Source organism: Phaseolus vulgaris, chromosome 9, assembly GCF_051622355.1.
Source record: "Phaseolus vulgaris cultivar YP4 chromosome 9, ASM5162235v1, whole genome shotgun sequence".
NCBI classification, from domain to species: Eukaryota; Viridiplantae; Streptophyta; class Magnoliopsida; order Fabales; family Fabaceae; genus Phaseolus; species Phaseolus vulgaris.
The window spans coordinates 38821615-39109030 of NC_143506.1; the positions used below are offsets into that span (position 1 = coordinate 38821615).

The 287416-nt window shown below is 30.4% G+C and overlaps 32 protein-coding genes, 2 non-coding genes and 2 pseudogenes across 57 annotated transcripts; 17 read left to right on the plus strand and 19 right to left on the minus strand.

The window, feature by feature from the left end:
- Positions 1–3353: 3353 nt before the first annotated feature.
- On the minus strand, positions 3354–12686 carry LOC137823131 (cullin-1). The gene is made up of 20 exons (XM_068628271.2): positions 12359–12686; positions 11815–11990; positions 11449–11548; positions 8701–8886; positions 8566–8613; positions 8279–8482; positions 8118–8195; positions 7870–7959; positions 7694–7774; positions 7503–7565; positions 6378–6413; positions 6210–6296; positions 5985–6134; positions 5838–5893; positions 5129–5249; positions 4871–5032; positions 4615–4758; positions 4270–4488; positions 3997–4164; positions 3354–3897 (listed from the first exon to the last, which is right to left on the minus strand). The coding sequence occupies exons 2-20, from the start codon at positions 11952–11954 to the stop codon at positions 3796–3798; spliced, it is 2235 nt and encodes a 744-aa protein (XP_068484372.1). The 5' UTR covers positions 11955–11990; positions 12359–12686; the 3' UTR covers positions 3354–3795.
- Positions 12687–20575: 7889 nt separating this feature from the next.
- Positions 20576–21094, minus strand: LOC137823132 (nuclear transcription factor Y subunit B-5). The gene has a single exon (XM_068628273.2). It carries the CDS (start codon positions 21045–21047, stop codon positions 20646–20648), a length of 402 nt encoding a protein of 133 aa, XP_068484374.1. The 5' UTR covers positions 21048–21094; the 3' UTR covers positions 20576–20645.
- Positions 21095–31269: 10175 nt separating this feature from the next.
- Positions 31270–33010, minus strand: LOC137821941 (uncharacterized). 3 transcript variants are annotated; one of them, XM_068626758.2, is made up of 2 exons: positions 32895–32984; positions 31270–32762 (listed from the first exon to the last, which is right to left on the minus strand). In XM_068626758.2, the coding sequence occupies exon 2, from the start codon at positions 32563–32565 to the stop codon at positions 31624–31626; it is 942 nt and encodes a 313-aa protein (XP_068482859.1). In that variant the 5' UTR covers positions 32566–32762; positions 32895–32984; the 3' UTR covers positions 31270–31623. The 3 variants fall into 3 exon arrangements, with proteins under 3 accessions (XP_068482859.1, XP_068482860.1, XP_068482858.1); XM_068626759.2 differs by having other exon boundaries at positions 31270–32592; positions 32895–32962; XM_068626757.2 differs by having other exon boundaries at positions 31270–33010.
- A 3913-nt stretch (positions 33011–36923) lies between these two features.
- On the minus strand, positions 36924–38481 carry LOC137822002 (transcription termination factor MTERF15, mitochondrial). The gene has a single exon (XM_068626869.2). The coding sequence runs from the start codon at positions 38400–38402 to the stop codon at positions 37242–37244; it is 1161 nt and encodes a 386-aa protein (XP_068482970.1). The 5' UTR covers positions 38403–38481; the 3' UTR covers positions 36924–37241.
- A 2589-nt stretch (positions 38482–41070) lies between these two features.
- On the minus strand, positions 41071–42553 carry LOC137821920 (transcription termination factor MTERF15, mitochondrial). 2 transcript variants are annotated; one of them, XM_090295926.1, is made up of 2 exons: positions 42055–42425; positions 41071–41839 (listed from the first exon to the last, which is right to left on the minus strand). In XM_090295926.1, the coding sequence occupies exons 1-2, from the start codon at positions 42144–42146 to the stop codon at positions 41296–41298; spliced, it is 636 nt and encodes a 211-aa protein (XP_090152052.1). In that variant the 5' UTR covers positions 42147–42425; the 3' UTR covers positions 41071–41295. The 2 variants fall into 2 exon arrangements, with proteins under 2 accessions (XP_090152052.1, XP_068482825.1); XM_068626724.2 differs by having other exon boundaries at positions 41071–42553.
- A 4733-nt stretch (positions 42554–47286) lies between these two features.
- LOC137820783 (dynein beta chain, ciliary protein) lies at positions 47287–49847 on the plus strand. Its single transcript, XM_068625027.2, has 3 exons — positions 47287–47536; positions 48071–48195; positions 49183–49847. Exons 1-3 carry the CDS (start codon positions 47365–47367, stop codon positions 49471–49473), a joined length of 588 nt encoding a protein of 195 aa, XP_068481128.1. The 5' UTR covers positions 47287–47364; the 3' UTR covers positions 49474–49847.
- Positions 49848–50113: 266 nt separating this feature from the next.
- LOC137820782 (mitochondrial thiamine diphosphate carrier 2) lies at positions 50114–55411 on the minus strand. Of its 2 annotated transcripts, none has more exons than XM_068625024.2 (8): positions 55117–55411; positions 54849–54999; positions 53052–53168; positions 52732–52843; positions 52370–52497; positions 51498–51650; positions 50604–50741; positions 50114–50523 (listed from the first exon to the last, which is right to left on the minus strand). In XM_068625024.2, exons 2-8 carry the CDS (start codon positions 54966–54968, stop codon positions 50305–50307), a joined length of 987 nt encoding a protein of 328 aa, XP_068481125.1. In that variant the 5' UTR covers positions 54969–54999; positions 55117–55411; the 3' UTR covers positions 50114–50304. The 2 variants fall into 2 exon arrangements, with proteins under 2 accessions (XP_068481125.1, XP_068481127.1); XM_068625026.2 differs by having other exon boundaries at positions 52370–52535; positions 55117–55380.
- A 9078-nt stretch (positions 55412–64489) lies between these two features.
- On the plus strand, positions 64490–65746 carry LOC137821921 (protein SRC2). The gene has a single exon (XM_068626725.2). The coding sequence runs from the start codon at positions 64644–64646 to the stop codon at positions 65559–65561; it is 918 nt and encodes a 305-aa protein (XP_068482826.1). The 5' UTR covers positions 64490–64643; the 3' UTR covers positions 65562–65746.
- A 4254-nt stretch (positions 65747–70000) lies between these two features.
- Positions 70001–70071, minus strand: TRNAG-CCC (transfer RNA glycine (anticodon CCC)). Its single transcript has one exon. It is a non-coding gene; the product is annotated as a tRNA-Gly (tRNA).
- A 6278-nt stretch (positions 70072–76349) lies between these two features.
- Positions 76350–77015, plus strand: LOC137822855 (flowering-promoting factor 1-like protein 3). The gene has a single exon (XM_068627861.2). The coding sequence runs from the start codon at positions 76437–76439 to the stop codon at positions 76737–76739; it is 303 nt and encodes a 100-aa protein (XP_068483962.1). The 5' UTR covers positions 76350–76436; the 3' UTR covers positions 76740–77015.
- Positions 77016–84860: 7845 nt separating this feature from the next.
- Positions 84861–85522, plus strand: LOC137821314 (flowering-promoting factor 1-like protein 3). The gene has a single exon (XM_068625834.1). The coding sequence runs from the start codon at positions 84938–84940 to the stop codon at positions 85238–85240; it is 303 nt and encodes a 100-aa protein (XP_068481935.1). The 5' UTR covers positions 84861–84937; the 3' UTR covers positions 85241–85522.
- Positions 85523–92299: 6777 nt separating this feature from the next.
- Positions 92300–94929, minus strand: LOC137822512 (vesicle-associated membrane protein 724). The gene is made up of 5 exons (XM_068627409.2): positions 94570–94929; positions 93684–93825; positions 93454–93574; positions 92781–92843; positions 92300–92698 (listed from the first exon to the last, which is right to left on the minus strand). Exons 1-5 carry the CDS (start codon positions 94757–94759, stop codon positions 92549–92551), a joined length of 666 nt encoding a protein of 221 aa, XP_068483510.1. The 5' UTR covers positions 94760–94929; the 3' UTR covers positions 92300–92548.
- A 2321-nt stretch (positions 94930–97250) lies between these two features.
- Positions 97251–101148, plus strand: LOC137820066 (uveal autoantigen with coiled-coil/ankyrin). Its single transcript, XM_068623845.1, has 7 exons — positions 97251–97506; positions 97595–97633; positions 97721–97774; positions 97892–97945; positions 100551–100604; positions 100684–100755; positions 100874–101148. The coding sequence occupies exons 1-7, from the start codon at positions 97471–97473 to the stop codon at positions 100988–100990; spliced, it is 426 nt and encodes a 141-aa protein (XP_068479946.1). The 5' UTR covers positions 97251–97470; the 3' UTR covers positions 100991–101148.
- Positions 101149–103324: 2176 nt separating this feature from the next.
- Positions 103325–104851, plus strand: LOC137821037 (uncharacterized). Its single transcript, XM_068625449.2, has 3 exons — positions 103325–103583; positions 103678–103753; positions 104128–104851. Exons 1-3 carry the CDS (start codon positions 103536–103538, stop codon positions 104781–104783), a joined length of 780 nt encoding a protein of 259 aa, XP_068481550.1. The 5' UTR covers positions 103325–103535; the 3' UTR covers positions 104784–104851.
- A 3143-nt stretch (positions 104852–107994) lies between these two features.
- On the minus strand, positions 107995–110187 carry LOC137822014 (putative protein phosphatase 2C 40; annotated as a pseudogene). Its single transcript, XR_016515870.1, has 3 exons — positions 108879–110187; positions 108336–108600; positions 107995–108240 (listed from the first exon to the last, which is right to left on the minus strand). The product of XR_016515870.1 is annotated as a putative protein phosphatase 2C 40 (transcript).
- Positions 108632–108734, plus strand: LOC137823216 (U6 spliceosomal RNA). Its single transcript, XR_011083086.2, has one exon. It is a non-coding gene; the product is annotated as a U6 spliceosomal RNA (small nuclear RNA).
- Positions 110188–112623: 2436 nt separating the features above from the next.
- LOC137820067 (small ribosomal subunit protein eS21) lies at positions 112624–113837 on the minus strand. Its single transcript, XM_068623846.2, has 3 exons — positions 113745–113837; positions 113482–113614; positions 112624–112837 (listed from the first exon to the last, which is right to left on the minus strand). The coding sequence occupies exons 1-3, from the start codon at positions 113792–113794 to the stop codon at positions 112772–112774; spliced, it is 249 nt and encodes an 82-aa protein (XP_068479947.1). The 5' UTR covers positions 113795–113837; the 3' UTR covers positions 112624–112771.
- Positions 113838–116432: 2595 nt separating this feature from the next.
- Positions 116433–118832, minus strand: HSBP (heat shock factor binding protein). Of its 3 annotated transcripts, XM_068626445.1 has the most exons (6): positions 118596–118832; positions 118209–118248; positions 117305–117358; positions 116997–117020; positions 116865–116907; positions 116433–116765 (listed from the first exon to the last, which is right to left on the minus strand). In XM_068626445.1, exons 3-6 carry the CDS (start codon positions 117314–117316, stop codon positions 116614–116616), a joined length of 231 nt encoding a protein of 76 aa, XP_068482546.1. In that variant the 5' UTR covers positions 117317–117358; positions 118209–118248; positions 118596–118832; the 3' UTR covers positions 116433–116613. The 3 variants fall into 3 exon arrangements, with proteins under 3 accessions (XP_068482546.1, XP_068482545.1, XP_068482547.1); XM_068626444.2 differs by lacking the exon at positions 118209–118248 and having other exon boundaries at positions 118596–118757; XM_068626446.1 differs by lacking the exon at positions 118209–118248 and having other exon boundaries at positions 118485–118628.
- Positions 118833–119894: 1062 nt separating this feature from the next.
- On the plus strand, positions 119895–120476 carry LOC137822458 (translocator protein homolog). Its single transcript, XM_068627345.2, has one exon. The coding sequence runs from the start codon at positions 119895–119897 to the stop codon at positions 120393–120395; it is 501 nt and encodes a 166-aa protein (XP_068483446.1). The 3' UTR covers positions 120396–120476.
- Positions 120477–121910: 1434 nt separating this feature from the next.
- LOC137820500 (xyloglucan 6-xylosyltransferase 2) lies at positions 121911–123852 on the minus strand. The gene has a single exon (XM_068624622.2). The coding sequence runs from the start codon at positions 123691–123693 to the stop codon at positions 122335–122337; it is 1359 nt and encodes a 452-aa protein (XP_068480723.1). The 5' UTR covers positions 123694–123852; the 3' UTR covers positions 121911–122334.
- Positions 123853–127979: 4127 nt separating this feature from the next.
- LOC137820804 (putative histone-arginine methyltransferase 1.3) lies at positions 127980–136407 on the plus strand. Of its 2 annotated transcripts, XM_068625060.2 has the most exons (15): positions 127980–128529; positions 128654–128716; positions 128992–129094; positions 129652–129798; positions 129895–129998; positions 131338–131436; positions 131527–131596; positions 132655–132751; positions 133044–133098; positions 133401–133484; positions 134734–134811; positions 135191–135294; positions 135380–135552; positions 135642–135781; positions 135929–136407. In XM_068625060.2, exons 1-15 carry the CDS (start codon positions 128329–128331, stop codon positions 136028–136030), a joined length of 1620 nt encoding a protein of 539 aa, XP_068481161.2. In that variant the 5' UTR covers positions 127980–128328; the 3' UTR covers positions 136031–136407. The 2 variants fall into 2 exon arrangements, with proteins under 2 accessions (XP_068481161.2, XP_090152031.1); XM_090295905.1 differs by lacking the exon at positions 128992–129094 and having other exon boundaries at positions 128032–128529.
- A 1902-nt stretch (positions 136408–138309) lies between these two features.
- On the minus strand, positions 138310–139994 carry LOC137822613 (ARM repeat superfamily protein). The gene is made up of 5 exons (XM_068627523.2): positions 139675–139994; positions 139462–139568; positions 139193–139340; positions 138743–138937; positions 138310–138656 (listed from the first exon to the last, which is right to left on the minus strand). The coding sequence occupies exons 1-5, from the start codon at positions 139891–139893 to the stop codon at positions 138426–138428; spliced, it is 900 nt and encodes a 299-aa protein (XP_068483624.2). The 5' UTR covers positions 139894–139994; the 3' UTR covers positions 138310–138425.
- Positions 139995–146808: 6814 nt separating this feature from the next.
- On the plus strand, positions 146809–155859 carry LOC137820256 (ABC transporter C family member 4). Of its 2 annotated transcripts, XM_068624227.2 has the most exons (12): positions 146809–147587; positions 147667–149213; positions 150248–150568; positions 151073–151159; positions 151455–152075; positions 152572–152736; positions 152852–153146; positions 153368–153582; positions 154230–154535; positions 154895–154958; positions 155069–155308; positions 155443–155859. In XM_068624227.2, exons 1-12 carry the CDS (start codon positions 146996–146998, stop codon positions 155541–155543), a joined length of 4554 nt encoding a protein of 1517 aa, XP_068480328.2. In that variant the 5' UTR covers positions 146809–146995; the 3' UTR covers positions 155544–155859. The 2 variants fall into 2 exon arrangements, with proteins under 2 accessions (XP_068480328.2, XP_090151170.1); XM_090295044.1 differs by lacking the exons at positions 146809–147587; positions 147667–149213 and adding an exon at positions 149312–149411.
- A 1496-nt stretch (positions 155860–157355) lies between these two features.
- Positions 157356–163808, plus strand: LOC137821700 (ubiquitin-like-specific protease ESD4). 2 transcript variants are annotated; one of them, XR_011082868.2, is made up of 10 exons: positions 157356–158336; positions 158744–158826; positions 158896–158989; positions 159130–159228; positions 159545–159637; positions 159730–159849; positions 161070–161118; positions 161282–161385; positions 162118–162190; positions 163479–163808. XR_011082868.2 is itself a non-coding variant. In XM_068626415.2 (9 exons), the coding sequence occupies exons 1-9, from the start codon at positions 157665–157667 to the stop codon at positions 163539–163541; spliced, it is 1401 nt and encodes a 466-aa protein (XP_068482516.1). In that variant the 5' UTR covers positions 157362–157664; the 3' UTR covers positions 163542–163808. The 2 variants fall into 2 exon arrangements, 1 of the variants encoding a protein (XP_068482516.1); XM_068626415.2 differs by lacking the exon at positions 161070–161118 and having other exon boundaries at positions 157362–158336.
- Positions 163809–166628: 2820 nt separating this feature from the next.
- On the minus strand, positions 166629–175719 carry LOC137821244 (kinesin motor protein-like protein). Of its 3 annotated transcripts, XM_068625744.2 has the most exons (13): positions 175386–175719; positions 175061–175293; positions 174318–174539; positions 173326–173517; positions 172687–172791; positions 172484–172561; positions 172224–172305; positions 170944–171106; positions 170228–170557; positions 168654–168872; positions 167728–168544; positions 167489–167554; positions 166629–167121 (listed from the first exon to the last, which is right to left on the minus strand). In XM_068625744.2, exons 2-13 carry the CDS (start codon positions 175226–175228, stop codon positions 166936–166938), a joined length of 2628 nt encoding a protein of 875 aa, XP_068481845.1. In that variant the 5' UTR covers positions 175229–175293; positions 175386–175719; the 3' UTR covers positions 166629–166935. The 3 variants fall into 3 exon arrangements, with proteins under 3 accessions (XP_068481845.1, XP_090152032.1, XP_068481846.1); XM_090295906.1 differs by lacking the exons at positions 175061–175293; positions 175386–175719 and adding an exon at positions 174670–174733; XM_068625745.2 differs by lacking the exons at positions 175061–175293; positions 175386–175719 and adding an exon at positions 174632–174721.
- A 12528-nt stretch (positions 175720–188247) lies between these two features.
- Positions 188248–190145, minus strand: LOC137821246 (translationally-controlled tumor protein homolog). Its single transcript, XM_068625748.2, has 5 exons — positions 190038–190145; positions 189595–189668; positions 188943–189068; positions 188697–188854; positions 188248–188603 (listed from the first exon to the last, which is right to left on the minus strand). The coding sequence occupies exons 1-5, from the start codon at positions 190063–190065 to the stop codon at positions 188486–188488; spliced, it is 504 nt and encodes a 167-aa protein (XP_068481849.1). The 5' UTR covers positions 190066–190145; the 3' UTR covers positions 188248–188485.
- Positions 190146–190206: 61 nt separating this feature from the next.
- LOC137821245 (binding protein) lies at positions 190207–197118 on the plus strand. Of its 2 annotated transcripts, none has more exons than XM_068625747.2 (9): positions 190207–192179; positions 192922–193656; positions 194387–194881; positions 194979–195070; positions 195308–195395; positions 195515–195629; positions 195712–195838; positions 195926–196100; positions 196278–197118. In XM_068625747.2, the coding sequence occupies exons 1-9, from the start codon at positions 190734–190736 to the stop codon at positions 196983–196985; spliced, it is 3981 nt and encodes a 1326-aa protein (XP_068481848.1). In that variant the 5' UTR covers positions 190207–190733; the 3' UTR covers positions 196986–197118. The 2 variants fall into 2 exon arrangements, 1 of the variants encoding a protein (XP_068481848.1); XR_016515854.1 differs by having other exon boundaries at positions 190682–192179; positions 195301–195395.
- A 913-nt stretch (positions 197119–198031) lies between these two features.
- On the plus strand, positions 198032–204320 carry LOC137820373 (DnaJ heat shock amino-terminal domain protein (DUF1977)). Of its 8 annotated transcripts, none has more exons than XR_011082615.2 (4): positions 198042–199341; positions 199876–200374; positions 200949–201050; positions 202633–204175. XR_011082615.2 is itself a non-coding variant. In XM_068624427.2 (2 exons), the coding sequence occupies exon 1, from the start codon at positions 198266–198268 to the stop codon at positions 199337–199339; it is 1074 nt and encodes a 357-aa protein (XP_068480528.1). In that variant the 5' UTR covers positions 198032–198265; the 3' UTR covers positions 199340–199341; positions 203802–204320. The 8 variants fall into 8 exon arrangements, 4 of the variants coding, with proteins under 4 accessions (XP_068480528.1, XP_068480527.1, XP_068480530.1 ...); XR_016515855.1 differs by having other exon boundaries at positions 198053–199341; positions 200100–200374; positions 201465–203071; XR_011082614.1 differs by having other exon boundaries at positions 198053–199341; positions 200100–200374; positions 202633–203071.
- Positions 204321–218704: 14384 nt separating this feature from the next.
- Positions 218705–227882, plus strand: LOC137821247 (Transducin/WD40 repeat-like superfamily protein). 3 transcript variants are annotated; one of them, XR_016515856.1, is made up of 17 exons: positions 218705–219812; positions 220483–220555; positions 220728–220985; positions 221115–221194; positions 221675–222814; positions 222991–223132; positions 223548–223787; positions 223896–224190; positions 224762–224883; positions 225287–225411; positions 225508–225639; positions 225744–225866; positions 226011–226121; positions 226193–226339; positions 226404–226529; positions 227358–227474; positions 227566–227882. XR_016515856.1 is itself a non-coding variant. In XM_068625749.1 (17 exons), exons 1-17 carry the CDS (start codon positions 219145–219147, stop codon positions 227581–227583), a joined length of 3912 nt encoding a protein of 1303 aa, XP_068481850.1. In that variant the 5' UTR covers positions 218705–219144; the 3' UTR covers positions 227584–227882. The 3 variants fall into 3 exon arrangements, 1 of the variants encoding a protein (XP_068481850.1); XR_016515857.1 differs by having other exon boundaries at positions 225329–225411; XM_068625749.1 differs by having other exon boundaries at positions 225292–225411.
- A 1428-nt stretch (positions 227883–229310) lies between these two features.
- Positions 229311–235383, plus strand: PRL1 (pleiotropic regulatory locus 1). The gene is made up of 17 exons (XM_068625751.2): positions 229311–229546; positions 229627–229651; positions 229846–229963; positions 230724–230805; positions 231392–231454; positions 231712–231796; positions 232449–232541; positions 232941–233004; positions 233078–233163; positions 233269–233370; positions 233471–233554; positions 233831–233891; positions 233976–234042; positions 234156–234233; positions 234446–234510; positions 234690–234767; positions 234875–235383. The coding sequence occupies exons 1-17, from the start codon at positions 229428–229430 to the stop codon at positions 235045–235047; spliced, it is 1443 nt and encodes a 480-aa protein (XP_068481852.1). The 5' UTR covers positions 229311–229427; the 3' UTR covers positions 235048–235383.
- Positions 235384–235565: 182 nt separating this feature from the next.
- KCS21 (3-ketoacyl-CoA synthase 21) lies at positions 235566–238835 on the minus strand. Of its 2 annotated transcripts, XM_068625752.2 has the most exons (2): positions 238725–238835; positions 235566–236976 (listed from the first exon to the last, which is right to left on the minus strand). In XM_068625752.2, the coding sequence occupies exons 1-2, from the start codon at positions 238756–238758 to the stop codon at positions 235697–235699; spliced, it is 1314 nt and encodes a 437-aa protein (XP_068481853.1). In that variant the 5' UTR covers positions 238759–238835; the 3' UTR covers positions 235566–235696. The 2 variants fall into 2 exon arrangements, with proteins under 2 accessions (XP_068481853.1, XP_090152034.1); XM_090295908.1 differs by lacking the exon at positions 238725–238835 and having other exon boundaries at positions 235566–237195.
- LOC137821248 (Tetratricopeptide repeat (TPR)-like superfamily protein) lies at positions 238657–241255 on the minus strand. The gene is made up of 2 exons (XM_068625750.2): positions 240980–241255; positions 238657–240860 (listed from the first exon to the last, which is right to left on the minus strand). The coding sequence occupies exons 1-2, from the start codon at positions 241104–241106 to the stop codon at positions 239356–239358; spliced, it is 1632 nt and encodes a 543-aa protein (XP_068481851.1). The 5' UTR covers positions 241107–241255; the 3' UTR covers positions 238657–239355.
- Positions 241256–246151: 4896 nt separating this feature from the next.
- On the plus strand, positions 246152–247993 carry LOC137821303 (phylloplanin). Its single transcript, XM_068625821.2, has 2 exons — positions 246152–246345; positions 247642–247993. Exons 1-2 carry the CDS (start codon positions 246165–246167, stop codon positions 247923–247925), a joined length of 465 nt encoding a protein of 154 aa, XP_068481922.1. The 5' UTR covers positions 246152–246164; the 3' UTR covers positions 247926–247993.
- Positions 247994–249172: 1179 nt separating this feature from the next.
- DI21 (drought-induced 21) lies at positions 249173–249907 on the plus strand. Its single transcript, XM_090295738.1, has 2 exons — positions 249173–249331; positions 249499–249907. The coding sequence occupies exons 1-2, from the start codon at positions 249279–249281 to the stop codon at positions 249728–249730; spliced, it is 285 nt and encodes a 94-aa protein (XP_090151864.1). The 5' UTR covers positions 249173–249278; the 3' UTR covers positions 249731–249907.
- A 15902-nt stretch (positions 249908–265809) lies between these two features.
- Positions 265810–267163, minus strand: LOC137822782 (vitellogenin-like protein). The gene has a single exon (XM_068627777.2). The coding sequence runs from the start codon at positions 266996–266998 to the stop codon at positions 266012–266014; it is 987 nt and encodes a 328-aa protein (XP_068483878.1). The 5' UTR covers positions 266999–267163; the 3' UTR covers positions 265810–266011.
- A 3354-nt stretch (positions 267164–270517) lies between these two features.
- On the minus strand, positions 270518–270623 carry LOC137823228 (small nucleolar RNA R71; annotated as a pseudogene).
- Between the last annotated feature and the right edge of the window lie 16793 nt (positions 270624–287416).

A 287416-nucleotide genomic window follows, 5' to 3' on the forward strand; every position in this document is an offset into this window, starting at 1 on the left:
ATACAACTTCAACCATTTTTACACACAATCCCCAAGAGAATTATGATTATGTGTGTTTCTAACCAAGTTCAGATAATCTCTTACATAACGCGTTTATAGAATTCCACGTTTTCATCGTCATTTTATTCTTAAAATATACTTTATAACATGTGTGCACATCAAATGATGCAATTTTGCAAAACGTGGAAATAAACAGCAAATGTTAATGTTAGGTTTTGGCCGTTAAATTAATTAGGAAATGATGAAAAATTGACTAAGGTATTACCCGAAGTACGAGGTAGGAGAAAAGAATAGTGCAAACCCATTCTCCAAATTTCAGGATTTTTGTCCCTCACATAACCCAACAATGCTTCACTCAATTTCTAGCATTGCAAATTTCAAAGTGTTGGGAGAAAAGGTGCATATCATAATTGTTTGGATTGTTTCGATATAGTTAATATAGTTTAGGGTTTAGGATTTAAAATTTAAAAATCGATATTAATATCTATTTAAATATACTTTCATCTTTTAATCTATCGAAACATTATTTAAGAACAAAATCATGATGAAACTCAAAAACTACAAAATCAACAATACCTCAAATCAATAAATTTGAAGTAAGAATATTGGTGTCGTTTGTATTTAAATACTCACATTGATGATGAAAAGTAAGGAGTTTCTTTTCATTGTGAAATGGTTGAAGTGCAACCGTTTATTTTGCTTCATTCACTATTTGGTACCAAATATCATTTCACAAGTTGTCTATATTTTCAAAATACCACTTGAATTTAGTCATACAAAAATATCCATAGAAAATTTGAACCACTTTCTAGGCATATTCACTGCCACGAGAAAAACTAAGTGGTTCCTTTACGATCTCTTACCCACCTCTTTGTGTTTCCTATGATTTGTTTAATATAAAATACAAGAAAATGAAAAAAGAAAAAAAAATTAAGATTAAGAGAACAATCACCTTTTCTTCCAGTTGGTTGGTCAATCTACTTTTACTCATTCTTTTTTCATAATAGTTTCACGACTCTTTTTTCATTTTTCTCCTCCTTGTAAATTTCAAGCTCGGATAGTACTTGCAAAAGGTATTCCAACGCTCAAGTGAGATGTTCGGTGCAATTAATGCGTGATGAGGATGTACTTTTTTCTCGAAATGTGTGACTATTTATATGATTATCATAAACCATTTGTTATTAGGACAGAGGGTTTTGAATCATAATTAAAAATGTATTATCTAATGTTTAATCGTAGTTTGGTTTTGTTAATCTTCTATTAGGCTTAATGATTTTGGTTATGTCGGTCGGTTTTAGTCGGATGCTGAAACCTTTATCAGTACCAGTATAATTGTTTTTTAAAACTCTTTGAAAATGAATGTTTTGTTATCTAAAATTTTTAGAGTTCACTTAAACAAATGATATGTTAATTAAAATTCAATAAGACATACAAAGGGTAATATTTTAAAAATAATATTTTCAAGTGAAAAACGTTATTGTTTTTTTTTTCAAAGAAAATACTAAATCAAACAAAGTAAGGAGACAAGAATTCAAATGATGTTGAACACACAAGTTCAAAACTAAACAACTAAATATCTCAACATTTTAAAGATGAATACAAAATTAGGCACAGTTTAGATTTTAGGTAACTTTCAGTAATATAGAAGTGAAGACTGTTACAAGACATAGAAAAAACTATATAGAAAACTCTTTAAGAAAAACTTTTTTATAAAGGACGTTTTAACATTGTTCTTTTGACGCAAAAATGATTGAAACTTTATTTCCATAGAATATTTTCTACATAATTAATTCGTAATTTATTATAGTACTATATATTGCAAATATACTACACAAATACTATCTATATTCTTATATTTATTACATTAGTTTATATGATTCAATTTTTATCCAATTATTCTACCATTAATCCAAACTTCGACCCATTGGATTGATCAATGGTCTACATTTTGTTATTTTTTTGAAAATATTTAATTAATTATCAATTTAGTTTTTGTATTCCTATACTTTGAAACCATAAAAAGCATTATTCACTGTTGAAAAAAACGACAATGCAAAATTGAGTAAAAAAATCATAGCTGTTGAAATTATACAAGTAACTTGTATGTTTTATAGAGACAATCCTATTCGAGTTCAAGATGATGGTTATGAATGGTAAAAGAATTCTTTAAAAATGAATATTTTTAGAATATAGTCTCAATCTATTTCGATTTTGATGGGAAATTTTTTTATTGACTTAATATACTTTTAGATATGAATAATATCTAAATTTTTTAAATTAAGTATAGGAATGAAGAGATGACTATCTATATATTTGTTTTGTATCCATCTTTTTATATATTTTTTAAATTAATAAAACACTTTTATTCTATTTGGTAATATCAAAATTTATATTAACATATTTTGATCATTAATTTCTTAACTTATTTTTAAGTTTTACTTTTTTCTATAATTATTTTATCTTTATTCAATTATTATTTGATATTTATGTAATTATAATTTATTTTTTATAGTGAAGAAAAAAATGTATATTTTAATATTAAACATTGATAATATCACTTTTTTGTATTATGATATTTATTTTTCATAAAAAGTAATTAATACTTGAAACAATAAATACAAATCCTCTAATATCCGTTTTTATAGAGATGAGGATAAGACACAAATTTTCATATCTATTAAATATAAACTATTAAATATAAAGGTGATAAAGTTTTTTTTAGAACGAGGATGAGAAAGTAAATACAAAGAAAGAAGATTTTCATTTCGAAAATGAATGAGAGCGTGAAAATGATAAACGTCATCATCTCTATTTAAAATCATGAATCAAACTCAGATAACTTTATACGAGTTAATATACAAACCCAATATAATTTTTTACGGTTTTAAAATATAAAGATACAAAACTAAATTAATAATTAAATTAAAAAGATCTTTCAACCTTTAGTTGTGCAAGAATGGATTATGAATCGAAACAAAATTGATTTTTTTTAATGACATGATACGAAAGTGTTTGTTGTTAAAAATTTATACAATAGAATTTTTAAAAAATTAATGTAAATTCAACAAATATTTTTTAAAATTAATTAACAAATACATGTCTTATAAACCTCTGTAATAATTCAAAAAATATTTTTTAAAATTAACAAATACATGTCTTATAAACCTCTGTAATACGTATGTATGACACGGACACACCCTTTAGAAACACCCTTTAGAAGGGTCTAAGCCTAGTAGGTTTTCGTATTTTATGTACTAATTTGATGAAGCTAACAACACTCCAAAACCTTTTCATTTTTCACTCAAAACAACTTTCCACTGCCACATAACAAAAGGGAACTGTAATTTGAGGTATGCAATAAGAAAACATAGGAGGGTAATCACATTCAGCTTGATGGTTTTGGAAGATGACAATCAAACTACAATTTAACTGAAACTAGAGTTACACGATTTCTATTTCCTTTATGGGGGTTGGGAGAAATAATTAACACAGGATGAACTAAGTCATATAATATGGAACTGCAGCAATAGAAAGAAAAAGGAAGTGAAGGTGCCAGTGAAACTGAGCTGGCCCTACTTATGGACTTCATTACAACTTCTCCAACATGGGCACACATCTACAGTAGTAATCCATACCTGGATATGGAGCCAAAATGTACAAGCACTCGCAGCTCCTCTTTCCAAGGAAATTATGGAGAAACTCATGATTTGCATGTTCAAATATGATCCTCTTGCTTTGCTGTTTGTAGCAACTGCAGTAACCACATCTTCATTCGCAAATTCGTCAAAGACCAAATTACGCCAAATACCTGAACAGATTTGCGTTATCTTTGTCTCTTTCCAAGTAGTCTCGAGAAATCAAATCTTCAATCCGCTTCTTAATTGCCTTCACATCAGGCTGTGCAAATGCAAATTAATTATTGCATATTAACTATTGAGAATTTTGAGAAACATGTATAAGCAGAGCGAATTGTGTTAGTAAAGGGGTGATACGAACCTTAAACATGCGACCTAACTGCTCAACACACTCCATTACTAACTGTTGGTAATTTAAAACTTTCCGACTCTTCATGATACGCACGATTGAGGCATCAATAGCATATCTTCTGTCTTTGTCAACATCCTCAATTACTTTTTTCTTCTCATCAACGGGAGGAAGAGGAATCTGCATGATGAATTACGTGTCAATATCAGTCTCACTCAAGTCTGTAAATAAAATAAACAAATCAAGATAACTAAGCAAATAGACAAGATATTAAGAAAACTGTACCTTGATCCTCCTCATTTTGTCCGTAAATTTCGAATTAAATTCAAAATAATCTGTAGAAGATATTGTTTTTGTGTTTGGTTCCTTGTTAAGAATCTTGTATTTGGCACATGACAAGGAGTGGAGCAGTCTAATAACATCATCATCAGATAAATTTAACTGAGTCATTATCTCTGAATAACTCAATCTGTCCGAGGAATTAAATAGAAGCAATGCTGAAGCCTGTTGAAAATCACAAGACAACACTTGGTAAGCAGAAAGAAATCCATACAAATATCTGTAGACATACAAAAATAAAGCAATGACAGATGCACTTGAACACATAAGACGGGTGCCAAAAAATATAACCTGGTAAGTTGTTACAATCAGCTCCACAGTTTTTGGATCAAACTTCCCATTTATGTTGCAGGTTCCCAAGGAATAAATCCATGTAAGTTTTCTGTGCTTAGTTTTTGTTTGATAAAATTCCTTGAAAACTTCAACGCATCTAACCTAAAATATAAAAGAGGTGTTACTTGTGAACAAAAATGAACTAATCTAGTTAAATTGTACCCAACAATTGGCAAATAATTCTGAGCAGTTCCTATCAACAAAACCAAAATACCATTTCTGCTGGAAGATTGAGGTCAAAAGATTTGTAACTAGGCCAGAAGCCAGTAGTCAGAACTGTAACTGTCAAGTCTATTCCAGGGTCGGCATTAGGATTATTGCTTAAATACTCCTCAAAGCTTGTTTGGTTCTCCTTTGCAAGTGTCAAATCTGTAACCTGGTAGAAGCCACAAGCAAATAAGTTTTCTTTAGTGATTCTACCTAGTTGAATATAGTATGCCAGCTCCATTTACAAAGACTTGAAAAGACTAACCATTCCTTCCATCTTCGACGTAAATTGACCACCACATTGTTGCTTTAGCTTTGTTAAAATGCTTCTCTCATGGTCATCATTGGCACTCTTGTCAAACAGGAGCCTTCGAGCTAGTTTCTTCCTATAATGTAGTCACCCATGTTAGCCACAGAAAACAGCACATCAATGATGAACTACTACTGTATCATCAATCATGTCGCAAAGATGCATGGAAGTCTGATGTATATCATAAAATACAAAAGAACTATACAGTATGAAAGGCCAAAACCAAAAAGGATATTGTCTGGCAACCATACTATTAGTTTATAGAATCAAGCAGATGTATTCTATAATCACTTGTCACAAACAACAACAAAATAAACCTTGTTGTGTTGAAATGTTAGAAAGAAAAGCTAATATAAAGGCATACGTTTTAAAGGTACATAGAGAATGAAAAATTACATTTTCAAATAGCTGAAATCCACTTTCCATTCATTTTCCTTATACTCGACTACTGTCTCTATTAGTTTCCATTTTAAAATATTTTATCCAGCTTTTTAAGTTTTCCACATAAATAACCTTCCACTTTTCTGCTACATGCAAGAAAAAAAAAATAGTAAAGCTTGTGGTGAACATCAAGTTTAGTTCTTAAATCAATTCAGAAGCGATAGCAAACAACTTGAGAAACATTTCCAAATAATTATAATTTTCCTTTTCAAAGTTGTTTTACCTATAAAATTCAGCAAACAAATCTTTGTCGCTGATATAGGCAAGCAACTTGACTACCTGCAAATGAAAATAAAAAAAATTAAATTTCAGAAAGAAGGCATCATGTTTATAAAAATATTTGGAACACCTAGACTGATGTATTGCAGACCTTTTCAAGAGTTTCTTCAATTGCTTCATCACTCAATTTTTCGCTTCCTCCTTTCTTAAGAATATTGTCACAAAATGTGGCAAGCAGTTCCGCACTTGAGCTTCCAGCAACACCCTTGTTGCAAAAGATCTCAAAAGCCTCCTTAAGAGCCTATAGGATGAAAACTTCTTATAGATAAAATATAGATTCAATATAAGAATTTTGAAGTCATTAAATGATCATAACCTTGTGGAAAAGAGTATGATTTTGGAAACAATCATTCACATATGCCAGGTACTTGTCATGCAGCTCAATCACCTTCCGAACAAAAACCTGAAGAAAGAGATCAATTTCAGTTTCCAAAAAATGAATAAATTACAGTAAAACTATACAATTAGAAAATTCGGAAATTACCTGCTCTTGTAAACCAACAATATCCTTTTTCTCCGCCTGTAGAAAATTTAATTTAAAGGGTAACAGAATGGTCAGCAGCAAACTTAAATAGCTTCAAACACATGCTCATAGGATACAGAAACAACAGTTTATCTGAAAAGCAACTTCAAATTACGTACAACCTACCATAAACATAAAATGAACGATAGAAATATCAGATAACTTCAGGAATTCAATGAGGTAAAATATCGGGTTTTCTCATGATGAGGAAGACCAATTTTGTGCCTTTCCTTTCTTCTACTTTTCCCAATCAATTGTAACAATTCACTAAAATTGTAAACTTGAACATTTCTGTCTCGTTCAAAGATTGTAGAAAACTGATAAAATTGTCTCTAAATAAAAACACAAAATACAATTTAATATTTCATATAATTATTAATTTATTACTATTATGAATTTTTTTAGGATTTCTCTTAGTAAATAGCAGTAAAAGGGCTTTCTCAACAACTTTTGAGCTATACTGATTTATGTGTATAAACAAAAAAACCCAGATGCTTCTCCAACACACATGGCAACTCCAGCAATAAAACAAATTCACATACACAGTGTTAAGACTTAAGATAGGTCAATAAATCATATCCGTGTGACTCCAGCTGTCGTCATGGAAAATATTTTCAAACATATCTCCAGGTTTTAAACATTAATCTGTACTTCTAGATATGTTACACATGACACATCCTCCAGCAATAAAACTAACTCATACATATAATGGCTCTACTCCAGCTGTTTATGTAAAAAGTATTCCTAAACATGTGTTTTCACTTCTTTAGATGTAAATGAAATATTCACAATAACCTGAAAGAAATCCCTTATACATTCTCCATCTGAAACAATGTTTCATAAATATTACAGGAAAGCCAATTTCATGACATGATACCTGAACAGGAAGATAATCTACACCATTGAGTATTATCACTTCTTCTTAAGTATTTACAAACAGTCCACCGTTGAGTAATAATTATTAAAACATATACTGAGACTTGGGAGTAGAAAAATCAAGCATATCACTCTTTCCTCAATTATTGCAGGAGAGAATGAACCAGATATTAAAAAAAAAAGTACCAAAACAAATAATGAAAAAAATACCTTTTTGGTACTCACTGCATCTTCAGCCAACTTCACTAATGCCATGCCTTCAGCCGTGACATGCTATGTTGTTGAAGGAGAAAAATACAGTGTAAACAAACCATCAAGACCAAAAGGAGAAAAAGAACAGCCCAATTTTAACTGGCATTAAGAAGGGAAGAAAATAGTATATACAGGTTTGATGCCACAACCTGCTTAAATATACTGGAAACAGGATCCAAGCCTCGGGGAATTTTAGAAAAGAGCCTGAACATCCTTGACAAATCTTCAACCTAACGATTAGAAAGAAACATGAGATTATGATAAATTTAAGATAATTTTTTTAAAAAAATAGTAAGCATCATGAATAAGTTAAGTTTAGAGTAACCTTGTCATCTCTAAGTAACGCATGACATCCAGAATGCTCTTTTTCAAGGAGTTGGTTTGCATATACAGATAACAGTTCATGTTGAACTTTCTAAAAGAGAAAAAGGACATAGAAGTTCAGAAACTAAAATTTGGAAGCACATAAAATCATTACAATAATTAATTGAACTTTGTTTTCTTCCAGTTGCCAGACATTACTCCATTCAACACAGTAGAAAACCAAGTAGCAGAAATAATAGTAAACCATACCTCTAATAACTTTGGTTCACTACTAGAATGCAAATAATGGGCAACCCTATCTTTCTCCCGTTTTAAGCATTCCTCGGCCTGTAACAGAACCAAACAAATACAATATTGTAAATGTCTAAATGAATAAATCAGTTAATGTAATCACCACAGAGAAATAATACCTTCAGCATATAATCAGGACAAGAATCTTCAAGGATCCAGTTTGAAGCCTTCCGAGAATAATAAGCAGAAGTGTCTTTGAGCATAGCAGCTTCAAAATCAATCTCATAATGATCCATTTGCCCCATTCCAATTTCAACGAATATATCTAATACATTTTTCAACAGAGCTCGATCAATCTGCTCTCCTTCCCGCTCTTGATCAATCTATGGACAAATAGGTTAGGTTAATTACTCTACATTTTCAAAATTGAAATTTGTGTACAAGAATAATAGAAGGAAAAACATACAAGGGAAATCACTGCATCTCTGACTTTCCCGTTTAGTTCCTTGTAAACCTGGAAATCATAAAACCCATAAATTTATCTTCTACAAGATTGTTCAGCTATACATTCTACACCATTCAAGGTATATTGTAAAATTACCAAATCACGGAAGCATGTCAACCCCACTTCATGAAGCGGCGGAAGTGACCTCCGAGCAATAAAATACCGGTCCAAATAGTGAAAGAAACGAGAAAGCCACCTAACCATAATTTTATGGTTTGCCCACCGTTTCACAAGTTCTCTTAACATAAATTCATCATGCTTCTCTCTCAAAGAAGGTAATACCTGGACCAAAATGTGATATTAATTATGAAAAGTTGGGAAAAAAATTAGTAAAGGTAGCAGATAAAACTGTAAAAATAATTGAAAACAAACTTTCAAAAGTTTTGCAGCTAAAGTGTACAAGAAATTAAATGTCACATGACTACTCCTCCCCATCCACAAAAGAAACCATTTTCATCATGAAACATGTCAGCTATCAAAATTGGTGATTTTGAAAGTGTCAAGTGTCAACCAGCAATTGCTTTTAGGGTTTTTAAAAAAATGGGTATTTTTATAAGCCAACGGATCAATCAAACTGTTTGGAAGTTGGCTTTTTAAAGTCAGGGAATCATAACCAACCACTAGTTGAAAAAATCAATGAATGAAATTGTATGAAATGCATGCACATCTCTAAATTTTCTCCATTTAGTAGATAGTTTCAACTAACACTTGGATTTCCTGAAAAAGATAGCTTTACACTTTCTCAAGGGTTAATGAAGGTAACTACTTATTTATTACATTGAGAAAACAACAAACAACCTGATAGGACGGACATTCTATAAAATAATGAACACAGAATTTCCTCATTCTCACACAAATTATGACAGAACTGAGATAGAAGCAATACATCAAAACACTCCAAAACTTCATGAAAATTTGTTAAGATGTTCCACATTAGCAAGAAATATGACAAGAATATTCCTCGTAGGAATTGGGCAATCCTCCTCCATTGAACTAGCTTTCGAGGGTTAGTTGGGCCCAGTCTGTTTCTAATATAATATCAGTATCCAGTGTTAATGTTGAGCCACCCATATATGTCCAGCCATGCAAACTTCATGCTTTATCCATTCTTATGACTCTGAAGGGGGCAAGTTCAGATGTCTAGTATTGACCAAGAATTTGAGAAAAACATTCCTCATGAGCAATCCTCTTTCAAGTTAGCTTTAGGAGTGAATTAGGTCCAATCAGTTTCTAATAAAAGGCCTATCCTCTGACTGAAGAAATTAAGATATGAAATGAATCTATATGTATAACCAAGAACCCAAAGTTAGCCTATCGGTAGTGTCAGAATGAAAGGGACTACACACTATTTTTTCCTTAGTTGGATTGGAAGTCTAAAAAGTTATGCATGGAAAGGGAATGTGGGGAAACCTTTGCCAAATTTATACATTTTCTTATTAAGTGGGTTTATGCCTAAAATTATATATTTGTGAGTGGTCTAACAATAGCCCAATAACAGATACAGTCCCAATGAACTTCTCTAGTATAGGCTCTTAATGATTCTAATACCATCTTAGTAAGTGAATTTATGCCTAACTTAATCTTCCAAAACTGACTTGAAATTCACTTCCTAATTGCTATCAGTTTATCCTAGCGTAGTTTATGAGTTTAAGTCTAACTCATCCTCACAAAACCAGTTTGTAAGGTAATGATTGCCCCCACATACATAGTATAAATTGGCTCTATCTCTAGTCGATATGAGATTTTCAACACCTTTCATTGCATTCCAAATTGGAAGTAATGAATAAAAATAGTTATTATTTTGAGAATTTGTCATTTGTTGGCTCCCCAATAAATAACTGAGATGCTTACAAATGGATGTTGAAATTTTGAAGTTAAAATCCCTTACATTTGATTTTCGTCTTATATTGATGATCCAAACACGGGTGAATATCCCCTTTCCATTTCATTTTATCTCATTCTCTCAAAAATCCAAACTTAACCTAATACTAAGGAAGTTTTCTTAACCAAGTAACCTTATTAAGAAATAAGAGGAAAAATTGCTTTTATCTTTCAGATTTATGTACTATCTTCTTCAAGTTCTAGAATCATGATGCTCTTGCTCATCTCCTATAATCTAATATAATTATTTGATAATGGATCTGACAGGAGGCGGTGCACCACAGCAGCTACCAATCACTAATTCTTTTTTAGAAGATACCTCTTATCCCTTGATTGTCGCGTTATGTACTTGGTTTTGTGCTTGCTCTGCAAAGCATGCTTCACTCTCAAAACATCCACTCTTCATTTGTACTCAGTCAAAAGTAAAAGCTACTGTTATGTTATTTGGTCACGTTGGGGATTGAATGTTCCAAAACATTATTTTAGATAACATAGATTATGTTGAACTTCTTTTTACTTGTTTAGGATATCTTAAAATTAAAACTACCATACCATTGAGGACATATTTTCCAAAAAGGAAAAGAAGACATGCCACCAGGACTTTTGCATAAACCAGAATCAAAACAAATTACAGTGTGCCCACTAAACCTGTGCAAAACCTTGAGACTTCCATTTGTCAAATGAACCTATATATATTTGTAATAGGCTTCTTTAAAAGAATCTATAGGGGTTTCTTTGCCCAGTAGGATGGGTTTGTTGTTGAGCTTTACCCTCCTTTACAACACTCCCCTGGTCCCCAAATAAGAAAAGGTCAACAAAAATAGGCATGATACTGGTCGTTTAACCAACTATGCCCTAGAAATACCAAAGCAGCAATCACTAAATAATGAACCCCAAAAAAATTCAAATACAACCATACATACAGAGAGAACCATATCATATTCATATAATTGCATCACTTACCGTAGATACGATGTACTCTTCAAAAGACTCCCTGTACTTGTCATAGAGCTGTTGGGAATAGTCATGAGGTGGCTTCTGAGTGCACATATTGTATATGGTCCTGCAAAACAATATCAAGATAACTAATTTCTAAAAGGAAATTTCCAATCAACTCAATGCAAGATGAATTTACTTAGACACATAAAACACTGAATGCAGTTTTTGAATTATCTTCTTTAAGGTAAAAAAAAAACTCTTAATGAAAAGAATCCTAACACAGATTTAATTTAAAAAACAAAATCAATTATATTATTTTCCAAAGACCGTTCCCAAACTCGCACACAGGACCGAACATGAAAACAAACAAAGCATCTCAGAGATAGATACGTGTATAGCATCATATAGTCCTCCGAGCTGAACTGAGGCTCAGGCAGCCCTTCTAGAATATTCTTGAGCTTCATAATGCCCTTCTGCATAAAATCCCATCCTTGGTCCAGGTCAATGGTCTTGCGCTCACTCATGGACATGCCGGCAAACTAAATTCCAAGCTCAGACGCCAAAATCTGCAACCAAAAAATGTTCATAAACCCTCCTGACAAAAACAGTCCCCGAACTCAACCAAAAACAGCAAATAACCATTCCAAATTCCAACCAAACAACTTCAACTCTCCCAGAAGAAAATCACAGCAAACAACAAGACGCAATTCCTCCCCCAACTTAAACCTAAACTGTTCCAAAACAAAGTAAATTTCAAAATCATCCACAGATTTCCCCAATCTTATTTCAGAAAAGACCACAATCCATAATAAACATCCGAATTCCGAAATCCGCAGATAATGAAGCGAATAAACGATGTGGCAGCGCCGGTGAGAAAGGAGCAGAAGAAGATCAAGGATGTGAGATTGAGGGAAGAAAAGAGAAGAAGTGTTACCGTAGAAACCGTGAGCGCGAAGCGAAACCCTAAGAACGGTGGATGAAAGAAAAAGAAGAGGAATTCCTGAAGAAGCAGAAGAGGATTTGCACGCTGGTTTTGTTGTGATGGTAAAGAGAGCAACGAAGGGGTAAAAGAGAGAACAGAAAAGAATGAAGAACCAAAATTTTGATTATTCTTTTCTGTTAAATCTTAATTTTAACAATATCATTTTGTTACATTAAAATATCTAAAAAAAATATTTTTTTAATTTTTATAACGTTATTAATACTATTATTTAATAAAGTATTCATATAATAAAAGTAACTAACCCAACAACTTCAAAAGCATGAACATCTTTCAACCACACAATATATTACTTATTACCACTATTTTTTATCTAATCAGATTTCTATATTTTATTTTTGAAAGATTACGTGTGTATTTTCTACTCGTTGTAGAAAATAATAACAGTTGATTATTTAATATTTTATTTTATTAATCTTTAAAATTAAATATTTTTTACATATATTTTGTACTTTATAATTTTTTTATCTTTGTTAATAACTAATAGAATAAATTTTATCCATGTTTCCATTGATTTTATTCATACATATTTTATTTTATTTTATTAACATAATATTGTTATTATTATTAGGATCAGTCTTTATATTTAAGATTTAAGATATTATACATTTTTGAAGTCAGTAATTCCATCAAAAATTTATATAAAAAATTTATTAATGGAATAAGAAAGTAAGAGGCGTATATAAATATTCATTAATTTAAATTTTTAAATAATATACAGCATTTTTAACATAAACGATAACTTAAATATATTAATAATTAATTATTCAGAAAATTATTAAATAGTAATTAGATTTAGAAACAATAAATAAATAACTAATCATTATATTAAATAAGTTAGATATTATTTTATAAATTAAAAAAATAATTTGTTTTAAAATAATTTTTATAATTAATAGAAATTTACAAAATAAATTTTAAATTAATGTTTAAATTAGTTAACAAAATTTAACCGTTAATATTTTAAATCTTAAAATTAATATTTTAAAAAATAATAAAAATTACTTTCAAATATAAAGTAGTTAGTAGGTTTTAGATATTATATTTTTTAGTTTATAAAATAATATTTAAATTAAATTAGTTAGTAACTAATTGTATATTTAAACTTAATTTTTATTTAACCATTTTTTATTTAAATTATAATAAATTTATTCAAATTAAAAAAAGTAAAAAATAATAACTTTAATTCAGTATCGTCTTAAAAAATAATAATTTATTAAGTTATTATAAATTTAAGTAATTAGTTTTTTCATATGATTCTTATCTTAGAAAATGACAATTATTTTTTTATGTGATTTACATATCTTTATATATTAACTATTGTACTTTTTAAAATATTAGTTAGTGGTATTACATCAAACAATATACTATATATTCTATTTCAATTCTTATAATAATTCTTATATATTATATTTTTGCACACTTGGATTAAAAATTTATCCAATTCTCACCCTTGGGTTTCAACCTTTTTTGTTCAACATCTAAAAGCCATAGAAAAACATCTATAATTTATTTCTGGGTAAATAAATATTTTATTAATTGTTTTAAATATTTTAAAATTAATTAAAAGTAAAATTGACTTATTAGTAAATTTTAACTTCAACTTTTATCAGTTCAAAATGATTTAAAAGTATGAAAAACTCAGTCTAAAATTTTAACAGAATTTAAATTTGTGATATTTTATATAAAACTGTCTCACAACACAAGTATTTGAACACAAAAATGATTAAATTTAAATATTTTTATAGAAAAGATAGAATTAATTAATAACTAAATTTATTTTATGGATAAAATGGAAACACTTTTTTTTTGTTGGTCTAGTACTGAATCAATTTCTTCCCATACAATTCAAAAATAAATAAAAACAAATTTTACACCTTTTACTCAAGGGTAATTTTGGAACTAAATTTTGTTTGAGATGCTGGAAGAAACAATTGAGGTGGAAGAGAAAATTGCCGTATCTGGGTCATTGGACCAAGCCCACCTTGTTAAGAGTAAATGATCCACATAAGATTATTTCTTTCTGCACCTCTATAAGTTCTTCTGCCACCCCATACAAAACATGAAAATAACTTTTTATCCTTTTTTACATAATTCAAAAATTACTCTTGAATTCAGAAATAACTTACAAATTATGTAATTCATAATATATTTTTAAAAAATGGTATTTCATATTATATAATTCAAAAGCTTGGATTTGAGAGTTGTTTATGGATTACGTAATCCGAATACGCATTTGAAAAAAGACTTCCGGATTATGTAATCCAGAAACTACTAATGTTTATGAAAAAACACTTTATCCAAAAACTAATTACAAATTTTTAAAAAACTTCTAAATTATATAATCCAGAATATTAGAAAAAAACATTTTTAAAAATATCAAAATTTATGGAGATAGGGAGAAAAACATAGTGAGATGGAGGAAGGAAGAAAGAGTCTCCACATAATTATCAAATTAATCTTAATTAAATAAACGCATTCTAAAGATAAAAAGCAATTGCATGGAGACAAGACTTTTAAAATAGTTTTTTTTTTAAACTCGATAAATGAACAAAATGATTAAACATCTTATACTAATAGCAATTTACTGTACTAAAAAATGGGTTAGTTTTTAATTCAGTGAATAAAAAACCAAATGACAACATAAGAAAAACTAGTTGAATAAAAAATATACTATAGTCCATACATAATTAAAGTTGAAATCACCATTGCACGAAGCAATTTTCACCCTTTTTTTATAGTATTTTTCATGCAAATATTTGGAGAAAGAGGTAATTTTCTCTTTTATTTACAACTTCATCAAAAGATGAAAAAAAATTGACTCCTGAATATTTTCCTACACCCCTTGTTAGTGATTCTTCTATGTTTTTTTTTCTTAGTGATATTCTATGTTTTTTTTTTTCAATATTATTTTGAGATGATGATATGACTTGGATTAGTTCCTAATGATTGTTAGGTATTGTGAATGAAAATAAAATAAGGAGGGTTGATATGAAATATTTCTTTAGTTGAATTCCTTAAGTACTATGTATTCTTTTAAAAAAATGGCATCACTTGTGATTTTTTTCACATTTTTTTTTATAATTTTTTTATTTTTCTTTTATGGATATCATGGATGAATCTAGTAGTCTCTATTTTCACATTTTCACTCTTATGATAATTTTGGTTTAGTACTTGTTTTTCATCATTTATATGAAGCAATTATAGTTCTTGGAATAAGACGATCAAAATGGCACTTGTTGGCAAGAACAAATATGGTTTTTAGATGGTTCCAAAACCTATTGGATTCACTACACTTTATTTTTTCGCAATGACAATATTGTTGCTTCATGGTTCAAGTAAGTGTGTCACATTGTTCTTCAGTCAAACAAATCTAGACAAACAAATCTAGAGTGATCTCCATAAGCGCTTTGAATAATGCAATATACCATTGATTTTTCAACGGAAACAATATCTTATATTTTTTTAACAAGGATCTATGTAAGTCTTATCTTATTGAACTAAAGTCTGCTCATACATGTACTTGCAAAGGCTCCAATTATAGTGTCACTATGATCAAATGGAGTATGTTATGCATTTTCTCATAGATCTTAATGAAACACATTTTTTATTAGAGGTCAAATTCTTTCAATAGATCATTTTTCCTATATCACCAATGCATTTTCTTCGGTTATTCAATAATGTTTTGTTTGAATTGGGAGTGAAAAGTTGAAATATGAGGATTTGAGAAGAAAGTTGAGTGTGTAATTGGATTGAAATATGTTATAGTGATATGTGAGAAAAATTTATTGAAATAAGTGAGTGATGTGATGGTTGTAAGAGTATTTTAAATTATTTTTAATGGTGTAAATTGTAAGATTACAAATTTACCATATAAAAAAAAGAGAAAAATGAAATATTAATTAATTTAAAACACATTTTAGTTAATTAAAATAATTTGTATTATATTATGTTATATATATATATAAAGTATATAATTTTATTCATTTAAGAATATTAATATTAATGATGATTTTTATTATTATTATTATTACGGAAAAGTTAATATATTTTAAAAAGTAATTGAGTATTTAAAATTTGGGTAAGAAAATTTTTGTGTATGATTAAAAATTAACAATATTATGATATATGAAAGGAATATTAAATAATCATTAGCATGAAAACCTTAATATTAAATAGCAATTTTAACCATGTTTAAAAAAAATGACCTAGTATAAAAAAAATAAATGTTCATCACAACAAATATTTATAATTTTTAAATTTAAATCATTAAAATGGATTTTCATTAATAAAAGATTCTTAAAAAGTAATTACATAAATATTTTTAATTTAAATCCGTATCTCAATTCAATAGTGTAATATAAAAAAATATAATTATTCTAAATTATCAATATTAAAATGGATATACTCATTAATAAACAAAAATAATAATAAATACATTAATAGATAATTATATTACCATATCTATTTATAAAATTTAAATATTCAAATTCTCATTAATAAAATTAAATCTGAATTACTATAATATATCAATTGAATTCTATTATTTATATTTTTAGAATTTAAATATTTTAAATAGATTTTGTATTCTCATTAATAAATCAAAATCTAAATTATTATAATATATAATTGAATTCTATTTTTTATATTTTAAAATAAATTTTATATTTTTATTAATAAATCAAAATCTACATTACTATAATATATAATTGATTTCTGAATAATATAATATAAATAAAATTACTAAAATAATAGCCTATAATTTCAAATAATGTATTTTATTAATTCTGATTTATAAGAATTTTTTTAAATATTTCTAAAAATAAATAAAAACAGAATATTAAATTAGAACAAAAACAAACAAAAAAAAACACAAAAAAGCACCTAAAAATTTAGTTTAAAAAAAGTGAAGCAAGGGTAGCATGGTATTTTATGGTATCTGGCGTGACTTTCTGTTTAGCATACTTTCTTTTCTCTTCATTGTTGAGAAGACCAGCTAAACCCTCCACTTTCTCTCTCCCCGTACACCCTCAACTGCCCACTGAAAAAAAAAAGGAGGTGACACCCTCTCATCCGTCTTCGTTACAGTGTCACCCCAGAACCAAACATTGTGTAAGAGAATTTAAAGAAGATTGGTGGTTCAACCAAAACTGAATATTCTCATGCTTTCATAGTCAATAATGATTCCAATTTTAAGAACAAGAAAGGTATATCCATGTGTGATCACTATGAAATCAATGATCATACCGAAAATTAGTGTTATAGGTTGGTTAGTTATTCACCCAACTACAAAATGAACAAATTTTCTTCAACATTTATTAATCAAACTTCTAGAAATATTTGTCATAAAAAATTACTTATTATGATTGTTCTATAAATGATAAATATTTTACAGATTCCATAACAATTTATATACAATAATCATAGTGAATTTAAGTGCATTATATCCACATATATAAATGTTTATATATGAATGGGGGCTTTGAATGCAATATATAATGCTTATTATTTACCCGTGACTTCTCAATATTAGGAGAAGTTTTAGAAAGCTTAAGTTTATTTACGATTTTACATTATGAATTACTCAAATACCACTCAATGACTTTGCATGTAAAATTTAATAAACGTATTACATATATATATACACATATAGTTATTATAATATGGTTAGTGGATTTAAATTAGGAATATTATTAGTTGAATTGTATAAAAGACTATTAAAAATGACTGAAAATAGTGACTAATTATTAAACGATAACAAATATTTGCTTCTAACTGATTTTAGAGTCAGTATCATTTTTATGAAAATTACTTTATATATTTTATTTTATTTTTTACCATTGAAAAAAATAAATAAATTGAGGATATATAAATAGTTCAACCTTTTTACCTAAAATTAACCAGAACAAAATTTAGTTTACTTTCATTCCCACTTTTTATAAGCTTCTACATAAAATGCACTACATCACTAAATAAAGTTAATTATGGCAATGAATTTTTGTTGTTATATATCAGAAAGCAAATAGTAAGATAGATATAAGGAGTTTGATAGCCATATATATTAAATTATGTAAGAAGTTTTTTTTTCGTTGTACCATGGATACCAAGAGCCGAGTGTCCCATTAGGTGATGTGGTCGAATATGTACTCGGTTGCAAGACTGGATATTCCATAGATGATATGGTTAAGTCTGATTTCTAGGGAATCAACAAACTAATCTTCCGTACGGTACAATTAGCCTCATCAAATGTATGAAATTTTACTTTAACATCGAGATTAATTTTGTGACCTACTCTAATATAGATTGTCCATTGTGAATTCCAGGGTTTCTCTGAATTTGAAAATAATCATTTGGTAACTTTCCATACCAAAACTCAATCCAATTAAGTCCTTAACATCTACCAATTTTGCCATATCTCCATCATTTTTTATCTGATAACCCATTAATACCTTATAAATATGCACTACACTCAAAACAAAAATACGCATAATTGAACATTATTTATTACTTTCACCTATTTTATACCAAATTCTAACTTAAATATCGGAATACCTTTCACGTGTACTTTATTCTCATTATCCGAGACCAAATCCAATACAACAAAAGTTACTTAATTTAATACCGTCAGGAGGAAATAAGGATCTTTCTTACCCCCTACAATAATATTAATGTCTTAATGCTAAGAGTTGAAATTCTTTTTTATATAAATAAGTAAGAATAATATATTACTTATTATCTTACAACTATGGATTAAAATAGTGCCATGGTCTAAGTTTGTTTAGAGTCATTAATATGAAATATATAGGGTGTCTTATCTTGAAAGCTCACATTAACTATTATTAACTTTTACTTTTTAACCTAATTACATTGGCACACTTAACCTAGTCACATTGGCACATGTTAGTCCAACCAGCAAGATGCTAAATATGTTGCATACTTTCTAAAACAGCCAATTGTGTGATGAACACTTGGTGAGTTATGATTGGCCATGGCAAAGAGTACCTTGGTTCTTGCCATATACACTGTAAATTCATGCTTCCACCATTTAATTGGATCCTTCATTTAAGAATAATATTTATATATGCATATGCTCTTCATAGCTTCCCATTACTTTTTCAACCTACAAAATCATTTTGGTTGGTTCATGCTTCCTGGATTTTCGTCCTTGATTTCCTGTCACAGTGTAGGTTCAATGCAACATTTGAATACAAAGAACAAAACAACAAGTACGAAACAAAAATTTTATTTCTTTTTTTGTTGGTCCAATTAAACACCATGTTCTTCTTTGTTTATGAGGACATGGAAGACATGGTGGTTTTCAGTTATGTTAACATATACCACACAATAAATAGAATAACAATTAAGTGGGGTAGAATTTGTGGTCCCAATAAAAAAAATATGAGTTAATGAAACCCTAACATTAGTCTAATGCTGAAAAAAAGTAGATTAAACACCCAGTGTGTGAATATACTGATTAATATATTCACTGCTGTGTGAAGAAACCCTAAAAAGTTTTTTTTATCAGCACAAACCCTAGAAAGTAACTTTTTGCTAGTGTTTGGCGACGACAATGCTGACTTCTAAGATTAGCACAACATAATCAACCAGAATATTTACAAAGATAAAATAAACACCAACATGATTATACATACAGAACTTATAAATGTGGGAAAATTCATGGAAATTAATAATCAGACAAAAATGAAAAAGTTAGTCATATGAATCTCAGATCAAACTTATTGCTTGAAAGATGAATATTCCTATTCTTGAATCAAGGGTGTTATGGTACCGTTAATATAGTCTCATAAGTCGAGATCAATGACAGTTTATATACTCCTTCTTCCTCCAACTAACCGAGACATCTTTTAAGAACAAAACCGTGTTAGAACATCATCTCCAAAACGAATAATATCTAGTGATTAACCTAACGATGTTATCTCTCATACTTAAGATTAGACCAAACATAATGGATGAAATTATCATCAATTCATTACAACAATAAATGGGATGGGAGTGCAGAATGTTGAATTTTGTTATTTGATTTGCAGACAGAAGTTAATTTCAAAAACTGAAATTTCTCAACTTGCAAGAAACCAACCACTAAGACCAAGACAAGAAAAAAAAAAGTCTATGTTCTTGGCTCAACCAAAACCAGTTATAAGACAGACAAAATTATTACATATATTTCATATCAGAAAAACCTCAAACTGGCCTTAATTTGTTACAGTTCATCCTTGTCTTGAGAACTATTGATCCCTCTTTCATGATGAATAGCCTTATTATTTTGGTCTACCTCAACCTCTCTATATCTATGCAAGTACCTTCTCATTGGTGCAGCATAGTCATCAAATCCTAGTGTAGACAATGCCCAGCAAATGTCATCACCATTCACTGTCTTTCTCCTCTCCTTTCTGCACTTCTCCGAAGCTTCACTTGTCACAAAGCTTATGAACTCCGACACACATTCTTGCATTGTCTCTTTTGCTTCCTTGGAGATTTTTGCATTCTGTGGCAAAATCTGCTTCATGAGCCGACCAACATTGGCTATTGGCAGCAACCGGTCTTGTTCCTTGATGCTGCAGTTCTTGTCCTTGGAGGAACTGCCTCCATAGCTATCTTCCATTTTTTTCTCAACACCCCAGAAACTCTTTTGACTATAATATGCCACTCAGAATCGAATCCCTCTGTATATATAGACAAATACGCAAACATGTGTTAGGCACACTCACTTGCTGTGACACATGAAAGTTAAAGTTGTGTGCTGTGTGTTGTTAATTGTTTATTGTGACATGTATCATGTGAAAATGTGATGTTTTTAGGAACGAAAGAGAGATGTTCTTATCCAATTGTTGGATAAAATTCACTTCAATGATAAGTTTTTATGTTTAAGTCTTTGAAATTTAAGTTATTTTTTAGCTAATTTTCACATAGTAGTTGGTTTTTTTTTTTGTTATATGTCTTTTTTGTTTTATAAGAGGTTTAATTTGAGTCATATTTTTTTTTAACTGAATAATTGAAAAAATAGAAAAAAATATCCTTATACTTATAATTTTATAGTGTTTAAAATAAAGTAATTGTATTATCCAAACAATAATTTAATCTAGGGATCGGATTATATATTAATACTAGTATATAAAAATGAATTTTGGTTTGGTTTGAATGATTTTAACTCAGTCTCTTTAAACTATGATTTAAATTCAAATTTTGTAGATTAAAAAGAACGATTTCAATAAAACTAACTAATCAAATTTTCTAACAAAAGTTAATCATGAAAAAAAACTTGAATAGTAACTTATAGCATGGTTAAAAAAATCATGAGTTAAATATGTTTTGTATTTCTGTACTATAACACTAAATTTGTTTTCGATATCTGGTCAAAACTTTAGATCATTCAAGTACTTCCAGCATGAAAATAATAAAATTGGTTTTTTTATCAACAAAAAAAAGATTAAATAAATTAAAAGAGACATTTTAGGGGTGTCTCAACCCTTATATACGACATTTATCTACTTCTCATTGAAATAGATTGTTTTATGTGTCAAATGATTATTAACTTTTTTCAATGATTATTCGTTTTTTTCAAAATTCATTATTGTTTTGATTGTAAATTTATATCTCACTACAAGGAAATCATCAAATAGAAACCAATTTGAGAGAGAAAAATAATTAGTTGTTATAGTGACTAAATTAAATACTAGTTTAGAAACTAAAAAAATTATTAGTTTCTTAATTAGTTTATATTATTGATAAAGAGTTTCTAAATTGGTATCTAATTAGCTACCAAGGTTTTTGCTACCAAATTTAGAATATAAATAATTAGTTGTTATAGTGACTAAATTAAATACTAGTTTAGAAACTAAAAAAATTATTAGTTTCTTAATTAGTTTATATTATTGATAAAGAGTTTCTAAATTGGTATCTAATTAGCTACCAAGGTTTTTGCTACAAAATTTAGAATCTAAATAATTAGTTGTTAAAACTTTGGTAGCTAATTAGATACCAATTTAGAAAGTATTTATCAGTTTATAAACCAATAATTTTTTAATCTAAAAAATAGTATCTAATTTAGTCAATATAACGACTAATTATCTGTAATCTCTAAAATTGGTTTCTATTCAATAACTTTCTAATATTATCTATGTAACTATTTCTAATAGATTGATGAAGTGAAACCTTAAATTAAACAAATTCAACAGAAAGACTATTCCAATCATTCTCATGCTATTACAAACATACAAATGATCTAAAACTTAATCAAGAATAAAAACCAATTTCATATTACAAAGGATGGAAGAAAAACATATTTAATCCAAAAAAATCATCCCTAAACCCACATATAAAACAAAAATGAGGAGATGGTAACTCTATGAGTAAGTTAGTGGGGTGTGATGCTTTTGGTCTGAAAGCAATTGAATAATGATTTACATTGGAAGCTAAATAAATGGTAAAGAAAGTTGAAAGCAAGAATCTTTGATTTGATTGGGTTGCAAGTACTGTTACTGATGGAGAAGAAGGGGTTTGAAAGAGTGAATAAGAAAGAAAGATAAAGAATTATAAAGGAACAATTCCACCCAACAGAGTCACCAATAAGCTCATACTAACGTGGTTTCATAAATGATTAGGAGTTTTTAGTGTGAGGCTTTGTCTAAAAAGTTGATTCAATCTAACTCAACTTCTGAAAAGAAAAAAATTGAAAAATGTTTATTTTTAGTGTTTATTACTTGTTTTATATGTTTTGATGGAGTTTACGTCATTCTATACGACAGCGTAAGAGATTTTACAATTTAAATAACTTTCCGTCGCACGTTGCTGCTTTCAACCTGGAATTTGGGAGCTGCATGTGTAATCCACGAGTCCGAGGTTGTTGCTACTTTTCCTTCTAATGTCCCTAACGTATTATTAACTAAATTTATATTTAGCTAAATTGTAAAACAGAATTTGTATTTATTTATATATTATAATTTTAATGGTATATATTTATCTAATAAACTTTCTAACAACTTGTAAATGATATTTTGTATGGATGAATAAAATTAAATAAAACAGAGATTTAAGGGATGTTTTAACCATGTAAAAAAAGAAGTAATATACCTCCTAATCTAATAAAAAAGAAAGTCAACTCTATAATAATTATAAACAAAATTATATAGATATCTATGCTCTATATATTAGTTGGTTTGTATATGTTTAATAGAATTTCTATTTTTTTTTATCAAGAATGAGTAAAAATAAAGAGAGTATGTAAGGAATACTAATCTTTGCAAACAACATTATGGTAGTGAGTTATCAATTACAAAAAATAACTCAAACAACCCTCTAATAAAAGATACTTACAACAAATAATTGAGTTACCATCCTAATCAATTTTTTTTCACAAACAAACTTAAGACAATCACCCTTATACAACTTCCACACAAAAACCAGTTAAGATATGATCCATTAGCTTTATTGGAGCACTCAGGACAATCCATATAACAAAGATTGCAACCCTTCATGTTCTCTAGGGCTGTATCACAATTCACCACCCAACACAGGTTCGACACTGCCAGAAAAAGCTCACAAGATTTTGGACACACATTAGCATTGCACATATATATATAAGAAAGTTCAAACTACAAATTCACCCACAGGACATTCCCTACCCATCACCTCACCTGCAACACTCACAATTCAAAATATAGATTGATTTCATAGTGTTTTTAAGCATACCTTTGGATTTTGTATCAGTCAGAGTACGAGAAAGCCACCATAGGGACCATATGCTTCATTCAAACCCAAGCATAAAGTTGTGCCATACATAATAACTTTTTTATATCTACTCTGCAGTTCTTAAAAATGTAAGGATATCGTGTGTGGAAGCGTGATAATTTCAACCAAAGATTATGACAAATTAAAGTAACAAGAAAAATGAGAATGATACCTGAATTTTTAGGTGAAAAACTCCTTTAAATAGAGGTAAAAAAACCACCGACGAGAGAGCCAAAACTTTCAATATAATGGTACTGGGAGTACAATGAATTCCTCTCAGGCTAATAGATAAATAGCCTCAAAACAAATTCTCTCTATATGGGTTAAACACTTACACCCAATAGAAGAAATAGAGAGTATATGAAAGGAGAGAGGAAGCAAGTGTATGTTTTTGTTTTGTGTCTTACATTGCTTGAAGGAAACCACTATATATAGTGGTTCTATGAGACAACAATAATAAAAAACAATTAATTGAGAATGGTAAGTAACCTCCCTTGATAACAATTTATTGTAAACAGTAAGTAACCTCCCTTTGATTTCTTTGGATATGCTCCTTCAATTATGCCAAGAAAACGACAAAGGTGAGTCATATCCCACAAATCTCCACCTTGACTTGCCTTTGACTGGAACACACTCTCTCGCCATAAAGCCTTGATGAAGTATGGATAATACCAGCTCAATTCAGGCAATGATCGAACTTAGCCGGTGGAAGTGGATTGGTCAACATGTCTGCATGATTTTCAGCCGTATGAATTTTTTCAACAATTATATCTCCCGTATCAACAATGTCTCGGATAAAATGGTGTTTAATTTCAATGTGCTTGGTCCTTGAGTGATACTTGTTGTTCCTGGTTAAGTGGACATCACTTTGACTATCACAAAATATAACAAGAACATCTTGTTGAAGGCCAAGTTCACTTACCAAGCCTCGAAGCCATATAGCCTCTTTCATACCTTTTGTAGCAGTGATATATTCTGCTTCAGTGGTGGACAAAGTCGCAATGGCTTGAAGTGAAGAATATCAGCTGATAGCAGAACCACATAGTGATGTGAGTTGATTTTAGGATTGTTCATATAGATGACACTTTAGATTTATGATTGAGATTTTAAGACAATTAAAAAGTGAAAACCTAAGAAAAATCCTCACTGGACATTAACTTAACCAAGTGGTTAAGTAGATGTGAAGATTCATTTCACAAAAGCAAAAGGAAAAATACAATTATATGGTGAAGATGATGACAAGATATGGTGTGGAATTACATAAGGAAAACAAGAGTAACATGTAACAATCGAATAGACATAAGGAAGCAAAATAAGAACATGTTTATGAATAGAATGAAATGATAATGGAAGGAAAAGGAAACTTATGAGAAATGGAATTTGAGAATGGTTGCACGCCACTTGGATGGTGAAATGACTCCAAGATAAGTGAAGGATGCCGCCACTTGAGAGTTCTCAATAACTCACAAGATAAGACTAAGAGGACAAACCTCACTAATCATTCACACACAAAAATGTGTAGAGTAACTTTTCTCTATTTCATTCAACTTGTAAAATACACTATGTAGGCTTCCTATTTATAGGTGAAGAAGCCTTGGAGAACAAGCTAAAGGGGTAGGATAGGAAAAGGGAAAAAATGAGTAGACTTAGGGTTTGACTAAGTCAATCCCGCATCCTAGGCTTGTCCTTCTAGAAACTAGGTCAAAATGCCTTCAAATGGGCTAAGAACAAGTTAAAATGCTACCCACACCCCTTATTATGCTAAAGGTACCTTATTCTAGCTTATATTTGCTATTTGGACCCCCAAAGTGAGCCCAATTATTTATAACATATTTGTAATCATTAAAAAGACCAGTAGGAAGAACTTTAGATGCTTTGGTCTTTGTCCAATTCTCCCTCTGGTGAGGTCTCTACTTTGAGATGACTTCTCTTTGTGTACTTTATCATCCTTGGTCATCTCCTTGTGGGCTTGGTTTGCATCACATAGGGTAAAAATGTAGGCTAAAAGTGACCTTCTCCGATCTAAATCACCACCATAGTCAGCACCAACATAGCCAACTGCTCCTTTGGGATCGGCTTTATGTTGGTCAAATACCAAACCAAGAGCTGGAGAACCTTTCAGATAACAAAGTATCCATTTAACGGCTTTCTAGTGTGCCTTGCCTGGATTATGCATGAACCTGCTAATAATGCTAACAACATAAGCTAAATCAGGTCTAATACATACCATAACATACATGAGACTTCCAATTGCATTTGAATACGGGACATATAACTTGCGCCTTTTGTCCTCATCTGATTTTGGACACTGATCTGATGACAACTTGAAGTGGGCGACAAGTGGAGTATTAACAACTTTGCAATCTTGCATTCCAAATTTTTCAAACATCTTAAGAACATACTTCTTTTGTGATAGAAAAAGTTTTCTAGCTTGACGATCTCTGTTGATCTCCATTCCTAAAATTTTCTTGGCATGACCTAAGTTCTTCATATGAAATTCACTACTAAGTTGAGCCTTTAACTTGTTAACTCTTGCGGCAATCAACATGTCATCAACATATAACAACAAGTATATAAATGACCCATCGAATGTCTTTTAAAAATAGACACAATTATCATAGCTACTTCTGGAGCAGCCATGTCCAACCATGAAAGAATCAAACCTCTTATACCATTGTCTTGGTGATTGCTTCAAGCCGTAGAGAGATTTCTTCATATGACATACATGGTCCTCCTTTATAGGAACAACGAATCCCTCAGTCTGCTGGATGTAAATCTCTTCCTCAAGATTACCATGAAGAAAAACAGTTTTCACGTCTAATTGTTCCAGCTCCAAATCATACAAGGCAACTAAAGCAAGTAATACACGTATTGAAGTATGACGAACAACAAGAGAAAATATTTCATTAAAGTCAATACCTTCCTCTTGATCAAAACCTCTTACAACAAATCTTTTTTTGTTCCTTGTACTCTCAACATCAGGGATCCCTTCTTTTCTCTTAAAGATCCACTTGCAACTATGACTCGTTTTCCTTATGGTAACTTCACCAATTCCCATGTTTCGTTTTTTAGAAGACTCTTAACTTCTTCTTGCATAGCAGCAATCCACTTTGTTGAGTCGTCACTAAAGATAGCTTCAGAGTAATTATTGGGTTCACCTTCTTCACCCATCTCTTGTGCAATAAACTTCTTAGCACGAGGTTCTAATTTTCCCTTGTTTACATGAGAATAAGCAGGGCAACCAAATATTTCAATATTAGAATAATCAACAGGGTTACCTGACCAAACTTCTTCTGGAATGTTGCAATCAATTGATTTGTTAGGAGGGCGATTTATCAGATAACATGTCGTTGAAACCGCTTCAGTCCAAAAAGATTTTCTCAAACCAAAATGGGAGAGCATGCAACAAACTCTCTCCATGATAGTTCTATTCATCCTTTCTGCAACCCCGTTCTGTTGTGGAGTCCTTGGGATGGTGAGGTGTCTGGAAATGCCTTCCTTCTTGCAGAAATCATTGAATTCATTCGAACAAAACTCAAGGTCATTGTCTGTCCTTAGCCTCTTTATCTTCTTGCCAGTTTGATTCTCAATCAATAGTTTCCACTCTTTAAAAGTGAAAAATGCTTCATTCTTATGTTTGAGAAAATAAACCCAAAGTTTTCGTGAGAAATCATCAATAATTGTCATTATATAACGACATTTACCTATGGAGGGAACTTTTGACGGACCCCAAAGATCCAAATGAATATAATCCAAAGTACATTTGGTTCTGTGTATGGCTTTAGAAAAACTAACCTTCTTCTATTTACCAAAAATGCAATGTTCGCATAAATCAACCTTTCCAGTACATTGGTTACCAAGGTGACCCTTCTTCTTGAGGATTAGAATTCCTTTCTCACTCATGTGGTCTAATCTCATATGCCACAACTTGGTGTTATCTTTGTTGGGTGAAGCAACAACTGCAAAACTTGTAATTGTTGAACCCTGCAGCACATACAAACTATCACATCGAATTGCCTTTAGTAACACAAGAGCTCCTTTAGACACTTTTAAAACTCCACCTTCAGCTGAGTATCTACGCCCATGAGATTCAAGGGTGTTTAAGGAAATGAGATTCCGTTTCAACTCAGGGACATATCTGACACCTATTAAAGTTCTAACAATTTCATCATGTGTCTTGATTTTGATTGTTCCTTCACCAAAAACTTTGCATTGAGCATCGTTTCCCATCAAAATAAGACCATCATAAACTGGTTCATATGTGGTAAACCAATCTCTATTGTGAGACATGTGAAAAGTACAACTAGAACCAAGAATCCATTCATTTTTAGACCCTTGTTCAGTGTTGGAAGCTACAAAACAATCCCCATCAGATTCAGTTTCAACAATACTGGCTTCGACAGATTTTTCTGGTTGTTTACCATTTCCCTTATCTTCTCTATCTTGCTTATTTTTTCCTGCCTCTAGATTTTGACCTAGATTTATATTTATTATTCCTACATTTCTCTTGGTTTCTCCCTCTAACTACTAATCCTTCACCAGAACTTCCGGAATGAATTTCAGTATCAAATTTTTCTTTGGCTAGTAAATTAGTCTTGACATCATTAAAGCTTAAGGTAAGATAATTACCGTATAACATAATTTCTTTGAATTGTCGATACGAGGGTGGTAGAGAAACAATAAGTAGAACGACTTTATCCTCATCATCAATTTTAACATTCAAATTTTCCAAATCAATTATGATGAAATTAAATTCATCAAGGTGAGATTGAATGGGAGTACCTTCAAAGTGTAAAGAGTCGCTCCTTTAACCGGAGTTTGTTTGTAAGACTTTTGGTCATGTATAGAGACTCCAATTTACTCCATATGTCTGTTGCAGTTTTCTCGTTGATGACCTCACGCAACACCTCACGGGACAAGCATAACTGGATTGCAGACAATGCCTTTTCATCCATCTCATCCCACTGCTCCTCCGTCATAGTGGTTGACCTCGTCATTTTACATGCCAGAATTTTCTTTAAAACATTATGGGTGAGAACAACTAACATTTGGACTTGCCAGATAGCAAAACTGATTTTACCATCAAATTTCTCAATATCGAAACTTGACATTATTGAACAACAAATCCTAGTTGAATTATCAAAAAGCTCTGATACATATTTGTAGGGATATCGTGTGTTGAAGCGTGATAATTTCAACCAAAGATTATGACAAATTAAAGTAACAAGAAAAATGAAAATGATACCATAATTTTTAGGTGGAAAATCCCTTTAAATAGAGGTAAAAAAAAATCGGCGAGAGAGTCAAGACTTCCACTATAATGGTATTGGGAGTACAATCAATTCATCTCAGGAAATAGATAAATATCCCCAAAATAAATTCTCTCTATATGGGTTAAACACTTACACCTTAGAGAAGAAATATAAAGTATGTGAAAGGAGAGAGGAAGAAAGTGTATGTTGTTGTTTTGTTGTGTGTTACATTACTTGAAAGAAATCAATATATATAGTGATTATAGGAGACAACAATAATAAAAAACAATTAATTGATAATGATAACAATTAATGATAAATCAATCCCCTATAAATAATGTAAATAATACTTACATGTAAATAACAGGATGATAAGAAAATTAAGTAACGAAAATATAACAGAAGTAAATATTGATAATAACAACACAATAAGAAAAATTCTTTGAAATATTTAAGATCCTCGGCAAATGTTCCTGAAAATTTTAGAAATTTAATTATAGAAAAGGCAATTTAGACATGAAATTTATAATTTCCAAACGATGAAAATAAAATAAAATAGAATTTATTTATTTTTTATTAAAATATTAGTTTCAAATATAATAGGAATTGCTAACTTATTTTATAGATTTAGACAAATTACTTTCATTGCAAGTTATTTTGTTCAAGTAGAGTTAGTCAGTGAACCAATCAATAAAGGATAATAGATTAAAAAAATATTGGTTCCAAACAAAAAAGACGTGAAGAAAAGTTGTGAATATAAAATTAACTTGACCAAACGTATAATGAACTAAACAAAAGGTTTTATAAAAAAATAAATGATAAAAATTCCAAGAACATATTAATATAGAAAAAGAAATTCGGAATTACTTAAAACTATTTATAGTTATAGTCAAGCATCTTTTTAAAAATAATCTTACTTTTTATGAGACAAATGAAAAATATATTTTTTCATAAATTATTTTTGACTATCTTAATTTGAGGGTTTAGGAGACCAGAGAAATTGGTTCCTATTATATAGGTACGTATAAGGGTTGAACCACCCCTTAAATGATTCCTGTTATTCAATCCTATTGCTGATAAAAAAGGATGAAAAATATATTAAAGTTAAAGAATTTGTGCCATCGTATCTCCATCTAAAAAATTAGATAGTTTTGAGACAATCAACTTCCATATTAGGCCTAACTTTAGTGACATAAACTTATCAACAACTAACTAGTTTCAATCATATATCTCATTATCAGTTTATCCCTCAAGTGTTTTAAATGTATTTCTTTAATAATAGGCATAGTTTAAACAAACTATTTCCATGCTTTTTATAATAAAACTTGGAGTGACAATACTTTTGATTTATACAGAACAAAAAAATGTTTTATCAGAAGAATAAAAGCAAAAAATTAACAATTAGGAGCTTAAGAATGAAAACCTCATGGTCAAAACCAGTTGACCACTATGCTGCAAATAAGGAGATAACTTTTTTTCAGATAAACTGAATCACATTGAAGATTCTTGCAAAGCACCATTAAATTATCAGAGAGAGAAACATGCAAAACCAGCTAAGTTTTTTCTTCATCAAACCCGGTGAAGGAACTGCAAAACTGAAGAAGGAAGTATGCTACTAATCCATAGCATCCTCTCAGAAACACTTCTCATCTCAAGTAACCATACAAACTACAAAGCTAAAAGTTCGATCCCATGCATCTCCACTTTAACCTTTTCTTTTGCTATTTTTTGGCAGATGATTGTTGGTATTTGAAGTGTCAGACTAACTGAGTTATCATGTTGTATAGTGATATTTCACATGAATCTTTCATATATATAAAAAAAACACAGAGCTAAAATATTATATATCCTACAATGCTATCCAGAAGCTGTCATTCAACATATTCCCTAGCTAAATATCTGAGATACATTGTTAAATTGCTAACACTTTGCCTCCAACTTGACATCCTAGTAGCAAGGAAAAATGAAACATGGACCCAGATATTTTCTAAATTTCACAAAAGTTGAAATACACGGATGAGAAATGCATCTTCATCACAAAGGCAACAACAAAACATGCTATTGCATACTACTAGGTTAGGCAAAACATTGGATGTTATTATTCTAAAGAATTTGTGCTAAACTTCTCGTGCTTCAATCATTTATAACGCACCAGATAATTGAATTTAGACAGCAAGCTTGAACCAGAGAAATCTGTACTCATGAGTTAACCATTTGAGAACTGCACCATGCTGCACCAACCTCCTCTTTTCCTCGAACACTGACTTTTTCCTGGTACAGCTTTAATAGTTGACGTGATTCCTCCTTAAAACATGTCACAAACTTCTCAAGAAACACCTTTTCAGAAACCCAAAACGGGGTAAGAAAGCTGGTACTGTTGTTCCTCAAGCCCTTAGCAAGTAAATGCTGAACAACACGAGCCCTTGGAACAAGTGTCTTCTCCATACTCAACCCGAAAATCTTTGGACCTCGAACAAGGTCCAAAGCATCCCAACCCAACTGATTGACCCAAAGGTTCATAACAACATTTATTTTTTCAATGGAGGTCAACATGCAGTGAGGGTGCCTCCTAAATGCTTCAGAAAAGGCTTCATCAGACCAACCCCATTTCTTGAAGGTATCAACTTTCTCCTTCCACATGGAAGGACTCGTTCTTTTCAAGGCCATCATTGCTACAGCAAAAGTTGTTTTTGAAGGATCAAACCCCAAATCCTTTACTTCCTTCACCAACTTAACCATATCATTTGAGATAAACACCTCTTTACTACGGTTCCCAAGCAATCTTGCAATGTTTGATTCTCTCACTCCATTCTCTTGCAGCAATCTGATGTTGCGTGCTAGACGATCCCCGTATGAGAAAAATGAATTACCAAAGATACAACCAACAGTCTTTGCATCAGATTGCAAGAATTTATATATCAATTCATAGGTTGGAACTATATGATTCTTCAAGCTTGGACCCAGTATTCCAGGGTTCTTACTCACTTGGTCAACAATTTCAGAGCTAGAAACACCCTTTGAGAGTAAAAAATCAAACTTTGGCAATACCCTTTTGCAGGGGTCACAGGAAAGCAACCATGGTACCTTTCTAACCATTTGATTAATTTGGGAATTAGAGAAACCGCGATTTCTGAAGAACATGATCACTGACTCGGGCTTTTCTGGGGTCTGGAAACAAATATTGTAGGAGTTAGAGATTTTGGAAGCAGAATCAGGGGAGAACCCAAAGTTGTCAGTGAGATAGGATACCGCAAATGAGCGTGATTTTGAAGTGGTTGTGAAGAAACGCAGAGAAAAGGGCAATGGGTAGTTTTGGATAAAAGGGTAACATGATGTTGCTGTGGAAGTGACACATTTCAAGCAGAGGAGTTTATTGAACATGGTGATGAGGTGAAAAAGACTAAGATTTTCAAATTGAAGAAAATTCCTGAAATTTGAAAGAGCAAAGGATTGAAGAACAATGATGTTACCTTAGCTTGGTACTGAGCTCCCTCCTATTTTTCTGATAGGGTTCCATTCAATTTCTGATTTCAAAAACACTGAGAGAGACAACGTAAAACCTTTGTAAAGACCTAGAAAAGAAAAATAATAATAATAATAATAATAATCGCACAAACGAATTAGAATATAAAAATACATTTTTCTTTACAAATAACTTAGGTGTTTCTTCTGCACCCAAACAAATCCTCAATCCCATCATTTTTTTTGAAAACACTATTTAACTTCTTTTAAAAATGATTTTTAAATTAGTCTATGGAACATACTTTTCGAAACACAACATTTTATAAATTCCAGATTTACCATTCTATAAATTAAAAAAATATGTTTCGAAAAAAATATTTCAAAATAATTTTTTGTCATCCAAATTTCATATTTCAATTCGGTTACAGAACCTCTATTCCATAAATAACTTTTGTTTATGGAACTCTATTCCAGAGTCAACTAAAATTAAATTAGGCTGGTATTTTAAAAAAAAATGTATGGTGCAGAAAGAAAAATGTGGGTACAGGAAGAAATACCCACTAGCTTAAGGGATCCAAGTAAAGTACCCAATTCTAAATAAAAATAACTACAACTAATTTTAGATAGTTTTTTCCTGCACCTCTACATTTTTCTTCCTGCACCCCCATAATGTTATGCAAAGATTAAACTGTCCCTATTATTTTTTAAAAATCCTAAAATGCACTTGAACTGTATTTATTTTTTTGCATTATGGATTATGGAATCCAGAAAAATTTCAGATTGACACTTCTGGAAAAATTTCGGATCCACCAATCAGTAATTCAAAATATGCATTTCACATTAAAAAATTCATCATTCAAAAAAAAACATTCCAGATCCACCAATCCGTAACAGAAATATGTATTCCGGATTTAGAAATCCATAATTATTAAAAAAAACATTCTGGATCCACCAATTCGTAACAAAATTAGGTTTCTGGATTCAATAATTTGAAAATCAATAATTTATGCAAAAATTGCTTTCGAAACACCCCCTCATCCGGAAAAAGAAAATGATTCAGTTCCGAATTGATGAATCCGTAGCACACTCCCAGATCCCTATTTTCGGTAACCACGATGCCCTTTTTCAAATAAAAGATCAAGGCCAGTTTCAGAATTTAGAAAGTTGTGAGAGTGCAGGAAGAAGAAGCCCTAATTTTGCACTGATTAAAAGTGTTAATTACGTGTATTTTATTTTTCTTTTTCACTTCCTAACTTATGTTTAATTATAGTTATTAAATACGATACTAAAGTTTAAGTATGAAAAATATTTTTAAAATAATATTAAATTATAGTGAACTAATTAAATTTTTCTCCGATTGTACTTGTTCTTAGAGGACCTTAGAAACAATTAATTTATTTTCCTCTCCCTCTCAGTTTCTCGATCTCTTATTGATGACTTGAGTTTTCAGTTACTAGATCAGCTAGTTTGGACTCTTTATTATATGAGCTTGAGCTTGCTCTCAGTTACTCAATTTAGGTCAACATACAAAGTGCTCGGATAATAAAGTCAGAATTAGTGATTATCAGATAAAAACAACTTTACTAACCTGTTAAACATATCATCTATTTATAGTGGTTGTTATTAAATTTTAATTTGATTGATTTTTTTACTTTCCACACATTACAATTACTAAATATATGTTTAGTTTTTTTTTATCTATTCAAGCTTAACCATAAACATGAACTTTAGTTATTTTTTTCTTTTATTCTTATAGGAGTAGAAGAGTTTAATTTGTGCTCGTGTTTGGAATTAATTCTTTACTATTTTTGTGTCTTTTAATGCATAGAAATCTCATTGTAACTAATGTAGAAGTAAACATAAGAAAGATTTTGGTTAAACTTCTTCATAAATAGCTTTAAGAAAAAACTAATTTCCCAATAAATTAAAAATAAGGCGCCTATAGATTAAATTATAAAAGATTTATATAATTTCTCTAAAAAAAATATTTGTACATATACTATAATAAATCTCATTTAATTCTTTTATTCTTATTATTTTCTTTCATAAATATTTATGAAAAAAAAACTCATGAAAACATATTTATAATACATATTTAATTTACTTCGAACCAAATCACACGTGAATTAATAACACATGCAAACTCAAACTAATTTGAATACCATTCCTTCTTCATATTCAAAACATAAATCTAACACTTCAAACATCAACCAATCAAAAATCTGTTTTATTCAATTAATCACTATTGGTTACATGAAAAGTATTGATAACAACCATGTGAAGCTGATCTTTTTTACTAACAAGTATTGAATGAAATGTACATGAAAATAATTAATTGATAATTTTAAAAAACAATATTATTAAAAAAAATAAATTAAAATACAAGTATTTCAAACTGTTAATAGTTGAATTGATGAAAGTACTTAACAATTAGTAGTGCCATGAAAAGATATTCTGATGGAAGTTCTGCATAATTCCCCTTATGTTATGGCACTGCAAGCATTCAGATTCCCCCAGCTTACTAATAATCTCACTAAAATTCATCTTCACTAAACTTGTTCAAGCATCAATCACTGTACAGATTTTACATCCAGGTTACAAGCTCAAGTGAGCTTTCATGGAATTTGAAGGTCTTTTCGAACAACACATAAGAACCAAAACATGATTTGTGAAAATAGTTCCAAAACAGAAGCAGCAAAGGAACTACATAACTAGTGCATGTACTAGTCTAAGCATATGATTGCACTTTTATTGTAAGTAATGGCCCAGTGCATAAGGCTCTCAACATTGTGTGAGTTTGGAGAGTCAAATGTATGAGCAGAGGGGCTGTTTCTTTACCAAAACTTGATATGTGAAATTAAATCCAAAACTGAAGCAACAGACTATAAGAACTTAAGTTATAACTCAACTCAACATATAAACCATGTAAAGTTAGAAAGTAAATTCTTATAGTTTGATGTATCATGGCATAAACACATAGTTTGATGTATCATGGCATAAACACAGACATTGATACGAACACGAAGATACATATACTCTCTAGAATGTAAAATTTGAAAACACGGATTTATATATTATATAAACATGAATTATATAAATAATAAAAATTTATGTAAATAAGTATGTTTCAGTTTTTTTTCTTTTCAGAAAGATATTTCTCATGACTGATTTAAAATGATGTGTTTCTTCTTTTTATAATCATAATAAAATTTTATACAATGAGTTTAAGTTTTTAGAAAATTAATGTATTTTTTCATTTTAAAATACTATTAGAACTGTGCTAGAATTGTCAAAAATTGAACAAATAATTTTTGAATTTGACATTTTACCGATACATGTTCTACAAGTATCGGTGTCCGACACAAACATACCATTTAAGAAACGTGTCCAAGCCTCATCCAACACTTCAATATTCACTAATCTTGTTCATCAAACTACAAAAGTAAAGAGTTCTACCGAACCTACAATGCAGTAACCAGAAGAAATCAACATATTCCCAGCTAAACATTACAGAAACACATGTTCAATCACTCAAACTTTGTCTTCAATTGACATTCCAGCAGAAATGAACAAATGAAACATGGACCTTCACACTTTTTAAATATCACAACGGTTAAGGACCTCTGATTTATATCTTTGTCTATCTCCCTAAGCCCTAGACAAAAAACACAATATTTCAAGTAACAAGCAAACCTAAAAATTGCAATTGACTAGAAATGAGCTAAAGGACCCTCCAGAATGCAAATTTAGAACACTGGGGTAGTGAATTCACATTCTTGCGAAACGAACAAGAAAAGCATGCATATGTTAACTAGGTTACATATAAAGAAGATTTTGTCTTTAATCGGCAAACAATAAATTAAATAGAAAAGGTAACACATAAGGGTGTTTACCTTTAAAAAAAAAATACCAAACAACTTCTCTAAGAACCCTACAACGAATACAAACGAACCCTACAATGAATACAAACCTGCTTAGACAAGAGTTTGGAACAGACAGCTGAACTCTCAAACCACACAAATATCAACGAAGATATATTCACCATCAAAATACAAAATATATATTTCTTATCAAGGGAACAACAGCATCATGCAAGTGTGAGCAATGCGACTAATGAGCATTGGATGTAAAGAATCTGTCCTTGTTTTTCAGTCATTTATAAAGCATAGCAATTGACTACCTCACTACTGTAATGTGAATTCAAGAATATACGAAAAAAAACAACAGTTTCGACCCATTAAAATGGAACAACTAAGTCAAATCAGTTGCTACTTAGACAAGATTAACAAAAGTACTTGAATGGGATGAAAACACACAACATGGTTAAAAATTTGCTCTCTGAGGTAATCCAATTGCTAACTGGCAGATTCTACACAACCCTCCCTGTGTTCTTGGAAACTTATCTTTTCCTGATAAAGCTTTAACAGTTCACACACTTCCTCCTTAAACCGCATCACATAATTTTTAAGAAACAACTCTTCAGAAACATCAAACGGGGTAGACAACTTGGCACTCTTCTCTCTCAAACCCTTGACGATCAAATGCTTCAGAACCAAACCCCTCGGAACAATCCTTCTCTCCAAACTGAACCCAAAAATCTTCGGCATTTTGGCAAGTGCCAAAGGGTCCCAACCCAATTCAACAACCCAAAATCTGATAACCTCATTAATTTTATCCTTGGAAGCCAACATTAAGAGAGGATGCTTCCTGAACGAATCAAGAACCATTTCCTCCGACCAACCCCACATCTTAAAGGCATCAACTTTCGCGTCCCACCGCGATTTCGACACAACCCTTTTGGCATGCAAAGCAATCGCGAAAGTTATCTTAGAAGGGTCGAACCCCATTTCCTTAACCTCATCAATTGCCTCCCTCAAGTTAGTAGACAAGAGTATAGAAGGCCTCCTTCCAAACAAATAGCCGATGCTGGAATCAAGAACTCCAGCATCAAGCAACATGTTCACATTCTGCACTCCAACGTTGTACTGAAGGAAAGGTCTGTTACCGAAAACACAATCAATGGTTTTCTGGTCGGATTGGAGGAACCTTCTCACCAATTCGAAGGAGGGGATCACGTTGTTCTTGAGGCTGGATCCGAGGATTCTGGGGCACCTATGAACAAGACGAACTATATCAGAAGCTGAAGCACCCTTCGAGAGTAAAAATTGGAACTTTGGCGAGAGCCTCTTGTCGGGGTTGCAAACGAGTATGCTGGGTACCCTTTTGACAATGGTGTTGATATGGGCATCGGTGAATCCATTTTTGGTAAAGAAAGCGATGACTGAGTCTGGCTTTTGAGGGGTATCGAAGCTAACACTCTCGGAAACCTTGAGAGCGGTTTGTGGTGAGAAGCCAAAGGTGTTTATGAGGTAGGAAACGGTGAGTGAGTGTTGTTGTGAAGTGAGGGAGAAGTGTTTGAGAGAGAGTGTGGAGGGAAAAGGAAAATAGGGTTTGGGGGTTGTGAGTCTCTTGGAATGGAGAAGAAGAAGGGATTTGAAGCTTTTGGAGGCAAACATCTGAAAGAATGGTGGTGTTGAAGGAGGAATTTGGGGTCTTCAAAGTGTGAAAACACATAGTATTGTAGCAGTTCATGAACATAAGTGATTGTAGTTTTTTTCTTCTTCTATTATAATAATAAATTATATTAAAAACAATAAATAAAGTTACAATTAATAAATAAAATCATTTCATTTTTTTTAATTATTTTAAATAATTTTACTTGCTATTCTATTTTTTTTTTTCATCTATCACCTTGTCTAAATAAAAGATAAGTAACCAGTGATCAAGTTAAGAGAATAAAAGAATAATTAAGTTACTAAATTGAAATAATAATATTTATTTATTTTAGTAAAAAAAAATACTAAATGTGGCATGCAAAAGTATTTTTAACAATTTAACTAAACGTGTGTAGAGAAAATACACATTTAAAATTTGTTTATTTGAATTTAAGGTTTTCATATAGTTTAAGTGACACTGAATTCCATTTTTTTATTTATTTTAAAGTAGTTTTTTTACCTATTTTTTATATTGTACATCAATGAAGAAATTTAAATATAATTTCTAATATGTATTATAAAAATAAACACATCAAATTATGTAATCGAGTTTTATAGAGATTTTAAATAAACAAAAATTTAATGAAATTGATTTTAAAAACTTTTATATTACTAAGATTTTAAAAACTTAGTAATCCCACCAAAACTAATGAAATTGATTTTGTGTAATATTCTTTACATAGATGAAAATATTTTATTGATAATTTTAAAAAACAATATAATTAATTAAAAAATACAAAGTGGAAAATTAAATTAAATACAAGTAGTTCCAATATACAATTATGTTTCTTTACCTAAAATTTTCAATTTTTATATGAAATTTAAAAATAAATACATTTTTTTTTATATTATCAATTAGAGATTTTACATCCAGGTTACAACCTTTTTCATGCAATTTGAAGGTCTTTTTGAACAACACATTAAGAACCAAAACTTGATTTGTGAAAGTAGTTCCAAAACAGAAGCAGCAAAAAGGAACTACATAACTAGTGCATGCACTAGTAAAAGCATAGTTATATGCACTAAATTTTCAACAAAGCTCGTAGCTAACTGAAATTGGTCTCTAATGAGAACCAAGAATAGAATTCTGGTTGCTACAGATTTTATGGAATTAAAGAGAGCTTTGAGGGACAGCAGAAAAGTACTATTCTCCTGTATCAGAGCCTAAAACCACAGAGAATATCCTCTCCAAATCCACCTTTTCAAGCAAAACAAACAAGATTCCTCCCAACCCCTTGCATCATGGGAATCATTTGTCTTAAATGCTAAAAACCTGCCACACCTCAGCTAAGTAAATCCAAGTTCACTTTTATTCTTTCTTAGAATAAGATTTTCATGTTTTTGTTGTTGGTTCACAATGTGATCCCTTCCCTTTCTACACCCTTTGATGCATCCACATTAGAATCACAATCCTATCACTCCCACTCTCATCTCTCAATCTCCAAGACAAGAGTACAATGCATAGAGGGTTCAATTTCACACTAGCAATCCCTAGTCCCTACCCTATCACTCATATGATTTCACCTCTATTGTAAATAATGGCCCAGTACATAAGGCTCTCAACATTGCGGGAGTTCAGAGAGTCAAATGTATGAGCAGAGGGGCAGTTTTTACTACTTCAACAATTGAACACCAACTCATGATGCAGAATTTTATCATTTCTCCAAGGCTTGCCCTAAGACTGCACTTCTACAGTAAACAAAAGAAAGCATTATCAAATATTAAAAGGAAAACCACATAAGATAGAAAATTAAGCTACAATTAAACCCGAATTAGCAATACTTTTTCAACCTGAAGACAAACAGTTTACATTTACCTACAGCTAAAAGCAAATATTATAGTTAAACTAAACTACTACGGTCCATGAAGAAAAAGAAGAAAAAAAAACTCAATCACATAAAGTTAAACAGTAACAAGTTCTTGCATCTAGATGATTCTATCATTTAATATTCATATATTTTCCTCATCTTTCTCCAAGCAAAGAATTTGTCTCACATCTGTCCTATAAGATTGACATGACTAGTTGACCACCGTGCCGCCAATAAGGACATAACTCTTTTTTCCATAAATTGAATGATACTGAAGCTTGTCCCCCAAAGGTCAAAAGCATTGCAAGCACCATTTTCAGAGGAAGAAACACAGTAAAGTAAGCCAGACAAGTTTTTTCCAGATCAAACCTGATGATGGAAATTCAAAACTGAAGCAGGAAGTAAGCTAGTGATCCTTAGTTAGTTAGTATCATCTCAGACACACTTAACTATCAAGTGACAATATATACTACAACGGTGTATCCAGAAGTTGACATTTGATGTATTATCCAGCTAAACGTCTCAGCAACAATTTGACATCATTTTCCACTAACAAGAAACTAACCATTAAATTACATAAAAGTTAAAGGAGTTTTGATAATTGATAAGATATCTTGCATAACCTATAACATCAATTACCATATTGTTAAAATATTTCAATCCAGAAGCCAAACCTAAAATTTTACAAGTATAAAATAACTAAGAGATCCTTGCCAGTGCATACTCAATACAAGGATGATACATACATTTTTATTCCAAAGGCAACGACAAAAAAATGCATGTGTAAGCTAGGTTACAGATGAGCATTGGATATTGAAGAATTTGAGCTAAATTTCTCATGCTACTACAGTCACATTTATATTACATAAAGTAGCTGATATAAATCACAAATGAAGTGGGAATTGCAGAAACCAACAGTCAACATAGGTTCCATTCCAACCCATCAGAATGATACAATTCAGTTAAATCAATTGAATTTAAACATGACTAACCCAAGTAATATGGAATGAAGAAATACAAACTTCTCGAATCAGAGAAATTAGTACTCATGAGTTAACCATTTTATCATCCTCTTTTAGTCCTTGAACACTCATTTGGTACAGCTTTAATAGTTCACTTGTCTCCTCCTTAAAACGCATGACATACTTTTCAATAAACTCCTTTTCAGAAACAGAAAATGGCGTAATCAAGCTGGCACTCTTTCTCCTCAAACCTTTCCTGAGTAAATACTGCACAACAAGTGCCCTTGGAATGATCCTTCTCTCCAAACTAAATCCAAAAATCTCTGGCTTCTTGGTAAGAGCCAAATAGTCCCAACCTGATTGCTTGACCCAAAATCTCATAATCCTATCAATCTTCTCTTGGGACACCAACATTACGAGGGGCTGCCTCTTGAACACACTAAGAACCAGTTCTTCAGACCAACCCCATCTCTTAAAGGCTTCAACTTTCCTCTCCCATCGCAATTTCGGAATAGTCTTTTTGGCCAGCAGCGCGATGGCAAAGCTCAACTTGGAAGGGTCAAACCCCATTTCCTTAACCTCATCCAAAGTCCTCTTCAAGGCAGAACACAAGATTATAGAAACTCTCCTGCGTAACAAAAAGGCTAATACAGGATCAGTGACTCCATAATCAACTAAAAGTTTCACATTGTGCACCACACGATCAGTACCAAAGAAATGCCCACAAGAGCGTATGCAGTCCATGGTTTTCTCGTCAGTTTGAAGAAACTTCCTCATCAGTTCATAGGAAGGGACAATGTTATTCTCGAGGCTCGAATAAAGGATTCTGGGGCTCCTACTTACCAGTTCCACAATGTCAGAGCGCGAGGCCCCTTTGGAGAGTAAAAACTCGAACTTTGGAAGAACCCTTTTGTGGGGGTCGCAAGTGAGCACATTGGGTGCTCTTCTAACGATGCTGTTTATCTGGGTGCTGCTGAATCCGTTGTCTCTGAAAAAGGCGATGACTGAGTCGGGCTTTTCGGGGGTTTCGAATTGAATGAATTTGGAGGCCTTGAGAGCGGTTTCTGGGGAGAACCCGCAGCCGTTTACGAGGTAGGAAACCGTGAAAGAGGGTTGCTGTGAAGCATTTGAGGTGTGTTTCAGAAAGAGTATCGAGGGAAAAAGGTTATTGGGTTTTGGGGTTTGAAGAGGTGTTATTGTGAGTGAGTTGAGATAGAGAAGAAGGGGTTTGAAGCGTTGCGAATGAAACATGTCTGAGTGTTGTGCTTAACGAAGAATCTGTGATTCGATTTCGACGGGAGAATCTGTCATTCAGCATCGCTGTGAAGCAGCACGGGGATAGACACTTATACGCATACGATATACGATACGAATATATCTATTGTATAATTACAAATTAATAATAAAAATTTATATATATAAATATGTTTTAATTTTTATTGTAATAGAAGGATGATTTATTTTTTATTTTTATAATTATAATAAAAAATTATATAATAAATTTGATTTTTTAGAAATTAATGTAATTTTTATTTTTAAATTTGTTTTAAAATTGTTATTAGAAATCTAATAAATATATTTTGAATTGAATATTTGACCAATACGTGTCTTATCAATAAAAAGTGTGCGATATGTGTGTCCAACACGGACACATCATTTAAGAGACGTGTGTGAGTCTCATAGTCATATTTAAAATGGTTTATTACAAGAAAGAGTGGAAAAAAATTTGAAAAAAAAATATTATTGAAATTTTAAAGAAAACAAATATATTAATGAAAAATATAATTGTATTCATTAAATAAAAATTCAAATGTAATTTTTTTATAAAAAAAATCAAATATAATTATGATTATATGTGTGTTATAAGAGTATTTCAAGTGAAACTAATTAAGTAAATATTCTTATATTTAATAGTTTATTTGATTATGTTTTTTTATGTGATGACACACTCTCTCTCTCTAACATAAGTTTCATTAATAAAAAAATTAAGCAAATCTAGTGAATTTCTTTTTTATCTTTTGGTGGAAGAAGTACATCTCACCAATTTCAAATATTTCATGCACCCCTTTTACCAATGGGTCAAGTTCATATAAATGTTTTCATGTTTTTCTCTTTTCTTTTCTTCTTGGTGTTTCTACCAACCAAGCAAACACAAATGCATTGTTTTCTCCGCTAAATGGACCTAAATAACGATGTTTTGTAAGCTATTTGTAGGTATTAGAAATCACAATATGCAAAGTTTAGTTTTAGGTTTTTAATTGTTTTTTGTTTTTATTCCTTTAATTTTAAAATGTAATGTTTTTTCTCTCTCGGAGTCATATCTTGTATGGAAGACTAAAAGTGACACATTTTAAAATTAGCCCTTAAAAAACTTAATTTATTTGTGAAAAAAAAGTATTTGTTTCTCAATAGTGAATTCTACAAATTTAAAAATTATATCAATGAGTATTCAATATTTCAAGAATTATTTATATAATTTATTAATTTATAATTGTATTGGGCAGGAGTTTGGCCCTTAGTTTTGGGCTAGTAGTAGCTCGATTATCGGTTTGGACTGAGGTCAGCTCGATTATTGGACCCTGGGTAAGGATTATGAGTTTGACCCAGTTTAGTTAATGAGTCTGTAAAATATAATGGGGCTGCCATTTGAGAGGGGTCAATTGTACATGCTTATAGATAGGTGTGCGCAAGTAGTTATGATATGTGCGTGTTTGTTACTTGTTACGTGTGCATGTTTGTTATTTGTTGCATGTTAATTACGTATTAATGTCTGTTGATAGTTGTTGTATACCCTAAAAGATAGGGATGTGCAGTTAAAACAGAATGTTGGCCTGCGGTTTAGCACCTGAAGATCATTGGTGCTCGTGGCAGGTGATTTTTTTGTTAGAGATAAAAGATTAATGTGTTGATTTTCAGTTAAGATTTGCTTCTCTCAGGTGAGAGTTGTTGCATGTGTGGTTATAAAAGGGGCCTAAGACCCCAGATGAAGGTACGTTGTTTTTGCACATTAAACTGAGAATTGTTACTTTTTGTGAGCCCTTATTGACTTGAGCGTTAGAGTGCAATCAACAGGTAAGGCGTCTTCTGTCACAACAGAGTCACGTTTCAGTTCAACAGAGAGACACAAGTCAATACTCAACTGTGGCAGATCCAAGAGAAGGCATTCAACTTAGTCAACCAACGGGAGAGTCAACCGGCGAGAACAATAAAAAAAAATAAAGAAAGAATCTTCAATTATTTAGATGTGATAGTTTTTTTGATTAATTTATAGAGTAACATAATTTTTTTAATTGAAAAAAAAATATTGTTGAAGAAATTGGTAAAAAGGTTTGGGTGTAGGATTTAAGATTTATGATTTAGGATTTATATAATGATGTTCATGGGAGTGTTGGGGTTTAGCTATTGAAATTGTGTGGATTTTGTTCATGAAGTTGAACAAAAGTCTTTGAAGGATGATGGAATTGGAAAAGGCTTTACCAAAAATCTCAACGAAGAAGATTTTTAAAAATTTGAACTACGAAGGAGGTGTTAAGGGTGAAAAACCTTTGTTACATGTGTTGAAAGTAATGAACTAGGTGAATAATTGTCTCAAGGTGATGTCTACGTTTATGAGTTACTTGATAGACAATTGAAAGTTGTGAAAAATAGTTACAAAAGAAATAGAAAAAAAGGATCTCTAAAGCATTCGTAGACAATTATAAATCAAATTGTTGTGGGGATATGCACTCTTCGAGTAATGAGGCATCCCAAACAATAAGATAAATGTCACAATAGAAGGTTGTCAAACATTAAGTATAATTCTAAGATTTGGATAACAAGATACAAAATGATAATATTTATATCAAATTTAATACCTTTAAAATGTTAAAAAAAAACATGGCATATTACAAGTGTGAAGTAGGAACACTTTTGTAGACAATGAACAATTTAAGGATGCCACAACAACATATCTTGTGCACTCAAGTAGAAATTTGAAAATTTTCAAAAAGGATAACAAGAGAGTTGTAGTCAGATGGAATGGGGACAAGTAAATTATAAAAAAGAATGCCTATTATGGACAAAATTGAAATAAAGTGATAAAAAAATGTACACGAGCATTACAAAGTTCAAGACTCGTAAGGAAATAAAAATTGTAAAAAGGCATGTTGAGGGTTCATTTTAAAAGCAATGTATAATAAATTGTGACTATGCACAAAACTATTAAGATAATATCCTAGATCAATAATCAAAGTAAATTTGAGAAAAGTGATAAACTACTAATACCCATCATTGAATGTTTTCCGAAAGGACAAAACAAAAAAAATAGTCTTAATGGGAAGAGATCTCAGTGATCAAATGTCTCTCCTAACTTATGTTGTAGTTAATAGGAGGACTAATTATACTATTTTGAGATATCACAATAATAAACAATGTGTTACATACAACACATTTATATATGACCAACTTTTTTTAATGAATTTAATATAATGTAACATGTGAGTAACTTGGTAGTAACACTAACATTTGACAAGGTTTATTACTAATAATGGAAGAACTTTCACTTTTACCTAAAATTGATAAAAGTTTTTGCATTCAAATTTTAGGAAGAAGTTCCTAGGGAAAAAGCTAAAGAATATAGTGTGGAGGACAACAACGATCATATATCCTCAAGCATGAAGGAGAAAAATGAGTCTGGTTAATTAACATTTAATATCAATTCTCTTTAAGGTATTTATTTAGTCCATAAACAAATTTTATTTTATTTTACTAGAAATTTATAATGTGATTGTCACTAAAAATATGTATTGACACAAATCTAAGTTAACACCTAATACTATTACGACACACTTGTGAACAATAAGAGAAAGACATTTAATATTATCATTCTTAATGCAAGGTCCAAACCCATTGTCATCGTATGACATTTTGTGTACTTTAACTATTTTTTTATTACTACTTTAAGAAAAAAAAGTATACTTATTGATAATAAATTTTGTTATATACAATTTTTGTTATATAGTTGATTTAGAGACTTGTTGTTTAAGTTGATGCTTGTAAATATTATTGGGAACAAGTTTGTTGTAAAGTTATAAACTAGGAAGTGTATCTTCCATTAGTGTGAAAAAAAGGAAAAGACAAAGTTATAGAGAATATAAAGGTTAAACAAGAAGGTTCTTAACTTCACTTCAAGTAATAAAAAAAAATATTGCTACCAATTTAGTCCAACCACATTAATAACCAATAATGCTGAAAAAGTAGGTATAGTTTGATGTGTGAGCCCAAATAACCCATAAAATAAACTAAGTCAAATTGAAAAATTAGTGACTAAAAAAATGAATAATTTTAGTATAATTGATTTAGCCACGATTCAAATTAGCTGAATTTTAGTCTAATTAGTTCATCCCATGATGCAAATGAAATTAGACTAAATTAAGCAAACTTGCTTTTAAATATAATAATTATAATTTAAAAAAATAAAAATATTGTTTTATTAAAACATACCCATGTAGTAGAAACTATATATAAAATTTGAAAGTTAATTGCATTTTGACTTGAATTTTATAAAATATCTATATTTTACATTTTTATATTTATAACTATTTTTTATTTTGTTAAATCGAATTAAAATGTTCCTTAAGCCAATATAAGTTTAATATCCAGTTAAAATTTGGATAGAATTGGATTGGACCAGCACTCTTCATTTAACATGTTGAATTTGACATACTTTTCCCTTTTAGGAATAATTTTTTAAATTATCTTACTTTTAAAAACTAAATCTACAACAATGCATATTTTTAAAGTCGAAAATCCATCATTTATTTTAAATATTAATACAAAACACTTAATGTAGGGGAGACCAAATAATAAATATAAAACTTTTAGTTGTTCCAATTAAAAATAATTTGAAGGTAAATTTTAATACTTCACATAACTTAATAAGGAAGTATACAAATTTATAAATCTCACTAAATTATAAGACAAAATCTTGTGCTTCTTAGTTGAAAAACTTTATTCATAAATCTATAACTTGTAATAAACCTTACATAATAATAATATATATAAAATGGTTATAAAGAGTGTTGGTGAAACACTTGCACCAAAACAAGCCACGAAAACATCTTCAATATTAGGCTTAATACATCACAAGGCCGCGTTTGGCGTCACAACGCAACGATGGGTCAGGCATTTCGTCGAGCATCTGGAAGAATCCGGGCAGCATCCGAGGCTGACACGTCGTCTTTCTCCAAGCCAAAGACCGCCGTTGATCGCCGACCGCCGCCCACGGTTGCCCCCGACAAGACTGCGCAGATCTCGAAATCTGCCGAACAAGACGTACTTCACGCCGGTAACTCTGTCTCTCTCTTCCCGTAGGTTCAAAGTTTTCGGCTGGGGAATTAGGGCTAAAGGGTGGCGAAAATTTTGTTCCTTTAACATGATTTCGTTCGAAAAAGTTAGAGGGTGCCTTGGAATTTAAGGTAGCTAATGAGGGTTATTCCGAGACTGTATTATACTGTGGTGTGTTGTTCTAGAACAAGGGCTAGAATCATGTGGGGGTTTGTGAATGTTGCTTTTCAGTTTGAAGTGTTGCTTTTGGAAATTTGTTGCATCCACATGGGCTGGGTTATGGGTGTGCAAGCTTAGTTCAGCTGGTAATGAAAATCTAAGGGGTCGCTTGGTTTCAGAAAGTGTTTTCTGTTTTCAGTTTTAATTACAAAATGTGACTTTATTTTACTTTGATTCTAGTACTTATCTATCAGGCTTTGGTTCATGTTAATTTGTGTCTTTTTGAAATGTTGCATACATAGATATTGCTTATGATTTTGATGTTCTTGTGAAGTTCTATAATTTTGATTTCACTGTTATTTGATCTTGGCTTAAGATGATCGTTCTAGAGTTAATACGGACAACATCCTGGAAGAAAGAGATCCTAAATTTGATGCTATGCTTGGTCAAATGGTTGGTAGAATTAAATCAAAGCCTGGGGGGAAACCTGAGATGGGTGAGGTGAGTTTATGGAAAATTGTTTTAACTCGTTGTGTAGAATTGAAGTTGACGCAGAAATGTCATTATGGTGTATGTATTAATGTATAACTCCAACATTTAAAATTGTTTTATTCTTCACCCTTTTCCTATAAAACTCTTCTAATGTCGATGCTGAGTACTATTGAAGTTTATCACTGTATCCGAAGTAGAAAAATGGTATTATTGGCCTTGAACATCAAGGAAACCCTGTTTTTCTATATTGGCGTGTTTATCAGCTGTCAAATAAAAGGAAATCTGCTAAAATAACCCTACCTTTGACTGTATTTTGTATGTCATATTCTATGAGGCTCTGACATGCCTCTTGAATGATGTCCCGTGTTGGACACATGGATCGGATACCGACACTCGTAATACACTTGTAGGACACATATCAATGAAGTGTCCAATTCAAAAAAAATGTTGGATTTATGACAATTTTAGCACAGTTCTAACACAATTTTAATAAGGAGAAATACATCAATTTTCTAAAAACTCAAATTTATTGTATAAAATTTTATTATGAGTATAAAAATAAGGAACAAATTCTTTTGAACGTGTTCCCCTGTTCTCATGTTCTACATTTTAGAAATTATACATATATCTGCGTGGTACGAGTGTCTGTATTAGTGTTTATGCTACATAAGCCATATTTGCTTAAAATACTGTCATGGATACCTTTTTCATTATCAATCAATGCTGAATATGGTTTCTGTCGTTTGTTACTCATGGTATTAGCACAGTGCCACGGGAACTTGGCAAATTTGATTAACTTTTCGAATGTGTGTTTGGATGAGCTTATTTTAGATAAGTAATAACTTTTTTGAGCATCTTTTTACGAGACATTTAAAAGAGTTATTTCTCAAAGATAATCTTACAATGCAGTTTCAATGGTCAAAGCTTTACTTTTTGACCTTTTAGTACATATTTACCGAGACAAACTCACCTTACAGATAGAAAATATTGTTACAGGCCTTCGTGGTTGAGAAGTACAACAGGCCAATGCCCAAATTGCGAAACACAAAACCAGATTCTGGGCGCTATGAGGAAAGGCAGGTTCCTTCTGGCACTTTGAATGTAGCTCAGTTGCGCCATATCATCCTTTTGCATGAAGGCAAGGCTGATGATTACAATGGACGTATGAATGCTCACCAGATTGCTGAAAAATTTCAAGTCAGTGTTGTTCAGATTGAGAGGATCTTGCAATTCTTATCACAACCTCCAGAAGATAGCAGTAAAGACAAGAACGAAGCACCAAGATAGATAACTTTACTGACATTGCTTACTTGTTTTTGTCTTAAAATGGCTGTTCTAAATGGATTTCAAGCGTGGACAAAAGTCTTGGCTATTGAAGAATGTAGTTCGAAAGAAAGGACAATGCCAAGAAGGGCCATAACATCAGATCTTCATTGACTTGTAATGGACTGTATTAGCAGGTGCTTGTGCAGCCCCTATACTTAGATTTCAATGACATCGTGATATCAACAATTGAATTTGTACTTCCGACAGAAATTAACCCTGGATGGCGTGAGTTGCAATAAGGGTTTTGAAACCCCACAGCTGAGCTATTGTTTGTTGTTTTTCCTTGTTTCACGACAATTTATAAAACATGAGCAAATTCAGTTTTGTTCTTGCAAGATTTGTAAACTCTGTTATTTAGATTTGCTTACTATTAGACTTGTTCCTTGCAGACATTGGTGTCTTGACATCATAAGCCTCGAATTTAATCACCTAGATCCTAGTTCCTGAGCAAAATTAATTTGGATTGGTTGCAAAACCAGTGCATATAAATTCTAAAACCCTCAAATTGTGCAAGATGAAGTCCAAACAAGGACAGATTTTGAACCATTTTGGATAAATTTGGAAGTAAAACCACCTTAACAAGAATAACTCCACTAACAGCTGAAGGAAAATTGATGTCACCCTGCTAAATCTTACTTTTTACTTGTCTGAATCTTCATCTTAAAAGTGAACAAGAATCGTATCCACTATCTTAAATTAGAATATACCTCTTCCTATCCAGGTGAGGATTAAATGGATTAAAAAAGAATGAGATAAAGAAAATTAAAAAAAAAAATCCCCTTAGTAAAAAAATCAAGTCAAAAGAGATTCCAGCCAATCTGATGTCAATTCATAGGCTACAAATGTTACAGCATTAGCTGGTGCAGCTTTGACAGTTGATGGGACTATCCCTTTATATAGACCAGCCCAACCCTCCTTTTGTAATATTCGCTTTATGGCATCAAACATATTGTTGTATGCATGGTGTTCAACCCGAGCTCCATATCTTGGATGCCTTTGCAGACCTTCAATCTGCATCGAACCAATGAAGAAGATTCATATTTTGCTTATTTTTAATGGAGAAATAAGGGGTTTAACATTCTAACATCTACCTGAAATCTTTTCTTGACCACATCAAGTGGATGAGTGGCGAGCTTGGCAGATGTTCCTGCACCCACTCCACACAGGAAAAGCTGAAAGCTGGAAATGTTTTCTGCAGTAGGATTTGAATATTGACGATGATTCCATGCCTACATTTAACCCACATAATATATGCATATTAAAATTCAAGTATAAAATAATTTCTCACTATGAAGTAAGAGTAAAGCATTTATCAGCTGTGTGAAGAAATCTTAATATGATTATTTTGTGAAGTAACATACTTTAATGTACGTTAAGGTAAAAACTATTACTGACATTTGACAGGGAGTTATGAGAGACTTTTATTAATCTATTGTAATTTTATATCTTAATTACCAAAATGGGTAAAATTTTAAAAAGTTATCAAAATGTGTAACTCATGGCAAAGTGACACAACATAGTTAAGATTTGATTATATTGAATTCGTGTCACTTTAACACAATTCCAGTTCAAATACAAGATTGGAGTTCAAATACACTAAAGTTGTGTCACGTTTTATCTATTTTGATAATTTTTTAAAACTTTATCCAAATTAACAATTAAGTGATAAAATAATTTTACCAGATTGGTAAAAAATCCGAGTTATGATAATATTTATTGGAAAAAATATATATCTCTCCTTCTGTCACTGGCCACTAGCAATTATATTTGGTCTAGTAGAGATGCAGAGCTAAGACTGAGTGTGAGCATAGACAACATTTTGCTCGGACTAAAATTTAAAATTAATACAAACTGCTGCATAGCTTCCTTCTCGGTGCAAATAGCTAGGGCGAACATAATAACCAAACCAACATTCAATACGTGCATGTCATAACTATGTCAAATACAAATAAATGAAATGTTACATAGAAGAACTGAAATATTACCATGGTCCAACGTTTAAATGTGTCATAGGTGCCAAATTGTAGAGCTGCATATGGTATGATCTCAACTAGGGTTGGTGACAATCCAGCATACAAGCCTGGGAAGCCACGAGTCTGGACAATATCGACAAATGCTGTTCTCATGTTTGGATAAACCTGAACAATGGGAAAATATTAGCAAGACATTGTCCCAAAATTGATGCCATGAGGCATCAAGGACCACAACAGCCTCAAACTATGCACTCAAAGGTAGAGTTATATAGTGAAAGGCCAGAAGTGGAAGTTTTTCTTTTTCCATTCTAAAGCTTCTGATACGAAATACCATTAATTGATCAAGAAGCAAAGATGGACACTCCTCACCACAATTGGCAAAATGAATGATCACAGAAGCAACTAATAAAAATGATTCAGTTGTTAGGTAAGGATACACAAATGAATTATATTACATCTCCCATATTTCCCCTTAAACAAGAGTCCTTCTAGGTTTGAAGCAAGGACATGCCAAGCTCACACATGTCTTAGAGTTGAAATTCAATCTTTTTATTGGAAGAATGGTGGTAGCAAGGATCAGATCATAGAGATTCTAATATAATACCATTGACCAACTATTCCAAAACCTTAAATTATCAAGTGAATACATAAGGAATGGTGTTATATCTTTACATTTCTAGCTGGAATTAACAGAAAACACATAAAAATAAAAGTTTCAAGTAGAATGGACTGAGAAAGAAGCAGAAGTAAATGGACGAGGGAAGGTCTTTAAAAAGCATGCCAGCAATTTTCCTCATTGACCTTCACAGTTCCCAACTAGTATACATTACAGTAATTTACTTCAAGACCATCTTGTAACATTTGACGTTTTAAAATGTTTATACCTTTGGTTCACCCTGGGAAGCTAATATGGTTCGGAGAAGATCAAAGGGATATGAGCCTAGAGTAGCAGCACTCCCAGCTATTGCCCCACTCATATAGGATAGATAAGGGCTCAAACTCATGTGATTCTCTGCAGCAACAGAAAGCAAAGCAATGAACATAATAGACCTACAACAGGAAATGCCCAAGTAATTAATAACTCTAGATTGCAGATTGACATGGCTTTGACCTGCTACATAAACAATGAATATACCTTAAACTAGATATTCAAAATTTTAACAACATCAACAAAAATGCTCGGTACACAGACACCTAGGAATAAGTTGCAAATCCATTTGTACAAGCAGACACTAAGAAGACATACCTGTTTTGGAAGAACCAGAGGCATAAGACTTCAACATGTGTAGAACAGTAAATTGTATACTTGTATATGGCATAACCATGAGCAAAGCTGGCACATTCCCCCGCCAAAAACCCTGTAACATGACAGACTTGAGAAAGGGTAATACAGAAAGTTTCCCCATAAAAGACATCAAGAATTCAAGCATTATCAAATATACTGATCTCACCAACAGCTTATTGGAACACTCTTAAGGTAAATAGGAATCAGATGCAGATTACTAACAGAGAGAAGTGAAGTAGGAGGAAAATTAAACAAAAGTAATAGAAGCTGGGTTGTCCTACCCGCATGCCTTCTTCTCTGAAAATATCTTTGCTTGCTTGAACCATGCCGGTATATTTTGAAGTAGTAGTAAAATCCTTGCGTAGTGAATTCCATGAAGATGTGGGTTCTAGTTGAACCTGACAATGAATGTGAATAACAGCTTATTTGAGCTCATTGCTCACCTTGATAAGGGAAAGGCTACAATGAATAGCCATGATGATGAACCCAACTTCCCTAAGTCTCATATTAAAACATTAACAAAGTGCAAACAAATCTTATTGTGCAATCATTCCTTTGAGGCCACATAAATTTTAAATAAAATGATGCCAACAACTGAGTCATACCAGATACATTAACTCAGTAAACTGAAAACCTTTCGGCTTTCAATCACCATGAGGGAATGCAATTTTTCCTTTTTTATAGAAAATAGATCTTTTCATCTAAATAGTACACTGAAAAGAAAGAAGAAAAAGTAAAACTATTTTCAAAATTCCAACCAGAAATGTAAAATAGAATCAGCTTGATGTTCAGAATCTCCCATGTCTGGCAAACAAAGCACTAAAACAAATTTCAAACCATAAATATGAAAATTTTGAGATCCAACATCGCATTCAAGAATGTACCAGACAGCCACACTCCTACGAATCACAAATTAAAGTTGAACTGTAAAAAAAAAACCATCATGTCAAACAAACCAACCTTCCTTAGTAAGTTGATGAAAACTTTCTATTTCATACTCCATCATGTGTCTCATCTTTTTAAAGATCATCGTTCCTGTTTAATTGTCATTTTTAAAGTTTGAGACAATATCAGTTGCTCTTTTGTTATTTATACACTCTTACCTTTTACTAAACCTGTAATTAGTTTATGTATTTATGCTTCAATGTAATCGCATTTTTATTGTGATGGTACAATAAAAAATCTTATAATAAATATTTTATGAAAATCAAGAAAATTGATTGTAGAAAAATCTCTTAAAAAGTAATCCTTAACAGATAAGTTCACTGATTAGCATTTGTCCATTTTAAAACCAAAAAGAGTTTGACTTAAAACAGTTTCCAAAGCAGGACAAGTACCCGGCAAATGAAAATCACACAGAAAATACACAATTGGGTGAAAGAAACACAAGTCAATGAAACCATAAATGCTAGTTATAACCAAATACTACCTCCCTCCTGAAAAATAACTGACTTCAATTAAAGAGATAATTACACCAAAACTTACTAACAATCCAATTTTTTTTAAATATTCTTGTCATTAATATTGTAAAACGTGCAATTAAATATATGAAATGAATTAAAGTTAGAGACTTTCAGGAAAAAGTTCAGTAAAAATAGTTAAAAATTTGCTTATATTTTAAGAAAATGCAATCTTTTACAAACAAAAAAAATGGAACATGAATGAGAAGAAAACTATGTTGAACAGATACAATAAAAGATACCGATATGACACGAACACCTAGATATGTCTAATTTTTAAAATATAAATAGATATATATATATATATTATATAATTATGAATTATATAAATTGACAATAAAAAAAATTTGTGTACAGATATATTTCAAAATAATTATTCGTAGCAAAAATATGTTTCTTACTCATTCAAAAGAATTTGTTCATAATTTTTATAATCATAATAAAATTTCATACAATAAATTTAAATTTGAATTATAATAAAATTTATTCAAAATTGTGTTAGAATTTTTAAAAATTCAATAAATTATTTTTAAATTAAACACGTGTAGGTGTACTATACGTGTATTTGGACACAACATTTAAAAGACGTGTTTCAGGATCATAGGAAGAGAGTCTAACCTGAAACCTAATCTTAATAACATCAAGAGGCGAGGTGACGGTCCTGGATACAGCACCGGAAAGAGCTCCAGCGGAGGCATCAATGGCAGCCCGTTTGAGCTGGCTGGGTTCCCCCTCCATTGCAACAAAACCCTCCAATCCCAACTACAACCTGCACCATCACAAACCAAAATCCACAGATGAATAAACCATAAATGAACAGAAAACGTCAGAATTTCCCTTGAATTTTAGAAAGAGCAAGGAGAATAGAGAGAGAGAAGGAGCTTGCCGGCGAGAGATGAAGGGGAAGGAGGCAATGGAGAAGGGAGCGGACATCGGAGACAGGAAAGAGAAGGGAAATTCGTTGGTTGCCGCCTTTTTTGAGTGCCAAGATTTTTTATGCCGCCGACTTCTCCGCCTCTATCTGAGGCGTTGCAGGAATTTAGCAGAGTCTCCGACACAAACACGACAACTAAGAATATTATTAATAATAAAAAGAGGAAGAAAAATAAACCATTGAGGTTTTTTTTTTCATGTCGTTTTTGGACCAGACACAGTGTTTTCAGGGATCATGATATTAATTTAGTTTAGTTCAGATTCTTTTTTCCATTTGTAGCTACAACAGTTAGAATATTTTTTTCCTAAAATAAGAGTTAAGAATACTTATAATGTGGTTTTTGTAATCTTTTAACATGTTTTATCTTAATTTTAATCAATAATTAATTGTTTACGTTTTATAATTGTGTTTTTTTAATTATTATAATTAAAAGATATGATTATAAATGTTTATATATATATATATATATATATATATAAAAGCTCTACTACTGTACTAGGTGTGATATGAAACTTAACATTTCTGTTAAACAAACACTTTAATTATCTAAGAAAAAGTATTATTAAAAAAAATTAGAAATACAAATAAATATGGAAACTAAACAAAAATTCATAACCTATACCTGTTAATAAAAAATTATAAAAAATAGTATATAGAAACCTATTACACTAATTGAAACGTTATCTTTTCACATTAATTAAACACAAATGTTCCACTTACAAAGTTATGAATTGTTATTTAGTGAGTTTTTTTTTTCTACTATATTTTCTTTTGTGCTTAACATTTAAATCCAAAATTTTGGATGAGTTTTGACCTACTGAGTTTCTTCTGCAACTTGGATTATGTGGCACGTGATTCACGTGTCCTTGTATGTTTTAATAAGTTCCTTTTTTTTAAATTTTAATATCTTAACTTTGCCCTTATTTTTATCATCTTACTTTATTTTATTTTATTGAAATCTATTGGACACTTATCTTAAATGACGTATTTGTATCGGATTCACGTATTGGATTGACATTCGAAAGACACTTGTAAGACATGTATCAATGAAGTATCTAATTCAAAAAATATTTGTTGAATTTATGATAATTCTAACACGATTCCAACACCTAAAAACTCAAACTTATTGTATGAATTTTTAGTATGATTATAAAAATAAAGAACAAATCTTTTTGAACTAGCCATGAAAAAATCTTTCTGCTAACAAAAAAAACTGAAACATACTTCTGCTTGTCAATTTATATAATTCATAATTATATAATATATAAATATGTTGTTTTTGTGTCTTACATTTTAAAAATTATACATATCTTCGTGATTGTATCAGTGTTTGTGCTACCGTGGATGTGCTACATAGATTGATATTCAATTTAATTGTTATGTTTTTCTATTATTTTACATGTTAATATGTATATTAATTTTAAATCTAATATTTTTATATATATGTTTATTTATTTTTATGTTGTTTTGTTTAAATTTTAAATATTATTTAAAATGTTTTGATTTGAACTTCAAATTGAAAAAAAATGACAAATGTGAGAAAATAGACAACTTAAGAGTTATTAATACAGTATTAAGATTATTGGAAACATGATAAGGTAAAAGAAAATAAATAAAGTAATTTTACATAAATTAAAATAAAATGTTTGTGCCAAGCGAAAAGATAAATGAGAAAAGCGAAAAGACACTTTAATTAATTAATTAATTAATTTACTATTTTTGAATAATTAAATATGATTATATTAAAAAACATATATTTATTGGTTCTCTTTAATGAATTGTGGTTATTCTCTTAATCATTTCGAGTTATGTTTAACTGAATTTGGAACTCTTAAATGATATTTTGAATTTTAATATTGAGAATGAAAATATTTGACTACATTACCAGTCAAATTTTATTCCAAATACTATATACACACATAATAAATTATTATCTAACTTTATAAATGTACTTTTTGGAGTTTAAAATTTTTCTCAATTTATGAAATTGTTTAGTGGTAAAGATATGTGACTTTAATCAAAGAATTCAGTATAAAACTTAAAATTCCTTGATATTGTTTGGGTGATATATAAAATTAATATTCTAAAATTATTATTAACTATCTTGATCTTTTATTATTATTTTCGGGACATTTAAAAAGCAAAGGAATTTTTGTTTTTAAGTTTTATTTTCACTAAATTTAAAAGAAAAAACTGGACTCAAGTATAAGTTTTGTGGAAATATATTTTCTGAAAATGATATTTGACGCACAAACTTTTTTGTCACAAAACTAATTTTGAGATCTGTGTTTTAAAGTACCTATTTCCCAAAAATATTAAAATTTGAGATGAAAACTCTCCAAAATGATTTGTTCACATATTTGCAATTATAAAATGAAAAAACCTAATTTTATGTAATTTTTATAAAAAAATATATCATCATAATAGAGAAGGAAAGTTCTACCACAGAGTATTTATTATTATTATTATTATTATTATTATTATATATAACTGTACTATTGGGCCAATTAAGAGAAAACAAACAGGCAATTTCTTCCTTCACCATATCACTTTTAACCATTTTTAACCTTGCATCATTTTCTAAAATTACTCTTATTATGAATTTGAAAATCTAAAATAATAAATATAATTCAAAACTAAAAAATTATATTTCGGATAAAAAAATCAAAACACAAAATTAAAAATGCATTTTGAATAATAATTTCCATAATTTAAAAATGTGTTTCAGAAATTTAAATTTGAAATATTTCCAGAAAAAAGTTTTGAAAATAATTTTTATCCACAACCTCGTTTTATCTAAGGTTAATTTAATTATTTTTAAGAAATATTTTTGTCATTTACAATAATAGATTTAGTGTATGTTATAATTAATATGGTAAAGAAATAGTTTGCCAAAAACAAAAGAGATTTGAATGAAAAACAAAAACAACAAAAATATTCATAAATTTGTTGACTATATGGAATTTGATCTTGCATTCGAAATACTATTAATCACTTCATATTTGATATAGCTAGGAGAACATTTGATAAAACAAGTCAAATATATAATAAGAATGAGTTAGAATTTTGAATTAAATTTTTTACAATAATTTATTAGGATAATGTCTTATTGAATATTTATATGAAATTTTTATTTTACGGATTCGTGATTTTTTTTATCGATTCTATAAATATTGTTTATAAATAACTCTTATTTTACAAATGTTCAATAATATGCAACTGAAAAAGTTAAAAGTAAAAAAATATTTATATTTTGTATTCTATTGTATTGGTACATCTGTTAACAATAAAATCAGGTTAAATTTTAAAACAGTACAATTAAGTTTCGTTACACATATTATTGTTATACATTATAAACTAGGTATTATATTACCAATTATTGTTTGGAATAATAATTATTTTTATTAATATTTCATGTATTTTTTAAAACAACATTCACTTTTCCTAAAACATTACGTATCACATATACGAATACAAACACGGTAAATACGTGTAATCTATAAAATGTAAGATACGAGGACACAAATCTATATATTATATAATTTTGAATTATATAAATTGAAAATAAATATTTATGTGCAAAAATATATTTGAGATTCTTTTGGGAGCATGAAGATATTTTTTATGATGGGTTCAAAAGAATTTGTTTCTTATTTTTATAATCATAATAAAAATTTATACAATAAATTTGAGTTTTTAGACAACTATTGTATTTATACCTTTTAAAATTGTGTTAGAACCGTGCTAGAATTTTCAAAAATATAACAAATACTTTTTGAATTGAACACTTCATTGATAAGTGTCATACGAGTGTCATACAATTGTCATACGAATGTCCGACACAGATACACCATTTAAGATAAGTGTCTGAGTCACATAAAACACACTTTTAGTATAAAGTATGGTATGTATAACGTACGAGATTGTGTATAAAACCGATCGTATATTCATATTGTATCATGCAAATCAAGAACTTCTAAGTAATCAAACACCATTATTATTAAATTAGATGAATAAGAAAGTCAGATATAAAGAGTTAGGAGGTAGATTTTAATATATATAAAAAAAAAAAGTTTAATCGTGTTGTGTCATTGCTCCTAAACACATGACTCAGTACTTCTTCAACGATCATGATCAATTTGATACCTTTTCTCTTGGGGATATGACCAATTTGATTTACTTGTGAAAACGAAGAAGCAAAGAACCAGAGTCCCAGAATCCATGGAAACGCAGTACGAGGAACAGGAGAGAGACGACTCTATTCCCCCACAGTTCCTCAGAAGATGTGGGTAACTTTGAAAGGTTCATGAAGTTATAATTTTGTATCTTCAAAACGAAGATCCTAGTGAGTGTGATTGATTTTCATGAGTATTGGAGGAGGAGGATGAAAAAAATGCACGCGGAAGAGCAATACACACAATCACGAATCAACTGCAAAAAAATAAACAATATAAGATTTAACTTGGTTTGGTAGTCAACTGCAACCTACATCCACACGGGCAACTATTAGGTTTATATTATATTCTGTTGCACACCAATTACAAGTACAATAATCTCTTTAAATAGAGATAAATAGAGAATAAAAGGACACAAAGATTAAGTTCACTCACTAAAACATGATGTCTACTCAGTCTAACCCAATTGATTCTAGCTTCATACCAACGGAGGAGATAGAGAATGATGTAACTTTTGAGGAGCTGAAGAAAGCACGCTCCAATGGGGCACATGTTTTTTTTCAGAAACCCAAAGAAGACAGAAAGTTAAAGAGGATTAACAAGAATAGGTGCTGTGTTTTTAGCAGTTTAACAGAGTTTTTTTTTTTTTAATTTTCTGATTCTTTTGTCCAGTAGCAAGAGGGCAGTTTCTTCTTTTAGAGAGGTTATACAAGCTCCATCCAAGGTAGATTTATTTGTTCCTTGTAAAGAGTTAAATGTTCTGTTTATATATTTTTAAATTTATGTTACTGCAGTGCATGTTGCCATGTAAGTCATTATTACAAGTAGTAAAATATGAAGATAAAGAGAAGCTCTGAGCTGAAATTGTGTATTCCTGAAAGCATGGACACACATTATTAAGACTTTGGTTGTCATGTTTGTAGATTTAGGATATGAGATGGGTTAACTGAGTTACTGCAATGCATTCCATCACGTAAGTGCTTATTACATGTGTTAGAAAAATTGAACAGAAATGTTTTTATGACATGACAGCATCAGTGGTTACGTATATCGGGGACTGAGTAATGTTGATTCACGTCGATATATGATGCTTACTTCACTCTTGGTTACCTTATTCTTCAAGTCTCCTTCCCTCTGCGCATACCTCGGTCGGCCGGTGGGGTACCTGCGATTGTGCTCCGATGCTCAAGTCAGCCAGAATGTCCAGGGAGAATTCTTTAATAATATGAAAAACGTACCTTTCTCCCCTTTCAGAAGTCCTTTTAGTAGGTTGACTTGGGCTTTGGCCATGTGGGTCAAGCAACTGACGGCTAGAGACACGCTTAGTGGTCTTTGGGTCATGCTTGGTGGTTTTCTGAAATCCAGGGAGTGCTCCAGAGAACGTGCTTGACTTGTTCAACGGGAGTTGTAACTGCTCGTTTCACGTGTAACCACGTTCTTTATTTAATTAAGTTATTCAATGAAGACCCTTCAATCGTACGGTGCCGACCAGTACAAATACAATTTTAAAATTATTTTATTTGAGTACAAACATATTTTTGTATGGTGCCGACCGGTACAAATACAATTTTAAAATTGTTTTATTTGAATAGAAAATGTAAGTCATATGTGCTCGTTGCTGTAAATATAGTTGTTCCTTCAGAAGTGGTGAATATGTTTGCTAGTTGTTCACTAGAGTTGAAAACTAATGTTCATCTTGAAACTTGTCTTGTAATATATAATACTTGGAAATTGAAAAACTTTTCTGTAGGGCTAACTCTGAACTCTGACTTCATCATCTTGGTAGAACAGGCTCTGAAGAAGGAACTGAAAAAAGATAAAGATCTGAAGCGCATAGGTGAAATCGAAGAACGTATATCATGGATTGTTAGTACTTCACTCTTTACTAGTTTGTTTTCTACTTCCAAAACTATAATGTTTACTGATTTTCTCATCATGTCAATTACATGTTTATTCAGGATAAACAAATGAAGTCTGATTCAATGAAGAATATTGATACAGAAATATTGGCTAAGCACAAAAAGAAAGAGAGAGAAGCAGCAAAGCAGGGAAAACGTCCTTTTTATCTCAAGAAATGTAATGGTTCCTGCCATGCTTTCTTTTCCATTCACACACAAATAAATACATATGAAATGGATCAATGAAGCATCCCTATAGATGCTGACACCCTTTTCCATTGTTTGCAGCTGAAATACATAAACATTTGTCATCTGGAAAACTTGAAACTTTTCTACTAAATCTATCTATTCATCAATTTTAGTATCTGAAGAACTTGAAACTTTTCTACTAAATCTATCTATTCATCATTTTTAGTCATATGGAAAACTAGAAACTTTTCTACTAAATCTATCTATTCATAATTTTTAGTCATTTGGAAAACTTGAAGCATTTGTTGAGAAGAGGAGGAGAAGGAATGCTGCAAAGGACCACAGATACATGCCTTATCGCAGATCTGGTGATGTGGAATAAATTTTCTAGCTTTGAGATTCCTTCTTAGGTTATTAATGAACATATAACCAAAAATAAAAGTTATATATGTTTTCTGGCTGCCAGCTTTGGAGATTAAGTATTGACATATGTTGATGAATATATGGTGGCATTTGTTGTGAGTCTAAAGATTTACTAATTAGGGAATGGATTGGTGTCTCTAGGCCACAAGACAGCCTTATGTACTTGTAGGAGGAATGTGTTTTCCATTATGATCACCTCACTTGTTTTAGAACCTTTGTTTAAGATCCTTCTTAGAAAGAAAATCTGAATATGAAAGAAGTTTTTGTTTTTTATTACTGAGATGCTGCTTTGAGTAGCTTGTGCTATATATATCATGAAACATGCATTCTACCAAATGTGAGAAAATAGGTGTGTCCTTAACATACTCAAATATTGATTAACCAACTTCTTTGCAGACTCAATTTGAAGATTCCCATAAACTTTTAATGTTCTTTTCATTAACATAATTATCCCATGGCTTCTTTCTTGTTCTTTTCATCTTTTCATTAACATAAGTATCCATGGTTTCTTTCTTTATTTGCATATTTGGATCAATTTGGATTGTAGGGCTGTTTCTTTCTTTATTTGCATATTTGGATCAATTTGGATTGTAGGCTGCAACTCGCCTGAAGCCGGAATCACTAGTAATCGTTCGTTACACTATGAGAGAGCTGGCCATGCTCGAAGGTGTGACTGGGTCACCTCTTTTTATATATAAAAATTAATATTTTATTATTATTTTTAATTTAAAAATATTATTATATTAATATAAATAGTGTTAAATGTATGTTACTTCACATAGTCAACAAAACTTTTCTCAAACCCAATGGGTAAAACAGTATGTTTGAAGTTGAGGGCTTGCGGACACTTTCTCTTGTAGTTTAAGAAAAAGAAGTTACATTAAAAATGAAAAAAAAATGCAAAATGATAAGAAAAGTCAAATTACATTAAACTTAATATTTTTTTATGTGATAAATACAATCTAAAACAGAGTAAAAGGAGAATAAAAATAGACATTCAGTCATGAATGTGTATGCTTTTACTGTGTTAATAGAAATCAACAATGTGTAGACTTTTATTACCTCAACAAAAATAAAAGATAATTAATTATTAATTAGATTTAATTAAAAAATGAACTAATTAGGTTAATTACATGTACAGATAAACTTCTTCAGCAAATTTTATTGTGTTTTTTTTTTTTGAGATTTTCATCTACTAGAAATTAGAGTTTTTCATAGTATATAAGTAAGTGCAAACTTCATCCCATAAACCGATTTTATAGAGTTGAATTAGGTTTAAAGTCCACTTCTTAATATTTTTATATAATTATATAATCAAATTGTATATAAATGAATATATATTCACTATTACGAGAAGCTAAATCATGATTCTCATTTTATTCTAGTCTCATGCAAGTATTTTCTTAGATTAGGTTTCATTCAGATATCCATATCTTACTATAAATAAACAAAACAATAATATAAAGAAAAACATAATGGAATAAGTAACAAGCTGGAAAATAAAGAAAGAAAGAAGAGAAATTGTGTTGGGTTTCGGCTGATTGGATATAATAAATAAAATTTAATTAATATTATTAAAAAATAAAATAAAATGAAAAATAAAGTGGAAAAGGCAAATTGGATATTCACAAAATATGCTTGAGTGCAAGTTCTTGTCAAATGGAAGCAAATGGAAGCCTGACAAGAATCCCAATAACTTAAAAGCAAATATATCTATAACTATTGGATATAACTATTCATATATATCAAGAGAAAATAAAATAAAATATAATAAATTAGAAATGAAGATCTTAAAAGAATAAATACTACAATCGATATACTTTTTCATATGAATGAAATTGACTTATTAATTAATTTTTTATGTATAAAATAAATCTATAAATATAAGCCCTTTATTATCAAATAAAAAAATAATTTCGTGTCCACACATATTTTAAAAAATTATTTATCTGTAAATTTTAATAAAAAAACTATTAATTTAGGATCAATTAAATTCTTATTTTCTTTTTTCTTCTTCTCTTAGGTTAAAAAACTCGGTTTGCAAACGGTTTCCGGGCCCAACATGGACTCCGTGTCAAAGCCGCGGCCCGGCCCGGCCCGCGTATATGGATATGCGATGCGCACGACACGTTAACTCTTCATGCACGTTCCAGACTTATGGGGAAGGTAAAAAGATATTTATAAAAAAGTTACATTAAAACTTTTTATTTCATGAAAGATTACATTAGATTATTTAATTTGATTTGACAAAAAAAAATACTCATTAATGAAAAATATAATTTAATATCCCTTTTTTTAGGAATAATTAAGTTATGCATTAATTATTTTTCACGCTGGCGAAACTGTTTCGATTAGACATTAGGGTGTGCACCAAATCATTACCCAAAAATAATACTAAATAAAACAAGAATCGCTACAAAATGCGACATAAAAGGCCATAGTTGTCGTTTTTTCTATTTTTAAATTTCTCATATTTAGAAAAATATCTTATGCATTAAGCAAGAATAAAAAATACACTGAACCGCCATGGAATAATAATAATAATAAAAATAATAATATTAACGGAAAGCAAAAATAGGAAAACGCGTGAAAAAAAATAAATAATACATTAAATAATAATACCTGGAAGGTTCCTAAATGTCTTTCTTCAAAGTTATATATATATTTTCGTCGTTGTTTCAGTTGTGAAGAACATTGCAAGCATTCAAGGTTTTTCACCAATTCAGAAACTCTTCTTCTTCTTCTTCTTCTTTCTGTTTTCAGTTTTCTGTTTTCTGTTTTTTCTGTGAAAACAATGGAATACAGAACCTTGGAACTCAACATCGTATCAGCAAAAGACATAAAGAATGTTAATCTTTTTTCCAAGATGGACGTTTACGCCGTCGTTTCGCTCACCGGTGACCCTTTTCATCTTCAGAGTGCAACCACCCAGGTGGACAAAGACAGCGGCAGCAACCCCAAGTGGAACTTTCCGGTGAAATTCTCCGTCAACGAGGCTTTGGCCAAGGAGAACCGTTTGACCCTCGAGATCAAGCTCTTCTCCGACCGCACCCTCGGCGACACCCTCATCGGCACCGTCCATGTTCCTCTCAGGGAGCTCGTCGACAACCCCGGCGACGACAACGGCTCCCGAAACGTCAGCTACAAGGTCTTGAAATCTTCTGGAAAATCCAAGGGATCGTTGAATTTCTCTTACAAATTCGCCGAAAAAGTTTCTAATTCGGTCCCCGCCGGCAGCGTGGCCGCCGCCGCATCGAAAACAGGAGCGGAGCCGGTGATGGCTTACCCACCGCAGACATCCGCCGGATCGAGTGCAATTCCTTACGGAACGTCACATCCTCCGCCGCCGAATCCGGCTGCGCAATATGGATACCCGCCCCAACAACCGGCTTACGGTGGATATCCGCCCCAACAACCGGGATATGGGTATCCACCGCAACAACAGAGCTACGGTGGATATCCACCACAAAATGGATATGGTGGATACCCGCAACAGAATGGTTATGGATACCCACAAGGATACCCACAACAAGGTGGATATGTGCAACAAGCCCAGAAACCGAAGAAGAACAAGTTTGGAATGGGGTTGGGGGCTGGGTTGCTTGGTGGGGCCTTGGGGGGTATGTTGATCGGAGATATGGTGTCTGATGCTGCGGATTATGATGCCGGTTACGATGCTGGATTTGATGATGCTGGTGGATTTGATTTTTGAATCTTTTGTTTAGTTAGTTGTGTTTTCATGGTTTCTGGATTTCACTGTTGGTTTTCTTTAAGGTTGAGTAACGATGTTTAATGATGTTGTTGATCTTAATTTGTTGCATATACCTCGTTACCTGACTTTGTATTTTTCTGGTATGATATAACATACGTACAGCTTGTGATTTCCCTACTATTCAATTTCATTCTATTCACAAATCATCAAAAAAGAAAGTTATTTTCTGGTTTCTGACTGAAATTTTCTTATGTTGAATTGAAGTGATTACAGAGAAAAGGCATGTTAACATGTGATTCTAGGGAAGAGAAGTTGTAGATTTGACAAACGAAACTTCCTTAATCTTTTATTATCTTGTTTTGTTGTGTTCTTGTACGAAACTTGGATAATAAACTACATGACAGAAAGTAATCTTGAGAAAAAGTACTGAAAAACAATGTTTCACCTGTTGCATAGTTCTGCAAGCATAACATTGGCAACCAATGATATTGAATTAGCATAACATTAGCTGTGTTCTGAATTTCTTATCTTTTTTATGGTATGCATGTGGAATATATGAGATAGAATAATGGAGCAAGTGAATTGATCCCTTATTATCTTGAATAAAATTTGAGAGCGACAGAATGATTATCCCACTTTAGTGTTATGCTGATCCCAAGTTAGGTAAACAATACCCAATACAGTACCTTGTATTCACATCAAAGCTATGCTTCAGAAAGATGATATAGTTAACTTTGAGGAAAAACAATAGATGGTGCATGTTACTGTTACAAATTGATAATCATGGATATTGAATTGTTTGTATCAGAACATTGACAGTAATTTTTTTTAATTGGAAAAAAACATGAAATCTGAGTCAATCTGTGATGTAGTGTATCTGTTCTTGGTGAACATTGACAATATCTTGCCAAAGTCAGGTTCATCGAACCCCAAAACTTGGTCTCCTTGAGAATTGCATGATCCGATAATAATGGTGATAAATCAAGGTTCATGGTCATATGGTGTTCCAATTTCCACCTCTTGTTTTGCTCTGTCCATGTCAGAACATAGTATACAAGATAGAAGCCAAATGAGTTGAACAGAGAAAATGATCAGAGATTATTTGTGATCAGACATTTGTAAAGAGTAAATGAGGGTGTGTGATTATGCAAGAAAAGACATGAGACATTGCATAACAGCCACTGAGATAAGAAAAAGCTGATGAAAGTAGTTTAGACACGGACATAAGTCCAAAAAAGGTTTCAGCTAAAAGAGTAAGATTATAAACTCCTATTTCAAGTTTTGATTTTAATGTTATGGAATCATTTGTGATTCATGTTGCTGATCTCACTTAGTGGAATAAGATTTTACTATTTCAAGTTTTGATTCTAATGTTATGGAATGTCATCGTTTGTGATTCATGTTGGTGATCTCAGTTAGTGGAATAAGATTTTACTATTGGTATTGTGTACTAATAGTTTCATTGGAAATTGTGAAAATGAAAGATGATTTTTTTCAATAAAACTACTTTGACATGTTCAATAGTTTCATTTACTAATAATTTGGTTGAAAATTATGATAATGAAAGATTTTTTTTTAATAAAACTAGTTTCACAAGTTTAATATTTTATATGACTTAAGAGTTAATGTAATTTAAATATATTTTTCTTTTTTAACTTTTTGGAATATTTTTTAAGAATAATATTATGATAAATTTTAAATTTCAAAATAAACAATACTTTAAATATAAAAAAAAAAAAATTAAATGTGAGATGAAGAAAAAATATTTAATTTTTTTTAATCAATCGACTTAATTTCATCTTCTAGAATTTGAACCAACTCTATTAGATAAAGATGTTGTTGTAAGCTTAGTAATAGTCTTAATCAATCTTAAAGGTATACAATTGTTAAAAGACAAAGTTATAAATGTAAAAGCACTTTTATGTGTATGACTATGATATTTTTTTTATTAAAATTATTTTGGATATAAATTAATTTTAACTATCTTAATCGAGATCAAGAAAAATTGACCGAGATAAGGGAAATCTGACCATACATGAGGGAAACTACCATGAACGATCCGGCCAACCAACACACATATCCATTAACGTTCAGTGAAGTTGATCTCTCATTAAGGATTAGGTAATACAGTTATAAGTGTGATCCATTTCACTAATCAGATCCAATAAGGTAAGTCCATTAAAATAATATAAATAACAAGATTTTCAAGGAGAAAGGTACATCATTTATTACTGTGCATCTACCTCAGTGTCGATCACCCGCTTTATTGACTTTAGTGTCGAAGTGTCTTCTGCAGGTGCCTCCTCCATTTGACATTCCCCTGAAACTAAGAGTCGAAGGAAAAGCACGGAGGCAAGAAGGATCCTAATAAGGCCTTAGCAACCTGCCTAATCAAAGGAGGAAGACGTAGATTTCAATAGTTCTCTAAGTCTCACCTCCCTAATAGGAACAACTTATAAAAAATTAATTTTTATTTTTATTTTAATTTTATCTCCTGGGCTCTATTAGAGAAGTATGTACTTGTAAGCTTTTAAACAGTCTTAATCAAACTTAAAGTTATACATTTGTTAAACAAAGTTATAAATGTGAAGAACACTTTGAAGTGCATGTTTATGATATTTGTTTCTTTTTATTAAAAATATTTTGTACATAAATTATTTTTAACTTATAAAAAAGTTAGTTTCAATTTTTTATTTTATTTTTATCTCCTAACTATGTGGAAAATACACAAGAAATGAGGTTGAGTTATATTTTTTTAAAAATCAACTTAAAATACTTTTTTTTTCTTTAAAAGATAAAGATGTTTTCACCAATAACAAAGAAAGATAGGTTGTTTTTGTATTGACTCTTTAAACTTAATGAATCACTAAGATTATGTTTAGATATTGGAAATTTTACTATGATGAAATCTCATGACAAATATTCTTTAAAGTTATTTTTAGCCAAACATCAAATTACTCTTTTTACTTACTTCTCAAAACAATTTTTATAAGTATATATTTTTAAAGAAGTAATTTTGTTGAGGCTTTTACTCTCTTGTATAAATTGCTAACAATACAAAATTAGTTTTTTTTTTATCCTTATGAACAAATTTTCTTATTATTAAACCAATATTTTTTAACCATTGCACACTATTTGAAGACACTAATTGAAATTAAAAAAACTCAACACAAGTTCCCTTGTGTTTCGCCTAATATGACAAAGAAACAACAAAAAGAAAGTAACAAATAGATAGCTTCTAACAATATTGATTTATTACACATAAACTTCAATGAAGGAAAAAAATATCAGTCATACAAAATTAATTGAGTTAAAAGAAACACATAAAAATATTTGCAAATAAAAAAATAGAATGAAATATTAATTATCATAAAAGATATTTCTTTTGTGTTCAAAAGACAATTTGGTGTTAAAAAATATCATGAAAATTAGTAAATAGAAATCAATTTCAGATACTAAAAATAATTAGTTACTATATTGATTAAATTATATACTATTTTAAAGATTAAAAAAATATTGGTATTTAAAGTAGTTTTTATTATTAATAAAATTTATAAATTAGTTTTTAAATTGGTATCTAATTAGTTATCAATGTATTGGCTATCAATCAATGTTGGTTTTTTTCACTCACATAATCGATATTGTGGTGTCTTTGAAGAAGTAGATAATCGATTATCCATAATTTTTTCTCGGTGAACATTGGTGTTCTGGTATCCATAATCGATGTTGATTTTTTTTCCACTCACATAAACGATGTTGTGGTGTCTTTGTAAAGGTACATAATCGATTTTCTATATTTTTTCAGTGAACATCAAATAATTTAGAACTTTTATTTATTTTAGATTTTTTAAATAGAAAAAATATATATTTGTATTTATTTATAATTTTAAATAGTTTAGAAATTTTATTTAATCCTGATTTTGAATATTTTAGGAATTTTATTTATTGATGATTTTTTATTTAAGTAGGACATTGAATAATTTAGGATTTGTATTTATTTAAAAATTTAAGAATTTTATTTACTTTAAACTTTTATTCAAATAGAGAATTAAATAATTTAGGATTTTGAATAATTTAATAATTTTATTTAATTCAGAGTTTAATTTAAACAGAAAATTAAATAATTTAAGAATTGTATTTATTTAGGATTTTGAAATTTAGAAATTTTATTTATTTCATATTTTTTTTAAATAGCACATTAAATAATTAAGATGTGTATTTTATTTAAGATTTAGAATAGTTTCAAAATTTTATTTATTTCAGACTTTTATTTAAATAGGACATTAAATAATTTAGTAATTGTATTTATTTAGGATTTTAAAAAATTTAGAAAATTTATTTATTTTAATAATATATTAAATAATTTAGAATTTGTATTTATTTATGATTTTAAATATTTTAATTTGTATTTATTTTAATAATATATTATAAAAAGAGATTGCGCATTCGGGGAATCGAACCCCGGTCAGTACCGTGGGAGGGTACTATGATACCACTACACCAAATGCGCTTTTTGTTAATATTTCGATTCGTCCATTTGATAAAGGCACTATTAATTTATACTAATTTAAATTTCAACTTAACTAAAACAATGTTTTAAATCTAACGGATAGTTTTATTGACATTAAGATATTAAAATTACTATAATGTATTTAAATTTCATAGATAAATCAATCAATTTCTTTTATTTTAGCAAAATGTTTATAACACTTTACATTTTATCCTTCTTTATTTCTATATTACAATATATATAGAGAGAGTGAGAGAGAAAATATTTGGTAAATAATAAAGATATAATTAAAAAATAATAATAATCGGTTATTTCTTGAAATTTGTAAATTATAATTAAGTAAAATTAAAATAATTTCAAAAATTTCTCAGTAAAAAATTCAACCGTATAAAATTATAAAAGATAAATTTATATCTTATTTAAAAAAATTATTGTGAAATATATTTTTTAAAATAATTTATTAATGTTACATTATTTAACATATATACATAATACACATATTACATATTAATTTTCTTAAAAATGTATAATATGTATATTTAGTCAACATGATAAGAAGTCTATGAACTTTTTAAGTATCTTATTACGTATATAAAATATGTTGAATTTTTACCTTTTAAAAAAATCTACAACACAATTATATTTTTATATTTTTTGAGAATATGAAAGAGCAATTATTTTATTATATAAGTTCACTAATTTATGATTTATTTATAGAGGTTTTTATTTAGTAGTTGTTAACATATGAATTTTAGTCTAGTCTTTCGTATTTTTATTCGATTTTTTTTTAAATCATATTTTTTTCGTGTGATGATAAATAATTATTGTTATTTGAGGTGACAACATAAATGAGATGTCAAGTTGTATAGTGATATTTAAAATAAAATTTTTATAAAAAAATAAAAGATTTATTTATTACGAAAAAATTCTCTGAAAATGCTTTAATATGAAGAGATTCGTGATTCTTTTAGGTTAGGGACTTTATTCTGAATAGCATTAAATCTTTGTTTATTCAAAGTTCATCATAAAATATAACCAAATATTCTCCATCCAATAATTCTTTTTCTTTTCAATCGCACAAACTCTCACCCATTCTTTTACTTATTCCAAGTTTTAAAAAAATATTATATTTATAAGCCATCAAAAAGGGTTTTTAATTTCAAGAGAAATAAATAATTTGAATTTTAGTGTATACTTTTTTTTTCTAATAGTAAATAAATAAATTATGATACAAATTCTCTTTGTCATAATTGTATCATGGTAATTTTGATTAGTAAGGGTAATTTCTTTCATAATAATAATTATTGTAGGTGTGTTGATCCTTTGGTTTAGGGGTGGCAAAGCAGGTCAGCCCGCCCCGCATTGGTCCGTCCCACGCTTGGCTCGCAAAAATGCGGGGCGGGCCAACCAGCCCCGCATAAGAGCTGGTTCACGGGTTTGCGGGCCGGCCACATTTTTTTTAATTAAATATTTTTTTTATATTTTGTTCTTAAAAAATTGTTAAATTAAACCTATATATTTGTTACTATCAAACCTATTTTTTTTTCCTTTTCAAACATAGTCAAACATCAAAACATTAAACATTAAGATAAATATCAAATATCACTATTCTTCCACTTCCAAAACATTAAAAATACCTAATTCCAAAACATTAAACATAAACATTAATTCAAAAACATTAAACATAAACAATATTGACGCGATTGTGTTGTGTTTCTTTTTTTGAAATTTTGTGAAAATCTAATTACGTTGCCATGCTGCTGCTAAGTGCCAATTTTTCTTTCTTACGGGTTAGCGGGCCAGCTCGCCCCGCTGCTGGCCTGCGCAGGCTAATGCGGGTTAACAGGTTGAAAAGGTCAGTCCATCCCGCGTTTTTTACCAGCGGACCGCGGGCCGATCCGCCCCGCTTTGCCATCCCTACTTTGGTCTGTATGAAGATGATGTTTTGTTTGAATATAAGAGCGAGGGTTCTAGGGGGTTCTTTCTAGTTTTTTTTAAATACTATTTAGGTGTTGGCGGGGTGTGTGATGTAGAAAAAGTTAAATGTCGTGTGTTTTGTATAAGAGTTAGGTCATCCCTAAAGTGATTCACATATATTTATTGTTTATTGTTGATAAAAAAATAAAAATTATTATTACAGTTATAACTAGCATAATCAAATATTATTGCGCTTATATAACTACATTTTTATTATAAAAAATCATTTATTAAATTTAATTTGATATATTTGTAGTATTTTCCTGTTATATAATCTCATGTATTAATTTTACAAGAGAAGAGAAATATAAAAGAAAAAAAAGTAGTGTTTGATGGTAATTAAAAATAACATAATAAATTTAAAAGTCGGTAACTATGCGGTTTCTCTAAAAAAAGTTAAATTGTATATGTGTCCACAATTTTTAATTAAAATTGTAAAAAAAAAGTAATAGAATGATTTAATAATTAAACAAATCCATGTTTAGTTATTTTAGGTAGAAAAGTTATTTAGTTATATTTAGAAGAAATTTGTGCAGATAAGTAATTTACTAAATAAGAGATTTTTTTTTCTATTTTATTAAGAGATAAAAATATTTAATTAAAATTTTCAATAAATATATTTAAAAAAAACATATCACCTTTTATTAAAGGATAAGATTGTGAAATAAAAATAAAAGACTAAAGGTAGTTACAAAAAGTATATTCCTTATAATTATGTTTTAAAATAACTATTTTTGCAAAAAAAAAAAATTATTTCGATTTTTATTTTAACAAAACTTAAAAAGAAATAATTAAAAAAAAAACATATTCTTAAGAGTTATTTTTTACTTTATATATTGTTATATTATAGAACATAGACAACTTCTATCTTACTGAATTTAATTTCAGTTAAAAAAGGAATCTATATTATATTTAATTGTCTTATTATTGAAATGAATGGTTTAATTGCAGTTAATTAATTTTAATTAAATGAGGTAATTTAAATTATAAACAGTTTTATTACTATTAAAACAAAGCTTAAGAAAACTTGTATCTAGAGTGAATTACACAAGTGGACATTTTAATAGCAATTTAGGGGTTTCAAATAGTAATTTATTTCGGCCTATGTAACATGGCCCAAATTCTAAGGAAACGGTCCAGTTTTAATTTTTGCTCCATACTATTGATACCTACTAAATCTTCTAGATTATAAAATTAATGTTGAATATGTATAAAACTTGATTGATTAATATGTGTGTGGCTATTTTGAATTTGATCATTAGAGAGAGAATAATCAACCTGAATTTACTTAGTTTAGTGTTAATTTTAAGAATTATCAAATTGAGAGGTCTAAGTTCAAAATAATATTCTTATAAATTAAAAGCTTCTTACTCATCTTTATCTTGTCATATTTTAGATGTAGATGAGATGATCTCCCAAATTTTGTTTTAAAAAAATATGTATATAGGCAAGCAATTCATATAGTTGTTTTTCTATTAAATAGATACATGTAACTATAAAATATATTTCTACATTTATTGATTAATTATAAGACTTTTTATAGTATTTTATTTTTAAAATATTTTGTTTACTATGAGGTAATGAGTTTGTGAGTTTTTTTTATATACTACTCTTTTTTTTCATTATTACTCAATGTGTAACCTGGATTTACTTTTGGATTCCCTAAAGCAACCTTTTATATGACATATATCCCTGACCATGAACTATCTTCACTGAGTAAAACCATTTATTTAAAATGAGAGGTTAATATGGAAGAATATATGTGAAGGATGTGATACGAGCATGTATATTGTTTTTGTTAGATATGAGACTAGAATTTTGGCTTTTCCATGGGACAATCACATGGGCTTGTTGTAAACATGTGTTGTGGGGGATGTTTTCCACATGTTGTGGAGCCAACATGTTACATTGGATAAAAGAATCAACATGTATACAAAGGTTGTTGTTTTTAGGCTAAACAAATATTCTTTCAACAACTTTATTGCATCAAACAAATATGGGAAAATCTCAAAAGTAATAATGACAGATGTTGACATCAGCTTGTTAAGAAAGCTCAAAAAGAGAATTTTTTTAGAGTGATTGAAATTAACAAGTTTTGATGCCACCTCATTCTTCATTTTATTAGTTTCATCTAGTTTTATTTGCATTCAAGCTGAGATGCTCAGAATAATAAAATAAGATGTAATTTTACTTTCTACGTAGAAGTATTTTAGAGGATTAATGAAGCATTTGAAAAAGGAAGAGTCTTACAAATTTATTATAAAAAATTGAGATTTATGACAATTTCAAGTTTATTTTTATTTATGTAGACAAATATTAATATTAAATATATACTTCAAGTATCATTCATTGAAATATGAAAAATGTATAACATGTTTAACTTGTTGTTTGAAATCTCGAATTTTTGTGTTTCAAAATGAATAAAACAAGCAATGTTAATTGCATTATTTGGTGACTATGATGTGAGATGCATTCATTGAGAATTTAGAGGATTACAATGCATTGCGTTTATAGGAGAGTTGAATTATATGAAGTTATGTTATCAACTAATTGACAAAACATTAGAAATTGAAAACTCTCACGTGGTCCTATTGACACCCAATGGAATTTAAGCTAAATTGACTAAAGAAGAAGCCCTTATCAAACTCTCTGTCGTAATGTATGACAAATTAATAAGACTTTGGACACTATTGTTAGGCATCATAGTCATAGGACCATGGGGGCACGAGGAGGAGATGGCTAACTAATGCATAGTCACGACCAAGATGTTGGGTTCAAGAAATTGTATGTCCTAAAGTCCTACAATTTTGATAGTTTAACTTTTGGTTTGGTTGGAATCCACCTTTATTCACTCTCAACTTGTGCTCATGCACATTTTCTCTTCCAAGAAATTTTGTTGACTTCATCTTTGAGTTACAAAATAATTAATAAAAGATATATACATAATTTATAATTATAATTCACACATGATGTAATGCATGCAATACATAAAATAATGCATGAGTTTGTCATGGTTAAATTAAAACCATGATTTTGATAGATTTAATGAGACACCAACTAATGAATGAAGCTAGCAAAAATGTTCAAATTTATGTTGTTATTATATATCCTCTCTCATTCTTGTGGTAATATTATAACTTGTGTTCCATAAAATGAAGTTCAATAGACCAACAATTTCCAAATATATTCTGGATATAGTTAGAATATAGTCATTTTCAAAACCATTTCACTCAAAGATTTAGCTTGTTTGTTGGGGATTTTTTTTATTATTCCTTGTTATTATCCATTGACATCTTGTCCCATAAATTATGTATTTTTCCACTCAAATTCCCATAATTTTATAATTTTTTTCTTACATCACTTTATTTCACATTTTTCTTTTTTTATATATATATATATATTTCTTTATTTCTAGAATTATATATGATTTGAAGGATCAATTAACACTATAGTTAGGCAAACAAAAAACTTTGTATACAAAAACCAAAAATTAGGCAACAAAAACAAATGCATGGAAAATCTCCCACACACATGGATTTCCTACCATGCTTTCTTTTATCTTTGGTCCCCACTCCCACTATGTTCTTAATATCCTCCCCACAAACCATAGAAAAACTTTTTCAAAAGAGCATATTGTTCATTTGAGTCCACTGTGCATGAGCATCCTCACTTCTTTCCTAAAGAAAATTATTCCATAGCCACATTCAACTCCAAATGACATTTTTCCTCATTCTATCACACATAAACTTTTCTTCACCAACACTTAATGATACAAATTTGTGATGCTTTGGATAGTAGATTATTTTTGGCTACATTAAATTAATAATGAGCTTAATTTACTAATATTTTATGTGAAAATATGCTCTCAACATCTTTGTATAAATATTACTCACACCAAGTTCTTATATTATTAACTCCAATCTTATTTATAGAATAATTTTCTCTTCTTATAAAATAAATATTCTTTTTAGTGGGGCTAAAAAAAATTTGAACTCACCAAATGGTTAAGAAAATTAAGATTCCCCCTATCCATTTAAAATAAAGGGTGACAAAATGAACTCTCAAACACCCCTTTCTTTTAAACTTAACAAATTTATAGTTATGATACTCTTCCTTTTAGGTTCCACCTTAGCTGTACTCACATCCAAATATCCCTATACTTTATATATTGTCTTTAAACCACCATAGAATTTTTATTGCACATACATAAAAATAAAAACAAAAATGAAAAAAAAAACAAAATCCCATCTTACCCATTACTTCATTTCACTACTATATATATCAATACCTCATATCCCCTCCTCATCTCACCTTGTACACTACTTCTCAAGCACTTAGAAAAACACATTGTTTGTTCTTATTCAACTAGTTCTTGTTTATATCCAAGAATGTCTGGGGTTTGGGTTTTCAATAAAGGTGTGGTGAGGCTAGTGGAGAGCCCCAACTCTGAGCGCAAGGTGTTGGTTCACTCTACAAGCAATGAAATTATCACTTCTTACACAGTGTTGGAGCACAAGCTAAGTTCATTGGGTTGGGAACGTTACTATGATGACCCTGATTTACTTCAGTTCCACAAACGCTCCACTGTTCACCTAATCTCACTCCCGAGGGATTTCAACAGGTTCAAATCCATGCACATGTATGACATAGTCGTCAAGAACAAGAACTACTTTGAAGTTAGAGACATGTGAACTTGGCATACTATCCTCCTTCACGTGTCTCACTCTTTGTGTATCTTGCAAAGTTGAATTTCTTATTTTTCTTATTTATATCTACATGATTGTTTGGTTTTGGATTTATGACCTATGTCTAAAGAATGAGGACATTAATTTGTGTAATTAGTATATGAATTTGTCATATTGAATTATGATATGATAGGAGAAGGAGAATGCTGAAGTCCGATGAGTGTATGTGTATGTCTTGATGTAAATCTATGTAAACATTGTAATCAAAGTCCAGTTTTCTTACTTGGGTGTTGAATATTTACATTAAATTTTACTTCGTGAGTTCATTTATCAAAATCACGTTATATACTTATAATATTTTCTTTATTTGATTTTCTGTCTTCGTCTTTATGGAACTCGATAAACGTTTGATTTCTTGATGGAAAGATTTATTTATCAAGTTTTTTTTACTTTGTTTTTATTTAATTTCTTATTGAATATCAAAAACAAATTCATATATATCTAAATTAGTTATATAAAAAAGTGATGAATTAATACATTATTTTAAGTTATAAATAACATTTTATTATTAGGTAAAAATTATTGCTACAATAAAACTTATAGTAGTGAATATTGTCTTTGTTTTCTATTATAATTTATATAAATCTTATAAAACATATACATTAAACTCCATATTCTAATTTATATAAATCTTACAACATAGACACATTATACTCCCTCACTGTGTATGGAGAAACTACAAGTTGCTTATTTTTATTATTTTTAGTGGCCAACATTTATCGTTGACACATAATTTATTTCTTTTAGAATTTTGACAAATTATTAAACTATTAAACATGATGTGAAACACATGCTCAATAAACCATTATCCACTTTGAATATTTTCGCTGCATATTATTGATACCTACTAAATTTTCTAGAGAATAAAATTAATGTTGAATATATATTACACTTTTATGATTAATTATAAGATTTTTGTATAATATTTTATTTTTAAATATGTATTTCTTTGTTATAAATGAAATTTTAAGTCATTCAAAGAATATAGAAAAATTTGCAATCCAGCAGGTCCTTTTGGTTATTTTCTTTGTTATTTACAAAGCGGAAAGTTAAGTATTCTGACACCATTGTATCTGATTTTTATCATATTAAAATAATATAATTTTATGAAAATATATAATTTTGTCAGAATGGATTAAAAAAAGTTATGTGATAAGTCTTATTAATTAAGGAAATTATTTTTATTTATTAAACTATAAAATTATTTAATTACAAATGCATTGGTATCGGACGAGCTATATCACTCGACATCGGTGACCGATGGACCGGTTGAAGATAAATTCAAAGCCATGAAAGTAAATAGCAGTTAAGAGAGTTGTAAGAATTTCATGAGAATTCGGGACACATTGTACCAAATTCAGGTAACGTTTCGAAAAATCAGAGAACCTTCCTAAAAACAAGTTATCACTCATATATGATTAATTCTGCCCATTACAACATACGACTTATGACTAAACAGTATAAATAAATCATAGACAAAAGTTTAAGGGATGCTTTTAATCATTTCTTAATATACACTTCCTATACTAAGTATTTACTTGATCGTTAAAGTACCTTTTGTAGGTCAATTTTGAACCTTTTGCAGGTTAACCCCGACCGAGCACCAACAAATTAAAGAATGAGACTTAAAGTGAAGAACAAGAAACAAACCAAACGACCGATACGTCAACAATTATACAACGAATTCAAAGTACTATCTAGACCCACTTTGTCTATACAAGTAAAAAATAATCACACAATATTATTTTTTTTATATACATGTCTTGTATTATTATATAAAACTTCCATTTGCAATTATATTAAAATATATTTAATATCTTACACGTTTGTCAATTACAATTTAAAATCCATGAGCGTTTTGTTTTGTACACAAAATTGGATTCGAAGAAGGTTGTACAAAGAGATAGTGCTTATATTTTATTTGGTGAAAAAGAATGTCAATAAACGTCTTTAGAATATAAAAAATAACTTTTAATAAAAAAATATTTATGTAGTATTTTTATGTGTCTTCTAATACAATTTATTATGATTTTTAATATTTAGTTAGAATTTAAAATTAAAAAAAGTAGGCATTAATGGTAGGTTGATCCTTTTTTATTCATAGGAATCTGCACCAACTATTGTCTCTCATGTCATCCATCCATTACAAAGAAGCATTCATTCTAACACAAAATCTTACAGCTACATTCATTGCATGAAATAAAGAAATTTTAATTTTAATTTTAATTTTAATTATTTTATTAAATTAATATATATATATATATATGGTCAGTAATAGTATAAAAAAAATATTCTTAATCAGTTAAAAAAGTTAATTATAATCATTTTGTCACTTAATTATCATTATTTTATTAATTTTATCATTCAATTATTTTCTTCCACCTCTTAATATCACGTGTTTCAATTTTTATGTATTTTATTGAGCTGATAAATGTGTTGAAATTAGTGACATCATTTTACAATAACATTTTACAAAATGGTGTTATTTCATTAGCTAATGTAAAACTTGAAGTTTTATTCACAGATAAATTTTAAATGAATAAAAGGACAAAATTTTCTATACAGGTTACAAATATTTAATTTATACTTCATTAAAAAGTTTCACTTTCTCTAAATTCCTTTCAGAATTTTAAAATTTGAAATTATTTTATATATAATTATATTATTAATTAAGGAGGTGGCTATTAGTGAATTAAGATAGTCGATGAAATTTTTTATTAAATATTTTTGGTTTATTATGAATTCAATTTTTTTTTCTTTTCTTAAAGTTATTTATTAAAGAAAAATATTGTCAATATAATCATTTAATTTTGTAAAAGCACACTTTTTTTTTTAAGTATATAAAGGAAGTTTTGCTAATTAACATGTTATACTATATATATATATATATATATATTATATAATATTGTATTAATATTTTAAATAATTAACTTTGTGACACATGAGTAGGAAACACTTTGGTTTTCCTAGTTTATAAGTTAAAAGTTATCATAATTTTGTTTAAAAAGTATGAAAAAATGTATTATATGCAAAAATTAGAAGCTTCGTGACAACATGTGAAAACAATAGTGCTAAAATGATATAATTACAATTAAATCAACAAATCTTAAGATAATTTTATGAACTCCCAAATTTATCATATATGATTATTATTAAATTCTAGCTAGTATTAAATTGTTTTATAAAAATCTTGTTCAATATATTTTTTGTTGGTATAAATATTTTCATGTAGTATAAGTAATAAAAAGAGATTTATTGTACTCTTTAAAATAATGCGCATAAATCAAAATATTTTTTTATACCATTGTTTACATAAAAAATTGAAAAATCATTATAAAATACATCGTATGAGTTTTAATCTGGTACGTTAATTAGATATTAATTAATTATGATGAGTTTCTTTATTGCACAATATGAGAGAATTGATCCTACATTCCTTATGTTTAGTACTTTATTCTCAAAATAAATAAATATTTGTAAAGAACCCTTTATTCCATCTTTTTATTTTAATCAAAGTTAATCTCAAACCTAATTAACAACATAGATTAACAAACAAATCAATCTGTGGTTAGCTTTAATCTTATTATCATCATTAAAAAACTAAATAAAAGTAATCAAGTATTTTTGTGAGTTATTAATTAACTAAATTAGATATTGTTTTAGGAACTAAAAAATTATTAATATTTAAAGTGATTTCTATTATTAATAAAAAATAGTTTATAAATTAGTTACTACGATTTTAGCTACCAATATTTTAAAATATAAATTATAATTTAGAAACTATTTTACAATAATAGAAACTAATTTATAAATCAAATTTTTTTAGTCTCTAAAGTAGTCTCTAATTTAGTCATTATAACAACTAATTATTTTTTGTCTCTAAAATTGGTTTTTATTCAATGATTTTCTTGTAGTGTTAGTCTCTAAGGATTAATTTATAATCTAAAATATTAGTAGCTAAACCTTGGTAGTTAATGTTTAGATACAAATTTAAAAACTATTTTATAATTTTTTTAATTTATAAGATGATTTCCAATTTAGTCAATTAATAACTAATTATTTTAATATATAAAATTAGTTTTTATTTAATGATTTTCTTATAGTGATACTAGACCGTAGAATAAATTCATTTGCCAAAGGTTGGGGTTTGGTAACACATATATTAGCTAGCAAGAGAAAACTTGATAACTATCATATTTTGTTATTTATTGTAATTTTTATCTTTCTTATTTATCTGGAGAGAAAAATAAAATTACAAAAGAATATGATAGAATAATGCATTGTATTTATTATTATTATTATTATATTATTATTATTATTATATTATTATTATTATTATTATATTATTATTATTATTATTATTATTATAACCACTTTATTAGTTGTACCACTACATCATATAAATTAAATTATGTCAAATGTAGACAAAAATAAAGAATGAACATAACACCAAATAGAGGTTTCAATGACACTTCAGTTACTAAATAAATAAAAGTGTAAAGAATAAGTAAATATTAATGTTGAGAACAAGTTCAAGAGTCTTTCTAGAATAGGTGGGATCAATATATGATTTATCATATAAAATAAGTTATATTATTAGAGATAAACTTCTAAATAATTAAAATATTTTCTTATTGATTACATGCATGTTATCATATATCATATTACTACAGCCATGACATTAAAGACAAATGAGTTTGTTAAGTGTTATTATTTATTGTTTGTTGCCTAATTAATTTTATGAGTAATAACTTATCTAAGTTATAAGATAGAATATGGATATCCAAAATATAAAACACATAAACATAGTTACTCTAACATCTTACCATCTTCGGTAATAAAACATCATTAAAATGTGATAATTAAATGTAAAATACTAATATTTAGGAAAAGAAAAAAAAAATCATGTGAAAACCAAATAGAAAATTGTATATTATTTTATCAACAAAAAATAATAATATATAAGAAGCGTACTTTAACTCATATAAATTGAAAGATTTACACAGTTTAGACAAGATTGACCAAACTAAATCAGTCTCCATTTCTCGTAGTCCTACAACCTTCCTATACATCACCACAATACATATGAAACTTATTGTTCGCAAAATACAATAGTCATATCATAACCCTGGTATAAGTCGGGCAACCAAATATGATATGTATAGTTATATTTGTCTTTGAGCTCGTTTGGTCATGTGTTCAACTCTTTTGATGTGCAGGTTTACTATGTTGGCTAATTTCTTCAATTAAGTTGATCCTTATGGACCCTCTCACTTAATCTTTTCGCAAAATTCACCCCGAGACAATTGTTGTATGGATTTCTTATATCAACATCAAAGTAAAAGGGAATATAAACTCATACGACAAAAATAATAAACTAAAAACTATATCTTTAATACAAAGAAAAGGATTCAAAGACCATATGATAAATTAAAATTTTGTGACATCAAATACTATTATATTATCCAGAATTATTATCCATAATGTAAATTCTTAATACAATGATATCAAAGTATATATATATATATATATATATAGTTTTTCTTAGTCACCAACTCAGATAAGATAAGTACAATATAAAAATTGTCATGTATTGAAAGTTCATCAACTCATATAAGTTATTGACATAATCTTCAACCCAAAAACTTAAAGTAATGTGTTTGTGAGTCTTTTTTTTTACATGTTACTCAACTTTTTTTATTTCTACTCAATGTGTAACTTAGATTTACTCTGAAATTCCTAAGAAAAACCTATTATATGAATTAAAGCCCTAGTCAATAACTATCTTTACTTAGTAAAACCATTCTTTTAAAATGATAGGCTAATATGGAAGGATATATGTGAAGGATGTGATACATGCAAGTATCATGTTTTTGTTAGATATATGACCATGATTTTGACTTTTCTATGGGGCAATCACATGGGCTTGTTACAAACATGTGTTGTGGGGGATGTTTTTCATCGATTGTGAAGCCAACCTTTTGTGATTCTCAATGTTACATGGGAAAAAAGAAGCAACATGTATACAAAGATTGTTGTTTTCGGGCTAAGCATATGTTCTCCCAATAACTTTATTGCACCAAAAAAATAGATGAAAATCTCAAAAGTAATAATGTCAAATGTTGACATTAGCTTGTCAAAAAAGCTTAAAAAGGAAATTTTTTTAAGTGCTTGAAATTAACAAGTTTTGGTGCCACCTTATTATCTATGTCATTAGTTGCAATTGATTTTATTTATGTTCAAATTGAAATAGTAAAACAAGATATGATTTTACTTTCTAGATAAGAGTTTATTAGATCATTAAGGAGGCATTTGGAAATGGGAAGAATCTTACAAACTTAGAGAAAAAAAAACAAATTTATGACATTTCTAAGTTTATTTTATTTATGTTGACAAGTTTTACTATTAAATACATACTTCAAGCATCATTAATTGAAATGTGAAAAATATATAAAATGTTTACCTTGTTGTTTGAAATCTCATATTTGTGTTTCAAATGTTAAAAAATAATAAAACAAGTCATGTTAATTGCATTATTTGGTAACTATGAGGTGCATTCATTGAGAATTTAGAGAATTACACTACATTGACAAAAACATTAGAAATTGAAAACTCTCACATGGCCCTATTGACACCCAAAGGAATTTAAGTTAATTGACTACAAGAGAAACCTTTGTCATAATATATGGAAAATTAATAAGATTTTAGTCACTATTATTAGGAATCGTAGTCACAGGACCGTGTGGCATGAGGAGGAGATGGCTAATTGATGCATAATCACGACCAAGATGTTGGGTTCAAGAGAATATGTGTCCTAAAGTCTTACAACTTTGATGCCTCTTAGGTTGGAATCTAGCTCCACCTTTATTCACTCTCAACTTGTAATCATGTATATTTTCCCATCTTCCAAACAAATTTATTGGCTTCATCCTTTGTAATTCACAAATAATCTACTACAATGCAATACATTTTATAGTGCATGAGTTGGCCATGGTTAAATTAGAATTAGGATTTTGATAGATTTAATTATGTATTTTTTCCTTGTTATTATCCATTGATCTCTTATCCCATCAATTATGTATTTTTTTCTCACACAAACCCATAAATATATAATATTTTTCTTACATGATTGTATCTCACGTTTTTCTTTCATTTTATTTGTTTATTTATTTATTCCATAAGTTATATGATATTATTTGAAGGATGGCGATTGAACAGTCAACACTATAATTAGGTAAACAAAAATCTTTTATACAAAAAATAAAAATTAGACAACAAAAACAAATGCATGGAAAATCTCCAACACACACATGAATTTCATACAATGCTTATTTTTCACACTTAACGATTAGAATTAGTAGATATCAATTTCTTTCATCTTTGGTCCCCACTCCCACCATGTTCTGGATATCCTCCCCCCACAAACCATAAAAAACTTTTTCAAAAGGGCATATTGTTCACTTGAGTCTACCGTGCATGAGTATCCTCATTTCTTTCTTAAATAAATTTATTCCACAGTCATATTCACCCCAAATGACAATTTCCACATTCTATCATACATAAATTTTTCTTCACCAACATTTAATGATACAAATTTGTGATACTTTGGATGGTAGATTATTTTTGGCCCCATTAAATTAATAATGAGCTTAATTTTATATATTTCATGTGAAAATATGCTCTCAACTATGTATAAATAATACTCACACTAAATATAATATTCTCTTCTTATAAAACAAAGATTCTTTAAATGGGGGTAACAAAACTTTGGACATAGCAAATGGTTAAGGGAATCAAGATTCTCCCAATGCAATTAAGACCAAGGGTGGTGAATTGAACTCTATTTCAAACTTACAAAGTTTATAGTTATGATACTCTTTCTTGTAGGTCCCACCTTAGTTGTACTCATATCCAAACATCCTTATACTCTATATTGTCTTTATCACCCATAGAATATTGCATATTTGCACATTATGTTATATAAAAATAAAAGAAAAATCTCATCTTACCCATTACTCCATTCCCTTACTATATATATCAATACCCCATACTCCCCTCCTCATTTTACATTGCATACTACTTCTGAAACACTAAAAAAACACTTTGTTTGTTCTTCTTCAACTAATTCTCATTTCAATCCAAGAATGTCTGGGGTTTGGGTTTTCAATAAAGGTGTGGTGAGGCTAGTGGAGAATCCTAACTCTGAGCGCAAGGTGTTGATTCACTCTGCAAGCAATGAAATCATCACTTCCTACACAGTGTTGGAGCACAAATTGAGTACACTAGGGTGGGAACGTTACTATGATGATCCTGATTTACTTCAGTTCCACAAACGCTCCACCGTTCACCTAATCTCCCTCCCAAAGGATTTCAACAGGTTCAGATCCATGCACATGTATGACATAGTCGTCAAGAACAAGAACTACTTCGAAGTTAGAGACATGTGAACTTGGCATGCTACCCTCCTTCACTATCTCACTCTTTGTGTATCTTGCAAAGTTGAATTCTTGATTTTCTTATTTATATCTACATGTATTGTTGTTTTGGATTTTTGGCCCGTATGCCTAAAGAATGTGAACATTAAAGTATGTATTTTGTATATGAGTTTGTTGTATTGAGTTATGGACTGATAGAAGAATGACGAAGCCCAATAAATAGATTTATGTGTCCTAGTGTAAATCTCTATAATCATTCTATAAAACTTAATGTGTTGAATATTCACATTGAAATTTGTTTTTATAAATAACTTTATGTACTTCTAATATTTTATTTTCTTTATCTTCTTCTTTAAGAAATTCAATAAATATTTGATTTCTTAATAAGATAGTTTTTTTCGTACTTTATTCTTATTTAGTTTCTTTCATGGTAGAATATCAAAAACAAATTCATTGTGTCTAAATTAGTTATATAAAAAATAATTAACATATTACTTTATGTGTATAAACAATATTTTATTATTAAGTGAAAGTAATTGCATCAATAAACTTATGATAATGAAAAATTTCTTTGTTTTTTATATTAATTTATGTAAATAGTATAATATATATATATATATATATATATATATTATAATCCGTCACTGTACATATGGAGAGACTACAAGTAGCTTTTTTTTTTTATTAGTGGCCGACATTTATTGTTGATAGATAAATTTATTTTTTATAATTTTGACAAATTATAAAACTATTAAATATGATGTGAAAAACATGGGTATAGAACCTGAATAAACCATTATCCACTTGAAAATTGTTTTGCAATATTTTTTATTTGTTTTATTTTATTTTTTTGTCATGATATGGAAGTATGGGAGAATGAAAAGTTGCACGTGTGGGTGGGGAGGTTTTATGCATGTCAAGTTGACTTTTCCTCTTAATGGATAACTGTTTCTCTTTTCTTTTTCCTTTTTCAGCAAAAAATATATATAAAAATGAGAATTATTTTCCCCTTTTTAATATGACATGAGGAATAGTTTTGGGTAAGCATTGACATATATCTCATATTGTAAAGTTTTCATTTTTAAAATATCATAAGAATTAGGGTTTTGAACATTAACAAAGTTCAACTAAACCATAACCTTATTGTATATTTAGTTCTAAAACTTAAGCAAACTTGGAATTTATTATTAATTTTAAAATCTATATTTAAACTATTATCATTTTCTTAATTATTCACTTTTTTAACATATGTTATTATCAATTTTGTTCATTTTTATCAATTTGTTGATTTTTTTAGAGTAAAAATGTGTCTTGCATAATTTAAAAAAAAAATCAATATAAAAAAGTTGATAACAAAATAATGTGGATATATTTTTCTTGTTGTATAATTTAAACTAAATTCAAATTAAAAATAATATATTATTTTTAAGTTTCATGAAAGAAAAATTATGCATATAAACTTTTGGTATAGTTTTTTTTTATCAAATAAAATATTTTTATATAATCATTAGTATTAATATCTCTATTAAGTTGACATCTTTTGTGTAACATGTTACCTTTATTAAAAATAAGACATACCCGATAAAACTAGGTTAAATCCATGTAACAATTACAAAAAAATCTATATTTCAAAATAAAAAAAATTTCATAAAAAAATCCTCTTGAATATAATGAGGTCCACCAAAATTAAGATTAAAATTAACTAAAATATCAACACATTTGATTCTTTACCTGAAAATATGTTTTTTTTTTAATATTCATGCAATTAAGCAAGAGTTGCATTTTATATTCCAAGTTCAAAACATTCATTAAAAATAGCAAAATATATTTAAAAATATATTTTATTATCTATAATTAAAATTGTACACATATTTAAGTTATAAATATACACAAATATATTTATAAAGTTATTAATTTTCAAAACAAATTTGTAACTATATAATTGGATATATAATAATATCCATGTATAATTATTTATGTGTGAATACTCTACAAGAAAATAATTAAATATAAACTAATTTTATAGACAAAAAATAATTAGTTGTTATAGTGACTAAATTAGAGATTATTTTAGAGACTAAAAAAATTATTGGTTTCTAAATTAGTTTATTGATAAATAGTTTCTAAATTGGTATCTAATTAGCTACCAATTATTTAGAAACTATTTATCAATAATAGAAACTAATTTAGAAATCAAAAAAAAATTTAGTGTCTTTAATTTAGTCACTATAACAACTAATTATTTTTTGTTTTTAAAATTGATTTTTATTTTATGATTTTCTTATAGTGATATATATGTTAAAATGTATGTTTACATGTTTTTTTTGGAAAATTAAAATATAATAGATAAATATATTTAAAAACTATAATAAATGTACTAAAATTATATTGTTCTTTATGTATAAACTTGAAAAGAAAGAAAATAGTGCAAGAATTTAGAATTTAAAGTGTAGAATTGAGAACCATAAGAAAAAAAGAAGATAAAGAGGGATGAGAATAGCATTAAACCTTCTTTCGACATGCACAACGCTCCAACACGTGAATGCATTACTTTTCAATTCAAGTTTAGGGCATGCTATGCTTCATTTATAGTTCTACTATTTCTTCTTTTTAAAAGTATAAGCATCAACTTTTAAGATCATTTCAGCTAATAAAAAAAATATTTAGTATATGTTTTTATATTAAAATAATACTCTAGTTTTAAAGTAAAAAAATAAAATATTATAGATTTTATGTTTATTCGCATTATTTATATTCGATTTTATCAAACACATGGTTAAGATTAATAATAATAAAAAATAAACTTAATGACAATTTTTATTTACTTTAAAATGATGTTTAGATTCTACAATTTTTTTTTCATGCAAGTGAATCATGATTTCTATAAATTATGAATTCAAAAAATTATGATTTTCTTAGCTTGATGTAAATATTGTTAAAAATAGTAACCATACTTTTGCGTTGAATTAAAATATTTAATAAAAGTAATATACTATTTTTATAACAACAAAATATTTGTTAAAATCAAAAGGGTTAAATTCCCAAATTTTCTAAGAACTATTTTGTGGGGGACGTTGTTCCTAAATAATATTTTTAGGAAGCATATATAAATTAGAAATGTGACTTTTCAAAACATAAATTAAACATGAAAAACAATATATTTTCAACTTTAGATTGATGCAAAACCTAACTTTTTCTCTTATACTTAATAGTTAAGACTTCAAATTTTTACTGACACATAGTATTATAAGTTATAGAGTATTGATCTTGATAATCTAACAGTAAACTATTTCATATTACAATTGTTAAAAATAAAAATACAAATACAAATAATTTTACTGAAATATATGAGTTCAAGGATTAAAGGAGTAAACTGGTGTCTATCGGAACAATAGTCCCAGTGAAGAATTAAGAGAAAGAGTTTCCGATTCTAACAGATGGCTTGATTTTATTCTCAAAAGATGTCTTGGTAAATTAAGAAAGAAAATAATGTGTATTTAAACTGTCTTTAACCTCGAGTCCTACGCGAATAAGACTATATTAACGTATCGGAACAAAAGTTCTATGTTATTATATATTCGTCGTGAAGATAGACCTATCAGTAGATGTGATTTAAAGTTGTGATCTCCTTCTATCTTTATTTATAATGGATGGAGGAATTTGTGATGAACATAGTATCAAATGATCTGAAATGTGAGTGATACAATTTCTACTACATTCTGTGAATGCAAATAAAGAATATTTGGTTTGTATGTATTTGAAAGGTCCCATACCGGAAAGTGCCTTGGAAGGAAAGTTCCTTTGGAAGTATATAAAATAATATTGCAGCATCTACCATTGATTGGGCAAAGGAAGATGATGATAGGTTGTTGGAATTGGATCACAAGGATCTCCAATGCTCCCATGCCTCCATCAACCAATTGAATAAAAAAGGTGAACATTGAAATGAAGGATTCCATAGGAGATATGGTAATTGAAGACCACAAAAAGAAAAGGCCCATCAAATTCTTCATTGGGTCTCATCAATCATGTCAAGCCCATTCTCTTCTTGCATGGGCTAGCTGCTTTTTTGAATGAGTGGTCACTTTTCATGCTCAAAAGGATCTTGATATCAAGAAGAAGAAGAAGCTCACTTCTGCACTTGTGTCCTATCCATTAAGAATGGAGGAAGATTAGTTCCTTCTGTCTCCTTATTCAATTTGCCTTTTTGACTCAACCAACTCACTATACCCTTTTGTCTTCTCATCAACTTGTGCATCTTCTTTGTGCTTTCAAAAACTTAATTATGCTTTCAATTAAGTAAAAGATAGTGTTTCGGTATTGCTAATATAGTCTTACATCGTTCAGGAGTCAAAGATTAGGGCAGTTTATATACTCATTCTTTCGGTATTGTCAATATAGTCTTACATCGTTCAGGAGTCAAAGATTAGGGCAATTTATATACTCATTCTTTCTTCGACTCGCCTGTCAATATAGTCTCACATCGCTTAAGAGTCGAGTTAGGACAATTTATATACTCATTATTTCTTCATCTTGTTGAAACATTTTTTAAGGACAAAACCGTGACGAAACTACAAAACAAACAATACAATTTATATACTCATTCTTTCTTCATCTTGTCAAGACATTTTTTAAGGATAAAACCGTAACGAAACTCCAAAACAAACAATATCCTATTCGGTAATTGATATAGTAATGTTATGTAAACTGAATTATGATTAGAACAAGTAGTTTAAAAAAAATTATAATTAAATAATATAAAAGATTATTAAAATAATATTTTATTGGTTGTAAAGTAAATGTAAAAAAACACACTACCCTTTAACCTTTAAAAGAATGCACTTTTACTTTTTAGGTAGTAAATTTCAGAGATAAAATTTTACTTTTTCTCTAATTGATGGACTAAAATAGATTTTTTTTTAAGTTTCAGTGATCAAAACTGTGTATTTCTTTTATTAAATCATCTAACATACTTGAATGTGTATTAATTTCCAGGCTATCTTTACTTAGCAACAAAAAAATTTCTCCCATTTTAAATGTTTATACTACATTTCATTTGAATTTTTTTGCTATTTTTAATTAAGTTTTACATATATTAAATTCTTCTCTCAATTTCTGGATTTTACTTAGAGATAAAGAAATTGTGAATTCACTAAAATTCTCTAATTCCTTCGTTAAGGCCTTTAAACTTAAAAAATCATAATAAATTCCAAGCTTCTTAATTAAAAAAATAATTTTAGCTTATGGAACCATATTTTAACACATTTTTTTCTAATTTTAAGGATAATTTGATGTGAATTTACTAAATTTCTCGAACATTTGGTTAATTAAATAGAATTGCAGTTAGGACCTGTTTTTTTATATAAAAAAACTATAAATATGTTTTTTGAGAAAAAAATTGGAAAATATTCTTTAAGCTAGAAAAGTCTAGTTTGACCCCTTTTTATAATTACAACTAGATTTCTTATGAGTACAAAAGTCACTAAATGATATCCAAAAAATCCATTTTAATTTTTCAAACCTGAAATAATTTATTTTATTTATAAAATATTAAATCCTAAAAATCAATATTTTATAATTTGTTTTAAAGCTTTCTTTCTAAAGCCATGCTAGATTAAGCTATTTATCGACCAAAATTTCCCCCCCAAATTTTTAATTAACTACCTAAATCACTTTATAGCAAAAAGTTGATATTTCAAAGGACTTATTAAGTGTTAAAAACACATGAAACCATTATTTTAAATAAATTTTAGCATTTTCTCAAGTTTTGGGCCTAAAATAGTACATGAGCCCATTAAGCTTTTGACCAAGTTTTTGAGTCCCAATGTTTATGAAAATACACAACATGAAAATATATTTTTATCCTTCTTGTGTCACCTCCATAGATTAGTTTCTGGATTATGTAATCTAGAAACTCATTTAAAAAAAATCCGGAGTCTAAATAAGACTTCTAGATTATGTAATCTGGAAAGTAATCATGCATATAAAAAAAGGTTTCCAGATTATATAATCCAGAAGCTAATTACAAATTTAAAAAATGACTTCCGGCTTACGTAACCCAGAATATTATAGAGGGGCAGTTTTTAAAATTCAAAAATTTATGAAGGTGAGAGAATAAGGTATGGAGGTTCAGCAAGAAACAGTCCCAAGTTTTTGAGCCCCAATGTTTATGAAACTTTTCTGAAACATACACATAAGGGCAAATTCTTCCTACACCCAACTTTTTTCAACGGACACTTTTAAATTTCCAAAAAAGTCATCTATTTTGGAAATGAAAATCTGAAATTAAAAAAAAATGCATTCTTGACAAGCAAATCCAGAATACATTATTATGTTCTGGAAATAAATTCAAAAACAAAATTCGAAAATCAAAATCTCAGTTTTTTGAAAAAATAATTTCAGAATCCAAAAAATACTTTTCGAATTTTAAAATTTGGAATACAAAATTTATTTCGAATTTTAAATTTTGGAATTTTAGAATTCAGAAAAATGGAAAAATGGTTGTCAATAAAAAAATGAAGTGAAGAGTAAAGTTGTCATTTCACATCTTTTATGGTGGTGCAGGAAGAAAGCATGGGGTGCCGGAAGAAATTGCCTGCAGAAGGTGAAAGCTTAGGTGTTGGTTCACATGGCAACTGGTGAATCCATTACTTCCAACATAGTGTTACTGTATGATCACCCTAACCTCCTTCACTTCCCACAAATGCTTTCTATAAATATCTTTGTCAATGATAGAACACTAAAATTTCACATTTAGGCACACTTATTGAATACAAAACTTCAGCAAAAATTGTCCCAATGTTGCAACAACTTCTACAGAGAATAACTCTATCCAAATAACTTTCAACTGCACTTTTCCAATCACTTCTTTTCAACATGGATTTTCTTAACAAATTTTAATAACTACATAACAATAACTGCTCCTAAAATGCCATGGATTATCTATCATCAGACCTTGCATAAAAATAACTTCTCCTAAAATGCATGATTGAACCTAATAAAACAATGCACATGATTAGTAGTAGTATGTAACCATTCCTAATTTCTGCCAATGACTGAGGAAAGATCAAATTAAGTTGATAACACTTTTTTGTATCTGTAGAGGAAAAATATTACAACTGTATTGTCTGTAGATCATGTAATCTATTACATGGTACATAACTACACATACATTCCCCTATCCATCTATTCAAGAATTTCCAAGCACATATTTATCCCTTACTATCAACCTATGTAGCACAGACACTGACACTGACATTGATATGACATGGATACGACCATTTAAGAGAAGTGTCCGAGCCTCATAGCTATCAACCACTGCTAATTTGTACAGTCAAATCCACCACAAATAGAAAGCCAGATAACCAAGACCAAAAACAACAAAATTCCCAGAACAACTAATTTAATTTTCATGTTCTGATACCACATCTTCCGATGGACTTGTGCTCCTTGCTTTCTGAAATCCTGAGCCTGAAAAATAGAAATTCCTCAGCCTTGAAAGCATGAGTTAAAAAAGAAGAAAAATTATCTAATTTTAGTCAACTTTACTCACCTGTGAACGCAATGTCTCTGTCTTATCTGCAAGAATAGTTAGATTTTCTCCTCTATCAATGGCCTGAAAACACATGATGAAAAAAAAATGTCAAAGGATAATACTATCTTGTCTAAACTTGCAATTAACACATCGTCTATCTAGCTAAAATACAACTTCAAAATAATGCAACTGTGTAAGCTATGGTAACATACAAACAAAGCAATGCAAGGAAATTTTTTAATGATTACAATATAAAAAAAAACTAATATAGGTTATAATTTAGTCAGATTTTGAACAGTGGAATGAAACTAATTTTCCTTAAACAGTGGGTAAATGACTGATTAAGAGCAAATAATTATAGATTAACAGGGAATACACATTCAAGTGTCATTATAAGTCATTACCAACAACACTGGCAGGAAGAAGAGTGAGCAAGCAAGTATTGAAGCATACTGTTTGTCCAAGTTTTTTCACATTTTCAATTCTTGAATTTTTCTAGAGAAGTATTAGGATACACGGAATAATGAACTTTTCTGGACACTACTCAAAAGTTGCAATAAAGCAGTCTGCAAAAATAGCAATCCTCACATAATCAATCCCTCTACCCCTACTTCCATACTTTAATTCAAGAGAGAGGAACATAGACTAAATACTAATGGGGAAAAAATCTTACTAATGAACAATACAGTACCTTGTCTATGTTTTCTAACATAATACTCTTAACTTCTGAAACTTGAGCCTTCACTTTTATTAGCTTTTCAATCTCTTCAGCGTGATCGATGATATACTTCATGTGCCCTTTCATAACTGGTCTGCAAATGTGCATCCATATTATATAACTTTCATTTCTATACAAATTGCCTACCTAAGCATTAAGATATCCGAAACATCATCAAATATTTAGAACAGAAGTTAGTGTACCCAAACTCCTTGTTCAGACTCTTAGCAACAGCTGTATCTGCTTTTCCACCACCATATCTTTTTCTAAAGTCTGCTTTGACCCGTTCAAGGAAAGCAATAGATATTTGCTTGCCAACAGATTCTTTAGCAACAACACAGTATGCTGCAATTTACAGAAAGCCCAAATGTAAATCTTTAAAGTACTCACTGCACTACAACACAGTTTTTCATCTCAGAAATTGCACAAACCACCAGATTTCAAACAAACACACTCACATGCATCATCTAGAGGTTGCATTATTGCTTATCTATACAAACAAAATTAGGCATTGTTGGAATTGAAACTTGCAAAGGCCCAACTCAAGGAACACCACACACAACTGTACATTCACAAGATTAGGCTTTCTCTGAAGACTTTCTGTTGCATCACTACCTCTAAAGGGTAGCCAAAATGATCGAATATTCCATCAAAGATGACATTGAAATCAGGTGTGCATGTATATTATGAATGTACAATTATTTCTTTCAGATGAGTGTCACTACTCACCAAAATGAAAAATCAAACAATTGAAGCATGTTAACAAACCTTAAATTGAACTTAACCCAAATTCTGCTTCTCACTGTTCATTGGTTGATTCAATTTCAGCAATCAAAGGAAAAATTCACAAAATTTGGGAAGAACCCATAAAAAAACAAACAAAACCCACTAGGAAAACTAATTCAAAAGACAAATAAAACCCAAAAAAAGAAAACTTCATGCTCCCTGAGCCTCCTTATAGCGACATTCATTTCAAGACTAGATCCAGCACCTAAAAACTAGCAATTCAAATTCCATTTTCATCTTTGGTTCACACAAAACATACCATTTGATAGAAACATAGGATGATGAAGTCAGTGTGGGCATTACCATAACCATCCTCAAGCAGGAAATTGAAGGTGTGGTGGTCACAGTTGTAAGTGAACTTGTTGTTGGAAGAGGGAAGCTTGTGAAGACACTGAGCTGCAATGGCAGGGAAGTTTCCGGTGAACTCCGTGTACTCAGCTAAGACCATCGTCCCACGAGCCACGAAGCTATATATAAACGATTCCTGACTCATTGCTCCACAACTGAGTCCACTGGGAACTCAGAGAAGCACATAACAGAGCTTCCTCTGTTTCTTCCACACTCTGCATCTACCGTTAGCAATTTCAAGGCCACGTTTCCACAATTCTCTCTCTCTGTTTTTTTTTTAATTTTTCCATCAAAAAAAGAATTTCACTTTTCTCTTCATAAATTAAGGAATCCCAAGTTTAATAATAAGGTTTTCTTTTTCTTTTCTGAAAGCAAAGTTTTTGTTTTTTCAATTATGCAATTTTAAGAAAAGAAATATGAAATTTTACTTATTGATTAATAACAGATAAAATTTTAAAAAATTATTATACAATTTAATATATTTTGAATTTTGATATAAAATTTTAATATAATTAAATTTCAAATTATGTAGTATTATCTTGACACGATTTATTTATTTTGATAAGTTTTTAAAATTTTACCTAATTTAATAATTATATTGTGAAATTACATTATATAAAATTCCAAAAAAATATTAGAATTAATTTTTCTTAATTCTAACACCTAAGAGAACATGATATTTTTTTTTGGGTAGTTTTAATTTAATGTTAATTGAGTTTAATAGTTGTATTTCAGGGTTAAATAAATGAATTTAATTAAAGCAAGTAGAAATTATGATTATTAAAATGTTATGATTATGATTATGTTAGATTACCTTTTTGCTTGATTTTTTTGGGTAACAGTACCTTTATGATGCCCACAAACTTCCCTAATTATTACTTCAAAGCATGCTTAAAAATATATATATATATATATATATATATTACTTTAATATTATTTTACTTAACTTTCCTTTTAATTAAAGTAAAAGTTGTTTTCAAGACAGATATTGTATCACACTTTTGATATCACGCATCACTTCATTTATTTGTTTTCTTGTTTAAGTCTCTCTTTGGTAAAATTTATATTTTAAAATAATTTTTATTGTAACTTTTTAAACAATAAAAATTGTTGTCTTAAAAAAAACTATAACTAGCATTGTGAACATAAAGTTAGGAAGGAAGAAGCATATTATTTAGAAGACCATTACTTTTACATGTCGAGTGTTATTTTTTTATCTACTTTGAAATATTTTAGAATAAGACCAGAGTCAAAGTTGTTCCTTAACATAGGTAAGAAATATAGAATAAACTTATTCTAATTAAACACTGGTTCAGCATTTAATAGTTCAATCATGATTCAATCGATATTAAGAAAATCATCATAACAAATATATACTTTTAATATTTAAAATATATATAAAAATCAAAATAAAACATATTATCATACTTCAATTAATTTTTGTAATATTTATTATTATTAATAATTTTATAAGTTGAATTAAAATAAAATAGCAGATATCTTAAATTGATTTTTTTTTTTAAATTAAACAATATATTATTAAATATTTCTTCATTAAACTGATCCCTGAATTTTCAATTTTTTTTATAAATTCTTCTTTAAATTGATTATGTAAATAAATTTCTCTCAACCTAGCTGAAACATATTTAAAAATAAAATAGCTTAAACTTGTTTTTACAATGTCAGGTTCTTTTTATAGTGACTTTTTCTATCTTCTGCTTTCAGTTTTCACGGTCTTCAGGTGTGGTGGTTTCCGATTAGTTATTCTTTTTTGTCGAGTGAGTGGGAAAAACTTGCAAAGGCACTCTGACGATCAAATTAGTTTGAGTATAATATGAGAACAAAAATCACCTCTATCACTTGACTTCCTTTGGTATTTATATATTTTGGATGAGCCTCAACTGTCATGGACCCGCTCGTGGGTCAAAAAGAAGATTCAATTGTGTCTTAAACACGATTTATAGCTAATTTGACTTAATCACGGTTAATTGTGAATTTACGAGCTGTGTTTGATTTAAGAGAGTTATTCAGTCTTCTCGACCATTCAGCCATATTGACCTTCTCAACTATCTAGTAGTACACTTGCCTCCCACACTCTATAAAAATGATTTAAAAATAAAAATTATTTTATCTTTAATTAGTTACTGTTATCCGTACCAAAACCTAACAAAAAGAGATGAAAGAAAATAATAAATATCATTAAAAATAAATTACTTATTATAATAGTTACCAAAAGAAAAAAAAAAGTATAAAAATCAGTTTATAGTTTTAGTAAATTATAAAAACGATAGAACTAAATAATAAAGATGACAATGAAACAAAACACGTAAAAAAAAAAGTGTGCTGGGTTAAAAAACTAATCTCTACTATATAAAAAAATAAAGGAGTGTTTTTCCCAGCACTCCAACAAATGGCTTCTTGCATCTCATCCATTTTACTCATTTTAAAAATGATTTTCAGATTATTTTTTTTGAAATACTTACGAAACATATTTTTCAGAACAAATTTTATGAATTTTAAATTTATCATTTTGGAAACTAAAATATGTGTTTCAAAAAAGATATTTAAAATGAAATAAAATAGCGAAAATAAAAAAAAGTTGGAGCTATAAATAAGGAGAATTGCAACTTGCTGGTATATTTTGAAATCCCGCCCAATTGAATCTCTTTATCCTCGTTTTTTCAAAAAATTGTGGTCGTTTGTTGTCTGTTGGTGACTTTAACGTTGTTGTTACTAGAGTATTGTTCTCTTCTCTTCTCTTCTGCCCCAACAACAACACTCACCAAACCACGCTCCCTTCACAAACCCTAGAACAACAACAAATCCTCTTCTCCCAAATCTCCGATCCCATCCTCAATGGCCAACTCAGATTCCTCTCTTCCTCTCTCCACCGTCTGTTTTCTTCTTCTCTTTCATCATTTCACAATCCACCTTTAATTTCAATTCTTAAAATCCCTACTAATTTTCTTTTCGTTTTCAGAAGAAGGAGAACATCACTCCCGTTACCTCTAAAATCGCGGTATTTTTTATTTTTTTTTACAGTTTCTTTTTATACGTAAAATGAAACTCCCACAACCTTGTCTAAATTTTTTCTGTATTGTTCCAGGAACTTAATGAATCGAGATCGGAGCTTCTGGGAAGAATTCAGAGCTTGAAACAGGTGGGGCATTTTTTTTTTTCATTTCTTATTGGTGCATTGTTTGTTAGCTATTGTAGTTCACTATTCTACCTGCTGGTTTGCTGCTGCTGAATTTGTTTTCTTTTGATATATTTGTAGGATTTGCAAAGTTGGAGGTCTAAGTTGGATACACAAGTCAAGGTTTATCGTGATGTAAGTGATGATGATGATTTTGATCCATGTCTGTTAAGCACTGCATTTTGCTTTAGAGTGTAGTCTCAAAAAGATTTTTGTGCTTCATGTCACAAGTTTTCTCTGAGCTCTTTGTGTGTTTGGATGTATTTTTGTTTAGTTTGAATGATTGAGTATTTTGGCATGGAAAATCTATGGCTTAAGAGATGGTAGATTATCTCAAACTTAATGTTTTACCTTTTTTTTTCTTTCTTTTTTTAAATGTTATGTAACCTTCTTGAATTATTTTTCTCTTTCTAAACATACTTATTTTGCCTGTCTTATTTTTCTCTTTCTAAACATACTTATTTTGCCTGTCTGGAATTCAGGCATAGTTTTAAACTGCAGCCACAATTGCGGTTGCAAGCCACACTTTAAACCATGATTTCGGGAATTTTTGAAGATGGCATTTTGCGACTAAGTTGTATTTCACTAGATGAGGATGACTACATAACTCAGTTAAAAACCAAAGCTTCAAGAATATATTTATCAGGAGGTCTCCCTTGACAAATTCCTCCGAAGTCCTTCTTGGTTTCCCTATTCTTTTCTTTAACAGGATTAGAATTCATGCAATCTACTGTATTTAGTGGTGCCAAAACCTACTCTTTTCAACTGTGTGTCTCTTGTAGTCTTTTTTTACGTGTCCAAATTATCACATCTAATCTTCCGTCATCCCCTTCTCAATCATTGATATCATAACCCTACTGATTTTCTTTTTTTTTTGTATGTATCATTTGTATCTTTTCCTTTCTGTGTGGTTACACATTCATCTTAACAATCACATTTTTGCCACTCCCACCTTTCTCTCATGCTGTTCATTTAAAATCTAGCAACTTGTTTTTTCTTTATTTGTTCTGTTTGCCAGGACTTATATTCTGATAAAATAAAGTGGCATTTAGGATGCTCATAAAATAGTCGATGATAGTGAAAAACTTATTTTTGCATTATGAATTTTGTGATTTTAAGGACAATTATTTGGTGAGTGTGTTTGCCTTTGTATCTATGAACTCATTGTTGATGTGTGGTTATATGCGTATTCTGGGTATGTTTAACCCCGTGCTGACCTGGGAAATGGCACAATTATATGTACCAATTTGGTTTTGTTTCCATACTCGCCTAACAATAACATAACGTGTGCTTTTAATAATGTAGTTAACTTGATTAGGCATTTATTCAGCCAAATCTATTGTGCATCTGAAAGGAAAGCTTTTGGTCTGTAATTTAAAGCCTTGGCCTTCATTATCCTTATCTTAACATTGAACAAGTTCTTATTTTTTATTTTTGTCAATGTTTAGAACTCTAAGATCTCTTATTATCCAGTTCAAGGTTACAGAGCACCTTACGCAGACTAGAGACGTAAAATATATTCACACAAGGAAATTTTGCCTTCATATTGTATTTTTCTGATTTATTGATGCTCATGTTTAAATGTACTGGATAGTTTCTTCTTTGGTTAAAATATATTTTGTTCCATATATGTAAATGTGATCCTTGTTTACAATTGGGTCTTATGAAAAGGTCTTCAGCTCAGTCTTTATCTGCACAATTATTTTGTATTTTCAAGTCCGTCCTTGTCTACGAGTGTTATAACTGTCTATTAGATTCTTAAGATTTATAAAATGAAGACATCAAATTGCAAATGAGAATGACCAAGTCCAAATTTTAAGATTATAACAAAGTCAATCTTAGATTTATTGGATCACTTGTATTTGTTTACATTCTAGATGTATACCTCTAGTCCTAGGTGTGAAGGGATTGTATTGAGTCACCTATATTTTTAAATGCTCTAAATGTCCAATCCTGGGTTTGAGGGGAAGGGCGGTTGGGACTCAATATCCACTAGAGACAGGGCTAATATAGTCTTTACAAGACTTGGACAACCTTGCACTTTGATTTTACGAGGTTGGATTAGTTCCTAAGCCCAAATTCCAAGAACATGTATGAAGACTAAAGATATTATATTCAATCCTTATAAGTAATTTTCAATTTGGTCCTTATATTTCATAGTAGTTTCTTTCACCACTATTTCTTGGTTTTAGTTGACAGGCCATAAGAACTTTGTGTATTGATTTCATTGATTTTTTTTTTTTCTATTGGACTAAGTTAATAATGTGTAATAAATGTATATGCTATGTAGGACCTAAACTATATTTGTTTCTTCTCCAAGTATAGCAAGTTGGTCAAAAGTCCATTTATTGGATGTGCGTATACACTTAATCTTCAGAGTAACAACCAACAAGAAGTCTGTGATATTTTATTATGCTGGTAGATGTGCATATACACGTCATATATTTGCTCTGACTACTTTCGTAAATGAAAGGATTTTCCATGGTCCATGGCTTGTATTTATTATTATTTTGCATCGTTCAGACAGGGTCCACATTATGTGGTTATAGCTAAAGATTTAATGGAGAACAAGTTTACTCGTGTTTTCCTTGTTTTTCTGGTTATATTGATAGGTAGTTGAACTCTGTTTTTATTATAATATAACTGCTTTGAATGTTACTTCAGCTTCACTCTAATTTTATATGCATGTGGTAAATTTGCTGTTTTGCAACTTCTGATGGGTTTTCATTTGTTCATGCAGGAGCTGTCAGAACTTAAGAAAACACTTAATGTTGAAGTGGACCAACTTCGAGTAGTAAGTGTGCTTCTTTTCTAATTTTTTTCTGCCAAATTAGTTTTGTTGCGTGAAAATTTGTTTATGAAATCAAAATTAGGAATTTCAAGATTTGAGGGCTACCCTTCAGCAGCAACAAGAGGATGTTACTGCTAGCTTAAGAAACTTGGGGGTAAGTTTTGGGAGAATCTTTTTTACTCTACAGCTTATGGGTGTTTTCATGACAAGTTCTTCCCAGATTATGTTGTATTTCTGTTATTAAATGCACCAACATTGATGAATGATTGCAGCTTCAGGATGCCTCAGACGTCAAGCATACTCCGGCACAGGAGACAAAGATTGAAGAAATTGACAAGGAAGAACAAGAGGTGGTAGCAGGAGAAGATAATAGCAGCAAAAGTAGCTGAAAATTAAATGGCCTTTAATTGGAGTATTTGCTACTCCCAGTGCTACACCCTGGAAGCTGAATGACTCTATTATTGGTAGATATTTTATGTGTTTCATTACTATTATTGGGTGTAATACAGAAATTGAATCAATGGTAAATTTCCTTTTACCCCTCCTTCTGAGACTAATCGATATTTACTTGTACAAATTGTGATATGCTTTCGTTTGCTTCTGAGTTGGCTAGTGAAGATTAAACTAAATAAACTTTTTCATATTCATAAAATGGGAAAATACATGTATTGAAGTTTTTCATAAATTAAAACCAATCCATTCACCTTAGCTTTTGGCCTACATATAAGAAAGATGTATTTGTTTCAGTTATTTAATTTTGTTTTTGGGTTTCATAGTTTTTTCTATCTTTAAATTAATAAATCTAAATCAATTAGTGGCCAAATCATTTCATTTAAAATATCTTTTTCCATGATGATACTTGCAGTCTAGTATCAAATAAGTGGTTTTCAGGACATGGTAGATTTTGTCATAAATTTAACAATAGAAGTCTACTGATTTTAATTACTTGAGTTCCCAGGGAAAGTTTGGTTAAATCATCATTGTTTAGAAGGGTAGTCTCAAAATTGTAGTTATTACAATATAAAGTATTTATCATTAATACATAACAGTAGTAATGTTTATACTTTTTTATTCTTAAAGTATGTTTTTAAAAACCAGCTTAAAAAATATGCTCTGCAAAGTCTGAACTCTTGAATATTTATTGAGTTTACCTACCATATTACTATTATAAGGTCTTAACAAGCTTACCTCATGCTCTGGAAAAGTGCAGTTTTGGATGGGAAGTGAACTATTGCTTTTGTGTAGTCCTAGTCCATCCTCCAATGCTCAGCATGGTAAAACTCTGTTGTAATTGGATTACCTAACCAGAACTCTATTACCACAAATATATCTGTTTAAAACTTTAGAGATAGAGTTTTTGTTTTCATATGGCTAATCAATAACATCAGGTAGTGTGTGAAGTCTTACCTGAATCATGTGCAAATGCATTGCTTGAGAATTGGGTTTCAATGCCATTCTCAGGTGAAAATACATGACATGCTGATTTTCCTGGTGGGAAGATTTTGATGTGGCATGTAGACACTGAAGATGAAAGAACACTGTAACCAATGTTCAAGTGGTTATGTTAAATTTGGTTATCTTGCAGTGGCTTAGATTGGACATTTTCTACCTAGATTTTGCTGCACTAACTTCCTTCATGGATTACTTGAGAACAAACTAGTCTATTACTTTCCTTGGCAATAAATTGGATGAAATGAATTGGTTTTTGTTCAAACCAGAAGTAATGAAGGCTTTTTTTCCCACTAATTCCATTTGTTATTTTCTGAAATGGTGAAAAAAAAAATTACTGCAGAATTGAGCAAGTCGTGCATATGGATCATCATTTAGTAAAATTTGATATATATACAACTTCAATATAATATAAAAATTGAAATTATATCTAATAATTATGATTAGTCTAATTTTAAAACATTTTTTTATTTTAAAAATGAAATTACACCATTTGCAGAAGAAAAAAAAACAGTAATGAATGGCTCCTTTTTTTTCTCCCCCAAATCTCAAACTATGAAATATTAAAATGGTTTAGTGACACCAACAAATACAGGGTGAATTTTATATACATAAAAGATGAGTGTTTTGTATATTCAAACCATCTTTTCTACTTTTATTCTTCTCTTTTCTTCTCCTTTCCATCTCACCAAATCGAAACACACCCTGAATACAAATCCAACTTGGGACAATAGCTAAGAAAAATTAAGTGAAAATTATAAAATCTAAAAAGATGGTAATATTTCATGAAAATATATGATAGAAATGTTAATTGATGTATGAAGTTAAGAAAGTTGCAAAAAATAATGTTATCTATAAGCATAAGAAATAGCTTCCTATAAACAAACAAACAAAGTAATATGTTGAAAATGAAACAAAAGTGAAGTAGTATATTTGTAAGACACAATGTAATTGATACATTCACAATTCACATTTTTATACCACTATATTACAACTCTTAATCTTATTATTTAATATTTTTTATATTATTTAATTACAAACTTACTCTTTATTACATACATTTATTTCTAAACCCATCACTAAAAAATTATATAAATCAAAGAGTTATCCAAACATCATTTTCCTAAAACAAATAATGCAAGCATAGAGAAAGAAACAGTGAGTAGCTATAAAAATAAAGTAAGTAGCTATAAAAATAAAGTAAGAATCACTATTTTTCATTGTATCCTACTCTTCTTTTAACATTGAGAAATAAAAATGAAAGAAGGAAGAAGGTTGTAGAATGATGCAGTAGCAGAGTGTGCTCTTCTGTCACTGTCACATTATACTTTGATAGCCATTCATCTTTGCCTGCACACTTTGCTCCCCAAGAGAGTGCACACTTCCAAGTACATTCTTGGCATTTTCCCTTCTTTCTTTTTCTCTTTCTCTTCTTCCAACTCTCCAATCCCTTCAATCCTTCAATTCTTCCACTTCCCTCTCTCAATGGATACAAAACCTTCTCAACTTGCTTCACAACCTTTCAACTATCAGGTACTACTACTACTACCACAACAACTAATGCATGTGTAATCTCAGTTTTTTGTTCTGCAGAAACTAATTGTTCAACTCTCTTTTGTTCTCCTAGACATGGTTCTTGAAAGTTTCAATCCACTGTGAAGGTTGCAGGAGGAAAGTAAAGAAAGTTCTGAAGAGCATTGATGGTACTATATCACACTTCTTTCAACAAAAAGTAAATTTACACCAAAAAACTATGAAAGTAGTACTAGTCTACAAATATATGGTAGAAAAACATAACACAAATCCAGCTTCAAATTTCATTTATTTCAACTCCTTTTTCGTACACTTGTTTTCTATTCTGCAGAGAGCATTCTTCTTTTCCCATGCAGAAGTATTACACTGTTGTTGTTATTACTCCCACTCCCACATACATAACATTCTGAACCAGGAAACAAGAAAATGTCACAGATCCCACATTCTCTAACGAAAGGGACAAAACAGTGTATATTACCGAACTAGGATAACTTTATTACGAATTAAATTACTTTCAATTCTAAAGTAAAGTTCCATTTTGTAGGTGTTTTCACTGCAACAATAGACCCACAGCAGAACAAAGTAACAGTCACTGGAAATGTTGCTTTGGAGACCCTTCTCAAGAAGCTGGTCAGAGCCGGGAAACAAGCCGAGATTTGGCCGGAGAATGAAGGAAAAATCTCCGGCAAAGGGCTGAAGAAGAAGAAGAAGAAGGATGAAGCAAGAGAGCCACAGAGTGTGGAAAAACACAAGGGAACTGAAAATGCTTCTGCCAAGTGTAACAGTGAGAACAAAAGCAGCAGCAACAACTCGCCGGAGAAGTGCTCCTCCGGTGACCAGATGCCGTCGAAGGGTGGTCGGAGCGAAGGTGGTGGCGGCGCTGCTAAGAAGAAGAAGAATTTTTTTTGCCAGAGTGGTTTGAGTTCAGTGGAAGCAGCTACTGGTGCACCTGCACACACTGGATTGCAGTTTCAGGATTTTGTGGGCCCAGTGAATGTGGACCCTACACGTCAGCATTCGCTTTTCTATCCAGAAAGTGGTGTTGCAGCTTATAACAGATTGTATCCTTGTTACTACTTTCCATCCTCACCCTACACGTGTGCTGGTCTAGACCAAGATGGCCATCACTTTCAATCAGCACCGTTGGTTTCATTTGAGATCTTCAGTGATGAAAATGTTAATGGGTGTTCTGTTATGTGATACTTGAAAGTGAAGACATTGTGGCACTATGGATATTATTATTACTATTATTATTATTATTATTATTATTATTATTATTATTATTATTATTATTATTATTATTATTATTTCTTAGATAGTTTGAAAATCCTATTGCAGTTGCAAAGTTCACATTTTCTTAAGCATGAAAATAAGAAGTAAAAGATTGTAATTTTTTTCCTCCAATGTCAGTTTGCAGATTTGAATTACTCTTTTTAATGCATTTTATTTATTTGATCCATTACCATTAGTTTAGAAATGAGATTTTATGAAATAAGGAATGGAACATGTAATTTTACCCTTGGAATGTTTTTTCACACTTTTTAGTGCATTTATAAGATTTGCTATAACAAATTGTTATTCACATTCAAAACTAAAGGTAAAACAATTTTTTTTTTATTAGCAAAAACAAAATCCTACTATTACCGTATTTTATTTAAGAATTAAATATGTTTTTCGTTCTTATACTATAATATGAAATTAAATTTTTTATTCTTAGTTCAAACTTTAGACCTACTGAATTTTTGTAGTAAGAAAATTATTAAAATAAGTTTGTATTGAGATTTTTATTACATAACAAACAAATCTCAAATCTCAAGCATAGACGAATTATAATATCGTAACATATACGTTATTGATGAGTCAGCATGAAATATTTTAGCATTTTAGTTCATAATCAGTTTGCCGCATAACAAAAACAGATAATAACCAATTCCAATAGTTTTCTTATTATAAGTATCCAGTAGACTAAAGTTTGATTTAGTAACAAAACCTTTTTCATATAAAAGCAGATGGCCAAAAACATATTTAAATTTTTATTTAAAGAAAATAATACACAGACGTCTAAAAATTATGTTGAAAAGAGTTTCAAAACTTAAAAAACTGTTTTGGTGACATTTCCAATGTTTAGTTTTAGCTTTGCTTAAGCACCAAATTGCAAATCATGGCCTAATGTGGCCCCTTTGTAGTCATATATGTTATGCATATACAATTTCAGGAGAAGAACATTCTCTAATGGTAACAACAAAAAGTGCATATTCCCTTCAAAGTTAGAGTGCATTATGGAGGAATAGGGATCTCTTATCAAAGTCTATGATCATCAGCAAAAGGATAAGGCCAAAGATAACCCAGGAAAAAAAATTGTCCTATACAAAGCACAGTACTTTAGAAAAGCTGTTTCAACAAAGTTGGAGCAGTAGAAAGAAGCAGCATATGGATTATATAAATGGAATAAATTGAAAGATGACATTTCTGTGGATGATTTAGGAGGTTGTGCATTTTGAATACACAAGAGAGAATAGAAAAACTGAAAAGAAATGGTGGGGGACTCTGTTGTCAGGTGGGTAGGATTTGGAAACTGGTTCAAGTTCTGCAACTTGGAATATGAAGAATACTTTGTGAGTGAGAAAAGAAAAATGATGCTTTGAAAACTTCAAAAATTGTATATAATAAATGATAAATTTATAATTAAATAATATAAAAGAATAATATAAAAAGATATTAAAATAATAGTATTGAAAGTTGTAAAGTGATTATGTAAAAATGTGAGTTGTTATGTATAATTATTTTGCAAAAAATGTATTATATAAATATGTTGTTCTCAAACACATGCTTGTTTTAAGACAACAGTGTTTTGAGACACAGTCTTATGCAAAATATGGATATATTTCTGAGTAGAAATTTAAACTTTAACTCATCAAAATTGTAAGAGACTGATTCTTTATGTTAGTTAGACTCAATCCTGACACTGAAAGAAATATATCTATGCAGAGATTATGAAAAACCAAGTTAATGAAAATCAGAAATGAATATGCAGGCTACCAAATTCTTCCTTGGAAATTAGGACTGAATAATTTGGAAAGATGAAAATGTTATGTGGGGTATCAAAGCTTGCAGAACCACAAAAAGTTATGCAGTTTGATGTTGGAATATATGTGTGTATGTGTGAAAAAAGAATACAATTATACACAGTATATATACTAAATCAAATTTTGGATACTGAAATAGTGTATTATTTGAACATGATAAGTTCCATTTACTACACCTATGGGGACACTTGTTGGTGGCTAAGGCATGATTTGTGCCAAGTTTTGGGGACATGTAGGTGTTGGCCAACTTTAGTTTGTGGAGCAAAAGTTGAAATTCACTAAAAACACTTTTTGGTCTGCCCTAAATTAACATATCAGTAAGAAGGGCATTGCTATTAGCAGCTCTAGCTACTTTTTAAACTTCCAACTTTTTCATTTTTAGTACAAGATATTCTTCACACAAATAGGTTTTTGTTAGGATAATTTAATGACAGCACTATAATGAGGAGATGTTTGACAACAATCTTCTGTGTCCTCTTTTCATTTAGTTCAAGGATGTTACTTATGTTCACTAACTTCTTGCATGTTTGTGTCACTGTTGGGTCTGTCTTTGATTTATATACATTTTGGAAAAAAACATTTCTTTGATTACAAGCATGTTTTTCTCTTCCATATCACTTTAATCTTCTTTTTATCACATCATTTCTTATATCTATTACTTTCTCTTTAAAAGAAGTGTGTATTTTTTTCTTGGTCCATTGACAGAAGCCTCAAGCCCCAGATTTGTTTTGCTTTTTAAAGGTTATGCTTCAATGTAAAAAGAACACATCAACAAGACAAAGTAATTTGAAATACTAACTTCAGAACTAAAAATAGTTTCTATAAAAAAAATTGAATTTTGAAGCTGAGAAACATGATAAGAATGTTACAATTTTTCATCAAAGATTAATTATTAAGTTTTACAACCAACAGTAAGTCTTCTGTTTCTTTCCATTTTAATGTCACCATATCATATTGCTCAGAGTCTCCAGATTCAAAATATTTCATCACTTTCTATCTGTAAGTACAAAAAGAATAACTGTAAAAGAGTGAAGCACTTTTATTTTTATGCATGCTTAAATTTAGATTCTTTTGCTTCTTTTCATATTTTCAAGCATTCATCATGTATCTCAATTCAAATATAAAGCAGACCAACTCAGAAGAAAAGTATATGATGTAACAATCTTACTCTATATATAAATCTCTTGATTTCTATACTAATATAGCTTGTTTATAACTTCAGTCAAAATATAAAGCATTTATCTACATTTTTCGAAACAAAAAAGCTATTTTTCATTGATATTATATACAAGGAAACCATTTGTAACATTCAATTTCCAGAGAAATAGGAAAACTACGGCAAAATTTTGAAATACCAAAGGAACAAATGATTCTAAGTTCTAAAGGTCTAATGTACACTTTGAACATCAAAGCTTCAAATGTGATTTTTCTTTGGTCAGTGTTTAGGTGCAAATTGATGCTTTTGAAGTCCGTTGATTCATGCCAAGGATGATCACAATTACTGTCACATCATCATGGTACTTCCTCCTCCTTCCCATCAGGAACATTCATCAACTCTTCCATGCTGAAGCCTGCAAGAGAATCACTTAGTAACCAAAAGTAGCACAACATGAATTCATATTCATGCAATGAAGATCAAATTTATCATGAGATCTTGGAAAATTACCTGCAGAATCAGCTGCTCTCGCAACTAATTGCTCAATAAGAAATTTTGCTGGATCACCAAAAGGATTTCTCAAGATATAAGACTCTACAAGCTGTACTGCTTCATCATTACTGAAGAAGTCAAATAAACCATCACTCCCAACTATCACAAATTGGTCAGAATCTGAGATTTTGTGCACATTCAACGATGGATCAGTTGAAATATACGGCGGGCTTGTGAGATCAGGAACTCGAAGGATTCCCATTAATGCATCATTCAGAATTTTCTGTAGCCAAGAAAAAAAAGGAAAATCAAGTCCTTTTGCAATAATGGGTGTTCATAAAATTGAACGATACAGAGAAGATTAGCATGACCCCTGCGCAAGGATGACACACAAATCGAGAAACTAGCAAACTCAATAAATGTAATACAGTTCCATCCACTCATCATTTGTAGATAGGAGATTCTATAATAACCTATGAGTGGAGATTCTTTTAGAAAAGAAAATCACAAATCAAAATATTTTGGAACCTTATTGGCTAAAATATAACAAAGAATGCCAACCTTTTTCAAGTACCCTACTCCTAAAGCTCGAGTAACCTTAAGTTTTCCTTTCACTTTCCCTGCTACTATGGTTTTAGGATCATCAGGGTGATCAGCAAGAACTCGATCTCTTTCAGCTTCATTGTCAACAGTATGACTATCTGTGAGCTGGATAGACTTCAATCTCTCATTCCCATCTATTAAGTTACCTGTGCAGCACGTCGCCAATACTGCTCTTCTGTCGCCAAGATTAAGTGTATATAAATCATTGCCATGAAGAAGCACAAGTAAAACACAAGACCCAATAGAAACTAAATCTGGACGTTCCTCCATTTCCTGCTCAACCATGCATAAGAAATCATTCTCAACCTGACTAAGAACATGCTGGAGACCATCAAGTACTGTGCCATGTGAAAATGATTTAGAAGATGCTTCTGACTTGGAAGGTGAAGTAATGTTTGCAAAACAGTCAAGACCAGAATTGTTTCCTTTAAATTTTGAAGGAGATTGATGCTTCTGAAGAATAAGACTATCATCCAAAGTATATGGAAAGGATTCATCCACACCCATATTGTCAGAAGCTTTTTTTATGGAATCTGGTTCCAAATCACAATGTAACATATTGAAATAAGATACAATGGTGTCGTAAAGGGTACCCGCCAAAAAGTCAGCTGCATCTCTCCCATTGAATCCATCATAAATTGCACAGAAGAGCCACCCATTTTCCTCAGAACAAACTGCTTGAACTCTATCTTCACCAGCCGCTCCTCCAGCAACTTGAACATCCATGGCACTAAGAAAACCTTCAGTTCTGGAAGGAGCACTCATAGATTTTAATGTACAAGGGTCATAGTCAAGCATGTTACTTGGAGTGGAAGGGCTGCAACTTAGATTTGAAAAACTACTATGGACAGAAGATGATAACATGTCCAACTTTGGAAAACTTGATGAAGAGGGTACCATCCGAAACGATTTAGGAGAGTCCAAACTCGGAAGGATTTCTTCACCTATAACGCCATTGCAGATATTGGTGTTGGCAAGTGTAGCATTTGCACTTAAGGCAGCACCAGAAAAGCAAGAGAAACTGCTTGTTCTATTGATTTCATTGCAAGGTATACCTTTATCACTATTGCATTGATAGCCAAAACTTATTTTAAGTTCACCTTCAGGGTTACGCATGCTTATCTCCTGGTTTAAGAAATCCATTCTCAACACAATCAATATTACATCACTGGCATAAAAGTAAACAGTACCAACACACAAATACAAGGAAAGCAACAACAGTAACTAAATTGTGTTGCCACCACAATAATTTACAACATCAGGAAAAGGAAAAGAAATTCAATAAAATATAAGCTTCAACCAACACACCATATCCACTCCTTGAAGGCTACACTTATTCAACCTCATAAATTATTTGTGACAATTTGAATACTGTTAAATTTTACCATTTGGCTCCAACAAAAAATACCAAATTCTTTTGACGTTAATGATTAAAGAAGAACTTCTCCATTCCACCCCTTCTCGTAAAGCCCCCCAGAAACAAGGAAAAGAGGAAGAAAGAACATCAATTCATTATCCTTTGCTCATAGCACAAAAACAGGCAAAATTACTGAAACAATAAGCTTGTTTATTTCCAATCTCTCTCTCTCTCTCTCACACACACACAGTGAAGCTTCATTGACAGTGGCAGACAGTGATGAAAATACTTAACAAAAATCAACACTAAAAGAAAAAGGGCACATTTTTGCATCAGTTCACGTTCAGTGATTCTCTCACCTATTTTGAACGTGGGGAAAGATCAAGATCAAAACTTTCCCGCAGAATTCCAATTGGGCATTCTCTATTTTATTTGTTTTGCAAAATAAACAAAACCCAGAAGAGAGAAAGACACAGAGAACAAAAAAATCAGCAGGAGACACGTGAAATGAATAAAAAAAGAGGGGGTGAGGGAAAAAGGAAGGCACTTACGAATGCAGGTATGGAAAGGAAGAGTGTTGACGAAGAAAGAGATGAGAGAAGAGAGAAAGTGGTGAAGGAAGAATGAGTGTTGAAAGGAAAAGAAGAAATGGAGGTTGTTGGAAATTCGGATGGTAGAGAGGAGAAGGGAAGAGGAGAGGTGTGGTGTGTGGAATACTCTTTCATGGCTCACGTTTCTTCTCTTCCTTTCTTTTCCTCCAAACACTTCAAAAACCTTTTTTTTTTTAAATATACTTCACAACCATATTATGAATTGATATTGATTTATAATCTAATCATAAATTGCTACATATGATCAATTTGTTAGTTTTTTTATAATAACTATTAGTGAATTTTGATTTATTGTAAATACACAAGTATTTCCTTTAATTATACAAAATCATTTAATTATCTTGTCTTGCGAGTTAAAAAAAAAAAATCTATTTCTAATTTTTATACTATCAAGCTTGGATAAATTGATATATGTATAACTTGTAAGCCTTTAATATTATATCCATTAATAGATTTAAACGATTAAAACGTAAACAAACATGTATGTATTATATATATATGTATATATATATATATGTATGTATATATATATATATGTATATATATATATATATATTAAAGACAACTAATGAATATATAATTTTAATATGTTCAAAATTTTAATATAATAATAATAATAATAGAAAATAAGATATATATTTATATTGTACTTGAGTATAAATGTGTTTACTAGAATGTGTTAAAGCCTATATCTTTCTTATAATTGAATGGTTGCTGTAAAAACATTTACATTAATAATAATGCATACAATGGTAACTAAATATTTGGTCTGCCACTAAATAAGATTTAACTTTTTGTTGATATGTTATATATATATCAATTCATAATATGGTTGTGTATATATGTGTGTGTATATATATAATAAATCTCAAGTTTCTATCACAACCATATATATGTGTGTATATATAATAAATCTCAAGTTTCTATCACAATTTAACAAGGATACTTTTTTGAAAAAACTGGATGACATAATTTATTTATGCAAGAAATATAATATAAATAATAAAGCACTCTTTTGATATAAGAATTATGATGATAAGCTCTAGTAATTTGAAAAAAATGTTTGGTAATCGAAGACCCAATTATCTTTAATTTTTTCTTTATTTCGAACATCACTTATTTGTTTCCCTCAGACTTATATTGTAAAACAGATTTGGTTCAAATTCATTCTATATTGAATCAAGCACAATTTTAACCTGATTTAAAAGAAAATACTTTTAAATAGGTCAAACAAATAAAATTAGTTTAAATTTATTTTAAGATATAATAGATTGATTTATAAAACATGACAAATGAATATATTTTGAATATTTAAATAAGTTACCTATATAAATAATAATTATTATTTTAAAAAAAAACTGAAATATACACTCTCAGTGATTTTCAATAACACATTTTAAATAGTATTCACACGTATTTTACAATCATTAATAAGGTTCACCCCAAACTACCCACAACATTCTCAACATTAGAAGCTTTAAAAATTCACTTTCTAGTGGTATATTATTAATGAAATTATTATAAACTGACAATTACTTTAACGTATTTCAATAATTAAGAAACTAAAGATCATGAAAAGATTTAAAAAAAATTGATACACTTTAGTAAAAATTTACGAAAATTTACCATCACTAATTTTAAATAGAAATTCAGCGAAGCATTCTGTTGTGTTGTGAAGTAAACTTCAGAAAACTAGGTAACATATACCCTAATATTAAAATATAAGACAACCGAATACTAATCAAAGCATTGTAAGAAAAACAACCTTAGAAGGAGGTACCAAGTACCAACAAAAATTCAGAAGTATTTGCTCAAAACGACAATCATAATCCTCAAATATCACTAGTAAGGGTAGAAATTAACACATGAAAAAGTAACAAATTCTACTGTTGCTTAACTTCAGCTTTCTTCTTCTGCCACAGGCGATCTAGGGCACTGTCAGCATCACCCTGGAAATTACGAGCATGAAAACAAATCATAAGCAAGAAATGCATTCTCACAAGTATGTAGAATATCATAAATGGAACATGAAGTTTCCACACAAAAACTGGGACCTGAACACAAAATAGAAATACAATAATCAACATATTCATGAAATCAAAAGCAACCACCAAACTGGTTGTTAATCATACAGAACTACATTAGTTTTCTTATCCTCGGACTACTGTTTTCTGAAAATTTTCACAATTGATCACCCAAATATATCTATATCTATGCAGGAAATAAATTTGTTTATTTATTTTCAAGAATAAAACAGTTCCAAGGTACACATTTTTTCAATATAAAAAGAAACCCCGCATAAAATCAAACCCTAAAATTTCGTTAACAAAAACCCTAATTTACAATACACTTCAATTAACCACACAATCCAAAATTTCGTTAACAAAACCCTAAATTAGAATACACATTCATTAACCACACAATCAATACAACGAACCAACACAAATAGAAGGTTGCAAAGAAAACAAATCACTAATGGCATAAATAAAAACAAAACTAGGTCAAAGTTGACACAAACATTTGCAAGTAGAAAAATAAAAATAATGATAATAAACAAAGAAAAATCAAGTCCAGAAACAGTGAAAATGGTTACCTGAGCGCGGATATAGCCACAAAGGGCAAAGGTGGAGAATTGACCATTGTAGATACCATTCTCATCCACATGCCCAATGTTAATCTGAACCGAAGCATGATCTTTGGCGGTGATCAATCTGTTTGTAGCAGAACTGCACCATATTCATAAAATCGATTCAAATTCCCAAACACAACGACCAAACACATAAATTACCACTAAACGAAAATTTCCAAAAAAAATATAAAATTAATTGAAAAATATAGTAGAACCGAGGTGCATACCACTTCCTAGGGATGTAAAGCTCAGTGATCTGTCCTTCCTCGTTCTGCATCTTTGGTTGAGTGTTGCAAAATTCCTTCACAAAATCTATAAACCTGAATCACATTAAAACAACAAGGTAGTAACAATAAGCACTCCATAGAATTTTCAGAAGAATTAGAAAAGAAAAAGGAACACGTGAGAGAGAAGCGCCCACCAGAGAAGACGATGAACGAAGGAGTGCGGTAGAGGAGGAATAGGGTTCCACACGATTGTTATAAATCCCAAAAACCCTAGTTTCCTTGGGCCGGGCTTCTAATATTATGTCTTCAAAGCCCAAATTCAACAAAAAGATTAAAAAATACAAATTGATTTCAAAATATTATAGTTTTGATAATAAAATAATCCCTAATTTAGGGTTAAATTCATCCCAAAAATTATATTTAAATAGAAAAATAACTTAATCAAATTATTTATAGAAGATAATTATGTGATTTTTTTACATATTCTCAAAATATAATTAATTTTTCCTTTTTTCAAAACTAAATTGACACGTTTGCACATTATTAAATGGGTTATTTGCACTAGAAAATATAAATAAAATGTGTACTAATTCACATTTTTTTACCTATATCGTTTTACATAATCGTGTTTAAGAGTGATAATATTTATTTACTCCATCAAAAATCTACAGTATTACAATTATCGAATTTTATGTTGTCACTTACTAATAGAACTGAATACTAACTAATTAAAGCATATATGAAAAATCATAACTGAAAAGTTGTGTGAAGATACATATTTAAACGTAACAATAAACCGACATAAAGAAATGAAGTAATTTTCAATACTATTTTATAAGGGTGGGCAAAAAAAATCTGATTGAACCAAACTGCTCTATTTTTTTGCATTGTTTTGCTCCACTAAAAATTCATTTATCCAAAATCTGGTTTTTATTTTAATCCACATTTTATAACATTCCATATTAGATTTCCATTTTAGTTGTACAGATTTAAAAAAATGGAAAATCCAAATTCCTAATCCAAATTTTATTTGTTTGAATTAATTATGTTCTGATTTACTGTTCGTCTCTCGGCACAAATTACTTCTTACTCAGATTCTATCACAAAGCAATGCACGTCATTTATTTTCTTTTTCCACGACATCACAATGCAATTTTTTTATTTATTTTTAGTACAATACATGTTTTTATGTAAGTTTAATATATATATATATATAAGGCAATTACAACCATTTTAAAAAGTCAAAATTTAATGTCAACTAAAGAAAGTAATTCAACTGAAATTTTTTGTTAAAATTAATCAAATTTAAATGAACATTTAAAGGTTCTATTTTTTTAAAAAATAAATTCAAGATTAATTAAAGTATTATAGGTAGATATACTTTGAATGTTAAGAATTTATGGTATATGTTACCTTTAAATTTTGGTATTATTAAATTATAATTTTATTATATTTATTTAATGTTTTTATAATATTAAACTTTTTTACATATAACTATATTAATATTATGTTAATTTTTTTAAATATGAATTTGAATTTAAAATCTAATTTAATTTTTTTTATAAAAATATGAATTTGGATTTTAAATCCATTCCAAATATTTGGATTTGGATTTATAAAAATCCAAATTAGTTTTATAAAAAAATATGGATTTGGATTTAAAATATGATCCAAATATTTAGATTTGGATTCAATTTGGATTGGATTTGATTTTCCATGACCACCCTTACTATTTTATATAAACTTGCATTAGTGTCTTTTATATAGAGGATTTTTTTTTATGAAAGGGAAAATATAACATTAAACAGAAAAATTATTGAGTTTTTATTTTATTTCATGCGTCTAATATATAATTTAGTTTGCAAACTGAGGAAAACAATTAACTAGTTCTAATTTACTAGTCCGCATTCACAATATTTATGATTTGCTTATCTCATTAATTTTCCCAAATGAAAAAGAGAATATAGAAAATTATAAACAATTTTTTTTTAATGAGATAAAAAAAAATATTTAAAATTCACTGTAATTGTTCTTATTTATTTACTTGTTATGAAAAAACATATTTTTTAATCCTAAAAAATTAAAACTAACAAATTCTATAAGATTTGTTATGATGTTGGAATGAATTTTACAAATATTTTATACTCCTTTCAGAATAGTATAAATTATATAATTATACACCATATGAATTGACAATAAAAATTTGTATGGATTAAATATGTTTCTATTTTTTTTAAGCAAAAATATATTTTTGGACTGGTTAAAAAAATTTATTCTTTATTTTTATAATCATAATAAAAATTTATAAAATAAACTTAAATTTTTAAAAAATTAATATATTTTTTTTAAAATTGTGTTAAATCATGTTAGAATTGTAAAATATCCAACAAATATTTTTGAATTAAGCATTTCACTTATATATATCATACTTATATATATCATACGAATGTCAGTATCCGATACGGACACGTCATTTAAGAGTGTCCGAGCTTCATATCATAAATAGATATATAAGTATATGTTTGAATACATAGTACTTATTATTTGAAACCAAACAAAACTTATTTTTTTAAAATTTAAATGTTCAAACTGACCCAAAACCAGAAAACTTCAATCTAATAAAGTTTTGATCACTGGAATTTTTTTTCCTGTGAAATACTTGATACAATCACAGATGAATAACGGCGCTGACAAAGAGAGATAAAATTCAGTACATTCTATAGGGATGCGAAAATTAGAAAGATGTTCATAAATATTTGAACAGAAGGAAAAAAAATGCATAATACACAGCTCATCAACACATGGAGTTTGAAATGTACCATGAAAAAACATTAACACTGATCTATGCTGAACCATTTTGCTGTCATTTTTAATGGTTTTCTATTTCAGACTTCAACTCACGCAAAGGGGATTTCTCTGTCTCGGGGACTGAAGGAGAGGGTGAGCCCTCCACTCCAATTTCTGCTCGGAGTTCATTGATGTTCTGCTCCAATTCCTCTATCCTATTGCCCATCTCATCAAGTGCATTGGAATTAAGAAAAACAAGTAACCAAGTAATTTATGGCTTCTATTTGACATGGTAGTAAGAAATTATTAGTAAAATTGTAGACCAAAGGATATTCTTTGAAATGATGGAGTTTGACATCGTCTGGAACCTGCTTTGCTGCAAATTAAGGCACCAATATGATAAAACAGTGGAATAGTTTCATTTATTTGGAATGAAAAATTTCACAATCAAACCCAACAACTTACCATCTGCTCAAGAAGATTTTGTACCTGCAAGGAGCAGCAATCCAATTAGGAAACATTTGAAACTACTATTCATTTTTTGTCAGACAAAGTAGCTTTAGCACATATTAAGAATACTGCATAACCACAGAGCATGATCCTTATGTGATTATAAATGCCGACTTTCCACTATGATGAGCAAAACATACTAGGATCATCTTAAAATTATATCCTATGAGAATTTAACTCTACACATAATCATGAAATCTATAGCTGTCACATTTTTATTTGTCCATCCACAGTGGAAAAGAGAAAAGTTGTAAGTTACTCACAAAAGCTGTCATATCAGCAGTGCTCTGTTTAGTGTCTTCAGCATCATGTCCACTCTGCCAAAAGCAAAAAATGGCGAGATAAAACAGGAGGTAATGCCAGATTGCCAGTAATGGTTATATATTCCACATTCAAGAGAGTTAGTTTCATAAAAAATAATGATGAACAATGAATTCCATTTCTATTAAATGTGCATTTGCCACAACTATTTGGTACAGAACAAAAGCAGCCTTCATACTAAAAAATGCATAGATTAGCTAATATGTACATGTTTAACAAGAACAGTCGTACCAAAGTTTAAACACAATAATATTCAACTTTCTGCTAAATGATGTGATCAACTTCATAATCACCATTATAACATCCAGGTCCCAAGCACTGTTTAATGAATAATTGACATCTTAGGCAAGTTTCTTAGTTACTCCTGCCCTTCTCTCAGAAACCCCACCCCAAGCACAACGAAACACAAATCCTCAGACTAAAATTATTCATGGGCATTCTCTGCACTACAAAAGGAACCCACATCCTCCTTAACACACAAGAAATCACAACCACCATCTTGGCCAGTTTAACATCTAAAGCCTTAACAAAGCAATCCTTGTTCTTGGGGGTCTACAATCATGTACACCATCTGTTACCAATACAACGAGGGTTACCAACAATCAAACACAACATGAACTTCCAACATTAAAACTGAATAAATCAAAATTACACAGCAATATTACCGCCTGCTTCCAAACATCAAACTAAGTTCATCTGAAATGCAAAACAGTTTCTTCAACCAGATGTTTTTCTCATTTCAAACGATTTGATTTATCTAAATGAAGTAAGAATAAAGCAACAGTAATAGCTGACCCTTTTAAATCTGTAAAGTTTTGCATCAATGAATGAAATTACTAACTTTACCTTCTAAACTAAGTTGCCCAGTTGAGTCCCATCCTAAAAGCTAATCAATTAAACAAAATAAGAGAAGATTTCATAAATTTAAGATACACCACAAGCCAAACCCTGGAGAACTACTAAAACCATCCAACTATTAAAGAAAACAACAACAGCTTCAATTTGAAAACCCATAAATCCGCAATGAAGAGGTAAAACTGGCACAAGAATCAGGAATTCAACAATTGGTCACTGGAAGAGTTAAAAGAAAAAAGAGTTCTAATTTTGGGCATGATTGAATACCTAGGGTTTCCGATTTCTGAACTGAAAGTGGGAAGTACCATTCACCCACTTGTTCTAAACAGTGAAATTGTGGTTAAAAAAGGAAGAAAATGTAAAAAAACTAAAGCTTACCATGTTGGGGTGATTCAGCGTGTTGAAGTGATGGTTGCAGAAAATGGCGATGATTCAAAGCTCTGTGTTATTGTTTTTGAGTATGCAGGGAATGTTAGTAACCTTGAGATTCAAGGAAAGGAAAAGCAGATAAAGCTCCTTAAATTCACACTGTTTTTGCTCATTTTTTTTCACTTTTTTGCCTTCCAATTTATAATTTAAAATGAGGAATGTGCACTTTATTTTTAGAATGTGAGAGACAGAGAAAAAGAAAAAGTAATGTAGAAAAAAAAATATAATTACATGTTCCCCACTTCTAGTAAAAAAACATATGCTTTAGTCAAATACAAAATAAATAACATAATAACATGTGATAATTGTATATACATTTATTTATATTTGTGACATGTTTATATTATTATTTTGGTTGTAAATTTAAAAGATTTTTTTAAAATTTAAGTTGAAATTTCTCACTATACTAAGATGAAAGAGGATTCTATAAATAATAAATCACAATCATTTAAAATTTTCTTAAATTATACTTATATTTTTTTATCAACAATGATATATTGACAAATTTTTTTCTACATACATCTTATAACTCCTAATACTATTATTTTTTATATTATTTAATTATAAATTTTTTTTCTTAAGTTAAACTGTGACATTAAGAATTGTATATTACTTCCTGAATTATCAAATTATAATTTTTCATTTTTTATAGATATTTTCCTATTAAATTAAACTTCTTTGGTATAAGCATAAATATTTTAAAAACTTTTAGGAATCATGTCTAACTTTAACAATACAATGTTTTAAAATAAATGAGATATTTGTGTAGAATTAACATAGTCTTTTTGTAATCTCTGAGAAACTTTATGAGTATACAAGTGTAATCTACTCTTATATATTGTTATACATTGAACTATTCTATCTAACTTATGAATCTCTTACAATATTAATAAAAAAACAAAACTATTACATTAAGATTTCCATTAACTTAGTCTTAAATCAAAAGAAGTTAACAAAGTCCTAACCTTTTATTTACAATATTTTGATGCAAGGAATGTGTTATTATTGTGTTTGCACCTCACACCCCTTAGGGTTCTCAAATACTCCAATTATTAAACTCATAAGAGGAAGTTACTAAAATTTTCTTTTCCTTAAATATCTTTACATAGTAAGTGGATAATTAACCATTTGTTTTAGTGATTAATGTTCTCATTCTTAATTTAAACACTCTCCTAACTTTGCTCCAAAACACTCGTTTACCAATTTAATCTCTTTCCTACCATTGTGATGACTCTTCTCCATTTTGCCATGGCTTCTCAAACATTGCATGACACAAAGAAATCACAAGCTAGGAGAGCCCTAAGATCCCTAGCCATAGGCATAGCAGTTCCATTCGCCCTAACATTGGCCATAATCATACTTTTTGGTTCAGGAAGAAGGTACAACAACATCTCAAAGCCCTTTTGGTTTGCACCACTATGGTTCATTCATTTGGCCTCATTAGGGTCATCTTTCTTCATGGGTCTTGCAGCATGGTTAGTGTGGGCTGATGGTGGCTTCCAAGGGGAAACAGATGCAATGTCTCTTTACATAGCTCATGTGTCTCTCAGCATTGTGTGGCACCCTCTTGTCCTCATCATGTCTCTTTATTGGCTTGCTTTGCTTTCTAGCCTCATCAACTTTGGGACCCTCTTTATGTGTTATTTGAGGTTTAGAAAGGTGAACCCTTTTGCCAAAGATCTAGCCAAACCTTGTTTGGCTTTGGTTATGTATCTTTCTCTTGTTAGCTTCAAGCTAATCTTTATTTGATCAAGCTTTTCTAGTTGTTCATTGCTTTGTGGAAACTAATACCCACTTAGATTCTAAATTCTTAGGGACAGAATATGTGTAATTTTCAAATTAGTGTTACCCTATTAAGTGCCTTGGTATTAAGCATTAGTTAATGATTGTTTTGAGATCTCAAAAACTTTTCTCCTTCTTGTGCTTATTTTCCTAGAAATTCCTTTGTTGAGCTTATCCCTTTTCATTCACACACAAAAACAATTGAGATCTCAAGAGATTGGTTTGTTTGATATTTCATTTTTGTCACTTCTTAAAAGTTACTTGATTGTATGTTTTAATGCCTTTTTTTGGACTATAACAATGATATAAATAAAACAATATCAATTGTTTTTGCTATTAATCATTTAATAAAATAAAAGCATAGGTCTATTTAAAATCTAATAAAGGTTTTTTTTATTATTTCACACAAGACCTTGGATGCAGATTGAACTACATCGGGTGCACCAAGCAAAAGTCATTGATCATTATATGAAAAGGAAATTTCTTTTTGCACCCCCTCAGTGCACCCCATATCTTTTGAAAAAACTATTTTACCCTTCTTTACAGTGAATTCATGAAATACATCATGAAAAAGAATTTTCAGAAAAGATTTTCAAAATAGACTCTCTGAAATTATACCTTCCAAAATAAATATTTTGGAACAAGTTTTTCAAAACACAAGCTTGTTCCAAATTTTGTTTTTCTTCTTCTAAGTTAGTATAATGTGTGAGCTACTATGATGATGATATCGATGACAAAGGTGGAATATAATGAGAGAAGAATGGACAGGACAATTTGGTTATTTCACTCAATTGTGGAGTGCAGCTTCAAAAATGGGGTGCAGAAAATAATTCTCATATGAAAAATGAGCTTTGTTCATCACATAAATTTTTATTTATTTTCCAAAACTAAAATTAAATAAAAAGAAAAAAAATAGCAAATGATAAGTCATTATATTAAGAATGGATGTTTGCAGGAAGAATATACATAGATTCTCGTATTTACCCCAAAATCAAAAAATGAAAAAAAAATTATAAATCAAAACAATTAAGTAATTCATAAAAGAAAAAAAAAAGTTTCAATTAAAAACATCTAACATTATATACTAAATCATCGTATTATATTAGTCACGGTATATAATCCCTCCTCTCCCAAAACTAACAATTTTATCATGAAAAACAGTTTATTTATTCAGCAATACATATAATAACAATTAAATTAGTTTAAATAAAACTTAATCTGAATTTGTAAGATATATGTGTCATTGCAAAGAAGAGTGGGATCGTGTACTAATTACTGAACTCAGAATAGTTCCTCACATTACAGTAAAAATGGATCAATATAGTGATGATGATATTATAAATTGTTCTTCAGTTTAAACTACGAAACTGTAGTTTTGCCTCTTTTCAAAGCTTTCTCCAAAGCAAATCAGTTCACACATAATTCTGCAAAGTATAATACTGTAACTAAATTCATCCAAAGGACAACAAATTCATCCAAAACTGAAGAAAAGGAATTATTCTGAATCCGACAATTCCCCATTAATCAATTTATCCACAAAATGAACCAACAGGAAGAAAAGACACAGAAAAAAAGGGCATTTTTTCTTTCTTTTCAAATAAATCACTATAACTCAAAGGCAAAACAAATTAAATTAAAGATTACAATTTTCAATACTATCATCATCATCATAGGCAGCAGCTACAAAGCAGAGAGTACTGTCGCAGCAGATGAATGAATATCAAGTAGCAGTAGTAAGTATGAATTAGGAAAATGAACCAACATCACCAAGTTTGGACTAACCCCAACTTTGGCGTGAACCTCAGTTTTTTGTGGTCACGGGGACCACAGTTTGCAGCAGCATCAATCATAGATTTCTGCAATTTCCCAAATCGCGCTGACAAAATGCAATTTACAAGCTCCATGATCAAGAAGAAGGAAGCTTGATAGCTTTGAAAGCAGGGTGAAGCAACCCAAGATCATCCTTGATCTCAAGAGGGTTTCCAGTGTCATTCCTCACTTTCTTCACCCTGCGACTTGCAAGGGTCTTGTGAGTGAAGCCATACATCTGCAAAATCTGGTTATCCCCAAAATTATAAGCCCTATCCATCTGCTTCAAGCACCTCTCCACAGGGTAATCACCAAACTTCCCACAAGGCTTGCACCCCACAAAGTGGGTCACCAAAGGCCACCTATGATCCCCAAGCCCCGGGTGATAATTCTCAATCATCTCCTCGTAACGGTCCACCAAAATCCCCCAATACCCGTGCAAGTAATAATGATTCTCAAGGTAAACCTTGTCACCCCATGTTTCCCTCCCAGTGGCCAACAAATAAACCATGGCAGATTGATCGTCAGCTTCAAAAACAGGCCTATTCTTGAGCTCCCTAGTGAGCACTTTCCCAGCCTCATCCCTTATCTTCCCTTTAGGCCCCATGGGAGCCCAAGCATCAAGAATATCCAAAGACCATTGACAATTCCTCAACAGAAAACTCCCAGTGTTCAACCCAATCCAATTTTTCTCATCATACACCATCTCATTCCACCCATGCATAACAAAGTTGGAATCCTTGTACCTCTCCCATGGAACCTCAAAAGCCATGTCGGTGAACATTGCATCACTGTCCATCCACCAGAGAAACTCCACTTCAGGGTGCGAGAGCAAGAGTTTCCGAATCAAGGGAAGCTTGGCCCAAAACCCTGCCATCTCAGCGTCCAGAAGAGCCATGTTGTAGAAAATCTCAATCCCATGAACCCTGCAATAGTCAATCTTGTTCTTGATCGATTTCACAAGGTAGTGATCACCGACAGGGTTTTCACACGGTTTGGGGGACGAACCGGTGACTAGGAGTACACGTGGCTTGTTGGGTCGGATGAAGTTAGGGTACTCAGGGTTGGCTCGGAGCCAGGCTCGGCGCTGTTCATCCCAATCGGAGATTTTGGGTCCCAGAGTGTAGGGCGCGTTGGGGTCACGCTTTTCGTCCTCGCTGGGAGGCTCGTCCACGAGGATCTTGGAGAGATCGAACGTGGCGTAGTTGTTAGGGTTGGAATCGGCGTTGGAACCGGCGTCGGGTTTGGTCTCTTCGAGGACGCGGCGGGCGCGGGCGGCGGAGATGTGGTAGCGGATCTCGTCGAAGTCCTGCTCCGGCGTACCGAACTTTCCGGCGCCGATTGTGCCGCGGAGGACGACCACCGTGAGGAATAGGCAGAGGAAAGTGACCGTACTGTGCCGGCACGCGCGCTGAATCTGCCGCACGCGCCGCGTCCCCAGGCACCGCTCCAGCATTGTCTCTCCGAGTCAACTCGGCGGAATCGAGCGAGTTTATGAGATGCGCTTCGCAAGCGGCGGAAGGAAGAGAGAGTGTAAAAGGAGTGTGAAGAAACGCGTGATTAATATTTAAGATGCTACAAAAGCACACTGTGTCGGTGCAGGACAAGTGTTCTTCAATTTCATCACCTCGTAAATTTAAAATATATATAAAATATTTTTATTACATTTTCGTTACTGAGAAAATCATTTTTATTATATTTTTTGAAACATAAACATGTTAATAATTCACATTAATTGTAGTTTTAGCGCGTCGCATGTGTTATGCTGGTTTACAGCTAAGAATGGCCTGCGCCTTAGGAACATGCATTCCCAGTTCTCTTAATTTGGTCTTCTAAATATATATATATATTTTTTTTTTATCAAATTATACACAATTCACGTATAATATAATTATATTATTTTTATCATTATTTTTCTATTTTATATTGTTAATATTGTCTCATATCACTCCAGATTGAGATTAAAAATAATTTATAACTCTTCCTTCTTTGACTGACCACTAATTTTTAAAAACGAACCATACCTAATAATTAATCATAACATTGATATATTTTGAATTTAAGATCAAAACATTTCAAATTTCTTGAGATCAAAATATCTTACTTACCAACATTCAAATCAAATAATATCTCAAAAATTAACCTTAACAATACTATATTTTAAATTTTAGTTTAGAATATCACGAACTTCTTAAGAAAAACATCATCAAAATATTTTACCCATTATATTATCTAAGATATTCGATACGTTAGGAAATATTGTAAGATATACGAATAAAAAGGTATATAATGATGAAAAGAAGAGTATATTTGCTTTAATATAATTTACCCATTTATATAAGATTATAATAGTTTAAAAATAATTAAAGATATTAAGAAATATTTTATGAATAAAATTAATTTTATGTAATTATTGTATAAATATATACTTCTATTTTTGAGTTAAATAACCAACAATTTGCAATAAAACGAGGTAATTGAAAAAGAGTGAAACCCTTGGGCTGCGGCACCTTTCTAGGCCACAACGTTTTATTTTAAATAAATAACAAAATGTAGAAAATAAAAAAGTAAAACCACTCCCATTTATTATTTTTCTAAATACAAATAATAAAAATAAGTAATAAAATACCTTTAAACACTAAGATAAGTTTTACAAGTTCTTTCTAATATAAGTCATTACAAACTTTAAAGAATTTTATTTAAGTATTATTATTATTTTTTTAAACAATTTAGCTCGGATGATACATTACATTCAACATTTCAATTAACTTTGATCTTTTACTATAAAAACAATAATTTAATTAAGTCATTTTTCATTTACAATATATTTTATATTACACTGGTGAAATCCATACATACATTTATATCAACTAATTTTAGCCAAATTGAATTAATTACAAAATATATTTTTTATTTGTAAAATGCATTTTGACATTACAAGTGAAAGAAGTTGGCCTTTGTATTATTTATATTCTTACAATGGAGACATGGTTAACTATGATGCCATCTCATGTACATTTTCCTTAAACTAGTGTTTATACTTCTTTATAAATGACCAAACATAACTTATTTATGTTTTTATATTCATATCTTTTCAAGTTATGAATATAATTTCATTTATTTTCTATTTTATTTCTATGATTAATTGACATTTTATTGGATGGAATTTGATTTTATTTATTTATTTTAAATAATATAATTATTCAGATAAATTTTTTATTTTATTTCAAAATTCTTACACAGATAACCCATTTTGTTATAAAAAAAATTAGATCTTTTATACAAAATATTATCCTCTTAAAATTTGATATCAAAATACATGATTAAGCATTTATTATTTGTACTTGAAAATGTAGAAATGTGAAAGAACTTTTTCCACGATATATAGCATTGGACCGAACAAATTATTTGATGTTTGTCTTACTCGTAGAATACTTCCAACATGTCTTTTTAAGCAAAGTCTACAGACTCTAGTATAATATTCAAATATTTTATATATTAATTTACAAGACCTAGTCTACAGCATATTTTTTATATATGTTTGTTTAGACTATGTACCTATGCCAATCCCTAAAACCTTATGTTTTCATTGTATATTTTTTACATATTTTCATTTACGATTGTAGTTTTTCCCAGATTCCAGTAAAAGCATGAAATAAAAGGTTCGAATGATACGATGTCACTCCGAAATGAAAGAGACAATCTCGTAAATTTTTTCTATGAAGATATGTTGTTTAGTTATCCAAGATAGATTGAAAGCTCGTTTCATAAGAAATATAGAGTCATTTGTTGAGTTGAACTCACTTTCTATGTGAAAGTCCAGCCTAATATTAATCACTTTTAGACATTTTTTATTCTTGAACCCATAGAGTAGTCAGTAAAAAGAGAAAAAGAAAATGAGAAAAGAGTGAAGAAAGGAAGTCTTGTTCAGCAACTTCCGACCGCCACCGACACTTCGTCCACAGTTTGTCATACTTCAATCTAATCGTTCGGATCATTAATAAGTGAGAATTTTGTCTCACACTGCAGCAACATTTTTTGAGGATGGATAATTTTTCAAATATTGTTTCTGCTTCGTCCACCGTTGGATCGGGCTGAGATTTTGTCATCAGGTTCATAACTCGTGGTGTTTAAATTTAACAAAAGTCACTAGAAGAGTGACTTGTAGGCCACGTATAATAGTTGTGGTTTTTGTGAATATCTGATTTTTTGTTCTCTATTTCATGTTGTTTTGCTATTTGAAGCATAATTGTGTTGTTATTTAAGACTCTCTTGTAACCTTAATCATAGTGAAATTTGATTGTCTGGTTTTTGCCTTTGGTTTTTACTTCTCATATTGAAAAAAAAATTCATGTTAAAAATTGTGTTTTCCTTAGTATTTTATTTTTATTGTCATTATTTATAATATAATTGCTTCTCAGACATTATTATTCACCACTTATTTTTCTAGTTGAATTATTATTTGTCATCATCTCGTTAAATTAGACTCCCAAACTCAATTTTAGTAACATATTTCATATTTTATTGTGAAATTTCCAGTAATTAGATATGATAACCTGAAATAGTTACGTGAGTCAGATGGATAGTAAATAATTAACTTCTACCCATAATTTAAAAATAAATAAATTGTTATAGCCTGTAAGAAATTGTTTTATCGTGATAACTTTTCTTCTTCAATTATAAAAGTTTAGAGTAATTGTTTAAATAACTTGCTGACAAGTATGACAATTTATTATAATTCAACCTTAGCTTTGTCTGAGTAATTACAGTAGAACAAACTCTCCTTTTAGAATCAAAGTTAACTATAGGGATTAATTTAAATTACGGAATTGACATATGAGGATATAGAAAAAGTTTTTTTTTTTATATTTGGAATAAATTACGTTATTTTAAAAATCAAAGTAAATACGGATGATGTAAAAAATACTTATCTCACGTAAAAGGTCTATTTTTAAATTCAACGATGACACTTGCTTATTTGGTTAAAAATAAGTTTAACCAAATTATTTGATACTCGTTTGGAAATATTAGTAGATTTCATCTTATAATTATAATAGGTTTCCACTTAATTTTAGGGTTTTGGAGTTATGGTTTAAGGCTTAAATTGGTTAAATAATATTGTTAATAAGATTAGATAATATTGTTAACAAGATTAGATAATATTGTTAACGAGGTATTGTTGAATTTAGATTTTGTGGTTGTTTTATTTTTAAAAGGTAATTTGGTAAGTTAAAAGAAAAATGTGTATAAAATGTTATTGATATTGTATCCTGGACAATGTAGAACTATTGGACTTTGAATTTTTTTTTTTAAAGTTTGAGAATAACAAAATTCTCTTAGTTGACGTTAATGTTTCGATCTCAAATTTATTGATATAGTATAATCAATGACTATATAAGTTAAGATTCTGTCACGATTTTATTCTTCCATAACGCTTCAATAAATTTTTTAAAAAAATATGTATATAAATTTACTTTAATCATAAAAGCTATGAGAGACTATTTAATATAATGAGATACATCATATTACGAGAAAAAATATATATTAGTAAAAATGCCTAATTAAAAAATTGAGAAATTTATTCTATAAATTATATATTTTAATTTATAATATAAGAATACATATTTTTTTATTGTAACCGTGTCATGTGGTACCTGTAAGAGAAATAAAGTGAGTGTGAACCGTAGTTTTCGAAATTGTTTTGTGTTGGACAAATGCATACATACATAAGATGATACATACATACATACATAGATCCCATTGAAGTAAAGTAGATTATGACAGAAGAGTAGGCACTCACCCTCTCCAACACAACGCAATAACGCCACTACACACTGACACTCACACTCACACACTATAAAACCCCAAACCCCAAAGTGGAAACTCTTTGTTTCTTCAACCACCTTCTCTCTCTGCGTGTGGCGGCTCTCAATTCTCCGAACCCCAAACCCTAGTTCACTTCCATTTCTCAAATCAAAATCACGTATACGTAGTTTCATTTCATATTTCTACACCCTGTTTATTTAATTCTATATGTACGATAATTGTATCATCATATATATAAAATCATAGAGATAGGTTGAGGTTGAGGATGGAGGAAGAAACGAAAATGGAGGTTTTGGTGCCGCAGAAGACGAAGCAGCGGGAGTTTGCGTTAGCGTCCGTGTCTGAGGTTTCTTCTTCTTCTTCATCATCTGCTTTGCCGGGAGTTGCTGTGTTCGCTGGTGACCGTCTTCAAATTCGGAACGAATCTAACCGTATTGTTCTCGGTGCTCATCTTACAGAAATCCAGGTTTGTTTCTGTTTTTTTTTGGAATCTCGCTAGATTCTTTGTTTTTTTCGTGTGTTCACTTAGTGATGCCTCTGTTTTGGTTGCCGTATATTGAAATGTCATTTTGCGTTTTTGTGGTTTACAGCTATTCAGGTGCGGTCCTATTGAATCGGTTTGCATAGTGGAAGGGTCTGATGCTGACAATCAGGTACACATGTGGAATGACCTGTTGCTATCTCAGCCGGTGTTGTTTTTTACTTGGCTCGCACATTATGAGTTTTGTTAATTTTTTTTGGTGTTTAGAAGATTTGCGTTGTTATTATGGTACTGCTGTATTCTGTGTTGTTTTCTGTCTTTTTTGTTAATTTGCCTTGAATAGTGATGCTTATGCTTGTGTTGGCTGAGGTTGGCACGATTGCTTAATTCGTTGATGTACTGCCATATAGTTATGTTTGCCTTTTAACTGTGCTATTTTTGAATCAGACATCGTATTCCAGTGGAGTCGCTATACAGTTTAGAAATGAGGAAGAGAGTGAGGCCTTCCATTGTGTATTCCAACAATGGAAGAAGGAATTCAATGTTCAAGGTGCTGTTTTGGAAATTTGAGTAAACCTTGTGTAGAATGCCATTTGACAAACTCTGTTGTTGATTTTGATTACCTCTGGTCATCTCTGGTTAGCAAAATAACATTCATAAACAACTGCATTGTTTCTGCTGTTGACAATTGTATTAATTTAGATAAAAGAATTTCGTCATTCAATGTATTTTAGATTTTCTGAATGGTTAGATGGTTAAATGGATGTTTAAAGAACTTGTAATAGTAGTTTGCAGTGTTGAAATGTTACTTGACAGTTAATGTGTAGAAGGGAAACTTTGGATGTTGGATAACTAATGAAAGAGATAGTTTCTTATTGTAATACTTCTGATGTTTGAATTGGATTTCACTATAACTGGGAAGGATTTTTTTTTTTTCTTTCTATAACCTTTATGTTTTTTCTTTACAGTTAGCATCTTCTTTGTTTTTTGTAGTATTAATTAATTTCTGTAGGTTAAAACATTTTTCATTTTCAACACGGTTCATTATTCTTTTCACTGCATTCATGACTATATTGGTTAATTATATATTTGATTTTTTTAATGCAGGAGGAAATTTACCAAATGGAACTAATCTAATAACTTCTAAAAGCAAGTTTGATGAGAAGATAGAGTCATCTTCTGCAAAAATGTATTTTCATTATTATGGACAACTTCTGCATCAACAAAATATGTTGCAGGACTATGTGAGGACAGGTTACACCTAATTATATTGTAGTGGTTTTTTATTTAGTTATTTTATTTTTTGACTTTTACCTATTTATTTACTGTATTGTTCTTGTTTTTCTTTAGGAACCTATTATGCTGCGGTTATTGAGAATCGCTCAGATTTCACAGGCCGTGTAGTAGTTGATGTTGGTGCTGGTAGTGGAATTTTGTCATTATTTGCTGCCCAGGTAGTTTAACACTCTAATCTGCTAAGTCTATATGCCAAACGTGATTGCTTGAAAATTCTGTGACTTCCTGCCTATGCTTTCTTCCAACACTTAGTATATGAAGTCTTTATCACTACTCAAAATTGACCAGGACTGGTGCAGCAGAGGACTAAAATTAAACATATCACAGGACGTGACTAGCTGAACCAACAAAGAAACGTTTACAAACGAAATAAAATTTCTCAAACATTTTATACTTCAAAGGGGAAATAAAACACTTGAACTCCCCTAAACTTTACCTCTTTTGCAAATAGTCTCTCAAAACTTTAATTTTGTCCTTACTGATATTTGAACTTTAATTTTTTTGGTATATAAACACTGTAAGTTCAATTTCATCTCAATTAATCCTCAAAATTTACTCTCAGTGTCGGAACAGTAACTTTAGCACTTTGATGTGGCACTCTGATTTACAGCAGCAATTCTCATGCTTTGATTCTTTATACTTGTCATGTGGCACTCTATCTTATATGTAATATGCATGTACTATGTTTAGTGGAGTAAACATTTTGCTATTTGCTTTTGGGGGCTAGGGAGGCTGATGAACTTCTAGAATATTGACGTGGGACAAGACAAGAAAAATTAACCATTTTGTATTTCATTATTCTGTTTTTTAATTAAATTCTTTGAGCAGTAACAAAATAACATTTGGTATCTCAAAGAAATAAAAAAAGTTGCATCAAAATAGAAAAGGAATAAAATATAACAATTAGTTATAATATATATCATTTGAATCCTAATAGGTTTAATTTTTAGACAAAAATTGCTTTCACCTTAGTTTGTAAGTAATATGAATTACAAAGGCTGGCTTCCTCGAGCAAATAATATTAGACATTATAACGTAGTAATTAAATAGTAATCATAAATATTTAATGTCATTATAATCTAATCATCAGTACCCCCTGCAGCAATGAAAAATCAATCAATTGCTCCCTGAAGTACTCTGGAATTGGAAATGAGTTTGTAATTAACAAATCTGAATGCCAATAGATATTCACCATGACTTTAGAAGCTTCTTTAAAATTGAAATCCCTAGATTTCTGCTCAAAGATAAAAAAGAATTACACCTTCCCTAAAAGTGAAAACGGGTCAATAACTAATTTTCTTAAGTTATGGTGAATATCGTGGGTCCAAATAATACTTTTTCAAGAAGTGGGTAATTTCTCTCGCTTCATAGGGAACCATTCTTAACCCCAGAAATTTATCTATAAATGTGTTGGTGGATATCGATAAGAATGGAACTATTTTATTTTCTTTTGTATGAAATGGTATGTTTCATTATCATTCTGTCTTTTGTTTCTAGGCTGGTGCAAAACATGTTTATGCTGTGGAAGCATCTGAAATGGCTGAGTATGCACGGAAACTTATAGCTGGGAACCCAATACTTGGTCAACGAATTACAGTAAGATTTTTCCTTGGTTTCCTTTTGTAGTCATTGTTCATTACTTATCTGATCGTTTAGGGCTATGTCAAGTGATATTTTCAAATATAGGTTATTAAGGGCAAAGTTGAGGATGTTGAACTGCCTGAGAGAGCAGATATTCTGATCTCTGAGCCCATGGGTAAGCTTCTGTTCTACTTGCTTTTGTCAATTAGAGAATGATCTTGATAATCCATTCGAAGTAGTCAAATAGTGAGGGTGCTGGCATAGAGTGGCCTCTTGCTGCTCGTAAGGCATTTGTCACATAGCAAGGGCTGATTTGCCGGCTTTGCAAAGACTCCTCCATTTGTACCCTTGGTTGACAAGGCTCTATAACCCGCATGGTCCATGTCAAACATCTTTTTTTCTCTCGTCTGCTTTCATAGATAGGGGCAGCTCTAACCAATATTGTTTAGTTTTTTTTTTTTTCAATCTTGTCTCTTCTGAGTTTTGGGGCCTCAGTCAGTGTCAAACATCTTTTTTCTTTTTCTTTTTTTATGTAAAGCATAACATGTATAATATAATTGACCAAATATTGGTAATAATAAATATAATAGTGTTAAATATGTATAGGAATATTTAAAGCGTAATATATAATACAATTAACTAAAGAGTAGTAATAATAAAAAATAGAATAGTAGTATAAAATATAAAAAGTATTTAAAGCATAATACATAATATAATTTACTAAATAAAGTATAATATGTGATATAATAAATTTAATAATAGTGATGAAGACTAAATAAAACAATATATAATATAGAAATTAAGTGATAGCAGTAATAACCAAATTTCTAAATGATATAATAGTTAGTAATATATGTAATAAGTAAAAAATATAAAATATTATTAAAAACACATATCAAGTTATATGGTATAGACTATATATTTAAAAATCTATATACATATACGTCAAAATATTCAAAATAGGTATACAAAGAAAAAAAAACCCGGAATAGTGGTCATCATCTAGCCATCACGCAATTGCAGTTATTTTGGAGGTGGCCGCTCTTTTCATCCGCAATTGATTACTATGTAGTCTATGCATAAGCTATATTTTTGTCAATAGATTTTTCTGCTGCTGCCTTGTGGTGTTGAGATAGGAATTTGGAAATGCCAAGTGTTATATGGCGATTAGCAGTTTCTTAACAATTTTGTTCATAATTTATTACTCAGGGAGGTTTCTCTGTTGTTGTGCAGGCACCTTGTTAGTCAATGAAAGAATGCTGGAGTCTTATGTCATTGCAAGAGATAGGTTTCTCACCCCTAATGGGAAAATGTTTCCTAGTGTAGGAAGGTACTATGAAGCAAACTTTCTCTACTTTTTCCCCTTTTGTGTGTGACACTATTAAGCATGTGACAATATAATTTTATTTAGGCAAGTTATTGGGATAATTATTTTTCCATTAAGGACAGTTATTCTTAGCCCAATATGTTTTCCTTTTTATGATGCAGATTCTTCTTCATTTGCTGTATTTTTGTGTCTTTTGGTGTTAAAAGTATTACATTTTGTTCTAAATGGTTGGGCTTTTATGTTTGCATCCCCCCACAAAAAAACTGCTCCTAACCTTGAATTATTACCGCTGCAGGATTCACATGGCTCCCTTCAGTGATGAATATTTGTTTGTTGAAATTGCTAATAAGGTGTGCAATGGTTTCTTGTTTTATAGAGACACATTAAGCTTTTACACCTTGCACTTCTTTCAGTTATTTGATCTAACCGGATTACAATACTTGAAAGACCCTCCTTTCTAAAAGAACAATTATTTTGGCTCTGTAGAATCCAATTTATTAGCTGTTGGTTTTTAAATTTTGTTTCAGACTTGTACCATTATCTACCATTATCCTTGATTTCAGACTTTTGTTTGAAATCAAGCATTTTTTAGATATATTATTCCTTTTTTCTTAAATTCATTGATCAATATTGTTCTATTTTATCTGTTCAGGCATTGTTTTGGCAGCAACAAAACTATTATGGTGTTGATTTGACGCCTTTACACGGGACTGCCTTTCAAGGATACTTTTCTCAGGTATCCCTCCAGCTTGGTTTCAAAAAATGAAATGAAGATTTCCAACTGATCCAATAAGAGTAGGATGTATTAGGAACATGTATAAAATGTTTGAAGTCCATGTTCCCTCTAGTTATGATGTAGAACTCTCTTGCTTTGTTCTCTGCCTGTTCCTTCAGCTTTGCAAATTATTTAGACGAAAAACAGCCACCTCTGTAAATCCTATGGATAATGTGGCTAATGTGTTAGTGAGAGTGAAGATGAAGTTGGTTTTATTGTTAGAGTTTCCAGACTTACTATTGTCATTATTTAATTATATGGTTGTCTTTCATTATTTTTGCATTACAATTATATTTTTTGCATTGTTTAATTATCAACATGTATATATTGTATTTTTTTTGTCCATAATGCTTCAACAGTAACTAGTTATCACTTATAGATATATTTTCATAAATGATTTTTGGAGTTTGCAATATTTTCTGTCAATGCCAAATTGATAACACTAGTTGCTACCGTTTCTGCCTCTACTATCTCAGGTCTAGTCCTCTTTTCCTCTCATATTTGTTCTAACATACACCTTACTAATAAGGGGTTCTTGTCTATCACTGTTTATTATAAGTACTTTGTTGGTTTCGGTAAAGATGATCCAAAATTGGCTTGTGGAAAATACAAATTAATTAATGATAGTTGATTTACCTATTGTAGAGAAATGGTAGAATCTAGCCTTAGTGATTTAGATGTCCATGGTGAAGACCGGTAGGAGCCCAATTTAGGAGAAAATATTTGATGGAGTGTAGCCCTATTGTCAGAGGTAGAGGGAGACTGAGAAAAACTACAGTTGAAACCATTAAGAAGGATTAATCTTATCTGTTAGGAAAATGCTTAGTTTCTTCTTATCACCATGATTTGCCTTTTTTCTGATTTGTTTGGTTTTTTCAAATCCCATGGGCATAACTAAAATGGGTAAAATGAAAATGTGTCGTGACCTTTACTAGTCTATTAGCTTTCTTTTCTTCTATGATCTGTGTTGTTTTCTGAATTCTTTCAGAATCCCATGTACAAAGCATAAATGGGTAGAATAGAATTAAAATGTTTCTTGACATTTCCTATTATTAGCCTTTTGCCTCTAGGGATTTCTACTGAGTGTGCCATTATGATTGCCTTTTGTCAGAAGAGTAAAATTGGACTGCTATGGTCATTAAAATTTATGTTGTGGTGAATAAATTTATCATATATTCTCCCACTTTACTTTTTTCTCTGCTCTATGCAGCCTGTGGTGGATGCTTTTGATCCAAGGTTGTTAATAGCTGCTCCTATATTCCATGTCATAGACTTTACCAAAATAAAGGTGAGAGCACCTACGCAGTTTTATTTGGTTAGATGGTTACTTTCCCGAGGTCCTATTTGCTGATAAATTCCACTTTTCGTGGAACAAACTGATATCGTTTCCATCTTAGTATTCCAGCTATAATACATATCCTATACCAGCATATTTCTGACTTGAAACCTGTTAATAGAAGTTTGTGATCTGGTAGTTTGTATCCTTCAGTTAATCCTTTGGAATAAATAAGAATTCTTTGAAACGTATCTGTTGCGGTTATTGTAGCATTGTCTCTTACAATGGGTATAATGCTGGTTAGGATCGCTGTTGTATTCTTTCTGGGGTTATATCGTTAATGTTTAGAATGAAATTTCCGAATGTGCTCAAATCATGTTTCATTCTGTAGGAAGAAGAACTATATGAAATTGACATTCCTCTCAAATTCACAGCCACTGTGGGTGCCAGGCTACATGGGTTGGCATGTTGGTTTGATGTACTGTTCAATGGAAGGTAATCATGCTCTTCCACTTGTTCAATATTGTCTGTTTTTCTATTCATCATTGTCGTTTGTCACTCAATTACTCAAAATCCGCAGTACTGCTCGAAGGTGGCTTACCACTGCCCCTGGTTCACCTACAACCCACTGGTATCAGTTACGCTGTGTTCTCTCACAGCCAATATATGTTGTGGCAGGGCAAGAAATCACTGGCAGGATGCACTTGATTGCCCACACTGCTCAGAGTTATACAATCTATTTAACATTGTCAGGTTAGTAATTGTGTTTTTTCTTTTCTAATTTATCACTATATTATATCTTGCACCATGCTGTGGATGAACAAATTTCAATTTTCATATAGCTAAAACATGGGGCCCTGGTGCTGAACAAGGAGGAATTCTTCAAACATCATCCTGTAAACTTGATCTGAAAGAACCCTACTATAGAATGTCTCAACCGCAAGCTTATCCATTAAACCAGGATCAGCAACCTAAACCACTTGTACAGCACTGAATTTATAATCCAATATCTATTTTTTAATTTCTTTCTGCATGCTTATTGTGAGTATAACTCTATGGAAGAAATGCAATGCAATCTCTTCCTGTTTACTGCACCAGTGTTTTCTGTAACGGCCGGTTTCTTTGCCAGGATATGAACATCCAATCTCAAGATTTGGATGATGTGGAGATGATGCAGCAGCCTTCGCCCAAGTCATGTGCTCAAATTGACTCCCTTATGCAGAATGCATAAGTTGATGATGAATACTAACATGAGCTTTATGTTTTTAACATGAATCAACTTGTTAGGGGAATATGTCCGTCTTTATTTGGATATGCCCCTTCCTTGTAAATTCATCGATGTATTTCTCTATCTATTGTGAGTGATGCTCTGCAAAATCCTGTATTCAATTGCATCTTAATTTATCCAGCACTACATTGCATTCTGAAGCCTGGTAAAATTGTGAGCCTAATTATTTTTAAGGTATTGCATCTGCCTTTGTAAGGACAGTTTCAGGCCCATACCCACGTAGAAAGGGGGGAAAACGTTATTGTTTGCTAACTATTTAAGTTGAAGACTTGTTGCTCTTGATTGTGCTAATTGGAAGTGAAATTTTTTATTTTATGTTATTCCTTTTTTTCCTCTGTAAATATCTACGTAGAAGTTTATCAAACATACCTTAGGTAGAGTAGGAACAACCTTAAAATAGACAACTCACTGATAAGGATGCATGACATGGTTTTGACTGCTTCCTGCACTTTCATATGCTCTTCTCTCATCTCCTTAATTTTTTGTATTTCAAAAGTGTCTTCCTGAAATATTTTGGATTACGTAATCCAGAAGATCGTAATTAATTTTTAGATTATGAAATATGTAAGTCAATTTAGATTATGAAATATGTAAGTTTTTTTTAGATGCGTGATTCGTGATTAATTTTTTTATTACATGATCTGAAAGCTTGATTAGTTTTTTTATTACATCTGAAAGCTTTTTTTTAATATGATATTAGCTTCCAGATTATGTAATTAATTTGAAAGTCTTTTATGGGTGATTAGTTTTTGGATTATATAATTTAAATTTAGTTTTTGGATTTTATAATTTTAAATTTTTTTCTAAATTTGAGAGTAGTTTGTGGATATATGTGATTCAAATTTTAAAATATTATTTTTTAAAAATATATTTTAGATTACATAATGGGGGATGAGTTTTTGGATTATATAATTTAAATTTTTTTCCTAAATTTGAGAGTAGCTTGTGGATATATAATTCAACTTTTAAAATATTATTTTTTAAAAGTATATTTTAGATTATATAATTTATAAGTTATTTTTTAAATTTGATTCGGACTATATAATTTAAAATATATATAATTTTTTAAAATTGCTTTGAATTTTATATAGATGGGTGACATATAAGAAAGATAAAAAAAGTATTTTTATATTTTACATGGATAAAGATCAATAAACATAAAAATATTGTATGGAGTGATCCAACAACATATGGTTCTTGAAAGTGCAAAACATTTGTCAATTTTGATTTTTTTTTCTCATCATGCATAATGTTAACCGTGTCATATACATAGCATTAAATGTTCCTTGGTATCTGTAAGCATCTATGTATCTTTACATTTGAGGATTAAATCGACACTTTGATAAGCCTCATTGACACCTATTTCATCATTTTCATGCATTTCTAGCATCTTCTTTATCCTTGAAATCAAATTAATAAAAGCAGGTAGATCCTTAAATAATTTGGTTCATTCAACGTATGCACTCATTTAAATTAAGCAAGACATGAAAACCAGAAAACGAAATGATCAATAAAGGAACCTGATTAGTAAAGTAGGACAATAAACCAAAAGAGAAATGATTAAACAAATCACTAAACTACAAGATACAGTAATAATAAAATGCTGAATAGATAAAATTTTAATTCTAATTGTCATTTTTGTACTATTTTTAGCTGTTATAATTTTATTTTATTTTTAAAAGTTTGTTATAAAATGTCATTCTTTAAATTGTCATTGCGTATTACTTGTAAAAGCCATTACAAAAAAATGTTTAAATTTACGAGAATCAAAATCAACAAAGAAATAAATATAAACAGAACTAAAAGCCACAGGTTTGGCCTAGTTAATCCAGAGGCTACAAGTAAACAATGTTCAACAATGTATCATGGAAATTAAAGTAACAAAAGCCCTAAACCAGCCTTGCAGGAATTGAACATTCTCAAAACAAAAAAAAGACTTCCATTTGAGAAAAATATGAAATTAACTTCTTAATAAACTAAAAGCAGTCACATTTATAAAAAATTCTTGTATTTATGAAGAAATCAATTTTAGTTTCTTTAGATTTTGCTTCTTGCAAAAATATTTTTCCTTGGTTAACTGGAATAGCAGTATAGTTAGAGTTAATATATACATTAATTTGTAAGCTGTGCATTTGCTTTCTGAAAGGGGAAACCGATTGATAGTGTGGCAACCACTATATATATAGAGAGAGAGATTATACAGCATTATAGATGGAGCAAACTGAATGAATGAGATGTTATTTCAATATGACTGAATGAATATAAAATTTGACACTCATGAAGAACCATGAGCTGAAAACAGCTAAACTTCTTAACCATAACAGAAAAACACTCCTTTTCAGGGCTTAAGTATTTTCAAAATTGAAAGAGCATGAATTGGTTGCAACTTGGATTGGCAGAAGCTCTGCCACAACTCCATCTTCTGTTCCTTGTCCTTAGTCAGTGCCTCATACACGGCAGTTGCAATACTTCGGGCTGCATCTCTTGCCTCTGGAAGTCTATCATTCACTAAATCAGCTGCCACTTCAATCAGTTCAGCCATCCCAAACTGCTCCATTTCTTCAACAACCTGCTCAAATTCACATCCTACCTTAAAACACTGCATAACAATGTAAAAGAAATAGTGAAAGACATGTGTTTGCAGTGTTCACTCACCATCTTTGAGACACAGTTGGAGAGAGAAACAGCAGCCTTGGCCCTGATCCTAGGGTTTTTGTGACTCACATATACCCTTAGTTTCTGAAGCAGAGGAAGAGGGGTCATGGAACTCACCATTGAGCCAAGTGCCCTATCAGCCTCTTCACACACAAACTTTTTATCTTGGGAAGCTTTTAGCAGCAGCTGCAGCAGCTGTTGGACCAAACAACACATTCCAACCCATTAGTTAAGAGAGTTTAAAACATGTTTCAGGTCCCTCAACCTCAAGTTTTGATCAAAATTTATCTCAGTCATTGTGTGAGAGATTTAAGAACAAAATCCACAACATTTTACAAATTTAGGAACTAAAACCACCAATTTTGATAAAAAAAAAAATACATTTCGAATGAACCCTAAAGAATTTATCCTAGAAAAAAGATCACATAAGAAAAATCTGAGTCCAAGTACCAAGCCATCAAATGCATCAGAGGTCTCGGGGTCAAGCAACTTGTCACCAGAGGCGTTGAAAATATCAGCAGCAGCCATAATTGCGGTTTTGCAAAGGGCACTACGAGGGTTCCTCATTGTCTTCGCCACCACCAACACAATATTTTCCCTGCCCACAACATCATCTCATAAATTCCTCGAAACCCAATTGCCCCCACAACCAAAGCTCAAAACTTTAACAAAAAAAATATAAATTTAAACAAAGAAAAACAACATCAAATATCACTTACAAGATGGGGAATAGAAGGGATGAATGGAACAACGCGAATCGCCTAGCATCGTTAAGCGACTCACAAACCTTGATCCAATTTTTCGAATCCAAATCTTCAATCAAACTCTGCATTTCCAAACATTTTTCCTTTTCAGATAGAACGCCCCGAAGAGACTGAATTTCAAAGCTCTAATCGCGCAAACGAGAGAAACAAGAACACACACACACAAACCTGAATCCTAACTTCTGGATCCGACAAGGGTTTAAGGTTGTCAGAAGAGACATAGTCAACAGTGGCATCCCCTGATGAAGGCAAGGGAACTTGGTTTTCGTCATTGATAACAGCATCAAGATCTTGTTGTTTTTGGGTTGCAACAGCGATCTTGGGTTGTTTTTTGGGTCTCTCTGGGGTTGTTGTTGGGAGAGCGTTGCCGATGGGTCTGAGAGCCATTGTGAGCGGTGCAGAGCAAAGAGATGATCGAAAACTGAGAGTGAGTGAGTGAAAGATTTGATGGGTTCCAAGAAAATTTGATTCGTTGTATAAAAATCGCAGCTTTTGTGCTTAGGTTTAAAAATGGAAAGAGACGTTGGAGTGTTGCGTGCGTAACGGTAACATTTCGAAATAGCAAGGTTTGTTTCAAAGTGAAACAATGTAATTCGGTGTATGATATTTTTAGAAGTTGAGATTTAAATTTGTGTGTAAATTTACAGTAAAAACATGTATTTTTTTGAATAAACAAAAGAATAAAATAAATATAAATTTGTTTTTGCTTATATTGATGAGTGAAAAGGAGAGGAAAACTAATTGAATAATTGAAAACAAGTTTCAATTTTTTTATTTTACAAAATAAATTTAGTCTAAATTTATTTAAATATTAGTTTTTCTATTAGTGTTAGAGGAATTATGTTTATAAGATATTCGCTTTTTAAATGTTTATTATAGAGACCACACTAAAACGATAATAGAGATATATTAGAGTAATCATTTATATGTTTAGCATTTTTTTTTTATAAATTAATATATTTTTTTAAATATTATATCATTTGTACAACTATTTTTTTTAAAAAGTTAATAATTTATAACTTTCTTAGTTTATACCTAATTTTTTTATTAAGAATGTTAGTATCAGTTAAATTCATTTACTGTTCTTAATTTTATAAAATAAAATCTAATTCTTAAATTGATTTTAATTATAATTTCAAATTTAAAATAATAACTTTAGTAACATAAATAGTTGAAATTTTGTGTTTACTGGATAACATTGATAATCTTCACTAGTGATTCCTCATAGGATGAAGGCAAATTATAAGCTACATTCATTAAAAAGTTAACAAAAGTAACTTTTTTGGAGAAGAAGTTAAGAATCATATTCTACTTTTAAAAATGTAATTCATTAGCAATCACAACAATTCACTTCAAGTGGTTTTGGTTGTTATTGAAAACTTTATTGTATTAGATATTGTTATAAACACAATATCAAGTGGGCTTCTTCAAAAGAGAGAAAAGAGAGCACTTTAATGTTGAGGCAAATTCTTCCTACATGATCTCTTTTCAAAATTTATTTTTTATTGTGGAAATAAAAATATGAAATTCAAAAATTTGGAATAAATTGTGGTGCTCTGAAAATGATATTTCAAAATAGAATTTGAAAATCAAAATTTCATACTAAAAAATAATTTTGGAATAAAAAAATACATTTTGGAAAAAAATCCAAAAAAAAACGTATTTCATGAAAGAATTTCTGAAATTCAAAAAATATTTTAAAAATATAAATTATTAAAAATATGTTTAAATATAAACGTTATGAAAGTATTTTTAATTTATATTCTTCATTTAAGGATATTTTGATTATTTCATATAAAAAGTCGAACGTGTTGAGGGTGAAGACATGAACAATTGGATTAGGCTGACTAGACATCATGTTTTAGTGATGGACTTAATTATTGTGTTCTCTCTATAATCTCTATTTAAGATATATTTGTGTTTGTAATAAAATTGTAACAAACATAATGAAAACTTAGTTAGGTACGCGTGGACGTAGGTTGCAGATTGGCGATCGAACCACCTTAAATCATGTGTTTTTTATTTTCTGCAGTTGATTTGTGAGATTATGTGTATTGCTTCCGCGTGCGTTTTTTCCCATTAGAATGTATTTCACTTTTATTTGAAAATATTTTTATCATTTTATATTAAAAGTCGAATGTAGGTTGAAATTGATCGAAAATAATTATCTAATGTTGATTGTGATAAAAAAAAAATTCTAAAAAAAAAGTAGTGAACTTTAGTCTTTAATGAATGATTGCCATTTTTTGTTTTTGGTTTCCCACACTTAAGTGATTTGTTGAATGGTGTGTTTATGATGTTGATGTGTACAATATAATTATATTTATAAAAAAAAAAACAAAGATAAAAGAGGGAAGAAATGCAAAATAATGCATCTTATCCTTTTTGTCATTATGAGCAAGTTTTAGCCTTTATTTGGAATTGCAAACAAAATTGTTACCATCTAATTTTAGAAAACCAAAATCTATGGAAAAAAATTATTAGATAAAATATTACAAAACTTTTATCTAATAGATTCTATGAGTAAGACGGGCTAATTAATTATCTAATATATATATATATATATATATATATATATATATATATATATATAATTTCACTCAGGGTTTATGACATCAATAAAAATTCATTTAAAAGTTTATTCTAATAATGGTGAAATGGAGATAATTAATAATTATTTTATAAGTAAGTATTCAAACAAATTATCTAATCTGAATGGAGATATGTATTTAAATATTTTCTAACATTTAATCACATTGTAATTTTAATATAAAGACACTTTAGTAATTTTTAAACATACTAATTTATATAAACATTATTCTATAACATTGATCAAATTATTCATCTACTTTGTCTTTATTTTCTTAATTTTTACTTTTTTTTCTTTAATTTAAATAATCTTATATTCTACTCTATTTCTCTTATTTTCTTTTCATTTCTACTTTCCACTCGGTAATTCAAATAAAGACTTAGTCATAGATATCTAAGTTTTTTTTAAAATATATTTTTAATTATTGTGCTTTAGTAATATTTTAAAAAATTAAATTGTTTCAATCAAACTTTCTTTAAATGTTATATACCAAATTGTTACTAAAACTTTGGAAGTAATTGGTGATAAGTGTTTTCTGTCGGTAGCAATAGATTAACTTTCCATTGAAAGGTTAATTAGCATCATTAATTTTCATTTTTCAAAAGAAATTTTGGAATCATATTCTACTTTTAAAAGTGAAATACTTTATTTCAATATTAATAATACAAAGTGTTGTTTGGCAGATTCATTTCTTTTCAAGAGTTTTGATTTTGGCTTTAGTGGTTGTATTATTTGAAATGTGTTTTCAGGTTTATTATAAATGTTAATAATTAGTGATAAACTATTTGAGATTTTTTTTTCTTCTTAAAAAAAGGTTTTGCTGATTATATTTCAAGTTTGTATAACTGTAACTAGTTCATTTAAATTATAATTAACTTATCTTTTAGATAAAATGTTAAATTTGAGTATTTAAATTAAAAAAAAGTGATTAGAAAATTTTGGAGAGCTTAATCAGCATTACAAGAAAATAATTAAATAAAAACTAATTTCAGATACTAAAATAGTTAGTTACTATTTGATTAAATTAGAGACCATCTTATAAACTAAAATAATATTGATATCTAAAGTAGTTTCTATGATTACTTTTTTTATAAATTGGTATTCAACCATTAGCTACCAAAGTTTTAGCTACTTACTACTTTATATTTTAAATAGTTTCTATTAATTTTCTATAGACTAATTTAAAATCTAAAATATTAGTCTCTAAAACTTAAGTAGCTAATTTGGATGCAAATTTAGAAACTGTGTTATAAAATTTTATTAAGAACAGAAACCACTTTAGATATAAATATTATTTTTTTCTAAATTAGTATTTAATTTAGTTAATATAGTGACTAATTATTTTTTATCTATAAATTTGATTACTATTTAAAGATTTTCTTGCAGTGTAGATATAATAATGTCAGTTTGAGTTAAAACCCACTCTTCAATATGATATAAGAGTCATATAAAGTATATTATAGGAAGAGATTGTTATACTTATGATGTCACCGTTATTGAGCCGTTATCAGATCATTCACAATACATAGTTTCATACACTATATAACCGGAGTTGAAGGATCTAAACTATATAACATGAGTTGAAAGTGTTGATAAAAGATGATCACAAAATTGATTTTTTCATTCTTTACCATTTTCTCACTTTTACAAGACTGTCTGATGAAGAGAAAAATGTCTCACGTACTTAGTTGAAGGAGGACCAATTTCTTTCACTTAATAAAAAAAAAACAATCAACATCACATCCCATCAATGTGCCTAAATATAAAAACAAAACTTTTTAAAAATACCTTTTCAAATTAAAATTTGAAATGTAACTACCTTTCAAATTTTAAATTTAAAAAATTATTACTTTTCAAATATCATAAAGTTATTTTTCAAATTTATGATTTATTTATTTTTTAAATTACATATATACCACGTATGACATATATGCATATTTTATAAAAAATCTAAACTAAAAAAATGTGTTGAAAACTTTACATTAACTAAATAAATAAATATTTCATAATTAAGTACAAATCTAATATTTGTAAACTAATTTTACAAGGTTATTAGATTTTGTATTATTTTATTCTCTAGTGTTATGGAAGTGTATTAGTTTATATAAGAATTTGATTATTATAATAAAGATATTTGAAAAGGTGACCTTAAATAAAAGAATGAAGTTTATGATAAAGAGTCTCTAGCAGGACCCAAGTCCATGGCACGTGACATTACGTAGCAACACAAAACACTGAAAATAGCAAAAATATATTAATATTTTTTTATGCTACAAAAAATATTTAATACAGTGCATGTGGTGATAGTTTTTATTTTAATTTGGGACGATTTTTTATTATTTCAACTTAATAATAAAGTATAAATATTTTATCAGCTATGTCACAAGAAAAAAATCATGGGAAAAACTATATTTTTCAAAAAAATAAAATAAAATTTATACATACTCTAAATATTTTCATCCAACAATTTCAGATGATACGGATTAATAGACATTAAAAATAACATATATAATAATCTGAAAAATAGTATTTATAAAGATTAAAACGATTAAGTATTAAATAAAAAAATAAGTTATAAATTCTTAGAAAGATTAAATAAATAATAAACCGAAAACAATTATTAGATAATTTCCTATTGTAAAGTTTATATCCTCCTTGATGATTTATATTAAACATGTAATCTTTTTTATTTCAAATTAATTGATGTTTTAGTATTTTTTTTTTAAAAATGGTGTTGTTTTTAGTATATAATAAAATACGAAACTTCTATTCTAATTGTATTGTTGCTAAATATTTTTGTTTTGAAATATTTATTGGAATGGACCATTAATGCGCGTGTAGCACGAGATTAGGGAAAAAAATTATTCCCTTTTTTTCAGAAAAAAATTGGAAAAATAATATTTAGAATGCACAATGTTTTTCTATATATGTGAAATAACAGAGAAAATAATGTATAAGATCTCATTAAACCTGATAAATTAATATTTAGTAAATATGTTAACAAACTCAACAATATGTAAAAACAATGTTATTAATATATTAAATTTAGTCACTTTTAAAATGTTTTTTTTTATAGTTATTTATTAATAAAACACACACATAATATTTCAAGAGACAAATAAAGAAAACCAAATTTAATACTTCAATAAAAGTTATAAAATATTTTATAAAAGATCGATTTTCTTCTTAACCATGTTGTATATTAAGAATCATAATAAATTTTAGTGGCTACCATGTTTAATACTGTTATAAAAACGTATATATTTTAAAAAATTAAATACTACATTAATAGCTTACACTTACATATATACATATATATGTGGATATCATTATTTTTGTATTTTCTATCTTTAATTTATAGATTTTTTCTTTTTTTTATTATTTCTGTTTAATTTATAAATTTTGAAAGAATTAAATCTAAAGAAGAAACACTTGAGAAACAATTTGGTATGAGCATGAAAATATTTTGCCAACATATCCATTCACACGAGTAAATGAAGAAGAATACTAAGAACACAAGCAAAAATTATGATTAAACTAAAGAGGAAGGTAATAAATCTGAAGGAAGATAAGCATGAGTTATATATTATATAGCACATATACACACTTTATAAACCTTAAATTATGATTAAACTACTTAAAAAAAATAGAAATGAAAAGAACTGAGATGTCAAGTTATATAATAATGTCTAACATGAAAGTTTTTATATAAAAAAAAACAACATGAGTTATATACTATATAACACATACATATTCATACACTTTGACATGTGTAATTTTTAATATTTATATATTATAAATATTATAAATTATATAAATTGACAATCAAGATTTGTGTGAATAAGTATGATTGAGTTTTTTTAGCATTTTTGTAATAAAAAATATTCTTTTTATATAATTATAATAAAAATTTATACAATACATTTGAAATTTTGAAAAATTATTGTATTTTTTTTAAATTGTGTTAGAACCTATGTAGCACAAACACAGAGACACTGAAGATACAGATACTTATAATTTCTAAAATAATTTAGGACACAGGAACACAAATCTATATATTATATAATTATGTATTATATAAATTGACAATAAACGTTGATAAGATCCTTCCATCTAGCAACACTTTAGGATGACATAGCTTTAAAGTGAACGGCAAGGTTCAAACGAAGAAAGACTTATGGTGGAGATGAGGAAGGGCGTAGTAAGCGACGAAATGTTTCGGGGAGTTGAAAATAGCGTGGATCCGAATTTATGTACAGAAGTATGTTTCAGATTTTTTTAAAGTAGAAAAATGTTTTTCATGACTAGTTCAAAATAATTTGTTCTTTAATTTTATAATCTGTACAATAAATTTAAATTTTAAAAAATTAATATATTTTTCTTCTTCTTACAATTATGTTAGAACGATGTTAAAATTGTTACGTTTAAGCAATATATGTATCCGACAAAATATTGGTATCCAATACCAACACACCATCTTACAAGAGTTTTCAAACCTAACTAAAGTAATAGTATCCATATGAACACATCATTTAAGAATTTGAGAAACGTATTCAACCTTCATTATATGTATATATATAGTTATATATAGTTGCAATCCACAGTAAAGTGGTGGACCTGACCTCATCCTCTAACACCCCCACGCTACTTCTTGTTCTAGATGCGTGCTTCGCATGGAACCTTATTTTATTCACACCAAGCAATTTCATTACACAAATGGTTCCTCGTTTCACACACCACTTTCCATATCAGACCCCACTTTTCCCTTTTCAATTCACATTCCTTTTTCTCACCATATTTCTCACCGCCACTCTCTTCAGCATCCTCATCAGCATTCATGATCATCATGTGAAGTGAAAACTTCTCATACTTGCACCACTTTCACATATATCTACATCAATGTCACCACACCTTCAAACTTTGTTACCACTTCATCTGAACATGTCTTCTTCCTTTCCACCTTCTTGGCTCACTTCCCCTTCCTGCTCCGCCTTGGACATAGATTCATCTTCCCCTACTGCGTTTCTCACAGTTCAGTGGTTAAGGTTCCTTCTTCTATCACCATGTCCTCAACGACTCATTCTCTCTGCTATTGACTTAATCTTCTTGCTCACTCTCTCAGCCTTTGCAGCTGTTAAACTATATTCTAGATTCTCTTCCCCACATAGCTCTTCCTCTTCCACCACCAAACCCCTTTTGCATGAGAAACACTTTGAGCATAAAGTCACCTTCTTGTTCAAACTAACCTTCTTGGTAACCACCCTTTTGCTCGCAGCTTACACTGTTCTTGGCGTCTTGGCCTTCACTCAAACGAGTCTTTCTTCATGGACAGTCATAGAGGCGCTCTTTCGGCTCTTCCAAGCTGTGGCCAACATGGTGGTTGTGATCCTATTGGTTCACGAGAACAAGTTCAAAGCTTCAGAGCACCCTTTCTCGCTGAGAATGTATTGGATTGGAAACATGGTGGTTTCGTGCTTTTTTGCCATTTCAGGTAGGAAAACGTGGTTATATAAAAATTGTGAGTTATATAAAAAAATGGTGAGTTTTGAACGTATCATTACCGTTTTCAGGTATTGTTCGTTTTGTAACTGTGGATGGAGCGAGGTTGGAGCCTAGTTTGAGAGTGGATGATGTGTTTTCTTTGGTTAATCTTCCACTTTCTGCGTTCCTTTTCGTGGTAGCAACGAAGGGGGTAACGGGGATTCAGGTGATTGGAGTTTCTGATGATGTTGCAACATATCAGAGCCTTTCCAATGACAGAAACTCGAGTCCTTATGCTCATTCCTCTGTTTTTTCCAAAATACTCTGGCTTTGGATGAACCCTGTGCTGAACAAAGGCTACCGAGCACCCCTGAAGCTCAATGATGTGCCTTCTCTTCCTCTGGAGTTTCGTGCAGAAAAAATGTCAGAGCTTTTCCAGAGCAATTGGCCGAAGGAAGAGGATAACTGCAAGCACCCGGTTGGTGTCACCTTGTTCAGATGCTTCTGGAGGCACATAGCTTTCACTGGCTTCCTTGCAGTCATAAGACTTGCGGTTATGTACGTTGGTCCAATGCTTATTCAGAGCTTTGTTGACTTCACCTCAAGGAAAGACAGCACCCCTCTTGAAGGACTCATTCTGATTCTGATCCTGTTCTTTTCAAAATCAGTTGAGGTCCTCTCTGTGCACCAGTTCAACTTCAACTCTCAGAAACTAGGCATGTTGATGCGTTCCAGCATCATCACTTCAGTGTACAAGAAGGGTTTGAGGCTTTCAAGTTCCTCAAGGCAGGCTCATGGCACTGGGCAGATTGTGAATCACATGGCTGTTGATGCACAACAGCTCTCAGATTTGATGATGCAGTTTCACCCCATATGGTTGATGCCACTGCAAGTAGCTGCAGCTTTGGCTCTTATCTACAACAGTATTGGCTTGTCAGCACTTGCAGCACTGCTTGGAACCAGCTTGGTGTTTATTTTCACTCTCATTCGCACCAAGAAGAGCAACAGCTTTCAGTTCAGGATCATGAAGAGCCGTGACTTGAGGATGAAGGCCACCAATGAGTTGCTTAACAACATGCGTGTGATCAAGTTCCAAGCCTGGGAGGAGTACTTTGGCAACAAGATTCAGCAGTTTAGAGAAGCTGAACATGGTTGGATTGGAAAGTTCTTGTACTACTTTGCCATCAACATGGGGGTTCTGACCACTGCTCCTTTGTTGGTGTGTGTTCTCACATTTGGAGCTGCCATTCTTCAGGGTGCTCCTTTGAATGCTGGTACTGTGTTCACAATCACTTCAGTGATCAAGATTTTGCAAGAGCCTGTGAGGACCTTCCCTCAGGCTCTCATCTTGATTTCCCAAGCGATGATATCTCTTGGGAGGTTGGATGAGTTCATGATGAGCAAGGAAATGGATGAGGGTGCAGTGGAGAGATTGGAGGGATGTGATGGTGACATTGCTGTGGAGATCAAGAATGGGGAATTCTCCTGGGATGATGCAGATGCCAATGTGGCTCTGAAAGTTGAAGACTTGGAAATTAAGAGAGGGGACCATGCTGCTGTTGTGGGAACAGTTGGGTCAGGCAAGTCTTCTTTGCTGGCTTCTTTGTTAGGGGAAATGATCAAGATATCAGGAAAGGTATGTGTACTTATTCTCCATAAATGTTGTGTTTGTTGCATTGAAGATTATTAGTATGGTTATTTATTGATGCCTTTGTGTTTGTTTGTAAAGTTTGTGCCTTTCTTGTCACATTTAAGGCCTACCAAGAAAGAAAGAGACATAAGTTTTCAGTAATGATACATGACAACTTGCTCCAGATACAATTTGTAATTTATGGTAAGAAGAAAGACTATTTTTGTCACTTCATATAAAAACTGAAATTTTAGACAAATAAACATGATTAAGAAAAAATAATATTTTTTTTTCATTTCATATAAAAACTGAAATTTAGACGAATAAACATATTATAGACTGTTACAGGTTATCAATATATCAATTCTCATAAGTTTTTCACATCAGTTTTTCACACCATAGGGGTATGATATGTAGAAACTCATATATAAGAGAATCTATTCCCTTAAATTGAACAACACAAACATTGCTTTTTGTGTAGGATCCATGGCTTTCACAAGTAGTTCAAAATTTACCACCATAGACATAACTTTATACACTACTTTTGATTAGTGATGATGGGAATTAAGGGTGTTAGAAGAGATTAGACACAAGAAAAACTAAAATCTATTTTTTTTAGCTAAACAATTTGGTTTGCACTTCGAATTGAATATAAAAAAATTAAATCAAACTATTCATTGTATTTAAATATAATATTATACATTTAATTGTATTTTTACTCACACTATATTTATATTTATCAAACTGAGATCATAAATTTAGATGATAATTATAAGATTATGTTATTTACCAACAAATATGATAGAAATTTCAAATTATAAATATAACAATGATAACAAGAAGTAGAAACCTGTATATCTGTTTAACAAGATTTTAGTAAAAGAATGTCTTACAATTTTTATGTTTTTGTAAAAAATTGCATGGGAACATCCTAGTTGGGATAAATGTGTTTGTTGAATTGTGAATGTTCCAGCATACGAAACTTTTCTTGTAATGTTTTCACAGTTGTCATTACTTTTTTTTGTTCTTTAATCTTTTAGGTCAGAGTTTGTGGGTCAGTAGCCTATGTAGCACAGACATCATGGATTCAGAATGCAACAATCCAAGAGAACATAATGTTTGGTTTACCAATGAACAGAGAGAAGTACGAGGAAGCTATAAGAGTGTGTTGCCTAGAAAAGGATCTTGAAATGATGGAATATGGAGACCAAACTGAGATTGGAGAAAGGGGTATTAACCTCAGTGGTGGTCAGAAGCAACGTGTACAACTTGCTAGAGCTGTATACCAAGACTGTGACATCTATCTCCTTGATGATGTATTCAGTGCTGTTGATGCACAAACTGGCTCCTTTATTTTCAAGGTAAGTAAATAACTACAAGAATTTGCTCACTATAAACACAGACACGTCTCTTAAAAATGGTGCACAGACACGTCTCTTAAAAATGATGTGTCTGTGTCGAACACGCATGAAATACTCGGATACTAACATGCGTATGATACTTTTGAACGAGTCATGGAAATCATCTCCACAATGAAAAAATCCAGCTATACTTGTTTATATTAATCTTGATTGTCAATTTATATAATTCATAATCATATAATATATATATTAATATCCTTATAGGGGTTGGTGTACTACATTTCCTTAAACGTTTTATAGTTTTTAGTTTCTACTGATGTAATGTTTTTCATGCCAGAATAAAAGGAAAAACAAATCATCTATGTGTAACAAATACACAGAGACCATGGAAGATTTTGCATAACCAATGAATCAATCAACACATTTTGGCTTCCATCATCAATAAATTGCCTTTTACAATACAATGGCAATAACGAAGTTTCTAATTTCTCCACCTTGTTGCAGGAATGTATCATGGGGGCTCTTAAAAACAAGACCATTCTACTTGTAACCCACCAAGTTGACTTCTTGCATAATGTTGACTGTATAATGGTAAGTGTAAACGCACAATTCTTTTCTCTTACAATACTTTGGCAACCTGCTACATTATACAATATGTGATTGATAATATGAAGAAAGGTTATTTTCATCATTTCATGCAAAATTGAAATTTTAAGCAGAGAAATGAGATTGTAGATTGGTGCAAGTTGTCAATATATCACTTTTCTTTCTCTTACTCTGAAGTGTTCTTCTGTCAATGGTGTCGTTCACTCTCACCTATTTTAACCTCTAGTAGTCGAATTCTTTCAACTGAGCACATTTTCTTGTTTCTGATACCATCATGAAGGTGATGAGAGAAGGGAGAATCGTGCAAAGTGGGAAGTATGATGAACTTCTGAATGCAGGTCTGGATTTTGGTGCACTTGTGGCTGCTCATGAATCCTCTATGGAGATTGCTGAGTCTAGCGATAAAGGTGGTGATGATTCGATTCAGTCTCCAAAACTGGCTCGAATCCCCTCAAAAGAAAAGGAAAAGGAAGGTGAAAAGCAACCTCAAGATCAAGCTAAGTCAGCTAACACCACAGCAAAACTCATTGAAGATGAGGAAAGAGAAACTGGGCGTGTGAACCTGAAAGTGTATGAACACTACTTCACTGAAGCATTTGGGTGGTGGGGTATTGTTCTGATGCTGGCAATGTCTCTAACATGGATTTTGTCTTTCTTGGCTGGTGACTACTGGCTAGCAATTGGAACTGCAGAAGGCAGTAACTTTGCTCCTTCTACATTCATCACTGTCTATGCTTGCATAGCAGTTGGTGTAACTTTTGTTGTGATGGCAAGATCACTCTTATTTACCTATTGGGGTCTCAAGACATCTCAGAGCTTCTTCAGTGGAATGCTTCAAAGCATCTTGCATGCACCAATGTCATTCTTTGACACCACTCCCTCTGGCAGAATTTTGAGTCGTGTGAGTTTTAACCATATTCCTCAGTTAATTTTCGTTACTAAACTGCATAAACTAGCTCCTCGTCCGTATCAAACACATGTATCGGACACCGACACTCGTATGACCCGTACAAGTGAAGTGTCTAATTTAAAAAAGATTTATTAGATTTTTGACAATTTTAACACAAGTTTAACACAATTTTAAAAAGAAAAAATACATAAATTTTCTAAAAACTCAAAAATATTGTATAAATTTTATTATGATTATAAAAATAAGGAACAAATTCTTTTGAATCAGTCATTAAAAACATTTTTTTGCTCCAAAAAAAACTGAAACATACTTAGTGCACATAAATCTTTATTGTCAATTTATATATTCATAATTATATAATATATAGATTTGTATCCTCTTGTTAGAGAATATACGTATCTCTGTGTCAGTCTCTGTGTCTATGCTACACAATTAACATATTCTTTAAATGTTGATGTTTGGACTTACTATGTTGTGAAATGTGTAGGTATCTACTGATATACTTTGGATTGACATATCAATTCCAATGTTAGTAAACTTCGTAATGGTGGCATACTTCTCAGTGATCAGCATTCTCTTTGTAACATGCCAAAATGCTTGGGAAACGGTCTTCCTCTTGATCCCACTGTTCTATCTTAATAACTGGTATAGGGTATGATATGTCCACTCACTCTTATTTTGATGGAGTTTTGTTGATATTTGTGATTTTTACTAGTAAAAACAAAATATTCAGTGCATTTTTGACACTTCCTTGTTCTGGTTTGCAGAAATATTACCTTGCATCTTCTCGGGAATTGACTCGCCTTGATTCCATCACCAAAGCTCCTGTTATTCACCACTTTTCAGAAACCATTGCTGGTGTTATGACCATTCGTGGCTTCAGAAAACAGAACACATTTTGTCAAGAAAATATTGACAAAGTGAATGCTAGTCTGAGAATGGATTTCCACAACAATGGTGCTAATGAATGGCTTGGTTTTCGCTTGGACTACATGGGAGTGGTTTTCCTTTGCATTGCCACTGTTTTTATGATCTTTCTCCCAAGTGCTATCATTAGGCCAGGTACACCACACCAGATCCCTCACCTCCTACCAATTCAAATGTTAACATGTGACTTTATGGTCAATTCTTATGTCATGAATTTTGTTAGAGAAGATAAAAGAAGAACTAAACAAATATTGGATTTATTTTGTATACAGAATTATATATTTATGAGATCTGGTGCATGCATACATAACATTTAGATAAATGTTGCTGACCAAGGATTATTCCACTTGTTGCAGAATATGTTGGTCTGTCTTTGTCCTATGGTTTGGCTCTGAGTAGTCTTTTGGCATTTACTATAACAATGACTTGCTCTGTTGAGAACAAAATGGTTTCAGTTGAGAGAATAAAGCAGTTCACCAACCTTCCCTCAGAAGCGCCATGGAAAATGGCTGATAGCTCTCCTCCTAAGAATTGGCCCAGCCATGGCCACATTGAGTTAAACAATTTGCAGGTACATACTAGTCACAAACATCTAAGTACATACTCTTTATATTTGGCTTAAATTTTTTCAAAAAAAAATAAAAAATTGTATGTTTTGCTAGTACTCAAGACAAATTAAAATGGGGGTGACAATCAACATAGGTTTGCATCCACTTATGTACTATGAAATGTGCGTGAGACTATATATTATGGGTTCCAGTAGCCGATAACCTGAATAAGTCAACAACAAACTCTCGTTAGGATAGACTTTAAATGACTCTCGTTTATAAGAATGTATACTATAAAATGTTATTATTTTTAGTTGATATCGGATTTCCAATGGGACTATTTAAAAAGCTTTCTTCACATTACATGACGAAATCTTCAACAAGTTTAGGACCTATGTATGAACACTATCTCCCCTGTTTTCCTTTACATGAACTTGTTTGTTTCAAAATTAAGGACACTAGTTAGCATGGAAGGTTGAAGATGGTAACATGGTATTTTCATACTAGGGAACATTTGAAGTGCAGGGAATTTTGATGATTTTTTGTGCATAAAAAAGTAGGCATATAATACAATTTTGTTGTGGAAACTGGTGATGAATTTTTGATATTGGAAACCTGCATTGAGTAACTGCTTCATATATAACCTTTGCTGTTAAATGGTGATGAACAGGTTCGGTATCGGCCAAATACTCCTCTGGTTCTGAAAGGAGTCTCTCTCACCATTGAAGGAGGAGAAAAGATTGGTGTTGTTGGTCGAACAGGGAGTGGGAAATCAACCCTCATTCAGGTGTTATTTAGGTTGATTGAGCCTTCAGCAGGGAAAATAACTGTTGATGGGATCAACATTTGCACTGTGGGCCTTCATGATCTGAGGTCTCGATTTGGAATTATCCCTCAAGATCCTGTTCTCTTTCAAGGAACAGTACGAAGCAACATTGATCCCCTTGGACTGTACTCAGAAGAAGAAATCTGGAAGGTATATAATTCAGAAAGAAACATGCATTTATGTTTGTTGGAGTGCATAGTCCTGTGATTTGTTGAAGGAAAATGATACTTTGACACGTTGTGTATATGCATAACCCCAAAAAACCCTGAAAATCATCAAAATCTGTATACATCAACCTTATATACATCAAAACTTGGCCACCACAAGTGTCTCATGAAGTTCTAACTTCTACTCCTAATTGAAAATGTATGTGTGCACTACAAAAGGGGAAAAAGTATAGAAAAAGAAAACTATGCATGTTACATGCATGAAAACATGAGTGCACTTCAGTTCATTGTAATTTGAGATTCTCAAAACTAATAATTAGCTGTTTAACTGTGTTGCTGCAGAGCCTAGAACGTTGCCAACTGAAAGAAGTGGTGGCTGCAAAGTCTGAGAAACTTGAGGCTTCAGGTGTCAACTCCTCTCATAAAATATTCTGACACTGATATTTATTATTGCTTCATGATGTTGTTCTTGGTGAAAGTATGAGCTGACACAGTGTACTTGATTTAACTTGTTAGTGGTTGATGGTGGAGACAATTGGAGTGTGGGGCAAAGACAGCTTCTGTGCTTGGGAAGGATCATGCTAAAACGCAGCAAAATACTGTTCATGGATGAAGCAACAGCATCTGTTGATTCACAAACTGATGCTGTGATACAGAAAATCATCCGTGAGGATTTTGCAGATCGTACAATTATCAGCATTGCTCACAGAATACCTACAGTCATGGACTGTGACAAAGTTTTAGTCATTGATGCAGGTAATTAACTACAACTGCAAATTTCATATAATGTGTAGCTTCCACCATTGCCAATGTTTTTACACTTTCAACACAATTTTTCTCCAGTTAAGCAATAGCTATAGCAATGATTTGGGTGATTGAATTTTTGACAGGGCTTTCAAAAGAATATGACAAGCCATCACGTTTGCTAGAAAGGCCTTCACTTTTTGGAGCATTGGTAAAGGAGTACTCCAATAGATCTGCACAAATATAGGCTTAGGTTCTAACAAGGATAATTGTTGTACTTAGGTTCAAAGTCAAATAATTTTTGAGAATTTTTATGTTTTATCCATTCACTAGATGAATACTTAGACTAGGATAGTATGCAATAAGATTTTTTTTTTAATTATTGGATTAAAATAAAAAATTCTTATGCGACCGTCCCGCAGAGTTGCTCGTTAACCTTTATGCGGGACAAGTTAGTAAAATCAATCCTTATATTCTATGCGGGACGGGTTAACCTGACTTGCATTTTGTGGACCAGATGGAAGACAAATCTATCATCCCTAATTTGGGTATTTCTTCATGCACCCCTACATTCTATGCAATACCAAAATTATCCTTGAAAATTTTGGATGATTCCGGAATAAAGATTCTGTAAGCAAAAGATATTTTTGGAATAGAGGTTTTGTAAGCAAAATGTGTTCTCCAAAAAGGAAATCTTGAAGGCAAAAAATCATTCTGAAATATTCTTTGTGGAATATATTTTTTTTTAATTTTTAAAAAGATAAATCTGGAATTCATAAAATGTGTTCCTGAAAATATGTTCTAGAAATATCCTAGAAAAAAAAGTATTTTGGAACTCATTTTCAAAAGGGATAAAATATTTTTTTCCAAAATTGATGGGTGCAGGAAGTAATTTGTTGGGGTGCAGGAAGAAATAACTCCTAACTTTAGATGCAATTAGGATTATATTATATGTTTCATTCAACAAGACTCACCACATAATAAAAGTTAGGACTCTTATTTTTATGCAAAATGAAAGACATGCAAGTTAGGTTAAAAATATAAATTACAATAAATGTTCAATAAATTATAATATTTGTTTATTTTTTAATTTTAGTCCATAAAAATAGTTGAAAATTAATATTTTAATCTTAAAAAAGTAAAAGTATTTTTCTAATAAAATTTATTTCCATAATATTTTATAATAAAACTATAAATTCATCACAGTATAATATTCTGATATATTTTTGGTATGCTGAAGTTACATTTTTTATATTTAAATAAATTTGAACAACACAGGAATATTACACTTAGTATTTAATTTTTAAATTTATTGAATAAATTACATAATATATATTGGCATACACACATTCCTTCTCAAAGTCTATATTAGCTTATTTTAAATTACCATTTGACGGTATCAAATATTAATTGATTTTTAATTTCATTATAAATATTTACTTCAATTCATGAAAAAAATATAATTATATGCACTAAACCACCTTTTCATTTTATGAAATAAATTAGTTAATATAATTTTTTACAATGAAGTGATAGATTAAATGGAAAAGTGTTCAATTTTCACTAATTTAGAAGCAAGTCATCGTCTTCAGAATGTGTGGTGCAATTGTGAATAATAACATGTCGAGAAAACAACAACACAAATTCAATTTGAGTTTCTAAATTGAAAATTAAAGTTTATAATAATACAATTTTTAGGAGTTTCTAATATCAAGCTATATGACTGAGTAAGAAAAAAAAATATGTGTAATTTATCCGTTTATTACATATAATTTTTTTAAGAAACTGAATAAGAAAATAAAATTTTATAATAATATTTTAATTTCAAATTCATTGAGATAGAATAAATATAATTTAAAATACGATCACTTTGAGTTTGGAATTTATCAACCTTTTATTTTTAAAAAACATTTCAAAAAATCAAAATACATATATATATATATATATTTTGTTTTTGAGTTTGGAGTTTATCAACATTTTATTTTTAAAAACCATTTCAAAAAAAATTAATATATATATATATTTATTGTTTATGAACTTAATACTTATATGTAGCTTTAATACACATATTAAACATCGGCATTCGTTATAAAAAAAATACAACAACACCCATATTAAATATAAAACATCAATATTCTTTACACAAATACAACAACATCCCTATTAAACATCAAACATCAATATTCTTTACACACGGACACGGACTAGTTAAAGTTTCAAATAAACCCGCACTACATCACTCAGTCAGTCACAGTCACTGCATAACCCCGCGAAAATTTGTGTAGGGTTTTAGATTTTCCACAGAAGAAACCCAAATTCACGCGGTGGACATGTTTCAATTACTGTGCGTTTCCAATTGGATCAATCAATGGGTGCGATGACCACTAACCGCAAGCGCACCCAAGAATGCATCAACGTCAACTACACCAATTCGGATCCCTCCCGTAAACGCTCCAAATTATCCACCAAACCCGTTCCGTCCGCCGCCACCGTCGTCGCGCGACTCTCCCGGTATCCGGAACTTTACGCGCCGTTGCCGAGGGAGGTTCACGCGCCCTGCCGGCGGACAAAATTTCCACTCGCTGCTAGGGTTGGCGCTCGCGGGAGCGACGCCATGGGGAACGTTCTGATCGCGAAGTTCGAGAAGGCGAAGCGTTCGGCGTTGGCGAAGTATAGGACCGTGGTGGAGAAGTGGAAGGAGGTGATTGTAGTGGACGCGGAGAGTGATGAGCCTTGCGCGGATTCGAGTGTGGAAGAGCCGCGTGGTGATGGTGACAGGTTTGGGGTTCAGCAGCAGTCGCTGTCGACGTTGTCATTTGATTCGGGGCTGAGGAATGCGGAGTTGAAGGTGGCGAGTGGAGGGAAGTTGTGGGGTCCTGAGACGCAGCTTGATGTTGAAAATGTTCATGCGTATAAGAAGTTGCTTGAGGATGTTGGGAGGAGAAATGGCACGTTTCAGAGGCTGAATTTTGAGATTAACCTGAATGAGAAGCGCAGGGACCATTTTAATTTGTTGAGGCCTAAGAAGGAATTGGATGAGGTGATTATGATTTCTTGTTTAGCATTTAGCAATCAACCATCTTTATGTGTTTGGTTGTTTGGGTGTTATTTTTGTTACTTAGTAGTAGTTTGTTCTTTTGTGGGTGTGTGTTTGTGAAGTCGTTATTTTTTTATCATAATTTCGTAGGAATAAGAATGTCTTTTTTTGTTTGTATTTTTGTTTCTGGTTGACATTTTTTTTTGTTTTCTCCATTTTTAGTGTGAATTTTGGAAAATTGAAGGGTGTAAAGTGTGACAACTGGTTGTATTTATTAGTGGAAATAGACAATTGAGTTATTTTTTATTTTTAGTACTAACATGTAAGTTGAGTTGGTGTGGTTTGTTGGGGAAGGAGAAGCAGGGTAAATGTTACTGTCAATTTACCCTGTGCATTGCTATGATTTACAGGAACCAGAAGTGCTGCAAGAACCATTTGTTGCTCTTAGTAGTGAGGAAGAAGACGAGGTTGAACGTGCCTTCTCTGCCAACCGGTATGAATTTATGGTTTGGATGTTAGGAGGTTGAGTGTAATCTGTAATGTAAGCTCATTGCTTTTTCAGGTGGACAATCTTGGTTACCCATGAAAATTCTAATATTGAGATTACTGGAGAAAAGTTTCGGTGCCTTAGGTCAACTGGATGGTTAAATGATGAGGTAAACTTGTTTGCTATATTATTTGTTTATCCCTTTGTTGAGGTGCTGAATTAGAGAAGAATTTAGTATCTAACTGTATCATGATTTGAAATTTTGGTACCATGAAATTCAGTGATAGATCATGTACCTTTATTGTGCAGGTGATAAATTTGTACTTAACATTGCTGAAGGAGAGGGAACAAAGACAGTCACATAAATTTCTGAAATGTCATTTTTTCAATACCTTTTTCTACAAAAAGGTAGGATAAGATAACTCTTCATTCACATGATTATTTAGTGTTGAGGTAGAAAAATAATTCCACTTTCAGATGATTGATATTGATTACCACTAACATTACTATGGAGAGGGGGGCACTTCCTTCTTGAAGCATTGCTTACGGTTGACCAATAAATTATTAACATTCTTTATGTTTGGCAGTCACTCATTAATATTATAATGAATCAAAACACAGATGGAAAGAAACGAGTATCTCAATATGATATGCATTTTATTATGTTTATAATTTAGTCATATTGCCCACATAATAATATCTATTATTTTGAATGTTATCGCAGTTAATAAGTGGTCCGAATGGTTATGATTTCAAATCTGTCAGAAGATGGACAAGCCAACGGAAATTGGGATACAGTTTACTTGAATGTGATAAAGTAATTATGTTGGAACTAATTTTTTGTTTTGCGTCTAGTAAATTAGATTGGTTTTTGTACTGAACTTTCACCTGATTTATTGTTATTACCAGATATTTGTACCTATCCATCAAGAGATACATTGGTGCTTGGCAGTTATCAATAATGAAGATAAGAAATTGCAGTATCTTGACTCAATGAAAGGAGAGGATAGTTCTGTGCTAGAAAAGCTGGTAAAGTTTTTTCTCAAGTAATTTAACCGGAAATTCCACGTTCCAAGATCTATTATGTTAATTATAACCAAAGTAGGAAAGGAACTATTTTTTATTTTATTCGTTAATATTTTTTCATGAGAACCCAAACATTTGTTTTTGTGTATTTTATTTTTGTCCTTTTACTGTGTGCTTTTTGCAATGTGAGGATTTTTTGGAGCTAGAGTGATATGATTGACCCCATGTCTGATATGAAAAATTTGAAATTTCATTCCTGCTTTGATTTGGACTTTGCCTTCCATTTTAATTTTCAATAGTTGGAATTTTTTTGTTGTTGTATCTTATTTCAAATAGACAACAAGTCACCTAAGGTTAAGTTAAAGGAAAATTGTCTATATCTCAATAGGTCATCAATTGTTTGTGGGTAGATTTCTCGAATTACCTGCATTGTCAACTTCTTGACTCCAAGCAAATTTATGGTATGTTTGATGGGTTTAAAATCTTGTTTGTCTATTTAATGTGTTTGTTTGTTATTTAGTTGCTTCTAACTGAATGCCAATCCGCCATCTAAGTTCCTTCTAAATTTTTTTGCTTTGGAAAGTAGGAAAGTATGTCCTTCAAACTGGAAAACAAAACTATAATTAATGTGCCAGCTGTTGACAACATATGTAGATCAAAGATCAAACATGCATCTTCAATACCTTGGTCCAGTAATTAATCATAAAAAGAGTGGATTAGAAAAGAAAGTAAAGAAGTAAATTTGTTAACGATTACAAAAATGATTGAATATACCTGGTGGGTTTAAGCAAATAACCAAGGAAAATAAGAAATAAAAAATTTATAATTACAAACTAGGACACCAACTGTTGTAAAGGCTTTGCATGAAATCAACTTAGAGGGAAATAAAAAATAAATCAATAGATGTAATTGGGAAATAAATATAAAATAAGAGAATTAGTAAATTAGAAATTGAACTACTCAAATAGAAATTAAACTGTGATTATTGCTTAAATTTCTATACTTTAGAAATTTGTCTGTGGCATATGAATTTAAACATTTAGATAATTGATTTATAATGGTATATACTGTAGAGATAAATCTATTTCCTAAGGATGCTGCATATACATTCAATATACTCTAAGTAACAAATTTAATTATATATGACATGAAAACTGTGTTTTACCCGCATTGTCAATTGATCTTGTTGGTTTTTAAATCTTTTAACACGCTGCTTTGGTCAGGTACATGCTTTTGTCTAGCCTTTGGTGCCTTACACTTAAAACACCAGAGGTAGCCATTGTAGCAAGTGCTGTCTTTAGTTTAAGTTATAGTGACAAAGTTTTGAAATTTAATACTTATGTCTTTACTTTGTAAGAACTGAGGAAAGATATGCGTTTATTTGACAATTGGCTGTTGCTAGGTTCATTTATTATTTTTCATTGATGTCTCTCAGGCTAAATATTTTGCGGATGAAGTAAATGACAAGAACGGAAAAGATATTGGTGTAAATACCTGGAAAAAAGAATTTGTGAAAGACCTTCCTGTTCAGAAAAATGGGTTTGTATTCTGATCTTGCAAATCACTCTATGGGATCGTTTAGTTTTATTGTATTTTGCCCCAATTTTGCAGAATGGAAGATGTATGCGGTGAATTGTAGCTCTTGACTCATTTTTTAAAATAAAAAACCCACAAATATGTCGTCTTTCACAGATAAAGAGCCTAATAGAATTTTGTGAACAAAGTATCCTGAAGCATATAAATTTATTTTTTATTTACTTGAACTTCTTCCTTTGTATAATGAATATATTTTCAGTACAATTTTAAGTTAAACTAAAATTTATTGTGGAGATACTATAATAAATGTACATAAAAAAAGGGACTGGTTAGATTACTAAGAGCAACACAAGTTTTTTTATTGAATGACCAATAAAATTATTAAGTAAAATATATTGTATTTAACTGGTCAGTGATCAATAGTATGGAAATGCTCTAGAGTGTTCTTTTATTAGGGTAATTGATTAATTTACGACAGTGAAGAAACTTGTTCATAGTTAGACAGTTTTCTGCATTTTTTAGATATTTTTTATATGTACTTCTGCGGAAGAACTCTAATTTTAATATAACGACAATGTAACATTTTGACATTAACAGTTTTCCATTTTTATACCTTATTTTTCCTCTTTGCACGCCCCAAGTTTTCAGTATCCGTTGCAACTATGAATGGTTCAAACTAGTAGAGGTTTTTGGTGAATGTTTTTTAAACAATTTTTTTCTTTCGTATCTAAACAGGTGTGATTGTGGGGTGTTTATGATCAAATATGTGGACTTTTATAGCAGGGGCCTGGAGCTGTATTTTGACCAGGTAGGACATGGAGCATTTCATTCTATATATTTTGTCAAATTGAAATATTTTTCTTTTTCTTACACGTCTATATCTAGAAACTCTCGTGTTTATTTAGGAACAGAATTTTTTTTCTTTAAATCTCTCCAAATCCATAACCTAGTAGTCATTCACTTGTGTTCTAGTGTTAGTGCGAGAATGCTTTTAAGACAAAATGTTTAATTAATTGCCTGAAATATTTTAAATTGGTGATATTCGCATATGGTGCATGACATGACAAAATCCTAATCTGTTACCAAAGTACCGTGCCCAGAACTTTGTTTAGCATGTTTGTTTCAAACTTAAATTTCAATAAAGAATCGTTTTTTTATTTTATTTTCAAAGTTAAAGTCAACAAAAAAATGATTTCTTCAAGTATTTAAACCAGACCTGCACCAAAATTTCAATGATGCTTATTATGTGCTTTCACGAAATATTATAGCTTAATTACATTTTTATCTTTCAGATATCATAATTATACGATTTTACTTCTTCAGATTTACATTGTGTCAATTGGGTTCCCTAGTTATCGCAAGTATGTTTAGCCCTTCTTATTCTAATTGCGTTAATTGGGTCCCTGAGTATCAATATTATGTGACTTTAGCTCTCAGAAAATTCCAACTGAAGTAGGAACTGAATTTTGATATTTGAAAGACCCAATTGATTCATTAGAACCTAAGGAACTAAGATTGTTTGTGATATATGGAAAGATCCAACTGATATAATTGAAATTTGAAGAACTAAAATTGTACAGCTGCAATACTTGTTGCAATACTTGTGAGTAATGAGGTTCGGACACGTATCTTAAATGACATGTTCGTATTGGACATATGTATCAAACACTGACACTTATACCACGTATCCGTGAAGTGTTAAATTCAAAAAATATTTGTTGGATTTTTCTAGTACAGTTCTAACACAATTTTATAAAAAAAAATACATTAATTTTCTAAAAACTCAAATTTATTGTATAAATTTTTATCATGATTATAAAAATAAAGAACAAATCTTTTTAAATCCGCCATGAGAAACATATTTTATGTTAAAAAAAACTGAAACATGTACACAATAATTTTTATTATCAGTTTATATTATATAATTTATAATTATATAATATAGATCTGTGTTTTCGTATCTTATATTTTATAAATTATATGTATTTTTGTGTTCGTGTTTGTACTATATAGCTTGCGAAACTAAACTGCAATTAAACTCTTTTTAATAAATATTTATTTTGTTTGAGAATTGAAATACTCTTTTTCATTTGTAGGAAAACATGCCTTACTTCCGGCGTAGGACAGCCAAGGAGATCTTGAGATTGAAAGCTGAATGAATGGGCCGACAGTCCAATACATTGCCGCCAAATTTTTTATATAAGGTATGTATTTGAAAGGTCGTCACATTAATAGGCATCACTTGATGAATGATCCTTGACCATTATAGAGTTGAAGAATTTATTAGCTTGAAAACAGAAATGATTATAGATGTATTGGTTATGGAGTTTGTTTGGATAAGAGTGGTGTGTAGTGTATATATAGCGCAGTAGGTTGTATATTGCTATACAGATTGCATTATAAGATGAGGCATAGTTTAAAGATTATGGTCTTACTTCTTCCTCCCCAATCCATAAATTTTTCTGCAATATTTTGGATTACATCTCGAAGTCTTTTTCCAAATTCGTCTCGAAGTCTTTTTCCAAATTCGTAATTAGCTTCCAGATTATGTAATCTGAAAGTTTTTTTTCAGATACATGATTAGTTTCTGGATTACATAATTCGAAAGTCTAAATTAGCTTTTGGATTATATTATCTGAAAGCCAGTTCGGAAATTACTCTCAAATCTAGACTTTCAAATTATACAATCTGAAATATTATTATTTTTAAATATATTTTGGATTACATAATTCATAAGTTATTTTTGAATTCGAGATTAACATCTAAATATGTAATCGAGAATATGGGAGTGAAAAGAAAAAAGATAAAAATGTATTTTTATATGTAATTGAGAATATGGGAGTGAAAGAAAAAAAAGAAAATGTATTTTTATATTTTGTATAAGGTGTCAGAAGAAGAACATATGGAGGTGCAGGTGCAGTGCAGGAAGAAACAGTTTTTCAGTTTTGCATTGTAGCCTATCTCTATCGGTGTAAAAGGCAAATGCTCCCTGCACCCAACATAATTTCAAAAAATCCAAAAATACTCTTTATTTCGGAAATGAAAATCCAGAAATGAAAATAATGCATTTTGGAAAAATAAATCTGGAAGAGATTTTTGTGCTTCCGGATATAAAAATCTGGAAAAAAAAATCAAAATCCCATTCTGGATAAAAAATCCGAAATTAAAATAATACATTTTGGATAGAATTATCCGGAAGAGATTATTCTGGAAAAGGGATCTGAAATGTAATTTTATATATACCCAATTTTTTTTTAAGGGTATTTTTGATTTTTTCTCTGTAATTGGGTGCAGTGATATGGGGCAGGCAGCAGGTGTAAAATTGTGCAAAGCCCATTTCCCACTACATTTTTCAGCTTTGCTTTTATGTAAAGCATATATTTCGAAAGTAATGATAGCAAAGATTACTATTCACAACGATTTCTTAACTGATTAATTGTCTTATTTGTACAAACTATAGACAAATTATAGGCAAGTACTCAACGGAACTACGTACTAACTGAACTGAAGCAACCCTTGGGAGTTTATCCATGCGATCGATTAATAATGTTTTATATTGTGCCTAATTAAAAGTAAAATAACCATGATTTCTGTTCTTTCTCAAGATACAAAAATGTTTGATTAAACCTTTTACCTTTTCTTTATTAATTTCCTTGAAAAAAAATTAACTTCTTGTTCTTTTAATATGTTTATCTCTCAGTTTTTCTCCAAGCATATAGAATTATGCAATACGGCAATCAAGCGTCTCTCACTAATAAGAAAGGAAAATTGTAAAAAACAAAATAATGTAATTAATTGTAAAAACGAGAGTAAAATTCACTATCTTAAACCACTAGGAGGGAAAATGTTTTTTTGAATGGTATGATTTGAAAATATATTTTGAATTTTACAATTTTACCTAAATATTGCAATTTGAAATATGTAGTATGTTTCTGAATTGGATAATCCAGAATATTATTGAGTTTATAGTATTCATAATAATTTTTAAATTACATAATTTAAAAGTAAAAAAAAAAAATATCTGAGACGCAGTGCATAATGTAATTTCAAATACGAAAATGTATCGAGACGTGTCCAGATTCAAAACATGTGTCCAGATTAATCTGAAAATTGGCAAATGCTTCCTACACCCAATATTTTTAATCTGCACCCAACATATTTTTTAATTTTAAAAAATGTCCTTAATTTTGAAAATAAAAATCCGAAATTGAAAATAATATATTCTGGAAAAATAAATCCAGAAGTAATTATTGAGTTTCGGAAATAAAAATCTGGAAACAATGAAAAAAAAATCTGGAATTAAAAAAAATACATTCTGGGAAAAAAAATTTGAAAACAAAAATGAAAAACTCATTCCGGATAAAAAAAATATGTAATATAAAATTTCATTATGGAAAAAGAAATCTGGAACACATTTTGAAAAAAAAATTTGGAATCGGGTAAAGTGATATGGTGCAGGAAGCAATTGCCATGAAAATTTTAAGCACACCCATGGAAGGACTGCTTCTTCCTGGACCTCCATCATTTCTTTAGTCACCTCCATAAATTTTGAAACTTCCAAAGATTCCTTTCAGTAAAAAAATAAAAATAGAAGTAATGTTTGTAAAATATTACCACTTCCAAATTAAATAATCCAAAATTTATTTAAACAACTCATAATATTGGATTAGGTCATCCAAAACTTATGTCCGAAAAGAAATCTACTGGATTACAAATTAAGTAATCTAGAAATTAAGTAATCTAAAAATAAAAAATTACCACTTCAAGATTACACAATCCAAATGTCAAAAATTATCACTTCCACATTAAGTAATTCAGAAGTAAAAAAGTATCAATTTTGGAAGTTGTAATTTTTGACTTCCAGATGGTAAAACATTGTTTCTATTTTATCTTTTAACTGGAGTAATTTTGAGAATTTGAAAATTTATGGAGGTGGCTGAAGAAGTGATGGCCGTGCAGGAAGAAGCAGTCCAATGGAAGTGTAAAAGAAAATTGTGGTTATCTAGTTTAATGCCCCAAGCCCAACTAAAGAAAGGTGAATGTTTATAGATACATAACTAAACAAATTCTGGACTAAGTAACATAAAGGACATGCTTTGATTTAGAATTGATATAATTCGATGTGTCTCTTGTATGCGAACTGTTCTTCTTAAATCAGTGCAAAGGTCGATAAAGCTATATTTCAGTTGTAAAGCTAGATTTCATTATATATACCAAATGTACCGAATGCATTCAACACATTACCGTTTACAGTGAGCATCAAATTCTATTTTTATTTTCCTTTGCCCTCAAACTAAAAATTTAGGGGCAGACAAGCTTTTTGTGTTTTTTATAACAATGGCGCAGATAAGCTACATAGATTACACCAAATTTGCAATGGCATGAGGTGGCCCAAACTCACACAAAGGGCATATACATGTAAGTAAATTTTAATTAGAACATATTCACCAAAAGATTTGCTTATATCAAACAAAACCTTTCAACTATATTGCTAACAAACACGAGAATACAAATAAGAGAGAGAGAGAGAGAGAGAGAGATCGAAGAAGACTCTTACTGACGCGGAACTCTTTTTCTACTTAGAATCTCCTGCTCTTTTAGCCGATGTTGGAATCTTGCAAGACGAGCTTGAAGACCCACCAGACTCGCTGCTTTCCGAGAAAGCACAAAACTCAATTGGGTTACATAGTTGTCAATTAGGCTTCCCGGTTGGTCCACTTCTGCCAGGAGTTTCATTTCCTGCAAACCAAAACATCAGAATCAAATGATACATTGTCAACAACTCATCTCAAATTTAAATTTTTTACTAATTTTCCTTTTTTTACTATTTTATAAATTTTACAAGTAAACAAAAAGGGAAAACATACTTAGTTCATGTCAAGGCACAATAATTTTACTTTTACTATTCTGTAGATTTTTAAGTTAAAAAAAATGAAAAAGCATACAAGTACATGTCAAGGCACTAGTTTCTACTTTGTCTTACGAAAATATGAATAACAAATCGCAGCACAAAAACTTAACTTCTACAGTGAAATGATAAATTCAATTAGAAATTGAATATCACACAACTTAAAATAACCCATAGAAAAAACATGTAATAACTCACTTCACGAACAATCTCCATTGTATCCTCAATTTCCTTCCTATGAGCAGCAATTAGTGCTTCTTCCTCCTGCATAAATGCAATAAAGAATTAAACAGACACCATAAACAAGTTTATATAACAACAGAAGCTTTATCCACAAGATGAGTTCAATTATATGAATTGAACAAAACCAGCATAAACAAGTTCATTATTCAACTAAAAATTGGTAAAGAACAAGTATTTCCATATATTTGACAAACCTCGAGTACTGCATTGATATTCCCGTTAGGAGAGGATTCTGCTTCATAAGGCCTGGATCCAGTTGTAACATTGTTATAGTTCCCTGTGCTCGGCTGCTTTAAGCTTGTAGAGAAGATATCAGAGTTGCTGGCATCCCTTTTCATCCAGTTTGCTGGCCTTTCAGATTTTTCATCCTTAGGCGCATAATTCCCCGTGCTCTGCTGTTTGGAGCTTGTAGTGAAAAGATCAGAACTGCTGGAATCCCTTTTCATCCAGTTTGAAGGCCTATCAGACTTTTCATCCTTAGACACAGTGTTATAGTTCCCAGTGCTCTGCTGCTTGGAGTTTGTAGTGAAGGTATCAGAACCATTTGCATCCCTTTTCATCCAGTTTGCAGGCCTTTCAGATTTTTCATCCTTAGACCCTTTTCTGCGTGGTGGAGACACTTTTTGCAACTTCTCACCTGTATCAATTTGTGAGTAAGAGTTCATCTTTTGACTGGTAGTGTCACCATACGAGTTCTTCGGTTCAAACCTCTCCCGGTCCAATGAAGCAGAAGGCAAGCCCTTTTCCTCTCGCCCATTTGATAGATAATTTGAAGAAAAACTTAATGGCTGTTTGTCAGCAGCGGTAGCAGCAGAGCTGTACGAAGAATTCTCCCTTTCAATGAATTTCCTGCCTATGTCCATTGTTTTCTCTTGACGTTGATAGTTAAAATCCTCTGCACTAGCACTAGTAGGAATGGATGATGTGGATGAAATCTCCTTATTAGTTTGTGGTGCAGGATTTGGGACCTGGTCTTTTCTAGGATTCCCACTTTTGGACAGACTTTTAACTCTGTTCACATTACGATAGAACAGTTAGTATAATAAAAAATGAATGTGCATAAAAAAAGTAGGGACCATGCTATGCAACAATATGTTAGAGCCCAAAAATAAACACATACCGATCTGCATATCTCAAGGTATTAAGTGTGTGTTCACAAGATCCAGCACCTGGAGATATACAAGAGATCATTACAGTCTTTGAATTACCCACAAAGGAGTCACGAAGCACTTCTGTAAGTTTACTTCCTCGAAATGGAATATGGATCTGGTCATTGTCTAAGGCACGGATGCACTCCTTCAGAGCCAAAAGACTCTTGTTGATTTCCGCTCCTTCAATCCTATAGCATTGATAGATGAAAAATTGCAGAGTAAATTGACAGTTAATATAGTAAAAAACTGCTTGATCAGAAAGAGTGGAAGGAAGCTGCCAAATATTGTTTTCAGTAGTTACATCAGCACAACATGCTAGAAATTCGTTAACAGCAGCCAAGACGTTTGTAGATTTGGTTTATATTTGTAAAGTAAATCTGCATTTTCTATAATTTTACAGATCTATCCAAGAAGGAGGCCACCTGTAGATCCCTGCATCAGTGTTTTAAAATTGAAGCATTTTAGCCTCAATTGTGCAAAGCACAGACCTGTCATCTAGATATAGTAATTTGTGCAACTTGACTACATAGTTTACTATATTAAAACCAGTTTGAAGTATGAAACACAGCAAAGCAATGACTCAAATTTCTAAGCAGAGACTAGGAATACATGTGTAATTTCCTTACCAATCCCACATTTAAGTATAATAGGGAGCTTTATGTGGCACTTAAATAATGAGACCCTCCCACTTAAGGACCAGTCCTTTGAATTGATTTTCCTCGTGTTAAGTGATACAAATGGTGTTCTTGTGAGTCTCACGTATTGAGCCCCTCCACCTAATGAACTACTGCTCTTTTGGGCTAGGCTCCCCTAATGTGTTTCCATTTAAAATTGAGCCTCCAAAAGGGCTATATATGTAGGCAGTATAAGGTGCAATATACCAAATGGTAACAGGTGAGTGATGTAGTGTAGCAGATGTTGAGTCAGTGAAGTTGCCGTGAACATAGACTCTTAAAAGGGATGGTAGAGTTGAGTCCCAAAATATGTAATGAGTACTTTAAAAAATTTCAAGCAAAGACTATTGTAGAAAGTTGTTGGAATAACACCTTCATTGTGTTCACCCCTAGCTTGCATTAATTGCAGTCTATTTGGGGGATTACTTAAATACAGCCTCAACTCAAGGGTGCTACTCAGTCTAATGTCAACTAGATACATGACTTGAACAGTCCTTGCCTTAAAAACCAACTTTATAAGATTGATTTAAGCCCTAAATTTAAATTTTTAGATGATATCAGAATATATCCTAAATCCATTGTTGGGTAACTGGCATTTGCCACCCACCAGGCTAGTAGACTTAGGTATGAGGAGGAGAACCGAAAAAATGTTTGATGGCTGCCTTAGTTGTATTAAGGATGGTGTTTAATCCAACATCAAATAGATCTATGACTTAAAAAGAGCCTACAGATTTGACAAAACCTCACCTTAACAGTTAATTTTGTCAAGTTGAGTTAGGTTCTAAATCCAAATTCTAAGAGTAGTCTTATCAAGCAATTGATTTGTTCAGGAGTTTAAAATTAAGCAATTATTTTAAATGCAGAAGTACCGTGTCTGACGATCATTATCAGTAGTGTCAGCACCTCGTTCACTTCCAGCAAGATCAATAAAAGAAATTTTCCCCACAACCTTCCCACTTCTTGCCTCATTCCCATCATTGTTTCGCTTACTCTCTTTCACTTCACTGTGTTTCTTTACAACCAGCTGTAAGATAGCATGTGACCTGGAAGACTCCTCATTAGCACCAGTGGATCCTGTACTTCTTGCAGCATTTCCCCTTTCAATGAATTCTTTGACAATTTCCACATCACAAACTTCAAATTCTTGCAGTCCTACAATGCAAACTTGCTGTCGTCCATCTTCCCTCATGCAAAGTTTCCTATTCAAATATAGTAATAAATAAATACAGCCATTCAACAATACACTAACACTAAACCAAAGAGCAAATAAAACATGCAGGTAGAAGCACTATGCAAGATGACATTCGTAAATACATATACAACTGAAACAGAAAGATAATGCATCCATATCCGGGCTAGCAACAAAGAAAATGAATGCATTATATAAGATAAAGTTAGACTCATACTTGCTATTAACAGTTATGTAGTAAAGCAGTTGAATCCCCAACACAAATTAAAAATGTTGTCTCCTATAAAAGAACTTATACCAAAGGCATTCAAAATAGCTTCAAGAGAGAGCATGACAAGACTATCATCAAGCATTTAGATAAAATATCCGGCGTTTATAAAAAGATTGAATACCTACTTTCTGTCACTAAGAAGATCATAAAGCTTTCCACCATATATCTCAAAATAGCTGAGCCACAATTTAAATCTCTGATTCCGGTAAACTGGCTGATGCAACTGCCAAACAAGGTCTTCTGCAGCTCTGAGTGGTAAAGGTTGCATTGTGTATGTTTTGCCACTTCCTGAAAGCAAATCATTTAAAGCATGACAATAATGAAGGTACAGTAGCTGCTTGAGGATCAAGCATATCAGTGGAACATGAAATGAACATTCTTATATGCTGAAAACAACAAATACAGCTTTATTCAAAAGGTATTTTCAGGATAAATTTCAAACACTCAATTTCAATAATCACATCTATCATCGGGTGCAAAATATAATCTCTATCTACAGCAGGGCCATTAATATGTTCCCATTAATATTTTGGGAGTGCTTAGATTATCCTTTAGGAATAGTTTCCATATTTCCTCAACATCTCTTAGGCTTAGTTTCCTTATTTCCATATATTTCATGATTTTTCCCCTTATTTAGTTATGATTAGTATAAAATGGGTTAGTGCTTTAGATTTTATCAACAGATTATAACAAATCACAATACCTAAGAGAACATTATCCAGAGTCTACCTTTCTATCAATTTCCTTCCTCTATAACTAAAACTCCATGGTTTCCCCATCAACAAATGAACATTTTACATTTTGGAATTCTTAGAATTTGGTGTTACAAGTTTTATAAGGACTACATTGATCATATCTCTAGCTGATGTGGGACCTCAACACACTCCCTCATATCCAAGATTAGACATTTGGAGAGTAGAAAAATATGGATGACCCAGAATAACACCCCTTTACACTGAGGGATAGGAATCTAGAGTGTAGAATTTAGGATAATTTCTAATATCATGTTAGAATTTATATTTAGGGTATTTTAATAACCGCACAAATCAGCCTGACAAGTGAGAATTACAGGAGTTTTGAGCCTACAATTCAACGAGTATCTCAACAATAATAACTTTTTAGATGTTGAATTTAGAGGCCAATAACACACATGCCAGCTAGGAACAACATTACACCCTCCCCCTCCCAGAAATAGACAAAGAACTGCATTCCTCCCTTGTTCACTGGATTCTCACACTGATAACCAGCAAGGAATACTATAAAGTATAAACAAAAACTAGTAAAGTTAAACCAAAAAAAAAACACATAGATAGATGATATGAAAAGCTCAAACCTTTGAAATGTGAAACTGGTAACTAATAGTTTGGTACTAGTATCATATCAATAGCATACAAAAATTACTTACCTGTTTGACCATAAGCAAAACAGGTAGCTTTGGTTCGCTCAAAAATTGTAGGAATAATTGGTTCAACTGTAGTTCTGTATACCTGTTATCATAAAGCAATAACACCATAAATCAAGCAAATCAAGACCAAGACACAGACAATCATTCACTTACATAAACCTCAAATTCCACCAATAACAAAGAAATCATCAGATGGTATCAAAACAACTAAATAAGTTATTAAATAACAAAATTTAATCTTGAACCGGATAAAGTCTTACTTCATCATTGGTAACATGCTCATCAAGCACAGCATCAAAACAAAACTCATGCTTCTCCACATAAGCTGTCAAATCAACCTTTTTCATCATGATAGAACAATCAGATCTCGTAGCAGTAAATAAAAGGAAAACATAAACAAAAAGATCAAATTCAACCTATAGTTTAGTGGAATATAGGGCTTAAATCCAATATCTAAACAAACCTTTAGTTTGGGTTCATGGACTGTCAGATATGCATTGTCAGATACGGTTACAATATCATCCTCCTTCTTAGCTAGTTCCTTCTTGTTTAATGGTCTTTTGCGTACCTAAAGACATGCATTAAAAACAATCAAAAAATTATTCAATACAAATCCTAAATAATATAAAGAACTTTTTAACTATCAAATATCTAATGAATAGATTGAATATTTTTAAATCAAGTAAACTTAAAAACTTACAAATTTAAAGTTATTTATTTAAGGGAGAAATGTTTAAAATTATAAACAAAGTAGGATAATATTTAAAAGAGAAAACTATATTAAAAGATCACTATTTAACATTATTGATAAGATATGTCCAATTAATTCAAAAGAATTTAAATTAAAAGAGAAAAAATGGCATTTATCATTCTTTACCAGAGTGTAGATCATGAGCATACTCTGATTTAATATAAACAAGTGCGTTTAAAGTAATTAATTTGATAGAATCAGTGGCGAAAATATTAAGGGAATGGAGGACAGAAATCAAACTTCAAAAATGTAATCTCAATGCATGTTAAGTCCCCAAAGCAGCACATGAAAAATAAAATATCAATGCGTAGAAGATGAAGTTATGCATGTGTCTATGAAATTTTGACATACCACAACTCTAATTTTAGCAACATTATTTTCCCTTGTGCTATACTCTTTTTCATTCATTGGTAAAGAAATTGATGCATCAGCATCTGCTTCCCCGCTTTCCAGCTTGCAGTTAATTGGATTAAAATCATCTTCAAATACTCTAGCATCTCCAGGCATGAAGGGTGATGGCTCAAACGGTTCTGAAACTACATGCTGACAAGAAGGTAAAAAATTAAAACAACAAACACATCCAAAGAAAAATGCTTAGGTAGTGTGCGACATGACTTTTACAGCAGGTGAAAGCTATTTTAAAGATGAAGTTAAAATTCAGAGGTTTAAAATTAAAGCTAAAGCTTTTAGGTAATTCTATAATATTTTAAGCTTAAAAATTATTGCATTAATATTTGAGTAATGTATTCTTAGATCTTGGGATTTGGAAGTAGAAGCTAAAAGCTCCTAAAACTAAGAGTTCATTTAGTTTGAGAAAAAAAAATATGTTTGTTTACACTGTTATATAAACAAAATTTTGATGTGGCATTCTTGTAATCAAAACTGTAAACAAAAAAGAATATCCTCAAACCAAATGCCACCCTAACAGAAAACATAACCCCGCTGGCCAGACACTACCATGCATTACTACTCAAAGAAAGTTAAGATAAATGCAGGACAAGGTAAAGGGATCCCAAAAATAAACATGCACAACTAAAACAAAATAACTGAAACAAAAGTTCTAAATTCGTTCAGACATTCAGATTCATCATTGCTGTCTGAATTGCTGATTCTAGGATTTTCCTCATTAACAACACAAACTGTTATAGAAGATGGTATAAACAGTTCTAGAGTTTTCATGACAAACTAGAAAGTAGCATGATCAACTTTATCCCATACATAGATATGACAAAGTGCCAAAATTACATGTTGAACATATTTTTTCAATGAACTGTAGTAATTAGTATTGGGCTTACATGAATGAACAGACCATTATGATATAATACATCAAATCATATCCATACCTCAGACAAAAGCTCGGTATCATCCATTGCATGAAGATCCAAAAGCCCAGCTCCAAAATCCCCCCTGAACTCAGGAGAAAAAAACCCATCCGACCCGGCCACTCCACCTAAAGATTGGGCGGTGGGTGTATATGGCTCTGAAGCAGATTCCCCATTAAAATTGAGGTTTCTCATTAACTTCAAAAGCCTCTGCTTCTCCTCGGCAGACTGTGCTCCATAACCCTACAACAACATCACAATCAGCTTTGTCACCTCATGAACTACCATACCATCACAAAGAAAAACAAACAACATTTAGCAAATTCAACCCGTACTGCCCTCAATGGATGCTCCAACTAAAATAAGACCGTACCATAATCACCCCTCAATATGCAGGACAGATAAAGAATCGTCTAGGGTATTATAACCTACAAACAAGTACTACAAAATTTCAACTTACTCAAACTCATCCAAAACAGGAAAAAACCTTACGACACGCATAGTCAACCAAACTCCCCTTTATCAAGCAAAGACCAAATAAAAAAATTCACATAATAAAAAATAATAAGAAAAAAATGATAAAAATAAAATAAACAAATAAATCAGCAGCAATAGCGTGATACGCCAGCTAACACCTTCAAAACAAAAGAAGAAAACCAAACACTGAGTATTATACACGGAATCATCTCAATTAACAGAAGAAATCAAACGAAATTTTGAGAAAATGCAAAATCAAAGAGGCTGATGAAGCGGTAATGCGAAACCTGCATGAGAAGGTTGGGGAGGAGGCGATGATCGATGGCGGTAGAAGCCAGGGGAGAGGCGAGATGCTGCAAGCCGGCGGACTGGAGCCACCGCGCCATGACGGCGTCTCCAGCATCGCCGCCGTTGTCCAACAGAGCAGCGGCGGCGGCGGCATTGCCCTGCGGCATCTGGCCACTCGCGTGGCGCTGCGAACGTCGTTGAGGCGCCAATTTTCAAGATCTGAGCGCACGAGCTGCACAGCGAAGAATCGCCGACATCAGAACCACAATAGCAACGAAAAAAAATGAAAACGAAAATGAAAATAGATAAAACGAGGAGGCGCACGGGAAGAACATGAACGGTGCGAGAATTGAACGGAGAATGCAGGTAGTGCGGATCTCCGAAACGGTGGCGATTCAGATCTGAAACGGCGTCGTTGGAAGGAGTGAGCGCGAGGAATTGGATTCCACTTGCTTGGGCGAATGCGATTATGGCGGAAGAAGGAGAATGCGCGAGAAGAAGAGAGAGAAAGGCTCTGAATGAAAATTTTAGAGATTAATAAAACGTTAAATATCATAATTCAATAATCATAATCGCTAATTTTCAAATCTATAAAACGGCTACGTTGAACTAACTCTCTCGCTCGCTCCTACTTTTACCGAAAGGTTTTGAAATGTCCGATATACCCTTCCCTCTCCCACCCTTTTATTTCACCACCTACATGCATAATTGCAAATAATTAATCAAACAAACGCACCTCAACCATCTTACTTTACAACCCCTTTTTCATTTTCTTTTTCCCTACTACTTAACTTCCGGTTCTAGATCTCACATCAATTAGATATTATGATATTTCATTAGTTTTGAGATCTCACATCAATTAGATATTATGATATTTCATTTATAAACTTTATCTTATAAGTCGATTTTATAAAATAGAGTTAGATTTAAAGTTCATTTCTTAACATGGTATCAGAATCATTTAAAATTTATCCTAACGATAATTTGTTAGATCTATTGTGTTATCCGCTATTGGACCGTATTGAACCATTTATAACATATATTTTCATGCACAAGTTGGTAGTCTCAGCGTGAATGGTGTGTATTGGAGATTTTACGTTGACTAGAGATTATGATATTTTATATTCTTTATAAGTGAGTGTAAACTTTATCTTATAAGTCAATTTTATGAAATAGAGTTAAACTTAAAGTTCACTTCTTAACATGGTATCAGAGTCATTTAAAATTTATCCTAACGAAAATTTGTTCGGTCTATCGTGTTATCCGCTATTGGACCGTATTGAACCATTTATAACATATATTTTCATGCACGAGTTGGTAGTCTCGGCGTGAAGGGTGTGTATTGGATATCTCACATCGACTAGAGATTATAATATTTTATATTCTTTATTTATAAGTGAGTGTAAACCTCACTTTGTCAGCTTTATTTATAAGGTTGAATTAGATTTAAAGTTTACATCTTAACACTTTCTTTGGCGCTTCATCTTATTTCTTCCCTTTAATTCTTGTAGAGGATGATTTGCATCACAAATATCATTTAAGAAATGGGTGAAAAAGTGTCAAATCAGGTGGGTAAAAAAATTGAGTTATGTGTTTTCCTATCTGGTTTAAACCAGATTAATTTTGACAATTCTATTAAGAATTTGTCGCATAGCTTTTTAAGCACATAATTGTTGCGTGTGTGAAAATTGCATAGATACATCCAAATGTTACTCATTTCAATTAGTTAATGACTAGCCTTGTAGTTGCATAAAAGTGAAAAATTAGCTCTACGTAATTATCAGAAGCAATATATAAAAACATAAAAAAGATTGGAGAGTCTTAGTGAGAAAGAAGGAAATAAAATTTTCAGCAAGAGATATGTTAAGAATACATTTGTTTATGAATGGAGGAAGATTTTTTATAATCTCAACACATATCTTATTCTTGAAATTAAAATGATATTTTCTCGTTAATTAAATTTATAAGATTTTTGTTAATATTAAGGAAGGTATAAAATAATAAATTTTTCTTAAGATTTTGAGACAATCATTTCAATTTTAAAATCTTAATGTTTGATATTTTTAGATGACAGAATGTAATTTGTAAAAAAAATGTTACCTTGAGTACTGTTCAAATATATCTAGTCCACTTCAAACTCTTTCAATTTGTTAAAATATATGAATTTATTTATTGTCTAAGTGATTTGAAGGAAATGACATAATATTCGGAAGACCTTTAAAATAATTCAACTATTGTGAAAAAGATGACTAAGAATCATGTTCATGATAAACATTCTATATTCAAAAGGGGATAAGGAGGATAGAACATCAAGTTCTTTAAAGAAGAACTCATGCATGAAGACAATCATCGTTACTAGTAGTGGATTTCATATAAATTTTATCAGTGACATCACAAGCTTTGGTTGTAATGATTTTAGGAAGGTATCACAAGATACACTGAAACAAGAAAGAAACTTGTTGACAAACTCACTAAAGGTAAACTCGAAAGGATAAACTACAACTTTTTTGAGTATCCAAATTTTGATCGATAATAAAAGGAAATGTGTCATTCATTATCTTCTTGATCAATCTTAGCTCAATAACTTATAACAATTCTTACAAGGAACATTTTATTTGTTTCTCCTGGAAGAACCCGCGGAGCCCATGCTAGTTGGTAGTGCAGTGGGAATCACCGTGTTAACAATGAAGGGGGAGGAGAAAAAACTTCATCCACATAATCCCGCTTTAGAGGAAAGGAGCTAGTGGGACTCAAAGAAAAATAAATACTCTTTTGCAATCTCAATAACCCTCTACTTACAAAATGATTATCATCAATGAAGGATTTAGAAGAAGAAAAATAGGAAAAGGCCATGGGATTGTGCTTAATGGAGAAGAGTGACGACTAATGATGGAGGATAACTCTAGAAATGTTTGCACATAATCCTAAAAGTTGAAGAAAAGAAACAAAAGAGTGAAAGATTGAGGGGTGTTTAAATATAAAACAAACAAAAGTTTAAAAATTTCAATTTTCGTGTAAAATGATGAAGTTTTCAAACATTACATTCCAAAATAACATGTCACGAAAAGTGAAATGTCAACCACACAAACATTACAACATCTCAAAGAAAACAAAAATCTCTCACATGTGCACATTATAAATCACACAAAAATCTCTCAGAAGTGCACATTAGAAATCACCCTTTGGTGTCACATTTGTTATAAAGTATGATTAAAAATATTTAACACCTAATAGCCAAATAAACTCATATATAAATAATTGTGAAGCATCGACCTTCAAAATGATGGTTGTAAAAAGTTAACCTCATTATAGAGTGTTTTGATCAATATAATAAAAATGTATTCATCATAAACATTGGTTCATCCACAATCTATAAATTTTGATCTTAAAGAACTTATGTACCCATTTGTATTTGAGCATCTTGAAAATATAATCATAACTTAATAGTTTTCAATATACTTTATATATATATATATGCACATGCAACGCTAAGAAATATTGGATTGAAATATTTGAGATATTAATTGTGTATATAAATATATATTTTATTTATTTAAATATTTATTATATGAATCTATGAGCCTATAAATATATTATAATATTACAATAAATACTCACTCAATTTTTCATTCAATATACTAGTACACTTGATATTTTCATAAAACTTGCATTTGAATGTTAGAGAATTTTATAAAGATGAATCTCTCATCGATCTTCAACAAACAAATCAATGATGCACCACTATTTCCACCTCAAAGATATGACACTCATTTCCAACGAAAACATTAATTTTATATTATATCTTTTTATTAATTTATCTTCTATTTCATTTCCAAATCAAAATGTTTTTTTTTTCTTATTTCTTTCGTTTATTCATCTAAATAAATATTAGAGTATAAGCCTAACATTTGTTTCTTATTCTTATATTGACCAAAATGAATCCTACAAATTTTGTGAGAATTTTTGTGTGTTGAGATGTCTTTTTCTACTTTGTAACAAGCAGACTTTAAGAATAAGGGATATGTATACAAAGAGTCTTCTATTATAACAATGTTTTAAAAAACACTTGACCATAAATAATCGAGATAATAATTCTATTAAAAATAAAGAAGATGTTCATTTAGATTTTTTTTCCTTATCAAATAATATTTTGATGCATTTTGAGGAGTATGAATTTTGATGGTATATTCATATTCACTTTAGTTAATTAATCACACGGTTAAATATTTAAATGTTCATCAACATATTAAATATTATACATTAGAGTGTTATAACATAACTTTATATATTATTAGAGTCTTATTAAATTTCTCTTCTGATATTTATTGTATGTGAAATAAAATATAGGCTGACTTTTTTTTTTTCATTTTAAGTGATGGTGGTGGTTGTGTTGTGATGACTTGTGGTGAAGATTGGTGGTTGAGATCAGTTTTGTAATTTTTTATTGGTGATAGGTTTTGTCGTTTATTTATTTTTTTCCATTTTTTGAAAGACACAAAACCTAAAAAAAAATCAACAAAGTGTAAGAATGAAGTATACAATTAAAAAAATTTAACTTCAAATGTTGAATACAACGAATATTCTCGTCAACCCTCTCACACATGCTCAGATGATGAAACTGCTCTCTCAAACACTGCAGTTAGAGAAAAATGAAAATGTTGTAATTGAAAGAGAAATATAAAGATGTAAGGATACACCTAATGTTATTTAAAAATGTGAAATTATGTTTCAATTAGGTTTATTTAAAAAAATAATAATAATTTTTTATAATTAATATGAAGGAAGAATTTGGGATAGAGTTTTTATAACTGTTGGGCAAAAGTGTTTTGTCTTGATTATTACATGTTTTATTGTAATTTTTTAATGCTTTGGTTATTTTGGGATACTTCCAAAGATGTTAGGTCCTTTGAAAGCACGTATGGGTGTCACATGATTTTTATGAAAGGAATAAACTCAACCTAATTTAAAGCTAAATAAACAATCGTATTCTCACTAATCATTTTTTATTTATTTTTCATTTTATATCTAACATAAAGTGTATTTCATTCCTTGCATAAACAAAAAAATTAAAAAACATACAAATTAATCTAACATCAAACCTTACATCTCATATATAATATATTCCGATATATTTAATATAATTTTACATCATTCAAGAGTCGAAATGAATGACAGTTTATATATTTTTTCTTTTTTAATCTTTTAAAATACTTTTTAAATAATAAAATCGTAATGAAACACCAACCTACCATTTTCATTGAGTTTTAGGGTTTAGGGTTTAGGGTTTAGTTTTACTCTCAATTTTATGAATGTACATTAAGTTGAAGTTGATTTTACAAATTTTCAAATAATATAATAAATACATAATATGGATTACAAATTCCCAAATCATACTAGTTATTGAATAACTTTATTCAGTTTGGATTGTTTGAGTTCCAATAAAAAAAGTTTTTTATTTATTTTAGCTTTTAACTTTTTTTATTTTTAATTTTCTGGATTCTACATAGCACTGTGGGGGTAGAGGTTGATGTGTAGATCCAAGGGTCTAGTGTACTTTGAAAACCCAACTAATATAAAGAAATAAAAAAATATCTAAATATTAGATCTATTTATTTTTAACTAATCAGATATAGGTTGAAAATAAAAGAATAAAACAAACAGTTTATTAAATTAAAATATTTCTTAGATGTTAATTACATATTAACGCTAATGATCTCTTTAATAGATATAGGTCATAATTAATAAAAATTATTAAGGTATTCAATTATCTCAATCATTAATAAGTTTAAATAAAATTAATAGAAAATATTTTTTATATTAAATTTTCTTTTTGTTGTCCTAAAAATACAATATATTAATATTTATTATACTAAATTGACTGTTGATCCGTATATTTATTAATTTTTTCAAAAAAATTGAATTATTTATTATTTTTATAATGAATAATCTGTATCAATACCATCAGTTAAAAACATTTGATAGGAAAATAAAATTAAAAATGTTAATTTAAAAAAGGAAACCATGATAATCAATTATATAAAATTTCTTTAAACAAACTCCAAATTTGCAAAATATTTGAAATAATATTTAAAAAATTTACCTTGGTAAATTATTTGCACTATTCATTGTAATCTTATGTTAAGGGAGGTAAAAAAAATGTTATTTCAATTTAGTTGGTTACCATCCAATTTAATATTCTTCCTTTTTTTTCAAATAGTACTTTAACAAAAGAAAATTTCTACAAAATGAAGAGATAAAATCTCCTTATACAAAAACAAAGGTTCATATAGAATTGAAAAAAAAATAAAAAACATTGATCAACAATAACTTGATTGTAAGAGTGCTATTTATTTACACAAGAGGAATAAAAATATACTTATATAGTATGTTTGATGGAGTGTTTAAATATATCTATCACAAGCATTTTTGTAAAAAATAATAATAAGTGTAATATTTATATTTTTGTTTATAGATTTGGGTATTAATTTTAGGGTTTTAATAAATGTGGGTATGCCAAAAAGGTAAGGGCTGCAAAATCCTAATGTGAGGACCAACATTTTTACATGAAATCACGTACAACCATTTATTAATATTTGGTAGAAGTAGGTGTTGCCACAAATACCAAACCCCACAATTTAATCAATTCTACCTAGGCAAAAATACACTTTCCCCTGGTTAAAAGTTAGAAAGTTAAGAGAGAAAAAATAATAATAAACACAAAAAGATAAATGTATAGGTTAAACCTTGATATTAGTCGTATAATATATCATCGAAACTTTTTTTATCGAGATCATTGATAAGATATTTTTGGGTGATATGACTGACATGGTTTTCATAAACTCGACAACCTCTTTTTAACACAGTATGACTAACATAATCATAGTATAAAATGCTACCTTAATTTTTACTAAGAAGAAAATTTTAAGCCTAATTTAACTTTATAAATCGATTTATAAGGTGAGAACCTTATAAAATCGGCTTATAAAGTGATGTTTGTATTTATTTATATATTATAAAATGTTCTTATATTTCGGCTTATAAGGTGATGTTTGTATTTATTTATATATTATAAAATGTTCTTATATTTAGTTGATGTGAAATCTCTAACACATTCCCTTACACCAAAATTATTAACTCGTGCGTTAGACTATATAATAGGTTATCTGATAACGACCCCATAACAGGTGACCTGATCAACCAGATAAATTAGGATAGACTTTAAATAACTATGATACCATATTTAAAAGTGAATTTTAACTGTAACTCAATCTTATAAGACGAATTCTTCTATGTTTACAATTAAAAATACAACTTATGAGAACATAATTCTAATCTAGTTTCTAACACTAATAACATTATTTCACCCTATGAATTTATTTTTTAATAACAAAATTATCAAAATAAATAATAAATGTAATTCTTGTCAATAGCAATTTTGAATTTGGCAAAAGTGTTTTTGAAATGAATTTATTGCTGAACAAAATGTAGTTTTACCAGAAAATAAAACATTAAAGCATTTCAAAAAGTACCTATAATTATGAAAGCATTCATAGTGTACCGCAACTGATGATGAGAACAGTGCATTCACAATAAATATAATTAATCTTATACCTTTTTTTGGTGGGTGTTCCTGCTGAATCATTATCAATACAATTATTATAATTATATATAATTTCCTCTCACCTTTTTAAAAAAATTGCTATTATTTTCACAAGATGTTTTACAGTTTTTATATAATTTTAAATTTATTTCCCTTCTTTACTCTACTAAATATTATAAGCAGTTGAATTTTGTATTAACGAATATCTATCACATAATTTTAAAAGAATAATTTAATAAATTAAAAATATATTTTAAAACTTTAACTAAATTAATTATTTTTATTGATGTTGGAGATTTTATATTGACTAGAGATTTAGACATTTTATAGTATATATGTGGATGCAAATCTCACCTTATAAACGATTTTATAAGGTTGAGTTAAACTTAAAATCCACTTCTTAATATGTGAGAACCCTCTCGGACTTATCATAACGAGTATTTGTTGAACTTATCAGGCAACCTGCTATCAAACCGTTATCGGATTACCAATAATATGTAGTTTCACGCACGAGTTGGTAGTATCGGCGTAAGAGATGTTGGAGATCTTACATGGATTAGATAATATATATGTGAATGCAAACCTCACCTCATAAACCGATTTTATAAGATTAAGTTAGATTTAAAATTCTCTTCTTAATAATAATTGATTTATATAAATATGTTAGATGTATCTTATCTTAAGGTTAGAAGAATAGTATCTAAAAATCTCATGAAAGCTTTCTAGGATGACGCACGTGTAGTAACTTTTACATAAAATTAGGTTTTATTTTATTTTTTTTCTCATTCAAATTGAAGATAAAACAAAAATAAAAAGTGTATTTTTTTGGTCATACTTATGACCCATATGAATCTCAAAGGATCAAGCCAAACTTTTCTTTTTCTTTCATTTTTTCCATGTTTCAAGAAAAAAAAAAAGAGAGGAGAATCCTATTAAATTATGCCAAATTTGTTGTCACACATTGATTGCAATTCACTTATTGTTCAACAAAAAGTGTTTGCTTTTGCTTAAAGCATGAGGAGAGAGATTAAAGGAGTGTGTAAGGATTAAGTATGAACACAAATTTAAACTAAATGTGGATCCATCACTTTTTCATTTCTTGACCAAATTAGTTGTCCTCTCATTTCTAAATGTACATCCAACACCAACATAACATTTTTTGTGTTAATGAATATTATGAATCTATCAAAAAGCTACTCATCAAATGATTGAACTAGAACTCTACCAAACCCCACATAAAAAAAATATCTCCTTTTTATTTTGTGTGTGTAGTGTATGTTTAGATGTTACCAAAGATGAATTTGCAATTATGATTTTGAAGAATTTTTTGTTTTTAATGATGTAATTTTATTTGATATTTTTTAAAATGGACAAAAAAATAATAATTTAAAATTAGACAAGTCTTACATGTAAAATACAATGTAAAATACAATTTTAATGAAATTTAATATAATTAAAATCATGTGAAGTACAACTTTAGTTTATTATAAAAATTGACATATCGTACATGATAAATACGACTTACCCAATTTTTTAAAAAATTTAACCATTTCAAGAAATATTAAATAAAATTATACTATTTATGGAAAAAAATGATTTTAAATATAGGTAAAAAGTGAAAAAGGAAAATATTTAACATACACCTTTATTTTTCATCTTACTTTGTTTTCTGTCTTGATTAGTAAAATGAAGGAATATGGTGGATGGAAATAAATGAAAACCCAACATGTTTGATGGAAGAAAAATATATAAAAAGAAGTAAGATAAATAAAAAAATAAAAAAGCTGTCAAATAAAATCGTTTAATGCATCCACTTTATTTTCCCTCTTTCACTTTCAATCAAATAGTTCATTAATTTTCTTTTTAGTTTTTCATCACAACATTTATTATATTTATATAAAAAAATTCTTCTTCTTTTGCTTACTTATTTAGTTTTTGTATCTTAATCCATCTCAAAGTATAAAATAAACGTTTATCACTACTGACTGAAAAACTATTTAATTTCAACATTGATAGGAAATGATATTATGCAACTAAATAGTAAAATGTTTTCATAATAATGCTAATCAAATATAATCTTCTTAATCAAATATTAATTTACTAAATTAGATTAGCTGCTTGTTTGATTTTTATTTTTTTAAATAACTATTGTTAGTTATCTTTTTACACTTGAAAATGATGAAATGATATAGTTATAAACAACCTCATCCCCTTCTAAATTACAACCCAAAACCTTCTTTTCACATAATTTTCTCCACTTTATTATTTTCTTTTTCCAGCTCATTTTATTTATTTATTATTTAAACAACAAGCTTGTTCCTTTCACATTGTTTTTGAAAAATACCAGATAAAAATATCTTTGTTGTCATTGTTAATGTGTCAGTTTATGTGAAGAGTTATCTAAGTTAAGAGGGAATAACGTCTGTAAATATTGTGTATTATGGGTGATTTTAATGCCATCAGTTAGAAGGAAGAACGTAGGAGAGTTTGTTATGGAAGATGTGATAATAGGAAGATATCCAGTTTCAATAGTTTCATTGAGGGGATGGAGCTGTTAGATATTCCTTGTGTAGGGAGAAAGTTCACTTGGTACAGACCAAACGGCAAGGCAAAGAGCAAGATTGACAAATTCTTAGTTTCAAATGAATGGTTACAAACTTAGCCAGGTTGTAAACAATATGTTATAGGCTGATAGGTATCAAACCATTGCGTTTTAATTTTGAAATCTCACGTGGTGGATTGAGGCCTAAACCTTTTAGGTTTTTAGACATATGGCAAGAGGACAAAAGGTTCAATGGTTTTGTGAAAGAAAAGTGGGAAAAGTACATGGTGAAAGGTAATCCAGTTCTGGGTCTAAGAGATAAGTTCAAAATGCTTAAAGGTGACCTTAGAGATTGAAATAAAGAGGTGTTTGGTTATACTGAGATAGTAAGAAAGGAGTTCTTGAATAAACTACAAGTTCTTGATCAGAAGGATGACAACAATTCTCTTGTTGACTTTGAGATTGAGGCTCGCTTGGAAATCTCGAGTCAATTACAAGTAATCAATATGCGAAATGAATTCCTTCTCCAACAAAAATCCAGGTCTCAGTGGTTTAAGCATGGAGATTCTAATTCTAAATTCTTCCATGCTATGATAAGATGGAGAAGAAGGAAAAGTGGTATTCATGGGGTGTTTGCTAGGATAAATGGATGGAAGAACCAAGCTTTGTAAAAAATGAAGTTCTAAAGTTTTTCTCTAACAAGATGTTAATCGACGATTTTGGGGTAAGGTTAGATAATGTTTCGTTTCAAAAGATAACAGAAGATGAGAATTGCATGCTGATTGCACCTTTCGAGGAACTAGAAATCAAGGAAGATGTATGGGAGTGTGGGAGTGACAAAAGCCCTGGACCGGATGGGTTAAGTTTTAGTTTCATCAAGCACTTTTGGCATTTCATTAATAAGGATTTTGTCAAGGCAATCCAAGATTTCCATGCCCACGGTTGTTTCTCTAAAGGTTGTAACGCTTCTTTCATCTCTCTCATTCCCAAATATTCCAACCCTCAATCTATGGATGAGTATAGACCCATTTCTTTGGTTAGAAGCATCTACAAGGTTATTTATAAGATTTTGCCTATCAGAATCAAGAAAGTGTCGAAGAATGTGATTGACTCCTCGCAATAAGCTTTTTCATCCCAAAGAGGTTTGTTAGATAGTGTTTTAGTTGCTAATGAGGTCGGGGATGAATTGAAGAGGAAAAAAAATGAGTTGGGTGACTATAAAGATTGACTTCAAAAAAGCATATGACTTTGTCACTTAGAATTTCATGTATTACATGATGACTAGGATGAAATTTTGCAATAAATGGGTGTACTGGATCAAAGAGTGTTTGGAATCCTCTTCCATCTCTATCTTAGTTAATGGAAGCTCAACTAAGGAAATCAAATCGACTAGAGGTCTCAGACAAGGGGACCCAATTGCACCGTTTCTATTTCTTATTATTGCCCAAGGTCTCTCAAGTTTAGTAAATCAAGCTGCTAGAAAGGGGTTGTTCTTTGGTTTGAAAGTCAGCGCAAAAAAAGAGGAGTTGAATCTTCTTTAGTTCGTAGATGACACGTTGATCATGTGCGATCCGAGTATCCAAAATACTCCTGTTGTTAAAGCTATGCTTTGATTTTTTAAAATTTGATATGGGCTCAGAATTAATTTCTTTAAGAGTAAAATCGAGGCCATTGGAGTGGATACAAATATGTTAGAAATGTTATATGAGGTACTCCGCTGCAGCATTATGAATTTACCGTTTGTTTATCTTGGATTGTCTATTGGGGGAAACCCTTCGAAAGCTGAATTTTGGGACCCGGTGATTACAAAGGTGAAAAAAAGGCTATCAACCTGAAAAGGTAAAAATCTATCCTTTGCAGCTCCTGTCTCCTTGATTCGTTCGGTGTTGAACACTATTCCTTTGTATTATCTTTCGTTCTTCAAAGTCTCATCCTCTATTTGCAAAAAGATTACAAAGCTTCAACGCAATTTTTTGTGGGGTTGGGATTCTGAGGACAAGAAAATTGCTTGGATTAAATGGGATAGTATATGCAAACCTAAGGTGGAGGGAGGGTTAGACCCCAAGCAATTAGATTCTTTCAACAAAGTCCTACTTGACAAATGGAAATGGAGACTTGGGTCTTTTGAGAATGATTTATGGAAAAATATTCTTGTCTCTAAATATGGCTCATGGAGGAATCTATTTGATCCTACAACCTTAAGGCATGCATCTAGATGGTGATGTGACTTAAATAAAGGATGAACAGGATATCAATTGGTTTGATTCTAATATGGAATGAGTAGTAGGGTCTCGTGAAAAAATCAAGTTGTGAGAAAATGTTTGGGTGGATAACTGTGAAAAGTCAGATTCCCAAGGTTGTTTAATAATTCCCTCACCATTGACAACCCCCTATGTTATTTTGGGAAATGTCATAGTGGAGTTGGGAATTCAAGTGAAGAAGAGAATGGTTTGAGTGGGAGAAGGACAAGTAGATAAATTTATGTTTATTCCGAAAGGTAATCATGATGGAACGACAAATGGCTTTAGAGAGATCTGCTATAAACAAAATCTGTTTAGAAAGTGATTTACTGTCCTTGGTTTAGTAAAGAATTGTGGAAAAGAGTATGGATTTCCATAATTTAGTACATTTGAAAACAGGAGCAAGTGAAATTTTCTCTCAAGTTTAAGTAAAGTCGTAGACTTAGTTACAAAAGATTACAAGAGTGTATTTCTCGTTTTCAAAATGGATCCAAAGCCCAATTACTTATTATGGCAACAAAACGTTGATACACTATCAATGCCATTAATCAAGAGGAGAACAAGAGAAAAACATAAATATAAATAGTTTTACGTAACTAAAAATTATTAGTGTTAAAATACTTTAATTTTTAATTCAAATTTCAAATTTTGTTTTCGATCATTTTGTCCCCCATTTAAAACACACCAATACTAAATACCAAAACACGAATAATTTTTTATACCTTAAAATTTTTATGTATCGTAACAACTACTATATTTGGTTAGCTTTTGAAAAATGATGCAATGCGTAATTACAAATTTAAATAAAGATATAAATTGGAGATAATTTATTACTTCCAAAACAGTCCTTCCCACTCAAAATCAAACATCAAAATTCATAAATTAATGAAACTACAATCCATAATAATTAAATTTGATAGAAAATATAATGAAGTACCAAATGTCTAGTCATTAAATCAAAATTACCAAGGCAAAAGTTCCAAGTAACTTGAAAAAAAAAGAAGATAAACTGATGGTAAATAAGCCTTGTATATCGAGCCACTTAGCACTTAACCTCCTTCAAGGCATATGCAAAGTACAGAAATGTAGGATCAGTGGCACCGTCCTTGTAGTAGGCTAAGACCAAGCAACCATCATCATGCATGCTCTCCCCAACAAAACTGCAACATTTACAATAATTTCTTAAGCACTAGCAACAAGAATTTAATAAAAAACAACAAACCGAACTCCATTTCACTGAAGGTAATACTTACAATTGAGAATCTTTAAGCTTAGGGAGAAGGTATTTGGTTGCCCCCTCAATGTGTTTTTTAAATGACTCCAGTTGCTCTCCTTCAAGTTTGGCAGTCAAATTCTTGATAAATCTTTTCATGTAGGTAACAAATGCTTTCTTGTCAAAAGTAGGTTGTTCCTACAGAGATGAACAAACCTGTATTATTAACATCATCTAACAAATGACAGTCATATAAATTATACAAGAGGTATAAGGTTTGCCAAACCTGGAGTCTAAAGGTGTCAACAATATCAACAACTTTGACGGCCTGGTCATCAACACCCTCCTCATCACCACCTTCAGCAGAAGGGTTTGCTCCAGTGTTTACTTCAACTGCTCCTTGAACAACCCACTGCACATCAAAAATACCAAAAGAATATAGATTTAACTTAGATTAGAAAACAAAGAATCACAAAAAAGAATACAAACAAAATGATAAATAACAAAAAAGTTTTCGGAAGTTTGCTGAAAATGAAGGTATCACACATAAGTAATTTGAGAAGCATCCGCAACACGGAACCCAAAATGGTAAAAGTTTTTTCCTCGGAATATTGTATTTGACTTTGAAAGAAAATTGCATAAAAAACATGTAATAATATGTTTGACATATAAAAACAATAAAATTATTTGCTTCTGAAAAGCACATAACATATGTGAAAAAATGGCATGATGTATTGAACTTGGAATATTTTAGCTTATTATATAAGCAAGAAGACTATTAGCTTCTGAAAAACACGTAATAAATGCGAAAAAATTGCACGCGCAACATAAAACGAATCATGAAAAACCTGCATAATAAATCTGCACCCCCAACATAATAAATGAGAAAAATTGCATTCGCAACATAAATCTGCATAAAAGCACAACATTCGACTAACCTTTCCCTCAACTTCCCACAACATTCCATTCTCAATTTCAGTGTAGCGGAAGGAATCAGAGAGAAGCTCATCACCTACAGAACATAGGTAACATGGTCAATCCATGCATTCAACTACTACACAATAAACAGAATGTATGAAAAATTTATATTAAATTAAAAATAAAAAAAATAAGAATCACATATAAAAACAAACCTTCAAATTACAATCACTGACTAACAGGTTTTTCCCAAACTTTCAAATCAGAATTTTATATACAAACTTTAAAGGCAATTAAAATAAAAAAATAAAAAAATCGGATTTCACAGTGCTATCAATCAATTCAAACCGAAAAAATCATCCAGATCCAGTGATCCAAAAAAGTTCAATACGTTACCATCAAAATCAAATCCACAGATCTAAACGTAAAAGCAAAATCAAAACTAAAAGCATGCTTAGTTCACCTGTGAGGAGGTCCTGGTAAACCAACATGTTCACAGAATTTCTCTCGGATCGCTCCGACGAATGAAGGGTTCTTTGCGATGATAACTGGTGCGGAGCGACGCGAGACTGCAGAGGGAGTGAAGCTGAGGACGCAGCTGCTATATATAGTCCAGGGTTTCTGGTTTCCACCTTCCACAATTACCAAAAACCCCTTCCCTTCATGCGCTTTATCTTTCCCATTTGGGTATATTTCTTCCTGCACCCCTACATTTTTTTCCATACACCCGTACCTTCTTTGTAATACCAAAATTATCCTTGATAATTTTTGGATAATTCTAGAATAAGGGATCCCTAAGCAAAAGATAAGTATGTTTTCAGAATAGAAAATCCATAAAGAAAAAAACCATTCCAAAATGTTATTTCCATAATATATTTTTTTTTAATTTTCAAAATAGTGAATCCAAAATTTATAAAATATGTTTCGATAAGATTAATTTGGAAGTCATTTTTAAAAGTTAAATAATTTTTTTCGAGAATGATGGGGTGCAGAAAGTCGTTTGTTGGGATGTAGGGAGAAACATCATTTCCATTTTTGAGTTGGGCCTGTCATTGTTGGGCCTATGGAGAAACAGGCCCAAAATTGAAAACACATATTTTTGAGCGGGAATAGAATTTGAACAGATCGTGCAGTCGGTGGAGGAAGACGCAGCACGAAGATGGAAATGGAGGAAACGATGGCGCGTGTAATCTCCGAGATAGAGGATTTCCGAGGAAACCATGAACAACCACCGCTTTCAGAACAAACCCTAAAGGATCTTCAAATTCTCCTCAACAATTCTCTATCGGAGAGCCTCTACGATGAGCTTCCATCGAAGAATCTCTCTCCCTCTGCTCTCATCGCTCCAATTGCTTCCGCAATGGATTCTTCCCCTTCCCACCACTCTCTCCTCGCTTCCGATGTCTTCCTCTCGCTCCTCCTCGCCCCAAACGCCCCCGTTTTCACCCTCTTCACTCCCATCTCCTTCCTCTCCTTCCTCCGCGCCCTCCGCCGCTCCTGCAAAGCCCACTCCAACCCAGGCCCGGCCCAAGAAGCCTCGCAAAACCGCAAGAGAAAGCGTGCCGGCCGGGCCCGTGCCAAAAATCCCCAAAACGACGACGATTCGACGGACGCCATTTCGCAACACAATCCCAAGTTGCTCCTCCGCGTGCTGGAGAAGCTAGTCCGGGTAATGGACTTTATCCACCTTGACCGTTTTCCGGAGACTCTCCGGTCGCTTATCCAAACCATAGCCGAAATCCCCGTCACCGCGCTCGACGCGTGCGGGAACGCGGCGCAGTATAGCAGCTTGCTCAACCTGTGTTCTCGCGTGCTGAGGGAAATTCTCAAGCCTGAGCATGGCGAACCTTCCAACACTGCTGCGGAGGTATTGAAATCGCTCTGTCCGCTTGTTCTCACGGCGAAGTCACAGGCGCGGAGCTTTGCTCTGGGGTTTGTGACGAGTCTCGGTGACCGATGCGATGGGGTTAAGAAGGCGCTGGTTAATTTTCCAAGGTATTTGGTGAAGAAGGCGCCGGAGAAGGCCGAGCCTAGAGCCTTGGCTGTGGACTCCATCATGGAGGTTGTGAGGGTGGTGGAAGTTGAGGATCAGATTGCGTTTGTGAAGTATGTGGTGCAGATGACTCAGGGGAAAGCGAATCTTCGGCTTTTGGGGGTTGATCTTATACTGAATTTGGTGACTTCGTTGAAGGACCCGTTGGGTTTGGAGTGTGAAGGGAGTGAGGCGTGGGGAATTTGGTGCTTGGAGGCGTTGGTGAAGAGGTGTTCTGATGTGAGTGGCGCGATTCGGGCGCGGGCTTTGTCGAGCCTGGCGCAGCTTGTGGGTTTTTTGTCCCGTGGTGAAAGGACTAGTGTGGTTTTGAAGGAGTTTTTGGGGTTTGAAAAGGTTGGTGATGAGAATGTTGAGGGTACAATGAATGATATGCTGAGGAGAAGGTGTATGGATGATAAGGCCGCTGTGAGGAAAGCTGCACTGCTTTTAGTTACTAAGTTGACTTCTCTTCTTGGAGGTGCAATTGATGAAGTGGTGCTCAAGACAATGGGCATGGCTTGTTCGGATCCACTTATCAGCATGCGGAAAGCCGCCATTGCAGCTCTCTCAGAGGTAGTTTATTTGGTTTTCATAAGCTATTTTTTTTTTGGCATAATGTGTTAGACAGACACGAGAGTTTATCCTATCTTAGTGACGATGACATGAAATTTTAGAATTGATGAGAGGCATAGACTTTATTTTACTTAGTAGTCATGGAAGAATCTTTTGTCACGAGGACTGTAGGATTTGTTTGGTGCTTCTGTGTTGTTGTCATCTAGTTTTCCTTGAATGAATTTGATTATAAAGACTACAGTGCAGGAGATTTTCAACTCCCACTTTGCCCATCTGTTGGACAGCTTTTATTTTTTATTCACTATTAACTATTTCTGCCTTTAGGTTGAATAGATAAAATTGAGTTACATTGTTGCCTATAAAATTGAGTTTCGTTTTTAGGGAAACAATGCTATTTATGGAATCCATGGAGAGAGCGTAAAGTAATATCAGTCTAGTGTGATAAGTATGCTCCACATGGCTGAATAAATACTCAGACTATATTTTTTTTTCTGAATGAAGTACTTATGTCAAACTCTTAAGTATGTATTGGATAGTTGCTTAGCTTGCCCAGTGTTTTTATTAGACTCTGCCTGAAATGTTTTGGAGAATTGTATGTTTGAAAATTTATTTCTACTATCTTAGTAAATGTGATAAGTTCTGTATCTCTCTCTCATGTCCCCTAAAATGTTTTTCTTGTTTTCTTTTTGCTAATATGTAAAAACTGATAATTAATTTATGACATTTATTTAATAAAATGTAGGCTTTCAGAACATTCTCCGCTGAAACAGTAATGACTGAGTGGCTACATTCAGTTCCCCGTCTGATAACTGACAATGAATCAAGCATCCAAGAAGAATGTGAGAACATGTTTCAAGAACTTGTTTTGGACCGGATATCTAGAGCTGCATCTGCTACTTCTTCATATACTGCATCTTCTAATAGAAAGATGAAAGGAAAAGGTATAGACAGTGAGATGGAGATGCTTTTTCCCGACGGAATTCTGTATCTCCTAAGAGAGGTTTGCAATGGGGAGGTGAGCCCTTGGGTGAAGAAAATTTGCACAAATCTTGGCAAAAAGAGACAGATGAATCAGAAAATTGTTATTGCACTGCAAAATATAATCAGGGCATCGGAGTCTATCTGGCTGAGTCACTCCATGCCTATAGAAAAGTGGACTGCCCCGCCAGGTGCTTGGTTTCTTTTGTCAGAGGTGTCAACATTCCTTTCAAAAGCAGTAGACTGGGAGTTTCTTCATCATCATTGGCAGCTTCTTGATAAACATGAAGTGAGCGGTGAGTTCAAAAGCCCAATTGTACAAAAAAATGCATCTGAAGAAGAAAGCATCGAATGCAATACTGTTGCCTGGGCTAGTGACCGAGTTTTCCTCTTACAAACAATTTCTAATGTTTCTGTGGAGCTGCCCCCTGAACCTGCAGCTGATTTGGCTCATAACTTGCTCAAACGAGTTCAAGCATTCAACATGCATTCAACAGAGGTAATCATTACATGGTATTAGTGATTGAATTCGATACTGGCTTCTAAAAATTTGCTTCTTGTATCATTTTAAAATGACTATCTGGATGGTGTGAATGTGTGATATTCTACCATTGTTAAGCAAGACATTTTTTATCCACCAGATTTAAAATTTCTTAAGGAATTCCCTGGGATGCTTCTATATCTTATTATCATCCTTTGCATCATATATTGTAATTTCTCAGTACTTCTAATATTTTGGTATCAATTCTGCCTATGACGCTGATTTCTTGTGGACTAGACTGGACTGAAGGTTGCCTTGAAACTAACACTTCTGCATGGTCTTAAGCTGTGTAAATATCATTCTCTCAGTTCAATTTTCATGTCCTATCTCTGTTCTACTTACACTCGTGCCCCCACAATTAAAAAAACTTAACACTCTTTATACAGCATCATCATTTAATAAAGAAATATTAGTTCCATGATTATCTTAGTTTCTTAAGCAATTAGCCAAGCTATCTTATTTGTATTTCAAACAGTGCTGGTATAATAGATTTTTTATTAATAGTAAATGGAACTACTATTTTCATTAAAAAAATTAGCTGGTAAAGGAGTTAATAAATCTGGACAGAAAGATGTACAAGTTAAATAGAGGTGCGGAGGCAGAACAGAATGATAATGGTTGAGGTTGACGCTATATAATACATATGGTTAAAAGTATACCATATTGAATTGTTACTTTTGCTCGATAGGTTGACGCTCACTTAAAAGCACTAAAAACATTATGCAAGCGGAAAGCTTCAAATCTCGAAGAGGGAGAATCATTAGTCTTGAAATGGATCCACCAAGTTCTCTGCAGGGCTTCTAGAATAATAGAAAAATTCATTTCAGGTAATTCAGAAAAAAATGCGGAAGGAAGCTTCTTCACTCCTCCTCGAAGTGGGAGCAGGAAAGGAAGGAAATCAGTAGCAATCTCCAAGGCATTGTCTAAAGCAGTTACAGCGATTTATACAGTTGGGTCGTTAGTTATTGTTTGCCCATCTGCTGATATGAGCAATGTAGTTCCTCTACTGCATACCATCATTACTTCTGGGAGTTCTGGTCCTAAATTAAATAACCTACCCGGCCCTTCTACTTCTTTTCAACACGAAGCTCCTTCTTTTTATATTCAAGGGTGGCTAACCATGGGCAAGCTTTGCCTCGCTGATGCGAAGCTAGCTAAGAATTATATTCCTCTCTTTGTACAGGTTGATCCCGTCGCATTGATGTTTATGTTATGCCTCATTGACTATTATATTTTGTCTCACTTATCGATATATATTCTGTTACAAAATACATGTGTAGGAGCTTGAAAAGAGCAAATCCGCAGCCCTTCGCAACAACATTGTGGTCATGATGGCAGATTTTTGTGTCCGGTACACCGCACTTGTTGATTGGTAAGCCTCGTTTATACTGCATTTAAGTGACTTCGAATTTGAAAGGGTATAATATTGTAATGAAATAATGTTGTATTCTTTTTCATATTGGTAAACACGTAGCAGACTGTATAATACGCAAAGGAGTAATTTTTGTTTTGTGCAGGGGAGAAGTCCAATATTTTTAAAATATATATGTTCAACGTCTGTAAATATTATTTTTGTTATTCTCTGACTTTTCTTCATGGAAGTTATCAGTTACATTACAAAGATCACAAGGTGTCTCTTAGATCCTTGTGAACTCGTGAGAAGGCAAACGTTCATATTGCTATCCAGATTATTGCAGGTACTTTTTATGAGTCAGCTGAATCTATTTTACAGCTTGTTTTCATTTATCTGTTCTGAAAGGAAAAGGGGAATAATTGTGTTATTTATTTGCTAAACATATTTTTTCTTTTTATCTAGAGGGACTATGTGAAATGGAGAGGAGTGCTATTTCTTCGGTTCCTTTTGTCACTTGTTGACGAATCAGAAAAGATAAGACAGCTAGCGGATTTTCTCTTTGGAAATATTTTGAAAGGTAAGAAGCTTTATCTTGATGGTTATATAAAATGATGAATATGTTTGTCATTGGGCTTTAACTGTCATGTTTCTTTCAACAGTCAAGTCTCCACTTTTAGCATATAATAGTTTTGTTGAGGCTGTTTTTGTACTGAACGACTGTCATGCCCATAATGGACATCGTGAGTCCCATGGGTCACGAAAGGAAAGTAAAAGTTTTTCCATCAGGTAATAGAACCCGAAATCAGCAATTGGCAAGACAACTATTTATTTCAGATTATATACTGATATAAGTCTGTATTGTTCTTTTTACAGGGGTACTGATGAAGAGTCAAGGTCCAAAAGGATGCATATTTATGTCTCTTTACTAAAACAAATGGCTCCCGAGCATCTTCTAGCAACCTTTGCCAAGTTATGTGCCGAAATTCTAGCTTCAGCTTCTGATGGTATGCTCAATATAGAAGATGCAACTGCACAGTCTGTTCTACAGGTATTAAATGTAGCAGCTATGGTCACCAGGTTTTCATTAATGCTCTGCATATGTGTGTGTGTAAGCTCTTGGTAATGCAAATATATTGGAATACGAAGGAAGACATCAGTGCCTTTACTATTGTCTTATTTCATGTGTAATTTGTGTTCTAATTCTAAACATTAATTGTGGTATCAGGATTCTTTTCAAATTCTGGGCTGTAAAGAGATACGCATTCCTTCTACTCGGGCATCATCTGAGTCAGCAGATATAGAAGAAGAAGGAGACAGTGGATCTGCAGCTAGAGGAAAGGCTATAACTCAGGCAGTGAAGAAGGGCCTTATCCAAAACACAGTCCCCATCTTCATAGAATTGAAACGTCTATTGGAAACCAAGAATAGTCCCCTCATAGGTTCTCTCATGGAGTGCCTCCGCATTATTCTAAAGGACTACAAGAATGAGATTGATGACATATTGGTTGCTGATAAGCAGCTGCAGAAAGAGCTCATTTATGATATTCAGAAATATGAAGCAGCAAAAGCTAAAGCAACAGTTGCTGAAGCTGCGGTTGGAACCAAGCCAAAACCAGGTTCAAATCAATCACCTGATGTTTCTAAGAACCTCACCAAGACACAAGGACAAACAGTTGGACAAAGTGGGTCAGGTAACGAGCTTCCAAGTGATTCAAGAGTCGCTTCAGCAATGGCAGATGCTGCAGCTGCTGCAACAGCTCGTTCTGTGCTCAGAGAAATAAACAAGGGGACGGGTACACCACCTCTTCGTTCTCTTAGTGTTCCTAAAGTCAAGTCTTGTACTGTTATGTTCAATTCCAAAGATGATAACCGCATGGATGCCATACAATCTGTAAGGAAAAGACAGTCTTTCGATTCTGATGAAGAAAACTAACAAACATTTATTCTGAATTTTCGCACCCAAAATCCTGAAAGACCGATCTTTTCTGACGAGTGTATGTTAATGTAAATATGATGATAACTTTATAAGAACTGTTCTGATAAAATTTTGTCCATGTGCTCTTTAAGATGCCAATCCCTTTCCTCTCCAATGCAAGCGACAACACGATTCATAAAATTAACTGAGTCGATGGTTGATTTACCCACAATATGTACAAAAATTCCTTCAGATAGGACCACAAAAATGAAATCATTATGAGACACTGCTGCAAACCAATCATAGAACGCCCAACCGACAAACAAAGCTACTATAACTTGCCATGTAGCCCTTAACGCCACACCCACAAAACCAAACTAAAATTCAGAGCGACTGGTTAAGCTTTAATAATTTTTCTGGTCATGTAGATGGGCCACATTGGTGGGTGTTCTTCCACTTCAGGGTGAAACCTTATTATTTCAATTAATCGTATATGATTGTAAGCAAATTTGTAACATGTTAATCACACGAAATCAGACTTGTCAATATCTTCAATCATATATTATTAATTATATTCGAATGGGGTTGGAATCAAAAAATTATTGAACTCGATTGGTCGATCTGCACCTCACTCCTTTCTCTAAGATGAACTCTTGTAATTTTGCTTTCCTCCTCTCTGGGAACTTCGGACTCGGATAGTATTTACAAAAAACACTATTGTACCCAAGTCAAAATTTTGGCAGTCAACACTCAATATTTAGTACAAGATGATAGAATATTTGATTATTTTAAATCTGTGTTGTTTATATAATTATTGTGAATCTTTTCTCGTTATTAGACATAATAAAAATAAATTAACTAATGTTGATTCATTCATTAGTTTTGTTATTGGTCAATGTTGATCGGTTTGACTTACAATAGTTAAATACAATTTCACTTATTATATTTTAATCATTTAAGATAAAATTAACAATACTTAATCGTATAATTAATACACGTTAGAAGGATTTAAAAAAAATAAAATTGGAAATGCATTTCCAGTGAGACAATATAAATGACTTACCAGTTCGAAACGGAAAGTTCTTGAACAAAAAAGTTTTGGTACAACTAGTTTCTCCCTTCACTTCCCATTCGCATTCGTGTTTATTATTGCTCACTACAAAATTCACATCACAGCAACGTTTAATTCTCCTCTTCCATAATTTATTCTATTTAGGTTTTGCTGAACCAATTTCATTGACCATGTGTCACTGCTCCACTCAAATTCCGAGTTAGTTAGGGAAGTAGCTGTTTCCGCCATGGAAGGTAACAAGGACGAAGCATTGCGCTGCGTTCGGATCGCTGAGGAAGCAATCGCGTCGGGAAACAAAGACCGCGCCGTCAAATTCATCAAAATCGCTCAGCGACTCAACGGCGATTTGCCGATTCAATCATTGCTGCAAAAGTGCGAGCGCCTCGATTCTCAGTCCTCCACCGCTGCCGCTCATGGCGCGCCGTCCAGCGGTACTTCTTCTCGGCGCGAAGGTTTGAACGGGGAGAGGAGTCAAGCGAGTTACACGGAGGAGAACGTTCAGTTGATTAGGGAAATTAAAGGGAAGAGCGACTACTACGCGATTCTTGGATTGGAGAAGAGTTGCTCCGTCGAAGAGATTCGGAAAGCGTATCGGAAGCTCTCGCTGAAGGTTCATCCCGATAAGAACAAAGCGCCAGGCTCAGAAGACGCGTTCAAGAAGGTCTCCAAGGCTTTCAAGTGTTTGAGTGACGACGGTTCTAGAAGGATGTATGATCAGACCGGAACCGTCGATGATTTCGACCAAGGCGAGGTGAACACTTTCCGGCGGAGGAGGAGAAGAACGACGACGTCAACCACGGCGCGCGATTTCTTCGAAGACGAGTTCGATCCCGACGAGATATTTAGGGCTTTCTTCGGACACTCCGATGTGTTTGGGAGGAACCGCGTTTTCAGGCCCCGCGGCATGGGGAATCCCCATAGGCCTGAGGTTAATGCTGGATCAGGAGGGAGGCATCACAATGTTATGCTTCTGATTCAGCTTTTGCCGTTTTTGATTATTGTTCTGCTCGCGTACTTGCCGTTTTCTGAGCCTGAGTATTCCTTGCACAAGCACTACAACTACCAGATTCCAAAAACGACTGAGCTGCACGGGGTACAGTTCTTCGTGAAATCGCAGGCGTTTGATGCAAATTATCCGATGGGAAGTGATGGTCGTGTGGCGGTTGAGGAAAGTGTGATAAAGGATTACAGGAGTATGCTTCGGAGATACTGTCAGGTGGAGATGCAGAGACGGAGTTGGAATAGGAATCTGCCTACTCCTCACTGTGATAAGCTGCAGAACTTTGCAGTCAAGGCATGAAGGTATTTTTTGTCTGTTCACTTTGTTTCGGTTGAGCAATTGATCGAATTAGGATAGTTTTTTAATGGATTGAAACGTGTTTATTTATCACTCTTTTTTTATCGGATTATGATTGTTTTAAACTTAAAAGCGGTTTGGATAAATTCATTCACATGGCATGTTACTGGTTGCATGATTAATTGGATTTGGAACTGTGAGAGAAGTTTTCTAAGGATGAGATCAGAGGAAATAACTTTATTGTTTGCTGTCTAAGGTTCCTACCTTTGTTTGGCATTGATTTCTGGGGTGTGGTGAACTTTGTTGAGTTTTGATATGGCGGCTATTTTATTGCTCTGATTATTTAAAACTCTAATTAGGTTATATGCTAGTGAAGTGGCATTCAAATTAAGCTTTACTTACTGGGGTTCGTTTGACAATCTAGATTTTGTTAAGGTGCATCTATCAAATGAGTTTTTCATCTATGCCTGCAACTATAGTACTGATTTAGTTTGCTGGTTTTACAAATTAGTTAACAAGAGTAATGCCTCCTCCTCCAGCTTGCTTTCTGTTAGAAACTGTATAGCACTATGAAATTTTGAGGAATGAAATGGTGAAGAAATATAAAGGAATAAGGAAGTGAAGGGAAAGAAGACCTAAGAAATTAATTAAAAAAGGCTATTTCACCTTTTTTTAAAAGGGTCTAGTAAAAATTGTCCTGTAACGAACACAAAGAAGGTATATTTGGGCATGCTAAACAGCAACAAGAAATCCCTGTACACAGTTTTACAACCTTGGGGAGGACTATATCTTCCAGAAATTAAGCACAGCAGCAATGCATAGTTGCATACACGGGAAGAAAAGATGAAACTCCTGCATATATTCAACCCAGTTAATCTTGGATCACAAGGACCAAGAGTATTCATGACTGATGAGTATTTCAGAGACCAAGTTCGGAGCCACAGATGACAGGACGAACAGTCCTTCAAAAGCAAGATGGGTGAATCAGAAGCAACAGACACAACATTTTCAATCAGCGCATGCATGAATTTGTCACAGGTATCAAATTATCACTCAGCTAAAAAATTGTCCAAATAAATGATAGTGGGCACCCAAAGCAACTTAGAACAAACAGCGAACATTTCCAAGCCGTTTATGCAAGAGCTCAACCTGGCTTATCAATCAAATTCAAAAATTTATCTCCAACTTAATTTTTTTTTATTAACAAAGCGGGCACCAAAGGAAACAAAAAGTGAACCGTCATACAAGAATTCAACTTGGGTATCAATCAAAATCCATAATTTTCTAGATTAAACAACTTGGAACAGAAAAGGATATTTTTTAATGAAAATTCATAGAAAACAACGCAAAAGAACTACCTTCTGATAAAAAAAACTTTACTTTTGCTCCCCTTTATCCTTATAAGTATATCCCCCATACTTGTTCACTTATGGCTGATCAGAGGGCCAAGAGCCCTGTGTATGTTGGAGGGTCCTCTTCTTCTGTTTATTCTTATGATCACTATTCAGCCTGTCCATTTTACAGATCTTCCTCCAAAGTGAGGTGGAGGGGGGATTGTAATTCTGGTGCCCAAATTGGCAAGATATTTGAGACGTTTTTGCTTTGGTTTCAGTTATCAGCAGGAAAGAAGGGCAAGGAAGGGATAGAGAAGCTACTGTTGATAGATTTCCTCTTGTTTCATAACTTGGATGGGAGGAAATGAAAGGCAAAATAGGTGAGATTTTTTTTTAATCGGCAAAGAGAAAGATATATTGATAAATGAGGTACAAGGGGTAGTGAACCCATATACAAATCAGATGTCGTTGTAGAGTTCTGATACAAAATGCATAGGATTAAAAGACCAGTCAAGGAAAGAGAAAAAAAAAACCCCTCATATTTGCAAATAACTAGGACCATGAACTAAAATAATAAAATCAACAACTAAACTCTTATTTGGTATCTCCCCTCTAAACACTTCTGTGCAAACATACTATTAGTGCTTTAGAGCACTTATGATTCTGATGTTTATCAGTCTTATTTGCCTAAGTTCACACATGACCAGGATAGAGGCATAAGATAAGGTTGACAGTGGTTTGTATCTAGTAAATTTTACAGTCTATTTCTCTCAAACACGCTTTATTTCATTCAGGTGTTAAAGCATAACCATCCTTCATGGTTTAATCTCAACTATTCTGCCATCGAGTTTCAAAAAAATCTTGAACTCTTGTATCCACGTGTCCTTGGTCTCCAAGATATACTCTAAAGTGATTGTCATCAAGGTTAATTGCAGTAATTCAGTTCAGAAGTCTCAGCAGAAAATCTCAGCCACAAAAGTTCCTAGGCTGATTTCCAGCCATGCTGTAACACATGGAGTGTCTGCTTTTTGAGTGATCATTAGAGCCACAGACACCCGCCCACACATCGACTCTTCTCTTCTGTATATTGCTATTTAGTAATGTTTATTTGGTGTGAAGTATAAGGAAAAGAAAAGGAAGGGCTTTAGTGGATATTAAACTAAAAGGGGGAATGGTTGTGACTCTTCTTTCAGGATTGATTAGTTTTAATGGTGTGCAAACTAAAAGTATTTCAAACATTATTTATTTGATAAACTAACAAAAATGAATATAATTAATGTTTCTTAACGACTTGGTTCTTTTGTTAGTATAAGTAGTGATGGTATTTACGTTAAGTTTGATCGCATAAAGTCAGAATGAGAAAGTAAAGTGGTTACTACAAGAAGGTAAAGCCCCTCTGTTCAGGTCCATCCATGGCATGATGCTTTGAAATCTTTGGGTCCAACTAAAGTGGGGTTGTGCCATTTCCACATTTGCTTCCATAGTTGCATTCCTTCCCTTCTCCCTCAATCTCTGACATCAAGCATTCTGTTAATCACAACTCTTTTTCCTTTTTCGGGAAGTTGTAGGATACCTATTTTTCCCTTCCCAATTGAACATTTTATATTTCACTTTTCTCCATCGCTGTGTTGTGTTGTCACCGTCATGCTCTTCTTTTTATAATTGTACTGTTTAATAGTTCCTTGAAAAGCCATGCCAGTTGCAAATTCTCATCCCTCCCTCTCATCAAAAGTAATGAGAACGAATTAAAATCTTCATATCATTTTACATATTTAAAGAAGAATCTTTGATACATCATTCAAAATTGCTGTATTTCCTTTAGCACTTTTTGATGTACTTTTTCTCAGTTCTTTTCTGTTCTGTCCTTTCCTTGCAGCATAAGTGGCTGCAACAGTAACTTTTTCATAGCTTAGGGAAGCATTCTATCACTTGCTGAGTTTTTGTGCATATTTTATTTTTCAGGATTTCTAATATATCCGTGGGAGTGGCTGTTATTATAGGCTGTATCCTAACTGAGTAGCTTCCAGTCTTTTGCTGTACACTTCTTCCTGTGAGAAGTCTCTGATGAATATGCTTAAACATGTGTTTGTATTGTTTGAGGGATATATGGATGTAATTATCTATTATGCTTTACGCGATTATTAATGGCGCAGAACATGTCAGCAAATAATTACACAAGTCAAAGTCTTAAAAGCATCATCATCAGTGTTCGACATTTAAATACAAGCTCATGATCCGAGTTTTCTTAGTTACTTGAGGGTAAGAGGTTATCTATAATTGATGTAGGTATATATGTGATAAGGAAAACACCATGTTGCTTCATTAAGGTGGATTACTATTACGTCAATTAAGGAAGTCTTGTAGTCATCTGATTGAATTTTATTTGGACCAGGTTTGTGAATTTTCCTTTCCTGTCTGATTAGAGTATTCATTTTCTGTGCGATTGGTAATGAAATGTTGGACTCTGGTAACGCCATTCCAGTGTAAAATATTGGCAAAATAATAATTTAATGCCTCTTGCTTACTCATACAGTTTCAATTTCGTGCAGTTCCCCTTTCTGGATCTCTTTTCAATAAATGAAACTTTCAAGTGATTGGGATGTGAGAAATAGGATGCCTTTTGATTTTATTCCCTTATTTTACCCCACCCATCTTTAGGGATTTGAATTATCCAACGTAGTTGGAATTCAAATCTTCAAACACACTTTTAGGTTTACCTTTTCTAGTTCCATGCTACAAAACAGTTGTACGCAGCATACTCTTTCGCCTGTACTGGCTCATTAATTGGTATTTTATGATCTAACATTAACACAGTATTGACACATTGTAGATTTTGTTTTCCGGTCACTTTCTTGTACGGTCAAAAACTTGTTTTTACCTATTGTTTCTTGATGGTTGGTTGACAGTTGACTTGAAACTCCTGTTTAAATTCTGGTCTTTTGGTGTTTTTTAATGGTAATTCATTGGTTCCGAGGAAAGGCTATACCCAGATATGGCAAGGGGAAGATTGGTTAATTAACAGTTAGATAGTTCAGGTCTTCTAATGAACTGACCAAACCTCAAGTATAGTGACTTGAGATTTCATTTGATTTATTGAACAATTTTTGACAAATATTTCTCTAATGTTTCAGATGAAAACAATAATGAAATTCACTTCTCTGATGAATATAGGACAATATAAGATGGAAAATCCAATGTGTCCATGCTTGTTTTCCTGGGTACATCAGCGCATAGTTTATGTAATAACACCCTTCCCATTGAGCTATGGTAGAAGTTATTGAGAAGCCACATGCACATGGGTATATTGTTTGGAGGTGGAAAGCTTGTGGCATTTCTCTTTTTGGGTGGAGGGATTGTGGGCTTGTACTGCATCTTCTGTGATCTATTGTGGGAAGATTCTTTTGCCCCTCTTGTTGTTGCTTTTGCATAATTATTGATTTGAGAGATGAATAGTGTACTTGGATCTATCTTCACTGCAACTAATAGTTGCTTTTACGTTGTCTCTGATATGGACCCCGGATAGAAAACTAAGCAACACGCTTGTTTTTGTAACTGCACAAAACTGCAACATAAAAATGTGCAAAATTGATTTAGTAGAAATGATTATTTATGTAATAAATTGTAAGAGAAAAGTACTTTTGTGTGGCCAAGGGGACTGTCAAAATGTTGTGTGACTAGAATCAGAGAAAGAATAATAAATTAGAAAAAAAAGTATCGAGCTTATTGCTAAAACAAATTTCTTTCTTTGTTACTTGGGCCAAGCTTGGGCACCAATGTCAGGGTGAATGACTGATAAATGTAAGTTGATGTTTTTTTTGCATTTGAGGGAGGGAGTGGATTTGAAGTGATTTGGGTGAAAAGTGTGAGGAAAGTTAGGTTGTTTGGATTAAGGTATATAGAGAATGAATTTGTGGAGAAAGTTGATTAAAGTTAGTGAGTGATGTGATGTGTGAGTAATTTTTAATTTTTTAAAATATTGTAATGTAAATTTATAAATTTATCTTAATCTTTAAAAATAAAAAATAATTTGAAGTAATTAAAATTTTGTATTTTTATTTTTATTTATTATAAATAATTTTTTTTATTAATTATTAGTATTTATTTTTATTAATAATATTATTAAATATTTTTATCATAGATACATATAAAAAAATATTTTATAAATAAAAAAAAATTATTGTTAATATTATTATTTAATAAATTTATTTTAATTATTATTAGATTTATAATTTATATTTATTTTTATTATTATTGTTTGTAATTTTCTTTTATTATTTTAAATTTTATTTCAATTACTATTACTGTTTATATTTCACTCATTTTTTTTAAATATGCGGGCAACCATTTTCTTCTTCTCCCGTAAATCAACACCTTTCTTTCTTCGATATTGAATTCTTCAATATTGAATTGAAACAAACGCAAATTCTTTTTACAAATCATTGTCTTTCAATCCTAGTGAATTCCAAACTGAGCCTTAATGCTCTTAAATGATTTAAAATTTTATATTTAAAATTTTATATCAATTCAAATTCCAACTGATATAAAATGTCTGATTTGCTGTTAATGCTCTTAATGATTTAAATTTTTTTATCTTTTGGATATTCATAAGTTAAATGACAAAATTCTGAATAGCAAGTTCGTAACTAATATGTAACTTTTAGATTTTATCATCCATAAGCTTATTTGGACAACTTAAATGACTTATCGGATGCTAATATCCGCAAACAAACATAAATGAGTTTTAGATTTCGATCTATTAAAGAAAAAAAAGAATAGGATAAATCTCTTGTGTATATTGAACACATAAGATTATGTTTATATAGAAAAAGAAACATATGGACTAAGTCTATTACATAAATATGAAATATGTAACAATATTTATAATATCTCATAATATCTAATTATATCTAACACTCCTCCTCAAGCTGGTGCATATAAATCATATGTACCCAGCTTGTTACAAATGTAATCAATTCTAGGTCCTCGTAAGGATTTAGTAAAAATATATGCTAATTGATTATTTGAACTAACAAACTAAGTCTTGATATCTCTCGATATAATCTTTTCTCGAAGACCTCTCCAAATTGCAATTCTTTAAGTAACTGTTTAAGTCAAATAAGCTCACAAGTAGTCGATGCCATAACTCTATATTTTACTTCTGCATTAGATCTTGTCACAAAACTTTATTTTTTGCTCTTCCAAGAGATCAAGTTATCACCAATGGAGACATAATAACCGAAAGTTGATCTTCTATCAGATGGAGATCCTGCCCAATCAACATCTGAATAACAAACGAATTTAGTATGGTTATTATGACCATATAACAAACCTTTTCCAGGAGAGCCTTTAATGTACTTCACTATACGAATGACTGCATTCCAATGATTTTCACATGGAGAATTAAGAAATTGACTCATCATACTGACTGCAAAGGAAATATCAGGACGAGTAACAATGAGATAGTTCAATTTTCCAATTAATCTCCTATACTTCTCAGGATCTGAAAGAGGCTCCCCCTTATTGGGTAGAAGCTTGACATTGGGATCCATGAGAGTATCAACAGATTTCGAATTCATCAAAATTTCCTCCAAAATATCCAATGCGTATTTTCTTTGAGACATAACAATACCAATACTGGATTGTGCTACCTCAATCCCCAAGAAATATCTGAGTTTTCCAAGATCTTTGGTCTGAAAGTGTTGACAAAGGTGTTGTTTTACTTGTGAGATGTCATGGTGATCATTGCATGTAAGAACAATGTCATCAACATATACTACAAGATAGATACACCCAACACTCGAGTGACGATAAAAAATTGAATGATTTGCTCCACTGCGAGTCATACCAAACTGATGAACAACATTGCTAAATTTGTCAAACCAAGCCCTAGGAGACTGCTTGAGGCCATATAAGGATTTGCGAAGACGACATACCAATCCAAAAGACTCCCCCTGAGCAACAAAACCGGGAGGTTGCTCCATATAAATTTCTTCTGCAAATCCCCATTAAGAAAAACATTTTTGACATCCAATTGATAAAGAGACCATTGTTGAAGAGCAACCATAACTATGAATAAGCGAACATAAGCCATCTTTGCCACTAGAGAAATAATATCACCATAGTCTAAACCAAAAATTTAGGTATAACCCTTAGCCACAAGACGAACTTTGAGAGGATCAATAGTACCATTAGGACCAACCTTGATAGTAAAAATCCACCTGCAACCAACAACAGATTTCCTAGATAGTAAAGGAACAAGTTCCCAAGTTCCATTATTCTGAAGCGCATTCATTTCATCAAGCATGGTCTGACGCCAACCAGGATGAGTTAAGGCATCACTACATATTTTGGAATGGACACAGAAGAAATAGACGAAAGGTAGGTATAAAAAGGTTGAGATAGTTTATGATAACTCAAAGTAGTATAATGTGGAGAGGGATTATGGGTAGAATGTATACCTTTACGGATAGCAATAGGAAAATCAGGTTCAACTGTCGGAGGTTCAACTGTCGGAGCTGGAGGGGGATGAGGTGTTGGCACCAGAATAAAGTCAACTGATGGACGATGAGACGTTTGACAACGACTATACACCTGAAGAGTTGGTGGCAGTGGGGAATCGTTAGGTGCACTAGGCACAACCAGAGGAATATTAACTTGATTAGATGAAGACATAGAAGGAGAAGGACAAGACTTAAAGTAAAGGGAAGATTCACTGAAGGTGACATCTACTGAAATAAAATAACAGTTTAAAGAAGGTGAGAAACATTTATATCCTTTTTGTGATCTAGTGAACCCTAAAAAGACACATTTGTGTGACTTAGGAGATAATTTATGAACAAAGCATGTGGACCCAAAAACTTTGGGAGGTAAAGAGTGGAGAGGGTCATGTGGAAATAAAATAAAATGAGGAATTTTGTCATCTAAAACTGAAGATGGCATGCGATTAATGAGATAGCAACAAAGATGGAGGTTCTGACAACGATTCTGGTAGTGTCTCCGGCGAGGCGATGAGGCGGTGGCTAGAAAATTCCAGTGAACAGTGGGTTCACCAATAAAAATTGAACCCTAACCCTATGCTCTAGATACCATATTAAAGGAAAAGAAAGAATAAGGTAAATCTCTTGTGTATATTGAACACATAGGGTTATGTTTATATAGGAAAAAAAACATATGGACTAAGCCTATTACATAAATATGAAATATGTAACAATATCTATAATATCTCATAATATCTAATAATATCTAATTATATCTAACACGATCTTCAACACCATTATGGATATGGAAATCCATAACTTATAACTAACTTCTGGATATGGTCATTCGAAAGCTTAAATGAAGTTCGAAAGTGACCTTTCGGATATCGAAATTTAGAGTATATAACAATCACTTCCATATTTTATTTTATTTTGCATTTGTAAACAAAAATGAAGCTAAGAATAATGTTGAATTTTAAATTTTATATTGATCGTATGTCTTAAATGATATGGTGTAGGTATGACATGCATCTCCCCAGTTTCCACATCTTCAACTTGAAAAGAGTTTTAATTTAGGGAGTATAAGAAAATAATTTAATAAATTTTAGTTTAGGTTCCACATCTTCAACTTGAAAAGAGCTTTAATTTAGGGAGTATAAGAAAATAATTTAATAAGTTTTAGTTTAGGGAGTATTTGAGAAATGAATTCAATTAAAACGTATTGAAGTGTAATTACTTTTAGCATTTTGCAATTATTTTACGTTAAAGTTCTTAATTTTTGCAATGGTTGTTTTAAGTTTGGGATAATCTCTAACTAATTGACATGTAAACAATTTATCAAAATTAAGCTTTTAAGACAACATGTTGAGGCTTTTATAAACTTCTTATTTTAATAAAATACTGTAAACTTTTTTCACTTTATTTGAACAGATTTTATGGTCAACACTGTATTATAAACTGTTTTGTGAGCTAAAAACCTAAAAAAGTTATGTTTTATGCCATCTAAAATAGTACTCTCTTTCATTTTGTAAATAAACAAGGGAGTGGTCCACATAAAAAGTTGAAATATAGTATAGGGAAGGACAGAAAGCAAAGAAAAGCATGATAAAAAGCGTGTAAAGAGTAAAAAAGTTAGAGAAAAGCATGGTCACCACCGACACTAACTAGATAACCACCATTCTCTCTGCAACTTTTTCCATTTCCGTATTCAAATCCAGACGCCCACCTTTGTTTGCCCCTCTTAAAACATATCCCTACATCACTTTTCTTTATTTTTTCCGATTAATATTTATTTTGATCTCGAATTTGAGGAGATAGTATCACTAGGGTTAATCATTGTATTTGAGATATTGTTCGTTTCGGAAGTTGGTGTTCCGTGACCGTTTTGTCCTTAAAAGGCACCTCAGCGGGTTGGAGAAGAAATGAGTATATAAATTGTTCTTAGTCTTGACCGTTGAGCGATGTGAGACTATATTCACAGTACCGGAACAAGTTCCCCAGTTGAGGTATAAGGGAAGTGGTTTTCCCCTAGCTGAAGGGTTTGAGACACATTTTCATTCCTACAAACGATGTCGTTTTGACCTCAAGTTCAAGAGATAGCATCCGCATCCGAGATATTGTCCACTTTTGAGGTCAATGTTCTGTCATGATTTTATCTTTAAAAAACGTTTCAACAGATAAGAAAACAATATATAAATTATTTTCACATCTACTTTAAAATACTAGAAGTTGTTTAAGTAATTATCTTTCATATAAATGGATATACTACGTATTATTTCTTTAATTTCTTTTTTATCCACTATTTAATATTACCCTAAGAAACTTAAAATAAAATTTTCAACTGAGAATCATTGAGTGGTTCTCTTGTTGTGTATGATTTTTTTTCTGTTGCTGTATTTATTTTTTGCTTTGTTCTTTTTGTCTTGTATATATAATAAAACTTATCACCTTATATAGCATAAGATACAATACACTCAAATCCTTTTCTTAGTTTCTCAGTGTCTATGTTTTTGCTTGTTATTTTCTTTTTTAATTTGTACATTATTTTTTTTTATCATTATGTTAAAGTCTTATTTTGTAGAAATAAATCTAAGATGTCTTTTTTGTTGCATATTTCTGATTTCTTCTTTTAATATTATTTTTTTCATTTCTTGTTCTTTTTTCCTATTTTCTCATATATGATAATTCAATATAAAATATCTTTTGTATATAATTTCTTATAAAGTTTTTTTTATCTTCACCTTAAGTGAAATTTTGTCTTATGGTTTCTCATGTTCTTGAATTGAATAGCTATCACTCTAGGTTGAATTTTTTTATAAGACTAAGTGATATGAAAATACTCAGCATACCAAAACAAGTTCTCAGTTGAGGTTTAAGGGGATGAGGATTGTAACAGCGTAAGAAAATAAAAGCAGAGTCATGACCCCAAGTGCCTTTCATTTTCTCTTTCTCTCTCTTTCTCCATATTCTCTTCTCTCCCTCTCTCTTAATTTTCTCTCCCAATCTTCATCTATTTTAGAATCTGATCGAATCACGTTGTAGCTGGCGAGTTAAGGAACATTTCTACTCGATCAGATTTTTAAACAGAGTAAGTTCATTTTTGCTCTAAAGATCCTTTGTTCTCTATTTTTTCTTAGGATTTACTCATCAATTTTGATGGGGTCAGTTGAGAAGTTTAATCCTCTCAACTTATTCTACTATATACTGAATTTTTGTTATATTTGGATAACTTATATTAGGCCCTTAAATTTTGAAAATTATCCAGACTGGGAGGATAAGGTAAGAGAAGCTAAATTTAATTTTTAATAGCACCCTAGGATAGAAGATCTGAATGCGGAGGGGACGTGGTCCCAATATTCAATTTCTCTTGTAAGGATGTTATGTGTTTATATATATATATTGTGTTGTTTGTTTATATATTATTTAAACTTGTGGAAATATTAGATTTTGATGATTTAGTATTTAAGTGTTTTTTTTTATGTTAAATAGGATTCTGAATATTTTGGATTGCGTTTTGCATGATATTGTATGATGAAAATGGTATGGAATTAAATTCATACATTTGGGATAATGTATGGGCTGATGTTTATTTGTGTATTGAGTATTGATGCCTATGTGGTAACAGAGATCTCTGATCTTCACTGATGATCTAAGTCACATAGACTAAGATATCATGTGGTGAGAAGCTGATGGGGGAGTTCATGCACACCGTGACATATGAGATGCACGACTTGGGTTGTATTGAACTTACCCTGATCCTTTATGTTGGATTCGCTAGTAATCTTTGGATCAGGTGATAGTTTCTGATAGGACTTACTTAATATGGGTCTTCAGTAAGACGTTGTTTGTTGAATATCTGGATGTGTAGATCCATGTGAGATCTCTGTGATTGTTTTATGTTGGAATTTGAAGAAGATTGAATAATTGAGAAATTGACCATGTAATTTGATTTTCTCTTTTAATTTAATTGCATATATTATAAAATTTTATTTTCACTAGCTTACCCTTGTTTTTCATGTTGTGTTTGAACTGCGATGACTACACTATGTACACGAGCAGATGACCATACAGGTGCATGAGAGCCTTAAAGGTTTCAGAGTTTTATTTTGAGTTATGAATATGTAAATATTGGTATTTCTATAAGTCATAATCTTGTAATAGAAATATTTTGAAAAACTCTAAGTTCGTATAGAAATATGTAGAGCGTGTATTTAATAGTTATATGTATTTTCGGGGTGTTACAAGGATAACATCTAAAGTATTGTTCGCTTTAGGACTTGAAATTCTGTTACGATTTTTGTTATTATAGAACACTATAATTTAATGAAGAAGATATATTTAAACTACACTTGATTTTATCTAACTTTTAAATAATGTGAGACTATTCAGATTAGTAAAACACAGCCAAAATTCAAATAACAAAAAATGTTAAATATAATATTTATTAAAATTTGGATGTTATTTTAGGAGTGTGTGGAATGGAATGAAGTGGTGTTACATTTGCATGTGGTTTAAAAGGACTAAAAGAGAAAGGAATGTGAGGGAATTAATTAGGTGGACAAAAGAAATTTGGCTAAGAGGAAGATTCAATAAATGCTCTCTTTGTGACATTAATTGCCTCAAACTCAGTGTTGCTTCAACACTTTCACTTCATTTATTAAAAAAATATGGGTCCCTCCAATTTTTCATTTTTTCAAGATTTAGTTTTTTTAAAAATAATTATTCACGTGTTATAATTTTGAAGTAAAACTAATTGAAACTACAATTTTTTTTTTACTTGAATCCAAAATAACTTATTATCTCTGATTTTTTAATCGTTATTTAAGAGAATATACTAATTAAAATGTGTAATTAATACTTTTGGTTATATTATAACTGTTTCTAACTTCTTAATATAACTTTATTTTATTAGCTTATAAAAGTTTTAACAACGTAAAAATGTTTGATAATTATATTGAAATAGTTTATTTTAGGAGCTTATAAGTTAGAAGCTCATTAAGCCAACTTCTAACTTATACCTTATATAATTTTCCTTCATTATAATTTCGTACGTTTTAATATATTTTCTTATTTCTTTAATTTCATTTTACCTATTATTACTTATTTTAAGCTTACAGACATTATTAATTATTGAAATATTTTTAGTATTTGTTAAGTTACTTTTTAATTTTTTATGCAGTTTAAATTAAATATTTTTAACATTATAAATCAAAGTAACAAATATTTGAATACACAATATTATATGAAAGTTGCTCACAATAAAAATTGTAAAAAAAAATCAATATAACAGTGGTTTAAATTAAGAATAAAAAAATAAAATTTTTTATGAAAAATAAATAAAAATTAAGTTTATTTAATATTCTTTGTGGATAACAAATAAATTTATTTTTGTGATATAATCTGAACCGTCTCAATTTTGACCATAAATTATCGTATTATTTGAGTAATATCTAATTCAAAATTAAGTATAGGGACGATCATCTTGCACTTTTCTTAATCACTAACAATATTGACCCATGACTTTTTTTCTTAAAGAAAATGTTTCAATATTGACTCATTTTCACTAAGATAAATAGGAATATAAAACAGTTTAAATCAACTAAAAGACATATCTAACTAATATTGACCAAAAGTCTTATATGAGAATAACAAAGAGGTGTATTGATTAGAACTAATTGAAATATAATTTATTTTTAATTACTTTAGTAAGTATTAATTTAGACAAACAAAAGATGTATTAATCAAGATTGATCAAATTATATCTTAGTTAAGATTGAATAAAATAATATCTTAACAAAATATGAGTTTGTTATGCTCTTATTAAGTTTAGGCTAAAACATGACCCAATAGAAAAATTATTTTATTCAAGTAAACTTAAAAATACTTAAAATTGAATCATCTTAAATTTGATTTAAAATTACTTTGGTTGAAGTAAAGTTGAAAATTATTTGTTAAGATATCACTTAGTTGAAATTACATGGATTGAAGAAAACCTATAAATATCACATTTTAAGTGCTAAAAAAAACCCTAAAATCATTGTAGTGGATGAAGTGAACAAGAACATAAAATCAAAATCAACTCTAAGAAAATAAGTCTTCAGTTGGAACTTTTCAACATCAAATTGTATTTTTCAGATCTTTAATATTTTGATCTGTGGATTTACTCAATCATTGAACCAATAATGAGAGCATATGAACAATGGGAATAGAAAGCAAAGCTTGTGAATGTATATCATAATTTATTTAATCATGAATGATTATCATACACGTTACAACTTAAACTTAATACTTTAATTTTAAGTTTGATTTATGAAGAACACACGGGTTCAAATTTGCTTCATTAATGAAAATAATTAAATTTAAGTTTTAGTTTTGATTTGTTAAAAAAGTTATTTATATTTATGTTTGAATTATTTAACTTTAGTATTTTATTTATTTATTAAACCCCATTCCTAACATGTCACAAGCTAGATTAATCTTTGTAATATATATTATCATGACTATTATTACAAGTTGTCATGCTTAACACTAGTGTGATAGTAACCATTATTATTACTTTTTTCATTCATTTTTAAATATGATATTTTTTAACTTTCATTTTTAAAAACAATAGTTACCAACCATTATTTCATATTTATATTTGTACTTTTTATTTATTTACTAATTAGTTTATATATATATACACCCACCCACCCATTTATTATAATATAAAAATAAATAAAAACTAAAATAGCAAATTTTATAAATATTTTTTAACAAAATTTATTACATTTATAAATTTTTCTAAAACAATTCTTAAACTACACTTGAAAAGAAAAGAAATATATATATATATAAATATATAGTTAATATAATCAATGTTATCATTATTTCCATTCATTATCATTATTATTATAACCATTACAATTATTACTGTTACTATCATGAACATGATATTATTAGATCACTAACATTTTTATTATTACAATAATGGCCACTTTTCTACTTTTTTTTCCTATTTCTATCATCACAACTTTCTTAGAGTTGTGAAAAAATAAATAAAAAAAATAAGATTAACTTTATCATTTTTTGTTTGGACTAACTTCTACACATATTTTTAGAAGATAGACGAAATTAACTCATACATAAGTTCATTTATTAATTTTTTAACAGTTTATTTATTTTTAATTTATGTATAAACTAATTTTAATTCATAAAAAATATTTTTTAATTACTTGTTGAAAATTTTAATGTAAAAATAATCTATTTATATAACTATGTACTCAATTTTCTAATAAGAACTTTTCTCGCACCAATTACTATTATTCTTCTATCAAGCTTTATACCATCATAAAATTACTATTATTATTATCTAGTATTTAATATATATATATATATATATATATATAACGATCTAAAAATGAATCAGAATAAAATATATAATCTTGCAAAATATTTTATTTGTTTTTTCAATATTTTAAAAACAACCTAAAACGAACTTAAAAAATAGATCTATCTATGACTTTGATTTAGCTGTAGGGAACTTTCAATGCATATAATCATAAAATTGTAATAAATTTAAAACAACGGTTCATTTGTATCTATATTTTTAATTTAAAAGTTACTTTTAATTAAAATATCTATGTAATTTAAAAAGTGAAAAAAACATTAGATTTTTTAAGTGAAAAATAGTAGATCTAAAAAATGCTAAAAATGTTGTGCCACAAATTTATCTTTTCAAGTTTAGAGAAATACATTTGAGGAAAAAGTAATGACTAGTACATTTTTTAAGACTTATATTATAACCCAATTTTATTAGTGTGTGAAACTTGAAATTATCAATAATTCACTAAATTTCTTCTATTTTTATGAATCTTGGACAATTTTTTACCCTATTATCAAAATGAGTTTGCATTTAAAGTTAACAATTTTTATGTAATCACTTTGAATTAAATTGTGCAACGTTGTTGACATGACTTTCACAATTTAAAAGTGATCCAATTTTAATAATAAATGAGAAAAAATGCTCCATTTTTATAAAAAAAAAAAAATCCAAGTTTCTAGCATATATATTTTAGCTTTGTTTGGATAAATTATCTATAATTATTATTAAAAAATAAAATTGACTTTTAAAAGTTAAAAGTAATTTAAGCATGAGTTAAACTGTAAGGTTTTTATTTTATTTTTATTTATCAAAAAATAAAATTGATTTTAAAGTTAAAATTAATTGGAACATAAGTTAGGTTTTTTATTTCATATTTGTTTCTCAAAAAAATAATTTTCAATTTGTGTAATAAATTTATTAATTTTAACTTACAAATAAACTAGATTAAATTATAACTAGGAAGATAGAGAAATAATGATCACAATCAGATAAGATTAAATTTGATTATTCAAATATTTGTTTGCTTATCTTAATAAAAAATGATTAAATATATTTTTTTATCCAAATTTTAATTATCTTCATTACTTATAGTAAAATAAAATTATTAAAATAAGTTATTCGATATAATAAAAATAACTTCAACCTGAATTGCACTATAATATTAATAATAAGTTAGTATAAATTATTTTAACTTTACTTACTAGAAGTATAAAAGAAATCTACAATTTAAACTAGTTACCAAAATCAAAATTAATTTCACATAAAACTACATAAAAATAAATATATTAACCTATAAAAAATTGTCTCATTTTCAATTTTACGTAATATTTTAAAAATTGTTTACTAGAAGTGAGTGATAGATTAAAAAAGGGAGATAAGATAAAGTTTTGGGGTTAATTGTGAAACAGAGTTGCTTTAAATGCCTTTCATCACTTCCCAACTGTCACGTCCTTTTCGTTACAGATCACGCTTCCCAATACAAATCTTATCTCCAAATTTAACTCTATTTTTTCCATAGAAATATCATATTTTAAAATTCAATTATATTTTAATAACTTCTTAAAACTAAAAATTTTATTGCATGTATTTTAAATTAAATACCATATATTCTTACAATTTATTCGAGATCGAGATCCAATGTTTTTTTAATTGTTTTTATCCTCTTTTCAGTTTTGATCTTTTTTTTTTAGTGTCTAAGAAGGTGGGGTATCTGCAAAGATATTTCGACGTCTGAGTTCAATTTTGGTAGTCTAGTTTAAAATTCAAAATAACATTCCTTTTCGATATGAGGGTTCTCTTTTATTTATATTGTTCTATTAGGCCTTATCCTGTCATAATGATTAAGACAGATCTAATGGATGTTTAATCACGCTTTATAATTCCTAATCAATAATTAATGCTCTTAATTTATGATGTGACGTGACTGTCACTTTTTTACTGAAAGGACTTTAGGCCGTCTGGGTAACCGACCATTTGAACTTCTAATTTCATGATATAACAAAGTGTATTTAGGCTAAATTCTCATATTATCCATAACTTGTTTTAATAATTTATTAAATAAAATATCATAATCTCTAACTGATAACTTGTTTTAATAATTTATTAAATAAAATATCATAATCTCTAACTGATGTGAAATCTGTAAACACAATTAAAAAAAAACTAAACAAGAAAAACTAGAAAAATTATTTTTTCCTTTGAGAAGGTTTGAAAGCAGAATGTTGCAGTAGGAATGACACTGTGAAGTTAAGAATGCATGATTAGAGAGGAAATGATGAAACTTGTCCTGACAGGTCAACATAGTCTCTGTGGAGGCACGAGGAGACAGTTGTCAAAGAATCAAGTTTATGGTAAGTCCACCTTAGAGACACATTTCTCCACAATACTTCCAACTTCTAAATTGACATAACAACTACTCATGTTTTTGTTTGCAGATGCATCTACGTCACTCTATTCTCCTATTCCTAACTTTCTTTTAAATGGACCTTATTCTCAATTTCAGACTAAACCAATGTTTACTTCCACTCTTGTTTAAAGGGTAACATGATCTTCACTTCCTACATTTCGGACAAACACTATTTTAGGAAACTTTCACAACAACTTTGTTTTGCATGTTTGGAGCCATGTTGGTATGTTCAAATATCACTTAACCAAATTTTAATTAAAAATTTGATTTATCCTAGTTTTACTTTCAAAATAAAAATATCATGTTGTGAAGACCTTTTGCCTACGAGGTTCAAATACACCTTTTAAATAGCGTGTATGTGTCGGACATGCGTATCGAACACCGACACCCGTAAGACACGTATTAGTGAAGTGTTCAATTCAAAAAAATATTTGTTGGATTTCTAACAATTATAACACAATTTTAAAAAGGAAAGATATATTAATCTTCTAAAAACTCAAACTTGTTATATAAATTATTATTATTATTATAAAAATAAGGAACAAATATTTTTGAACCAGCCATGAGAGACATCTTTCTGCTAGAAAAAACCGAAACATATTTGTGCACATAAAGCTTTATTGTCACTTTATATAATTCATTCTTGTATATATTGCTTTATCGATGGTAAAAAAAACTTTATATAATTCATAATTATATAATATATAGATATGTGTTCCCGTGTTTTACATTTTAGAGATTGTACATATCTTCGTGTCCGTGTTGTATTAGTGTCCGTATCAGTGTCTGTGCTACATATCTTGCTCTGTCGCAGGTTCCACGTCAACTAGAAATAATGATATTTCATAGTTTATAAAGTGGGTACAAACCTTATCATATAAACATCTTGATAAAGTTGAGTTAAACTTAAAGTTCAATTCTTGGTACGGTATCACGAGCTAATTCTTTACTCATGACTTCCACTACATCTTCTTCTATCATTATCCAAACAAACTTTATAAGGTTGAGTTGTGGTTTAAAATTCACATCTTAATACTTTATAATTATTAGGTACTTATATTAAAGTAAGTGTGTTTGGTTAGGTTTACCCTAAATAAGTGCTTAATAAGCTGTTAACTCAAACCCCAATGAAGCTTGTAACTGTATTCGTTGGGATGTTACAGTCATTTTTACCAACAATTCAATGTTCACAGGACCACAGGTAAAGGTACAAAAATCCAAGCACAATCTTACAACAGTGCCATCTCAAAGGATTGATCAGTTTGCCAAAAACTAAGAAGATAATAAAAGTTTTGCAAGAGAATATACACGATTTTGTGTCCTCCTAGGCCAAGGACATTGAGAATGCAATTTGAAAATGCATGTTAATAAAATGTGCATGTAAATGTAAATTGAATATTTGAGTTTTCAGGGCCTTTAGCACAAAGTTTGTGCATGTGTGTGATCATCAAATGAACCACTAGTGGAGCAAATAATTCAACCTAAGATGACATGACAACCTAGTTTCCCTACAGGATTCTTAGCGTGTACTAGATTTCACCTCTTTCCTGTGATGTGTGTCTAGCTACTGCACATGCACAGCACATAAATGATTGAACAAAGCTAAGCATGCATACACTTACACTTATGAACAAGTCCTAAACCATGTACGATATCGGCCAGAGATTAAAGCATTTTTATAGTATATAAGTGAATGCAAATTTTATTTAATAAGTCGATTTTATGTGATTGAGTTAAAAGTATATTTTTATCATTTCTTAATATAGCACGAAGGAGAAGTCGGCAATTGAAAAACGTAGAGAGAAAGAAAAGCCATAGTGATAAGGTACACGTGAAGTGGAGCACTATAATGTTCATTATTTTGGAACTTTTCCCACTGAAGGAAAGACAACGGTCTCTTTTTTGTCTGAAAGCAATAGAAGATTAAAGGGTCCAATGAAACTTGGAATCTTGCTGAAAACAGTCACGGGAGGAAACTGCTACCAGATGCTAAACCTCTACCTATAATCTAATCACATACACAACTTCTCATATTCAACACCAAAGTACTCAACAATATCAGCATTTCCAATCATCACAGGGCTCCCACTTCCTCTTCAATTTCATATCCCTCACTGATACCATTATCAGAGTTGGTTTCACGTTTCAGATGTGATTTTAAGAAGCTAAAAGTCATAACTAAACGTGATTCTTTACTTCTGAACAAGTTTCCAAAAAGGGTATATGAGATGTTAGACCTCAAATACATATGGGTGCTTGTTTCTATCAACAGGTTCATTCAAGACACCTTGGTAGATGAGAAGACCAGGAATGGTCTGAAACTGAGATGCACCTCCAAGTTAAGGATTCAAAAGCAGGAATTCTTTGAATTCTCTGAGCAGTCAGTGTTGTCTAATCTTTACTGGGGCATTGACAGCATTGAGGCTGCAATTCAAGCTCAACAGCCAGAAGATAGATCCTTCAGGCTGATGAACTCAGAACAAATGCTTCAGGTGCCTGCAATGCTTGATGAGGAAGAGGTCACAGCCACAATTCCAAACCGTTACTTAGTGTGCTGCTCCTACTTTTACCTCTCAGTGGTTAGGAAGCTTCAGGGAGATGAGTGGCAGGCTGCACTGCATTTTCTCCAAGCAGTGTTGGTCTCACCAAGGCTTGTTTGGACAGAATTTGCGGCAGAACTTTGTGAAAGTCTTTTCCCCCAATCTAGCATTCACATGATGCAGGGTAACTGCAGCAGTAGAAGTTTGGAATCTGTGTCTTCTGAGGATGAAATGGATGGAGCAATTAGGGAGGTGGCAAGGAGGTACAAGGAGTGTCTGGTGTATTACCAGGTCATGCTTTATGGAGAGACTCCATGGTGGCGCAGTTACTGCAGCAAACAATCACCACCTTCTGTGTAAGATTAAACCTTGCTCTTCAACTTAATGCACATTCAAACAATGCTCAATAAGTGGAACCTGGTGTGTTCTGAAGTCCCATAGTTTGAGGAAAAAACTAGGCTCTAAAACCTTAAAATGCAGTGTTTTTTGTTGTGGCTTAGAAAAGTGATTAGATTTAGGCATTTAGCAAAATTCAAGTTTATATTTGACAGGGACTTTCAGCCAATTTAATGTTGGTAAAGAGACTCATGTGAACTCAATCACATGAACTAGAGCTCCAACACGGTACATTTCTTTCTCAAACACGTTTCAACTGAAAGAGGCAAAAAGTATGCAGAAAAATGTAAACCACGTGAAGTTCTAGGACTTGAGAGCTAGACTTTGAGGCTATGTTTGAATGGATGAAAAGGGGTGGAATAGAATGATACTATGTTCAATTGTTTATACCTCTTTTTTTCTTAAATAGGTTTAAAATGTCACACATTTAATGAATGCAATAGAATAATTTCAGTCATGATCCATAATTGTTTTTCTAATAATTAAAGACAGAATACAGATAAAAGGAGAAGTAGGAATATCAAAGGAAAGAAATACAAAACTGACATAAGATACTGTTTGTTGAAGTACAGACATTAGATTTTTGGAATGGTACTGTTTCATCTAAAATTAAGTTACTATTACGAACAGGGATGTACCAAACACTAGCTGTGTTTCTTCCACTTCAGTTCACAATGAATCAAGATTGAAAAGTTGCAATATGGTAAGCTTTGTTCTTATTTATTTCTTTTACTGGCAATGGAATGACAAAATTCATTTCAATTAAACACTTCAATATTTTATTGTATACAAGTGGAAACTTACAATGTTAGATCATAGATGCATCAACAACTTTTCTTTCCTGTTCCCCTAAATTCTTTGTTATGAGAATGCAGTATAAAAAGGTTCATCCATTTGATTCTCAAGATGTGATGCATGCAATGGAACATGAGTCAAAACAATTCATGGATGTTGCTGAATATGAAGGTGATAAGAAGGCCCTTAAACAACTTAAGTCAGTTGAGTATCAAAGCAAAGAGAACCAAACAATTTCAAGTATCAAATGTTTCAAAGATATGATGATAGAAACACACTCTAAGACACCAGTGTCAGTGGATGCATTCTTTAAGGATTTTAGAGCCAGAAAGGACATGGTTAGTGCTAACTTTTCAAAAGATTTCTTATTGACAAGTAGTAACCTCTTAAAATATGTTTGTTTGTCAAATTTTGACCTTATAAGCTAAAAATAAGTTTTTATTGTTAACTCATATGTTCATATTCAGGAAAATGTGGATGACAGAAAAATTTATATACAAACCACAATAACTAAAGCAGATGATCTACCACCAGAAATTCACAACTGGTTTGGCTCCTTAATAGTCTTTTTTTTTTCTCAAACTTCATGTCAAATCTAATGTAGCTCTACACTCACTACTAGAATATCATTAAATAAAAACAAATTTTAGAGACTAAAAATAATGAGTTGATATACTGACTAAATTAGATATTATTTTAGATACTAAAAAAATTATTAGTTTTTAAATTAGTTTCTATTATTGATAAATAGTTTTTAGATTGGTATCAATTAGCTACCAAGGTTTTAACTACCAGTTATTTAGATTCTAAATTTGGTAGCAAAAACTTTAGTAGCTAATTAGATACTAATTTAGAAACTATTTATCAATAATAGAAACTAATTTAAAAAACAAAATTTTTTTTTAGTCATAATATCTAATTTAGTGAATATAACAATGAATTATTTTTGGTTTCTATTTAATGATTTTCTTGTAGTGACTATAGTTTATAGTTGTCTCATGGAATTTCGTGTAACTGACCTTCACAGGAAGCTACAACAACACTCTGGTTTGCCTCAAACTCATCAACATCCCATTCAAGAGCAGTTGGACAAGAGAAACATAATTAAGCTTGATTCTAGCAGATTCAACAGGTCCATAGAAGATATTGCTTTATCTATCTCAAAATACAGAGATAAAACTGGACTTACTCCCTTAAATTGTCTTGGAGTGGATGAATTAAATGAGGATGCATCACAGCCAAAAAAATTGTTTGATCATGTAACATTTACACCTGCTTGCAAACATAGGCCCAGCCAGAAAAGGCATGAAAACTCTGAGATACAAAGATTGTATAGCCTAGGAAAGTTTGATGAACTTTGTTCAAACTCCAGAAGATATTCCCTGCAAGACTTGTCAGAACTGACTGAAAGGAGAGTTACAGAACTACATTATTCAGAGGTATTAGGAAAATGTGATGAAGAATATACTGTAGACATTGCATCAATTTATGAGAGCTTGATTAGTTCATCAGGCGCCACTTATGCTTCCTTAAAGGATGTGATTTTGGATGAGCTGCTAATAGCTATCTCTACTTCCAAAGAGGAAAGAAAAATAAGAGCATCAGTGTCTATTCTGACAACAATAATTTCAAGGAACAAGTCAATCATAGAAGATGTCAAGAAGAAAGGTTTAAGGTTGTGTGATTTGGCAAGTGCTCTAAAACAAAATGTCCATGAGGCAGCAATTCTAATCTATTTAATAAATCCTTCACCTATAGATATAAAAACATTGGAACTTCTGCCAATATTAGTGGAGATTGTATGCACTTCAAACAGTTACAAGAATAGGCCAGAGTCACTTCTTTTGACACCTCATGCTGCATCCTTGATGATCATTGAAGAGCTAGTAACTTCATTTGACTATGCCACAAATAACATGCATTTGGCTACCATCAGTTCTCCTCATGTTCTCAGTGGATTTCTAGAAGTTGCCAGGAATGATAATCTAGAAGAATTTTTCTCTTTAACCACCATTCTTATAAAATGCATGCAGTATGATCCTCAGTGCAGAAAGTATGTATCGCAATTCACTCCACTTGCTCCCTTTATCCACCTTTTGCAGTCGGAAAACATCCGCGCCAAATGCACTGCTCTAGAATTTTTTCAGGAAATCCTTTGTATACCACGGTATATAACTATGCAACCATATCTTCAATTCATGTTTATTTGAATATAGTTGAGTAATACTTGCAGCATATATGTATTTAACAAATTGCTGATATGGCTTGTTCATATATTTGTTGTAATCCTTGTTCAGAGAGTTCAGAGAGTTTTCTGTTACTATTTTCAATTTTATTTTTCAGATCATCAGCTATTAGTCTGCTGCAACGTGTGCAGCAAGAAAGAAGCATCAATATTATGCAGATACTAATGCATTGTGCACATCAGTTACAACCTGATCACCAACTTTTAGCAGCAAATTTTTTGCTTCAGTTAGACATACTGGTAATTGTTAAAATTCAGAAAAATATAAGTCTACAGTTCATGAATTTCAATAATTTCCACGAGGAAAAAAAAAATTAAGCCATATTGTTGCATAGTACATGAACATTCCATTTCATTTAGTTAATTTACTGTGTGTTCATAATTAATATTGAGCAAAAAAAATATTTGTCAAAAGGAGAATATATCATGTGTATCTCAAAATTAGAAGTTTGTAAACTTTGAAGTCACTCAATGATATATTTGGTATAAAGTCACTGAAAAATATCTCAGTTCTAATTGAAATTACTTGATGTTTAGAATTTTATTTTTATGAAAATCTTAGACTCCGATATATAAATTTGACCAAATGACTCTGGTAAGATAGTATGTGAAACTTGAAGCCTTTAATTACTAACAAAACAAAACTATAATGCAGAACTCTCCTGATAAAGCCGTGTTTAGAGAAGAAGCAGTGCAGATCCTTCTCAGGGCAATGACATCAGAAGAAAGCTCAGAGCAGATATTATCTGCTTCCATTCTATCAAATCTGGCTGGTACATTTTCTTGGACAGGAGAACCATATACAACTGCATGGTTGTTGAGAAAGACAGGTTTGACCTCTCCCTATCACCAGAATATGATAAAGAACTTCAACTGGTTGGATCAGAGTCTACAGGTAAGCTTCCAAAATGCTGTGTGTGTGCATGTTCAAAGCATATGCATGACAGCATGAACCGTGCTGTGTAACATGTTTAAGGAGATTCATAAATTTCATTACATGCAGGATACTAGCACAGATTTGTGGTGCAGTAAAATTGCCAAATGTATCATAAGTCTTGGGGATTCTGTCTTCCATACTTTAGATAGGGTTCTTAGAAGCAAGATAAAGAGGGTTTCTAGAGATTGCCTTGTAGCAATTGCTTGGCTTGGATGTCATATATCAAAAAGTCCTGACAGCATCAGTTATTCTGCATCTGAGATTATACTAAGTGGAGTTGAGCAGTTTCTGCACCCTGGGATGGAGTTGGAGGAAAGACTTCTAGCATGTATGTGCATGTTTAACTATGCCTCGGGAAAAGGTATTGTCCTCAACAAGGTTTATGTCATACCCTATAAATAAACATAAAATAGTTATAAACAAAGACATTTTGTACATGTTACTGTGGGAAGACTAGGTTTATGGTTACTCATATTTTTCATAAAGGGAATGTGTGTGCTGATAGGTTAGCTAATTTAGGATTTATTCATAAAGAATCATTTCATTGGTATAATAGGCTTTCATATAGTCTGTTCCTAGAATTCTTTATGAATAGGTATAGTCTACCTATGTATTGTTTTTGTTAACATATGAGTTTTGGTCTAATCCCTCCATATTTTTTTTGTGTTCTTTTTTTTTAATAATACTTTTTTCATGTGATGACAGATGATTGTTGTTACTTGAGATGTTAGCCTAACTGAGATGTCAAGTTATATAGTGATGTCTAACATGAAAGTTTTTATAAAAAAAAAGACATTTTGTACCTGTTGATTATAAGCATGAAAGCTTTGCTATGTTTGCCTTTCTCATTCTTATGTTTATGAATGATAGAGTACTTCCTGATCAAGAATTATCCATTTTCTCAATTAAGTCAGACACTGTTTTACATGTAGGGAAACAAAAACTAATGCATTTCTCAGAAGGAGTAAAGGAATCACTAAGGCGCCTTTCAAATGTTATTTGGATGGCTGAGGAATTACATAGAGTAGCCGATTTCTTGCTCCCAAACATATCAGTGAGTACTCATTCATGTACTAAGTTTGAACACTTGCATGAATATTCTATAAGTACAGAATTTTTGTAAAGTTCCCATAATTAACATGATTGATGCCAAAAGTATGTATGTCAGCAGTCTAAGGCCAACATGGTGGGGGGATTTTCATTATCACCTCCATTTTAACTGAAAATATAAGGACTTTTGAAGCTAATAGAGGAATAGTTTAAGGGTGTAGCATTTAAGTAAAAGATACAAAATTGGTAATGTGGGGTAAAATAAACATGGTGAGGGCTAAAAGAGGACTAAATATCTAGGAGCTTATTCTTGAATTTCTTACAACCTTGCTGCCTATTTATTTAGCATAGTTAGCACTACTAAATGATTTATTTTTTGACATCACCCAAATCATGTTGGTGGTAAGAGCAGCGTATTTCTTGCGTTCACACACAAATCCTTGAGGCAGGTTGCAGCTTCAGTTTAGCAGTTTGCTCCCTCATCTACTTCAAGGGATTGCTGTTCAGTGGGTATTCAGATGGAACAATCAAGGTAAAAAGCACATTATCTGATTCATCATTCATGTGGTGTATATTTTATATCTATAGACTACATGCTAAATCATGTTATACATTCATCGAGTCACAGGTTTGGGATATTAGGGGGCACTCAGCAAGTCTTGTGTGGGACATTAAGGAGCACAAGAAGTCAGTGACATGCTTTTCACTTTATGAACCATCTGACTGCCTTATAAGTGGATCCACTGATAAAACCATAAGGGTAAGATTGCACACCCTTTACAAGGTCACCACTTTCTATTTCTCTACCAAGACCTCTAGTAACAAAAATGAACTGATTATTTTATAAGAACATACATAAAATAGGTGTGGAAAATGATCCAGAGAAAGCTGGAATGTGTTGAAGTTATAGTATTGAAGGAACCAATTCATCATTTGCGGGCACATGGTGAAACAGTTTTTGCCATTACAGAAAGCCAGGGACTAAAGGTGATGCTTCAAAACTTCCCATAATTTGTCAGATAAATGTTCCACTGAAGAAAGCAAAATCACACGCACATACCCCACCAGATCCTCTCTATAACCAGCTAATGAAAGTTGGAACTATTCATTTATCTTTTTAACCATTTGCAGCTAGTTAATGAATCAAGAGTGACCAGAGATATTCTCAAAGGCAAGAATGTGAAGTGCATGACAGTGGCTCAAGGAAAGTTGTATATTGGATGCACAGATTCAAGCATACAGGTTAGTGTTTTGTTGTTTGGCATACATTCTAGAACCAAATAAACTGCAAGCATGACATGGTATTGTTTCAGGAGTATTCCACAACACACAACCGTGAACTAGAGATCAAACCCCCTACAAGGAGTTGGAGGAAGCAAAGTAAGCCCATCAATGCAGTTGTAGCATATAGAGACTGGCTCTATAGTGCAAATAAACAAGTTGAAGGCACTACATTCAAGGTGAGAATCACAACCTGAGCTCAAGAAAAACCTTGATGTCTCCTGACATGGATGGATTACACAGGAATGGAAAAGAACTAGGAAACCAAAGCTTTCAATTCTTACTGACAAAGGAGATAATGTGGTGGCCATGGAGGTGGTAGAAGACTTCTTGTACCTAATCTCCAGCTCTTCACCAAACCACATTCAGGTATATCTAATGAAAAATTATCAATTATAGACACTGGATATACATAAAGAACTGAACTGGTAGTAAGTATCATACGATTCACGATACGAATCGTACTATACGATACTGTTCCAGATGCCCGCGCGATACAAATAGTAAGAATAATCGTTTTTACCTCGTATCACAATTGTATCGTGTGAATCGTATCACAGATAGTATGAATCACGAAATGGTTCCATATCGTAGCTTGGGTCTTATTTTGGGTTTAGGTGTGAACCGGGTCGGATCACTTGAATTGGTTTTATAAAAACACTAATTTTAATTTTTTCTTTCATTTAATAAAGTAGTTGGGCATATAATCCAGCCCAATCCAACCATTATAATATTAACCTAATCTGATTAGTAATAGAACCACTCTTTTATAAACATGGTTGTGATTATTAATTATATTTTTATGTTATACCTTCTTTTAAATGTTATGTTATATTTTTTTAAATGTTTATTAATCTTACTATTCGTGATACAATTCACTATTCAAAATATAAACTCTCTAATTCTTCACGATTCAACTGCATGCTGATAGGGTCACAAGTAATACTGATAGGTTCACAAGTATATATGTTGGACCATTTACTCTAATATGGTTAGATGGAATTGAACATATAATAAATTGATTTTGTTTTGCTTTCTTATTTCCTTTTTCTGCAAGTACTTAAGCAGAACTTTATACAAACATGCAAAAAAATAACCAGCATAACCGATCCATTTGAATTTTCACCTTGATTTTTACCCTCTTAAGCAAATGATAACAAGATAGCTTCTTAAACTGAAATTAACTTCCCAAACCAGATATGGTTGAGAGGGACACCAAAAAAGTTGGGGAGAATATCAGCAGGAAGCAAGATAACAAGCATCCTTGCAGCCAATGACATCATTTTGTGTGGTACTGAGACGGGACTAATCAAGGTAAAAGCTCTTTCTATTTATTTATTTCAACAAAACAATGTTTACATGTGACATTGTTCTCATCCAAACTCCTCAATTATATGATCAACAGGGTTGGATCCCTCTGTAGGATGAGCAACTTGCTGTTTGTACAAACATATCCTTTCAAGTTCCAACCTTTTGGCCAAGTATTACAACAAAGGATCTGAAATGCAGTAATGTTGTGATGCCATTGCAAAACCACCTTGTGATGCCAAGAAGATTGCAACAGCCAAAGGCTTAGCTTAAGTACAAGTTTTGCATCAAGGATGGCTATAGCAAAGATATAAATATACATTTTGATTGAAAACCAATGTGAATAGTTTTGAGTGTCTTCTGTGTACAGGAAATGTTGTATATCAAATACCAAGGTGATATTATTCCTTTCAATCATGAACTTCATAATTTTCCTTTCAAAACACATAATTTCTAAGTGTTGGAGATCGTGTCACCTCTTATCAGATAGTTATCGGAACATCCATAACATATATTTCTACATATGAGTTAGTAGTCTCAACATAAAAACAGTGTTAAAGATTCTACATCGACTAGAGGTTAGAGGCTCTGGGTGTAAATCTTAAAAGTTCACTTCTTAACACTAATTCTATTAATTTGTTATTACATATCAAAACTTAAGATTAAAACAAGTGTAATAAACCCTGATGGTAAAATATTAAATTTTTAATTTACCACTAATACTAATTTTTAAAAAGAATAAAATATTATTCTTTAAAAAAATATAAAATAATAACTAATGTTATGTTCCTTACTAAGAAAAAAAAATAATATTTAAGATTTTCCTTTTATAATACATTATGAGGAAAACAGTTTTTAATTGCTAAAAATTACTTGTAGGAAAATCTAACTGTGAGATTTTAGCACTCACAGAAATTATTTTATTGGGTTTAGTTTTCAAAACATTTTTATTTTATATGGCTCTACTGATCAGTTAATGATGACCAAATGTATCTAACTTTGTTATATCAATAATTATTTTAAATTAATATGTCATTACATATTTAAATACATATTATGAGGGTTAAAATTAATAGATTTAAAAGATTAAAACCAAATTTAATTATATTTAAATGCATTAAAAACCTATTTTGCCTATAAATAATCATATAAAATTATATATTTTATTTAATTTATATTTTTTGCCAGTTAAAGGAAGAAACAAAATAATTCAAATGAGAAAAATAAAAGTTGAGTTATAATTTTTTTAGTTCACAAGTATATCATTAGTGAATTTTATTTTTTATATACAAAATTATGCGCAATTAATTGATCAAATTTGAACGTGTATCTGATGTATATTGAAATGATAAAAATGTTCTTAAATAAATAGGAGATATGGATAAAAATATTTCTACTGACAGCATTTATAGATTTTTTTTTTCATAGTTTTTGCATTCTGAAATTATTTATTTTTAAATAAAATTGAGTTTTAATTCTATTTTAAAATTTTATTTTCAGAACACAGTAATTTATTCCATAAGTCTCCATGAACTATTTTTTGAATTCCAAATTTTCAAGTAATTATGGAAATTTCTGCTTGTATCATTAACCAGTGAGTTAATTTTTTTTAACATAACTATTTTGGTTCCAGTACTTATCATTTTGTTTTAATTCTTACATGTATTAATTTTAATATCTTTTAATTCATGCATATAATATTTGAATTCATTTTATGTCTAAATTTGTTGATTCAAACAATTTACAAACAGGTAATTATATTTAAAATAATTTATGTCCAAATTATTTTATATATATATATATTATTTTTTAAAAATAATAAAGAAATAAAACTGAATTGGTGCATCTAAGGAGAAAAAGAGTGTTATGTTGAACTAAGAAAGACGAGGTGTGGTGGGTAGCTAGCGTTCCTCCGAGAGTGGTTTTTGTGTAAAACCCTAGACGGAAACGACGACGTAAATGGAGGTGGAGTCCGTTGAGCCACAGTCCCTGAAGAAGCTAAGCTTCAAGTCTCTGAAGCGCGCTCTCGATCTCTTCTCTCCCATTCACGCTCACCTTGCTCCTCCCGATGCTGACAGGTTTCGCTTCTTTGCCTTCTCGCTCTTTCCGTAATCTCTCACACTCGTCACTGATTAATGCTTTCAATTTTTTATTGCAGCAAAAGAATTCGCATTAGCCATAAGGTTAGTTAGTTAGTTTGTTACTTAATCTGAATCTTTAATTGCGAGTTGAGTTTGATTTCGTTGAGTTTTCTCCTTAAACCCTAGGGTACGAAGATGGATGTGGATTGGGTTATTGTGAGTGTTTTTGGACTTTTGAATGTTTGGATTGTGAACTGTGGTAGTTGTTTTGTTGTGTTGTTTGGAATGAAAATTAGGTTAGCTTGGAGTATGCTGGAATCAAAAGCACTGCCAATGAGCCTGCTCATCAAGGAAATTCTGCTGCACAGGATCGCGCTCAACAAGCAGGGCCTTCTAATGTTCTTGCTCTTCCAGGTGCCTTACTTGTCTAAGGATATGTGGATTGGCTATTTAGTTGTAGGATAGTTTTTGAATTGATTTTAGGGTTTTTGTAGTTTCTCAGCCAATTTTATGTTGTTTGTGATTAAGTTATAGTTTGGCATAGCCAATGTCTGTATTACATTGCTGTGATTGTAATGTTGCTGTGCTGTGTTGTGTGTGTTAGAGTTTTTACATTGCTGTCTATATATATTTTTTTTCTGGTATTTTAGTACTTTAGTATATATTTTGGCTTTTGAGGGTGAAATATGTAGAGACATGCTCACCCAAGTCCCAGAAGTTAGGAAAAATCCTTTCCCCATAAGAAGATTTGTTAAGAACAAGGTTGCAGATTTGAAATTGATGTCCTTGTTGTAATCAATGTTAAAAAATGTTTATGAAAACAGAAAATGTATAGCTATATATTTAAAGAATGCAAACTCCTGTTGTGGGTGTCTTTACATAACTCTTGACTCTTGAACTGATGTTTTTCTTACACCCCCCTCTCCCTCTTTGTTATATGAACTTATGATGTACACAATTTTTACATTTGGGAAGAGGTTGGTATGTCTTCTTGTATATTATGTTTCTTCCAACTCTGCCTTGCCCCAAAATATAATCCCCATCTCTTGAAAATTTAATTGTGTCTTATCTCTAGTGTTTTCAACATTTTTCCATGTAATTATTCCTCAATAATTTTAAGAGAACCTTGTTGTTACTGGTCAACATGTTGATACTGTTTCTTATTATTTAACAGGTCCCACAGATTCCAAAAATTTTCAGAAAGGAGGATCGCAAAATGCCTTGGTTGTTGGTCCAGCTATGCCATCCACAACATCGTAAGAATACTTTCCTCCATTTTTTCATGAATTTTTTTGCATCTAGACCTGAGGAGCATTTTTTTATTCATAAATAGTCTGTTTGGCTCATGCTTGTCATATTTTTTCTTCATAGTTCTTCAATTATTTGAGAATTTATTTCTGACGTATTAGTCTATATAGCAGCAAAGATCTGAATCATATATTCTGCTTGCTAAAGTTTAATAATGAATCATGAATATCCTAAAATATTCTTTGAAGAACCTATTCAGTTTTCAATATAACAAGAAATTGTTTACTTTGGGAAAAATGACGAAGTTTGCTGATGAGTGACTTTTTATTTTCGAAAGAAAAATAATTGGGATTCCATATGTTGAGAAATGTACTGTTCCATTTGTCTTTTCTTTCATTTTGATTTTTGCTTACTTCAGAGATTTTAATATGATTTCTTGAAGTCACATAAATTGTAATTTTGTGCCATGTAGAAAGGATAGCAATAACTTATAAAATTGAAGCATGAATTGTCTCACACAACATGCTAAGTTTTTGAATTGTTGTCATTGAAGACTTTTGGTTTTTATATTTTTGTTCTTCCTTTCCTTTACAGGAATGATACTGGCTTGCAGAGCAAAAGTACAGCAGTCATTTCTGCCTCTGGTTCTTCTGAGAGGTTCATGCTTTCTCTTGATGCTTTTTATAGTTTAAAGAGATCCCAAGATAGTTAATTTGTTACTTGTAGCTGTCATTGTTACGTTATATTTTTCTAAGAGACTTATGCTCATTTTGTTCGTTTTGTCCACTATCTTGTGTATTTTCGCTATCGATATGTTTATGTTTTTTCCTGCCAATGTAGGACTTTATGTATGTCTTTAGGATTGACATTCGAACGGACATTTTGACTAAACTGCTATGAGTTCTACTTTACAGGAACTTATCAACATCTGCTTTGATGGAAAGAATGCCAAGTAAATGGCCACGTCCTATATGGCATGCACCATGGAAGAACTACAGGGTACAAACCTCAACATGGACTTTATTTGCGTTTTTTATTTCATTTTTTTTAGTGAAAACAGAATACATCTATGAAGATTTGCTCACTAGAATTAGTTGAATTTAAAACAAAAGATATTTCTTAAAGTTCATAGTTATTTAGTTGAATTTGCAAAGTCTATTTTTCTTACCACCCTATTATGATTGTGATTACTTCAACACCTGTAATAAGAGATATATCAATTATTTCAAGCGTATTCTTTATTTACAAACTTGAAGGTCAACAACTCTATTGACTGTGGTTTGTGATGATAGAGAAGTCTGAAGATGAAAGACCAACAAACATAATCCTAGCTCAGTTTGCTTGGGTTGGGTTGTGCCATACAACCCATTTTTCTCTTAAAGAAGAATAATTATTTAATTCTTGCAGTGTTGGAGGCCATTTTGTGGTGTATCTGGATATAGTTCTTTTGCTGTAGGAATGCAATTTTTCAAGCATTTGTGGTTCCATTCAGCTTAGCAAATTTCAATTTTAAAAATAATTGGTGTCTATGTTATTGTCTTGATTCTGTTAGTCTTTCGCTCTAATTAGGTCTGACTTACATAATTTAAATAGTAATGCTTTTGATATAGTTTGAGTTGAAATGATTTGAACCTTGATATGTTTCGTGTAGGTCATCAGCGGTCACTTGGGATGGGTGAGATCTGTTGCACTTGATCCCAGTAACACATGGTTTTGTACTGGTTCAGCAGATCGAACTATCAAGGTATTTGATCACAAAATGCATGCTATAGTAGCTTGTTATGAGAAGGCGTGATTGTAAGAATGAGAACTTAGTGGGTCATGTTGAATCGTTAATTACGTTGGTTACTTTTGTTTATATTTAAATCTCAACTGCCCCTCCTTTTTATAAATGTTTCCAGTTTCAAATTTACATCTGCTGCATATCTTTTTTGGCTATTAGAGCATATTCAATGCCTTCACAAAATTACTTTGACCTTATGAGGTTGCTCTTTTCCTTCAGTTAGGTCTTGTGTTAATTATTCATTTATTAAAAAGTATTTGGTGTGTTGTTACCCTGAACTTGCTACCAATTGAAGCTAAAAAATCTTATGCACTTTTCAAAACTTTAGATGGTTTTTTGCTAAGTTGTTCTTTTGGGCAGATATGGGACTTGGCAAGTGGAGTGTTAAAGCTCACATTAACAGGCCACATTGAACAAGTTAGAGGTAAGATACAAAAGTCTTATTCGTGGTGGCAGCAATTATGATAAGGTAATAATAACAATGTCTTCTTTAACAGGGCTTGCTGTTAGCAACAGGCATACATACATGTTCTCTGCCGGTGATGATAAACAAGTTAAATGCTGGGATCTTGAACAGAATAAGGTCAAATTTTCATTTCAGTATTAGTTTTTCTGGGGCTGAATATTTCAGCCATTGCTGGAACTCCATCAAATAACAGGATACTAAATTACATGATTTTGTCTTTAGGTTATTAGGTCTTATCATGGTCATTTGAGTGGTGTTTATTGCTTGGCACTTCATCCCACTATTGATGTTTTGCTAACTGGAGGACGTGATTCTGTCTGCCGGGTATGGATTTTATTGACAGTTACATTATAGAATATTTGTCAAAGGTGTTATTGAGAAATAGAAAAATCATATTTATGCTTTGCTAATTCTAAATTTCCAGGTTTGGGATATACGTAGTAAAATGCAGATTCATGCTCTTTCAGGTCATGATAACACTGTTTGCTCTGTGTTTACACGGCCGACGGTATGCAGATTCTACTGTGTTCTATATCATTTATTTTATATTTAGTTGTGCCACAATGTTGCATATTCTATATACATGCTGTCAAGTTTTGTACTCCGACATACTAATATCTGTAAGACTGGTATGCAGATTATCAGATTTGTATAGTCCTTGGTTCCTTGATATGATAAATGTGAAAGCAGACTGTCATTAAGATTGATGTCTTCATTTTTCTATGTTTTAATCTTGTTTTACTTGCTCTTCAGAGGCCTTATTCTGCTCTTATTTCTTTTACAGGATCCCCAAGTTGTTACGGGTTCACACGACACTACCATCAAGATGTGGGACCTAAGATATGGTAATTTATGAATTTATTTTCCAAGTTCTTGCTTATCTGTGTAGTGATTATGTGCTCAATCTGACATGTGATGCATTCATCCAGGAAAAACAATGTTAACTCTCACAAACCATAAAAAATCTGTTCGAGCAATGGCCCAACATCCCAAAGAGTATGTGGTTGATATCAGTTGATTATTACTTAAAGAATGATAAAATATGTATGGCTATTTAAATTTGTTATTGTATTATCTTCTCACTGTCTTTTGTTTTTTGTTGGCTGCAGGCAATCTTTTGCATCTGCTTCAGCTGACAATATTAAAAAGTTCAGCCTTCCAAAGGGAGAATTTTTTCACAATATGCTGTGAGTTCATAAACTTATTTTTACCAAATTTATGTTATTAGAAATCATTAATGAATGCTTGGGTAGGTTGGGGGACAAAACGCAAAAGCAGGAAGATTTTGTTTATATCAGTTGTCTAAATATTCAAGTTCAATTATACTTCTTGATAGATTTAGTTGGAAATATATTGCTGAAATAATTGATGTCTTCTCGTTAATCTGCTTTATCTGCAGCTCTCAACAGAAAACTATCATCAATGCAATGGCTGTCAATGAGGAGGGTGTGATGGTTACTGGAGGTATTCGGAAATAAGTTTAATAGAATAAATTCAACTAATCCTTGTCCCAATTTTTCATGGTCATGATATAGGGAGTAATGCTCCGTAATCTTGACTTATTGCATCATACTGAAGAATTTGATATGGATATTCTGTGTCCCTTGCATTAATCTTTATGCCCTTTGTTCTCCTGGTTGAAGGTGACAATGGCAGTATGTGGTTCTGGGATTGGAAGAGTGGTCACAATTTCCAGCAAGCCCAAACCATTGTGCAGCCTGGTATGCATCTATGGCTGCTCTTGGATGTTTAGTTTGATGCTAAGTAGTTCTATCATACCCACGAGATTGACAAGTCTAATACTATATTTCTTTCCTTTCCCTGACAGGATCACTCGACAGTGAAGCTGGTATTTATGCTTGTACCTATGATATGACTGGTTCAAGGCTTATAACATGCGAAGCTGACAAGACGATAAAAATGTGGAAAGAAGATGAGAGTGCCACCCCAGAAACCCACCCCCTTAACTTCAGGCCTCCTAAAGACATCCGTCGATTCTAGACATTCTCCTGGTATCACATCTCAGGCTATTCATTCTGCCAATACACAGATTGGAGGTCCTGGTGTAAATGCACTTGTTGGGGTGATTCTGAGTTCTATATAAACAGCCTTTTGTTGTCAATTTTGTATCATTGGATTGCTTGTATGACCATTCCTACATAGATCCATGTGTATCTTAATAGCTTTGCAATTTTGTTGAATAGACTCTTTGTAGAATTGAATTGAGTCTCGTATTTTAGTTTTGGAGAAGTTAAACGAGAGCTTTAGATGAAGTTAAAAGTAGTATATAAATCGATTTGAACTCTGATTTTTTTTAATTTATTATTTATTTTGATACATATTTACTGAAAAACTTAACCAAATTGGGCATTGATGATGTCCAAATATGGGCTTGATTTGTACGAATCTCTAGCTTTTTACTTTGCGAGTTTGGGATGACCATATCGTGTCTGATTAATCCCATTATACCCGTCACCATTGATCTAGAGAAATATATGCATTACTTTTAAATATAGGGTTTATGCTTTAATTTAATCTAGAAAGAGTCAAGGGGAAAGTATTGCAACTTAACTTTGTCACCTACTCTACACATGAGGAAGTTGAAGCATTATGAGCACTATACTAATTTGGTGTACAACGATCTGTATTTTCAGTTTGTTCTCATAATATCCACAGGGTACAAGTGAATTGTATCCCTCCATGCAGTGGCGGTGTTTGGCTTCATGTCACATACACATTTCCACACTGCACTGTTACACTTGAATCCACTTCCAAAGGCAATTTGCCACACCCTATCCCCACATTTCATCCTCCCTTTTGCTTCTATGTAGCTAAGCTCATACCAAATTGAAGATGATGAAATATTCCCAAACCTGTAGAGAGTCATGGTTGATGGCTCGACGTCCTGTTTCCTTAGCCTTAAGTTTCTTTCAACTGCTTGAATGATGGCTCTTCCCCCTGAATGTATACAGAAATGCTCAAAAGCAAGGTTGAAATTTGGAGTATAGATGCTTATCCTTCTTGTACTCCACATTTTGCGACAAATAATAGAAAATAAATACAAGAATTGCTCCCTCAGAGGTAGAACCAATGGTCCTAGTGAAGCTATATTTTTCTTCAGTGCATCTCCAGACACATTGACAATGCTCTTTGATATGGATACGCCTTCTTTGTCCTCTGGATCCCCTTGTTGGTAAACACAGCCATGGGATTCATCATCCTGTGCAGTGATTGTTCTAACAATATGCTGTAGTTTATACTTTGCCTTGTGCTTATCTTGGACCCTACTAGACATCAATATAGCTGCCCCACCCATTCTGAATAGACAATTGGATAGCAGCATAGAAGGGACTTTACCTGTGTACCAATTCAGACTCAGAGTCTCTGTGCTTACTATTAAAGCTAGTGAGTTCCTATGAACTCTCAACAAGTCTTTAGCTAGACTCATTGAAATAATTCCAGCACTGCATCCCATACCAGATAGGTTGAAACTCATGATGTTGCTCCTCATTCTGAACTTGTTAACCACCATGGCACTAAGAGATGGGGTGGGGCAGAAGACACTACTATTAGTGATGAGTATGTCAATGGTTTTAGGGTTTATCTTGTTTTTCTCAAACAGGTTTTTGATCACTGAACACATGATTGTCTCAGCCTCCTCAATGGCAAAGGACAGAGCCTTGATTTTGGGTATCTGTGCAAGAGATGGAGAAATGGATGTTAGCTCACTGAATCCTGATTTGGCCATGATCTTGCATTGGAAAGCAACAGCCTCTGGATCCATGCCATCATAAAGTTGATTCTCTTCAAACATGGCCAGTGGTAGCCTATAAGAACTGGGTGGACAGTAGCAGCTGAAGTCCATCAAATATATTGGTGCTTTTCTTCTGCATGCAGCATAGAGGGTTGCTAGACATGCAACCAAAAGCACTGCAAAACAATGACAAGGTGAGATAATAAGCTCAGTGATAGTGTTGATATGTTGTGCAAATATTTCCAATGAGCAACACAAACTGTGAGGTTCCATCTTTTTAGAACTTAGAAGTTTGAAATTAATTTGTTTTGGCTTGTGGTGATTATATGGAGTTATGAGATGTTATCATAACAGATGGTTTGGCATGAAAAGAGAGAGTCCAGTGGAAGAGGAAAATGTGGACAGAGCTTAGCATGCCATTCTTTTAGTGCTTTCCTAAATAATGGCGTTGTGTCCGGTAAAATCATGTCATGCAAGGAGTTTTCCATTTTTTTTCCCTAAATGGTTTTTCTTTCTCAAGGTAAAAATAAAAGGAAATTCCTTTTATCTATTCTTCAATTCAAATTTCACTTATTTTTTTCTTTTCCCTAACTTCCTTTACCTTTGAGCCAAACAAAGTTGTGTGGAATTGATGGAAGCAACAACAAAAATATTTTGTCGTCTAACTTTTTATTAACACTACAATAAAATCATTAAATAGAAACTAATTTTAAATATTAAAATAATTAATTACTATTAAATAAATTAAAAATCATTTTATAAACTAAAAAAAAAATTATTCGTATCTAAACTAGTTTATATTATTAATAAAAATTTATAAAATAATTTATAAATTGGTATTTAACCATTTATTATCAAAATTTTAACTACTTACTAATTTAGAATATAAAATATTAGTAGTTAAAACTTAGGTGACTAATTTATATATTAATTTAAAAATTATTTTATAATTTTTTATTAATAATAGAAATCACTTTAAATATAAATAACTTTTAGTTTCTAAATTAATATCTAGTTTAATTAATATAGTGCATAATATTTTTTTTTCTCTAAATTTAATTTTTTTAATTTTTTTTGTGTAAAAAATATTTTTCAATATTTAAATACGAGAGAGACTAATCAACATAGTACCTTTTCTTTCTAAAATCAATATACCATAAGTCAATAAGTTACCTAGCTACATGCCTTCTCACCATCCAAATTTTTTTTACCTAAATTTATAATAACTATACATGTGATCTACACAATCCTTAAATGTTAGTCTTTGTAAATTATCAGAACACACTAATCAATTACCAAAAAACAATTAAACTTTCATTATACACTTCAAACTTTGCCAATAATCTATGATGTACTCATCCAAAAATGAGTTTGAATTTTTTTTAATCAGCAAATCCTTCACCATAATAAAATATTTGAGAGAAATGCTAACAACACTATCTTTCGAACACATGTTGCATGGTTTCATAGTTTTCAATATTTTTAATACTTCATTTATTTCACAAGGTTGGGATGCATTACAAGGAAAATAAAAATTCAAGATTTTTTTTAATACAAAGAACAAAATATCATTTTTTTTATTCTTAATATGAATATTTATGTCATTTTATACACTTTTTTTTTTCTTTTCACTTGTATACAACTAAATTAAAAGAAAGAATTTTTTTACCTTTCTGTTATTTTTTTTTCTTCTATTAAACAACCTAAAATATAATTTCAATTTCTATTCCTTTCTTTCTTGTATAAACCTAGCATACCCTGCAACTGTTAAACGTATTGGTACTGTCCAAAAGATAATACTCACATGAGTCAAAATCAAGAGGGCTGAATAAGATAGGAGTCACAACAAGAAGTGGTAAAACTAACAGTGAGAGGTTGGTAATGCCACCCATTCAGCATGTTAAAGAAATGAATTTCATGTTACCTGCAAGAACATGACGTCTGAAAATCTCATTCATTCTCTCTCATGTTATTTTCATGGATACTTCTACCTCCTTATTGCAACCATTACCTAGGGAGGAGTGCAGGTCTTGCAGATTCTGAAATTACAGCATTTTAAATACAAATTAACTCTAGAAAAAATATTGTCCTCTCCTAGTATATGATCCTGGAGAACTAACAATAATCATTGAACTTAGAATGTGGTGTATATTATACACCACCAGTAAGAACTTCAAGTATGATTAAGAGCTATGCCACCTGCCCTAGGCATTTGACTGAGTTATTACTGACTTAAAAGTCAGTTTACCACAATAGCTTCCATTTGGTATCCTGGCTCACTTTGCCCATCATATTTACTGAGTAGCAACTTAGAACCACTGTGAGGCAAAAACAATGTTCAAAATGGTTGTTACTTTATCTTGTTCAAAGTTAACAGGTATGCTAAAGATGTAAGTGGATACTATTATAGTGTTTGTATCTTGTGGAGAGATAAGCTATTACTTTGGTGCATAAGGGACTTGGTGTTCATCCCTTCTCACACATCTTAGAGACTTTCTTCTAAATCAGTATGTGCATAAGAGAGTCACTCAACCATGCAACCAAGAACTAACTCTCTACCAGTAGTCTCTGCAAGAACACACACCACCTTCGAATTGGTGAAAACGAATTCGATCCCTCACAATGATCTCTCTGTTTAGTATTTTTGATACAGTTTTAATCCAATTGTGACAGTCAAGACAGATACGCAGGTTTTTAGAAATCCTGATTTTGGTTCCAGGGCTACTTTTCAGGACCCCATAGGCCAAGGCTAACTTCTCACTGTGAAATGTTAAATTTTCCTCCTTTTCCTCTTCGGACACGTCCATCAAAACCAGATCTGTCAATGGTGTGAATCCCTCCAACTTAGCTCTTTGGATCAAACCTTCCAGCACTCGGTATATTGATTTGATTTCTGCATGTGAATGATCAGCTGCATTGAATGTGTGAATGCTGTCCCCCAATTCAATCCAACTTTTACCACGGTTTTTCTGAATCCCTCCCATTTTCATCCTCTGTCTCACCCTCTCAGCACTATCCCAGTTCTTTAAAGAGCAATACATATTTGACAACAGCACAAAGTCTCCACTCTCTAGGCGAGAGACATTTGCAATCGCAACTTCGCCAAGTTCTTTCTTTCTGTATATTCTACAAGCACTCAAAAGTGCTCTCCATATAACAACATCAGGCTCCATAGGCATCGCCTTAATCAGAGCATAGGCCTCTTCCATTAGCCCTGCTCGTCCCAATAGATCAACCATGGCTCCATAATGCTCCAGCTCTGGCTGAATCATGAAACGGTTCTGCATCATATCAAAATACTTGCGGCCTTCTTCAACCAATCCACAATGGCTACAAGCAGTCAGAATCCCAATAAAAGTAACAGAATCTGGCAAAACACCCTCTATCTCCATCCTTGAAAAAAGGAGAGTCACATCCATTACAAGCCCGTGAATTGCCAACCCATTAATCATAGCATTCCAAATCGACACATGATCACGCACAACCTCCTCAAAAACCTGTCTTGAAACATCAATCCTACCACACTTAGCATACATGTCAATCAAAGCAGCACTCAATATATAATTCAGCTCAACCCTCTCCTCAGCCATCAAACCATGCACCCACTTGGCATTGCAAAGAGCCCCAAGGCGTGCACATGCAGTGACCACAGAAGCAAAGGTGAACCCATCAGGCTCAACCTTGCAACTCAGCATCCTCCGGAAAAGGTTCAATGCATCCAAGAAGCGCGAGTTTTTGACGTAACCTCCAACCATGGAGTTCCAAGTGACCACATCTCTCACAGGCATTTTTCCAAACATCTTCTTGGCAACATCACATTGCCCCCCTTTCATCAAACTCTCAATCACCAGATTCCTGCTGAAGAGGTCCAAAACATTGGAGAAAACGTGAAGGGCAATGTCCGGTTGGTGGCAACGAGCATAGGTTGATATGAGAGATGACACAAGAGAAGGGTAAGTGGCAAGGCCAAGCACAACAACTCTTGAATGGGTTTTAGTGGCAGTTTTTAAATCCATAGAATCTCTGCAGCTTCGGAGAACTCGGTGCAGTACTGTGGGATCTGAAAAAAAAAAAAACAAAAACGATTGAATGAAGCGTTCTGCAATGAAAAAAGATGCAATTTTGTGTGTGCCCTTCAACTTGAAAGTGTGAAATGGGAAAATCAGAGTGTATGGGTACCTGTGGCTGTGAATGAATTGTGAAATGTTGATGATGATGATGAGAGGGAATGAAAGGAATAATGAAAATTGTTCCATGATTTACCAAAACAACCAAACTTGCTTTTTCCATGTCGTGAACTTATCATCTTCGCATTTCATTCATCACCCATTAGTTTAGTTAATTGATCACACTTCTTCGTTTTCAAAAATGTTTATTTTATTTTACAGTGGAAGTGTTTTCGTTCATGTTTTTTTGGAATGAACTAAGATTTTCTTGCGAGAAAATTAAGGATTCATTTCGTAGAACATAACATTGGTTTTAAGATAAAAACATTCACAGTGAAATTAATTGAAATTAGAACAACTGAAACTTATGAAATGAGGACATCCTTGCAATTTTAGGTTTTTTAAAAATAAATTTCAATCAACTATAATTTTTTATTTTATGTCACTAAAAAAAATTATTAAATAATAATTAAATTTAGAAATTTAAAATAATTAGTCACTATATTCGCTAAATTATATCATAATGCAAAGACTAAAAAATTTTGATTTTTATTATTAATAAAAAAAATAAAATAATTTTTAAATTGATATATAAATTAGCTATTTAAGTTTTAACACTAATATTTTATATTTTAAATTAATTTCTAAAAAATTAATAAAAACTAATTTAAAATATAATGTAGTAAGTAGTTAACACCTGGTAACTAATGATTAGATATCAATTTAAAATTATTTTATAATTTTTTATTAATAATAGATACTTTAGATATTAATAATTTTTTATTTATAAAATGATATCCAATTTAATCAAATAATAACTAATTATTTTAGTCTCTAAAATTAGTTTATATTTAATAATTTTCTTGTAATGTGTATAGTATTGTTGAATATTAAAAAAATATTTTCTTCTAATTATTATGCAAGTGAGTTATTATTTACCTGCTTTTTTTTCTATTACTGTGTGTTTTTTTAGAGTAAGATAATATTCTGGTCTTTTTATTTAGTTGACATTAACTCAAAATTCACAAAACATTCATTCTTAAAAAAAAAAACATATGATTTAGATTTAAAGAAGATTTAATATTGACTCAAAAATCAATTATATATTTCAAAAACAAAATACACCCAACAAAATTATTATATTATCACTATAATATCTCTTAAAATTGTTTTCCACGAATCAAACAATTTAATTAGAATTAAAAAGCTAGTTAAAATTTAAGATTTTTTTATTTTATAAATATGTGGTCAATTTAAAAATATATTTATTGTATATTTAGTTAAATAAGTGTTGAAATAAGTGATGGGTTACTTCTACTTGAGTTATAATAATCATACCCAGTAATATAATAAAGAAATATAAAGGGTTAATGGTAAAATATTGAATAATGTTTAACAAGACTTTACTTGAAAAATAGATATGGGTAATGGATCATGAATAAAATTCATCAGGGTGTAAATTATTCAATCTAAATATGGGGGATGAAGTGTTCACACAAAAAAGGACAAATAAAAATTTATCAAAGTGGTGGATGAATTTAAAAAAGTATATGGGAAGATAAATTGGTCTAGATGGTTTGAAAATCATACAATTATGAAGTTATATGATGAGAATAAAATGAAATTTTGAACTTTTTCACCATTACAATCTAATTCATCTCATATTATTGAAAATTATAATCTAATTCATCTCATACTATTGAAAACTCTGAAATTAGTGGAAGTTTGAAACTATTGAAAGTTGCAGAATTTCAAAACCATTAAAAATAATGGGAGTTTCAAAACCGTTGAAAATCACGAATTTTAAAATTGTCGAAAATAACTAGATTTTAAAGTCATTGAGAATAACACGAGTTTCAGAATTGTTGGTAATCTGTTAGTGACACTAAATCTTTTAGGAAAAAAACAAACCACGAATCAATATTTAATAGAAATTAAAATCGTCATAAATATTACATATAACTTTTTTTAAAAATAATTTTTCTTATAGTGTTATATATTACTTACACAATTACAACACTATAGTAATCTCATACTACTTTTATTATCTAAAAACACTATAGTAATCTCATACTACTTTTATTGTCTAAACAACGAAATCAAGAGATAGAAAATTATATGAAGGAGACATGTGTTTGAAAATATAGACGAAAGAAGATGTTTGAGTAGAAAAAAGAGTTGCAGAAAAAAAAATAGAATATAAATATAAAAGGGATGAAGATTTAAATAAGATTGGAGGATATGAATAGGATATTAATGCTAGTAAAAGGTGGAATAAAATGAAAAATATATCATTAAATCTTCATATTCTAATATATTCACCTATTCAAATTAGTTTTTATAAAGCTAATTGGGAGATAAAAATACCAACAAAAAGTAATATTTTGTTTGTGGAGATGATGAGAAATAAGTTATCTAAAGTGGTTTGTGAAAGGATTGCAACAAAAAGGGTTGTAGAGCCTACTAAGATTTTTATAAGAAATTAAGATTGATAAGTAACTTATTAGCTAGCTTTCTAGTTAGATATGTTCAAATGTAAAATATCAAGGTTCTTGTAATTAGTTGTTAAAGTTACAAAAAGGTTTCTTATACTTCTTTTATAATACTACATGATTGTTGATATATAACTAAGTATTTTTAGAATAATTTTTTTAAAACAATTAATTGTTTAAAAATAAATAAGATTTGCTTATTGAAATAAATAGAAATAGATTTTTTTCAAAATAAACACATACAAAATAAAAAATACTTATTTGATTAAATGTTTTAAAAAAATAAACACACAAAAATCCCTTATTGTTTTTTTTCTCTACCTAAAAATATTGTGTGCATTTTATAAGATGATATTCAATATGTTTAGGAATACAGTTTAATTCAACATAATTTATGTGTTTTTTTCAATTGATCACTTTGGGTTTAATTTTTTTAGAAAGTACAAACTTATGTTTAAAGTCCTTTGAACGTAAAAATCCTTTCATTATGATCTTTCATATCCCATCATCACAGTACATACAAAATATTAAAGATTAATTTTAGAAAAAAAAATAATTACTTATTATATTAATTAAATTAGATATTATATTATAAATTAAAAATATTTATTAATATTTAAAGGTATTTTTATTATTAATAAATAATTTTTAAATTAATTAGTTAATAGCTAAAATTTTAATAGTTAAATATAATCTTTAAACATGTAGATTTACTTTTTTTAATTTTTCGATCTTTAATACCAAATTATTTTACACAAAAACAATACGAACTCACATGTTTATATATTATTGGTTGAATACTAAATTAAAAATAAATAAATAAAAATGTTTTTGGTGTGCATGATATGATAATTACTTTCTTTCAAAGTTTATGTGTGAAACGATGACTTTCTTTTTTGTGCTATCTTTCTTTTAGGGTGCAAGTGAAATCATAACTTTAGTGCCACTTTCATGATTAAGAGAATGAAATAATTACTACATTCATGTATTATATATATATATATATATATATATGTGATCTTTTGTTATTAAATACATAGAGTGAATAAAAAGGTCATTAATTAATCTAAGTGGTGTTAGCTTTAATGTCTTAATATTTTAACTTTGTTAATGAAAATCTCGAAATTATTGATATTTTTTTATAAAAACTAATTATTGATAAAGTTGGGAGAAATTTTTTAGTATTTAAATTCATATTTTTTATAAAATTTATTGTTTTCAAATAGTTTTTTTTAATCGTATGAGTTAAAACCTTATACTTTATCAAATTAAAATATCTCGTTTGTTAGATAAACTGAATTCAAAGATATTGTAATCGCAATTAATTTAAATTTAGTTTTAAATCTCAACACATACATCAACAAAGATAACCTTTTTTTTCACAAGTTTTCCTCAATTTAGACAATAATATTTCTTTAATTTAGGAAAAAATTATTATTAATGATATTAACATCTATTATTTTGTTTAGTAATGTTTTTATAAAGTTATAAAAATCTAAAATGTGCATGAAATACACATACATATTAATGTAGAAAATTAGAGTAGTAGTGTAATTCTACTCATACTCCACTAAAAAAATAATGATAGAAAGAAAGGGTGGGTGATATGAGATAATGGGAATGATGATTACATATAAAATTTAGAAGTAGTGGCTACTCACTATTCCTCTTTAAAATTACCACACATAGAGACCCACTTACTTCTTTTATCACACAAATATGCACACAACATTCTATCTTTTTCTTATAATCACATCATTCTCTTTAAATAGAATCAATATATAGTTGACATTTACATAGTGAAAGTGTATCTATAAGCCTCCATATTCAAATTTAGAATGTATTTCCATTCTTACCAATATATATTTTTTATTTAATTTCATTAGTAGAAGTTAAAATACCTCTAAATACCCCTAATGTCAAAAGAAGTGTTGTATATATTCACTATTAATATCATTTTAAATTCTTAATAATATATGTTGGAGATTACACGTTGACTAACTTCATCTTATAATCTTGTTTTATAAGATTGAATTAGGTTTAAAGTTCACTTTCTAATATGGTAGCAAAGTCATTTAGAGTTTATCCTAGCGCTATTAGAGTTTGTTGACCCTATCATACCACCCTTATAAAAAGTTGATTGATTTTAACATTTTTTTCTGAGTTTTGTGACTTCCAAAAAAATAAACGAAAAAATACTACTATCGGTATAAACACCATAAATCTTACCTCAATCACCAACATTCATTGTAACCACCACACCACTTGAAAATGAAGAAGAAGACATCACACTATCCAGAATATTCAGAAGAATATTGTTAGATAAAAAAAGTATGAAACTGCAAATAAAAGATGTGGACGTGCAGGAAGAATTTACATAAATATATAGTATCACATACGAGAAAGATGTATTAGAGATCTCATATAGACTACCAAATTTTATGTGAGTGGTTTTTTTTTTATTCTTTTCACATAATGTTAAAAAGTTGATTGTTAATGAAAAAGAATATTTTTGTATAAGTATAGAAAAAAAGTTGATTGTTAATGAAAAATAATATTTTTGGTTTTATAGTAAAAGGCATAGGTATGTAGGTTTTGTCAGGCATACGAAAATTCCAAATTGGTGAGTGGTAATAATGTTGAATCACCTTCACTGTAGTATAAATTGTTTATGTACACATGTTATGATATTACATTATCATCATCATGAGTTTCAAACATTTTATCACTTTTCTTCTCATTGCTGCAATGGCTATTCCACAAACCAAAGCTCAGCTAGGGTTTCTCACTGCTCTTCTTCCTTCTGTTACTAATATTCAAGGGACTGTGTTTTGCACTTCCAAGGATAATCTACCTCTCAAAGCTCTTTCAAACCCTCTTTTTCCAAGTAAGCCCACAAATAATCCATTCATTTTCAATTCTTACTTATTTGAGTTATGTGTTGTGTTGGTAAAATAAGACTACGAGAAAATAATTTAATAATATTAATTTAGAGATAAAAAAATAATTAATTACTTACTAACTAAAGTTAAATATTATTTTATAAATTAATTAAAGTATTTTTTATTATTAATACAAGTTTATAAAACAGTTTTCAAATTGGTATCAAACATTAATTATCAATATTTTAACTACTAATTACTTTAGATTATAGATTTATTTATAATTTTAAGTTAAGGATTAAGTTATAATCTAAAATAATTAATAGTTAAAATTTTGGTAGTTAAGATTGGATACTAATTTAAAACTATTTTATAAATTTTTATTAATGATAAAAATTATTTTATATATCAATAATTTGTTAGTTTATAAAATAGTATCTAACTTAATCACACATTACTAAAATTATTTTTTTATTTAAAATTAGTTAGTATTAAATGATTTTTTTAGTATAAATTATTTATAATTGATTATATATAGTCGTTTGATTTTAAAATAATTTATTTTACTGTAAAACGTCATTTTTATATAATAAAAGAAAATATTTGGAAAAACATGAATAGGTGAATTCAATTGGGACCAATCTTTTGAATTAATACAAACACAAGTTTCACAGTATATATGTAGTTAACATTAAATCAGTAATAAATTATATCATTTAAATTTTAATATAATATATTAAACAATGTTAAATAAAAAGACATAATATTAATAACAACCATTAAAAGCTAATCTCGATTACTACATTACTATGAAAATATAATTAATATATATTATTCTTACAATTAGATACAGAATATCTTTTTTTACACTACAACACTCAAGTCAGTTGATTTGTTTATAGATTTGGAACTAAAAAAGTCATTATCTTTTATCATAAAAATTTTATTATATTTATAACTTTCTATTAAACCTTCACTCTTAATTAATTAATGGTGTGGTCAGACTCTATAAATCTTTAATGATATTTTGTTATCGTTAACTCTAGACTAATCTAATTAATTAGTGAGATTGTTATTCTGTAGTTTTGATTGAGAGACAGTTGTGTCCTTACGATAGGGATATATATATATATATATATATATATATATATATATATATAAAGTTAGGTTAATAATAAAAATGCATGAAAAGAAGTTTAAGTATCCTACTTTTTGAATGAGACATATTTAGTATATTGATGCATGATAGAATGAACAATGTTCCAACTCTGATAGTGAAAAGAAACAACACAACATTTCAGATGCTGAAGTGCAACTAGTTTGTGGAGAAAAGGAGTTTTCAAAAGCTACAACAAATGATGGTGGAAACTTTTCTATGATGATGGATCCATTGTTGTTGGATCTTTCATCACTGCTCAATGGCTGCAACTTGGTGGTTGCCACTCCTCTCTGCAACTGCAACACAAACCTTCCTTCTTCAGGAACTCTCATTTCAACCCTAAACTTTGTTGGGATCAATCGTGTTGCCACTCAAACTATTGCTAAGATTATTCCTTCAGGATTTCACTATGTGCCCTCCACTTAATAATTATCAAATTATTAGCATGACAATTAACTACTTATAATTAAATAAAGTCATGCCATCTCTCATTACTCTCTTCTTAATTACTTTTCCTTTTTATATTCTTCTACTTCAAATTTTCCCTTTGCCATATCAAAATTTGGCATTTGGATAAATAGATACCATCCTTCAGTGCAATTATGTTTATTTTCAACTTTTTTTTTTATTAAACGTATTCACTACAGAAAATTATTAAATAAAAAATAATTTAAAAAATAAAAAATAATTAATTATTACTTACTAACTTATATATTATTTTAAATACTAAATAATTATTAGTATATAAAATAATTTTTATTATTAATAAATAGTTTCTAAATTAGTATCTAATTAATTAAATATATGTTAATTATTATAAAAATTTAGCCTCTAAACTAGTTATAATTTAATATATAGTAACTAATTATTTTTTTCTCTAAAATTAGTTTCTATTTATTAATATTTTTAGTAAAAATTTTCTTTCTTTCTGTACTAGGAATTTTGCTTTTTTTTTAATTTATTTTTTGGTGCAAATATTATACTAATGTTTTATCGAATATTGAATTAACAAAATATAGAGATTAAAGCTCTTGTTTCTCTTATTAAATATCTTAATTTCTATCACTATACGAATATACATCTATTACATTTTTATATTAGCCAACGCTAAAAACGGGGTTTTGCAGCCACGGTGTTTTGTTTCCGCAGTTTTCCGTTACTTTTCAAACACACGCATCACATCTCTACGCTTCCGTTTTCAATATTATTACTTGTCAACTTCGAAAAACATTACTTTCCTTTTCATTTTAAATCCTATACCTTTTCAATATAAATAAAACTTAATTGTATTATTTCATACATTTTAAAAAATTATATTTATTAAAATAAAAAATGATATATACATTAATATATAAAACAATAAATTTATATAAAAAACTAAAAAAAAGTTACGGGAATAAAAGCAAATTAAGCTTGTTATAAATAAACGAGTACAGACCAATTTTGTTGACACTATAACAGTAAATAACATATATTTGATATTACTTATAATAATAAGATAATAAATTTAAATTAAAAAAAATATTAATTGATTAAGGTATAAAGTGAATGTTTTTAATGTTAATATATCAGCAATTTAAAAATGAATACAGTATCTATTATTATTAAATATTAAGTGTGTTTGAAATATGAATGAGGATATATATAAAGAGGTGCCACCAAAACCCTAACGTGTGTTGCGCCTCCTTACAGAGAAAGAGTTCATCGGCGGTGGCTGCTGCGGAAGCGTTCTGCGGCGGCGACACCTTTCGCAGCAGCAACAAACCAACCATTCCGATAATGGCGCAATCTATCTCACAAGCCAAACGCGCCCTTGCCTTCGCCCTTAACCGGTTCCTTCCCTTCCTCTTTCTTGCATGCCACCACCATGTTTTTCTCATGTTAAACATTTTTTTTCCACCACGTTCGTTAATATCTTTTTTTTTGTATTTAAAAATATGAGAATATTATTGATATTTATTATTTATTATTTATTATTATGTTATGTGCGATGGTGCAGGCGAGGGTACGCAGTGGCGTCTGATGTTTCTTCTTTTACGTCGGCGGCGAGAGGGGGTATGAGCGGAATAGAGAAGGGTGTGGCAAAGAATGGTTCGGGCCCATCGGGGGCCTCATCGGCTTGGGTCCCAGACCCAGTGACGGGATACTACAGGCCCATTAATCACAGGGAAGAGATTGACCCGGTGGAGCTCCGAAAGATGCTTTTGAACCACAAAGGGAAATCATCGTAGAGAGGGAAACACAGAAACACGACACAACACAAACCAGAAACCTGGTTTCAATCAAATCATAGTGATTTTAGTTTTGTTGTGTGCTTTTTATCTGTCTTTTTCATGCATCACAAATAAACAAAGTAGATTTGGTTTTTGTTTGGTTTTTACAATTATAAACCTTATCGTTTCTGTTTCTCTTTCTGTGTTTTGTTCTTTTTTGGTTAGATTTTAGCGCACGCTCAGTTTATTCTTTCCGTGTAAATTCACCAGGCACGTCTTTCAAGTTCTGATTCACTTTTTTTCTTTATATCATTTCTTAATTAGATAACTTTAATTTTAATTAATTAATTAATAAAAGACTGTACAACCTTCTTTATTTAAAAATAACTATGTATACGATTTTTTTTTAATTATTCTTACAAGATTATATATATGTGAATATAAAAATGTGATTGTCTTTCTCTAATAATAATAAAAATATTGTTTATTAAATCATTTATATTCAACCGTATTGTCTTTTAGTTTTTTAAAATAAAACCGTATAGTTTATTTTTATTTAATTAGTAAGTATTAAAATCATTACCAAATAAATATTAACAATTTTAGTTTGCGTATAATATAATTTATAATACCTGTGTTACAAATTATGAAACTTATAAAAATTCACGTGATGATAATTCAAATTATTTTATCTTTAAGTGAGCCTAAAGAAACTAAATTGAATAAAGTTGACAAATACATAATAAGATAAAAGGTAATTAAGCTTTTTATTTTTTTAGATAAATCTACTTTTTATTGTCTGTATATTAAAATAATATATTTTAAAATGAAAATATTATTTTATTTAAAATCTGGAAACATCAGTTTATTTTAAACAATAAAAGTTAAAATTACAGTTATTTTAGAACAGTGAAAATAATCTACTAACAAATTTTATACCAAAAAAACTCAAATGCTCACTAGCCTCATTATGATCATATAAATATAAATGTATATATAGTGTGAGTATAGATTACTTAATTAAACAACCATTTATTAAGTAATCAGGATTCACACTTACCAAAAAAAGAATTATTTATTTTATATTTAATCTATTAAAATTACCATAATAATTTGTTACATGAATTATAGAGTATCATTAACTATATTCACATGTATGTGAGAATATTGATAGACTTTTAGCATATGATATTTTGGTCTAATTCAATGTATCAATAGAATTTACAATCTTATATAACCTCATAATTTATAGTCAAGTTATTCATCATTAATTCAATAGTATCATCAATTTAATAGTACTTTTTGTTTATTACATATATAAAATATCTTACTATTGTTCACTAATGAAAGATTGGTATAAAAAAGTTATTCTCTACCTAATAATTATTTGTAATTATTCATAAATTGTTGAATGGGACCATAATATGACATCTCACCCAACTACTAATCATTCTCTCCATCAATGTAATACCCAATACAACAATTTCAATAAACACTTTGATACAACAATAATGATAATAAATATTTATCATAATTAATATATAAATAATTTTAGTTATCTCCTCTTAGTTCATGCTAAATAACAGCTACATTCATCTAATATACTCATTTCTCTTATGTTTTTAATAAAATAACATTCATGTATTTTCAATAAACGATGTCCACTTATTTTATCTTTTAATATAGTGACATTCAAATTTGTTATTTTGTTTTAAAATATTATACTAATTTAAAACTCAAATAGAAAATTCTAAAATTTAAAATATTAAAAAAAAACAAATAGAATGATTTAATTATTATATATTATATATTATATATCATAAAAAATATAAATAAAGTATTAAATTTATTAACTTATTAAATTATATTTATATGTGATTTTAATATAAATATAAATAATTAAAATATAAATATAAATAATATAAGGAGTAAGATTGCAATTCTATTATTAAGAAAATAAAGGAGGTGATATTGTAGGATCAATAAATGATAACACACTTTATTGGGTCTTGCAATTATTTTTCTTTAGCTTAATTGGTCAAAAACTAATCTCACTTATGACACTTTAAGTGTAGTTAAAATAATTTAATATATAATCATCATCTAAAAAAATATCTAAAAGAATATTAGAACAAAATAATTTAATTTTTGTTTATAATTTTTTTTTATATTTCAAAACTTTAATTTTAGTTCTCATAATTTTTTATTAGAGTTTTAATAAAGTGTTATTTTTTTTATAATATATTATAAAAATAAGTTTCATTTATATTTTAATCGAGATAAGTACCATATTACTAAAAATATAAAAAAAAAGTGTCATTTATTAAAAAAAACAAAAAAAAAAACTAGATGAGGTGCAAATGTGAATTTTTATAAGGATGTGTCTATCTTCCAACTGCATGAAATATGGAAATATCCAAAAATTACTTTTGTTTAATATATTTATAATTATATAATAGTTTATAATTAGTAATTAACCAAAATGCAAAAAAAAAATATTAATTGTGTAAGGATTGAGAAAAATAGTCTTAGAGTAGAAGTGGTAAAATTAAAATGACACCGGAATATTTTATTATTAAATTTAAAAGAGCATATAAATAGAAATTATGTTATTCAGGTTTCATTTTAAAAAGAACCACCATTTCTCTATAAAGTTCTTTTTCCTTTTCTCTCCATTCTCTCTAAGATTTTGGCTTCCTCGCTCATCAGTTTGACGATCAGAGTCTACCTTCAGACTCCTGACAGTGAGTACTACAAGACTGCTCGATCAAAATCTCTGATAGAGTAAGTTCATTTTTGCTCTTATCTTTGAGTCAAATTTTGAACCTGTTACGTTTGTTTTTGTCTTTGCTTTGCATGTGACCTTTTTAACTCCAGGCTCCAGGGTTAATCTCTGTTAGCTTAGGGTCCTAATGATATAGTCAGATTTTTTATTAGGACTTTGTGGTGCAGGTTAAGTTGCCTTTAAGTTCTTGGTGGATTTGGAGCTCTTAGTGAGTATATGCTAAATTTCAGGTAAGGGAAGCTAACATTAATTTCTAATAGAACACTAGGCTAGAAGATCTGCATGTGGGGGTGACGTGGTCACCAGTCTCAAACTTTTGTTATACAATTATAATGTTGTTAAGTATGGGTTGTTTGATGTTGATTTAGAGTAATTTCAACTATAGCAGGGACTTTGTTATTTTGGGTGCTCTCTGGTGTGATTTAAATCAAACTAAACTCTTTTCGATCAATCCAAATTTCCTGTTTGCTCTCTGGTGTGATTTAGATCAAACTAAACTCTTTTCGATCAATCCAAATTTCCTGTGTGCTCTCTAGTGTGATTTATATCAAACTAAACTCTTTTCGGTCAATCCAAATTTACTGGGTGCTCTCTGGTGTAATTTAGATCAACCTAAAATATTTTTGATCAATCCAAAATTTTGTATACATATATGGATATTGCTATTATTATTATTTTAGCATAGTTTATTTTGGATTACTATTGTTAAATAATTTTTTGGATATATTTGGATTGTTAGAAAGTTTAAATTATATATTATGATTGAATGGTATATTGATGTGTTAAATGAAGTGTGCAATGATGTGAAAGTAAGATAAGACATAGTATTTTCAGGAAAGGAAATACCGTGTTGAGATTGTTGTTAGGGTGTATTGATCTGTTAGACCCATAATGAGACATCCTGACTCTACTGATATAATGGAATCACTTAGATGAAGTTATTCAGTTGGTGAGAGTCGATGGAGGTTCATATGACTTTGTTTGGGGTTTGAAACATAATTTGGTCTTTCAGGTCATATGATTTTACCCTGTTATATGAGTGGATGAGATTATGAGATATTGAGATAATTATGCACATGGTTGTGTGGATTCGCAACTAGTAGTATGACAAGGTGCATGTCTCAAGATTCTAATTTCAATACACGAGTCTTCCGGAAGTAGAGTCAAGTGTCTATGTTATATGAGTCAGTCGAAGTCTGACATGTGAAAGATGAATATTGAATTTTAATAGACACTTGATGATTTGAGAATTTGTACGACACTTGATGATTTGAGAAATTGTATGAAACTTAATGATTTATGTTTAGTAATTTCAAATTGAAATTTTATAGAATTTTGCTTTATATAGCTAGCTTACCCTGTTATTTGTTTTGTGTTATTTCTTTATTTGTGATTATCGTGTATTTACACGAGAACAGATGATGTTACCGGTGATTGAGCTCCTCCTCCTCAGTGAGAAGCTGGATAATGAAATTATTTTAGTTGAAATATGAATATTTGTTTTAACTTTATGTAGATATTAAAGTTTTATGAAGAGATTAAAGTTTTATGAAGAGAGATATGTTTTGTAATATTTTTAAGAAAGGGTTGTGGACATATTCGTATCATGTTTATATATTCATTTTAATATTTTATATAGATTATAGTTTTTTTTAATGTGGAAAAATATAGGACGTTACAAATTGGATTATTAATCTTTCATGCATTTATTGAATTCAATTTTTGCATTTAATTTTAACTATAAACTCTAACTGCATTGTCCTTATCAAATAGTTTGAGGAAGAAAGTAGATGTTATGTGATTTGTAGCATATGTTAGTTTGGTTTTTACATATATAGAGACTAGTGAAAATTAATAAATAAAACATTTGGACCTACAAAGTACCAAAAATAGAATTTGAAAAGTCGCCTTCTATTGCTGAGCCCAATTTCAAAGGATAGCGAAATAATATATCGAGAAAAAAAGTACTGGGCCCAATGGCCCACATACTACATCTACTCATTATAAATACTAAATACACTATTTTACAACTAACATCAAACCATCAAACAAACCTTATATATCCTCATGTACTCATACAATAGTATCTCTCTTATAGGAGTTATACATTTTATAAGATAAACACCTTTTCATTAAAATATTATATAAAAAATAAAACTCAAATCTTGAATAAGATGTTGATTATAAGAATAACAATTTTTCTGTCAATAATCAAATAAAATATTAATGAGAATGAGTTTTATAAAAAAAATTATTAAAGTAAAAATTGTAAAAATATCTTAAAAGGAGGCGATATGATGGAATCCATACAAATTAAAGTAAAATGTTATATACTAACTTTATTTAGGGATGACAAAATGGATCAACCCGATTTGTTTTAACTTGACCTGCTGGCTCACTAAGGTTGTGTTTGGATTAGAGGGTGTGGGGGAGTGGAAAGTTGAGGGTGAGTGAGAGTGGAAAGTTGAGGGTGAGTGGGAGTGGAAGTGTGAAGAAAGTTGAAGTTGTTTGGATTGGGGTATGTTATGGTGGATGTGTGAAGAAAGTTTATTGGAAATTGTGAATGATGTGATAGTTGTGAGAGTATTTTAATATATTTTGAATAGTAAAATTTGTGAGATTACAATTTTACCCTTGAATATAAAAAAAGAATAAATAATGATTAATCCTATTTCATATTTTAGTTAATTATAATTTTAAATTAAAGTATAATTATATTATTTAACATTTTATTAATTAAGAATTATTTTTTATTTAAGTTAATTTATTTACATAATTTTAATATTATAAATGATTTTATAAATTATGTTATGTTATATATATACAAATATATATATATAAAATTAATTTTAATAATAATTTCCATTATTATGAATAGCAAAATGAATATATTTTAAAAAGAAAATAGAAATTTAGAATATAACATGAATATTAAGTAGGTGTCAAAATATATAATATAAAGTCATTACATGAAGAACATAATAATGTTAATTAGAAAAAGAAAAGACATTCCCAGTAATAAGATGGTAAAAAAATTGCATTAAAAACAATATGATTATGTAAATAAGTAGCAAAAAACCTTAACAATAACAATGTCAACGTCAAAAATAACAAACACAATTCATCAATGTTCAACATGAAACTTAGAAATAAAAATAACAATGACAATAACATAATAATAACACACTCAATGACCTTGATGACGTCGAATGTCAGCCAGAGTAACCTCCATTCTGTCCATTCGGGTATTCATCTTTTCTATGCCGAACAAAATTTGATTTAACAATTCCCTTTGAGTGGGGTTTTCCTCCTCAGGTTGACCACCTTCAACATCTTGTGGTGGCAATTCATCCTCTTCATCATCTTCTTCGTTTGCATGTTGGGGTCTACCAAGTTGCCATATGCAATTGACCTGGAATATATTTAATTTTGTCATACTTTTTTTGCCAAAGTAATGATTCCAGACTAGATTATTGCTTGTTCATTGGACAAGTCAAAGCCATACACCTGCAAGATCCTCGTTATCAAATTTGCATATGGGAGAGGCATCTTGTTATCCCGACATTTGATGATCTGTTGCATTATGTAATGAGGCCAATTAATGCGTACATTATTCTTGATTAACCACATCATGAAAATATCTCATTCAGCAGTGGTGCATAATTGCTTCCTCGAGGGCACAAGATATGCACCCATGTGTAATGCAACAGTCGGTCATTCATCTTCAGACTACCGACATTTTTCAGATTTTCACCTTGAACATCTTCACGAATCATGGTGGATAGTGCTAGTGCTCGATCAAAATTCACTTCCTCAGGGATCGTCCCGGGGTTAACTTAAGACCGTCATACTGTAGATGAGCAATGGTCATCCAATCCACTTCTTTGATGTGTATCATTTTTCCGCAAATCTCAATGGCAAGGTGACCAGCAGGTGTGAATTTTGCATTTGTATAAAAAACCCTTACCAAATCCTCATAAGATTAATTCCGAGGAAAGGTTGTAAACCTTGCAAATTGAGAAGATTTTGGAATTCAAATCCTGGACCAGCAAAAAATGGAGTATTCATCACTTTTGGTGGTAATACTGCTCTTGCGTGAAATTTTTTTTCAAAAACCACCATTTGTACTGAAGTATCTTGAATAATCAAGAACTTCTGGAATCAGGAGGAGGAACGTCAACATCTTGTGCTGGAGATTTACCCTTACGGGTTCTGTTACGTTTGTGGGATGATGATGTCATCTATAATGAAAACCTATCAAAATATTTTTAAAATTTATAATTTCATTCTGTCAAAATAATTTTTTTTAAATCTGTTTAATAAACAATTCATTTTGAAATAAATAATTACTTTCTACATTTATAATTAAAATATCAATTAAAAATAGCACTTCTAAAATATCAATTACTTTTTAAAAAACCTACAAATTAAAAATTTCTATTTCCACTTGTAAAAATATTCATTTTAAATACATTTATTTTTATCTTTGTAATAATTTATGTACAACCTAAAATAATATTAATTACAGATTATTAATTTTTATTTGGATTCCATAAACTTATTTATCTTTGTAATAATTTATTATCAATCCTAAAATAAACTTTTTCTGACTTTTTAAATTATTATAATATTTTTTTTAACATTTAATTCTAACACCAATAATTTATGTGAAATACAAATTAAAAAAAAATAACTCAAAATGATATTTCTACTTTAAACTTTTACTGTTATTTTTAATTAATACAACATTTTTATAATGTTTTTTATTATAACATTACTAAATTATGTTTAATCTACAAAAATGAAAACCCTATCAAAATATTTTTAAAATTTTTAATTCCATTCTGTCAAAATAAATTTTTTTAAATCTGTTTAATAAACAATTCATTTTGAAATAAATAATTACTTTCTACATTTATAATTAAAATATCAATTAAAAATAGCACTTCTAAAATATCAATTACTTTTTAAAAAACCTACAAATTAAAAATTTCTATTTTCACTTGTAAAAATATTCATTTTAAATACATTTATTTTTATCTTTGTAATAATTTATGTACAATCTAAAATAATATTAATTACAGATTATTAATTTTTATTTGGATTCTGTAAACTTATTTATCTTTGTAATAATTTATTATCAATCCTAAAATAAACTTTTTCTGACTTTTTAAATTATTATAACATTTTTTTTAACATTTAATTCTAACACCAATAATTTATGTGAAATACAAATTAAAAAAAAAATAACTCAAAATGATATTTCTACTTTAAACTTTACTGTTATTTTTAATTAATACAACATTTTTATAATGTTTTTTATTATAACATTAATAAATTATGCTTAATCTACAAAAATGAAAACCCTATCAAAAACAACAGCACAAGGATTAAAAAAATTAACTTTACATAAAAAAAATTAAAAACCTGAAGATAAGCAACAACAGCCGCACAAGGATAACTTTGGATAAAGAACACTGCCTGAAAATCACATAAAAAAAATTTAAAAAACATAGAATTCAGAAAAATATAGAACATAATCGATTATGCTCTCAGTTATACAGAAAAGATAATTGATTATCCAGGCATAATCGATTATCTTCGTAGGAAAAAATAAAGCATAATCGATTATGGCACACAATAATCGATTATGGCCCTTTTTCAACACTTCACATAATCGATTATGCCTGTAAATTTTTACAGATAATCGATTATGTTCTTTGAAAAATCGATTATCTGCCTCATAATCGATTATCTCACTGGTTCAAATTGAGGCATAATCGATTATGCACCATTGCAGAGAAAAAGCTCTCACCTCAGAACGAACCTAGATGAACCAGATTAACCCAGATGAATCACAACAACAACCCCAGAACGTGAGATGAACAAGGTATCCTAACAGAAACGAAGATGGCTTATAGGAATCTCTCCAACCACACTACAATGCACTCTCTATGGCTCGTATCTTTGGTTTTCTGTGAATGGAGGAAGGAATTCATGCTCTTATATAGCCAGCTTCACGCCCACCTACCTCACCCACTCACCCACTGCATTCACTCTCCTTTCACAGATTCACAGAGAGTCAAACGATTCCTGAGCCAAGTCAGGAATCTCATGGCTTCATGTGGCATGCATGCAGAGGGCGCAGGGGCACTGTTTCTCTTCATTCCAGCAAAAGCAAGGGCAACGTTGTAACTTGCTTGGGATGACTTGGCACTCCCACTCTACAGTGCAACTTTCTCTTCATCTTTGCGCAGATCAACATTTCACTCAAATTGGTCTTTCCTTCCACATTCACCCGCTAGCATGCATGGATCCAAACGGGGTGCTGTTGTGACTTCCGTCGTCGCCAACGTGGCACCCCTGGATCCAAACGAAGCCTAAAAGTGAGGTGGGACGGACTGGTTTGTCAAGGTTGTGCGGACTGAAAATAGTAACCTACTTCGTTATAAGGCATGTTGGTCCACCACTTTTTAATTTTTTTATTTATTTTTTATCTATTTACTTGGTTATAATTATTTATATCACTTTTTAGACAAAAATAAATAATAAATTTAAATATAATGAAAGAAGTTTTGTTGCATAAAAAATAAATATCAATTATACTTCAATAAATCAATGTATAAAAAAATATAAATAAAATTTTATATAAACATTAATCACTATTAATTTTCATTTAAAAAAACATAATATTTTTTTTAAAAGTGTCGAAAATAAAAGTCAGTCCCTCCATAATATCCAACCTGTTTATTATCCCTGCCCGTACCATGAAAGTTAACAATAGCTAACATGAAATTTATATAAAAAAGACTAAATTTCACATCATCTCTATAATATGTATGAAGTAGATAAATAAAAAAATTATAATTTAAAGTTAAGTTTAACTAGTTTAATAAAGTGATTCACGAATAGAGTAAATATTAAATAAATATAAAGAACTTATATTAAATTCGTATCAAACTTTAAATTCAACTTATTTTCATCGAATATAGTTGAACCCAATGTCAATTCATTTGGACACTAATTATTTATAATGATTGTGAAACGTGCACATGGTTCCAAGTCACATTATGCTATTTATTTAATACATGTAAAAAAAAGTGTGAATATAATACATAATGTGATAAGAAAAAGTAAAAAACATAAAATAAATATTTGTGAAGATGTATAAAATAAATCACCATTTTCTCTTTATATTATAAATAAAATAGGTGGACCAAAAAAATGTGTGTTTGAAGCAGCTTTTTGTGTGTCTTCTTCTATACATGTACTTTTTTCATCGAGACAATTGTCTCCATCATATTTTATCTTATCTTAGATATTCATTATATATTAGTATCAATCAACATCAGTGTTTCCCATAACTGAATTATAATAAATAATATCAATATTTTCACATTTTTCTTCCTCCAAATATTTACTTTTCTTAAATTATGTTAATAAACAATTTTTTAATTTCTCTAAATCTATGAAATTAAATTCACTATGATATTAGAGTTATTTCGATCATATTATTTGTTAGGCTTACACTAAAAAAAATCATCAAATATAAACTAATTTTAAAAACTAAAAATAATTAGTTGTTATAGTGACTAAATTAAAGACAATTTTAGAAACTAAAAAAAATTGGTTTCTAAATTAGTTTCTATTATTGTTAATTGGTATCTAAACTGATATCTAATTGGTAGTTAAAACCTTGGTAGCTAATTAGATATCAATTTAGAAACCAAAAACTTTTTTAGTCTCTAAAATGGTCTCTAATTTAGTCACTGTAGCAACTAACTATTTTTTGTCTCTAAAATTGGTTTCTATTTCATGATTTTCTTGTAATGTTATCAAGTCACTCGTTATCAGACCATTCATATATAGTCTAACGCACAAGTTGGTAGCTTTGATGTAAGGGGTGTGTTGGATATCTCATCGAATAGAGATTAGGAAATTTCATATTATATAAGTGGGTACAAGCTTCGAGGTTGAGTTATGCTTAAAGTCACTTTTTTAATTTGATATCATAGTCATTTTGAACTTATGCTAGCGATTGTTTGTTAGACTTATCAGGTCACCCATTATTAAACTGTTATCGGATCACCCATAATATATAGTCTCACGAGTTGGTAGCCTCGACGTAAAGGGTGTGTATTGGAGATACTACATCGATTAAAAATTAGAACATTTCAATTTCATAATATATAAGTACAAACCTACAAACCTCACCTTATAAGCTAGTTTTACGAGGTTTTTTAATATATGAGATAAAATCTAATTTTTAAGAGGTAAATTAAACTACAATCAGAGTTTTCAGATAAATAAATACATTTAAATCATAACTAGATTTATTATAAAAAATTTACATTGAAATATAATATATTAACAATTCAGTTTTACATCAGATTGTTCACACTCAGATTCCTTTTAAGAGAATTGTGAAATTCCTTAAGCTCTTTTGATTGAGATCACAATAAAGTATTAGAATTTGTATACAGCTGTGTGTAACTGGAGAGAAAATGTTAAAAAAAAGTGAAGAAGTGGAACTAGTTGGCCACAAAAGCCTATATAATAAATGTTACAAACAGTGAATGCAAGATCTTGTTGGTTAATGCAATCTTGGGACCACTAGAACTTCATCTGCAACCATGTTCATGCATTTGACTATTGAGGAAACTTACATGAACAAAAATTGATTATCAACTAAAATATGAAGAGAATAACAATCACACAAGTCGCATCCAAAGGGAAAAATCTGCTTATAATTAACACAAAACACCAGTAACATGGTCATGAGTAGTTCTATATATCTTCTCCCTTCTGCATAATCACTCAAACATGTGAATGCATGTGAATGGTGATTCCACAGAAACTATCACAAATTATATGTCTTTGCCACCATCACACATCATTGTTTACTCATCAATTTACAAGATGGAAGCTACCAAGAATCCCAACAAAAAAATATAGAAACTTCCACCACTTTTACTATTTTCCACAATTTATTCTGTATAAAAGTATTAATTTTATAAAATAAAGTTTGCATTTATTTATATATAATATATAATAAAAATGTTTCTAATTATAAGATGAAGTTTGCATCTATTTATTATATATTTATAATATATAATGAAAATATCTTTGTTTCTAATAGTTCGAAAACATTGAAAAATGTTTTTAATATTAAAATAGTGAAAACACTGGTTTAAGATTTAATTATTCAATGATGTTATTAAACTATAATAACAATAATAATAGTTAAATAATATTAAACATGTTATTATATTTATGATACTAAAAACTAAAAAGTTAAGTATAATGTTACGAATTCATTACATTTAAAATCCCATTAAATTCAAATAAAATATATCATAATATTTGAGGATATATTTCAATAAAGCACAGCATTATCTTTTAATAATTTATAGAAAGAAGCTATTAATAATAATATAAAATAAAAAATAAGAAATAGTTTAGGTTGATTTTTATTCTTTTAAAATAAAACAATTTCTTATCAATTATCTTACTTTGACTAAGAACAAATTTTGATAGTTTTTTTTTTCTGATTTTCTTAGCAATATTATTTTTAATACTTTTTCTGTTAAATTATAAGCATTACACTACCATCTTATAAGAATTTCGATAAAAAAAAACAACTTAAAAAGTTATATTAAATCCTCTATTAGTCTTTTTCATTGCGTCTGCACCAGTGAAACATTTGTATAGGTGTGAACAGTGATTTTACAGAAACTGTAATTACGTGTATTTATCATAGCATTGCATTACAAGAACATTAAGATATAGATAGCGAATATAAAAATGAAAACTTTAATTTTTTTCAAGGTTTAATATTATTTTTTATTTGAGTATGTGCCTAATTAGTCAATGTGATATGTTGGTTTTTTAATTCTCAGTATAGTTTATATTTTTTTTAAATGACTCACTTTAGTCCATTTTGTTAACGGGTTATTCTGATTAATTCTAGAGTGAGACATAATCGTATGTGATATTTTAAGTTTAGATGAATATTATGTGATTTTTTTAGTTATTTTTTAAGGTGAAAAATAAATTATTTTATGAAAATTGAAGTAAATTAGAATTTTTGTTGGTTGAATATTTGCGAGATTAGGAGATAAAATTTGTAGTAATAGAGTAACGATTGTGGTTAGGAGATAAAATTTGTAGTAATAGAGTAACGATTGTGGTTGTGGTTTTGTCGTTCTTATTTCGTGTAGTGGGTTGGTTTTATGCACATGAGTTGTTGAGATCAAATTATGTGTGAACATGGAAGTCAAAGTTGAAGAGAGTGATGATTTGCCAATATTCAAGAGGTTTTATGTATGTTTGAAGACATATTTTTGTCATGTTGGTCTATCATTAGTTTGGATTGTTTTTTAAAAGGTACTATGGAGGTGAACTTTTAAGTGCAATGGAGATAATCTCGGAGGTGTTGCAGTGTGTGTCTCAAAACACATTTATATTTGACCAACAAAAGGTATGTAATAGTAAATTTGGTGTAGGTTGTATAGACTCATCTCATATCCTATATGTCGCATCTTACGTGTTATATTTTGAATTTCAAAGCATTTGTTGCCAACAATACAAGAACTTTTACCTGGAGTTGATCAATGATTTTGTGTTCATCGTTTGTATTCAAACTTTAGGAAGAAATTTGTAGGAAAAAAATGAAAAGTCTGACATGGAAGGCAACAACAAGCACATTTTCACAAGCATAAGAGAGGGAGAAAAGACCGATTAATAAGGTTAATGTTGAGGCTTTCAAACACCTCATAGCAATTTTCCCAACGCATGTCTTGAAAAATAAAAAAGAAACTTCTTTTCATTATTAGTGTATTTCTCATGTTCTTTTGTCTTTGAATTAGGGACAAGTCAGTACTTAGTTTCTAATTTTAAATTAAAAATTATTTAGAATATGAAGTAGTTAGTAGCTAAAACATTAGTAGTTAATGTTGGATATATATTTAGAAACTCTAGATCCCAATAATTTTTTAATTTATAAAATAATATCTAACTTAGTCACTATAGTGACTAATTATTATTTTTCTCTAAAATTAGTTGTTATTAAATTATTTTCTTATAGTGATTATTGTATTTAATTTGTTGTGTTTTTCACATATTTGAACTACAATTCTAATATTCAAATATATTTGTTATCCGAACATATTTTGAAGTATAATTGCGTTATTGAGAGTTATATTTATTGAAAAATGTTTTGTTGACCCCCTTTGTCAACTAACACGGACTTGACACCGCAGACGTGACATTGGGTGAGGATGTGACAGTGGAGTTTTTTGTAATTTTGTGGAAGTGATGTGGCAGTTTTGTAAGAGTTTATTGTTTGAGTGCGGGTGTGAAAGCGAAAGTGAAAGCGGGAAGGTCGAACGAAAGAGAGAAAGAAGCACCGACCTCGTCGAAGGGGGGGGGGGAGAAAGAAGCAACAAGAAGCACATATATTACACCGGTTAGATGACTTAATCGGTGTAATATGCGTCATATATTACATCGGTTAGATGGCTTAACTGATGTAATATGGGCCATATATTACAACCACCCTATCAAAACTGGTTACCCAACTACATGTTTTGGCACATGCAAAACTGATTACCCGTGTGCTTGTAAGTGGTTACTTTTGTGACAGTTATGACCACCCACTCTTCATAAAAAAAATCAATTTTTTTTAATATGGGCTATATATTACACCAGTTGGACGGTTAACCGATGTAATATGGGCCATATATTACACCTATGGCAAAACAGGATACCCACCCTACCAGAACTGGTTACCCAGCCACAAGTTCCTCCACATGTACTGACACACACAAAAAACTGTGGTTACTCATGTGTCTGTAAGTGGTTACTTATGTGACGTTTATGGCCACCCACTTTTCATGAAAAAAAAAATCTAAAAGATTTTGAATATGGGTCATATATTACACTGGTTATATGGTTTAACCGATGTAATATGTTCTGAGTAAAAAAAATAATATATTACACTGGTTGTTACAACGAACCGATGTAATATATTCTTTTTACCCTATTTTAAAATTCGCGCCTCACTGCTCATTCACGTTACTACCCTATTTTGAATTTGTCACGTCATTGCCACATCTGCAGTGTCAAATGTGTGTTAGTGTCAGACGGTATCAATGTATGATAGTGTCAATATATCATGACTCTATTTTATTTGAGTGTATTTGTAGGATAATTTGGATATATCTTTCAAATACAAAGTTATGAACTTCAAACATACCTAAGTATGCTTCTTTATGATAGTCTTTTATATAATAAGTTTGTGTTCTCATTGATCCCCTCTTAATATTTTTTTAATACAAATATATCAACAATCTTATAATTATAGTAAAGATTATATATACTCATTAAATATTACATTACAAAATGGTACATGACTTGATATACTTAATACAAACATGATGTGACCACAATCAGATCTAGCTTTTACAATCTCATGGTAATTTGAACAACATTAGCACCACAAAATACACTATGTCTCATTATAATCTCATTATAATTATGTTAACTACAACCACAAAATACACTATGACTAACAATAATTGTTTCCATTTTTTAACATCTTTTCACCTTTCTCTAAATTATATATATTGTTTCTTTGTCACACCATAATTGCATCTTTTTCATAACCAACCTCACTGTTCCCATTTTTTAAGATCTTTACACTTTTTTTTAGATTATATATATTTTTTCTTTGTCACACCATAATTGCATTTTTTTTCATTACTAACTTCTTTAATGTAACATTTGAAAAAATTGTACACGACCAATTCTTCAATTTCACTATGATTTTTAAGAGGGTCATAACACAAAATGAATCAAATATACACATCTAACTAATATTTAAAAAAAAAAAAACATACAAATTTTTTTTCAAATTTAACATAACAAAATTTCGTAACTCTAAACTTGTAGGAAGGACAACCCCAAAATTATTTTTCAGTAGTCTAACCCCAAAACTCCTACTCACCCACTATGAGAGAAATTATATTGGTTTTGCAACTCCAAAGGAGAAAGATGACTTCTTTGTTACCATACAACTCTTATAAATCATCTTACATGTGTCCATGTGGAATTAATCTAATAAAAAAAAAGAAATTGAATCATTTTTAACAAAGTAGTATATTGAGAATAAAAGAAAATTGAAATTGACTAACCGCTATAAATGTTGAGACAAAATAACAGTTTTAAACTTTTTTTCAATTAATTTCCCTCTTCATCGATGCATATGTTGCACTAAATATGGTGGCATAAAGAGAGTATTTCATAGTCTATAGATCATAAAGAAGAATCACTCAACTAATCATAATCTATGAACAACAATACACTACAATAAACAAAACAAAAAAAAAAAGAATGTGAGAGAAAATTAGAACTTGAAAGTGTTACAATATTATATTAACGAAGCATGCTAATGTGCATAAACAAAAACAGAGCCTCCAAAACACACTCTCTCTGTTTTTCTTCATAGTTTGAGTTCAGCCTCTTACAGTGAGCAAAGAAGGAATGGATGATAAGTTAGGCGTGGCGTTCTTATCAGAAGCGTCTCTCTTCGAAGAAGAAGAAGAAGCTTTGGTGGTGAAAGCTCTAATGGGACTAGCGAAGGCCCACCCCCAACTCCTTCCTCTGCCATCATCCACAGTGGAAGAAACCCAAGAAGAAGAAGATGCAGAGGACGACGACGAAGTCCCACCGAAGATTCCACCACACCTTACTCTTTCCTTCATGCAATGGTTCCCAACACCAGCACCAGCAAAAGAAGAAGAAGAAGAAGCAGAGGCTACAACCTTGGGTTTTCCTTCGCGTTGAGACTCGACTCTTCTGAGAGTGCAGTCGCTGAGGCCAGAAGAGATCCTCTCGAAGAAATCAGCAGAGAAGCTCCTGCTACCACACCCAACAGATCTAGATCTCCAAACCTTGGAAGAGGAAGAACTCAAACACGTGTCCTCTTCCATAATCACGTGATCACTCTTCCTCTGCTTTTCCCTCTGCTTCCCATTTGCACTCTTTGCTTCCTTGGAAGAAGGATACAGAAAAGACCAAAAACCGTTTTTTTTCCTGGGACTGAAGTCGTGGTGATGGTGGATGAATTGGGTGTGGCTCCTCGTGGACTTGCTCCGCTTGAAAATTATGTTACCCGAAGAGGAGGAGTTGGAGGTGGTGGAGGGTTTCTTGTTCTTGGTGTTGATGTTTTTGTTTGGTACGAGGAAAGGAGTGTGGTGGTTGGTTTTGAGTGAGAGAGGGAGAGAAGAAGAGGGAGGAGGGGGTGGAGTGAAGGAAGGAGGAGAAGAAGGAGAAGAAGAAGAAGGAGGAGGAGGAGAAGGGAAAGAGGAAGAGAGAAGCTTGTCGAGTTTTTCTTGGAGACAGAAGGCACAGATGGCCCCAGGGTTGCTGTGATGGTGGTGAATGCATTGCATTGTTCCATCAGCAACTTCATTGTTGTTGTGCCTTGCTGCTTCTTCCATGGCTGATTGCAATGTTGTGACAGTTGCAGGGAGAAGAAAGGAAAGGAGTGTGAGAGAGAAGAAAATGGCACTGAAAATTGAGGAGAAGAGAGAAGAGAGATATGTAATGAAGGTGATGGAGAGTCCCCAGAAGCACGTGGAAGACTGACTTCAAAATGTATAAAAAAAGTGCAAATGAGACAACCCATGACAGACCCCCACCACAAACAATTACTCCATGTTAAATACTTATAAAACATAAAAAAAAGTGTATGAAAAAATTAAAAACTTCCATATTTTTTAATATGTTTCTTATTTTTATATTTTTTAATATGTTTCTTATTTTTAATATAGTTAGAGATCGTTTAAGAGGTAAAATATAGTTGTATAAATAGGATTTACATCATCGAGATTTTGATTCGGCCGGTCCAGACCGACCAACACGATTAATAATGACTTATATTTTGTTAATATTTTTTTATTAGGACTTTAAACCTAATTCAATCCCATAAAACCGTCAAGGTGAGGTTTGCACCCATTTATACATTATGAAATGTCCTTATTTCTAGTCGATGTGACATCTCCAACAAAGAAAAATATTATCTTTTAATAATTGTACAATAAAAAAAATATTGTTTACTATTCTTATTTATTTAGTATATAGTTTTAAAATTGTTTTATTTTGATAGAAAATATTTATCTCTTTAATTCTAATATGGGATAAGATTATCAAGCTATCACCACTTTATAATAATGGTATAAAAATATGGGTATATATGTCCTAATAATTGGATCAATTTGACTTAACTTAATGCTGATTTAAAAACTATCAAACTTATTCAGTTTAGTATTACTAATTTTTTTATATTGTAAATTTAGACTAAAAAATAAACAGGTTAATTTGACATATATGTACACAATTATTTTATAATTTATAGTTGAATGATAATTTACAATTATTTTATCTTATTAGTACATAACAATTTCCTCCTAGATTGTAAATAATAATTCTTCTAATTCATTTTATAAGCTTCTGAAATATTTTAATTTATTCCAAAATATTTATTACTTTAAATTTTAATCTTTTCTCAACAGGAAAATGTCTTTCAAGAAAATCATTTGATCATAACTGCTTATGTAATTAATCATTTTATTAAAAAGAATATAAAATATTTTTTTATTAAAAATAATAGTAAAATAATATAAAAATAATTTTTAATTAAACATATGTTATTAAAATTTTAAAAAATTAAATAATTCATTGTGAAGATATTTTAATAATTTATTTAGAAATTGTAAATGATGAGAATTAGAGATGCAAATTTGTGAAATACTAAAACCGACATATTCTTAAATTTTTCATTTTACTTCAGAATTCATAAAAGAGAGTATTGTTTCATGAAATCTGAAACAAAGTTATATCTATTGATTATTGATAAGTGTCTAATTTCAGTAATATTTCATATTAAAATATAGGCACTTATGAGGATTTATTGCTAATTTACATATAAAATAATTCCTAATTTATGAATTTATACCTTTTTACATTTTTTATGATCTTTATTTGAATAAGAGTATTTTATTCTCAAATTTGGTGTTAATTGCAGATTTATTAGGAAGATTGAAGATTTGGATTAAAGATGAATGATTTGAGCTAAAAAGATAAAGATAGAAGGTCCCAGAATGGAAAAAGATACAAAGAAAGATTGAGCCTTTTTTATGTTTTATCATTTAGCCCATTAGCGCGACATAGGAAACAACCTAACCCTAGAAAACTAGGATAAATAGAGGGCTAGAGGCTCAACCTTAGGGTGCCAGATTGAGAGGAAAACACCATAGAGTGAATTGTAACCCAATTGGGAAAATGGAAGGTGATAGAAGTATGCGTGGCTAATTCTACCCTTTGGGATTGGGAGTAATATACTTAAACTCTTATGTATTGAGGTGATATTTTATATATTAATATTCAGTTCTTGATTGATTATTGGTATTGTTGTTTTACTTTTAATTTTCCGTGACAAATTGAGAATCTTAAATCTGACCGGGAGGTATTTTTAGGGTTCGGACCTAAACAACAATACTTAACATATTTGAGTGCTAGGAATAGACTAAAAATGTTAATTGCTATTAAACGTCTGAGCTTCGTTCTAAGTTGTTCTTATAATTATGCGAGGGATCGATAGTTAGGGGACATTCTTAAGGATTTTATATGCGAGGAATCGATATAAATGATTTTTATACGGGCATCAATTTCAATCAAAGAACTTAATATTGACATGCTAATCAAAATACTTGAGAGTGAGAGAGATGAAACTAATCCTTATTTTTCCAATTGAAACAACTAATTCTTTGTTTGTTTTCTTATTGATCAGTGCCAACACAATTAATTTAAAACTCTTTTAATTGTTCTGTTTTTATATTTAGCAATTATTGTACTCAATAATTCACTGTTCTTTGTGGGATCGATATCCGTCCTTAGAGACAATTATTACTTTTGACAAACGCTATTTTATTAAAATTAGATTTGATTTTGATTTTAGTATAGATTTACTGTTTTTTTTTAAAAGGTTATTGTTTTTATATTCTTTTCTTTACGTTATGTAATTTAGTTTATTTTTATTTTATTTTGTTTTGATTTTGTTTTGATTTTGATTTTGTTTTATTATATGTTATTTTAGTTTTTTTTAGGATTATTTTAGGTAGTTTGATTTAGATTTACGTAACTGTTATTTATTTGTTTTAATTATATTTTATTATTAGTCTTAAGTTTTATTTCTACGTAAGCAAGTTAGTTAGAATATTAGTTAGTTTAGATTATAGTTTTCAGGGTTTTTTTAGCTTTATTTTATTTTATTTTTAGTATTTATTTTTTTTTTTTTTAAGTATGTTATTTTTTGTTTTTTATTGTTTTCTTTTATTCTGTTTCTAGTTTTTATTTTATCTATATTTTTTTTTTTTGAATATATTTGTTATTTTTCTCTTAACGTCGTTTTAGTGTTTTATTTTTTTTTGTGTTATTTTTATTTTATTTTACTTATTTTGTTTATATTTCAATTTTTTTTTAATTTAATTTAATTTAATTTATTTTTAAGAAAAAAAAGTACTCTGTTTTTTTTTTCTCTACTAATATGCTTTAGGAAGAAAGCAACATGACAGAACAACAAGCACCACCTCCTAGGAGGACACTTGGAGATTATGTCATGTACCAAGGACCAAGACATTTTTCTAGTATTGCAATACCTACTACTGCCAAGGCCTTGGAAATCAATCCCGATTTTCTCACTCTCATCAGTGCCTTTCAATTTACAGCAATGGAACATGAGGATCCATATTCACATTTGGATACGTTTTATGAATTGGTAGGAACAATGGGTTTTCAATCAGGTGATCTTGAAAATGTTTATATGCGCTTGTTTTCTTTTTCATTGGCAGGAAAGGCTAAGGAATGGCTCAAATCACTTCCAAATCAGAGCCTCACTAGCTGGAAGGATGTAGAGGAAAATTTTTTGCAAAGATTTTTTCCAATTTCTCGCTACATCAAAGCAAAGTCTGAAATCTCTATGTTCAGACAAGGAGCAAATGAAGTCTTTTGTGATACATGGGAAAGATTTAAGATGATATTGAGAAAATGCCCAAATCATGGGTTTGAAGATATTGCTCAACTGAGCATATTCCTGAATGGTCTCAGATCTGACATAAAGATGCTCCTAGATGTTGCAGCTGATGGCACAATGATGGCCCTTGATGTAGAACAAGCGACAATAATTATTGATGCATTGGCATCAACTGATTATAAAGCCCAACATGATGGACAAGATCTTCATAATAAAGGGTTGTTAGAAGATGCACTCTTGGCTAAAAATAAGATTCTGACACAGCAGATTGAGCAACTAACTGCACAAATGGCTAAATTGCCCCAACAATTATATGTTGTTCATTCATCTCAAAGCCAAAGTCAGTCAATCAGGTGTGATTTTTGTGGAGATGTTCATCCTAATGGTCACTGTTTTTATCAGAACAATTCACCTGAAGTTGAGGATCCATCCATGCTTGAAAGAATGAATAAAGTTGAAGACGCTCTGACAAAGATTGTGAGCGCGCAGGACAATATTGTGAAAGCGCAGGACAATAGCATGGCCATGATTAGGAGCATAAAGATCCAGATGGGACAACTGACCAAACAAATTGCACAAATTCCAGAGGAACAAAATGGCCAGTTTTCAGTCAATAGCCAAACCAATTCAAAAGAGCATTGCGATAATGTAGTTGCTGAACAAGAAGAAAAAGATGAGACAAAGGGGAAGAGAGATGAGAAAGAGAGAAGTGAGGAGGAAAAAATAAAGAGGAAAAGTGAAAATAAGGAGATAGGAGTTCTTGAAAAAGATTTATCATATCCTCATTCTCCTTCAAAAAAAGAGAAGGAAAGAAAATTCTTTGATAAATTGCTCCCTAAAAATTATTTTGCAGGAAATTTGAAGCAAGATTCAACATTTGAAAGATTTCGAAAGAATAGGAGTTATATTGAAGAAAGAAATATAGAGCTGGAGGATGGATACAATGTCATTATTCAAAAAGGCTTGCCTAAAAAATTCAAGGACCCAGGGAGTTTTAACCTTCCCGTGTCTATAGGTGCTTTATTAGTAGCCAATGCTTTATTGGATTTGGGAGCAAGCGTAAATATAATTCCTTTGGCAATGCTGAAGAAAATAGGGGATTTGGAGATTAAACCCACCAAGATGACTTTAAAGCTAGCTGATCAAGTAACCAAGTATCCATATGGTGTGGTTGAAGATGTTCTCGTCAAGGTGGATAAATTCACATTCCCTGTGGATTTTGTTGTGATGGACATGAAAGAAGATGAGGAGGTTCCCTTGATACTTGGAAGACCCTTTATGAAGACTGCTAGAATCATAGTTGATGTCGACAAAGGAGAACTTCAAGTTAGAACTCAAGATGAGGAGGTAACTTTAAATCTTTTTTATGGTCATAAAAATTTTAATGCAGGAGAAGAATGTGTACAGAATGATGCAACAAAGAGAGTTGTCCATCTTGAAATAAACAGGCGTCAAGCTAGATGACGTTAAACGAGCGCTTACTGGGAGGCAACCCAGTCCACATTTTAGTTTTATGTTGTTATCTTTGTTTATTTTATTTTTCAAAAAAATAAAAATAAAAAAAATCTTGTATGCCTCCTAATCATTTTGCAGGTTATGTATTTTGACCTGAGGACAGGTTCTATTAGTCAAGGGGGCAGATCCAGCAAATGAAGCAAGATTATAGATAAAGATTTTAACAAAAAGCTGGATGACTTCTTAAGAAGAAAGGATTGAGCAAAAATATGGTTTTATCTATCTAATTCTCTTTTCTTTTAAATTATTTAAATTTTATTTTCTGTTTAGTTTTTATTTATTTTATTTTATTTTTCGGTTATTTTGTTTTTTGTTTATTTGCTTTTTTTTAGTTTGTTTTAATTGCTTATTTTGTATTTTGAATAAATTTGTTGTTTTTTTTATAGTTTGTTAGTTTTAGGTTTTGAATTTTCTTTCTTGAATAAATTTCCAGTTTTAATTTGTTTGCTTTCTAGTTTATTTTTCTCAAATAAAAAAGAACTAGAATATTAATTTTGAATTGTGGAAAAAAGAACTTGTGTTTAAATATTAAATAGTGAGATGAATTAGACACAGGTTAGAAAAGAAAATTAGATTGAATCCTTATTCAAATGTAGTTAAAAGTATGATACATAAATTTAACAGGATGATTGATTAGGACAGATAATGACAAGACAAAAAGGAATTAGACCAATTAAACCAAGTGAGTGTGTGAACCTTAAACAGTTTGAGAGTTTTACTGATGAATTGACAGTTGTGGTTGCTTAATTTTTATTTTTGTTGCATTATAAAAGAGCATGAAGATGTTTGAGGCATTTGTTTGTGTTAATTAGGAGCCAGGGCCAAAAAGCCAACCTTTATATTAGAATTCCATTTTTTTTTATCCCCTTTGGGCCAAGAATTTTTTTGTTAATATTGCACCTTAACCTTTATTGATATAATTTCCTACCCTTTAGCATGTTTAAGGAAGGAGAACATAAATGCAATACTTATAGAAAAGGGAATGTTGGTTCTGATTGTGAAAGTCAAAAAGTTGAAAATAGGAAGAATCTTTTCCTATTATTGAAAAGAAAAAAAAAAGGAACAGAAGAAGAAAAATAAATAGAAAAGAAAGATAGAAAAATTTCATGAAAATCATGAAAAGTCAAAAAGAAAATGAGGGAAAAGGTGACATCGAAAGAAAGTGGTAATTAGATAACATATATATTCTCTATAATTGAATTGTAGATATGTTCTTCTTCTTTAATATGTGCATTTTGTTATCTAAGAAAAACCAATATTTTTTGGAAGCCCAACCTCATTACAACCCTGGAAAAGACCTCAAGATTCATGTTTCTAATATGTTTGTGATTTGAAGATGAAATGAAAAGCAACTGTGATTTGTTATGATTCAGTGAAAATAGAGAGAAACAAACACTTACCCGTGAGAATATGAGAAGATATTCCTTGATGAATTGTCATTTATTTGTTTTGATTTGATCCTGGAAATTGATTGTGTCTATAATTATCTATATTTGACATGCTAATCAAAATACTTGAGAGTGAGAGAGATGAAACTAATCCTTATTTTTCCAATTGAAACAACTAATTCTTTGTTTGTTTTCTTATTGATCAGTGCCAACACAATTAATTCAAAACTCTTTTAATTGTTCTGTTTTTATATTTAGCGATTATTGTACTCAATAATTCACTGTTCTTTGTGGGATCGATATCCGTCCTTAGGGACAATTATTACTTTTGACAAACGCGGTGCACTTGCCGTAAAAAGTCATCAATTATATCATAGATTATTTATAATGATTTTGTAACACATCATAATAAAATAATTTGGAGAATAAACTTTGTGATATGAAATCATACTATTTAGAAATCTATATTAGCAACCTAGTGAATAGTGCATTTTTTTTATCAACCAAAAATAAATAAAATAAATACTTTAAAAATATCTCAATCCTTATACCAAAATTAAAAACTCTAATAATTTATAAGAACATTAAAGGAATACATGCTCTAAATACATTAGACTACTCAACCTAAAGTATAAAAATGTGTCATATCATTCATTTAAAAAAATATCAATTAGTAATAAATTTATAGAAATAAATAGTTACTATATTAACTAAATTATATATAAATTTAAAAACTAAAAAATATTCATATTTAAAGTGATTTATATTATTAATAAAAATTTATAAAATAGTTTCTAAATTTGTATATAAGTTGGCTACTTAAGTTTTAGCGACTAATATTTTAGATTTTAAATTAGTCTCTAAAAGACAAATAGAGACTAATTTAGAATATAAAGAGATAGATAGTTAAAATCTTAATAGTTAATGGTTAAATACAAATTTAAAATTATTTTATAAATTTTTATTAATAATAGAAATTATTTTCGATACCAATAGTTTTTTTAGTTTATAAAATGATCTCTAATTCAATTAAATAATAACTAATTATTTTGATTTTGATAATTATTTTATTTTGATAAGAATGAGTGATTGTTCAAAAGTTTCCATTCCAAAGAAAACAAAGGTTGAATTGTTGGTGACCATTAATTTGGCAAAGGCATCCAAAAGCAAAAGACAAAAATGCAAGAACATGTTCATGAGAGTGAAGTGTGGAGTTTATTCATATAATCACATGTTGTGGTTATGAGTTTGATGCAATAAAGTGATAAATGAAGGGAACAAGAAATGGTTAATAGCATCAAGATAAACAATGCACCCCTATCCTACAACATCCATATCCTTTTTATTTTTCACAACTTCATACATCTCAACTCTACCTTTTCAATTCCTCTATTAAAAAATATATAAGATAAATGAAAAAAAATAATATATCATTATTTTTAGTTTATAAGGATATATATTTATATAATCCTTTTTAAAATTATATTTTTGTGTATGATAATTATTTGTTTATTTATGGTCATGAAATATAAAATGACAAATAATAAATTTATTATAATTGATTATAATTTTGAATTGAGTAAGTTTTTTTTATGTTATAAGAAGATGGAGCAACTATAACACAAGAGGAGAAATCAAGAAGAAAAGATTAATATATAACATCACGAATATAGAGAAGGATTGACAAGAGAAATGGATTAAAGATTAAAAAAAAATATTAAAAATATTTTCCTCAAATATATTTCATTTCTTTCAAATGGAATTTTAAAACACTTGTTGTTAGTTTGCAAGGATAATCTCAAAAAAACAAAGATTTTGTAAGAAAGGTAAATGTGTCAATTAAATAATTCTTAGCTTCTTCGTATATGTCATGCAAGAGTTGTTTGAAAAGATGTATGAATTAATCAAATAAATTATAATTTTTTTTCATAGTTTTTTATCAAAAAATAAATAAATTAATAGAGATATTTCAGAGATACCCAACCCTTATACAATAAGGCATAGTTAAGTCTAACTCTAAAAAAACCACCTTCTAACTAAAACTAAATAGCATAATCTACAAAAACTTACTCTATCATAGTACCCACATATATACTAGTGTAGGGAGACTTTCTCCCTCCAAATTACAATCTCATTAGGCAGAGATCCACTCATCATGAGATTCTATCATTATTAATTAATTGCATATAATTGGGTACAATATCGTACATATCGTACAATATTGCATACAATAATTGCGTATAGTTTGATAATTATTATTTTCTTAATACTTCCCTCAAGTTGGTAGGTGAAGATCATGAACCCAACTTGTATCGCAGTGTCAAAGATTGTTCCTTGCCTAGTGCCTTCGTAAAAATATCTGCGAGATGGTACTGTGTCGGTACATATGCATATGAATGACTGATTATCCGACTTGTAATTTTTCTCGCACAATGTGGCAGATATCGCAACCAAACTATCTCCAAACAAGTATTGACAATCGCGCAGTATTCTGCTCCCGCTGATGATCTTGATACGTTTGTCTTTTTTTTTTTTTACTTCCATGAGATAATAAAAGAACCAAGAAAAATGCAATACCCAGATACTGATCTCCGAGTTTTTTGACAGCCTCCCCACTCTGAGTCGCAATAAACTATCAATGTCAGATTGTTTCCGGATGGCAATAGCAATCCTTTGATGTACTTTAGGACTCGAATTGCAGCATCCGAATGAGCTTTTTGTGGATCCTGTATATATTGACTTAGGGTCCGAACCGAAAATGCTATGTCAAGGCGAGTAATCATGAGGTATATCAGTCGTCCAACGAGTCACCTATATTTGATTGGATCCTTTAATAACTCTCCATCGTCTAGTGTGAGTTTTAGGTATTGCTCCATTGGATTTGTCTGGACGAGCACCTGTCTGAGTCCTGTATCCTGCAAAATATCAAGCGCATATTTTCTTTGTGACATGTAAATACCAGCTTTGGAACAGAAAAAATCAATCCCTAGAAAATATTTTAAGTCTTCAAGATCTTTAATGCGAAATTGTTGTAATAGACAATCTTTAACACGCTAAATTTCTGCCAAATCATTTCCTGTCAAAAGAATATCATCCACATAAATCAAAATGGCAGTAAATGATGAGTTATTTTGTCTTGTGAATAGAGAGTAGTATGTCTTAGACTGTTGAAATCCTATAGATTTAATCACGTGAAAAAATGTTGAAAACCATGTCCGGTATGCCTGTTTGAGACCATAAAGGGATTTGTTAAGTCGATATACAATGTTCTCCCCCTGTCGATGATGCTCGGGTGGCAAGTCCATATAAATAATTTCATGCAATGTGTCATGTAAGAAGACATTTTGCACATCTAGCTGGTGAGTAAACCAATTTCTGGTTGCTGCAATGGTGAGGAGACACCTCAAAGTGTGAGGTTCTTTGGTGGCTGTGATGTTAGCAAGATATGCACTATGTGAAGAAAATCGTGAATTAGAAAGAAAATGATGCATAGAATACATGGTTCCATTTGGCCGATCTTGGACAGTGGTCGAATGATTGGCTTGGGATCCCATTACGCAGTCTTGAAGCCAGGAAGGTGGGGTTGATGTGCGACTGGATCGTCGAACAGGAAGGTGTCGGTTGGAGAAGGTTTGGTAATGGATGCTAAACTTCTTGGCATGGGAGAAGAAGGTTGGTCTACTAGAGGTTCAGCTGTATTATGACGATTAGGAGAAGAAGGTTGGTTTGATGAAGGTTCAGGTGCATTGTGACGAGTAGGAGAAGAAGGTTGGTTTGATGAAGGTTCAGGTGCATTGTGACGAGTAGGAGAAAAATGTTGGTTTGATGGAGGTTCAAGTGCATTGTGATGAGTAGGAGAAGAAGGTTGATTAAGTGAATGTTGGATACGAGTGGGTAAGATAATGTCAATAGTGAGCAAAATAACTTGTAATGGAGGTGAGGATTGTGTCTGAGACTGTTGGCAGAATGAGAAAACACTTTCATGGAAAATGACATCCCGACTTGTAAAAAAAGTGTCGGCATCTATATCAAATAATTTGTATGTTTTTTTATTGAGAGGATAACCAATGAAGATGCACTGTCTAGCGTGCAAATTAAATTTTTGCTTAGGTGAAACAACAGTTGCATAACAAAAGGTGGACGATTATATAGCATCTCAAAAGGTGACTTATTTTTTTTAGTAAAGGTGTTAGCAAGAGATTAATGATATATGTGACGGTTAAAACGCATTCTCCCAAAATTCTAATGGTAAATGAGACTGAAATAGGAGGGCTCGTGTTGTGTTTAAAATGTGTCTATGTTTGCGTTCTACTACTCCATTTTGTTGAGTGTTGCGTTGACATTCAATACCTTTTTTGAGAAAAAAATTACGCATAGAAATAAATTACAATTCGTTGTCAACGCGGATGGTTTTAATAGATGTTTAAAATTGATTTTGTGCAAAAGTAATGAATGATTATAAGAGATGTTGGGTTTCAAACTTGTGATTCATAAGAAATAACCAAGTACATCTAGTATAAGAGATGTTGGGGTTTTATGAGGACCCCAAATGTCACAATGCAATATATTAAATGGAGAATGAGATTTTTACTGATAGGGATAGGTAGTAAGGAAGATGCAAGTTGTAGACACATCGGAGAAGGATGTCCGAAGCGCTTGTGCCATAAATCAGGGTCAATCGAAATTTGAGATGTGTGGGCTTGGTTTGGAAGAGGGGACATGTAGTATAAGTCTGTGTGTTGTTTACCCGAGCCAATCATCCTCCCCGTAGCCAAGTCCTGCAAAACGCAACCATGTGGAGACGACACAACAATTTAGTGAACTGATTATCTTACTAACGGACATGAGATTTAAATTAAAAGAAGGAACGCAAAGAACATCTTTGAGAGTGATATTATCATTGAATTTAATTGTGTCTGTAGATGAGATGGACACAGTTGAGTCTGTGGACAGATTAACATTTGGAATAAATTATGATGAAGTGTGTGTGAAAAATTGTGAATGAGATGCAAAATGATTGGTTGCTCTGCTATCCAAAATCCATGGTTTTGTAAAAGCAGAATTAATAGACGAGTTATGGGCAAGCAGACCTGCAGCGCTAACAAACGTGTCACTTTTACCGTTATTATTGAGCGAGTAAATAGCCTTTGCCAATTGTTGAATTTGCTCGGCGGTAAAGCCTTGTACGAGGTTTCTATCGGACTCGTTACTGATGTCTTCTTTCTTCTTACATACAAATTTTCTTATATGGTATCAGAACCATTTCGAGCCTATTCTAATGAGTGTTTGTTGGACCTATCATGTCACCCGCTATCGGGCCGTTATCAGACCACCCATAATATGTTATCCCACGAGCTGTCACTCTCGGCGTGAGGGGATGTGTTGGAGATCCCACATCGACTAGAGATGAGAACATTTCATTGTATATAAGTGGGTGCAAACCTTAACCTCATGAGTCGATTTTATGGGGTTGAATTAGGCTTAAAGTCCACTTTGTAATAAACACAAGTCTACAAAACACACAACAACTCCACCTACAACAAACCCTTGCAAATGTCGCACCTAAAGTTTTTTAATAGATATTGATACAAACCAACGGTTCAAGACACCAATCCGCGTAAGAAAAATACGTTAAACATACTTTCGATGTTACCATAACCATATCTTCAATTGCACCATTGTAAAGACTTCAATATAATCGATTATACTGCTCTTAAAGATCTTCTTATTCCTTTCCTTCTACCATTCTCCTACAATTTTTGAAATATATTTCTTTAGAGTTCATTACTTGTTAGAAGAATCTTTTACTCTCCTAAAACTTAGAAGAATCTTTTACTCTCCTAAAACCCATGACACTTAATTTTTTTATAACAACAAAATGTATTGTATTTTTATTTTTAAAAAGACTAAGAACATACATTATTCTTTTAAAATATAAGAAATTAAATTGTATTAAATTTTTAAAGAAATTAATATAAATATCATGAGAAATAAACTAATTTTACTCCCAAATTTTAGTTTCCAATATCTATATTATCACATTATTGAGCAAAGATATCGAGAATGAACTTATTCTAACATTTACGTAAGCATATGTTTATTTCTTTACAACTTATACGCTTTTAATCTTAGTTTAATAGTTGATGAACCTTAGCCAACACATTCTTCTTTGTGTCACCTATTGTTTCGAATTATTGTCCAGATGTAATTTTAATATTTTTTTAGACATATTCTTATAGTAAAATTAAATTCATTAAAATATGTATTTTTATTTAAAAATTTAATAAAAATATATTATTACACAAAATTGATAAAATAAAGCAAAAAAAAAACGCATAGTGGCATAATATATAGTTGATATAAAATAAATATAAATTATTAGGGTAACATAATATGAATTCCAAGCCATACTTGTACATTAAAATTAACATCGTTTTTAAATGCTATGAATAAAAATTAAGTGATATATTTCAAATTTAATTTTTAAAGAAAATGTATTAACAACTTTTAATTTATATATATCAAGGGTATGTACATATACTTTTATTGGAAAAGATATTGCATATAAAACATTATTATTTGCTAACAGCAATATGCATGTGATGTTATGGAATGTTTAAATATTTTTAATTTTACAATATAGCTTTAAAGTATTTAATTTTATTTACAACAAGTTGTGAAAAACAACTTAGAAAAAATCTTCACATATTTAAATCAAAGATATAAATTAATTTAATTATTTTACAGTATCACACTCATTGACTTTGCTAGACATTTTCTTTTCTCATTACACAACTGTTTTCTTGTCGCGGAATATAAATTTGGTACATGATCATTTTTTTTTCTTATAAATAGAGAATTTTCTAATTTTGTCTTTAATAATTTTTTTTTTTACATTAATCACGCTCGTCAAAAAATATAAAAATGTATAAAAACTTTATAAATTATTTTTTTATAAAATTATTAAAATATAAACTACAAAATTCTAATTACAAAGTGTTTTATCCAACACACATGTAATGTACCTAAAGAACTCCTTTTTTATATGTTATAATACTTATCATACATAAGAAAAAACTAAGCAATTAATAAAAGAATGTTGTCTAATGGACAAGAAGTATTCGTTACCTAACATTGTGATAATCTTATTTATATTGAAAAGAAAACATAAATAAGTAATAAGATAATATATATATATATAAATTAAAATAATTTTTACCTTACAAAACTATTAAACTTAGGTTAGACTTAAATATCAAATTATTATTTTAAAACTAATTTTAAACATGCTACCATATATTATTAAGGCACGTAACACAAACAATGCATAGGATAAAAAACCATATATTTTATATGAATATTGATAACATTAAATTAAAATAATATGCTTATAATCTTTTCATTGAGAATTTTTTCATTTGTATAATAGACTTACATCTTGTCTGTTCTTAGAATTCTTTATGAATATGTATAGTCTAACTATGTATTGTTTTTGTTAACATATGGGTTTTGGTCTAGTCTCCGTATTTTTTGTATTTTTTTTCTTTTTTAATAATACGTTTTTCATGTGATGACAAATGATTGTTGTTATTTGATGTGTCAGCTTAATTGAGATCTTAAGTTGCATAGTGATGCCTATCATAAAAACTTTTATTTAAAAAAAATTAAAATAATACACATAAATAAACACATTTTTTTACACTTTCTCTTCCAACCCCGTCTTAGATTGAATAAAATGAAATTAGAAAAATGTAAGACACAATTATTAAAATGGTAGTTTGTTATATTTATTATTATTAAAAAATTATTAAATGGAAATTAATTTTAGATAAAAATAATAATTAATTATTGACTAAATTAGATAATATTTTAGAGATTAAAAAATTATTAATATATAAAATAATTTTTAAATTTATAAACTAATATCTAAATTAATATGTAATGTAGTTAATATAGTTATTAATTATTAATTATTATTATTTTAAAATATTTTTTATTTAGTGATTTTTTTTAATCCCTATTTGAGATTTGTGGTGAAATAGTGAAGGTAGAATGTGATGGGGCCATAGCAAAAGTTGGAAAAGTTAGGGTTGTTTTGGGTTTGCTTTTTCTGATTCAGATGTTGCCATCTCAAATCTAGAACACAGTTGATTGAAAGGGTGCCCTACATTCCAAGTCCTTTCACCTCAAATGTTGCTTCTCATGTTTTATATTATTTTAAGATAAGTAATGTTTTTCACTTTATAACCATATTATTATTGCAAAAGTTTTATCAATGTCCAATATTTATTACAAAAATTATTTGGTTATTTTTTTAGAAATTTTATATTTTAATGAAATTTATAATGTTATTTAAAGAAACATAATCCGATCAATGATATATTAAAGGGATAAATGGTATATAATTAATTTATAAAAAAAAAATAATCAGAAAAAATATATTAATAATAGGGTACATGATCCCAAAACCATAGTTTATATAAGTGGTTGTGGTATTTCTTTCAATATAAAATTTGGAGTAAATAACACTTATAAAATGTATATAAGAAAGATGTGGATAAACGAAAAAGTTTTAGAAAAGTGGCTTCCAAAAATGTATAATAAAATTACTTTTATAAAAGAAAAACTTAAACAATGAATTTCTAAAATGTATGAAGAAGTTAATGAGAGTTTATAATTAGCCTATCTTTTTGCTATAAATATTAGTGTAAAAAAGACATTTTACATTGATTCTATGAAGTATTTTATTTCGATCTTATTACCAGTATAGATGTGAATGTTGTAAAATGTCAATTACATATAACATTGATTGCTTCATCGATGTTATATGTATTTCCGTATTACATCGATTATTCGAGTCAATCGATGTAATATAGGGACTTAAAATGTGCAATGAGTAGGACACATATTATACCAGTTGACTTAAGTTATCGATATAATCTGAACCAATTTTGAATTATGAGTGAGGGCAATTGAATATTTTAGTTTTAAGTTTCTCAAAACGATTTCTTATATAAGAAACTAGAGATTTTTTTTTTAAATATGAAATTGGATCGATTGTTTTTTTTATCTAATAGATTAATATAATGAATACACATATTTGGAGAACCATCTATTTAATGGAATATTTGTATTTAATTTTGTTTTATGCACAAATTTATCAGGGCAATGATGTTTGTATAATATTTATCTGGTCGAGAAATTGAGAAAAATTCATAGATAGAGAAAATAATGGATGAATTAATTTAAATTAATTTAGATATTGTTAGTCCTAAATGGAATGTGAACCCTGAAATACCTGAAAAATGTAGCCCTAAGGCCTATATTGTTTGGCCCAAAATCTACTGAACTTCAGAACTACAAGAAATTTCTTCCTCCACCTCCATAGTTTCGACTTGCACCTTAATAAATATTTTTATTCTAGAATTATCCTTCGTCAAAAAGGTGTAGAGTTTATTTTTAATTTCCAGATTATAAATCCATAGATCTTACTAACTTTAAAAATCAGAATACAATTTTATAATCTAAATTGTAGAATTTTCTAACTCTAGAATTCAGAATAAAAAAAATATTTTCTACACTTTAAAATTGACAAAACAATTTTTTTTTCTGAATTTTAGAGTTCAGTAGAAAATACATATTAAACTCTAAAATTTGAAATTCAATTTTATTTTCTAAATTCTATAATTAAAAAAAATATGAATATCAATAAAAAGGATAAAAAAACAAAGTCATCATTTCATTTTTTTATTTGAGGATGAGAGACGAGGAGGTGAGGGAGAAATTGTCCTAGAAAAATACATTGTCAAACTATGTTTTAGGATGTATTTAGATTGAAGAGAAAATTTGTAAGAATTTAAGGGAAAAAATTTAGAATGATTTGAAAGGAAATTGTAAAAAGAGGAGTTGTTTCGATTTAAAGTTATAATGAATTTGTGAAGAAATTTTATTGAAATTTGTGAGTGATGTGATAGTTGTGTGAGCAGATTTTTAATTTGTTTTTAAAAAGTTAAAAGTCTAAGTTTACATATTTAAACTTATCTTTAGAAATATTTGAATAATTAAATTTAAATTTAAATAATAATATTATTTTTATAATTAATATTATTATTATATATTGTTTATATAAATAACTATATTTATTTTTGTTATATTATAATTTGATTTTTATTATTTTATTGATATTATTATTAAATATTTGTTAAAAGAATAAAATTAAAAAATGTTATTATTATATTATTTAATCAATTTATTTAATTATAATTAAATTTTTTATTATTTAAAAAAATAATTTTAATCAACATTATTATTTATATTTTTTAATCTTTTTAATATATTTATATTATTAATATTAATAACTTATTTTATTATTATAAGAAGTTTTTTGACCATAATAGGGTTATTTTTTTTTGTTTTTACCAAAATGAGGTCCGTTTCAAAAAAATTACAAATTTAAGTAAGTCGTGCCAATTCGGCACGACTTCTGCCCTGTCATACTGAAGTCGTGCCAACTTGGCATGACTTCTGCCCCGTCATATTGAAGTCGTGTCAACTTGACACGACTTCTGCCTTGTCATACAGAAGTCGTGCCAACTTGGCACGACTTCTGCCACGTCATTTTTTAAAAATTTTATTGTATATATACTGGATAGTAAGTTATGTAATGTTAAAAATTAATTTGATACATAATTTTCTAAGAGTGTTAGTTTTAAGGAACAAAAAATTGGATAATCGTGTATGGATCATGTTTGACGGTAATGTAATACAATAACTTGATTAATTAAAAAATGAAGAAAATTGTTATTGAATTTGGAAATAAATAGATAAATAAAAAATTATTATATTTGGAAAATAAATAGAGAATTATTGTTGTGAATTTGCAAAATAAATAGTTTGAGAAGTAATGATTTTACAGAACACGTAATGATGAGAATAAATTAATTTTTAACATTACATAACTTACTACCCAATATATAAACAATAAAATAAAAAAAAAAAAAAAATTATGACATGATAGAAGTTATGCCAAGTTGGCACGACTTTAGTATGACAGGGCAGAAGTCGTGTCAAGTTGGCACGACTTCAGTATGATAGGGTCTAGTCGTACCAAATTGGCACGACTTTAGTATGACATGGCAGAAGTCGTGCCTAATTGGGACGACTTCCGCATATGAAGTTGTCCCAATTAGGCACGACTTGCCTAGATTTGTAATTTTTTTTAAATGGACTCCATTTTGGTAAAAAAAAAAAAAATAACCAATCATGGTCAAAAAAACCATTATTATAATGTTTAATATTATATATTATATTTATCATGTTTAACTTATATGATGATTAATAATATTATGAAATTTAATTATCTATTAAATTAAAAAATCAATTTAATGTATTGATATAAACTACATTAACATATTAAATAAAAATATCATTACATATTATATTAGATAAACGTTACAATTAATAATAATTTTGTAGACCAACAAAAGTATTGACATGTTTAGGGTTTTGATGGTTCCATTGGTTGGTGTTGCTCTCTCACACTTTGCTTCAATGAAAGTGATTGCCTCAAACCCATAACCAAAAACTCTTCCAACGTTTGTGCACAAAAATAATCGATTATAGACAAGGTATATAATAGATTATTGAGTGAAAATATGTTGTTAAACTATTATGCTTTATTTTCTACATTTTTATAATTTTGAATTTCACATAAAAAAAATTAGATAAATCTTTATTTGAATAAATGTCTTATATAATTACTTATAGCTTAAAAAATATATCAGTTAATAAATTATCTTTCATGTTGTAATTCATCCAGAATTGATTATCCATTGAAAAAAGACATAATCGATTATTGGTTGTGTATATTACAAATGATAATTGATCATGTTCACCTAGTTCCAAGTTTTAATATTGGTTTTGTATTGTCCAAATAAGTCATGAGGGTCAAAGGGGCCGATATTAGTGGATGATTAGGTATCAGGGATCAGAAGTTTACCTGACCATCCACGTCGACATGACCATTCCAAAGGTTAACCTAGCCATCCACATCGGCTTGACTGGTCAAATGGCTGACCTGACAATCCACATCGGCTTGATCAATCAAAATGTGAGGCTGACAAGCCATGTCGAACTGACTAAGTCAAAATTATGTCACGAATCCTGCTAGAAAAGGGGGCACGAAGGCATGATAGGAGGGGGTTGGAAGAGAAGGCGAAGTGGGAAAAGAACGTGGGAAGGTAGGCATGAAGGAGAGAATAAAAGGTCGATTGGAAAGAGAAAAAAGGAGACGAAAAAGATTAAAAGAGACGAAGAGGAAAATTGTACTCGATCGAGGAAAGTCGAACTCTAACCGAACAAGTTCCAAATTTGAATGTTTCCATGAATGCTTTCTTTGATCCTCACATGTCATGTCATGTAAGGTGTGCACACAAAAATGAATGCTAACCAAGAAAAAATAAAGTAAAAGTTTGTTCATCTATGTGATTTTACTTTACTTTTTGCGGTAAGAAAAAAAATAATCTCTCATTAGCTTTTCTATCTTCATATACTCTCTTATATACACGAATCTAAACATTCATGATTCATGTTCTTCCTTAATCATGAATACGAGATCGGTAAAAGCAAAATGATGGGGTAATAGTATAGTTTTTGTTATCATTTGTGCTTAAAATCATCCTATTTCAAATAAAAGTAGGAAAAAACAAAAACAATTATTATTTTTTTGGTGCTTAATTAAAAACTGACGACTTTATTGCTGTTTTCATTTATTTGTTTATAAAGTTCTCAATAACAACTTAGTCATCAAATTCGTTTCTTTAATTTTTTTTTATTGTTTAAAATGGATTTACTTTAAACTTACTTATATATAGTGGTAGTTTAATAATAAAAAATCGTTAAATATAAAATAGTTTTAAATAAAAATAATAATTAAATATTATTAATTATAGATATTATTTTATAAACTAAAAAACTATTAGAATCTAAATTGATATTTAATTAGATATTTAGTTTCCAACAATAAATAAGTAAAAACTATTTATTTTCTATCAGAGTCTGGTTTCGATCCAGGGACCTGTGGGTTATGGGCCCACCACGCTTCCGCTGCGCCACTCTGATGCATAACAAGTTTGTAATTTTTTATTAATAATAAAAATTAATTTAGATATCAATAATTTATTAGATATTAATAATTTTTTAAATATCAATAATTTTTAGTCTGTAAAATAATATCTAATTTAATTAAAATAATAACTAATTATTTTTCTTCAAAAATTAATTTTTATTTAATGATTTTTTTTTGTCTTACTTTAATAGTTTGTGTAAATTAAAACTAAGCTAATTTGTAAACAAAGTCATATAACTTTTTTAAATTCTGATTTTAATTTGAATATATTTTTAAACTTTTTTTCTTTTCTCATTTGATTAGTAAATATATCCTCACATACTATATATAAGGAAGAAAAAGAATGTAATACAAACCAAACTTAGGAAAAAAGATAAGTGAATAAAGGACATTGTGTGGTTCAAATCTGTACACACTCTTATCTTATCCCATTCAGCACAGCTTATCAACCAGAGCCAAATCTTATACCATTAGAACTCTAAATATAATATTAATTAAAAAATTATAAATACCTAAATAGCATGTTAATGTTTGGTACTTCACTACTTATACTATAAAAAAAATTATTAAATGAAAACTAATTTTAGAGATCAATTATTAATTAATTATTATTCGAGTAAATTAGATATTATTTTATAAACTAAAAAATATAAGTACCTAAATTAGTTTATTATTAATAAAAAATTACAAAATAGTCTTTAAATTGGTATCTAACTTTATCTATCAAGATTTTAGTTATTAACTACTTTATATTCTAGATGAGTGTCTATTAGTTTGTTTAGAGATCAATTTAGAA

What these genes read in the sequence shown, in the direction of transcription:
- LOC137821245 (XM_068625747.2), top strand. Translation starts at nt 190,734, where the DNA reads ATGGAAATGGAGGAAACGATGGCGCGTGTAATCTCCGAGATAGAGGAT. An exon ending in TGCTATCCAGATTATTGCAG is followed by an intron (nt 195,396 to 195,514) that starts GTACTTTTTATG and finishes CTTTTTATCTAG; the next exon opens with AGGGACTATGTGAAATGGAG. An exon ending in AGTAAAAGTTTTTCCATCAG is followed by an intron (nt 195,839 to 195,925) that starts GTAATAGAACCC and finishes TTCTTTTTACAG; the next exon opens with GGGTACTGATGAAGAGTCAA.
- LOC137822512 (XM_068627409.2), bottom strand. Translation starts at nt 94,759, where the DNA reads ATGAGTCAGGAATCGTTTATATATAGCTTCGTGGCTCGTGGGACGATG. An exon ending in CCTGCTTGAGGATGGTTATG is followed by an intron (nt 93,826 to 94,569) that starts GTAATGCCCACA and finishes TGTAAATTGCAG; the next exon opens with CATACTGTGTTGTTGCTAAA. An exon ending in TGTTAGAAAACATAGACAAG is followed by an intron (nt 92,844 to 93,453) that starts GTACTGTATTGT and finishes ATGTGTTTTCAG; the next exon opens with GCCATTGATAGAGGAGAAAA.
- LOC137820804 (XM_068625060.2), top strand. Translation starts at nt 128,329, where the DNA reads ATGGAGGAAGAAACGAAAATGGAGGTTTTGGTGCCGCAGAAGACGAAG. An exon ending in GCAGGACTATGTGAGGACAG is followed by an intron (nt 129,799 to 129,894) that starts GTTACACCTAAT and finishes GTTTTTCTTTAG; the next exon opens with GAACCTATTATGCTGCGGTT. An exon ending in TCTGATCTCTGAGCCCATGG is followed by an intron (nt 131,597 to 132,654) that starts GTAAGCTTCTGT and finishes GTTGTTGTGCAG; the next exon opens with GCACCTTGTTAGTCAATGAA.
- LOC137820783 (XM_068625027.2), top strand. Translation starts at nt 47,365, where the DNA reads ATGGGTCAGGCATTTCGTCGAGCATCTGGAAGAATCCGGGCAGCATCC. An exon ending in ACAAGACGTACTTCACGCCG is followed by an intron (nt 47,537 to 48,070) that starts GTAACTCTGTCT and finishes TCTTGGCTTAAG; the next exon opens with ATGATCGTTCTAGAGTTAAT. An exon ending in GGAAACCTGAGATGGGTGAG is followed by an intron (nt 48,196 to 49,182) that starts GTGAGTTTATGG and finishes ATATTGTTACAG; the next exon opens with GCCTTCGTGGTTGAGAAGTA.
- LOC137821037 (XM_068625449.2), top strand. Translation starts at nt 103,536, where the DNA reads ATGGATACAAAACCTTCTCAACTTGCTTCACAACCTTTCAACTATCAG. An exon ending in CACAACCTTTCAACTATCAG is followed by an intron (nt 103,584 to 103,677) that starts GTACTACTACTA and finishes TTGTTCTCCTAG; the next exon opens with ACATGGTTCTTGAAAGTTTC. An exon ending in AGTTCTGAAGAGCATTGATG is followed by an intron (nt 103,754 to 104,127) that starts GTACTATATCAC and finishes TCCATTTTGTAG; the next exon opens with GTGTTTTCACTGCAACAATA.
- LOC137820256 (XM_068624227.2), top strand. Translation starts at nt 146,996, where the DNA reads ATGTCACCACACCTTCAAACTTTGTTACCACTTCATCTGAACATGTCT. An exon ending in TTGAGTTAAACAATTTGCAG is followed by an intron (nt 153,583 to 154,229) that starts GTACATACTAGT and finishes GGTGATGAACAG; the next exon opens with GTTCGGTATCGGCCAAATAC. An exon ending in AGTTTTAGTCATTGATGCAG is followed by an intron (nt 155,309 to 155,442) that starts GTAATTAACTAC and finishes AATTTTTGACAG; the next exon opens with GGCTTTCAAAAGAATATGAC.
- LOC137822613 (XM_068627523.2), bottom strand. Translation starts at nt 139,893, where the DNA reads ATGGCTCTCAGACCCATCGGCAACGCTCTCCCAACAACAACCCCAGAG. An exon ending in CTGATGCATTTGATGGCTTG is followed by an intron (nt 138,938 to 139,192) that starts GTACTTGGACTC and finishes TTGGTCCAACAG; the next exon opens with CTGCTGCAGCTGCTGCTAAA. An exon ending in CCAACTGTGTCTCAAAGATG is followed by an intron (nt 138,657 to 138,742) that starts GTGAGTGAACAC and finishes GAATTTGAGCAG; the next exon opens with GTTGTTGAAGAAATGGAGCA.
- LOC137821941 (XM_068626757.2), bottom strand. Translation starts at nt 32,805, where the DNA reads ATGTTCAATAAACTCCTCTGCTTGAAATGTGTCACTTCCACAGCAACA.
- LOC137821246 (XM_068625748.2), bottom strand. Translation starts at nt 190,065, where the DNA reads ATGTTGGTTTACCAGGACCTCCTCACAG. An exon ending in TGTGGGAAGTTGAGGGAAAG is followed by an intron (nt 189,069 to 189,594) that starts GTTAGTCGAATG and finishes TTTGATGTGCAG; the next exon opens with TGGGTTGTTCAAGGAGCAGT. An exon ending in TTGACACCTTTAGACTCCAG is followed by an intron (nt 188,855 to 188,942) that starts GTTTGGCAAACC and finishes TCATCTCTGTAG; the next exon opens with GAACAACCTACTTTTGACAA.
- LOC137820067 (XM_068623846.2), bottom strand. Translation starts at nt 113,794, where the DNA reads ATGCAGAACGAGGAAGGACAGATCACTGAGCTTTACATCCCTAGGAAG. An exon ending in CTTTACATCCCTAGGAAGTG is followed by an intron (nt 113,615 to 113,744) that starts GTATGCACCTCG and finishes AATATGGTGCAG; the next exon opens with TTCTGCTACAAACAGATTGA. An exon ending in GTGGCTATATCCGCGCTCAG is followed by an intron (nt 112,838 to 113,481) that starts GTAACCATTTTC and finishes CGTAATTTCCAG; the next exon opens with GGTGATGCTGACAGTGCCCT.
- LOC137821314 (XM_068625834.1), top strand. Translation starts at nt 84,938, where the DNA reads ATGTCTGGGGTTTGGGTTTTCAATAAAGGTGTGGTGAGGCTAGTGGAG.
- PRL1 (XM_068625751.2), top strand. Translation starts at nt 229,428, where the DNA reads ATGGAGGTGGAGTCCGTTGAGCCACAGTCCCTGAAGAAGCTAAGCTTC. An exon ending in CCACATTGAACAAGTTAGAG is followed by an intron (nt 233,005 to 233,077) that starts GTAAGATACAAA and finishes CTTCTTTAACAG; the next exon opens with GGCTTGCTGTTAGCAACAGG. An exon ending in ATGGCCCAACATCCCAAAGA is followed by an intron (nt 234,043 to 234,155) that starts GTATGTGGTTGA and finishes TGTTGGCTGCAG; the next exon opens with GCAATCTTTTGCATCTGCTT.
- LOC137821700 (XM_068626415.2), top strand. Translation starts at nt 157,665, where the DNA reads ATGGGTGCGATGACCACTAACCGCAAGCGCACCCAAGAATGCATCAAC. An exon ending in CGTGCCTTCTCTGCCAACCG is followed by an intron (nt 158,827 to 158,895) that starts GTATGAATTTAT and finishes TTGCTTTTTCAG; the next exon opens with GTGGACAATCTTGGTTACCC. An exon ending in CTTCCTGTTCAGAAAAATGG is followed by an intron (nt 161,386 to 162,117) that starts GTTTGTATTCTG and finishes GTATCTAAACAG; the next exon opens with GTGTGATTGTGGGGTGTTTA.
- LOC137821303 (XM_068625821.2), top strand. Translation starts at nt 246,165, where the DNA reads ATGAGTTTCAAACATTTTATCACTTTTCTTCTCATTGCTGCAATGGCT. An exon ending in TTCAAACCCTCTTTTTCCAA is followed by an intron (nt 246,346 to 247,641) that starts GTAAGCCCACAA and finishes ACAACATTTCAG; the next exon opens with ATGCTGAAGTGCAACTAGTT.
- LOC137821248 (XM_068625750.2), bottom strand. Translation starts at nt 241,106, where the DNA reads ATGATAAGTTCACGACATGGAAAAAGCAAGTTTGGTTGTTTTGGTAAA. An exon ending in CAATTCATTCACAGCCACAG is followed by an intron (nt 240,861 to 240,979) that starts GTACCCATACAC and finishes TTTTTTTTTCAG; the next exon opens with ATCCCACAGTACTGCACCGA.
- LOC137820500 (XM_068624622.2), bottom strand. Translation starts at nt 123,693, where the DNA reads ATGCTGGAGCGGTGCCTGGGGACGCGGCGCGTGCGGCAGATTCAGCGC.
- KCS21 (XM_090295908.1), bottom strand. Translation starts at nt 237,073, where the DNA reads ATGGAACCTCACAGTTTGTGTTGCTCATTGGAAATATTTGCACAACAT.
- LOC137821920 (XM_068626724.2), bottom strand. Translation starts at nt 42,462, where the DNA reads ATGTTTCATTCGCAACGCTTCAAACCCCTTCTTCTCTATCTCAACTCA.
- LOC137823131 (XM_068628271.2), bottom strand. Translation starts at nt 11,954, where the DNA reads ATGTCCATGAGTGAGCGCAAGACCATTGACCTGGACCAAGGATGGGAT. An exon ending in TTGTTGGTTTACAAGAGCAG is followed by an intron (nt 6,297 to 6,377) that starts GTAATTTCCGAA and finishes CTCTTTCTTCAG; the next exon opens with GTTTTTGTTCGGAAGGTGAT. An exon ending in AGTTAGGTCGCATGTTTAAG is followed by an intron (nt 3,898 to 3,996) that starts GTTCGTATCACC and finishes GCATTTGCACAG; the next exon opens with CCTGATGTGAAGGCAATTAA.
- LOC137820066 (XM_068623845.1), top strand. Translation starts at nt 97,471, where the DNA reads ATGGCCAACTCAGATTCCTCTCTTCCTCTCTCCACC. An exon ending in AAGTGGACCAACTTCGAGTA is followed by an intron (nt 100,605 to 100,683) that starts GTAAGTGTGCTT and finishes AATCAAAATTAG; the next exon opens with GAATTTCAAGATTTGAGGGC. An exon ending in CTAGCTTAAGAAACTTGGGG is followed by an intron (nt 100,756 to 100,873) that starts GTAAGTTTTGGG and finishes GAATGATTGCAG; the next exon opens with CTTCAGGATGCCTCAGACGT.
- LOC137820373 (XM_068624427.2), top strand. Translation starts at nt 198,266, where the DNA reads ATGGAAGGTAACAAGGACGAAGCATTGCGCTGCGTTCGGATCGCTGAG.
- LOC137823132 (XM_068628273.2), bottom strand. Translation starts at nt 21,047, where the DNA reads ATGGAAGATAGCTATGGAGGCAGTTCCTCCAAGGACAAGAACTGCAGC.
- LOC137820782 (XM_068625024.2), bottom strand. Translation starts at nt 54,968, where the DNA reads ATGGAGGGGGAACCCAGCCAGCTCAAACGGGCTGCCATTGATGCCTCC. An exon ending in TCAGAGAAGAAGGCATGCGG is followed by an intron (nt 52,844 to 53,051) that starts GTAGGACAACCC and finishes GTCATGTTACAG; the next exon opens with GGTTTTTGGCGGGGGAATGT. An exon ending in TGGTCAAGAAAAGATTTCAG is followed by an intron (nt 50,524 to 50,603) that starts GTAGATGTTAGA and finishes GGTTCGATGCAG; the next exon opens with ATTGAAGGTCTGCAAAGGCA.
- HSBP (XM_068626444.2), bottom strand. An exon ending in AAAATCTTCTTGAGCAGATG is followed by an intron (nt 116,908 to 116,996) that starts GTAAGTTGTTGG and finishes CTTAATTTGCAG; the next exon opens with CAAAGCAGGTTCCAGACGAT. An exon ending in AAACTCCATCATTTCAAAGA is followed by an intron (nt 116,766 to 116,864) that starts ATATCCTTTGGT and finishes ATTCCAATGCAC; the next exon opens with TTGATGAGATGGGCAATAGG.
- LOC137822002 (XM_068626869.2), bottom strand. Translation starts at nt 38,402, where the DNA reads ATGTTTGCCTCCAAAAGCTTCAAATCCCTTCTTCTTCTCCATTCCAAG.
- LOC137821244 (XM_068625744.2), bottom strand. Translation starts at nt 175,228, where the DNA reads ATGCCGCAGGGCAATGCCGCCGCCGCCGCTGCTCTGTTGGACAACGGC. An exon ending in ACCTTGAGATATGCAGATCG is followed by an intron (nt 168,545 to 168,653) that starts GTATGTGTTTAT and finishes TAATGTGAACAG; the next exon opens with AGTTAAAAGTCTGTCCAAAA. An exon ending in CAATGGAGATTGTTCGTGAA is followed by an intron (nt 167,122 to 167,488) that starts GTGAGTTATTAC and finishes TTTGGTTTGCAG; the next exon opens with GAAATGAAACTCCTGGCAGA.
- DI21 (XM_090295738.1), top strand. Translation starts at nt 249,279, where the DNA reads ATGGCGCAATCTATCTCACAAGCCAAACGCGCCCTTGCCTTCGCCCTT. An exon ending in CTTGCCTTCGCCCTTAACCG is followed by an intron (nt 249,332 to 249,498) that starts GTTCCTTCCCTT and finishes GCGATGGTGCAG; the next exon opens with GCGAGGGTACGCAGTGGCGT.
- LOC137822458 (XM_068627345.2), top strand. Translation starts at nt 119,895, where the DNA reads ATGGCTTCTCAAACATTGCATGACACAAAGAAATCACAAGCTAGGAGA.
- LOC137821921 (XM_068626725.2), top strand. Translation starts at nt 64,644, where the DNA reads ATGGAATACAGAACCTTGGAACTCAACATCGTATCAGCAAAAGACATA.
- LOC137821247 (XM_068625749.1), top strand. Translation starts at nt 219,145, where the DNA reads ATGTTAGACCTCAAATACATATGGGTGCTTGTTTCTATCAACAGGTTC. An exon ending in CCACCAGAAATTCACAACTG is followed by an intron (nt 221,195 to 221,674) that starts GTTTGGCTCCTT and finishes TGACCTTCACAG; the next exon opens with GAAGCTACAACAACACTCTG. An exon ending in GCACAGATTCAAGCATACAG is followed by an intron (nt 226,122 to 226,192) that starts GTTAGTGTTTTG and finishes GTATTGTTTCAG; the next exon opens with GAGTATTCCACAACACACAA.
- LOC137822855 (XM_068627861.2), top strand. Translation starts at nt 76,437, where the DNA reads ATGTCTGGGGTTTGGGTTTTCAATAAAGGTGTGGTGAGGCTAGTGGAG.
- LOC137822782 (XM_068627777.2), bottom strand. Translation starts at nt 266,998, where the DNA reads ATGGAAGAAGCAGCAAGGCACAACAACAATGAAGTTGCTGATGGAACA.